This window comes from Myxine glutinosa, chromosome 3 (genome assembly GCF_964187855.1).
Source record: "Myxine glutinosa chromosome 3, kmMyxGlut1.1, whole genome shotgun sequence".
Taxonomy (NCBI): domain Eukaryota; kingdom Metazoa; phylum Chordata; class Myxini; order Myxiniformes; family Myxinidae; genus Myxine; species Myxine glutinosa.
Window position 1 is genome coordinate 4,153,395 of NC_136263.1, and position 270,837 is coordinate 4,424,231.

A 270,837-nucleotide genomic window follows, 5' to 3' on the forward strand; every position below is an offset into this window, starting at 1 on the left:
AAAGTGGTTTCCTGCACCAACACAAGTGCGAAAAGTGGTTTTTCAACACTATCACAAGTGCGAAAAGTGGTTTTTCCACACTAATACAAGTGCAAAAGTGGTTTCCTGCACCAACACAAGTGCGAAAAGTGGTTTTTCAACACTAACACAAGTGTGAAAAGTGGTTTTTCAACACTATCACAAGTGCAAAAAGTGTTTTTTCCACACTAATACAAGTGCAAAAGTGGTTTCCTGCACCAACACAAGTGCGAAAAGTGGTTTTTCAACACTAACACAAGTGCAAAAAGTGGTTTTTCAACACTAACACAAGTGCGAAAAGTGGTTTTTCCACACTAATACAAGTGCAAAAGTGGTTTCCTGCACCAACACAAGTGCGAAAAGTGGTTTTTCAACACTAACACAAGTGCGAAAAGTGGTTTTTCAACACTATCACAAGTGCGAAAAGTGGTTTTTCAACACTATCACAAGTGCGAAAAGTGTTTTTTGCACACTAATACAAGTGCAAAAGTGGTTACCTGCACCAACACAAGTGTGAAAAGTGGTTTTTCAACACCAACACAAGTGCGAAAAGTGGTTTTTCAACACTATCACAAGTGCGAAAAGTGGTTTTTCCACATTAATACAAGTGCAAAAGTGGTTTCCTGCACCAACACAAGTGCGAAATGTGGTTTTTCAACATTAACACAAGTGCGAAAAGTGGTTTTTCAACACTAACACAAGTGCGAAAAGTGGTTTTTCCACACTAATACAAGTGCAAAAGCGGTTTCTGCAGCAACACAAGTGCGAAAAGTGGTTTTTCCACACTAATACAAGTGCAAAAGTGGTTTGCTGCACCAACACAAGTGCGAAAAGTGGTTTTTCAACGCTAACACAAGTGCGAAAAGTGGTTTTTCAACACTATCACAAGTGCGAAAAGTGGTTTTTCCACACTAATACAAGTGCAAAAGTAGTTTCCTGCACCAACACAAGTGCAAAAAGTGGTTTTTCAACACTAACACAAGTGCGAAAAGTGGTTTTTCAACACTATCACAGTGCGAAAAGTGGTTTTTCCACACTAATACAAGTGCAAAAGTGGTTTCCTGCACCAACACAAGTGCGAAAAGTTGTTTTTCAACACTAACACAAGGGCGAAAAGTGGTTTTTCAACACTAAGACAAGTGCGAAAAGTGGTTTTTCAACACTATCACAAGTGCGAAAAGTGGTTTTTCAACACTAACACAAGTGCAAAAAGTGGTTTTTCAACACTAACACAAGTGCGAAAAGTGGTTTTTCAACACTATCACAAGTGCGAAAAGTGTTTTTTCCACACTATTACAAGTGCAAAAGTGGTTTCCTGCACCAACACAAGTGCGAAAAGTGGTTTTTCAACACTATCACAAGTGCGAAAAGTGGTTTTTCCACACTAATACAAGTGCAAAAGTGGTTTCCTGCACCAACACAAGTGCGAAAAGTGGTTTTTCAACACTAACACAAGTGTGAAAAGTGGTTTTTCAACACTATCACAAGTGCAAAAAGTGTTTTTTCCACACTAATACAAGTGCAAAAGTGGTTTCCTGCACCAACACAAGTGCGAAAAGTGGTTTTTCAACACTAACACAAGTGCAAAAAGTGGTTTTTCAACACTAACACAAGTGCGAAAAGTGGTTTTTCCACACTAATACAAGTGCAAAAGTGGTTTCCTGCACCAACACAAGTGCGAAAAGTGGTTTTTCAACACTAACACAAGTGCGAAAAGTGGTTTTTCAACACTATCACAAGTGCGAAAAGTGGTTTTTCAACACTAACACGAGTGCGAAAAGTGGTTTTTCAACACTATCACAAGTGCGAAAAGTGGTTTTTCCACACTAATACAAGTGCAAAAGTGGTTTCCTGCACCAACACAAGTGCGAAAAGTGGTTTTTCATCACTAACACAAATGCGAAAAGTGGTTTTTCAACACTATCACAAGTGCAAAAAGTGGTTTTTCCACACTAATACAAGTGCAAAAGTGGTTTCCTGCACCAACACAAGTGCGAAAAGTGGTTTTTGATCACTAACACAAGTGCGAAAAGTGGTTTTTCAACACTATCACAAGTGCAAAAAGTGTTTTTTCCACACTATTACAAGTGCAAAAGTGGTTTCCTGCACCAACACAAGTGCGAAAAGTGGTTTTTCAATACTAACACAAGTGCGAAAGGTGGTTTTTCAACACTAACACAAGTGCGAAAAGTGGTTTTTCCACACTAATACAAGTGCAAAAGTGGTTTCCTGCACCAACACAAGTGCGAAAAGTGGTTTTTCAACACAAACACAAGTGCGAAAAGTGGTTTTTCAACACTATCACAAGTGCGAAAAGTGGTTTTTCAACACTATCCAAAGTTCGAAAAGTGTTTTTTCCACACTAATACAAGTGCAAAAGTGGTTTCCTGCACCAACACAAGTGGGAAAAGTGGATTTTCAACACTAACACAAGTGTGAAAAGTAGTTTTTCAACACTAACACAAGTGCGAAAAGTGGTTTTTTCCACACTAATACAAGTGCAAAAGTGGTTTCCTGCACCAACACAAGTGCGAAAAGTGGTTTTTCAACACTATCACAGTGCGAAAAGTGGTTTTTCCACACTAATACAAGTGCAAAAGTGGTTTCCTGCACCAACACAAGTGCGAAAAGTGGTTTTTCAACACTAACACAAGTGTGAAAAGTGGTTTTTCAACACTATCACAAGTGCAAAAAGTGTTTTTTCCACACTAATACAAGTGCAAAAGTGGTTTCCTGCACCAACACAAGTGCGAAAAGTGGTTTTTCAACACTAACACAAGTGCAAAAAGTGGTTTTTCAACACTAACACAAGTGCGAAAAGTGGTTTTTCCACACTAATACAAGTGCAAAAGTGGTTTCTTGCACCAACACAAGTGCGAAAAGTGGTTTTTCAACACTAACACAAGTGCGAAAAGTGGTTTTTCAACACTATCACAAGTGCGAAAAGTGGTTTTTCAACACTAACACGAGTGCGAAAAGTGGTTTTTCAACACTATCACAAGTGCAAAAGTGGTTTCCTGCACCAACACAAGTGCGAAAAGTGGTTTTTCAACACTAACACAAGTGCGAAAGGTGGTTTTTCAACACTAACACAAGTGCGAAAAGTGGTTTTTCCACACTAATACAAGTGCAAAAGTGGTTTCCTGCACCAACACAAGTGCGAAAAGTGGTTTTTCAACACAAACACAAGTGCGAAAAGTGGTTTTTCAACACTATCACAAGTGCGAAAAGTGGTTTTTCAACACTATCCAAAGTTCGAAAAGTGATTTTTCCACACTAATACAAGTGCAAAAGTGGTTTCCTGCACCAACACAAGTGGGAAAAGTGGATTTTCAACACTAACACAAGTGTGAAAAGTAGTTTTTCAACACTAACACAAGTGCGAAAAGTGGTTTTTCCACACTAACACAAGTGCAAAAAGTGGTTTTTCAACACTAACACAAGTGCGAAAAGTGGTTTCCTGCACCAACACGAGTGCGAAAAGTGGTTTTTCAACATCAACACAAGTGCAAAAGTGGTTTCCTGCACCAACACAAGTGCGAAAAGTGGTTTTCAACACTATCACAAGTGCGAAAAGTGGTTTTTCCACACTAATACAAGTGCAAAAGTGGTTTCCTGCACCAACACAAGTGCGAAAAGTGGTTTTTCAACACTAACACAAGTGTGAAAAGTGGTTTTTCAACACTATCACAAGTGCAAAAAGTGTTTTTTCCACACTAATACAAGTGCAAAAGTGGTTTCCTGCACCAACACAAGTGCGAAAAGTGGTTTTTCAACACTAACACAAGTGCGAAAAGTGGTTTTTCCACACTAACACAAGTGCAAAAGTGGTTTCCTGCACCAACACAAGTGCGAAAAGTGGTTTTTCAACACAAACACAAGTGCGAAAAGTGGTTTTTCAACACTATCACAAGTGCGAAAAGTGGTTTTTCAACACTATCCAAAGTTCGAAAAGTGATTTTTCCACACTAATACAAGTGCAAAAGTGGTTTCCTGCACCAACACAAGTGGGAAAAGTGGTTTTTCAACACAAACACAAGTGTGAAAAGTAGTTTTTCAACACTAACACAAGTGCGAAAAGTGGTTTTTCCACACTAATACAAGTGAAAAAGTGGTTTCCTGCACCAACACGAGTGCGAAAAGTGGTTTTTCAACATCAACACAAGTGCAAAAAGTGGTTTTTCAACACTATCACAAGTGCGAAAAGTGGTTTTTCAACACTAACACAAGTGCCAAAAGTGGTTTTTCCACACTAATACAAGTGCAAAAGTGGTTTCCTGCACCAACACAAGTGCGAAAAGTGGTTTTTCAACACTAACACAAGTGCGAAAAGTGGTTTTTCAACACTATCACAAGTGCGAAAAGTGGTTTTTCAACACTATCACAAGTGCGAAAAGTGTTTTTTGCACACTAATACAAGTGCAAAAGTGGTTACCTGCACCAACACAAGTGTGAAAAGTGGTTTTTCAACACCAACACAAGTGCGAAAAGTGGTTTTTCAACACTATCACAAGTGCGAAAAGTGGTTTTTCCACACTAATACAAGTGCAAAAGTGGTTTCCTGCACCAACACAAGTGCGAAATGTGGTTTTTCAACATTAACACAAGTGCGAAAAGTGGTTTTTCAACACTAACACAAGTGCGAAAAGTGGTTTTTCCACACTAATACAAGTGCAAAAGCGGTTTCTGCAGCAACACAAGTGCGAAAAGTGGTTTTTCCACACTAATACAAGTGCAAAAGTGGTTTGCTGCACCAACACAAGTGCGAAAAGTGGTTTTTCAACGCTAACACAAGTGCGAAAAGTGGTTTTTCAACACTATCACAAGTGCGAAAAGTGGTTTTTCCACACTAATACAAGTGCAAAAGTAGTTTCCTGCACCAACACAAGTGCAAAAAGTGGTTTTTCAACACTAACACAAGTGCGAAAAGTGGTTTTTCAACACTATCACAGTGCGAAAAGTGGTTTTTCCACACTAATACAAGTGCAAAAGTGGTTTCCTGCACCAACACAAGTGCAAAAAGTTGTTTTTCAACACTAACACAAGGGCGAAAAGTGGTTTTTCAACACTAAGACAAGTGCGAAAAGTGGTTTTTCAACACTATCACAAGTGCGAAAAGTGGTTTTTCAACACTAACACAAGTGCAAAAAGTGGTTTTTCAACACTAACACAAGTGCGAAAAGTGGTTTTTCAACACTATCACAAGTGCGAAAAGTGTTTTTTCCACACTATTACAAGTGCAAAAGTGGTTTCCTGCACCAACACAAGTGCGAAAAGTGGTTTTTCAACACTATCACAAGTGCGAAAAGTGGTTTTTCCACACTAATACAAGTGCAAAAGTGGTTTCCTGCACCAACACAAGTGCGAAAAGTGGTTTTTCAACACTAACACAAGTGTGAAAAGTGGTTTTTCAACACTATCACAAGTGCAAAAAGTGTTTTTTCCACACTAATACAAGTGCAAAAGTGGTTTCCTGCACCAACACAAGTGCGAAAAGTGGTTTTTCAACACTAACACAAGTGCAAAAAGTGGTTTTTCAACACTAACACAAGTGCGAAAAGTGGTTTTTCCACACTAATACAAGTGCAAAAGTGGTTTCCTGCACCAACACAAGTGCGAAAAGTGGTTTTTCAACACTAACACAAGTGCGAAAAGTGGTTTTTCAACACTATCACAAGTGCGAAAAGTGGTTTTTCAACACTAACACGAGTGCGAAAAGTGGTTTTTCAACACTATCACAAGTGCGAAAAGTGGTTTTTCCACACTAATACAAGTGCAAAAGTGGTTTCCTGCACCAACACAAGTGCGAAAAGTGGTTTTTCATCACTAACACAAATGCGAAAAGTGGTTTTTCAACACTATCACAAGTGCAAAAAGTGGTTTTTCCACACTAATACAAGTGCAAAAGTGGTTTCCTGCACCAACACAAGTGCGAAAAGTGGTTTTTGATCACTAACACAAGTGCGAAAAGTGGTTTTTCAACACTATCACAAGTGCAAAAAGTGTTTTTCCACACTATTACAAGTGCAAAAGTGGTTTCCTGCACCAACACAAGTGCGAAAAGTGGTTTTTCAATACTAACACAAGTGCGAAAGGTGGTTTTTCAACACTAACACAAGTGCGAAAAGTGGTTTTTCCACACTAATACAAGTGCAAAAGTGGTTTCCTGCACCAACACAAGTGCGAAAAGTGGTTTTTCAACACAAACACAAGTGCGAAAAGTGGTTTTTCAACACTATCACAAGTGCGAAAAGTGGTTTTTCAACACTATCCAAAGTTCGAAAAGTGTTTTTTCCACACTAATACAAGTGCAAAAGTGGTTTCCTGCACCAACACAAGTGGGAAAAGTGGATTTTCAACACGAACACAAGTGTGAAAAGTAGTTTTTCAACACTAACACAAGTGCGAAAAGTGGTTTTTTCCACACTAATACAAGTGCAAAAGTGGTTTCCTGCACCAACACAAGTGCGAAAAGTGGTTTTTCAACACTATCACAGTGCGAAAAGTGGTTTTTCCACACTAATACAAGTGCAAAAGTGGTTTCCTGCACCAACACAAGTGCGAAAAGTGGTTTTTCAACACTAACACAAGTGTGAAAAGTGGTTTTTCAACACTATCACAAGTGCAAAAAGTGTTTTTTCCACACTAATACAAGTGCAAAAGTGGTTTCCTGCACCAACACAAGTGCGAAAAGTGGTTTTTCAACACTAACACAAGTGTGAAAAGTGGTTTTTCAACACTATCACAAGTGCAAAAAGTGTTTTTTCCACACTAATACAAGTGCAAAAGTGGTTTCCTGCACCAACACAAGTGCGAAAAGTGGTTTTTCAACACTAACACAAGTGCAAAAAGTGGTTTTTCAACACTATCACAAGTGCGAAAAGTGGTTTTTCAACACTATCACAAGTGCGAAAAGTGTTTTTTGCACACTAATACAAGTGCAAAAGTGGTTACCTGCACCAACACAAGTGTGAAAAGTGGTTTTTCAACACCAACACAAGTGCGAAAAGTGGTTTTTCAACACTATCACAAGTGCGAAAAGTGGTTTTTCCACACTAATACAAGTGCAAAAGTGGTTTCCTGCACCAACACAAGTGCGAAATGTGGTTTTTCAACATTAACACAAGTGCGAAAAGTGGTTTTTCAACACTAACACAAGTGCGAAAAGTGGTTTTTCCACACTAATACAAGTGCAAAAGCGGTTTCTGCAGCAACACAAGTGCGAAAAGTGGTTTTTCCACACTAATACAAGTGCAAAAGTGGTTTGCTGCACCAACACAAGTGCGAAAAGTGGTTTTTCAACGCTAACACAAGTGCGAAAAGTGGTTTTTCAACACTATCACAAGTGCGAAAAGTGGTTTTTCCACACTAATACAAGTGCAAAAGTAGTTTCCTGCACCAACACAAGTGCAAAAAGTGGTTTTTCAACACTAACACAAGTGCGAAAAGTGGTTTTTCAACACTATCACAGTGCGAAAAGTGGTTTTTCCACACTAATACAAGTGCAAAAGTGGTTTCCTGCACCAACACAAGTGCGAAAAGTTGTTTTTCAACACTAACACAAGGGCGAAAAGTGGTTTTTCAACACTAAGACAAGTGCGAAAAGTGGTTTTTCAACACTATCACAAGTGCGAAAAGTGGTTTTTCAACACTAACACAAGTGCAAAAAGTGGTTTTTCAACACTAACACAAGTGCGAAAAGTGGTTTTTCAACACTATCACAAGTGCGAAAAGTGTTTTTTCCACACTATTACAAGTGCAAAAGTGGTTTCCTGCACCAACACAAGTGCGAAAAGTGATTTTTCCACACTAATACAAGTGCAAAAGTGGTTTCCTGCACCAACACAAGTGGGAAAAGTGGATTTTCAACACTAACACAAGTGTGAAAAGTAGTTTTTCAACACTAACACAAGTGCGAAAAGTGGTTTTTCCACACTAATACAAGTGAAAAAGTGGTTTCCTGCACCAACACGAGTGCAAAAAGTGGTTTTTCAACATCAACACAAGTGCAAAAAGTGGTTTTTCAACACTATCACAAGTGCGAAAAGTGGTTTTTCAACACTAACACAAGTGCCAAAAGTGGTTTTGCCACACTAATACAAGTGCAAAAGTGGTTTCCTGCACCAACACAAGTGCGAAAAGTGGTTTTTCAACACCAACACAAGTGCGAAAAGTGGTTTTTCAACACTATCACAAGTGCGAAAAGTGGTTTTTCCACACTAATACAAGTGCAAAAGTGGTTTCCTGCACCAACACAAGTGCGAAATGTGGTTTTTCAACATTAACACAAGTGCGAAAAGTGGTTTTTCAACACTAACACAAGTGCGAAAAGTGGTTTTTCCACACTAATACAAGTGCAAAAGCGGTTTCTGCAGCAACACAATTGCGAAAAGTGGTTTTTCAACACTATCACAAGTGTGAAAAGTGGTTTTTCAACACTATCACAAGTGCAAAAAGTGTTTTTTCCACACTAATACAAGTGCAAAAGTGGTTTCCTGCACCAACACAAGTGCGAAAAGTGGTTTTTCAACACTAACACAAGTGCAAAAAGTGGTTTTTCAACACTAACACAAGTGCGAAAAGTGGTTTTTCCACACTAATACAAGTGCAAAAGTGGTTTCTTGCACCAACACAAGTGCGAAAAGTGGTTTTTCAACACTAACACAAGTGCGAAAAGTGGTTTTTCAACACTATCACAAGTGCGAAAAGTGGTTTTTCAACACTAACACGAGTGCGAAAAGTGGTTTTTCAACACTATCACAAGTGCGAAAAGTGGTTTTTCCACACTAATACGAGTGCAAAAGTGGTTTCCTGCACCAACACAAGTGCGAAAAGTGGTTTTTCAACACTAACACAAGTGCGAAAAGTGGTTTTTCAACACTATCACAAGTGCGAAAAGTGGTTTTTCAACACTAACACGAGTGCGAAAAGTGGTTTTTCAACACTATCACAAGTGCGAAAAGTGGTTTTTCCACACTAATACAAGTGCAAAAGTGGTTTCCTGCACCAACACAAGTGCGAAAAGTGGTTTTTCAACACTATCCAAAGTTCGAAAAGTGATTTTTCCACACTAATACAAGTGCAAAAGTGGTTTCCTGCACCAACACAAGTGGGAAAAGTGGATTTTCAACACTAACACAAGTGTGAAAAGTAGTTTTTCAACACTAACACAAGTGCGAAAAGTGGTTTTTCCACACTAATACAAGTGAAAAAGTGGTTTCCTGCACCAACACGAGTGCGAAAAGTGGTTTTTCAACATCAACACAAGTGCAAAAAGTGGTTTTTCAACACTATCACAAGTGCGAAAAGTGGTTTTTCAACACTAACGCAAGTGCCAAAAGTGGTTTTTCCACACTAATACAAGTGCAAAAGTGGTTTCCTGCACCAACACAAGTGCGAAAAGTGGTTTTTCAACACTAACACAAGTGCGAAAAGTGGTTTTTCAACACTATCACAAGTGCGAAAAGTGGTTTTTCAACACTATCACAAGTGCGAAAAGTGTTTTTTGCACACTAATACAAGTGCAAAAGTGGTTACCTGCACCAACACAAGTGTGAAAAGTGGTTTTTCAACACCAACACAAGTGCGAAAAGTGGTTTTTCAACACTATCACAAGTGCGAAAAGTGGTTTTTCCACACTAATACAAGTGCAAAAGTGGTTTCCTGCACCAACACAAGTGCGAAATTTGGTTTTTCAACATTAACACAAGTGTGAAAAGTGGTTTTTCAACACTAACACAAGTGCGAAAAGTGGTTTTTCCACACTAATACAAGTGCAAAAGCGGTTTCTGCAGCAACACAAGTGCGAAAAGTGGTTTTTCCACACTAATACAAGTGCAAAAGTGGTTTGCTGCACCAACACAAGTGCGAAAAGTGGTTTTTCAACACTAACACAAGTGCGAAAAGTGGTTTTTCAACACTATCACAAGTGCGAAAAGTGGTTTTTCCACACTAATACAAGTGCAAAAGTAGTTTCCTGCACCAACACAAGTGCAAAAAGTGGTTTTTCAACACTAACACAAGTGCGAAAAGTGGTTTTTCAACACTATCACAGTGCGAAAAGTGGTTTTTCCACACTAATACAAGTGCAAAAGTGGTTTCCTGCACCAACACAAGTGCGAAAAGTGGTTTTTCAACACTAACACAAGGGCGAAAAGTGGTTTTTCAACACTAAGACAAGTGCGAAAAGTGGTTTTTCAACACTATCACAAGTGCGAAAAGTGGTTTTTCAACACTAACACAAGTGCAAAAAGTGGTTTTTCAACACTAACACAAGTGCGAAAAGTGGTTTTTCAACACTACCACAAGTGCGAAAAGTGTTTTTTCCACACTATTACAAGTGCAAAAGTGGTTTCCTGCACCAACACAAGTGCGAAAAGTGGTTTTTCAACACTATCACAAGTGCGAAAAGTTGTTTTTTCCACACTAATACAAGTGCAAAAGTGGTTTCCTGCACCAACACAAGTGCGAAAAGTGGTTTTTCAACACTAACACAAGTGTGAAAAGTGGTTTTTCAACACTATCACAAGTGCAAAAAGTATTGTTTCCACACTAATACAAGTGCAAAAGTGGTTTCCTGCACCAACACAAGTGCGAAAAGTGGTTTTTCAACACTAACACAAGTGCAAAAAGTGGTTTTTCAACACTAACACAAGTGCGAAAAGTGGTTTTTCCACACTAATACAAGTGCAAAAGTGGTTTCCTGCACCAACACAAGTGCGAAAAGTGGTTTTTCAACACTAACACGAGTGCGAAAAGTGGTTTTTCAACACTATCACAAGTGCGAAAAGTGGTTTTTCAACACTAACACGAGTGCGAAAAGTGGTTTTTCAACACTATCACAAGTGCGAAAAGTGGTTTTTCCACACTAATACAAGTGCAAAAGTGGTTTCCTGCACCAACACAAGTGCGAAAAGTGGTTTTTCATCACTAACACAAATGCGAAAAGTGGTTTTTCAACACTATCACAAGTGCAAAAAGTGGTTTTTCCACACTAATACAAGTGCAAAAGTGGTTTCCTGCAACAACACAAGTGCGAAAAGTGGTTTTTCATCACTAACACAAGTGCGAAAAGTGGTTTTTCAACACTATCACAAGTGCAAAAAGTGTTTTTTCCACACTATTACAAGTGCAAAAGTGGTTTCCTGCACCAACACAAGTGCGAAAAGTGGTTTTTCAATACTAACACAAGTGCGAAAGGTGGTTTTTCAACACTAACACAAGTGCGAAAAGTGGTTTTTCCACACTAATACTAGTGCAAAAGTGGTTTCCTGCACCAACACAAGTGCGAAAAGTGGTTTTTCAACACAAACACAAGTGCGAAAAGTGGTTTTTCAACACTATCACAAGTGCGAAAAGTGGTTTTTCAACACTATCCAAAGTTCGAAAAGTGTTTTTTCCACACTAATACAAGTGCAAAAGTGGTTTCCTGCACCAACACAAGTGGGAAAAGTGGATTTTCAACACTAACACAAGTGTGAAAAGTAGTTTTTCAACACTAACACAAGTGCGAAAAGTGGTTTTTTCCACACTAATACAAGTGCAAAAGTGGTTTCCTGCACCAACACAAGTGCGAAAAGTGGTTTTTCAACACTATCACAGTGCGAAAAGTGGTTTTTCCACACTAATACAAGTGCAAAAGTGGTTTCCTGCACCAACACAAGTGCGAAAAGTGGTTTTTCAACACTAACACAAGTGCAAAAAGTGGTTTTTCAACACTAACACAAGTGCGAAAAGTGGTTTTTCCACACTAATACAAGTGCAAAAGTGGTTTCCTGCACCAACACAAGTGCGAAAAGTGGTTTTTCAACACTAACACAAGTGCGAAAAGTGGTTTTTCAACACTATCACAAGTGCGAAAAGTGGTTTTTCAACACTAACACGAGTGCGAAAAGTGGTTTTTCAACACTATCACAAGTGCGAAAAGTGGTTTTTCCACACTAATACAAGTGCAAAAGTGGTTTCCTGCACCAACACAAGTGCGAAAAGTGGTTTTTCATCACTAACACAAATGCGAAAAGTGGTTTTTCAACACTATCACAAGTGCAAAAAGTGGTTTTTCCACACTAATACAAGTGCAAAAGTGGTTTCCTGCACCAACACAAGTGCGAAAAGTGGTTTTTCATCACTAACACAAGTGCGAAAAGTGGTTTTTCAACACTATCACAAGTGCAAAAAGTGTTTTTTCCACACTATTACAAGTGCAAAAGTGGTTTCCTGCACCAACACAAGTGCGAAAAGTGGTTTTTCAATACTAACACAAGTGCGAAAGGTGGTTTTTCAACACTAACACAAGTGCGAAAAGTGGTTTTTCCACACTAATACAAGTGCAAAAGTGGTTTCCTGCACCAACACAAGTGCGAAAAGTGGTTTTTCAACACAAACACAAGTGCGAAAAGTGGTTTTTCAACACTATCACAAGTGCGAAAAGTGGTTTTTCAACACTATCCAAAGTTCGAAAAGTGTTTTTTCCACACTAATACAAGTGCAAAAGTGGTTTCCTGCACCAACACAAGTGGGAAAAGTGGATTTTCAACACTAACACAAGTGTGAAAAGTAGTTTTTCAACACTAACACAAGTGCGAAAAGTGGTTTTTTCCACACTAATACAAGTGCAAAAGTGGTTTCCTGCACCAACACAAGTGCGAAAAGTGGTTTTTCAACACTATCACAGTGCGAAAAGTGGTTTTTCCACACTAATACAAGTGCAAAAGTGGTTTCCTGCACCAACACAAGTGCGAAAAGTGGTTTTTCAACACTAACACAAGTGTGAAAAGTGGTTTTTCAACACTATCACAAGTGCAAAAAGTGTTTTTTCCACACTAATACAAGTGCAAAAGTGGTTTCCTGCACCAACACAAGTGCGAAAAGTGGTTTTTCAACACTAACACAAGTGCAAAAAGTGGTTTTTCAACACTAACACAAGTGCGAAAAGTGGTTTTTCCACACTAATACAAGTGCAAAAGTGGTTTCTTGCACCAACACAAGTGCGAAAAGTGGTTTTTCAACACTAACACAAGTGCGAAAAGTGGTTTTTCAACACTATCACAAGTGCGAAAAGTGGTTTTTCAACACTAACACGAGTGCGAAAAGTGGTTTTTCAACACTATCACAAGTGCGAAAAGTGGTTTTTCCACACTAATACAAGTGCAAAAGTGGTTTCCTGCACCAACACAAGTGCGAAAAGTGGTTTTTCATCACTAACACAAGTGCGAAAAGTGGTTTTTCAACACTATCACAAGTGCAAAAAGTGTTTTTCCACACTATTACAAGTGCAAAAGTGGTTTCCTGCACCAACACAAGTGCGAAAAGTGGTTTTTCAACACTAACACAAGTGCGAAAGGTGGTTTTTCAACACTAACACAAGTGCGAAAAGTGGTTTTTCCACACTAATACAAGTGCAAAAGTGGTTTCCTGCACCAACACAAGTGCGAAAAGTGGTTTTTCAACACAAACACAAGTGCGAAAAGTGGTTTTTCAACACTATCACAAGTGCGAAAAGTGGTTTTTCAACACTATCCAAAGTTCGAAAAGTGATTTTTCCACACTAATACAAGTGCAAAAGTGGTTTCCTGCACCAACACAAGTGGGAAAAGTGGATTTTCAACACTAACACAAGTGTGAAAAGTAGTTTTTCAACACTAACACAAGTGCGAAAAGTGGTTTTTCCACACTAATACAAGTGAAAAAGTGGTTTCCTGCACCAACACGAGTGCGAAAAGTGGTTTTTCAACATCAACACAAGTGCAAAAAGTGGTTTTTCAACACTATCACAAGTGCGAAAAGTGGTTTTTCAACACTAACACAAGTGCCAAAAGTGGTTTTTCCACACTAATACAAGTGCAAAAGTGGTTTCCTGCACCAACACAAGTGTGAAAAGTGGTTTTTCAACACCAACACAAGTGCGAAAAGTGGTTTTTCAACACTATCACAAGTGCGAAAAGTGGTTTTTCCACACTAATACAAGTGCAAAAGTGGTTTCCTGCACCAACACAAGTGCGAAATGTGGTTTTTCAACATTAACACAAGTGCGAAAAGTGGTTTTTCAACACTAACACAAGTGCGAAAAGTGGTTTTTCCACACTAATACAAGTGCAAAAGCGGTTTCTGCAGCAACACAATTGCGAAAAGTGGTTTTTCAACACTATCACAAGTGTGAAAAGTGGTTTTTCAACACTATCACAAGTGCAAAAAGTGTTTTTTCCACACTAATACAAGTGCAAAAGTGGTTTCCTGCACCAACACAAGTGCGAAAAGTGGTTTTTCAACACTAACACAAGTGCAAAAAGTGGTTTTTCAACACTAACACAAGTGCGAAAAGTGGTTTTTCCACACTAATACAAGTGCAAAAGTGGTTTCTTGCACCAACACAAGTGCGAAAAGTGGTTTTTCAACACTAACACAAGTGCGAAAAGTGGTTTTTCAACACTATCACAAGTGCGAAAAGTGGTTTTTCAACACTAACACGAGTGCGAAAAGTGGTTTTTCAACACTATCACAAGTGCGAAAAGTGGTTTTTCCACACTAATACAAGTGCAAAAGTGGTTTCCTGCACCAACACAAGTGCGAAAAGTGGTTTTTCATCACTAACACAAGTGCGAAAAGTGGTTTTTCAACACTATCACAAGTGCAAAAAGTGTTTTTCCACACTATTACAAGTGCAAAAGTGGTTTCCTGCACCAACACAAGTGCGAAAAGTGGTTTTTCAACACTAACACAAGTGCGAAAGGTGGTTTTTCAACACTAACACAAGTGCGAAAAGTGGTTTTTCCACACTAATACAAGTGCAAAAGTGGTTTCCTGCACCAACACAAGTGCGAAAAGTGGTTTTTCAACACAAACACAAGTGCGAAAAGTGGTTTTTCAACACTATCACAAGTGCGAAAAGTGGTTTTTCAACACTATCCAAAGTTCGAAAAGTGATTTTTCCACACTAATACAAGTGCAAAAGTGGTTTCCTGCACCAACACAAGTGGGAAAAGTGGATTTTCAACACTAACACAAGTGTGAAAAGTAGTTTTTCAACACTAACACAAGTGCGAAAAGTGGTTTTTCCACACTAATACAAGTGAAAAAGTGGTTTCCTGCACCAACACGAGTGCGAAAAGTGGTTTTTCAACATCAACACAAGTGCAAAAAGTGGTTTTTCAACACTATCACAAGTGCGAAAAGTGGTTTTTCAACACTAACACAAGTGCCAAAAGTGGTTTTTCCACACTAATACAAGTGCAAAAGTGGTTTCCTGCACCAACACAAGTGCGAAAAGTGGTTTTTCAACACTAACACAAGTGCGAAAAGTGGTTTTTCAACACTATCACAAGTGCGAAAAGTGGTTTTTCAACACTATCACAAGTGCGAAAAGTGTTTTTTGCACACTAATACAAGTGCAAAAGTGGTTACCTGCACCAACACAAGTGTGAAAAGTGGTTTTTCAACACCAACACAAGTGCGAAAAGTGGTTTTTCAACACTATCACAAGTGCGAAAAGTGGTTTTTCCACACTAATACAAGTGCAAAAGTGGTTTCCTGCACCAACACAAGTGCGAAATGTGGTTTTTCAACATTAACACAAGTGCGAAAAGTGGTTTTTCAACACTAACACAAGTGCGAAAAGTGGTTTTTCCACACTAATACAAGTGCAAAAGCGGTTTCTGCAGCAACACAAGTGCGAAAAGTGGTTTTTCCACACTAATACAAGTGCAAAAGTGGTTTGCTGCACCAACACAAGTGCGAAAAGTGGTTTTTCAACACTAACACAAGTGCGAAAAGTGGTTTTTCAACACTATCACAAGTGCGAAAAGTGGTTTTTCCACACTAATACAAGTGCAAAAGTAGTTTCCTGCACCAACACAAGTGCAAAAAGTGGTTTTTCAACACTAACACAAGTGCGAAAAGTGGTTTTTCAACACTATCACAGTGCGAAAAGTGGTTTTTCCACACTAATACAAGTGCAAAAGTGGTTTCCTGCACCAACACAAGTGCGAAAAGTGGTTTTTCAACACTAACACAAGGGCGAAAAGTGGTTTTTCAACACTAAGACAAGTGCGAAAAGTGGTTTTTCAACACTATCACAAGTGCGAAAAGTGGTTTTTCAACACTAACACAAGTGCAAAAAGTGGTTTTTCAACACTAACACAAGTGCGAAAAGTGGTTTTTCAACACTATCACAAGTGCGAAAAGTGTTTTTTCCACACTATTACAAGTGCAAAAGTGGTTTCCTGCACCAACACAAGTGCGAAAAGTGGTTTTTCAACACTATCACAAGTGCGAAAAGTTGTTTTTTCCACACTAATACAAGTGCAAAAGTGGTTTCCTGCACCAACACAAGTGCGAAAAGTGGTTTTTCAACACTAACACAAGTGTGAAAAGTGGTTTTTCAACACTATCACAAGTGCAAAAAGTATTGTTTCCACACTAATACAAGTGCAAAAGTGGTTTCCTGCACCAACACAAGTGCGAAAAGTGGTTTTTCAACACTAACACAAGTGCAAAAAGTGGTTTTTCAACACTAACACAAGTGCGAAAAGTGGTTTTTCCACACTAATACAAGTGCAAAAGTGGTTTCCTGCACCAACACAAGTGCGAAAAGTGGTTTTTCAACACTAACACGAGTGCGAAAAGTGGTTTTTCAACACTATCACAAGTGCGAAAAGTGGTTTTTCAACACTAACACGAGTGCGAAAAGTGGTTTTTCAACACTATCACAAGTGCGAAAAGTGGTTTTTCCACACTAATACAAGTGCAAAAGTGGTTTCCTGCACCAACACAAGTGCGAAAAGTGGTTTTTCATCACTAACACAAATGCGAAAAGTGGTTTTTCAACACTATCACAAGTGCAAAAAGTGGTTTTTCCACACTAATACAAGTGCAAAAGTGGTTTCCTGCAACAACACAAGTGCGAAAAGTGGTTTTTCATCACTAACACAAGTGCGAAAAGTGGTTTTTCAACACTATCACAAGTGCAAAAAGTGTTTTTTCCACACTATTACAAGTGCAAAAGTGGTTTCCTGCACCAACACAAGTGCGAAAAGTGGTTTTTCAATACTAACACAAGTGCGAAAGGTGGTTTTTCAACACTAACACAAGTGCGAAAAGTGGTTTTTCCACACTAATACTAGTGCAAAAGTGGTTTCCTGCACCAACACAAGTGCGAAAAGTGGTTTTTCAACACAAACACAAGTGCGAAAAGTGGTTTTTCAACACTATCACAAGTGCGAAAAGTGGTTTTTCAACACTATCCAAAGTTCGAAAAGTGTTTTTTCCACACTAATACAAGTGCAAAAGTGGTTTCCTGCACCAACACAAGTGGGAAAAGTGGATTTTCAACACTAACACAAGTGTGAAAAGTAGTTTTTCAACACTAACACAAGTGCGAAAAGTGGTTTTTTCCACACTAATACAAGTGCAAAAGTGGTTTCCTGCACCAACACAAGTGCGAAAAGTGGTTTTTCAACACTATCACAGTGCGAAAAGTGGTTTTTCCACACTAATACAAGTGCAAAAGTGGTTTCCTGCACCAACACAAGTGCGAAAAGTGGTTTTTCAACACTAACACAAGTGTGAAAAGTGGTTTTTCAACACTATCACAAGTGCAAAAAGTGTTTTTTTCCACACTAATACAAGTGCAAAAGTGGTTTCCTGCACCAACACAAGTGCGAAAAGTGGTTTTTCAACACTAACACAAGTGCAAAAAGTGGTTTTTCAACACTAACACAAGTGCGAAAAGTGGTTTTTCCACACTAATACAAGTGCAAAAGTGGTTTCTTGCACCAACACAAGTGCGAAAAGTGGTTTTTCAACACTAACACAAGTCCGAAAAGTGGTTTTTCAACACTATCACAAGTGCGAAAAGTGGTTTTTCAACACTAACACGAGTGCGAAAAGTGGTTTTTCAACACTATCACAAGTGCGAAAAGTGGTTTTTCCACACTAATACAAGTGCAAAAGTGGTTTCCTGCACCAACACAAGTGCGAAAAGTGGTTTTTCATCACTAACACAAGTGCGAAAAGTGGTTTTTCAACACTATCACAAGTGCAAAAAGTGTTTTTCCACACTATTACAAGTGCAAAAGTGGTTTCCTGCACCAACACAAGTGCGAAAAGTGGTTTTTCAACACTAACACAAGTGCGAAAGGTGGTTTTTCAACACTAACACAAGTGCGAAAAGTGGTTTTTCCACACTAATACAAGTGCAAAAGTGGTTTCCTGCACCAACACAAGTGCGAAAAGTGGTTTTTCAACACAAACACAAGTGCGAAAAGTGGTTTTTCAACACTATCACAAGTGCGAAAAGTGGTTTTTCAACACTATCCAAAGTTCGAAAAGTGATTTTTCCACACTAATACAAGTGCAAAAGTGGTTTCCTGCACCAACACAAGTGGGAAAAGTGGATTATCAACACTAACACAAGTGTGAAAAGTAGTTTTTCAACACTAACACAAGTGCGAAAAGTGGTTTTTCCACACTAATACAAGTGAAAAAGTGGTTTCCTGCACCAACACGAGTGCGAAAAGTGGTTTTTCAACATCAACACAAGTGCAAAAAGTGGTTTTTCAACACTATCACAAGTGCGAAAAGTGGTTTTTCAACACTAACACAAGTGCCAAAAGTGGTTTTTCCACACTAATACAAGTGCAAAAGTGGTTTCCTGCACCAACACAAGTGCGAAAAGTAGTTTTTCAACACTAACACAAGTGCGAAAAGTGGTTTTTCAACACTATCACAAGTGCGAAAAGTGGTTTTTCAACACTATCACAAGTGCGAAAAGTGTTTTTTGCACACTAATACAAGTGCAAAAGTGGTTACGTGCACCAACACAAGTGTGAAAAGTGGTTTTTCAACACCAACACAAGTGCGAAAAGTGGTTTTTCAACACTATCACAAGTGCGAAAAGTGGTTTTTCCACACTAATACAAGTGCAAAAGTGGTTTCCTGCACCAACACAAGTGCGAAATGTGGTTTTTCAACATTAACACAAGTGCGAAAAGTGGTTTTTCAACACTAACACAAGTGCGAAAAGTGGTTTTTCCACACTAATACAAGTGCAAAAGCGGTTTCTGCAGCAACACAAGTGCGAAAAGTGGTTTTTCCACACTAATACAAGTGCAAAAGTGGTTTGCTGCACCAACACAATTGCGAAAAGTGGTTTTTCAACACTAACACAAGTGCGAAAAGTGGTTTTTCAACACTATCACAAGTGCGAAAAGTGGTTTTTCCACACTAATACAAGTGCAAAAGTAGTTTCCTGCACCAACACAAGTGCAAAAAGTGGTTTTTCAACACTAACACAAGTGCGAAAAGTGGTTTTTCAACACTATCACAGTGCGAAAAGTGGTTTTTCCACACTAATACAAGTGCAAAAGTGGTTTCCTGCACCAACACAAGTGCGAAAAGTGGTTTTTCAACACTAACACAAGGGCGAAAAGTGGTTTTTCAACACTAAGACAAGTGCGAAAAGTGGTTTTTCAACACTATCACAAGTGCGAAAAGTGGTTTTTCAACACTAACACAAGTGCAAAAAGTGGTTTTTCAACACTAACACAAGTGCGAAAAGTGGTTTTTCAACACTATCACAAGTGCGAAAAGTGTTTTTTCCACACTATTACAAGTGCAAAAGTGGTTTCCTGCACCAACACAAGTGCGAAAAGTGGTTTTCAACACTATCACAAGTGCGAAAAGTGGTTTTTCCACACTAATACAAGTGCAAAAGTGGTTTCCTGCACCAACACAAGTGCGAAAAGTGGTTTTTCAACACTAACACAAGTGTGAAAAGTGGTTTTTCAACACTATCACAAGTGCAAAAAGTGTTTTTTCCACACTAATACAAGTGCAAAAGTGGTTTCCTGCACCAACACAAGTGCGAAAAGTGGTTTTTCAACACTAACACAAGTGCGAAAAGTGGTTTTTCCACACTAATACAAGTGCAAAAGTGGTTTCCTGCACCAACACAAGTGCGAAAAGTGGTTTTTCAACACAAACACAAGTGCGAAAAGTGGTTTTTCAACACTATCACAAGTGCGAAAAGTGGTTTTTCAACACTATCCAAAGTTCGAAAAGTGATTTTTCCACACTAATACAAGTGCAAAAGTGGTTTCCTGCACCAACACAAGTGGGAAAAGTGGTTTTTCAACACAAACACAAGTGTGAAAAGTAGTTTTTCAACACTAACACAAGTGCGAAAAGTGGTTTTTCCACACTAATACAAGTGAAAAAGTGGTTTCCTGCACCAACACGAGTGCGAAAAGTGGTTTTTCAACATCAACACAAGTGCAAAAAGTGGTTTTTCAACACTATCACAAGTGCGAAAAGTGGTTTTTCAACACTAACACAAGTGCCAAAAGTGGTTTTTCCACACTAATACAAGTGCAAAAGTGGTTTCCTGCACCAACACAAGTGCGAAAAGTGGTTTTTCAACACTAACACAAGTGCGAAAAGTGGTTTTTCAACACTATCACAAGTGCGAAAAGTGGTTTTTCAACACTATCACAAGTGCGAAAAGTGACTAATACAAGTGCAAAAGTGGTTACCTGCACCAACACAAGTGTGAAAAGTGGTTTTTCAACACCAACACAAGTGCGAAAAGTGGTTTTTCAACACTATCACAAGTGCGAAAAGTGGTTTTTCCACACTAATACAAGTGCAAAAGTGGTTTCCTGCACCAACACAAGTGCGAAATGTGGTTTTTCAACATTAACACAAGTGCGAAAAGTGGTTTTTCAACACTAACACAAGTGCGAAAAGTGGTTTTTCCACACTAATACAAGTGCAAAAGCGGTTTCTGCAGCAACACAAGTGCGAAAAGTGGTTTTTCCACACTAATACAAGTGCAAAAGTGGTTTGCTGCACCAACACAAGTGCGAAAAGTGGTTTTTCAACGCTAACACAAGTGCGAAAAGTGGTTTTTCAACACTATCACAAGTGCGAAAAGTGGTTTTTCCACACTAATACAAGTGCAAAAGTAGTTTCCTGCACCAACACAAGTGCAAAAAGTGGTTTTTCAACACTAACACAAGTGCGAAAAGTGGTTTTTCAACACTATCACAGTGCGAAAAGTGGTTTTTCCACACTAATACAAGTGCAAAAGTGGTTTCCTGCACCAACACAAGTGCGAAAAGTTGTTTTTCAACACTAACACAAGGGCGAAAAGTGGTTTTTCAACACTAAGACAAGTGCGAAAAGTGGTTTTTCAACACTATCACAAGTGCGAAAAGTGGTTTTTCAACACTAACACAAGTGCAAAAAGTGGTTTTTCAACACTAACACAAGTGCGAAAAGTGGTTTTTCAACACTATCACAAGTGCGAAAAGTGTTTTTTCCACACTATTACAAGTGCAAAAGTGGTTTCCTGCACCAACACAAGTGCGAAAAGTGGTTTTTCAACACTATCACAAGTGCGAAAAGTGGTTTTTCCACACTAATACAAGTGCAAAAGTGGTTTCCTGCACCAACACAAGTGCGAAAAGTGGTTTTTCAACACTAACACAAGTGTGAAAAGTGGTTTTTCAACACTATCACAAGTGCAAAAAGTGTTTTTTCCACACTAATACAAGTGCAAAAGTGGTTTCCTGCACCAACACAAGTGCGAAAAGTGGTTTTTCAACACTAACACAAGTGCAAAAAGTGGTTTTTCAACACTAACACAAGTGCGAAAAGTGGTTTTTCCACACTAATACAAGTGCAAAAGTGGTTTCCTGCACCAACACAAGTGCGAAAAGTGGTTTTTCAACACTAACACAAGTGCGAAAAGTGGTTTTTCAACACTATCACAAGTGCGAAAAGTGGTTTTTCAACACTAACACGAGTGCGAAAAGTGGTTTTTCAACACTATCACAAGTGCGAAAAGTGGTTTTTCCACACTAATACAAGTGCAAAAGTGGTTTCCTGCACCAACACAAGTGCGAAAAGTGGTTTTTCATCACTAACACAAATGCGAAAAGTGGTTTTTCAACACTATCACAAGTGCAAAAAGTGGTTTTTCCACACTAATACAAGTGCAAAAGTGGTTTCCTGCACCAACACAAGTGCGAAAAGTGGTTTTTGATCACTAACACAAGTGCGAAAAGTGGTTTTTCAACACTATCACAAGTGCAAAAAGTGTTTTTTCCACACTATTACAAGTGCAAAAGTGGTTTCCTGCACCAACACAAGTGCGAAAAGTGGTTTTTCATCACTAACACAAATGCGAAAAGTGGTTTTTCAACACTATCACAAGTGCAAAAAGTGGTTTTTCCACACTAATACAAGTGCAAAAGTGGTTTCCCTGCACCAACACAAGTGCGAAAAGTGGTTTTTGATCACTAACACAAGTGCGAAAAGTGGTTTTTCAACACTATCACAAGTGCAAAAAGTGTTTTTTTCCACACTATTACAAGTGCAAAAGTGGTTTCCTGCACCAACACAAGTGCGAAAAGTGGTTTTTCAATACTAACACAAGTGCGAAAGGTGGTTTTTCAACACTAACACAAGTGCGAAAAGTGGTTTTTCCACACTAATACAAGTGCAAAAGTGGTTTCCCTGCACCAACACAAGTGCGAAAAGTGGTTTTTCAACACAAACACAAGTGCGAAAAGTGGTTTTTCAACACTATCACAAGTGCGAAAAGTGGTTTTTCAACACTATCCAAAGTTCGAAAAGTGTTTTTTTCCACACTAATACAAGTGCAAAAGTGGTTTCCTGCACCAACACAAAGTGCGAAAAGTGGTTTTTCAACACTATCACAGTGCGAAAAGTGGTTTTTTCCACACTAATACAAGTGCAAAAGTGGTTTCCTGCACCAACACAAGTGCGAAAAGTGGTTTTTCAACACTAACACAAGTGTGAAAAAGTGGTTTTTCAACACTATCACAAGTGCAAAAAGTGTTTTTTTCCACACTAATACAAGTGCAAAAGTGGTTTCCTGCACCAACACAAGTGCGAAAAGTGGTTTTTCAACACTAACACAAGTGCAAAAAGTGGTTTTTCAACACTAACACAAGTGCGAAAAGTGGTTTTTTCCACACTAATACAAGTGCAAAAGTGGTTTCTTGCACCAACACAAGTGCGAAAAGTGGTTTTTCAACACTAACACAAGTGCGAAAAGTGGTTTTTCAACACTATCACAAGTGCGAAAAGTGGTTTTTCAACACTAACACGAGTGCGAAAAGTGGTTTTTCAACACTATCACAAGTGCAAAAGTGGTTTCCTGCACCAACACAAGTGCGAAAAGTGGTTTTTCAACACTAACACAAGTGCGAAAGGTGGTTTTTCAACACTAACACAAGTGCGAAAAGTGGTTTTTCCACACTAATACAAGTGCAAAAGTGGTTTCCTGCACCAACACAAGTGCGAAAAGTGGTTTTTCAACACAAACACAAGTGCGAAAAGTGGTTTTTCAACACTATCACAAGTGCGAAAAGTGGTTTTTCAACACTATCCAAAGTTCGAAAAGTGATTTTTCCACACTAATACAAGTGCAAAAGTGGTTTCCTGCACCAACACAAGTGGGAAAAGTGGATTTTCAACACTAACACAAGTGTGAAAAGTAGTTTTTCAACACTAACACAAGTGCGAAAAGTGGTTTTTCCACACTAACACAAGTGCAAAAAGTGGTTTTTCAACACTAACACAAGTGCGAAAAGTGGTTTCCTGCACCAACACGAGTGCGAAAAGTGGTTTTTCAACATCAACACAAGTGCAAAAGTGGTTTCCTGCACCAACACAAGTGCGAAAAGTGGTTTTCAACACTATCACAAGTGCGAAAAGTGGTTTTTCCACACTAATACAAGTGCAAAAGTGGTTTCCTGCACCAACACAAGTGCGAAAAGTGGTTTTTCAACACTAACACAAGTGTGAAAAGTGGTTTTTCAACACTATCACAAGTGCAAAAAGTGTTTTTTCCACACTAATACAAGTGCAAAAGTGGTTTCCTGCACCAACACAAGTGCGAAAAGTGGTTTTTCAACACTAACACAAGTGCGAAAAGTGGTTTTTCCACACTAATACAAGTGCAAAAGTGGTTTCCTGCACCAACACAAGTGCGAAAAGTGGTTTTTCAACACAAACACAAGTGCGAAAAGTGGTTTTTCAACACTATCACAAGTGCGAAAAGTGGTTTTTCAACACTATCCAAAGTTCGAAAAGTGATTTTTCCACACTAATACAAGTGCAAAAGTGGTTTCCTGCACCAACACAAGTGGGAAAAGTGGTTTTTCAACACAAACACAAGTGTGAAAAGTAGTTTTTCAACACTAACACAAGTGCGAAAAGTGGTTTTTCCACACTAATACAAGTGAAAAAGTGGTTTCCTGCACCAACACGAGTGCGAAAAGTGGTTTTTCAACATCAACACAAGTGCAAAAAGTGGTTTTTCAACACTATCACAAGTGCGAAAAGTGGTTTTTCAACACTAACACAAGTGCCAAAAGTGGTTTTTCCACACTAATACAAGTGCAAAAGTGGTTTCCTGCACCAACACAAGTGCGAAAAGTGGTTTTTCAACACTAACACAAGTGCGAAAAGTGGTTTTTCAACACTATCACAAGTGCGAAAAGTGGTTTTTCAACACTATCACAAGTGCGAAAAGTGTTTTTTGCACACTAATACAAGTGCAAAAGTGGTTACCTGCACCAACACAAGTGTGAAAAGTGGTTTTTCAACACCAACACAAGTGCGAAAAGTGGTTTTTCAACACTATCACAAGTGCGAAAAGTGGTTTTTCCACACTAATACAAGTGCAAAAGTGGTTTCCTGCACCAACACAAGTGCGAAATGTGGTTTTTCAACATTAACACAAGTGCGAAAAGTGGTTTTTCAACACTAACACAAGTGCGAAAAGTGGTTTTTCCACACTAATACAAGTGCAAAAGCGGTTTCTGCAGCAACACAAGTGCGAAAAGTGGTTTTTCCACACTAATACAAGTGCAAAAGTGGTTTGCTGCACCAACACAAGTGCGAAAAGTGGTTTTTCAACGCTAACACAAGTGCGAAAAGTGGTTTTTCAACACTATCACAAGTGCGAAAAGTGGTTTTTCCACACTAATACAAGTGCAAAAGTAGTTTCCTGCACCAACACAAGTGCAAAAAGTGGTTTTTCAACACTAACACAAGTGCGAAAAGTGGTTTTTCAACACTATCACAGTGCGAAAAGTGGTTTTTCCACACTAATACAAGTGCAAAAGTGGTTTCCTGCACCAACACAAGTGCGAAAAGTTGTTTTTCAACACTAACACAAGGGCGAAAAGTGGTTTTTCAACACTAAGACAAGTGCGAAAAGTGGTTTTTCAACACTATCACAAGTGCGAAAAGTGGTTTTTCAACACTAACACAAGTGCAAAAAGTGGTTTTTCAACACTAACACAAGTGCGAAAAGTGGTTTTTCAACACTATCACAAGTGCGAAAAGTGTTTTTTCCACACTATTACAAGTGCAAAAGTGGTTTCCTGCACCAACACAAGTGCGAAAAGTGGTTTTTCAACACTATCACAAGTGCGAAAAGTGGTTTTTCCACACTAATACAAGTGCAAAAGTGGTTTCCTGCACCAACACAAGTGCGAAAAGTGGTTTTTCAACACTAACACAAGTGTGAAAAGTGGTTTTTCAACACTATCACAAGTGCAAAAAGTGTTTTTTCCACACTAATACAAGTGCAAAAGTGGTTTCCTGCACCAACACAAGTGCGAAAAGTGGTTTTTCAACACTAACACAAGTGCAAAAAGTGGTTTTTCAACACTAACACAAGTGCGAAAAGTGGTTTTTCCACACTAATACAAGTGCAAAAGTGGTTTCCTGCACCAACACAAGTGCGAAAAGTGGTTTTTCAACACTAACACAAGTGCGAAAAGTGGTTTTTCAACACTATCACAAGTGCGAAAAGTGGTTTTTCAACACTAACACGAGTGCGAAAAGTGGTTTTTCAACACTATCACAAGTGCGAAAAGTGGTTTTTCCACACTAATACAAGTGCAAAAGTGGTTTCCTGCACCAACACAAGTGCGAAAAGTGGTTTTTCATCACTAACACAAATGCGAAAAGTGGTTTTTCAACACTATCACAAGTGCAAAAAGTGGTTTTTCCACACTAATACAAGTGCAAAAGTGGTTTCCTGCACCAACACAAGTGCGAAAAGTGGTTTTTGATCACTAACACAAGTGCGAAAAGTGGTTTTTCAACACTATCACAAGTGCAAAAAGTGTTTTTCCACACTATTACAAGTGCAAAAGTGGTTTCCTGCACCAACACAAGTGCGAAAAGTGGTTTTTCAATACTAACACAAGTGCGAAAGGTGGTTTTTCAACACTAACACAAGTGCGAAAAGTGGTTTTTCCACACTAATACAAGTGCAAAAGTGGTTTCCTGCACCAACACAAGTGCGAAAAGTGGTTTTTCAACACAAACACAAGTGCGAAAAGTGGTTTTTCAACACTATCACAAGTGCGAAAAGTGGTTTTTCAACACTATCCAAAGTTCGAAAAGTGTTTTTTCCACACTAATACAAGTGCAAAAGTGGTTTCCTGCACCAACACAAGTGGGAAAAGTGGATTTTCAACACTAACACAAGTGTGAAAAGTAGTTTTTCAACACTAACACAAGTGCGAAAAGTGGTTTTTTCCACACTAATACAAGTGCAAAAGTGGTTTCCTGCACCAACACAAGTGCGAAAAGTGGTTTTTCAACACTATCACAGTGCGAAAAGTGGTTTTTCCACACTAATACAAGTGCAAAAGTGGTTTCCTGCACCAACACAAGTGCGAAAAGTGGTTTTTCAACACTAACACAAGTGTGAAAAGTGGTTTTTCAACACTATCACAAGTGCAAAAAGTGTTTTTTCCACACTAATACAAGTGCAAAAGTGGTTTCCTGCACCAACACAAGTGCGAAAAGTGGTTTTTCAACACTAACACAAGTGCAAAAAGTGGTTTTTCAACACTAACACAAGTGCGAAAAGTGGTTTTTCCACACTAATACAAGTGCAAAAGTGGTTTCTTGCACCAACACAAGTGCGAAAAGTGGTTTTTCAACACTAACACAAGTGCGAAAAGTGGTTTTTCAACACTATCACAAGTGCGAAAAGTGGTTTTTCAACACTAACACGAGTGCGAAAAGTGGTTTTTCAACACTATCACAAGTGCAAAAGTGGTTTCCTGCACCAACACAAGTGCGAAAAGTGGTTTTTCAACACTAACACAAGTGCGAAAGGTGGTTTTTCAACACTAACACAAGTGCGAAAAGTGGTTTTTCCACACTAATACAAGTGCAAAAGTGGTTTCCTGCACCAACACAAGTGCGAAAAGTGGTTTTTCAACACAAACACAAGTGCGAAAAGTGGTTTTTCAACACTATCACAAGTGCGAAAAGTGGTTTTTCAACACTATCCAAAGTTCGAAAAGTGATTTTTCCACACTAATACAAGTGCAAAAGTGGTTTCCTGCACCAACACAAGTGGGAAAAGTGGATTTTCAACACTAACACAAGTGTGAAAAGTAGTTTTTCAACACTAACACAAGTGCGAAAAGTGGTTTTTCCACACTAATACAAGTGAAAAAGTGGTTTCCTGCACCAACACGAGTGCGAAAAGTGGTTTTTCAACATCAACACAAGTGCAAAAAGTGGTTTTTCAACACTATCACAAGTGCGAAAAGTGGTTTTTCAACACTAACACAAGTGCCAAAAGTGGTTTTTCCACACTAATACAAGTGCAAAAGTGGTTTCCTGCACCAACACAAGTGCGAAAAGTGGTTTTTCAACACCAACACAAGTGCGAAAAGTGGTTTTTCAACACTATCACAAGTGCGAAAAGTGGTTTTTCCACACTAATACAAGTGCAAAAGTGGTTTCCTGCACCAACACAAGTGCGAAATGTGGTTTTTCAACATTAACACAAGTGCGAAAAGTGGTTTTTCAACACTAACACAAGTGCGAAAAGTGGTTTTTCCACACTAATACAAGTGCAAAAGCGGTTTCTGCAGCAACACAATTGCGAAAAGTGGTTTTTCCACACTAATACAAGTGCAAAAGTGGATTGCTGCACCAACACAAGTGCGAAAAGTGGTTTTTCAACACTAACACAAGTGCGAAAAGTGGTTTTTCAACACTATCACAAGTGCGAAAAGTGGTTTTTCCACACTAATACAAGTGCAAAAGTAGTTTCCTGCACCAACACAAGTGCAAAAAGTGGTTTTTCAACACTAACACAAGTGCGAAAAGTGGTTTTTCAACACTATCACAAGTGCGAAAAGTGGTTTTTCCACACTAATACAAGTGCAAAAGTGGTTTCCTGCACCAACACAAGTGCGAAAAGTGGTTTTTCAACACTAACACAAGGGCGAAAAGTGGTTTTTCAACACTAAGACAAGTGCGAAAAGTGGTTTTTCAACACTATCACAAGTGCGAAAAGTGGTTTTTCAACACTAACACAAGTGCAAAAAGTGGTTTTTCAACACTAACACAAGTGCGAAAAGTGGTTTTTCAACACTATCACAAGTGTGAAAAGTGTTTTTTCCACACTATTACAAGTGCAAAAGTGGTTTCCTGCACCAACACAAGTGTGAAAAGTGGTTTTTCAACACTAACACAAGTGCGAAAGGTGGTTTTTCAACACTAACACAAGTGCGAAAAGTGGTTTTTCCACACTAATACAAGTGCAAAAGTGGTTTCCTGCACCAACAGAAGTGCGAAAAGTGGTTTTTCAACACTAACACAAGGGCGAAAAGTGGTTTTTCCACACTAATACAAGTGCAAAAGTGGTTTCCTGCACCAACACACGTGCGAAAAGTGGTTTTTCAACACTATCACAAGTGCGAAAAGTGGTTTTTCCACACTAATACAAGTGCAAAAGTGGTTTCCTGCACCAACACAAGTGCCGAAAAGTGGTTTTTCAACACTAACACAAGGGCGAAAAGTGGTTTTTCAACACTAACACAAGTGCGAAAAGTGGTTTTTCAACACTATCACAAGTGCGAAAAGTGGTTTTTCAACACTAACACAAGTGCAAAAAGTGGTTTTTCAACACTAACACAAGTGCGAAAAGTGGTTTTTCAACACTATCACAAGTGCGAAAAGTGTTTTTTCCACACTATTACAAGTGCAAAAGTGGTTTCCTGCACCAACACAAGTGCGAAAAGTGGTTTTTCAACACTATCACAAGTGCGAAAAGTGGTTTTTCCACACTAATACAAGTGCAAAAGTGGTTTCCTGCACCAACACAAGTGCGAAAAGTGGTTTTTCAACACTAACACAAGTGTGAAAAGTGGTTTTTCAACACTATCACAAGTGCAAAAGTGTTTTTTCCACACTAATGCAAGTGCAAAAGTGGTTTCCTGCACCAACACAAGTGCGAAAAGTGGTTTTTCAACACTAACACAAGTGCAAAAAGTGGTTTTTCAACACTAACACAAGTGCGAAAAGTGGTTTTTCCACACTAATACAAGTGCAAAAGTGGTTTCCTGCACCAACACAAGTGCGAAAAGTGGTTTTTCAACACAAACACAAGTGCGAAAAGTGGTTTTTCAACACTATCACAAGTGCGAAAAGTGGTTTTTCAACACTATCCAAAGTTCGAAAAGTGATTTTTCCACACTAATACAAGTGCAAAAGTGGTTTCCTGCACCAACACAAGTGGGAAAAGTGGATTTTCAACACTAACACAAGTGTGAAAAGTAGTTTTTCAACACTAACACAAGTGCGAAAAGTGGTTTTTCCACACTAATACAAGTGAAAAAGTGGTTTCCTGCACCAACACGAGTGCGAAAAGTGGTTTTTCAACATCAACACAAGTGCAAAAAGTGGTTTTTCAACACTATCACAAGTGCGAAAAGTGGTTTTTCAACACTAACACAAGTGCCAAAAGTGGTTTTTCCACACTAATACAAGTGCAAAAGTGGTTTCCTGCACCAACACAAGTGCGAAAAGTGGTTTTTCAACACTAACACAAGTGCGAAAAGTGGTTTTTCAACACTATCACAAGTGCGAAAAGTGGTTTTTCAACACTATCACAAGTGCGAAAAGTGTTTTTTGCACACTAATACAAGTGCAAAAGTGGTTACCTGCACCAACACAAGTGTGAAAAGTGGTTTTTCAACACCAACACAAGTGCGAAAAGTGGTTTTTCAACACTATCACAAGTGCGAAAAGTGGTTTTTCCACACTAATACAAGTGCAAAAGTGGTTTCCTGCACCAACACAAGTGCGAAATGTGGTTTTTCAACATTAACACAAGTGCGAAAAGTGGTTTTTCAACACTAACACAAGTGCGAAAAGTGGTTTTTCCACACTAATACAAGTGCAAAAGCGGTTTCTGCAGCAACACAAGTGCGAAAAGTGGTTTTTCCACACTAATACAAGTGCAAAAGTGGTTTGCTGCACCAACACAAGTGCGAAAAGTGGTTTTTCAACACTATCACAAGTGCGAAAAGTGGTTTTTCCACACTAATACAAGTGCAAAAGTAGTTTCCTGCACCAACACAAGTGCAAAAAGTGGTTTTTCAACACTAACACAAGTGCGAAAAGTGGTTTTTCAACACTATCACAGTGCGAAAAGTGGTTTTTCCACACTAATACAAGTGCAAAAGTGGTTTCCTGCACCAACACAAGTGCGAAAAGTGGTTTTTCAACACTAACACAAGGGCGAAAAGTGGTTTTTCAACACTAAGACAAGTGCGAAAAGTGGTTTTTCAACACTATCACAAGTGCGAAAAGTGGTTTTTCAACACTAACACAAGTGCAAAAAGTGGTTTTTCAACACTAACACAAGTGCGAAAAGTGGTTTTTCAACACTATCACAAGTGCGAAAAGTGTTTTTTCCACACTATTACAAGTGCAAAAGTGGTTTCCTGCACCAACACAAGTGCGAAAAGTGGTTTTTCAACACTATCACAAGTGCGAAAAGTGGTTTTTCCACACTAATACAAGTGCAAAAGTGGTTTCCTGCACCAACACAAGTGCGAAAAGTGGTTTTTCAACACTAACACAAGTGTGAAAAGTGGTTTTTCAACACTATCACAAGTGCAAAAAGTGTTTTTTCCACACTAATACAAGTGCAAAAGTGGTTTCCTGCACCAACACAAGTGCGAAAAGTGGTTTTTCAACACTAACACAAGTGCGAAAAGTGGTTTTTCAACACTATCACAAGTGCGAAAAGTGGTTTTTCAACACTAACACGAGTGCGAAAAGTGGTTTTTCCACACTAATACAAGTGCAAAAGTGGTTTCCTGCACCAACACAAGTGCGAAAAGTGGTTTTTCAACACAAACACAAGTGCGAAAAGTGGTTTTTCAACACTATCACAAGTGCGAAAAGTGGTTTTTCAACACTATCCAAAGTTCGAAAAGTGATTTTTCCACACTAATACAAGTGCAAAAGTGGTTTCCTGCACCAACACAAGTGGGAAAAGTGGATTTTCAACACTAACACAAGTGTGAAAAGTAGTTTTTCAACACTAACACAAGTGCGAAAAGTGGTTTTTCCACACTAATACAAGTGAAAAAGTGGTTTCCTGCACCAACACGAGTGCGAAAAGTGGTTTTTCAACATCAACACAAGTGCAAAAAGTGGTTTTTCAACACTATCACAAGTGCGAAAAGTGGTTTTTCAACACTAACACAAGTGCCAAAAGTGGTTTTTCCACACTAATACAAGTGCAAAAGTGGTTTCCTGCACCAACACAAGTGCGAAAAGTGGTTTTTCAACACAAACACAAGTGCGAAAAGTGGTTTTTCAACACTATCACAAGTGCGAAAAGTGGTTTTTCAACACTAACACAAGTGCAAAAAGTGGTTTTTCAACACTAACACGAGTGCGAAAAGTGGTTTTTCCACACTAATACAAGTGCAAAAGTGGTTTCCTGCACCAACACAAGTGCGAAAAGTGGTTTTTCAACACAAACACAAGTGCGAAAAGTGGTTTTTCAACACTATCACAAGTGCGAAAAGTGGTTTTTCAACACTATCCAAAGTTCGAAAAGTGATTTTTCCACACTAATACAAGTGCAAAAGTGGTTTCCTGCACCAACACAAGTGGGAAAAGTGGATTTTCAACACTAACACAAGTGTGAAAAGTAGTTTTTCAACACTAACACAAGTGCGAAAAGTGGTTTTTCCACACTAATACAAGTGAAAAAGTGGTTTCCTGCACCAACACGAGTGCGAAAAGTGGTTTTTCAACATCAACACAAGTGCAAAAAGTGGTTTTTCAACACTATCACAAGTGCGAAAAGTGGTTTTTCAACACTAACACAAGTGCCAAAAGTGGTTTTTCCACACTAATACAAGTGCAAAAGTGGTTTCCTGCACCAACACAAGTGCGAAAAGTGGTTTTTCAACACAAACACAAGTGCGAAAAGTGGTTTTTCAACACTATCACAAGTGCGAAAAGTGGTTTTTCAACACTAACACAAGTGCAAAAAGTGGTTTTTCAACACTAACACGAGTGCGAAAAGTGGTTTTTCCACACTAATACAAGTGCAAAAGTGGTTTCCTGCACCAACACAAGTGCGAAAAGTGGTTTTTCAACACAAACACAAGTGCGAAAAGTGGTTTTTCAACACTATCACAAGTGCGAAAAGTGGTTTTTCAACACTATCCAAAGTTCGAAAAGTGATTTTTCCACACTAATACAAGTGCAAAAGTGGTTTCCTGCACCAACACAAGTGGGAAAAGTGGATTTTCAACACTAACACAAGTGTGAAAAGTAGTTTTTCAACACTAACACAAGTGCGAAAAGTGGTTTTTCCACACTAATACAAGTGAAAAAGTGGTTTCCTGCACCAACACGAGTGCGAAAAGTGGTTTTTCAACATCAACACAAGTGCAAAAAGTGGTTTTTCAACACTATCACAAGTGCGAAAAGTGGTTTTTCAACACTAACACAAGTGCCAAAAGTGGTTTTTCCACACTAATACAAGTGCAAAAGTGGTTTCCTGCACCAACACAAGTGCGAAAAGTGGTTTTTCAACACTAACACAAGTGCGAAAAGTGGTTTTTCAACACTATCACAAGTGCGAAAAGTGGTTTTTCAACACTATCACAAGTGCGAAAAGTGGTTTTTCCACACTAATACAAGTGCAAAAGTGGTTTCCTGCACCAACACAAGTGCGAAATGTGGTTTTTCAACATTAACACAAGTGCGAAAAGTGGTTTTTCAACACTAACACAAGTGCGAAAAGTGGTTTTTCCACACTAATACAAGTGCAAAAGCGGTTTCTGCAGCAACACAAGTGCGAAAAGTGGTTTTTCCACACTAATACAAGTGCAAAAGTGGTTTGCTGCACCAACACAAGTGCGAAAAGTGGTTTTTCAACACTATCACAAGTGCGAAAAGTGGTTTTTCCACACTAATACAAGTGCAAAAGTAGTTTCCTGCACCAACACAAGTGCAAAAAGTGGTTTTTCAACACTAACACAAGTGCGAAAAGTGGTTTTTCAACACTATCACAGTGCGAAAAGTGGTTTTTCCACACTAATACAAGTGCAAAAGTGGTTTCCTGCACCAACACAAGTGCGAAAAGTGGTTTTTCAACACTAACACAAGGGCGAAAAGTGGTTTTTCAACACTAAGACAAGTGCGAAAAGTGGTTTTTCAACACTATCACAAGTGCGAAAAGTGGTTTTTCAACACTAACACAAGTGCAAAAAGTGGTTTTTCAACACTAACACAAGTGCGAAAAGTGGTTTTTCAACACTATCACAAGTGCGAAAAGTGTTTTTTCCACACTATTACAAGTGCAAAAGTGGTTTCCTGCACCAACACAAGTGCGAAAAGTGGTTTTTCAACACTATCACAAGTGCGAAAAGTGGTTTTTCCACACTAATACAAGTGCAAAAGTGGTTTCCTGCACCAACACAAGTGCGAAAAGTGGTTTTTCAACACTAACACAAGTGTGAAAAGTGGTTTTTCAACACTATCACAAGTGCAAAAAGTGTTTTTTCCACACTAATACAAGTGCAAAAGTGGTTTCCTGCACCAACACAAGTGCGAAAAGTGGTTTTTCAACACTAACACAAGTGCAAAAAGTGGTTTTTCAACACTAACACAAGTGCGAAAAGTGGTTTTTCCACACTAATACAAGTGCAAAAGTGGTTTCCTGCACCAACACAAGTGCGAAAAGTGGTTTTTCAACACTAACACAAGTGCGAAAAGTGGTTTTTCAACACTATCACAAGTGCGAAAAGTGGTTTTTCAACACTAACACGAGTGCGAAAAGTGGTTTTTCCACACTAATACAAGTGCAAAAGTGGTTTCCTGCACCAACACAAGTGCGAAAAGTGGTTTTTCAACACTAACACAAGTGCGAAAAGTGGTTTTTCAACACTATCACAAGTGCGAAAAGTGGTTTTTCCACACTAATACAAGTGCAAAAGTGGTTTCCTGCACCAACACAAGTGCGAAAAGTGGTTTTTCAACACTAACACAAGTGCGAAAAGTGGTTTTTCCACACTAATACAAGTGCAAAAGTGGTTTCCTGCACCAACACAAGTGCGAAAAGTGGTTTTTCAACACAAACACAAGTGCGAAAGTGGTTTTTCAACACTATCACAAGTGCGAAAAGTGGTTTTTCAACACTATCCAAAGTTCGAAAAGTGATTTTTCCACACTAATACAAGTGCAAAAGTGGTTTCCTGCACCAACACAAGTGGGAAAAGTGGATTTTCAACACTAACACAAGTGTGAAAAGTAGTTTTTCAACACTAACACAAGTGCGAAAAGTGGTTTTTCCACACTAATACAAGTGAAAAAGTGGTTTCCTGCACCAACACGAGTGCGAAAAGTGGTTTTTCAACATCAACACAAGTGCAAAAAGTGGTTTTTCAACACTATCACAAGTGCGAAAAGTGGTTTTTCAACACTAACACAAGTGCCAAAAGTGGTTTTTCCACACTAATACAAGTGCAAAAGTGGTTTCCTGCACCAACACAAGTGCGAAAAGTGGTTTTTCAACACTAACACAAGTGCGAAAAGTGGTTTTTCAACACTATCACAAGTGCGAAAAGTGGTTTTTCAACACTATCACAAGTGCGAAAAGTGTTTTTTGCACACTAATACAAGTGCAAAAGTGGTTACCTGCACCAACACAAGTGTGAAAAGTGGTTTTTCAACACCAACACAAGTGCGAAAAGTGGTTTTTCAACACTATCACAAGTGCGAAAAGTGGTTTTTCCACACTAATACAAGTGCAAAAGTGGTTTCCTGCACCAACACAAGTGCGAAATGTGGTTTTTCAACATTAACACAAGTGCGAAAAGTGGTTTTTCAACACTAACACAAGTGCGAAAAGTGGTTTTTCCACACTAATACAAGTGCAAAAGCGGTTTCTGCAGCAACACAAGTGCGAAAAGTGGTTTTTCCACACTAATACAAGTGCAAAAGTGGTTTGCTGCACCAACACAAGTGCGAAAAGTGGTTTTTCAACGCTAACACAAGTGCGAAAAGTGGTTTTTCAACACTATCACAAGTGCGAAAAGTGGTTTTTCCACACTAATACAAGTGCAAAAGTAGTTTCCTGCACCAACACAAGTGCAAAAAGTGGTTTTTCAACACTAACACAAGTGCGAAAAGTGGTTTTTCAACACTATCACAGTGCGAAAAGTGGTTTTTCCACACTAATACAAGTGCAAAAGTGGTTTCCTGCACCAACACAAGTGCGAAAAGTTGTTTTTCAACACTAACACAAGGGCGAAAAGTGGTTTTTCAACACTAAGACAAGTGCGAAAAGTGGTTTTTCAACACTCACAAGTGCGAAAAGTGGTTTTTCAACACTAACACAAGTGCAAAAAGTGGTTTTTCAACACTAACACAAGTGCGAAAAGTGGTTTTTCAACACTATCACAAGTGCGAAAAGTGTTTTTTCCACACTATTACAAGTGCAAAAGTGGTTTCCTGCACCAACACAAGTGCGAAAAGTGGTTTTTCAACACTATCACAAGTGCGAAAAGTGGTTTTTCCACACTAATACAAGTGCAAAAGTGGTTTCCTGCACCAACACAAGTGCGAAAAGTGGTTTTTCAACACTAACACAAGTGTGAAAAGTGGTTTTTCAACACTATCACAAGTGCAAAAAGTGTTTTTTCCACACTAATACAAGTGCAAAAGTGGTTTCCTGCACCAACACAAGTGCGAAAAGTGGTTTTTCAACACTAACACAAGTGCAAAAAGTGGTTTTTCAACACTAACACAAGTGCGAAAAGTGGTTTTTCCACACTAATACAAGTGCAAAAGTGGTTTCCTGCACCAACACAAGTGCGAAAAGTGGTTTTTCAACACTAACACAAGTGCGAAAAGTGGTTTTTCAACACTATCACAAGTGCGAAAAGTGGTTTTTCAACACTAACACGAGTGCGAAAAGTGGTTTTTCAACACTATCACAAGTGCGAAAAGTGGTTTTTCCACACTAATACAAGTGCAAAAGTGGTTTCCTGCACCAACACAAGTGCGAAAAGTGGTTTTTCATCACTAACACAAGTGCGAAAAGTGGTTTTTCAACACTATCACAAGTGCAAAAAGTGTTTTTTCCACACTATTACAAGTGCAAAAGTGGTTTCCTGCACCAACACAAGTGCGAAAAGTGGTTTTTCAATACTAACACAAGTGCGAAAGGTGGTTTTTCAACACTAACACAAGTGCGAAAAGTGGTTTTTCCACACTAATACAAGTGCAAAAGTGGTTTCCTGCACCAACACAAGTGCGAAAAGTGGTTTTTCAACACAAACACAAGTGCGAAAAGTGGTTTTTCAACACTATCACAAGTGCGAAAAGTGGTTTTTCAACACTATCCAAAGTTCGAAAAGTGTTTTTTCCACACTAATACAAGTGCAAAAGTGGTTTCCTGCACCAACACAAGTGGGAAAAGTGGATTTTGAACACTAACACAAGTGTGAAAAGTAGTTTTTCAACACTAACACAAGTGCGAAAAGTGGTTTTTTCCACACTAATACAAGTGCAAAAGTGGTTTCCTGCACCAACACAAGTGCGAAAAGTGGTTTTTCAACACTATCACAGTGCGAAAAGTGGTTTTTCCACACTAATACAAGTGCAAAAGTGGTTTCCTGCACCAACACAAGTGCGAAAAGTGGTTTTTCAACACTAACACAAGTGTGAAAAGTGGTTTTTCAACACTATCACAAGTGCAAAAAGTGTTTTTTCCACACTAATACAAGTGCAAAAGTGGTTTCCTGCACCAACACAAGTGCGAAAAGTGGTTTTTCAACACTAACACAAGTGCAAAAAGTGGTTTTTCAACACTAACACAAGTGCGAAAAGTGGTTTTTCCACACTAATACAAGTGCAAAAGTGGTTTCTTGCACCAACACAAGTGCGAAAAGTGGTTTTTCAACACTAACACAAGGGCGAAAAGTGGTTTTTCAACACTAAGACAAGTGCGAAAAGTGGTTTTTCAACACTATCACAAGTGCGAAAAGTGGTTTTTCAACACTAACACAAGTGCAAAAAGTGGTTTTTCAACACTAACACAAGTGCGAAAAGTGGTTTTTCAACACTATCACAAGTGCGAAAAGTGTTTTTTCCACACTATTACAAGTGCAAAAGTGGTTTCCTGCACCAACACAAGTGCGAAAAGTGGTTTTTCAACACTATCACAAGTGCGAAAAGTGGTTTTTCCACACTAATACAAGTGCAAAAGTGGTTTCCTGCACCAACACAAGTGCGAAAAGTGGTTTTTCAACACTAACACAAGTGTGAAAAGTGGTTTTTCAACACTATCACAAGTGCAAAAAGTGTTTTTTCCACACTAATACAAGTGCAAAAGTGGTTTCCTGCACCAACACAAGTGCGAAAAGTGGTTTTTCAACACTAACACAAGTGCAAAAAGTGGTTTTTCAACACTAACACAAGTGCGAAAAGTGGTTTTTCCACACTAATACAAGTGCAAAAGTGGTTTCCTGCACCAACACAAGTGCGAAAAGTGGTTTTTCAACACTAACACAAGTGCGAAAAGTGGTTTTTCAACACTATCACAAGTGCGAAAAGTGGTTTTTCAACACTAACACGAGTGCGAAAAGTGGTTTTTCCACACTAATACAAGTGCAAAAGTGGTTTCCTGCACCAACACAAGTGCGAAAAGTGGTTTTTCAACACAAACACAAGTGCGAAAAGTGGTTTTTCAACACTATCACAAGTGCGAAAAGTGGTTTTTCAACACTATCCAAAGTTCGAAAAGTGATTTTTCCACACTAATACAAGTGCAAAAGTGGTTTCCTGCACCAACACAAGTGGGAAAAGTGGATTTTCAACACTAACACAAGTGTGAAAAGTAGTTTTTCAACACTAACACAAGTGCGAAAAGTGGTTTTTCCACACTAATACAAGTGAAAAAGTGGTTTCCTGCACCAACACGAGTGCGAAAAGTGGTTTTTCAACATCAACACAAGTGCAAAAAGTGGTTTTTCAACACTATCACAAGTGCGAAAAGTGGTTTTTCAACACTAACACAAGTGCCAAAAGTGGTTTTTCCACACTAATACAAGTGCAAAAGTGGTTTCCTGCACCAACACAAGTGCGAAAAGTGGTTTTTCAACACAAACACAAGTGCGAAAAGTGGTTTTTCAACACTATCACAAGTGCGAAAAGTGGTTTTTCAACACTAACACAAGTGCAAAAAGTGGTTTTTCAACACTAACACGAGTGCGAAAAGTGGTTTTTCCACACTAATACAAGTGCAAAAGTGGTTTCCTGCACCAACACAAGTGCGAAAAGTGGTTTTTCAACACAAACACAAGTGCGAAAAGTGGTTTTTCAACACTATCACAAGTGCGAAAAGTGGTTTTTCAACACTATCCAAAGTTCGAAAAGTGATTTTTCCACACTAATACAAGTGCAAAAGTGGTTTCCTGCACCAACACAAGTGGGAAAAGTGGATTTTCAACACTAACACAAGTGTGAAAAGTAGTTTTTCAACACTAACACAAGTGCGAAAAGTGGTTTTTCCACACTAATACAAGTGAAAAAGTGGTTTCCTGCACCAACACGAGTGCGAAAAGTGGTTTTTCAACATCAACACAAGTGCAAAAAGTGGTTTTTCAACACTATCACAAGTGCGAAAAGTGGTTTTTCAACACTAACACAAGTGCCAAAAGTGGTTTTTCCACACTAATACAAGTGCAAAAGTGGTTTCCTGCACCAACACAAGTGCGAAAAGTGGTTTTTCAACACAAACACAAGTGCGAAAAGTGGTTTTTCAACACTATCACAAGTGCGAAAAGTGGTTTTTCAACACTAACACAAGTGCAAAAAGTGGTTTTTCAACACTAACACGAGTGCGAAAAGTGGTTTTTCCACACTAATACAAGTGCAAAAGTGGTTTCCTGCACCAACACAAGTGCGAAAAGTGGTTTTTCAACACAAACACAAGTGCGAAAAGTGGTTTTTCAACACTATCACAAGTGCGAAAAGTGGTTTTTCAACACTATCCAAAGTTCGAAAAGTGATTTTTCCACACTAATACAAGTGCAAAAGTGGTTTCCTGCACCAACACAAGTGGGAAAAGTGGATTTTCAACACTAACACAAGTGTGAAAAGTAGTTTTTCAACACTAACACAAGTGCGAAAAGTGGTTTTTCCACACTAATACAAGTGAAAAAGTGGTTTCCTGCACCAACACGAGTGCGAAAAGTGGTTTTTCAACATCAACACAAGTGCAAAAAGTGGTTTTTCAACACTATCACAAGTGCGAAAAGTGGTTTTTCAACACTAACACAAGTGCCAAAAGTGGTTTTTCCACACTAATACAAGTGCAAAAGTGGTTTCCTGCACCAACACAAGTGCGAAAAGTGGTTTTTCAACACAAACACAAGTGCGAAAAGTGGTTTTTCAACACTATCACAAGTGCGAAAAGTGGTTTTTCAACACTAACACAAGTGCAAAAAGTGGTTTTTCAACACTAACACGAGTGCGAAAAGTGGTTTTTCCACACTAATACAAGTGCAAAAGTGGTTTCCTGCACCAACACAAGTGCGAAAAGTGGTTTTTCAACACAAACACAAGTGCGAAAAGTGGTTTTTCAACACTATCACAAGTGCGAAAAGTGGTTTTTCAACACTATCCAAAGTTCGAAAAGTGATTTTTCCACACTAATACAAGTGCAAAAGTGGTTTCCTGCACCAACACAAGTGGGAAAAGTGGATTTTCAACACTAACACAAGTGTGAAAAGTAGTTTTTCAACACTAACACAAGTGCGAAAAGCGGTTTTTCCACACTAATACAAGTGAAAAAGTGGTTTCCTGCACCAACACGAATGCGAAAAGTGGTTTTTCAACATCAACACAAGTGCAAAAAGTGGTTTTTCAACACTATCACAAGTGCGAAAAGTGGTTTTTCAACACTAACACAAGTGCCAAAAGTGGTTTTTCCACACTAATACAAGTGCAAAAGTGGTTTCCTGCACCAACACAAGTGCGAAAAGTGGTTTTTCAACACTAACACAAGTGCGAAAAGTGGTTTTTCAACACTATCACAAGTGCGAAAAGTGGTTTTTCAACATTATCACAAGTGCGAAAAGTGGTTTTTCCACACTAATACAAGTGCAAAAGTGGTTTCCTGCACCAACACAAGTGCGAAATGTGGTTTTTCAACATTAACACAAGTGCGAAAAGTGGTTTTTCAACACTAACACAAGTGCGAAAAGTGGTTTTTCCACACTAATACAAGTGCAAAAGCGGTTTCTGCAGCAACACAAGTGCGAAAAGTGGTTTTTCCACACTAATACAAGTGCAAAAGTGGTTTGCTGCACCAACACAAGTGCGAAAAGTGGTTTTTCAACACTATCACAAGTGCGAAAAGTGGTTTTTCCACACTAATACAAGTGCAAAAGTAGTTTCCTGCACCAACACAAGTGCAAAAAGTGGTTTTTCAACACTAACACAAGTGCGAAAAGTGGTTTTTCAACACTATCACAGTGCGAAAAGTGGTTTTTCCACACTAATACAAGTGCAAAAGTGGTTTCCTGCACCAACACAAGTGCGAAAAGTGGTTTTTCAACACTAACACAAGGGCGAAAAGTGGTTTTTCAACACTAAGACAAGTGCGAAAAGTGGTTTTTCAACACTATCACAAGTGCGAAAAGTGGTTTTTCAACACTAACACAAGTGCAAAAAGTGGTTTTTCAACACTAACACAAGTGCGAAAAGTGGTTTTTCAACACTATCACAAGTGCGAAAAGTGTTTTTTCCACACTATTACAAGTGCAAAAGTGGTTTCCTGCACCAACACAAGTGCGAAAAGTGGTTTTTCAACACTATCACAAGTGCGAAAAGTGGTTTTTCCACACTAATACAAGTGCAAAAGTGGTTTCCTGCACCAACACAAGTGCGAAAAGTGGTTTTTCAACACTAACACAAGTGTGAAAAGTGGTTTTTCAACACTATCACAAGTGCAAAAAGTGTTTTTTCCACACTAATACAAGTGCAAAAGTGGTTTCCTGCACCAACACAAGTGCGAAAAGTGGTTTTTCAACACTAACACAAGTGCAAAAAGTGGTTTTTCAACACTAACACAAGTGCGAAAAGTGGTTTTTCCACACTAATACAAGTGCAAAAGTGGTTTCCTGCACCAACACAAGTGCGAAAAGTGGTTTTTCAACACTAACACAAGTGCGAAAAGTGGTTTTTCAACACTATCACAAGTGCGAAAAGTGGTTTTTCAACACTAACACAAGTGCAAAAAGTGGTTTTTCAACACTAACACAAGTGCGAAAAGTGGTTTTTCCACACTAATACAAGTGCAAAAGTGGTTTCCTGCACCAACACAAGTGCGAAAAGTGGTTTTTCAACACTAACACAAGTGCGAAAAGTGGTTTTTCAACACTATCACAAGTGCGAAAAGTGGTTTTTCAACACTAACACGAGTGCGAAAAGTGGTTTTTCCACACTAATACAAGTGCAAAAGTGGTTTCCTGCACCAACACAAGTGCGAAAAGTGGTTTTTCAACACTAACACAAGTGCGAAAAGTGGTTTTTCAACACTATCACAAGTGCGAAAAGTGGTTTTTCCACACTAATACAAGTGCAAAAGTGGTTTCCTGCACCAACACAAGTGCGAAAAGTGGTTTTTCAACATTAACACAAGTGCGAAAAGTGGTTTTTCCACACTAATACAAGTGCAAAAGTGGTTTCCTGCACCAACACAAGTGCGAAAAGTGGTTTTTCAACACAAACACAAGTGCGAAAAGTGGTTTTTCAACACTATCACAAGTGCGAAAAGTGGTTTTTCAACACTATCCAAAGTTCGAAAAGTGATTTTTCCACACTAATACAAGTGCAAAAGTGGTTTCCTGCACCAACACAAGTGGGAAAAGTGGATTTTCAACACTAACACAAGTGTGAAAAGTAGTTTTTCAACACTAACACAAGTGCGAAAAGTGGTTTTTCCACACTAATACAAGTGAAAAAGTGGTTTCCTGCACCAACACGAGTGCGAAAAGTGGTTTTTCAACATCAACACAAGTGCAAAAAGTGGTTTTTCAACACTATCACAAGTGCGAAAAGTGGTTTTTCAACACTAACACAAGTGCCAAAAGTGGTTTTTCCACACTAATACAAGTGCAAAAGTGGTTTCCTGCACCAACACAAGTGCGAAAAGTGGTTTTTCAACACTAACACAAGTGCGAAAAGTGGTTTTTCAACACTATCACAAGTGCGAAAAGTGGTTTTTCAACACTATCACAAGTGCGAAAAGTGTTTTTTGCACACTAATACAAGTGCAAAAGTGGTTACCTGCACCAACACAAGTGTGAAAAGTGGTTTTTCAACACCAACACAAGTGCGAAAAGTGGTTTTTCAACACTATCACAAGTGCGAAAAGTGGTTTTTCCACACTAATACAAGTGCAAAAGTGGTTTCCTGCACCAACACAAGTGCGAAATGTGGTTTTTCAACATTAACACAAGTGCGAAAAGTGGTTTTTCAACACTAACACAAGTGCGAAAAGTGGTTTTTCCACACTAATACAAGTGCAAAAGCGGTTTCTGCAGCAACACAAGTGCGAAAAGTGGTTTTTCCACACTAATACAAGTGCAAAAGTGGTTTGCTGCACCAACACAAGTGCGAAAAGTGGTTTTTCAACGCTAACACAAGTGCGAAAAGTGGTTTTTCAACACTATCACAAGTGCGAAAAGTGGTTTTTCCACACTAATACAAGTGCAAAAGTAGTTTCCTGCACCAACACAAGTGCAAAAAGTGGTTTTTCAACACTAACACAAGTGCGAAAAGTGGTTTTTCAACACTATCACAGTGCGAAAAGTGGTTTTTCCACACTAATACAAGTGCAAAAGTGGTTTCCTGCACCAACACAAGTGCGAAAAGTTGTTTTTCAACACTAACACAAGGGCGAAAAGTGGTTTTTCAACACTAAGACAAGTGCGAAAAGTGGTTTTTCAACACTATCACAAGTGCGAAAAGTGGTTTTTCAACACTAACACAAGTGCAAAAAGTGGTTTTTCAATACTAACACAAGTGCGAAAAGTGGTTTTTCAACACTATCACAAGTGCGAAAAGTGTTTTTTCCACACTATTACAAGTGCAAAAGTGGTTTCCTGCACCAACACAAGTGCGAAAAGTGGTTTTTCAACACTATCACAAGTGCGAAAAGTGGTTTTTCCACACTAATACAAGTGCAAAAGTGGTTTCCTGCACCAACACAAGTGCGAAAAGTGGTTTTTCAACACTAACACAAGTGTGAAAAGTGGTTTTTCAACACTATCACAAGTGCAAAAAGTGTTTTTTCCACACTAATACAAGTGCAAAAGTGGTTTCCTGCACCAACACAAGTGCGAAAAGTGGTTTTTCAACACTAACACAAGTGCAAAAAGTGGTTTTTCAACACTAACACAAGTGCGAAAAGTGGTTTTTCCACACTAATACAAGTGCAAAAGTGGTTTCCTGCACCAACACAAGTGCGAAAAGTGGTTTTTCAACACTAACACAAGTGCGAAAAGTGGTTTTTCAACACTATCACAAGTGCGAAAAGTGGTTTTTCAACACTAACACGAGTGCGAAAAGTGGTTTTTCAACACTATCACAAGTGCGAAAAGTGGTTTTTCCACACTAATACAAGTGCAAAAGTGGTTTCCTGCACCAACACAAGTGCGAAAAGTGGTTTTTCATCACTAACACAAATGCGAAAAGTGGTTTTTCAACACTATCACAAGTGCAAAAAGTGGTTTTTCCACACTAATACAAGTGCAAAAGTGGTTTCCTGCACCAACACAAGTGCGAAAAGTGGTTTTTCATCACTAACACAAGTGCGAAAAGTGGTTTTTCAACACTATCACAAGTGCAAAAAGTGTTTTTTCCACACTATTACAAGTGCAAAAGTGGTTTCCTGCACCAACACAAGTGCGAAAAGTGGTTTTTCAATACTAACACAAGTGCGAAAGGTGGTTTTTCAACACTAACACAAGTGCGAAAAGTGGTTTTTCCACACTAATACAAGTGCAAAAGTGGTTTCCTGCACCAACACAAGTGCGAAAAGTGGTTTTTCAACACAAACACAAGTGCGAAAAGTGGTTTTTCAACACTATCACAAGTGCGAAAAGTGGTTTTTCAACACTATCCAAAGTTCGAAAAGTGTTTTTTCCACACTAATACAAGTGCAAAAGTGGTTTCCTGCACCAACACAAGTGGGAAAAGTGGATTTTGAACACTAACACAAGTGTGAAAAGTAGTTTTTCAACACTAACACAAGTGCGAAAAGTGGTTTTTTCCACACTAATACAAGTGCAAAAGTGGTTTCCTGCACCAACACAAGTGCGAAAAGTGGTTTTTCAACACTATCACAGTGCGAAAAGTGGTTTTTCCACACTAATACAAGTGCAAAAGTGGTTTCCTGCACCAACACAAGTGCGAAAAGTGGTTTTTCAACACTAACACAAGTGTGAAAAGTGGTTTTTCAACACTATCACAAGTGCAAAAAGTGTTTTTTCCACACTAATACAAGTGCAAAAGTGGTTTCCTGCACCAACACAAGTGCGAAAAGTGGTTTTTCAACACTAACACAAGTGCAAAAAGTGGTTTTTCAACACTAACACAAGTGCGAAAAGTGGTTTTTCCACACTAATACAAGTGCAAAAGTGGTTTCTTGCACCAACACAAGTGCGAAAAGTGGTTTTTCAACACTAACACAAGTGCGAAAAGTGGTTTTTCAACACTATCACAAGTGCGAAAAGTGGTTTTTCAACACTAACACGAGTGCGAAAAGTGGTTTTTCAACACTATCACAAGTGCGAAAAGTGGTTTTTCCACACTAATACAAGTGCAAAAGTGGTTTCCTGCACCAACACAAGTGCGAAAAGTGGTTTTTCATCACTAACACAAGTGCGAAAAGTGGTTTTTCAACACTATCACAAGTGCAAAAAGTGTTTTTCCACACTATTACAAGTGCAAAAGTGGTTTCCTGCACCAACACAAGTGCGAAAAGTGGTTTTTCAACACTAACACAAGTGCGAAAGGTGGTTTTTCAACACTAACACAAGTGCGAAAAGTGGTTTTTCCACACTAATACAAGTGCAAAAGTGGTTTCCTGCACCAACACAAGTGCGAAAAGTGGTTTTTCAACACAAACACAAGTGCGAAAAGTGGTTTTTCAACACTATCACAAGTGCGAAAAGTGGTTTTTCAACACTATCCAAAGTTCGAAAAGTGATTTTTCCACACTAATACAAGTGCAAAAGTGGTTTCCTGCACCAACACAAGTGGGAAAAGTGGATTTTCAACACTAACACAAGTGTGAAAAGTAGTTTTTCAACACTAACACAAGTGCGAAAAGTGGTTTTTCCACACTAATACAAGTGAAAAAGTGGTTTCCTGCACCAACACGAGTGCGAAAAGTGGTTTTTCAACATCAACACAAGTGCAAAAAGTGGTTTTTCAACACTATCACAAGTGCGAAAAGTGGTTTTTCAACACTAACACAAGTGCCAAAAGTGGTTTTTCCACACTAATACAAGTGCAAAAGTGGTTTCCTGCACCAACACAAGTGAGAAAAGTGGTTTTTCAACACTAACAGAAGTGCGAAAAGTGGTTTTTCAACACTATCACAAGTGCGAAAAGTGGTTTTTCAACACTATCACAAGTGCGAAAAGTGTTTTTTGCACACTAATACAAGTGCAAAAGTGGTTTCCTGCACCAACACAAGTGCGAAAAGTGGTTTTTCAACACTAACACAAGTGTAAAAAGTGGTTTTTCAACACTATCACAAGTGCAAAAAGTGTTTTTTCCACACTAATACAAGTGCAAAAGTGGTTTCCTGCACCAACACAAGTGCGAAAAGTGGTTTTTCAACACTAACACAAGTGCAAAAAGTGGTTTTTCAACACTAACACAAGTGCGAAAAGTGGTTTTCCACACTAATACAAGTGCAAAAGTGGTTTCCTGCACCAACACAAGTGCGAAAAGTGGTTTTTCAACACAAACACAAGTGCGAAAAGTGGTTTTTCAACACTATCACAAGTGCGAAAAGTGGTTTTTCAACACTATCCAAAGTTCGAAAAGTGATTTTTCCACACTAATACAAGTGCAAAAGTGGTTTCCTGCACCAACACAAGTGGGAAAAGTGGATTTTCAACACTAACACAAGTGTGAAAAGTAGTTTTTCAACACTAACACAAGTGCGAAAAGTGGTTTTTCCACACTAATACAAGTGAAAAAGTGGTTTCCTGCACCAACACGAGTGCGAAAAGTGGTTTTTCAACATCAACACAAGTGCAAAAAGTGGTTTTTCAACACTATCACAAGTGCGAAAAGTGGTTTTTCAACACTAACACAAGTGCCAAAAGTGGTTTTTCCACACTAATACAAGTGCAAAAGTGGTTTCCTGCACCAACACAAGTGCGAAAAGTGGTTTTTCAACACTTACACAAGTGCGAAAAGTGGTTTTTCAACACTATCACAAGTGCGAAAAGTGGTTTTTCAACACTATCACAAGTGCGAAAGTGTTTTTTGCACACTAATACAAGTGCAAAAGTGGTTACCTGCACCAACACAAGTGTGAAAAGTGGTTTTTCAACACCAACACAAGTGCGAAAAGTGGTTTTTCAACACTATCACAAGTGCGAAAAGTGGTTTTTCCACACTAATACAAGTGCAAAAGTGGTTTCCTGCACCAACACAAGTGCGAAATGTGGTTTTTCAACATTAACACAAGTGCGAAAAGTGGTTTTTCAACACTAACACAAGTGCGAAAAGTGGTTTTTCCACACTAATACAAGTGCAAAAGCGATTTCTGCAGCAACACAAGTGCGAAAAGTGGTTTTTCCACACTAATACAAGTGCAAAAGTGGTTTGCTGCACCAACACAAGTGCGAAAAGTGGTTTTTCAACGCTAACACAAGTGCGAAAAGTGGTTTTTCAACACTATCACAAGTGCGAAAAGTGGTTTTTCCACACTAATACAAGTGCAAAAGTAGTTTCCTGCACCAACACAAGTGCAAAAAGTGGTTTTTCAACACTAACACAAGTGCGAAAAGTGGTTTTTCAACACTATCACAGTGCGAAAAGTGGTTTTTCCACACTAATACAAGTGCAAAAGTGGTTTCCTGCACCAACACAAGTGCGAAAAGTGGTTTTTCAACACTAACACAAGGGCGAAAAGTGGTTTTTCAACACTAAGACAAGTGCGAAAAGTGGTTTTTCAACACTATCACAAGTGCGAAAAGTGGTTTTTCAACACTAACACAAGTGCAAAAAGTGGTTTTTCAACACTAACACAAGTGCGAAAAGTGGTTTTTCAACACTATCACAAGTGCGAAAAGTGTTTTTTCCACACTAATACAAGTGCAAAAGTGGTTTCCTGCACCAACACAAGTGCGAAAAGTGGTTTTTCAACACTATCACAAGTGCGAAAAGTGGTTTTTCCACACTAATACAAGTGCAAAAGTGGTTTCCTGCACCAACACAAGTGCGAAAAGTGGTTTTTCAACACTAACACAAGTGTGAAAAGTGGTTTTTCAACACTATCACAAGTGCAAAAAGTGTTTTTTCCACACTAATACAAGTGCAAAAGTGGTTTCCTGCACCAACACAAGTGCGAAAAGTGGTTTTTCAACACTAACACAAGTGCAAAAAGTGGTTTTTCAACACTAACACAAGTGCGAAAAGTGGTTTTTCCACACTAATACAAGTGCAAAAGTGGTTTCCTGCACCAACACAAGTGCGAAAAGTGGTTTTTCAACACTAACACAAGTGCGAAAAGTGGTTTTTCAACACTATCACAAGTGCGAAAAGTGGTTTTTCAACACTAACACGAGTGCGAAAAGTGGTTTTTCAACACTATCACAAGTGCGAAAAGTGGTTTTTCCACACTAATACAAGTGCAAAAGTGGTTTCCTGCACCAACACAAGTGCGAAAAGTGGTTTTTCAACACTAACACAAGTGCGAAAAGTGGTTTTTCCACACTAATACAAGTGCAAAAGTGGTTTCCTGCACCAACACAAGTGCGAAAAGTGGTTTTTCAACACAAACACAAGTGCGAAAAGTGGTTTTTCAACACTATCACAAGTGCGAAAAGTGGTTTTTCAACACTATCCAAAGTTCGAAAAGTGATTTTTCCACACTAATACAAGTGCAAAAGTGGTTTCCTGCACCAACACAAGTGGGAAAAGTGGATTTTCAACACTAACACAAGTGTGAAAAGTAGTTTTTCAACACTAACACAAGTGCGAAAAGTGGTTTTTCCACACTAATACAAGTGAAAAAGTGGTTTCCTGCACCAACACGAGTGCGAAAAGTGGTTTTTCAACATCAACACAAGTGCAAAAAGTGGTTTTTCAACACTATCACAAGTGCGAAAAGTGGTTTTTCAACACTAACACAAGTGCCAAAAGTGGTTTTTCCACACTAATACAAGTGCAAAAGTGGTTTCCTGCACCAACACAAGTGCGAAAAGTGGTTTTTCAACACTAACACAAGTGCGAAAAGTGGTTTTTCAACACTATCACAAGTGCGAAAAGTGGTTTTTCAACACTATCACAAGTGCGAAAAGTGTTTTTTGCACACTAATACAAGTGCAAAAGTGGTTACCTGCACCAATACAAGTGTGAAAAGTGGTTTTTCAACACCAACACAAGTGCGAAAAGTGGTTTTTCAACACTATCACAAGTGCGAAAAGTGGTTTTTCCACACTAATACAAGTGCAAAAGTGGTTTCCTGCACCAACACAAGTGCGAAATGTGGTTTTTCAACATTAACACAAGTGCGAAAAGTGGTTTTTCAACACTAACACAAGTGCGAAAAGTGGTTTTTCCACACTAATACAAGTGCAAAAGCGGTTTCTGCAGCAACACAAGTGCGAAAAGTGGTTTTTCCACACTAATACAAGTGCAAAAGTGGTTTGCTGCACCAACACAAGTGCGAAAAGTGGTTTTTCAACGCTAACACAAGTGCGAAAAGTGGTTTTTCAACACTATCACAAGTGCGAAAAGTGGTTTTTCCACACTAATACAAGTGCAAAAGTAGTTTCCTGCACCAACACAAGTGCAAAAAGTGGTTTTTCAACACTAACACAAGTGCGAAAAGTGGTTTTTCAACACTATCACAGTGCGAAAAGTGGTTTTTCCACACTAATACAAGTGCAAAAGTGGTTTCCTGCACCAACACAAGTGCGAAAAGTGGTTTTTCAACACTAACACAAGGGCGAAAAGTGGTTTTTCAACACTAAGACAAGTGCGAAAAGTGGTTTTTCAACACTATCACAAGTGCGAAAAGTGGTTTTTCAACACTAACACAAGTGCAAAAAGTGGTTTTTCAACACTAACACAAGTGCGAAAAGTGGTTTTTCAACACTATCACAAGTGCGAAAAGTGTTTTTTCCACACTATTACAAGTGCAAAAGTGGTTTCCTGCACCAACACAAGTGCGAAAAGTGGTTTTTCAACACTATCACAAGTGCGAAAAGTGGTTTTTCCACACTAATACAAGTGCAAAAGTGGTTTCCTGCACCAACACAAGTGCGAAAAGTGGTTTTTCAACACTAACACAAGTGTGAAAAGTGGTTTTTCAACACTATCACAAGTGCAAAAAGTGTTTTTTCCACACTAATACAAGTGCAAAAGTGGTTTCCTGCACCAACACAAGTGCGAAAAGTGGTTTTTCAACACTAACACAAGTGCAAAAAGTGGTTTTTCAACACTAACACAAGTGCGAAAAGTGGTTTTTCCACACTAATACAAGTGCAAAAGTGGTTTCCTGCACCAACACAAGTGCGAAAAGTGGTTTTTCAACACTAACACAAGTGCGAAAAGTGGTTTTTCAACACTATCACAAGTGCGAAAAGTGGTTTTTCAACACTAACACGAGTGCGAAAAGTGGTTTTTCAACACTATCACAAGTGCGAAAAGTGGTTTTTCCACACTAATACAAGTGCAAAAGTGGTTTCCTGCACCAACACAAGTGCGAAAAGTGGTTTTTCAACACTAACACAAGTGCGAAAAGTGGTTTTTCCACACTAATACAAGTGCAAAAGTGGTTTCCTGCACCAACACAAGTGCGAAAAGTGGTTTTTCAACACAAACACAAGTGCGAAAAGTGGTTTTTCAACACTATCACAAGTGCGAAAAGTGGTTTTTCAACACTATCCAAAGTTCGAAAAGTGATTTTTCCACACTAATACAAGTGCAAAAGTGGTTTCCTGCACCAACACAAGTGGGAAAAGTGGATTTTCAACACTAACACAAGTGTGAAAAGTAGTTTTTCAACACTAACACAAGTGCGAAAAGTGGTTTTTCCACACTAATACAAGTGAAAAAGTGGTTTCCTGCACCAACACGAGTGCGAAAAGTGGTTTTTCAACATCAACACAAGTGCAAAAAGTGGTTTTTCAACACTATCACAAGTGCGAAAAGTGGTTTTTCAACACTAACACAAGTGCCAAAAGTGGTTTTTCCACACTAATACAAGTGCAAAAGTGGTTTCCTGCACCAACACAAGTGCGAAAAGTGGTTTTTCAACACTAACACAAGTGCGAAAAGTGGTTTTTCAACACTATCACAAGTGCGAAAAGTGGTTTTTCAACACTATCACAAGTGCGAAAAGTGTTTTTTGCACACTAATACAAGTGCAAAAGTGGTTACCTGCACCAACACAAGTGTGAAAAGTGGTTTTTCAACACCAACACAAGTGCGAAAAGTGGTTTTTCAACACTATCACAAGTGCGAAAAGTGGTTTTTCCACACTAATACAAGTGCAAAAGTGGTTTCCTGCACCAACACAAGTGCGAAATGTGGTTTTTCAACATTAACACAAGTGCGAAAAGTGGTTTTTCAACACTAACACAAGTGCGAAAAGTGGTTTTTCCACACTAATACAAGTGCAAAAGCGGTTTCTGCAGCAACACAAGTGCGAAAAGTGGTTTTTCCACACTAATACAAGTGCAAAAGTGGTTTGCTGCACCAACACAAGTGCGAAAAGTGGTTTTTCAACGCTAACACAAGTGCGAAAAGTGGTTTTTCAACACTATCACAAGTGCGAAAAGTGGTTTTTCCACACTAATACAAGTGCAAAAGTAGTTTCCTGCACCAACACAAGTGCAAAAAGTGGTTTTTCAACACTAACACAAGTGCGAAAAGTGGTTTTTCAACACTATCACAGTGCGAAAAGTGGTTTTTCCACACTAATACAAGTGCAAAAGTGGTTTCCTGCACCAACACAAGTGCGAAAAGTTGTTTTTCAACACTAACACAAGGGCGAAAAGTGGTTTTTCAACACTAAGACAAGTGCGAAAAGTGGTTTTTCAACACTATCACAAGTGCGAAAAGTGGTTTTTCAACACTAACACAAGTGCAAAAAGTGGTTTTTCAACACTAACACAAGTGCGAAAAGTGGTTTTTCAACACTATCACAAGTGCGAAAAGTGTTTTTTCCACACTATTACAAGTGCAAAAGTGGTTTCCTGCACCAACACAAGTGCGAAAAGTGGTTTTTCAACACTATCACAAGTGCGAAAAGTGGTTTTTCCACACTAATACAAGTGCAAAAGTGGTTTCCTGCACCAACACAAGTGCGAAAAGTGGTTTTTCAACACTAACACAAGTGCGAAAAGTGGTTTTTCAACACTATCACAAGTGCGAAAAGTGGTTTTTCAACACTATCACAAGTGCGAAAAGTGTTTTTTGCACACTAATACAAGTGCAAAAGTGGTTACCTGCACCAATACAAGTGTGAAAAGTGGTTTTTCAACACCAACACAAGTGCGAAAAGTGGTTTTTCAACACTATCACAAGTGCAAAAAGTGGTTTTTCCACACTAATACAAGTGCAAAAGTGGTTTCCTGCACCAACACAAGTGCGAAATGTGGTTTTTCAACATTAACACAAGTGCGAAAAGTGGTTTTTCAACACTAACACAAGTGCGAAAAGTGGTTTTTCCACACTAATACAAGTGCAAAAGCGGTTTCTGCAGCAACACAAGTGCGAAAAGTGGTTTTTCCACACTAATACAAGTGCAAAAGTGGTTTGCTGCACCAACACAAGTGCGAAAAGTGGTTTTTCAACGCTAACACAAGTGCGAAAAGTGGTTTTTCAACACTATCACAAGTGCGAAAAGTGGTTTTTCCACACTAATACAAGTGCAAAAGTAGTTTCCTGCACCAACACAAGTGCAAAAAGTGGTTTTTCAACACTAACACAAGTGCGAAAAGTGGTTTTTCAACACTATCACAGTGCGAAAAGTGTTTTTTCCACACTAATACAAGTGCAAAAGTGGTTTCCTGCACCAACACAAGTGCGAAAAGTGGTTTTTCAACACTAACACAAGGGCGAAAAGTGGTTTTTCAACACTAAGACAAGTGCGAAAAGTGGTTTTTCAACACTATCACAAGTGCGAAAAGTGGTTTTTCAACACTAACACAAGTGCAAAAAGTGGTTTTTCAACACTAACACAAGTGCGAAAAGTGGTTTTTCAACACTATCACAAGTGCGAAAAGTGTTTTTTCCACACTATTACAAGTGCAAAAGTGGTTTCCTGCACCAACACAAGTGCGAAAAGTGGTTTTTCAACACTATCACAAGTGCGAAAAGTGGTTTTTCCACACTAATACAAGTGCAAAAGTGGTTTCCTGCACCAACACAAGTGCGAAAAGTGGTTTTTCAACACTAACACAAGTGTGAAAAGTGGTTTTTCAACACTATCACAAGTGCAAAAAGTGTTTTTTCCACACTAATACAAGTGCAAAAGTGGTTTCCTGCACCAACACAAGTGCGAAAAGTGGTTTTTCAACACTAACACAAGTGCAAAAAGTGGTTTTTCAACACTAACACAAGTGCGAAAAGTGGTTTTTCCACACTAATACAAGTGCAAAAGTGGTTTCCTGCACCAACACAAGTGCGAAAAGTGGTTTTTCAACACTAACACAAGTGCGAAAAGTGGTTTTTCAACACTATCACAAGTGCGAAAAGTGGTTTTTCAACACTAATACAAGTGCAAAAGTGGTTTCCTGCACCAACACAAGTGCGAAAAGTGGTTTTTCAACACTAACACAAGTGCGAAAAGTGGTTTTTCCACACTAATACAAGTGCAAAAGTGGTTTCCTGCACCAACACAAGTGCGAAAAGTGGTTTTTCAACACAAACACAAGTGCGAAAAGTGGTTTTTCAACACTATCACAAGTGCGAAAAGTGGTTTTTCAACACTATCCAAAGTTCGAAAAGTGATTTTTCCACACTAATACAAGTGCAAAAGTGGTTTCCTGCACCAACACAAGTGGGAAAAGTGGATTTTCAACACTAACACAAGTGTGAAAAGTAGTTTTTCAACACTAACACAAGTGCGAAAAGTGGTTTTTCCACACTAATACAAGTGAAAAAGTGGTTTCCTGCACCAACACGAGTGCGAAAAGTGGTTTTTCAACATCAACACAAGTGCAAAAAGTGGTTTTTCAACACTATCACAAGTGCGAAAAGTGGTTTTTCAACACTAACACAAGTGCCAAAAGTGGTTTTTCCACACTAATACAAGTGCAAAAGTGGTTTCCTGCACCAACACAAGTGCGAAAAGTGGTTTTTCAACACTAACACAAGTGCGAAAAGTGGTTTTTCAACACTATCACAAGTGCGAAAAGTGGTTTTTCAACACTATCACAAGTGCGAAAAGTGTTTTTTGCACACTAATACAAGTGCAAAAGTGGTTACCTGCACCAACACAAGTGTGAAAAGTGGTTTTTCAACACCAACACAAGTGCGAAAAGTGGTTTTTCAACACTATCACAAGTGCGAAAAGTGGTTTTTCCACACTAATACAAGTGCAAAAGTGGTTTCCTGCACCAACACAAGTGCGAAATGTGGTTTTTCAACATTAACACAAGTGCGAAAAGTGGTTTTTCAACACTAACACAAGTGCGAAAAGTGGTTTTTCCACACTAATACAAGTGCAAAAGCGGTTTCTGCAGCAACACAAGTGCGAAAAGTGGTTTTTCCACACTAATACAAGTGCAAAAGTGGTTTGCTGCACCAACACAAGTGCGAAAAGTGGTTTTTCAACGCTAACACAAGTGCGAAAAGTGGTTTTTCAACACTATCACAAGTGCGAAAAGTGGTTTTTCCACACTAATACAAGTGCAAAAGTAGTTTCCTGCACCAACACAAGTGCAAAAAGTGGTTTTTCAACACTAACACAAGTGCGAAAAGTGGTTTTTCAACACTATCACAGTGCGAAAAGTGGTTTTTCCACACTAATACAAGTGCAAAAGTGGTTTCCTGCACCAACACAAGTGCGAAAAGTTGTTTTTCAACACTAACACAAGGGCGAAAAGTGGTTTTTCAACACTAAGATAAGTGCGAAAAGTGGTTTTTCAACACTATCACAAGTGCGAAAAGTGGTTTTTCAACACTAACACAAGTGCAAAAAGTGGTTTTTCAACACTAACACAAGTGCGAAAAGTGGTTTTTCAACACTATCACAAGTGCGAAAAGTGTTTTTTCCACACTATTACAAGTGCAAAAGTGGTTTCCTGCACCAACACAAGTGCGAAAAGTGGTTTTTCAACACTATCACAAGTGCGAAAAGTGGTTTTTCCACACTAATACAAGTGCAAAAGTGGTTTCCTGCACCAACACAAGTGCGAAAAGTGGTTTTTCAACACTAACACAAGTGTGAAAAGTGGTTTTTCAACACTATCACAAGTGCAAAAAGTGTTTTTTCCACACTAATACAAGTGCAAAAGTGGTTTCCTGCACCAACACAAGTGCGAAAAGTGGTTTTTCAACACTAACACAAGTGCAAAAAGTGGTTTTTCAACACTAACACAAGTGCGAAAAGTGGTTTTTCCACACTAATACAAGTGCAAAAGTGGTTTCCTGCACCAACACAAGTGCGAAAAGTGGTTTTTCAACACTAACACAAGTGCGAAAAGTGGTTTTTCAACACTATCACAAGTGCGAAAAGTGGTTTTTCAACACTAACACGAGTGCGAAAAGTGGTTTTTCAACACTATCACAAGTGCGAAAAGTGGTTTTTCCACACTAATACAAGTGCAAAAGTGGTTTCCTGCACCAACACAAGTGCGAAAAGTGGTTTTTCATCACTAACACAAATGCGAAAAGTGGTTTTTCAACACTATCACAAGTGCAAAAAGTGGTTTTTCCACACTAATACAAGTGCAAAAGTGGTTTCCTGCACCAACACAAGTGCGAAAAGTGGTTTTTCATCACTAACACAAGTGCGAAAAGTGGTTTTTCAACACTATCACAAGTGCAAAAAGTGTTTTTTCCACACTATTACAAGTGCAAAAGTGGTTTCCTGCACCAACACAAGTGCGAAAAGTGGTTTTTCAATACTAACACAAGTGCGAAAGGTGGTTTTTCAACACTAACACAAGTGCGAAAAGTGGTTTTTCCACACTAATACAAGTGCAAAAGTGGTTTCCTGCACCAACACAAGTGCGAAAAGTGGTTTTTCAACACAAACACAAGTGCGAAAAGTGGTTTTTCAACACTATCACAAGTGCGAAAAGTGGTTTTTCAACACTATCCAAAGTTCGAAAAGTGTTTTTTCCACACTAATACAAGTGCAAAAGTGGTTTCCTGCACCAACACAAGTGGGAAAAGTGGATTTTCAACACTAACACAAGTGTGAAAAGTAGTTTTTCAACACTAACACAAGTGCGAAAAGTGGTTTTTTCCACACTAATACAAGTGCAAAAGTGGTTTCCTGCACCAACACAAGTGCGAAAAGTGGTTTTTCAACACTATCACAGTGCGAAAAGTGGTTTTCCCACACTAATACAAGTGCAAAAGTGGTTTCCTGCACCAACACAAGTGCGAAAAGTGGTTTTTCAACACTAACACAAGTGTGAAAAGTGGTTTTTCAACACTATCACAAGTGCAAAAAGTGTTTTTTCCACACTAATACAAGTGCAAAAGTGGTTTCCTGCACCAACACAAGTGCGAAAAGTGGTTTTTCAACACTAACACAAGTGCAAAAAGTGGTTTTTCAACACTAACACAAGTGCGAAAAGTGGTTTTTCCACACTAATACAAGTGCAAAAGTGGTTTCTTGCACCAACACAAGTGCGAAAAGTGGTTTTTCAACACTAACACAAGTGCGAAAAGTGGTTTTTCAACACTATCACAAGTGCGAAAAGTGGTTTTTCAACACTAACACGAGTGCGAAAAGTGGTTTTTCAACACTATCACAAGTGCGAAAAGTGGTTTTTCCACACTAATACAAGTGCAAAAGTGGTTTCCTGCACCAACACAAGTGCGAAAAGTGGTTTTTCATCACTAACACAAGTGCGAAAAGTGGTTTTTCAACACTATCACAAGTGCAAAAAGTGTTTTTCCACACTATTACAAGTGCAAAAGTGGTTTCCTGCACCAACACAAGTGCGAAAAGTGGTTTTTCAACACTAACACAAGTGCGAAAGGTGGTTTTTCAACACTAACACAAGTGCGAAAAGTGGTTTTTCCACACTAATACAAGTGCAAAAGTGGTTTCCTGCACCAACACAAGTGCGAAAAGTGGTTTTTCAACACAAACACAAGTGCGAAAAGTGGTTTTTCAACACTATCACAAGTGCGAAAAGTGGTTTTTCAACACTATCCAAAGTTCGAAAAGTGATTTTTCCACACTAATACAAGTGCAAAAGTGGTTTCCTGCACCAACACAAGTGGGAAAAGTGGATTTTCAACACTAACACAAGTGTGAAAAGTAGTTTTTCAACACTAACACAAGTGCGAAAAGTGGTTTTTCCACACTAATACAAGTGAAAAAGTGGTTTCCTGCACCAACACGAGTGCGAAAAGTGGTTTTTCAACATCAACACAAGTGCAAAAAGTGGTTTTTCAACACTATCACAAGTGCGAAAAGTGGTTTTTCAACACTAACACAAGTGCCAAAAGTGGTTTTTCCACACTAATACAAGTGCAAAAGTGGTTTCCTGCACCAACACAAGTGCGAAAAGTGGTTTTTCAACACTAACACAAGTGCGAAAAGTGGTTTTTCAACACTATCACAAGTGCGAAAAGTGGTTTTTCAACACTATCACAAGTGCGAAAAGTGTTTTTTGCACACTAATACAAGTGCAAAAGTGGTTACCTGCACCAACACAAGTGTGAAAAGTGGTTTTTCAACACCAACACAAGTGCGAAAAGTGGTTTTTCAACACTATCACAAGTGCGAAAAGTGGTTTTTCCACACTAATACAAGTGCAAAAGTGGTTTCCTGCACCAACACAAGTGCGAAATGTGGTTTTTCAACATTAACACAAGTGCGAAAAGTGGTTTTTCAACACTAACACAAGTGCGAAAAGTGGTTTTTCCACACTAATACAAGTGCAAAAGCGGTTTCTGCAGCAACACAATTGCGAAAAGTGGTTTTTCCACACTAATACAAGTGCAAAAGTGGTTTGCTGCACCAACACAAGTGCGAAAAGTGGTTTTTCAACACTAACACAAGTGCGAAAAGTGGTTTCCTGCACCAACACAAGTGCGAAAAGTGGTTTTTCAACACTAACACAAGGGCGAAAAGTGGTTTTTCCACACTAATACAAGTGCAAAAGTGGTTTCCTGCACCAACACACGTGCGAAAAGTGGTTTTTCAACACTATCACAAGTGCGAAAAGTGGTTTTTCCACACTAATACAAGTGCAAAAGTGGTTTCCTGCACCAACACAAGTGCGAAAAGTGGTTTTTCAACACTAACACAAGGGCGAAAAGTGGTTTTTCAACACTAAGACAAGTGCGAAAAGTGGTTTTTCAACACTATCACAAGTGCGAAAAGTGGTTTTTCAACACTAACACAAGTGCAAAAAGTGGTTTTTCAACACTAACACAAGTGCGAAAAGTGGTTTTTCAACACTATCACAAGTGCGAAAAGTGTTTTTTCCACACTATTACAAGTGCAAAAGTGGTTTCCTGCACCAACACAAGTGCGAAAAGTGGTTTTTCAACACTATCACAAGTGCGAAAAGTGGTTTTTCCACACTAATACAAGTGCAAAAGTGGTTTCCTGCACCAACACAAGTGCGAAATGTGGTTTTTCAACATTAACACAAGTGCGAAAAGTGGTTTTTCAACACTAACACAAGTGCGAAAAGTGGTTTTTCCACACTAATACAAGTGCAAAAGCGGTTTCTGCAGCAACACAATTGCGAAAAGTGGTTTTTCCACACTAATACAAGTGCAAAAGTGGTTTGCTGCACCAACACAAGTGCGAAAAGTGGTTTTTCAACACTAACACAAGTGCGAAAAGTGGTTTCCTGCACCAACACAAGTGCGAAAAGTGGTTTTTCAACACTAACACAAGGGCGAAAAGTGGTTTTTCCACACTAATACAAGTGCAAAAGTGGTTTCCTGCACCAACACACGTGCGAAAAGTGGTTTTTCAACACTATTACAAGTGCGAAAAGTGGTTTTTCCACACTAATACAAGTGCAAAAGTGGTTTCCTGCACCAACACACGTGCGAAAAGTGGTTTTTCAACACTATCACAAGTGCGAAAAGTGGTTTTTCCACACTAATACAAGTGCAAAAGTGGTTTCCTGCACCAACACAAGTGCGAAAAGTGGTTTTTCAACACTAACACAAGTGTAAAAAGTGGTTTTTCAACACTATCACAAGTGCAAAAAGTGTTTTTTCCACACTAATACAAGTGCAAAAGTGGTTTCCTGCACCAACACAAGTGCGAAAAGTGGTTTTTCAACACTAACACAAGTGCAAAAAGTGGTTTTTCAACACTAACACAAGTGCGAAAAGTGGTTTTCCACACTAATACAAGTGCAAAAGTGGTTTCCTGCACCAACACAAGTGCGAAAAGTGGTTTTTCAACACAAACACAAGTGCGAAAAGTGGTTTTTCAACACTATCACAAGTGCGAAAAGTGGTTTTTCAACACTATCCAAAGTTCGAAAAGTGATTTTTCCACACTAATACAAGTGCAAAAGTGGTTTCCTGCACCAACACAAGTGGGAAAAGTGGATTTTCAACACTAACACAAGTGTGAAAAGTAGTTTTTCAACACTAACACAAGTGCGAAAAGTGGTTTTTCCACACTAATACAAGTGAAAAAGTGGTTTCCTGCACCAACACGAGTGCGAAAAGTGGTTTTTCAACATCAACACAAGTGCAAAAAGTGGTTTTTCAACACTATCACAAGTGCGAAAAGTGGTTTTTCAACACTAACACAAGTGCCAAAAGTGGTTTTTCCACACTAATACAAGTGCAAAAGTGGTTTCCTGCACCAACACAAGTGCGAAAAGTGGTTTTTCAACACTAACACAAGTGCGAAAAGTGGTTTTTCAACACTATCACAAGTGCGAAAAGTGGTTTTTCAACACTATCACAAGTGCAAAGGGTTTTTTGCACACTAATACAAGTGCAAAAGTGGTTACCTGCACCAACACAAGTGTGAAAAGTGGTTTTTCAACACCAACACAAGTGCGAAAAGTGGTTTTTCAACACTATCACAAGTGCGAAAAGTGGTTTTTCCACACTAATACAAGTGCAAAAGTGGTTTCCTGCACCAACACAAGTGCGAAATGTGGTTTTTCAACATTAACACAAGTGTGAAAAGTGGTTTTTCAACACTAACACAAGTGCGAAAAGTGGTTTTTCCACACTAATACAAGTGCAAAAGCGATTTCTGCAGCAACACAAGTGCGAAAAGTGGTTTTTCCACACTAATACAAGTGCAAAAGTGGTTTGCTGCACCAACACAAGTGCGAAAAGTGGTTTTTCAACGCTAACACAAGTGCGAAAAGTGGTTTTTCAACACTATCACAAGTGCGAAAAGTGGTTTTTCCACACTAATACAAGTGCAAAAGTAGTTTCCTGCACCAACACAAGTGCAAAAAGTGGTTTTTCAACACTAACACAAGTGCGAAAAGTGGTTTTTCAACACTATCACAGTGCGAAAAGTGGTTTTTCCACACTAATACAAGTGCAAAAGTGGTTTCCTGCACCAACACAAGTGCGAAAAGTGGTTTTTCAACACTAACACAAGGGCGAAAAGTGGTTTTTCAACACTAAGACAAGTGCGAAAAGTGGTTTTTCAACACTATCACAAGTGCGAAAAGTGGTTTTTCAACACTAACACAAGTGCAAAAAGTGGTTTTTCAACACTAACACAAGTGCGAAAAGTGGTTTTTCAACACTATCACAAGTGTGAAAAGTGTTTTTTCCACACTATTACAAGTGCAAAAGTGGTTTCCTGCACCAACACAAGTGCGAAAAGTGGTTTTTCAACACTATCACAAGTGCGAAAAGTGGTTTTTCCACACTAATACAAGTGCAAAAGTGGTTTCCTGCACCAACACAAGTGCGAAAAGTGGTTTTTCAACACTAACACAAGTGTGAAAAGTGGTTTTTCAACACTATCACAAGTGCAAAAAGTGTTTTTTCCACACTAATACAAGTGCAAAAGTGGTTTCCTGCACCAACACAAGTGCGAAAAGTGGTTTTTCAACACTAACACAAGTGCAAAAAGTGGTTTTTCAACACTAACACAAGTGCGAAAAGTGGTTTTTCCACACTAATACAAGTGCAAAAGTGGTTTCCTGCACCAACACAAGTGCGAAAAGTGGTTTTTCAACACTAACACAAGTGCGAAAAGTGGTTTTTCAACACTATCACAAGTGCGAAAAGTGGTTTTTCAACACTAACACGAGTGCGAAAAGTGGTTTTTCAACACTATCACAAGTGCGAAAAGTGGTTTTTCCACACTAATACAAGTGCAAAAGTGGTTTCCTGCACCAACACAAGTGCGAAAAGTGGTTTTTCAACACTAACACAAGTGCGAAAAGTGGTTTTTCCACACTAATACAAGTGCAAAAGTGGTTTCCTGCACCAACACAAGTGCGAAAAGTGGTTTTTCAACACAAACACAAGTGCGAAAAGTGGTTTTTCAACACTATCACAAGTGCGAAAAGTGGTTTTTCAACACTATCCAAAGTTCGAAAAGTGATTTTTCCACACTAATACAAGTGCAAAAGTGGTTTCCTGCACCAACACAAGTGGGAAAAGTGGATTTTCAACACTAACACAAGTGTGAAAAGTAGTTTTTCAACACTAACACAAGTGCGAAAAGTGGTTTTTCCACACTAATACAAGTGAAAAAGTGGTTTCCTGCACCAACACGAGTGCGAAAAGTGGTTTTTCAACATCAACACAAGTGCAAAAAGTGGTTTTTCAACACTATCACAAGTGCGAAAAGTGGTTTTTCAACACTAACACAAGTGCCAAAAGTGGTTTTTCCACACTAATACAAGTGCAAAAGTGGTTTCCTGCACCAACACAAGTGCGAAAAGTGGTTTTTCAACACTAACACAAGTGCGAAAAGTGGTTTTTCAACACTATCACAAGTGCGAAAAGTGGTTTTTCAACACTATCACAAGTGCGAAAAGTGTTTTTTGCACACTAATACAAGTGCAAAAGTGGTTACCTGCACCAATACAAGTGTGAAAAGTGGTTTTTCAACACCAACACAAGTGCGAAAAGTGGTTTTTCAACACTATCACAAGTGCGAAAAGTGGTTTTTCCACACTAATACAAGTGCAAAAGTGGTTTCCTGCACCAACACAAGTGCGAAATGTGGTTTTTCAACATTAACACAAGTGCGAAAAGTGGTTTTTCAACACTAACACAAGTGCGAAAAGTGGTTTTTCCACACTAATACAAGTGCAAAAGCGGTTTCTGCAGCAACACAAGTGCGAAAAGTGGTTTTTCCACACTAATACAAGTGCAAAAGTGGTTTGCTGCACCAACACAAGTGCGAAAAGTGGTTTTTCAACGCTAACACAAGTGCGAAAAGTGGTTTTTCAACACTATCACAAGTGCGAAAAGTGGTTTTTCCACACTAATACAAGTGCAAAAGTAGTTTCCTGCACCAACACAAGTGCAAAAAGTGGTTTTTCAACACTAACACAAGTGCGAAAAGTGGTTTTTCAACACTATCACAGTGCGAAAAGTGGTTTTTCCACACTAATACAAGTGCAAAAGTGGTTTCCTGCACCAACACAAGTGCGAAAAGTGGTTTTTCAACACTAACACAAGGGCGAAAAGTGGTTTTTCAACACTAAGACAAGTGCGAAAAGTGGTTTTTCAACACTATCACAAGTGCGAAAAGTGGTTTTTCAACACTAACACAAGTGCAAAAAGTGGTTTTTCAACACTAACACAAGTGCGAAAAGTGGTTTTTCAACACTATCACAAGTGCGAAAAGTGTTTTTTCCACACTATTACAAGTGCAAAAGTGGTTTCCTGCACCAACACAAGTGCGAAAAGTGGTTTTTCAACACTATCACAAGTGCGAAAAGTGGTTTTTCCACACTAATACAAGTGCAAAAGTGGTTTCCTGCACCAACACAAGTGCGAAAAGTGGTTTTTCAACACTAACACAAGTGTGAAAAGTGGTTTTTCAACACTATCACAAGTGCAAAAAGTGTTTTTTCCACACTAATACAAGTGCAAAAGTGGTTTCCTGCACCAACACAAGTGCGAAAAGTGGTTTTTCAACACTAACACAAGTGCAAAAAGTGGTTTTTCAACACTAACACAAGTGCGAAAAGTGGTTTTTCCACACTAATACAAGTGCAAAAGTGGTTTCCTGCACCAACACAAGTGCGAAAAGTGGTTTTTCAACACTAACACAAGTGCGAAAAGTGGTTTTTCAACACTATCACAAGTGCGAAAAGTGGTTTTTCAACACTAACACGAGTGCGAAAAGTGGTTTTTCAACACTATCACAAGTGCGAAAAGTGGTTTTTCCACACTAATACAAGTGCAAAAGTGGTTTCCTGCACCAACACAAGTGCGAAAAGTGGTTTTTCAACACTAACACAAGTGCGAAAAGTGGTTTTTCCACACTAATACAAGTGCAAAAGTGGTTTCCTGCACCAACACAAGTGCGAAAAGTGGTTTTTCAACACAAACACAAGTGCGAAAAGTGGTTTTTCAACACTATCACAAGTGCGAAAAGTGGTTTTTCAACACTATCCAAAGTTCGAAAAGTGATTTTTCCACACTAATACAAGTGCAAAAGTGGTTTCCTGCACCAACACAAGTGGGAAAAGTGGATTTTCAACACTAACACAAGTGTGAAAAGTAGTTTTTCAACACTAACACAAGTGCGAAAAGTGGTTTTTCCACACTAATACAAGTGAAAAAGTGGTTTCCTGCACCAACACGAGTGCGAAAAGTGGTTTTTCAACATCAACACAAGTGCAAAAAGTGGTTTTTCAACACTATCACAAGTGCGAAAAGTGGTTTTTCAACACTAACACAAGTGCCAAAAGTGGTTTTTCCACACTAATACAAGTGCAAAAGTGGTTTCCTGCACCAACACAAGTGCGAAAAGTGGTTTTTCAACACTAACACAAGTGCGAAAAGTGGTTTTTCAACACTATCACAAGTGCGAAAAGTGGTTTTTCAACACTATCACAAGTGCGAAAAGTGTTTTTTGCACACTAATACAAGTGCAAAAGTGGTTACCTGCACCAACACAAGTGTGAAAAGTGGTTTTTCAACACCAACACAAGTGCGAAAAGTGGTTTTTCAACACTATCACAAGTGCGAAAAGTGGTTTTTCCACACTAATACAAGTGCAAAAGTGGTTTCCTGCACCAACACAAGTGCGAAATGTGGTTTTTCAACATTAACACGAGTGCGAAAAGTGGTTTTTCAACACTAACACAAGTGCGAAAAGTGGTTTTTCCACACTAATACAAGTGCAAAAGTGGTTTCCTGCACCAACACAAGTGCGAAAAGTGGTTTTTCAACACAAACACAAGTGCGAAAAGTGGTTTTTCAACACTATCACAAGTGCGAAAAGTGGTTTTTCAACACTATCCAAAGTTCGAAAAGTGATTTTTCCACACTAATACAAGTGCAAAAGTGGTTTCCTGCACCAACACAAGTGGGAAAAGTGGATTTTCAACACTAACACAAGTGTGAAAAGTAGTTTTTCAACACTAACACAAGTGCGAAAAGTGGTTTTTCCACACTAATACAAGTGAAAAAGTGGTTTCCTGCACCAACACGAGTGCGAAAAGTGGTTTTTCAACATCAACACAAGTGCAAAAAGTGGTTTTTCAACACTATCACAAGTGCGAAAAGTGGTTTTTCAACACTAACACAAGTGCCAAAAGTGGTTTTTCCACACTAATACAAGTGCAAAAGTGGTTTCCTGCACCAACACAAGTGCGAAAAGTGGTTTTTCAACACTAACACAAGTGCGAAAAGTGGTTTTTCAACACTATCACAAGTGCGAAAAGTGGTTTTTCAACACTATCACAAGTGCGAAAAGTGTTTTTTGCACACTAATACAAGTGCAAAAGTGGTTACCTGCACCAATACAAGTGTGAAAAGTGGTTTTTCAACACCAACACAAGTGCGAAAAGTGGTTTTTCAACACTATCACAAGTGCGAAAAGTGGTTTTTCCACACTAATACAAGTGCAAAAGTGGTTTCCTGCACCAACACAAGTGCGAAATGTGGTTTTTCAACATTAACACAAGTGCGAAAAGTGGTTTTTCAACACTAACACAAGTGCGAAAAGTGGTTTTTCCACACTAATACAAGTGCAAAAGCGGTTTCTGCAGCAACACAAGTGCGAAAAGTGGTTTTTCCACACTAATACAAGTGCAAAAGTGGTTTGCTGCACCAACACAAGTGCGAAAAGTGGTTTTTCAACGCTAACACAAGTGCGAAAAGTGGTTTTTCAACACTATCACAAGTGCGAAAAGTGGTTTTTCCACACTAATACAAGTGCAAAAGTAGTTTCCTGCACCAACACAAGTGCAAAAAGTGGTTTTTCAACACTAACACAAGTGCGAAAAGTGGTTTTTCAACACTATCACAGTGCGAAAAGTGGTTTTTCCACACTAATACAAGTGCAAAAGTGGTTTCCTGCACCAACACAAGTGCGAAAAGTGGTTTTTCAACACTAACACAAGGGCGAAAAGTGGTTTTTCAACACTAAGACAAGTGCGAAAAGTGGTTTTTCAACACTATCACAAGTGCGAAAAGTGGTTTTTCAACACTAACACAAGTGCAAAAAGTGGTTTTTCAACACTAACACAAGTGCGAAAAGTGGTTTTTCAACACTATCACAAGTGCGAAAAGTGTTTTTTCCACACTATTACAAGTGCAAAAGTGGTTTCCTGCACCAACACAAGTGCGAAAAGTGGTTTTTCAACACTATCACAAGTGCGAAAAGTGGTTTTTCCACACTAATACAAGTGCAAAAGTGGTTTCCTGCACCAACACAAGTGCGAAAAGTGGTTTTTCAACACTAACACAAGTGTGAAAAGTGGTTTTTCAACACTATCACAAGTGCAAAAAGTGTTTTTTCCACACTAATACAAGTGCAAAAGTGGTTTCCTGCACCAACACAAGTGCGAAAAGTGGTTTTTCAACACTAACACAAGTGCAAAAAGTGGTTTTTCAACACTAACACAAGTGCGAAAAGTGGTTTTTCCACACTAATACAAGTGCAAAAGTGGTTTCCTGCACCAACACAAGTGCGAAAAGTGGTTTTTCAACACTAACACAAGTGCGAAAAGTGGTTTTTCAACACTATCACAAGTGCGAAAAGTGGTTTTTCAACACTAACACGAGTGCGAAAAGTGGTTTTTCAACACTATCACAAGTGCGAAAAGTGGTTTTTCCACACTAATACAAGTGCAAAAGTGGTTTCCTGCACCAACACAAGTGCGAAAAGTGGTTTTTCAACACTAACACAAGTGCGAAAAGTGGTTTTTCCACACTAATACAAGTGCAAAAGTGGTTTCCTGCACCAACACAAGTGCGAAAAGTGGTTTTTCAACACAAACACAAGTGCGAAAAGTGGTTTTTCAACACTATCACAAGTGCGAAAAGTGGTTTTTCAACACTATCCAAAGTTCGAAAAGTGATTTTTCCACACTAATACAAGTGCAAAAGTGGTTTCCTGCACCAACACAAGTGGGAAAAGTGGATTTTCAACACTAACACAAGTGTGAAAAGTAGTTTTTCAACACTAACACAAGTGCGAAAAGTGGTTTTTCCACACTAATACAAGTGAAAAAGTGGTTTCCTGCACCAACACGAGTGCGAAAAGTGGTTTTTCAACATCAACACAAGTGCAAAAAGTGGTTTTTCAACACTATCACAAGTGCGAAAAGTGGTTTTTCAACACTAACACAAGTGCCAAAAGTGGTTTTTCCACACTAATACAAGTGCAAAAGTGGTTTCCTGCACCAACACAAGTGCGAAAAGTGGTTTTTCAACACTAACACAAGTGCGAAAAGTGGTTTTTCAACACTATCACAAGTGCGAAAAGTGGTTTTTCAACACTATCACAAGTGCGAAAAGTGTTTTTTGCACACTAATACAAGTGCAAAAGTGGTTACCTGCACCAACACAAGTGTGAAAAGTGGTTTTTCAACACCAACACAAGTGCGAAAAGTGGTTTTTCAACACTATCACAAGTGCGAAAAGTGGTTTTTCCACACTAATACAAGTGCAAAAGTGGTTTCCTGCACCAACACAAGTGCGAAATGTGGTTTTTCAACATTAACACAAGTGCGAAAAGTGGTTTTTCAACACTAACACAAGTGCGAAAAGTGGTTTTTCCACACTAATACAAGTGCAAAAGCGGTTTCTGCAGCAACACAAGTGCGAAAAGTGGTTTTTCCACACTAATACAAGTGCAAAAGTGGTTTGCTGCACCAACACAAGTGCGAAAAGTGGTTTTTCAACGCTAACACAAGTGCGAAAAGTGGTTTTTCAACACTATCACAAGTGCGAAAAGTGGTTTTTCCACACTAATACAAGTGCAAAAGTAGTTTCCTGCACCAACACAAGTGCAAAAAGTGGTTTTTCAACACTAACACAAGTGCGAAAAGTGGTTTTTCAACACTATCACAGTGCGAAAAGTGGTTTTTCCACACTAATACAAGTGCAAAAGTGGTTTCCTGCACCAACACAAGTGCGAAAAGTGGTTTTTCAACACTAACACAAGGGCGAAAAGTGGTTTTTCAACACTAAGACAAGTGCGAAAAGTGGTTTTTCAACACTATCACAAGTGCGAAAAGTGGTTTTTCAACACTAACACAAGTGCAAAAAGTGGTTTTTCAACACTAACACAAGTGCGAAAAGTGGTTTTTCAACACTATCACAAGTGCGAAAAGTGTTTTTTCCACACTATTACAAGTGCAAAAGTGGTTTCCTGCACCAACACAAGTGCGAAAAGTGGTTTTTCAACACTATCACAAGTGCGAAAAGTGGTTTTTCCACACTAATACAAGTGCAAAAGTGGTTTCCTGCACCAACACAAGTGCGAAAAGTGGTTTTTCAACACTAACACAAGTGTGAAAAGTGGTTTTTCAACACTATCACAAGTGCAAAAAGTGTTTTTTCCACACTAACACAAGTGCAAAAGTGGTTTCCTGCACCAACACAAGTGCGAAAAGTGGTTTTTCAACACTAACACAAGTGCAAAAAGTGGTTTTTCAACACTAACACAAGTGCGAAAAGTGGTTTTTCTACACTAATACAAGTGCAAAAGTGGTTTCCTGCACCAACACAAGTGCGAAAAGTGGTTTTTCAACACTAACACAAGTGCGAAAAGTGGTTTTTCAACACTATCACAAGTGCGAAAAGTGGTTTTTCAACACTAACACGAGTGCGAAAAGTGGTTTTTCAACACTATCACAAGTGCGAAAAGTGGTTTTTCCACACTAATACAAGTGCAAAAGTGGTTTCCTGCACCAACACAAGTGCGAAAAGTGGTTTTTCATCACTAACACAAATGCGAAAAGTGGTTTTTCAACACTATCACAAGTGCAAAAAGTGGTTTTTCCACACTAATACAAGTGCAAAAGTGGTTTCCTGCACCAACACAAGTGCGAAAAGTGGTTTTTCATCACTAACACAAGTGCGAAAAGTGGTTTTTCAACACTATCACAAGTGCAAAAAGTGTTTTTTCCACACTATTACAAGTGCAAAAGTGGTTTCCTGCACCAACACAAGTGCGAAAAGTGGTTTTTCAATACTAACACAAGTGCGAAAGGTGGTTTTTCAACACTAACACAAGTGCGAAAAGTGGTTTTTCCACACTAATACAAGTGCAAAAGTGGTTTCCTGCACCAACACAAGTGCGAAAAGTGGTTTTTCAACACAAACACAAGTGCGAAAAGTGGTTTTTCAACACTATCACAAGTGCGAAAAGTGGTTTTTCAACACTATCCAAAGTTCGAAAAGTGTTTTTTCCACACTAATACAAGTGCAAAAGTGGTTTCCTGCACCAACACAAGTGGGAAAAGTGGATTTTCAACACTAACACAAGTGTGAAAAGTAGTTTTTCAACACTAACACAAGTGCGAAAAGTGGTTTTTTCCACACTAATACAAGTGCAAAAGTGGTTTCCTGCACCAACACAAGTGCGAAAAGTGGTTTTTCAACACTATCACAGTGCGAAAAGTGGTTTTTCCACACTAATACAAGTGCAAAACTCGTTTCCTGCACCAACACAAGTGCGAAAAGTGGTTTTTCAACACTAACACAAGTGTGAAAAGTGGTTTTTCAACACTATCACAAGTGCAAAAAGTGTTTTTTCCACACTAATACAAGTGCAAAAGTGGTTTCCTGCACCAACACAAGTGCGAAAAGTGGTTTTTCAACACTAACACAAGTGCAAAAAGTGGTTTTTCAACACTAACACAAGTGCGAAAAGTGGTTTTTCCACACTAATACAAGTGCAAAAGTGGTTTCTTGCACCAACACAAGTGCGAAAAGTGGTTTTTCAACACTAACACAAGTGCGAAAAGTGGTTTTTCAACACTATCACAAGTGCGAAAAGTGGTTTTTCAACACTAACACGAGTGCGAAAAGTGGTTTTTCAACACTATCACAAGTGCGAAAAGTGGTTTTTCCACACTAATACAAGTGCAAAAGTGGTTTCCTGCACCAACACAAGTGCGAAAAGTGGTTTTTCATCACTAACACAAGTGCGAAAAGTGGTTTTTCAACACTATCACAAGTGCAAAAAGTGTTTTTCCACACTATTACAAGTGCAAAAGTGGTTTCCTGCACCAACACAAGTGCGAAAAGTGGTTTTTCAACACTAACACAAGTGCGAAAGGTGGTTTTTCAACACTAACACAAGTGCGAAAAGTGGTTTTTCCACACTAATACAAGTGCAAAAGTGGTTTCCTGCACCAACACAAGTGCGAAAAGTGGTTTTTCAACACAAACACAAGTGCGAAAAGTGGTTTTTCAACACTATCACAAGTGCGAAAAGTGGTTTTTCAACACTATCCAAAGTTCGAAAAGTGATTTTTCCACACTAATACAAGTGCAAAAGTGGTTTCCTGCACCAACACAAGTGGGAAAAGTGGATTTTCAACACTAACACAAGTGTGAAAAGTAGTTTTTCAACACTAACACAAGTGCGAAAAGTGGTTTTTCCACACTAATACAAGTGAAAAAGTGGTTTCCTGCACCAACACGAGTGCGAAAAGTGGTTTTTCAACATCAACACAAGTGCAAAAAGTGGTTTTTCAACACTATCACAAGTGCGAAAAGTGGTTTTTCAACACTAACACAAGTGCCAAAAGTGGTTTTTCCACACTAATACAAGTGCAAAAGTGGTTTCCTGCACCAACACAAGTGCGAAAAGTGGTTTTTCAACACTAACACAAGTGCGAAAAGTGGTTTTTCAACACTATCACAAGTGCGAAAAGTGGTTTTTCAACACTATCACAAGTGCGAAAAGTGTTTTTTGCACACTAATACAAGTGCAAAAGTGGTTACCTGCACCAACACAAGTGTGAAAAGTGGTTTTTCAACACCAACACAAGTGCGAAAAGTGGTTTTTCAACACTATCACAAGTGCGAAAAGTGGTTTTTCCACACTAATACAAGTGCAAAAGTGGTTTCCTGCACCAACACAAGTGCGAAATGTGGTTTTTCAACATTAACACAAGTGCGAAAAGTGGTTTTTCAACACTAACACAAGTGCGAAAAGTGGTTTTTCCACACTAATACAAGTGCAAAAGCGGTTTCTGCAGCAACACAAGTGCGAAAAGTGGTTTTTCCACACTAATACAAGTGCAAAAGTGGTTTGCTGCACCAACACAAGTGCGAAAAGTGGTTTTTCAACACTAACACAAGTGCGAAAAGTGGTTTTTCAACACTATCACAAGTGCGAAAAGTGGTTTTTCCACACTAATACAAGTGCAAAAGTAGTTTCCTGCACCAACACAAGTGCAAAAAGTGGTTTTTCAACACTAACACAAGTGCGAAAAGTGGTTTTTCAACACTATCACAAGTGCGAAAAGTGGTTTTTCCACACTAATACAAGTGCAAAAGTGGTTTCCTGCACCAACACAAGTGCGAAAAGTGGTTTTTCAACACTAACACAAGGGCGGAAAGTGGTTTTTCAACACTAAGACAAGTGCGAAAAGTGGTTTTTCAACACTATCACAAGTGCGAAAAGTGGTTTTTCAACACTAACACAAGTGCAAAAAGTGGTTTTTCAACACTAACACAAGTGCGAAAAGTGGTTTTTCAACACTATCACAAGTGCGAAAAGTGTTTTTTCCACGCTATTACAAGTGCAAAAGTGGTTTCCTGCACCAACACAAGTGCGAAAAGTGGTTTTTCAACACTAACACAAGTGCGAAAGGTGGTTTTTCAACACTAACACAAGTGCGAAAAGTGGTTTTTCCACACTAATACAAGTGCAAAAGTGGTTTCCTGCACCAACACAAGTGCGAAAAGTGGTTTTTCAACACTAACACAAGGGCGAAAAGTGGTTTTTCCCACACTAATACAAGTGCAAAAGTGGTTTCCTGCACCAACACACGTGCGAAAAGTGGTTTTTCAACACTATCACAAGTGCGAAAAGTGGTTTTTCCACACTAATACAAGTGCAAAAGTGGTTTCCTGCACCAACACAAGTGCGAAAAGTGGTTTTTCAACACTAACACAAGTATGAAAAGTGGTTTTTCAACACTATCACAAGTGCAAAAAGTGTTTTTTCCACACTAATACAAGTGCAAAAGTGGTTTCCTGCACCAACACAAGTGCGAAAAGTGGTTTTTCAACACTAACACAAGTGCAAAAAGTGGTTTTTCAACACTAACACAGTGCGAAAAGTGGTTTTTCCACACTAATACAAGTGCAAAAGTGGTTTCCTGCACCAACACAAGTGCGAAAAGTGGTTTTTCAACACTAACACAAGTGCGAAAAGTGGTTTTTCAACACTATCACAAGTGCGAAAAGTGGTTTTTCAACACTAACACGAGTGCGAAAAGTGGTTTTTCAACACTATCACAAGTGCGAAAAGTGGTTTTTCCACACTAATACAAGTGCAAAAGTGGTTTCCTGCACCAACACAAGTGCGAAAAGTGGTTTTTCATCACTAACACAAGTGCGAAAAGTGGTTTTTCAACACTATCACAAGTGCAAAAAGTGTTTTTTCCACACTATTACAAGTGCAAAAGTGGTTTCCTGCACCAACACAAGTGCGAAAAGTGGTTTTTCAACACTAACACAAGTGCGAAAGGTGGTTTTTCAACACTAACACAAGTGCGAAAAGTGGTTTTTCCACACTAATAAAAGTGCAAAAGTGGTTTCCTGCACCAACACAAGTGCGAAAAGTGGTTTTTCAACACAAACACAGTGCGAAAAGTGGTTTTTCAACACTATCACAAGTGCGAAAAGTGGTTTTTCAACACTATCCAAAGTTCGAAAAGTGTTTTTTCCACACTAATACAAGTGCAAAAGTGGTTTCCTGCACCAACACAAGTGGGAAAAGTGGATTTTCAACACTAACACAAGTGTGAAAAGTAGTTTTTCAACACTAACACAAGTGCGAAAAGTGGTTTTTTCCACACTAATACAAGTGAAAAAGTGGTTTCCTGCACCAACACAAGTGCGAAAAGTGGTTTTTCAACACTAACACAAGTACGAAAAGTGGTTTTTCCACACTAATACAAGTGCAAAAGTGGTTTCCTGCAACAACACAAGTGCGAAAAGTGGTTTTTCAACACTAACACAAGTGCGAAAAGTGGTTTTTCAACACTATGACAAGTGCAAAAAGTGTTTTTTCCACACTAATACAAGTGCAAAAGGGGTTTCCTGCACCAACACAAGTGCGAAAAGTGGTTTTTCAACAATAACACAAGTGCGAAAAGTGGTTTTTCAACACTAACACAAGTACGAAAAGTGGTTTTTCCACACTAATACAAGTGCAAAAGTGGTTTCCTGCACCAACACAAGGGTGAAAAGTGGTTTTTCAACACTAAGACAAGTGCGAAAAGTGGTTTTTCAACACTATCACAAGTGCGAAAAGTGGTTTTTCAAAACTATCACAAGTGCGAAAAGTGGTTTTTCAACACTAAGACAAGTGCGAAAAGTGGTTTTTCAACACTATCACAAGTGCGAAAAGTGGTTTTTCAACACTATCACAAGTGCGAAAAGTGTTTTTTCCACACTAATACAAGTGCAAAAGTGGTTTCCTGCACCAACGCAAGTGGGAAAAGTGGATTTTCAACACCAACACAAGTGCAAAAAGTGATAATCAATGCCAGCACAAGTGCGGATTGTGGTTCTGCAACACTAACACAAGTGTGTAAAGAGGTTTTCAATGCCAGCACAAGTGGGAAAGTGGTTCTTCAACACTAGCTCAAGTGTGGAAAGTGGTTTTGCAACACTAACACAAGTGCGATAAGTGGTTTTCAACACCAGTACGAGTGCGGAAAGTGGTTTTTGCAACAATAACACAAGTGCAAAAAGTGGTTTTTCCACACTAATACAAGTGCAAAAGTGGTTTCCTGCACCAACACAAGTGCGAAAAGTGGGTTTTCAACACTAACACAAGTGCGAAAAGTGGTTTTTCAACACTATCACAAGTGCGAAAAGTGGTTTTTCAACGCTATCACAAGTGCGAAAAGTGTTTTTTCCACACTAATACAAGTGCAAAAGTGGTTTCCTGCACCAACACAAGTGCGAAAAGTGGTTTTTCAACACTAACACAAGTGCAAAAAGTGGTTTTTCAACACTATCACAAGTGCGAAAAGTGGTTTTTCCACACTAATACAAGTGCAAAAGTGGTTTCCTGCACCAACACAAGTGCGAAAAGTGGTTTTTCTACACTAACACAAGTGCGAAAAGTGGTTTTTCAACACTAACACAAGTGCGAAAAGTGGTTTTTCCACACTAATACAAGTGCAAAAGTGGTTTCCTGCACCAACACAAGTGCGAAAAGTGGTTTTTCAACACTAACACGAGTGCGAAAAGTGGTTTTTCAACACTATGACAAGTGCAAAAAGTGTTTTTTCCACACTAATACAAGTGCAAAAGTGGTTTCCTGCACCAACACAAGTGCGAAAAGTGGTTTTTCAACACTAACACAAGTGCAAAAAGTGGTTTTTCAACACTATCACAAGTGCGAAAAGTGGTTTTCCACACTAATACAAGTGCAAAAGTGGTTTCCTGCACCAACACAAGTGCGAAAAGTGGTTTTTCATCACTAACACAAGTGCGAAAAGTGGTTTTTCAACACTATCACAAGTGCAAAAAGTGTTTTTCCACACTATTACAAGTGCAAAAGTGGTTTCCTGCACCAACACAAGTGCGAAAAGTGGTTTTTCAACACTAACACAAGTGCGAAAGGTGGTTTTTCAACACTAACACAAGTGCGAAAAGTGGTTTTTCCACACTAATACAAGTGCAAAAGTGGTTTCCTGCACCAACACAAGTGCGAAAAGTGGTTTTTCAACACAAACACAAGTGCGAAAAGTGGTTTTTCAACACTATCACAAGTGCGAAAAGTGGTTTTTCAACACTATCCAAAGTTCGAAAAGTGATTTTTCCACACTAATACAAGTGCAAAAGTGGTTTCCTGCACCAACACAAGTGGGAAAAGTGGATTTTCAACACTAACACAAGTGTGAAAAGTAGTTTTTCAACACTAACACAAGTGCGAAAAGTGGTTTTTCCACACTAATACAAGTGAAAAAGTGGTTTCCTGCACCAACACGAGTGCGAAAAGTGGTTTTTCAACATCAACACAAGTGCAAAAAGTGGTTTTTCAACACTATCACAAGTGCGAAAAGTGGTTTTTCAACACTAACACAAGTGCCAAAAGTGGTTTTTCCACACTAATACAAGTGCAAAAGTGGTTTCCTGCACCAACACAAGTGCGAAAAGTGGTTTTTCAACACTAACACAAGTGCGAAAAGTGGTTTTTCAACACTATCACAAGTGCGAAAAGTGGTTTTTCAACACTATCACAAGTGCGAAAAGTGGTTTTTCCACACTAACACAAGTGCAAAAGTGGTTTCCTGCACCAACACAAGTGCGAAATGTGGTTTTTCAACATTAACACAAGTGCGAAAAGTGGTTTTTCAACACTAACACAAGTGCGAAAAGTGGTTTTTCCACACTAATACAAGTGCAAAAGCGGTTTCTGCAGCAACACAAGTGCGAAAAGTGGTTTTTCCACACTAATACAAGTGCAAAAGTGGTTTGCTGCACCAACACAAGTGCGAAAAGTGGTTTTTCAACACTAACACAAGTGCGAAAAGTGGTTTTTCAACACTATCACAAGTGCGAAAAGTGGTTTTTCCACACTAATACAAGTGCAAAAGTAGTTTCCTGCACCAACACAAGTGCAAAAAGTGGTTTTTCAACACTAACACAAGTGCGAAAAGTGGTTTTTCAACACTATCACAAGTGCGAAAAGTGGTTTTTCCACACTAATACAAGTGCAAAAGTGGTTTCCTGCACCAACACAAGTGCGAAAAATGGTTTTTCAACACTAACACAAGGGCGAAAAGTGGTTTTTCAACACTAAGACAAGTGCGAAAAGTGGTTTTTCAACACTATCACAAGTGCGAAAAGTGGTTTTTCAACACTAACACAAGTGCAAAAAGTGGTTTTTCAACACTAACACAAGTGCGAAAAGTGGTTTTTCAACACTATCACAAGTGCGAAAAGTGTTTTTTCCACACTATTACAAGTGCAAAAGTGGTTTCCTGCACCAACACAAGAGCGAAAAGTGGTTTTTCAACACTAACACAAGTGCGAAAGGTGGTTTTTCAACACTAACACAAGTGCGAAAAGTGGTTTTTCCACACTAATACAAGTGCAAAAGTGGTTTCCTGCACCAACACAAGTGCGAAAAGTGGTTTTTCAACACTAACACAAGGGCGAAAAGTGGTTTTTCCACACTAATACAAGTGCAAAAGTGGTTTCCTGCACCAACACACGTGCGAAAAGTGGTTTTTCAACACTATCACAAGTGCGAAAAGTGGTTTTTCCACAATAATACAAGTGCAAAAGTGGTTTCCTGCACCAACACAAGTGCGAAAAGTGGTTTTTCAACACTAACACAAGTATGAAAAGTGGTTTTTCAACACTATCACAAGTGCAAAAAGTGTTTTTTCCACACTAATACAAGTGCAAAAGTGGTTTCCTGCACCAACACAAGTGCGAAAAGTGGTTTTTCAACACTAACACAAGTGCAAAAAGTGGTTTTTCAACACTAACACAAGTGCGAAAAGTGGTTTTTCCACACTAATACAAGTGCAAAAGTGGTTTCCTGCACCAACACAAGTGCGAAAAGTGGTTTTTCAACACTAACACAAGTGCGAAAAGTGGTTTTTCAACACTATCACAAGTGCGAAAAGTGGTTTTTCAACACTAACACGAGTGCGAAAAGTGGTTTTTCAACACTATCACAAGTGCGAAAAGTGGTTTTTCCACCCTAATACAAGTGCAAAAGTGGTTTCCTGCACCAACACAAGTGCGAAAAGTGGTTTTTCATCACTAACACAAGTGCGAAAAGTGGTTTTTCAACACTATCACAAGTGCAAAAAGTGTTTTTTCCACACTATTACAAGTGCAAAAGTGGTTTCCTGCACCAACACAAGTGCGAAAAGTGGTTTTTCAACACTAACACAAGTGCGAAAGGTGGTTTTTCAACACTAACACAAGTGCGAAAAGTGGTTTTTCCACACTAATAAAAGTGCAAAAGTGGTTTCCTGCACCAACACAAGTGCGAAAAGTGGTTTTTCAACACAAACACAAGTGCGAAAACTGGTTTTTCAACACTATCACAAGTGCGAAAAGTGGTTTTTCAACACTATCCAAAGTTCGAAAAGTGTTTTTTCCACACTAATACAAGTGCAAAAGTGGTTTCCTGCACCAACACAAGTGGGAAAAGTGGATTTTCAACACTAACACAAGTGTGAAAAGTAGTTTTTCAACACTAACACAAGTGCGAAAAGTGGTTTTTTCTACACTAATACAAGTGAAAAAGTGGTTTCCTGCACCAACACAAGTGCGAAAAGTGGTTTTTCAACACTAACACAAGTACGAAAAGTGGTTTTTCCACACTAATACAAGTGCAAAAGTGGTTTCCTGCAACAACACAAGTGCGAAAAGTGGTTTTTCAACACTAACACAAGTGCGAAAAGTGGTTTTTCAACACTATGACAAGTGCAAAAAGTGTTTTTTCCACACTAATACAAGTGCAAAAGGGGTTTCCTGCACCAACACAAGTGCGAAAAGTGGTTTTTCAACAATAACACAAGTGCGAAAAGTGGTTTTTCAACACTAACACAAGTACGAAAAGTGGTTTTTCCACACTAATACAAGTGCAAAAGTGGTTTCCTGCACCAACACAAGGGTGAAAAGTGGTTTTTCAACACTAAGACAAGTGCGAAAAGTGGTTTTTCAACACTATCACAAGTGCGAAAAGTGGTTTTTCAAAACTATCACAAGTGCGAAAAGTGGTTTTTCAACACTAAGACAAGTGCGAAAAGTGGTTTTTCAACACTATCACAAGTGCGAAAAGTGGTTTTTCAACACTATCACAAGTGCGAAAAGTGTTTTTTCCACACTAATACAAGTGCAAAAGTGGTTTCCTGCACCAACGCAAGTGGGAAAAGTGGATTTTCAACACCAACACAAGTGCAAAAAGTGATAATCAATGCCAGCACAAGTGCGGATTGTGGTTCTGCAACACTAACACAAGTGTGTAAAGAGGTTTTCAATGCCAGCACAAGTGGGAAAGTGGTTCTTCAACACTAGCTCAAGTGTGGAAAGTGGTTTTGCAACACTAACACAAGTGCGATAAGTGGTTTTCAACACGAGTACGAGTGCGGAAAGTGGTTTTTGCAACAATAACACAAGTGCAAAAAGTGGTTTTTCCACACTAATACAAGTGCAAAAGTGGTTTCCTGCACCAACACAAGTGCGAAAAGTGGGTTTTCAACACTAACACAAGTGCGAAAAGTGGTTTTTCAACACTAACACAAGTGCGAAAAGTGGTTTTTCAACGCTATCACAAGTGCGAAAAGTGTTTTTTCCACACTAATACAAGTGCAAAAGTGGTTTCCTGCACCAACACAAGTGCGAAAAGTGGTTTTTCAACACTAACACAAGTGCAAAAAGTGGTTTTTCAACACTATCACAAGTGCGAAAAGTGGTTTTTCCACACTAATACAAGTGCAAAAGTGGTTTCCTGCACCAACACAAGTGCGAAAAGTGTTTTTTCTACACTAACACAAGTGCGAAAAGTGGTTTTTCAACACTAACACAAGTGCGAAAAGTGGTTTTTCCACACTAATACAAGTGCAAAAGTGGTTTCCTGCACCAACACAAGTGCGAAAAGTGGTTTTTCAACACTAACACGAGTGCGAAAAGTGGTTTTTCAACACTATGACAAGTGCAAAAAGTGTTTTTTCCACACTAATACAAGTGCAAAAGTGGTTTCCTGCACCAACACAAGTGCGAAAAGTGGTTTTTCAACACTAACACAAGTGCAAAAAGTGGTTTTTCAACACTAACACAAGTACGAAAAGTGGTTTTTCCACACTAATACAATGCAAAAGTGGTTTCCTGCACCAACACAAGGGTGAAAAGTGGTTTTTCAACACTAAGACAAGTGCGAAAAGTGGTTTTTCAACACTATCACAAGTGCGAAAAGTGGTTTTTCCACACTAATACAAGTGCAAAAGTGGTTTCCTGCACCAACACAAGTGCGAAAAGTGGTTTTTCAACACTAACACAAGTGCGAAAAGTGGTTTTTCAACACTAACACAAGTACGAAAAGTGGTTTTTCCACACTAATACAAGTGCAAAAGTGGTTTCCTGCACCAACACAAGTGCGAAAAGTGGTTTTTCAACACTAACACAAGTGCGAAAAGTGGTTTTTCAACACTATGACAAGTGCAAAAAGTGTTTTTTCCACACTAATACAAGTGCAAAAGTGGTTTCCTGCACCAACACAAGTGCGAAAAGTGGTTTTTCAACACTAACACAAGGGCGAAAAGTGGTTTTTCCACACTAATACAAGTGCAAAAGTGGTTTCCTGCACCAACACAAGTGCGAAAAGTGGTTTTTCAACACTATCACAAGTGCGAAAAGTGGTTTTTCCACACTAATACAAGTGCAAAAGTGGTTTCCTGCACCAACACAAGTGCGAAAAGTGGTTTTTCAACACTAACACAAGTGTGAAAAGTGGTTTTTCAACACTATCACAAGTGCAAAAAGTGTTTTTTCCACACCAATACAAGTGCAAAAGTGGTTTCCTGCACCAACACAAGTGCGAAAAGTGGTTTTTCAACACTAACACAAGTGCAAAAAGTGGTTTTTCAATACTAACACAAGTGCGAAAAGTGGTTTTTCCACACTAATACAAGTGCAAAAGTGGTTTCCTGCACCAACACAAGTGCGAAAAGTGGTTTTTCAACACTAACACAAGTGCGAAAAGTGGTTTTTCAACACTATCACAAGTGCGAAACGTGGTTTTTCAACACTAACACGAGTGCGAAAAGTGGTTTTTCAACACTATCACAAGTGCGAAAAGTGGTTTTTCCACACTAATACAAGTGCAAAAGTGGTTTCCTGCACCAACACAAGTGCGAAAAGTGGTTTTTCATCACTAACACAAGTGCGAAAAGTGGTTTTTCAACACTATCACAAGTGCAAAAAGTGTTTTTTCCACACTATTACAAGTGCAAAAGTGGTTTCCTGCACCAACACAAGTGCGAAAAGTGGTTTTTCAATACTAACACAAGTGCGAAAGGTGGTTTTTCAACACTAACACAAGTGCGAAAAGTGGTTTTTCCACACTAATACAAGTGCAAAAGTGGTTTCCTGCACCAACACAAGTGCGAAAAGTGGTTTTTCAACACAAACACAAGTGCGAAAAGTGGTTTTTCAACACTATCACAAGTGCGAAAAGTGGTTTTTCAACACTATCCAAAGTTCGAAAAGTGTTTTTTCCACACTAATACAAGTGCAAAAGTGGTTTCCTGCACCAACACAAGTGGGAAAAGTGGATTTTCAACACTAACACAAGTGTGAAAAGTAGTTTTTCAACACTAACACAAGTGCGAAAAGTGGTTTTTTCCACAGTAATACAAGTGCAAAAGTGGTTTCCTGCACCAACACAAGTGCGAAAAGTGGTTTTTCCACACAAGTGGAAGATTTTGTCGCTCAAGATTTTGGGTCTCACTATCTGCCATGATCTTTCTTGGGAAAACCACATTTCCAAGCTGGCCTCCAAAGCCAGTCGCCGACTGGGCATCCTCCGTCGTGCGAAGTCCTTCCTCGGCACACCTGAGCTCCTCACCACAGACAAGGCTTTCATCCGCAGCTCAATGGAATACTGTTCTCCCCGATGGGCCGGTGCTCCTGCCTCACACCTAGCTCGGCTTCACGCTGTTGAAACCAAAGCTTTCAGAATTATTGGAATCTCCCGCGATGAAGCTATCTCTGAGGGCCTTTCACTCACTCACCGCAGGCAGGTAGGTGGTCTTTCTGTCTTCTACCGACTCCTCTCCGGCCTTGCACCCCCAGCTCTCTCTGTGCTCTGTCCCCCAAATATTCCTACAGGTCGCACAAGATCTGCCAGCAACCCTCTGATGGTTAAACTGCCGAAATCTCGGCTCTCCGCTCACCTTCACTCTTTCATTCCTCTTTTCTCCCGCCTCTGGAACAAACTCCCTCACTCCCTTCAATCCCACTCCTCCCTCCAGGTCTTTAAAACAGCTGTTCACCACCATCTCTTATCTTCCCCCATCCAAAACCTTGATCTTTTCTACCCCCGCTAATTCACCCCAGATCCACCTTCTTTGAAATTCCAACTTCTTTCCTGGAAGTCCTGGCAGTGTCCATATGTTTTATACCTCTCCCACTGCCCCCTTCCCACGCCCCCCCCCCCCCCCCAAAGCCCTCGCCCTCTCTCAGATCTCTCGATGTCTCCATGTCTCTCGGTCCCTGCTCTCAAATGTTGTGTTTGTGTCCTTCCCCCTCTCTCCCCATCTTGTCTACCGCTCCCTATGTTATATGTTTTATGTGTCGGTTTGTCTTTCTGTGTGATTAATGTTCGCTCTTTCACGAGCCTCGATCTTGTATACAAAAAAAAAAAAAAAAAAAAAAAAAAAAAAAATACAAGTGCAAAAGTGGTTTCCTGCACCAACACAAGTGCGAAAAGTGGTTTTTCAACACTAACACAAGTGTGAAAAGTGGTTTTTCAACACTATCACAAGTGCAAAAAGTGTTTTTTCCACACTAATACAAGTGCAAAAGTGGTTTCCTGCACCAACACAAGTGCGAAAAGTGGTTTTTCAACACTAACACAAGTGCAAAAAGTGGTTTTTCAACACTAACACAAGTGCGAAAAGTGGTTTTTCCACACTAATACAAGTGCAAAAGTGGTTTCTTGCACCAACACAAGTGCGAAAAGTGGTTTTTCAACAGTAACACAAGTGCGAAAAGTGGTTTTTCAACACTATCACAAGTGCGAAAAGTGGTTTTTCAACACTAACACGAGTGCGAAAAGTGGTTTTTCAACACTATCACAAGTGCGAAAAGTGGTTTTTCCACACTAATACAAGTGCAAAAGTGGTTTCCTGCACCAACACAAGTGCGAAAAGTGGTTTTTCAACACTAACACGAGTGCGAAAAGTGGTTTTTCAACACTATGACAAGTGCAAAAAGTGTTTTTTCCACACTAATACAAGTGCAAAAGTGGTTTCCTGCACCAACACAAGTGCGAAAAGTGGTTTTTCAACACTAACACAAGTGCAAAAAGTGGTTTTTCAACACTAACACAAGTACGAAAAGTGGTTTTTCCACACTAATACAATGCAAAAGTGGTTTCCTGCACCAACACAAGGGTGAAAAGTGGTTTTTCAACACTAAGACAAGTGCGAAAAGTGGTTTTTCAACACTATCACAAGTGCGAAAAGTGGTTTTTCCACACTAATACAAGTGCAAAAGTGGTTTCCTGCACCAACACAAGTGCGAAAAGTGGTTTTTCAACACTAACACAAGTGCGAAAAGTGGTTTTTCAACACTAACACAAGTACGAAAAGTGGTTTTTCCACACTAATACAAGTGCAAAAGTGGTTTCCTGCACCAACACAAGTGCGAAAAGTGGTTTTTCAACACTAACACAAGTGCGAAAAGTGGTTTTTCAACACTATGACAAGTGCAAAAAGTGTTTTTTCCACACTAATACAAGTGCAAAAGTGGTTTCCTGCACCAACACAAGTGCGAAAAGTGGTTTTTCAACACTAACACAAGGGCGAAAAGTGGTTTTTCCACACTAATACAAGTGCAAAAGTGGTTTCCTGCACCAACACAAGTGCGAAAAGTGGTTTTTCAACACTATCACAAGTGCGAAAAGTGGTTTTTCCACACTAATACAAGTGCAAAAGTGGTTTCCTGCACCAACACAAGTGCGAAAAGTGGTTTTTCAACACTAACACAAGTGTGAAAAGTGGTTTTTCAACACTATCACAAGTGCAAAAAGTGTTTTTTCCACACTAATACAAGTGCAAAAGTGGTTTCCTGCACCAACACAAGTGCGAAAAGTGGATTTTCAACACTAACACAAGTGCAAAAAGTGGTTTTTCAATACTAACACAAGTGCGAAAAGTGGTTTTTCCACACTAATACAAGTGCAAAAGTGGTTTCCTGCACCAACACAAGTGCGAAAAGTGGTTTTTCAACACTAACACAAGTGCGAAAAGTGGTTTTTCAACACTATCACAAGTGCGAAACGTGGTTTTTCAACACTAACACGAGTGCGAAAAGTGGTTTTTCAACACTATCACAAGTGCGAAAAGTGGTTTTTCCACACTAATACAAGTGCAAAAGTGGTTTCCTGCACCAACACAAGTGCGAAAAGTGGTTTTTCATCACTAACACAAGTGCGAAAAGTGGTTTTTCAACACTATCACAAGTGCAAAAAGTGTTTTTTCCACACTATTACAAGTGCAAAAGTGGTTTCCTGCACCAACACAAGTGCGAAAAGTGGTTTTTCAATACTAACACAAGTGCGAAAGGTGGTTTTTCAACACTAACACAAGTGCGAAAAGTGGTTTTTCCACACTAATACAAGTGCAAAAGTGGTTTCCTGCACCAACACAAGTGCGAAAAGTGGTTTTTCAACACAAACACAAGTGCGAAAAGTGGTTTTTCAACACTATCACAAGTGCGAAAAGTGGTTTTTCAACACTATCCAAAGTTCGAAAAGTGTTTTTTCCACACTAATACAAGTGCAAAAGTGGTTTCCTGCACCAACACAAGTGGGAAAAGTGGATTTTCAACACTAACACAAGTGTGAAAAGTAGTTTTTCAACACTAACACAAGTGCGAAAAGTGGTTTTTTCCACAGTAATACAAGTGCAAAAGTGGTTTCCTGCACCAACACAAGTGCGAAAAGTGGTTTTTCAACACTATCACAATGCGAAAAGTGGTTTTTCCACACTAATACAAGTGCAAAAGTGGTTTCCTGCACCAACACAAGTGCGAAAAGTGGTTTTTCAACACTAACACAAGTGTGAAAAGTGGTTTTTCAACACTATCACAAGTGCAAAAAGTGTTTTTTCCACACTAATACAAGTGCAAAAGTGGTTTCCTGCACCAACACAAGTGCGAAAAGTGGTTTTTCAACATCAACACAAGTGCAAAAAGTGGTTTTTCAACACTATCACAAGTGCGAAAAGTGGTTTTTCAACACTAACACAAGTGCCAAAAGTGGTTTTTCCACACTAATACAAGTGCAAAAGTGGTTTCCTGCACCAACACAAGTGCGAAAAGTGGTTTTTCAACACTAACACAAGTGCGAAAAGTGGTTTTTCAACACTATCACAAGTGCGAAAAGTGGTTTTTCAACACTATCACAAGTGCGAAAAGTGTTTTTTGCACACTAATACAAGTGCAAAAGTGGTTACCTGCACCAACACAAGTGTGAAAAGTGGTTTTTCAACACCAACACAAGTGCGAAAAGTGGTTTTTCAACACTATCACAAGTGCGAAAAGTGGTTTTTCCACACTAATACAAGTGCAAAAGTGGTTTCCTGCACCAACACAAGTGCGAAATGTGGTTTTTCAACATTAACACAAGTGCGAAAAGTGGTTTTTCAACACTAACACAAGTGCGAAAAGTGGTTTTTCCACACTAATACAAGTGCAAAAGCGGTTTCTGCAGCAACACAAGTGCGAAAAGTGGTTTTTCCACACTAATACAAGTGCAAAAGTGGTTTGCTGCACCAACACAAGTGCGAAAAGTGGTTTTTCAACACTAACACAAGTGCGAAAAGTGGTTTTTCAACACTATCACAAGTGCGAAAAGTGGTTTTTCCACACTAATACAAGTGCAAAAGTAGTTTCCTGCACCAACACAAGTGCAAAAAGTGGTTTTTCAACACTAACACAAGTGCGAAAAGTGGTTTTTCAACACTATCACAAGTGCGAAAAGTGGTTTTTCCACACTAATACAAGTGCAAAAGTGGTTTCCTGCACCAACACAAGTGCGAAAAGTGGTTTTTCAACACTAACACAAGGGCGAAAAGTGGTTTTTCAACACTAAGACAAGTGCGAAAAGTGGTTTTTCAACACTATCACAAGTGCGAAAAGTGGTTTTTCAACACTAACACGAGTGCGAAAAGTGGTTTTTCAACACTATCACAAGTGCGAAAAGTGGTTTTTCCACACTAATACAAGTGCAAAAGTGGTTTCCTGCACCAACACAAGTGCGAAAAGTGGTTTTTCAACACTAACACGAGTGCGAAAAGTGGTTTTTCAACACTATGACAAGTGCAAAAAGTGTTTTTTCCACACTAATACAAGTGCAAAAGTGGTTTCCTGCACCAACACAAGTGCGAAAAGTGGTTTTTCAACACTAACACAAGTGCAAAAAGTGGTTTTTCAACACTAACACAAGTACGAAAAGTGGTTTTTCCACACTAATACAATGCAAAAGTGGTTTCCTGCACCAACACAAGGGTGAAAAGTGGTTTTTCAACACTAAGACAAGTGCGAAAAGTGGTTTTTCAACACTATCACAAGTGCGAAAAGTGGTTTTTCCACACTAATACAAGTGCAAAAGTGGTTTCCTGCACCAACACAAGTGCGAAAAGTGGTTTTTCAACACTAACACAAGTGCGAAAAGTGGTTTTTCAACACTAACCCAAGTACGAAAAGTGGTTTTTCCACACTAATACAAGTGCAAAAGTGGTTTCCTGCACCAACACAAGTGCGAAAAGTGGTTTTTCAACACTAACACAAGTGCGAAAAGTGGTTTTTCAACACTATGACAAGTGCAAAAAGTGTTTTTTCCACACTAATACAAGTGCAAAAGTGGTTTCCTGCACCAACACAAGTGCGAAAAGTGGTTTTTCAACACTAACACAAGGGCGAAAAGTGGTTTTTCCACACTAATACAAGTGCAAAAGTGGTTTCCTGCACCAACACAAGTGCGAAAAGTGGTTTTTCAACACTATCACAAGTGCGAAAAGTGGTTTTTCCACACTAATACAAGTGCAAAAGTGGTTTCCTGCACCAACACAAGTGCGAAAAGTGGTTTTTCAACACTAACACAAGTGTGAAAAGTGGTTTTTCAACACTATCACAAGTGCAAAAAGTGTTTTTTCCACACTAATACAAGTGCAAAAGTGGTTTCCTGCACCAACACAAGTGCGAAAAGTGGATTTTCAACACTAACACAAGTGCAAAAAGTGGTTTTTCAATACTAACACAAGTGCGAAAAGTGGTTTTTCCACACTAATACAAGTGCAAAAGTGGTTTCCTGCACCAACACAAGTGCGAAAAGTGGTTTTTCAACACCAACACAAGTGCGAAAAGTGGTTTTTCAACACTATCACAAGTGCGAAACGTGGTTTTTCAACACTAACACGAGTGCGAAAAGTGGTTTTTCAACACTATCACAAGTGCGAAAAGTGGTTTTTCCACACTAATACAAGTGCAAAAGTGGTTTCCTGCACCAACACAAGTGCGAAAAGTGGTTTTTCATCACTAACACAAGTGCGAAAAGTGGTTTTTCAACACTATCACAAGTGCAAAAAGTGTTTTTTCCACACTATTACAAGTGCAAAAGTGGTTTCCTGCACCAACACAAGTGCGAAAAGTGGTTTTTCAATACTAACACAAGTGCGAAAGGTGGTTTTTCAACACTAACACAAGTGCGAAAAGTGGTTTTTCCACACTAATACAAGTGCAAAAGTGGTTTCCTGCACCAACACAAGTGCGAAAAGTGGTTTTTCAACACAAACACAAGTGCGAAAAGTGGTTTTTCAACACTATCACAAGTGCGAAAAGTGGTTTTTCAACACTATCCAAAGTTCGAAAAGTGTTTTTTCCACACTAATACAAGTGCAAAAGTGGTTTCCTGCACCAACACAAGTGGGAAAAGTGGATTTTCAACACTAACACAAGTGTGAAAAGTAGTTTTTCAACACTAACACAAGTGCGAAAAGTGGTTTTTTCCACAGTAATACAAGTGCAAAAGTGGTTTCCTGCACCAACACAAGTGCGAAAAGTGGTTTTTCAACACTATCACAGTGCGAAAAGTGGTTTTTCCACACTAATACAAGTGCAAAAGTGGTTTGTGCACCAACACAAGTGCGAAAAGTGGTTTTTCAACACTAACACAAGTGTGAAAAGTGGTTTTTCAACACTATCACAAGTGCAAAAAGTGTTTTTTCCACACTAATACAAGTGCAAAAGTGGTTTCCTGCACCAACACAAGTGCGAAAAGTGGTTTTTCAACATCAACACAAGTGCAAAAAGTGGTTTTTCAACACTATCACAAGTGCGAAAAGTGGTTTTTCAACACTAACACAAGTGCCAAAAGTGGTTTTTCCACACTAATACAAGTGCAAAAGTGGTTTCCTGCACCAACACAAGTGCGAAAAGTGGTTTTTCAACACTAACACAAGTGCGAAAAGTGGTTTTTCAACACTATCACAAGTGCGAAAAGTGGTTTTTCAACACTATCACAAGTGCGAAAAGTGTTTTTTGCACACTAATACAAGTGCAAAAGTGGTTACCTGCACCAACACAAGTGTGAAAAGTGGTTTTTCAACACCAACACAAGTGCGAAAAGTGGTTTTTCAACACTATCACAAGTGCGAAAAGTGGTTTTTCCACACTAATACAAGTGCAAAAGTGGTTTCCTGCACCAACACAAGTGCGAAATGTGGTTTTTCAACATTAACACAAGTGCGAAAAGTGGTTTTTCAACACTAACACAAGTGCGAAAAGTGGTTTTTCCACACTAATACAAGTGCAAAAGCGGTTTCTGCAGCAACACAAGTGCGAAAAGTGGTTTTTCCACACTAATACAAGTGCAAAAGTGGTTTGCTGCACCAACACAAGTGCGAAAAGTGGTTTTTCAACACTAACACAAGTGCGAAAAGTGGTTTTTCAACACTATCACAAGTGCGAAAAGTGGTTTTTCCACACTAATACAAGTGCAAAAGTAGTTTCCTGCACCAACACAAGTGCAAAAAGTGGTTTTTCAACACTAACACAAGTGCGAAAAGTGGTTTTTCAACACTATCACAAGTGCGAAAAGTGGTTTTTCCACACTAATACAAGTGCAAAAGTGGTTTCCTGCACCAACACAAGTGCGAAAAGTGGTTTTTCAACACTAACACAAGGGCGAAAAGTGGTTTTTCAACACTAAGACAAGTGCGAAAAGTGGTTTTTCAACACTATCACAAGTGCGAAAAGTGGTTTTTCAACACTAACACAAGTGCAAAAAGTGGTTTTTCAACACTAAAACAAGTGCGAAAAGTGGTTTTTCAACACTATCACAAGTGCGAAAAGTGTTTTTTCCACACTATTACAAGTGCAAAAGTGGTTTCCTGCACCAACACAAGTGCGAAAAGTGGTTTTTCAACACTATCACAAGTGCGAAAAGTGGTTTTTCCACACTAATACAAGTGCAAAAGTGGTTTCCTGCACCAACACAAGTGCGAAAAGTGGTTTTTCAACACTAACACAAGTGTGAAAAGTGGTTTTTCAACACTATCACAAGTGCAAAAAGTGTTTTTTCCACACTAATACAAGTGCAAAAGTGGTTTCCTGCACCAACACAAGTGCGAAAAGTGGTTTTTCAACACTAACACAAGTGCAAAAAGTGGTTTTTCAACACTAACACAAGTGCGAAAAGTGGTTTTTCCACACTAATACAAGTGCAAAAGTGGTTTCCTGCACCAACACAAGTGCGAAAAGTGGTTTTTCAACACTAACACAAGTGCGAAAAGTGGTTTTTCAACACTATCACAAGTGCGAAAAGTGGTTTTTCAACACTAACACGAGTGCGAAAAGTGGTTTTTCAACACTATCACAAGTGCGAAAAGTGGTTTTTCCACACTAATACAAGTGCAAAAGTGGTTTCCTGCACCAACACAAGTGCGAAAAGTGGTTTTTCATCACTAACACAAATGCGAAAAGTGGTTTTTCAACACTATCACAAGTGCAAAAAGTGGTTTTTCCACACTAATACAAGTGCAAAAGTGGTTTCCTGCACCAACACAAGTGCGAAAAGTGGTTTTTCATCACTAACACAAGTGCGAAAAGTGGTTTTTCAACACTATCACAAGTGCAAAAAGTGTTTTTTCCACACTATTACAAGTGCAAAAGTGGTTTCCTGCACCAACACAAGTGCGAAAAGTGGTTTTTCAATACTAACACAAGTGCGAAAGGTGGTTTTTCAACACTAACACAAGTGCGAAAAGTGGTTTTTCCACACTAATACAAGTGCAAAAGTGGTTTCCTGCACCAACACAAGTGCGAAAAGTGGTTTTTCAACACAAACACAAGTGCGAAAAGTGGTTTTTCAACACTATCACAAGTGCGAAAAGTGGTTTTTCAACACTATCCAAAGTTCGAAAAGTGTTTTTTCCACACTAATACAAGTGCAAAAGTGGTTTCCTGCACCAACACAAGTGGGAAAAGTGGATTTTCAACACTAACACAAGTGTGAAAAGTAGTTTTTCAACACTAACACAAGTGCGAAAAGTGGTTTTTTCCACACTAATACAAGTGCAAAAGTGGTTTCCTGCACCAACACAAGTGCGAAAAGTGGTTTTTCAACACTATCACAGTGCGAAAAGTGGTTTTTCCACACTAATACAAGTGCAAAAGTGGTTTCCTGCACCAACACAAGTGCGAAAAGTGGTTTTTCAACACTAACACAAGTGTGAAAAGTGGTTTTTCAACACTATCACAAGTGCAAAAAGTGTTTTTTCCACACTAATACAAGTGCAAAAGTGGTTTCCTGCACCAACACAAGTGCGAAAAGTGGTTTTTCAACACTAACACAAGTGCAAAAAGTGGTTTTTCAACACTAACACAAGTGCGAAAAGTGGTTTTTCCACACTAATACAAGTGCAAAAGTGGTTTCTTGCACCAACACAAGTGCGAAAAGTGGTTTTTCAACACTAACACAAGTGCGAAAAGTGGTTTTTCAACACTATCACAAGTGCGAAAAGTGGTTTTTCAACACTAACACGAGTGCGAAAAGTGGTTTTTCAACACTAACACAAGTGCGAAAAGTGGTTTTTCCACACTAATACAAGTGCAAAAGTGGTTTCCTGCACCAACACAAGTGCGAAAAGTGGTTTTTCAACACTAACACGAGTGCGAAAAGTGGTTTTTCAACACTATGACAAGTGCAAAAAGTGTTTTTTCCACACTAATACAAGTGCAAAAGTGGTTTCCTGCACCAACACAAGTGCGAAAAGTGGTTTTTCAACACTAACACAAGTGCAAAAAGTGGTTTTTCAACACTAACACAAGTACGAAAAGTGGTTTTTCCACACTAATACAATGCAAAAGTGGTTTCCTGCACCAACACAAGGGTGAAAAGTGGTTTTTCAACACTAAGACAAGTGCGAAAAGTGGTTTTTCAACACTATCACAAGTGCGAAAAGTGGTTTTTCCACACTAATACAAGTGCAAAAGTGGTTTCCTGCACCAACACAAGTGCGAAAAGTGGTTTTTCAACACTAACACAAGTGCGAAAAGTGGTTTTTCAACACTAACACAAGTACGAAAAGTGGTTTTTCCACACTAATACAAGTGCAAAAGTGGTTTCCTGCACCAACACAAGTGCGAAAAGTGGTTTTTCAACACTAACACAAGTGCGAAAAGTGGTTTTTCAACACTATGACAAGTGCAAAAAGTGTTTTTTCCACACTAATACAAGTGCAAAAGTGGTTTCCTGCACCAACACAAGTGCGAAAAGTGGTTTTTCAACACTAACACAAGGGCGAAAAGTGGTTTTTCCACACTAATACAAGTGCAAAAGTGGTTTCCTGCACCAACACAAGTGCGAAAAGTGGTTTTTCAACACTATCACAAGTGCGAAAAGTGTTTTTTCCACACTAATACAAGTGCAAAAGTGGTTTCCTGCACCAACACAAGTGCGAAAAGTGGTTTTTCAACACTAACACAAGTGTGAAAAGTGGTTTTTCAACACTATCACAAGTGCAAAAAGTGTTTTTTCCACACTAATACAAGTGCAAAAGTGGTTTCCTGCACCAAAACAAGTGCGAAAAGTGGTTTTTCAACACTAACACAAGTGCAAAAAGTGGTTTTTCAATACTAACACAAGTGCGAAAAGTGGTTTTTCCACACTAATACAAGTGCAAAAGTGGTTTCCTGCACCAACACAAGTGCGAAAAGTGGTTTTTCAACACTAACACAAGTGCGAAAAGTGGTTTTTCAACACTATCACAAGTGCGAAACGTGGTTTTTCAACACTAACACGAGTGCGAAAAGTGGTTTTTCAACACTATCACAAGTGCGAAAAGTGGTTTTTCCACACTAATACAAGTGCAAAAGTGGTTTCCTGCACCAACACAAGTGCGAAAAGTGGTTTTTCATCACTAACACAAGTGCGAAAAGTGGTTTTTCAACACTATCACAAGTGCAAAAAGTGTTTTTTCCACACTATTACAAGTGCAAAAGTGGTTTCCTGCACCAACACAAGTGCGAAAAGTGGTTTTTCAATACTAACACAAGTGCGAAAGGTGGTTTTTCAACACTAACACAAGTGCGAAAAGTGGTTTTTCCACACTAATACAAGTGCAAAAGTGGTTTCCTGCACCAACACAAGTGCGAAAAGTGGTTTTTCAACACAAACACAAGTGCGAAAAGTGGTTTTTCAACACTATCACAAGTGCGAAAAGTGGTTTTTCAACACTATCCAAAGTTCGAAAAGTGTTTTTTCCACACTAATACAAGTGCAAAAGTGGTTTCCTGCACCAACACAAGTGGGAAAAGTGGATTTTCAACACTAACACAAGTGTGAAAAGTAGTTTTTCAACACTAACACAAGTGCGAAAAGTGGTTTTTTCCACACTAATACAAGTGCAAAAGTGGTTTCCTGCACCAACACAAGTGCGAAAAGTGGTTTTTCAACACTATCACAGTGCGAAAAGTGGTTTTTCCACACTAATACAAGTGCAAAAGTGGTTTCCTGCACCAACACAAGTGGGAAAAGTGGATTTTCAACACTAACACAAGTGTGAAAAGTAGTTTTTCAACACTAACACAAGTGCGAAAAGTGGTTTTTTCCACAGTAATACAAGTGCAAAAGTGGTTTCCTGCACCAACACAAGTGCGAAAAGTGGTTTTTCAACACTATCACAGTGCGAAAAGTGGTTTTTCCACACTAATACAAGTGCAAAAGTGGTTTCCTGCACCAACACAAGTGCGAAAAGTGGTTTTTCAACACTAACACAAGTGTGAAAAGTGGTTTTTCAACACTATCACAAGTGCAAAAAGTGTTTTTTCCACACTAATACAAGTGCAAAAGTGGTTTCCTGCACCAACACAAGTGCGAAAAGTGGTTTTTCAACACTAACACAAGTGCAAAAAGTGGTTTTTCAACACTAACACAAGTGCGAAAAGTGGTTTTTCCACACTAATACAAGTGCAAAAGTGGTTTCTTGCACCAACACAAGTGCGAAAAGTGGTTTTTCAACAGTAACACAAGTGCGAAAAGTGGTTTTTCAACACTATCACAAGTGCGAAAAGTGGTTTTTCAACACTAACACGAGTGCGAAAAGTGGTTTTTCAACACTATCACAAGTGCGAAAAGTGGTTTTTCCACACTAATACAAGTGCAAAAGTGGTTTCCTGCACCAACACAAGTGCGAAAAGTGGTTTTTCATCACTAACACAAGTGCGAAAAGTGGTTTTTCAACACTATCACAAGTGCAAAAAGTGTTTTTTCCACACTAATACAAGTGCAAAAGTGGTTTCCTGCACCAACACAAGTGCGAAAAGTGGTTTTTCAACACTAACACAAGTGCAAAAAGTGGTTTTTCAACACTAACACAAGTGCGAAAAGTGGTTTTTCCACACTAATACAAGTGCAAAAGTGGTTTCTTGCACCAACACAAGTGCGAAAAGTGGTTTTTCAACAGTAACACAAGTGCGAAAAGTGGTTTTTCAACACTATCACAAGTGCGAAAAGTGGTTTTTCAACACTAACACGAGTGCGAAAAGTGGTTTTTCAACACTATCACAAGTGCGAAAAGTGGTTTTTCCACACTAATACAAGTGCAAAAGTGGTTTCCTGCACCAACACAAGTGCGAAAAGTGGTTTTTCATCACTAACACAAGTGCGAAAAGTGGTTTTTCAACACTATCACAAGTGCAAAAAGTGTTTTTCCACACTATTACAAGTGCAAAAGTGGTTTCCTGCACCAACACAAGTGCGAAAAGTGGTTTTTCAACACTAACACAAGTGCGAAAGGTGGTTTTTCAACACTAACACAAGTGCGAAAAGTGGTTTTTCCACACTAATACAAGTGCAAAAGTGGTTTCCTGCACCAACACAAGTGCGAAAAGTGGTTTTTCAACACAAACACAAGTGCGAAAAGTGGTTTTTCAACACTATCACAAGTGCGAAAAGTGGTTTTTCAACACTATCCAAAGTTCGAAAAGTGATTTTTCCACACTAATACAAGTGCAAAAGTGGTTTCCTGCACCAACACAAGTGGGAAAAGTGGATTTTCAACACTAACACAAGTGTGAAAAGTAGTTTTTCAACACTAACACAAGTGCGAAAAGTGGTTTTTCCACACTAATACAAGTGAAAAAGTGGTTTCCTGCACCAACACGAGTGCGAAAAGTGGTTTTTCAACATCAACACAAGTGCAAAAAGTGGTTTTTCAACACTATCACAAGTGCGAAAAGTGGTTTTTCAACACTAACACAAGTGCCAAAAGTGGTTTTTCCACACTAATACAAGTGCAAAAGTGGTTTCCTGCATCAACACAAGTGCGAAAAGTGGTTTTTCAACACTAACACAAGTGCGAAAAGTGGTTTTTCAACATTATCACAAGTGCGAAAAGTGGTTTATCAACACTATCACAAGTGCGAAAAGTGTTTTTTGCACACTAATACAAGTGCAAAAGTGGTTACCTGCACCAACACAAGTGTGAAAAGTGGTTTTTCAACACCAACACAAGTGCGAAAAGTGGTTTTTCAACACTATCACAAGTGCGAAAAGTGGTTTTCAACACCAACACTTGTGTGGAAAGTGGTTTTCAATGACAGCACGAGTGATGAAAGTGGTTTTCAACGCTAGCACAAGTGCGGAAAAGTGGTTTTGCAATACTAGCACATGTGTGAAAAGTGATTTTCAATGCCAGCACAAGTGTGGAAAGTGCTTTCGCAACAATAGCTCAAGTGCGGAGAGTGGTTTTCAACGCCAGCAGAAGTGCGGAAAGTGGTTTTGCAATACTAGCACACGTGTGAAAAGTGGTTTTTTAATGCCAGCACAAGTGTGGAAAGTGGTTTTGCAACACTAACACAAGTGCAAAAAGTGGTTTTCAATGCTAAGGCAAGTGCGAAAAGTTGTTTTCAACGCCAGTACGAGTGCGGAAAGTGGTTTTTGCAACAATAACACAAGTGCGAAAAGTGGTTTTCAATAATCGCACGGGTGCGGAAAGTGGTTTTCAACACGAACACAAGTGCAGAAAGTGGTTTTCAACATGAGCACAAGTGCGATAAGTAGTTTTCAACACTAACACAAGTGCAAAAAGTGGTTTTTGCAACACTAACACAAGTGCAAAAAGTAGTATTCAATGCCAGCACAAGTGCGGAAAGTAGTTCTGCAACACTAGCTCAAGTGCGGAAAGTGGTTTTCAACGCCAGCACAAGTGTGGAAAGTGGTTTTGCAACACTAGCTCAAGTGCGGAGAGTGGTTTTCAACGCCAGCACAAGTGCGAAAAGTCGTTTTGCAACACTAAAACAAGTGAGCCAAGTGGTTTTGCTACACTAACACAAGTGCAAAAAGTGGTTTTGAACACTAACAGTTGCGCGGAAAGTGGTTTTCAACACTAGAAGAAGTGCACAAAGTTTTTCAATGCCAGCACAAGTCCGAAATTTGGTTCTGCAAAACTAACACAAGTGCAGAAAGTGGTTTTCAACACCAGCACTAGTGAGGAAAGTGGTTCTGCAACACTAGCTCAAGTGCGGAAAGTGATTTTCAACGCCAGCACAAGTGCGGAAAGTTGTTCTGCAACACCAGCTCAAGTGCAGAAAGTGGTATTCAACGCCAGCACAAGTGTGGAAAGTACTTCTGCAACACTAGCTCAAGTGCGGAAAGTGGTTTTGCAACACTAGCACAAGTGCCATAAGTGGTTTTCAACGCCAGTACGAGTGCGAAAAGTGGTTTTGCAACACTAACACAAGTGCGATAAGTGGTTTTCAACATGAGCACGAGTGCGCAAATTGGTTTTCAACACCAACACTTGTGTGGAAAGTGGTTTTCAATGCTAGCACGAGTGCTGAAAGTGGTTTTCAACGCCAGCACAAGTGCGGAAAGTGGTTTTGCAATACTAGCACATGTGTGAAAAGTGGTTTTCAATGCCAGCACAAGTGTGGAAAGTGGTTTTGAACACTAACAGCTGTGCAAAAAGTGGTTTTCAACACCATCAGAAGTGCGAAAAGTGGTTTTCAACGCCAGCACAAGAGCGGAAAGTGGTTTTGCAACACTAACACAAGTGCAAAAAGTGGTTTTCAATGCCAGCACAAGTGCGGAAAGTGGTTCTGCAACACTAACACAAGTGTGGAAAGTGGTTTTCAACGGCAGCACAAGTGCGGAAAGTGGTTCTGCAACACTCGCCCAAGTGCGGAAAGTGGTTTTCAATGCCAGCACAAGTGCGGAAAATGGTTTTGCTGCACCAACACAAGTGCGAAAAGTAGTTTTGCAACACTAACACAAGTGCGAAAGTGACTGTATATCCCTGTCTCTTTTCCTATCTCTATGCCTGAAGCTATCTCTTTTCCTATCTCTATGCCTATAGCTATCTCTTTTCCCAATCACTATCCCTATTTCTATCCCTATACCCATCTATATCCCGATCACTATCCTGATCTCTATACCTATCTATATCGTCATGAATCTAATCATGAATGAATATGATCATGAATGAATATGATGATGAACCCTATCTCTAACCCTATTCCTTTCGCTATCCCTATCTCTAATCATATTTCTATCCCTATCCCAATTTCTATCTTTATATTTATCTTTATCCCGATTTATATCTCCATCCCTATCCCTATCTGTTCACCACCTCCTCATTCGACCATCCTCTATCCATATTCATGATATTTTCTACCCTCATTAATCCTTCCATCCCAGGTTAATATGTTTTATCCATCCAGCCCCCTTTTCTTGGTGTATTTTTGCTAATATATGTACCGGGTTTACTTAGCAGAGAGCCATTCCTGGTAAGTTGGCTTGTGGCGCCTTTTACTTCCCACTCATATCAAATAAGTGAGGGTAGGTACCATTAGAGCAAATGAACCTGCAACATCACATCACCTGCACTCATGCATATGCTTGTAAACTGCTGCCGGTGTGCCAGTATGAAGTTAATAGGCCTTATAAAAGCTTCTCCGTTTTGCAACTGTTTCATTCCACATGGTAATTAAGAGTGGAAACGTGGAGGATCAACATAAATAAGCACCCACGTGATACCATGGAAGAGCAGCTGTGCCCACAACCTTTCATGCAGGTAGGCAACGTTGCGTGGTGCAAAGAACGAGTAACCTGCGGGCTCAGCTTATTTTCAAAGGTGATATTAAAAGTCAGAACATGGTCATTCATTTCATACTTGGGTAAACCAGTATGAATTTGACCAACACAATGTAACACCTAATTGTGAATAACTGTTGGCAACAGGATGGCCTCCATTTGGTGAGCGGTGTGGTCAACCAACCAATCATATTGTAAGATGCATCTTTACTTAAGTGGTGAAATCAAAGTTGTGATCAGAGGCAACTCGAGCCAGATTTTAATGCATGAGAATGGAAGTTAAAGGTGTGTACAGCCATTCAGTCCCCTCTAGAAAGGGAGGATCACGTGATGGCAAAATCCAAATTAATAAACAACAAATACTCACAAGCACGTCTTATGGGATGTGATGAGACGCTCGTGAGATCCCATGAGAAACGCGTGGGAATCATTGGATAAGATACAAAACAAAATGAAACATAAATACCATTTGTTGTAACCTTTCATATAATTAGACAAAAACACATCTGATTTTCCCACTGAGATGACAACATACTTGGGAAAAATTCCAGGGGCATAGAAAAGGCCCCTTTATATATGAGATGTGCCATGTGGCAAACTATATAGAAGAAGGGACATTCCATGGCTTGTGGAAAATCCCAGACGATAGAAAATAAGGGACATTCAAAAAATCTCGTGTGCATGCTGGACTACCCTTGTGTTCTGTGGAGGAACCAAGTGATGCTCTAGAAAAGTTCATATAAAGGGGCGCCAATTTAATTCATACAGTACAAAAAACTTTACTTACTGACGGGTTTTAACCCATATATGTAGTGGCCAAAAATATTGGCACCCTTGCACTCTTTTCAAATAATGCATCATTTCTTCCAGAAAATTGTTGAAATTTAAAAATCTTTTGGTATCCACATTTGTATTTCTTTGGTTTGCAGTGGAACAAAACAAACAAGCTGAAAAATTACGAAATCTTAGCTTATTCAACACAGAAATCCTAAAATGGTCCGGACAATATTATTGGCACCTTTTAGAAGTTGTTAAAAATAATTAGAGTTCAAGCAGGTAGATTATCCTATACTTTGGAATTGAACTCACCTATGGTGAGACGCAGGTGCCTGCAATATAAAAATCACTCATTCAACCAGTTTGAACAGAGAAAAGGAGTCATTCTGCTGTTTTGTGTCACTGTGTGTACCGCAATGAGCATGGAGAAAAGAAAGAAAACCAGAACATTGTCCAAGGAGGTCAGACACAAGATTGTAGCCAAGCATGGACAATCTCAAGGCGACAAGTCCATCTCCAGAGACCTTGATGTTCCTGTGTCCATCGTATGCAATGTTATCAGGAAGTTTAAGGCCCATGACACTGTAGTCAACCTCCCTGGACGTGACCGCAAGAGAAAACCTGATCGAACATTGCAGCAAAGGATTGTTCGAATGGTGGAGAAAGCACATCGATGTACTGCCAAACAGATTCAAGCTAACCTCCAGACACAAGGTACGACAGTTTCAACTCGCACCATCCGTCACCAACTCAATGAAAGGGGTTCGATGGTAGCAGACCCAGGAGGATCCCACTGCTGAGAGAGAGTGACATAAAAAAGCCCGACTGGAGTTTTCCAAAACACACCTGAACAAGCCAAAATCCTTCTGGGAGAATGTCCTGTGGACAGATGAGACCAAATTAGAGCTTTTTGGTAAAAGACATCATCTCTATGTTTACAGAAAACAAAATGAAACCTTCAAATAAAAGAACACCTTCCGTACAGTCAAACATGGAGGAGGTTCAGTGATGTTTTGGGGTTGCCGTGCTACTTCTGGCATTGGGTGCCTTGAATGTTTGCATGGAATCATGAAATCAGGGGATTACAAAGGCATTTTGGAACACAATGTTCAACCCAGTGTTAGAAAGCTGGGTCTCTGTCAAAGGTCATGGGTCTTGCAGCAGGACAATGACCCCAACACACACTTCACAAAGCATCCAGGAATGGTTCAAGACAAAATGCTGTACTGTCCTGAAGGGGTCAGCAATGAGTCCAGATCTAAATCCCATTGAACACTTGTGGGGAGATCTGAAAACAGCAGTTGGGAGAAGGCACCCTTCAAATCTGGGAGAACTGGAGCAGTTTGCACAAGAAGAGTGGGACATCCTGCCAGTAGAGAGGTGGAGGAAGCTCATTCATGGCGATAGGAAGCGCTTGACTGCAGTTATTTTGTCCAAACTCTGTGATGCCAAATATTAAGTCGATGGTGTCAATAATTTTGTCAATGCCATTTCTTTTGTTTTCTGATTTAAAAGGATATATTAAGTTCTGAATATAAAACAAAGGTTCTGTAATATTAACAGTGAAATAAAGAATTGTGGAGACCAAATACTTTCGTCAATTTCAACTTATTTTTAGATAAAATTGTGAGTTGTTTGAAAAGAGTGCAAGGGTGCCAATATTTTTGGCCATGCCGCTTTATGTGAGCTTTTTTGGTTCCATAGTGAAGTGATAGGTGCATAGATTCAACTTTATCAAAAGATATTTCAATGATCTTGATGGCCTTCGTTTCCATGGCGTCAAGCTGAGCAAGATGTGAGGCAAGGGAGCCAGCCCAGAAGGGAGAGTAGTACTCCATCGAGCTGTGGATGAAAGGCTTGTAGGTGGATATGAGCTAAGGTGTGCGAAGGAAGGACTTTGCACGACGGAGTCGGCGACATGTGGCTTTGGAGGCCAACTTTGAAATATGGTTTGCCCAAGAGAGGTCATGGCTGAGAGTGAGACCCAAGAGTTTGAGTGACTGAACCTCTTTGAGAGTGTTGTTGAGAAAGTAGATGGGAGGATTTGCAGTACGGTCCTGTGGGATTTCTCAGCATTGAAAGACATGTTCCTCGTGTTTGACCAGATTGTGATTTTGTCAATATCTGAGGAGAGGGAAGAGGCTGCTATCTGTCAGAGGATGAGGGATGTCATGGCACAGAGTAGAGTCATCAGCAAAGAGATAAAGAGGATGTTCCAGAGTCAGAGAGATCATTGATGAAAATTAGGAATAGAATGGGGCCTAGAACACTCCCTTAAGGTACTCCAGCCTTAACAGGGAGAGGAGAAGAAAGAGTTCCGTTGTGAGCCACACGTTGGCTATGGGAGTGGAGGAAGTCAGTAATCCAAGAGTGGAGTTGGCTCTGGATTCCAGAGGCAGGGAGTTTGGAGAGTAAGGAGGGATGCCAGACTGTATGGAAAGTTGGAGATATGTCCAGAGAGACAGCCCTGATCTCATGATCGATATTGAAGGCCTCCATCTATAGTTGGGAGAGGAGAAGTAGCATGTCCAAGGTGGAGTAACCAGGTATGATTCCGAATTGATGATCTGAGATGAGGTTGTTGGAAAAAGAAATGATTTTATGTCAACTGTGATGATAGATTCCATGACCTTGCTAGTGAAAGTAAGCTAATTGGTTTGTAGTTAAGAGGATCGGTTTTTGTACCTTTTTGATGTAATTCTGGGATGTTGGCAAATTTCCAAACAGATGGAAGATGACCTAGGGTAAATGACAGGGTGAAAAGGGCAGAGAGAGGAAGTGCAAGAGCAGCAATGCAGGTCTTTAGGACACGTGAGCTGATGCCGTCCTTTCCAGTTGCAAAGTCAGAGTCAAAGTCTTCCTCACTTTAATCTTTCAAATGCCCATTCGCCAATTGGGTGTCTTCCGTCATGCAAAGTCCTTCATGGATACACCTAAACTCATATCGACCTACAAGGCCTTCATTGCAGCTTGATGGAGTACTGCTCTCCCCTCTGGGCTGGTGCCCATGGCTCACACCTCGCTGAGCTTAATGGCATGGAAATCAAATCCTTCAAGGTCATTGGAAGCGATGAAGCTGAGTATGGTCTTGCGCCCTCTGCTCTTTCCATGCCTTGTCTCCCACCCTCAGGTGTCTGCAGGGTGCACACGGTCCACCATCAACCACCTTCTGGTGAAATTCTGAAAATCCAGAATCACTGCTCACCTCCTCTCTTTCATTCCTCTCCTCCCTGCCCCCCCCCCCCCCAACCAACTCCCTCCAAGTCTTCAAGACAACTATTCACCACGATCCCCCATCACAAACCATGATTTTTCCACCCACATTAATGCAAGGCCCACATCTTTACATTTCTTTTTCTTTCCTGAATCCATGTTGTCCCCCAGCCCATGCTTCCTATCTGTTATCCACCCCATTCTTCCCCACATCTCTTATTTCTTCAAGTCTCCCTCTATCCTGCTGTTTGTGTGTTCTCCTTTCCTCGACTTTGCATAGAAAAAAAAGCTTTGCCCATCACTACCTTATGTGCTCACCCATGCACATCCGCGATCTCTGAGTATGAATATGAATTGGTTTATTTGCATAAAACAACTGTACATCAATAGCCCCATCGTTTGGGTGTTTGTACAGTATAGATAAAGATGCAGATCTCTCTTACACACAATCATTATTGGGACATTGTTACTCGTTTTTGTGTTATTCCTTCCTTTCCTACTTGTATATGTTCACTTACCTCTCCATACCCATTGGTAGTTTTTTTTAAAAGTCTGTTGCCTTTTGTCGTTTAGTTTCTCTAATTGAGGGGTGGGGGAGAGAGAAGAAGGAAATAAGGAAAAGGTGGTGGTGAGGTAGGAGGTGAGGAGGGGAGAGGAGGTATGGTGGGAGAGGGTTGTGCAGTGACCTCCATATTTCACAATCACAAATCTAATCACACCGACTTTTGAATAAGCTACTACTATCCTGTTTGGAATGCCGATGGGAAACACTGCTCTTTGAATACATACAAATATCTACGATAAATATTCAGCTTCTTGAGGGAATAGATGCAAGTCCATTGGAGATGAACTACAGAAATCGACGACTTGAGTAAGCCTCAGGGTCATTTTCCTCAGGGAATTAATCTTCCTGCAGGAACCCAAGCAGATGCGCCAAGCTCGAGCAAAGAGCGACTCTTGTTCAACCGCCGAGTCAGAAGCTCTTGTCTCTCTTTCTTCTCCTGGAAAGACGAGATATCGCAAGGATTTGCATAAAACAGCATCACAATTTGATTGTGATGTTCCTCCAAAAGCCAAAGGCATGGAAGAGTCATAATCCACTTGATAGATTTAAAACAGAAAGTCCTAGAGACATGTGTTGTTGATAATGCAGAGAAAAGTATTGAAGGTTTGAACATTTTAAATATATATTTTTTAACACTGATGCAACTTCAATGTGCAATTCTCTTTAAACAATACTCTGCTTCATTTCATATCCTCCCATTATATGTTCACCCAAAGCCTCAATGTCCTGCAAAAAGGCAACTGGGGGTAGACAAACAGACAAAAAAATAGACAAACAAGAAATATATCGTGCACGGTTGTGAAATCCCGAAAATAAGTTGTTGACCTTTGGCCTATGTTGACCTCAAAAATAATTGGTGGTTGAATTAGTAAGCTGACATGCAAATCCTCTTCAAATTACAAGTCAATCGGATGAAAATTGAGGATTTTAGAAATTCCACCTAAGTTGTTGACCTTTGGCCTATGTTGACCTCAAAAATAATTGGTGGTTGAATTAGTAAGCTGACATACAAATCCTCTTCAAAATTCAAGTCAATCGGATGAAAATTGAGGATTTTTGAAATTCCACCTTAAGTTGTTGACCTTTGGCCTATGTTGACCTCAAAAATAATTGGTGGTTGAATTCAGTAAGCTGACATGCAAATCCTCTTCAAATTACAAGTCAATCGGATGAAAATTGAGGATTTTAGAAATTCCACCTTAAGTTGTTGACCTTTGGCCTATGTTGACCTCAAAAATAATTGGTGGTTGAATTCAGTAAGCTGACATGCAAATCCTCTTCAAATTACAAGTCAATCGGATGAAAATTGAGGATTTTAGAAATTCCACCTTAAGTTGTTGACCTTTGGCCTATGTTGACCTCAAAAATAATTGGTGATTGAATTAGTAAGCTGACATGCAAATCCTCTTCAAATTTCAAGTCAATCGGATGAAAATTGAGGATTTTTGAAATTCCACCTTAAGTTGTTGACCTTTGGCCTATGTTGACCTCAAAAATAATTGGTGGTTGAATTAGTAAGCTGACATGCAAATCCTCTTCAAATTTCAAGTCAATCGGATGAAAATTGAAGATTTTAGAAATTCCACCTTAAGTTGTTGACCTTTGGCCTATGTTGATCTCATAAATAGTTGGTGGTTGAATTCAGTTCGCTAATATGAAAAACCTAATCAAATTTCAAGTCAATCAGATGAAAATTGAGGATTTTAGAAATTCCACCTTAAGTTGTTGACCTTTGGCCTATGTTGACCTCAAAAATAATTGGTGGTTGAATTAGTAAGCTGACATGCAAATCCTCTTCAAATTTCAAGTCAATTGGATGAAAATTGAGGATTTTTGAAATTCCACCTTAAGTTGTTGACCTTTGGCCTATGTTGACCTCAAAAATAATTGGTGGTTGAATTCAGTAAGCTGACATGCAAATCCTCTTCAAATTTCAAGTCAATCGGATGAAAATTGAGGATTTTAGAAATTCCACCTTAAGTTGTTGACCTTTGGCCTATGTTGACCTCAAAAATAATTGGTGGTTGAATTAGTAAGCTGACATGCAAATCCTCTTCAAATTTCAAGTCAATCGGATGAAAATTGAGGATTTTAGAAATTCCACCTTAAGTTGTTGACCTTTGGTCTATGTTGACCTCAAAAATAATTGGTGGTTGAATTCAGTAAGCTGACATGCAAATCCTCTTCAAATTACAAGTCAATCGGATGAAAATTGAAGATTTTAGAAATTCCACCTTAAGTTGTTGACCTTTGGCCTATGTTGACCTCAAAAATAATTGGTGGTTGAATTAGTAAGCTGACATGCAAATCCTCTTCAAATTACAAGTCAATCGGATGAAAATTGAAGATTTTAGAAATTCCACCTTAAGTTGTTGACCTTTGGCCTATGTTGATCTCATAAATAGTTGGTGGTTGAATTCAGTAAGCTGACATGCAAATCCTCTTCAAATTACAAGTCAATCGGATGAAAATTGAAGATTTTAGAAATTCCACCTTAAGTTGTTGACCTTTGGCCTATGTTGATCTCATAAATAGTTGGTGGTTGAATTCAGTTCGCTAATATGAAAAACCTATTCAAATTTCAAGTCAATCAGATGAAAATTGAGGATTTTAGAAATTTGAAGAGGTTGTTGACCTTTTGACCTCACAAATAAATAGGATTCTGTCGGACCATGAACTCTACCATTTAGTGAAGTTTCATGAAGGTAATAGGTGTACTCACTGCAGAACTTACTTTCAAACAGTACGTAATTAATCGACAAACTCACATACTCACAGACAGACAGAGTTGAAAACATAACCTCCGCCCACCTTCAATGTGGAGGTAGCCAAAGGGAATGAAAACAATAAATTCCAGAATAACTCACCATCCATGCCTCATATTCATTCTGTGCTTGCTTTTCTTTAATCTCTTTGATTATCTCGTCTTCAACCTCCTTTCTTTTGGCGAGCCCAATGCTCTCTCTCTCCTGATACAAGATAACAGTCTTCTTCTTCTTCCTGAAATGAGTCCGTCAGACATTTCATCAGGACGGCGTTTGCAAAACTGTGCGATTGAACTCTTACCGCTACATGCAATGGCTACGTGCACCTCTTACAGTATACGCATGCACTACGCACTACGCGTGTTGTTTGGCGAGTAAAGGACACGGATATCAAATTAATATCCGATCAGATGTGCCAATGGAGGCTGACCATTCGGCCTGTCACCACAGTGGTTATAGACCGTGAGGGATGCAACATATTGATCCCCCTCCAACATGCAATAAAGCTGTGCTCTAATGGGACCATGGTCCAGCAGACATAATGAAGCTGTTTATGTCAAGCTTTCTCATGAGTAGAAAAAACAACTAATACCGTATAATTACATAGTCGTGGGCAAACATATTCGCACCCTTGCACTTTTTTCAAATAATGCGTCATTTCTTCCAGAAAATTGTTCAAATAAAAAATTATTTTGGTATCCACATTTGTATTTCTTTGGTTTGCAGTGGGACAAAACAAAAAAGCTGAAAAATGACTACATATTAGCTTATTCCACACAGAAATCCTAAAATGACCCGGACAATATTATTGGCACCTTTTAGAAGTTGTTAGAAATAATTCGATATCAAGCAGGTGATTCTCCTTTACTTTGGAATTGAACTCACCTGTGGTGAGTTGCAGGTACCTGCAATATAAAAATCACTCATTCAACCAGTTTGAATTGGCGTCAGGAGGGGCATCCGGCCATAAAAACAATTGCCTCAAACAGGGAACCATGATTGTCATGGGGCCCGCAAGGGCTTTAGCGGGGAAAAATGGCCTCAAAACGATCATTCATTCATTCATTCAACCAGTTTGAATAGAGAAAAGGAGTCTTTCTGCTGTTTTGTGTCACTGTTTGTGATGTATTATAGAGCTGTTATGCAATGAGCATGGAGAAAAGAAAGGGGGTTCTATAGTAGGAGACCCAGGAGGATCCCACTGCTGAGACAGAGACATAAGAAAGCCTGACGGGAGTTTTCCAAAACACACCTGATCAAGCCAAAATCCTTCAGGGAGAATGTCCTGTGGACAGATGAGACCATATTAGAGCTTTTTTGGGAAAGTGCATCATCTCTATGTTTACAGAAAACAAAATGAAGCCTGGAAAGAAAAGAACACCTTCCCTACAGTCAAACATGGAGGAGGTTCAGTGATATTTTGGGGTTGCAGTGCTGCATCTAGCACTGGGTACTTTGAATGTGTGCATGGCATCATGAAATCAGGAGATTATCAGGAGATTTTCGAGAGCAATGTTCAACCCAGTGTCAGAATGCTGGGTCTCCGTCGAAGGTCATAGGTCTTGCAGCAGGACAATGACCCCAAACACTTCAAAAAGCACCCAGGAATGGTTTAAGACAAAACGCTGGACTGTTCTGAAGTGGCCAGCAATGAGTCCAGATCGAAATCCCATTGAACACCTGTGGGGAGATCTGAAAACAGCAGTTGGGAGAAGGCACCCGCAGTTTGCCCAAGAAGAGTGGGACAAACTGCCAGTAGAGAGGTGGAGGAAGCTCATTCATGGCTATAGGAAGTGCTTGACTGTAGTTATTTTGTCCAAAGTCTGTGCTACCAAATATTAAGTCGAGGGTGTCAATAATTTTGTCAATGCCATTTCTTTTGTTTTCTGATTTAAAAGGATTTATTAAGTTCTGAATCAAAAACAAAGGTTCTGTAATATTAACAGTGAAATAAAGAATTGTGGAGACCAAATACTTTTGTCAATTTCAACTTATTTTTCGAGAAAATTGTAGTGATTTGAAAAAAGTGCAAGGGTGCCAATATTTTTGGCCACGACTGTACATACTGTGTGATATACATACTGTGTCATTGGAAGACCCGTGACGTCTATGCTTTCAATATTTGATGGTCATTTCAACAATCGGTTTGTTTGTGTTTCACACTGAATGAAAAATGTAGAGGTAGAGCATACAGATTGTGATATATGACAGGCTCAACGATATGTTCGGCCTGAACGGCATAGGAATCAAAATGGCGGTGTGTGGAGTTAGCCGCCGTAAGCCATGACATCATAGACGCAATCACATCGCATCACCCCTGTCATGTGACCAGGGGGAAGGCGGACGCATCCTTCTCTCTGATCCCGGTGGCGCTGGCTTCGTGACGACGGTGCTCCATGGCATGTGCACCTGAGAGACCTCGCCGCTTTGTGGATCGTGGGGCGGCGGGAGGAGAGAGCTTTGGCTGCCTCACGCGGGCGGCTGGCAGAACGCGACTTCGCGCCAAGGCGTGCGTTTCGCACGCAAGGACTCGGGGACTCGTTTGGGGGGCGACAGGGTTCGAGGGCCGCTCAAAGCTCAGTACTAAGCAGACCAAGCATACACACACATTTTTGCTTTCATTTATTTATCCCAGTGTCTGTTTCATGAGTCCGTATGAGGACGTCTCAATTTAGGAATTTTAGTTTACTGTACAGTTCTGTTCCCTGGCATTTATTTTCATTGAACCCGTTATTTGTACATTTTCCAATTCGTGTCTGTCTTGATTTATCTGTCGTGGGTTGGAGGACTCCCAGGTGAAATCCGTGCAGGTAAGCCTTGTCACCCTCCAGCTCCGCGCTTGTAAAAGGAGCCGCCATAGTTTGGGTACGCCTCGGAGTTAAAGCTCGATTGGCCATCCGTCACCCAGGGGTGTTAATCCCGGCGGTGAACGCGACAATATATATCTATCTATATATATATATATATAGTGTTGCGGTTGTGCCATAAAGGCAAACCCCCTATAGTTAAATTGCACGACAACATGTAGCCTGCATTAGTTAGTTATGTCTTATCGAATGTAAAGATTAGCCCTTCCCATTGTGTAGTAAAAAAAGACCAAATATGCGTTGTTAGGCAGGTTGTCAAACCTTTGCGTGGCTGGGAGAAGCCATAACACCAGATGTGCAGAAAGGCGTGGCCAGAAGTACAGGCCCACGTGACCAGTGAGGGGCGGGAACACCTCACCATGATGCGGCAAACCTCAGCCAATGGGAGGCTGTGGAACATTTTGAGGGGCGTGGGCGGATCTGGGAAAAGCCCACACGGATCACGATTTCATGCTCTTTTGCCTGGAATTTCGCCACGTCGACGACCTCCTGCTCTGTTCTCTTTGCCTCGTGGACGACATCACTCTCTTGCTTTTTCACATCTCCCACGACACGTGTTTGGCCTTTGTGTTCTTGTTCTTGGCTTCTGCGCCAATCTCTTGCGCCATCCAGCTGACCTGCCAGCGTTGGCTTTCTACAAGACTCACCTGCGCTGAAGTTCATCTACCTGCGCTGAAGTTCATCTGCCTGTGCTGAAGTTCGTCTGTGCTAACTTCGAGGCGGCGGTTCGTCCTTCGGACCTGACCTCGTCCAGGCTGCACGTGAGGACCGAACTGCACACACCAGACCACGTGGCCAATTGCGAGGCAATCCCAGTACGTACATCAGCATGCCCTTAACCAGAGTGTCCTTTGTCCCTGTGAGTGTGTGAGTGTGTGTCAGAGTGTGAGGGCGCCAAGTCGGGGTTATTATTACGTAATATTTGTTAAGATAAATCTTCGTCTCTTTCTCTGTGCCTTCCAAATAAAAGGCTGTACATTTTGTTCTTACTTCCAACCTGTTCGGTACGTCTTTTCTCCATTGGCCTAGCATCATCCGGGACCGAATTTGGCTAGACTCAGGTCGATAAATCTCGTGGGGTAAGGCTGCTTTCCACACCGTGCAAAACCGCTCGGCATTCAGAAGGTGTGGGAAAGTGAGGGTTCGATCGCCGTCTCCGGTGACATGTGCACCTTAAATTTGGAACCCTCCCGGCCCCTCGTACCGTACTTCGGCGGTCGTACCGCAACAAATTGTTGTTGTCGAGAGGGATAAATTTGGAACCCTCCCGGTCCCTCGTACTTCGGTCGACAGTCGACCGCAACAATTATATATATATATATATATATATATATATATATATATATATATAGTGACGTGCTCCTCCCCAAACCCCGGTCACGGTATACCTCAGAGCCCCGAAAGGAGTCACGGAAGAAAGATGTGTTATTCTGTGTGTCAATGACCAATGGTGAAACCACACCAATTGTTACCAAAAAACAAGTATTGTATTAAGGGCACACAAGAATAACAGCACAAGAACAATATTAATCAATTGTACAACAAATATTATATCATTCCTATGATGGTACCATCAGTTTCTTACAATATAACTCACTGTGCTCCAAGTGAGCGAAAAGAACATTCCCAAAGTCTCTGTCCCGGCACCAAGCCAAAGTCGATCCACGCTCCAGTGATCCGGTGATCGCAAGAAAAATGTCGTATCGAGACCAGAATCCAGTTCGGCTGACAGTCACGCTGCCAAAGAGGCAGAAAGGTGCCCTCAAAAGGCGACTGGGAAATCACACCTTCGGGTATGAATGTTCAACGGCTCCCAAACGGAGAACGACAAATTCATAATTGAAATCCACGTGACACACGCAAACCAGGCTAACGGCTGGGTGCGGTGAAATGGCTGGAGCGAGGTGAAAAGGCTGGAGTGATGCGAAATGGTGGGAGCGAGGCAAAATGGCCGACGGGCCCGTACTGGAGGCGTACCTGAACTCCAACAATGATTCTCTTCGGAATCAACCGTAAAACCTGTCACGCAGGTTTATCTGTCACAGCGATCACAACTCTGTCGCAGGAATCCCTTTCCCAGGAAACCCAAAGTTCGCTCGTGACCCCCGTTTGCCAGCGCCTCCTCGAGACCTCAAAGCAGCTCGGCTTTTCTTCCCGACCTCCTTGCTCCGCTTTTTGCTTCCTCCTCTTTGTCTTCCGGTTTTCTCTCGATCCGGTTTCCGGTTTCTTTTAAAACATTAATTTTTCACCTTTTGCAAACAGTTATCTCCATTTCACTTAAACGATAACAATAATAGTACATGGAACCAAAAATGCTTACAGTGGATGAAAACCACAACGACGGAAGTGACAAATCCGTAACACTCCCCACACTCAAGAAAGAAAGTTTGAACATAGTAAAAACTTTCTTTGCATGCAAAAACCCTTTTTAACAAACAAGTAAAACTCACCCCCAAATGATCAATTCGCATGAGCAACAATAATTAATATTCCCCAGAAGAAAGCAACGAAACTTCCAAACAACCTACAGGAATTTCCAAAGTTAGTTCACTCTGGATAAAGCATCAGCAAAGACATTGTCCCTGCCCTTTACATGCTCAATTTCCAAGTTGAACTCCTGCAAAGCCAAACTGCATCTCATCAACCTCTGATTTTTATTTTTCATTTTCTGAATGAAGGTTAAGGGGTTGTGATCAGTGAAGACTTTTATAGGAAGGGTAGTAGTTCCCAGATACACCTCATAATATTGAAGCGCTAGCAGGAGAGCAGGGTCTCTTTTTCCACAGGGGCATAATTTGCCTGATGTTTGTTAAACTTTTTGGAATAGTAGCACACCAGGTGATCCACTCCATCCTCATCTTCCTGTAATAGAACTGCCCCAGCCCCCACATCACTTGCATCAATGGCCAACTTGAAAGGTGCTTGAAAATCCGGGGCTGCTAGGACAGGAGAGCTCATTAATATCGCTTTGACGTGGGCAAAGGCAGCTTGACATTTGTCATCCCAAATAAACTTGGTCTCTTTCCTCAGCAAATTCGTTAAAGGGGCTACCACATCAGAAAAATTCCTGCAGAACCGCCGGTACCAAACAGCCATACCCAAGAATCTCATAAGCTCCTTCTTCCCTTTTGGAACTTGGAAGTAATCAATGGCTTCTATCTTGGCTGTCACCGGTTGCACCTGACCCTGACCTACTGCATGGCCTAGGAACACCACCTGTGCTTTTATAAACTCGCTCTTAGATAAGTTGATGGTCAACCCTGCCTCGGTAAGTTTCTTGAAAAATGCATGAATTTGTTTAATATGATCTTCCATGGTCATGGTGTGGATGATGACATCATCCAGATAAGCCTCCACCCCCTCAAGGTCTGCAATGAGCTTATTAATCAGCCGTTGAAATGTAGCAGGCCCGTTTTTCAATCCAAAGGGAAGAACCTTGTACTGATACAACCCATTTGGTGTGACTAAAGCCGAGATTTCCTTGGCTCTATCAGTAAGAGGAATCTGCCAATACCCTTTCAGCAAGTCAAATTTAGTTACATATTTAACTGGGCCTATTCTATCAATAGTCATCAATCCTTGGGATGGGATATGAGTCTGTCTTGGTCACTGCATTAACCCGTTTTAAATCCGTACAACAGCGAAAACTGCCATCGGGTTTTGGAACCAACACACATGGTGAGCTCCATTCACTGCTGCTTGGTTCGATGATGTCATTCTCCAACATACACTGAACCTCCTTCCGAAGATACTCCATCTTCACAGGGTTCATCGGATAGGGGTGTTGTTTCACAGGAGTGGCTTCCCCCACCTCAATATCATGATATACAAGGTCAGTACGACCAGGTACATCTGTGAACAAATGTGCAAAATCAAAAATTAGGCTGGATAGTTGTCCTTGTTGTTCCCTCGTCAAATGACCTAGTTTCTCATCTAAATTGCTCAACACTTCCGTGTTCGTCAATCTGGGACAAGCCTGGTCATCAATGTTATCAAACTTCACACCGGCCTCAACCTCTGGATTCTCTTGCACCCCGACTACAGGCACGACAGGTGAGACAGGAACCATTTTTTCCACAGGCTTCCTCTCATAATATTTCTTCAGTCGGTTGACATGACACAGCTGCCGCTTTTTCCGTCGGTCGGGAGTTGTCACCACGTAATCTGTTTCATTAACCCTCCTTTCGATTTCATAGGGACCAAAATACCTAGCCTGTAGTGGCTGACCTGGAACAGGAAGCAACACTAACACTCGGTCCTCAGGACTGAAATTTCTTATCTGAGATTTATTGTCATGTCTCACTTTCATTTTATCCTGTGTCACTTTCAAGTTTCTTCTCGCAACTTCACAAGCCTTTGCCAATTTGTGCCGAACCGTTGACACATACTCCACCACTGTTGACTGTGACTCCTCCTGTAGCCACTGTTCTTTCACCAATTTCAATGTTCCTCGAACTGCATGTCCAAACACAAGTTCAAAAGCACTGAATCCCAATGTCTCCTGAACGGATTCCCTCGTAGCAAACAACAATAAGGGTATTCCTTCATCCCAATCCTTGTCACATTCAAAAGAATACGTTCTGATCATATTCTTCAATGTCTGGTGAAACCTTTCCAAGGCCCCTTGGCTCTCGGGATGGTAAGTACTTGATCTTACTTGCTCCACTCCCAACAGGTGTACCACTTGCTGAAAAAGCGTTGACATGAAATTGGAACCCTGATCAGACTGGATGACCTTAGGTAGGCCAACCAAAGTGAAAAATTTAATCAAGGCCTTCGCAATAACTGCCGCAGTAATTTTTCTAAGAGGCACTGCTTCTGGGAACCTCGTGGAAGCGCACATGATGGTCAACAAATACTGATGTCCAGCCTTAGTTTTAGGTAAAGGGCCGACACAGTCAATAATGACTCGGCTGAATGGCTCTTCAAAAGCTGGAATTGGTTTTAAAGGTGCGGATGGGACTTTCTGATTAGGTTTTCCCACCAGCTGCAAGAGTGGCAAGATTTACAGAACTCAGCGACATCACGTCGCAATCCTGGCCAGAAAAAATGTACCAAAATTCTGTCACATGTCTTGTTTACTCCAAGGTGCCCGGCCAAAGGTGTCTCATGTGCCAAACTCAATATCTCCTTCTGGTACGGCGGTGGCACCACAACTTGGTAATGAATTTTCCACTCATCGTTCGCTGGCACCTCCGGTGGTCTCCATTTTCTCATGAGTATTTCCCCTTTCATGAAGTAACCAACAGGTATTTTCATAGCCTCTTCCTCTGTAACGGCTTTATTAATCAAACTCCGGAGCTCCGAAACTCTGTGTTGTTCTTCAACAAGTCTCTTTCGGACCAACACCGTTTGTTCAGCCTCGTTCCCAGATGTCTCTGACGGACACTCCATTTCCTCTTTTGGTGCAGATGCCATCTTTTCCTTCAGTTCTTTTTCTTTTCTTTTCCTTTTCGCTCTTTCACGAGCCTCGATTTGGTATACAAAAAAAGGAAAAAAAAGAAAAAAGTTCCTTGATGTCACTCCCTTTCCTATTACCTCTTCCAGACTTTTCCTCCAATATCTCTATAGAACCCAAATCCACATCGCCTTCCTTCTCCTCTTCAGAGCACTTCCTACCCATAGCACGAGTCACGGCACAGGATGGAAAGATACCCGGAATCTCGTGCTCTAACTGTGCTGTGTTATTTTCCCTACTGGGCTTTTCAACCAACATCGGATTAACAGAAACTCAACCACCGGCCAAATCATTCCCGATAATAAAAGAGATTCCCTCTACAGGAAGAGTGGCTTGTAACCCCACAGTGACTGGTCCTGATGCCAAATCAGACTTTAAATGGATGACATGAAGAGGAGCTTTAACATAGTCATCAGTAGATGATAAATGTTGCTTCTGGGACACCTCCGTTTAACATGGGAAATCCCTATCTAATGTCATTTACCCCCCTGTCTTTTTCAAAAACCATAAACACCTCTATGTCTCCCTCTAGGCCTCTATGAACCTATAATCCTTCTCACCTTATGAACCTATAATCCTTCTAGCCTTATGAACCTATGATTTTCTTCCTTTATGAACCTATAATCCTTCTAGCCTTATGAACCTATGATCATTCTCACTTCCATGTAATTTTTACCCTATTCCCCCCACTACCCCCTTAATGTAGTTCCTTAGACCACTCTGCTAATGAGCCTATAAATATATTATCTCTTTCTAACTTTTTTAAGAGTTCCATTCTCCTATAGAACTCATCCCCATCAAGTATATTTATAAAGTATACAGGTTCCTTAACCTTTTGTTGTGAAAGTATAAAGTGGTATGTTTCACGGAGGGTTCTTGTTTGACCTCCTCCTCTCCCACATACCATTTTAAAATTATAATATTTATTATCCGATTGATAACCATTAAAGTTCTCACTCCACTCTAATATATTTTTCTTCCCACCCTCCATTACCCCACTTAACAAATGAATACGTTTATCCGTCTTGAGAACCTTCTGACCAGTGATTCTCTCAACCTCTTGAATCTGATATTTTTCACATTCGTTATGTTTTCCATTTATATACCAAGGTTGATTACACCTCCACTCTTTAGTCTGGTTGATACTTGGTTCTATCATTTATATAATAGTAAAAAAGGTGGCGGTAGCCCGTTAAAATCCCTAACCCCCCTTTTTAACTTATCACTTATATATATATATATCTTATATACTTATATAACCATAAGGGAGACGATCAATTCCATTTTCTAAAATAAACCTCTTATCATCAAAAGCCCCCAATGCTTTCTTATGTGTGGGCGGGGTCTGTGTGGGTGTGGTCTGTGTGGGTGTGGTCTGTGTGGGTGGGGTCTGTGTGGGTGGGGTTTGTGGGTGGGGTCTGTGTGGGTGTGGCTTATGATTTTTTTTTTTTTTTTTTTTTTTTTTTTTATTACTACTAATTAAATTAGCTAATCTGGGTGGATGAAAGTATGGATGGTTGTTGTTTAATGAATTATCAGTTTTGTTTTTTGTAATTCTTGTGAGTAAAATGAACCCAAGATTTCTTCCCAATTCATATCATATAATTTGTAAGTCCAAGGCATAGTATCCATTACATCAACGATTTTGAATAATTCATTAGTCCATCTCTTTGTATAACCTTTCTCAAAATGACTTTTCCATCTGTATATTCTTACAATATCACCAACTTTGAACTTGGGCTTTCTCAAATTAATCTCCTTTTCATATTCTAATTTTGTAAATGTTTCTGATGGTTTTGATTTTGTTGATGAATGAACTGTATTATTGTAATTATCTACAATATCCTGAATAAAATACACCCATTTTTGGGAACCGAGTTGTGTGAATTTTTTATATAATTTCTCTTTTAAAGTACGATTAAAACGCTCAATAACAACTGCTTTTCCTTCATTAAAGGTGCTGTATAATTTAATACCCTCCCCCTTAAGAAATTTCATAAATATTTTGTTATAGAACTCTGTTCCCTCATCGGTCCACAGTTTCTTTGGTTTTCTTTTACTTTTATTAAATATCTGTTGGAAGGCTAACTTCAGAGTATAACCTCTCTTGTTTTTCAAAGGAACAACCCAAGCAAATCTACTCCTCAAATCAATAACGGTTAAAGCATACTTGTATCCCTTATCATTTTTTAGTTCGATTAAATCAGCGGACCATATGTGGTCGGTGTATTTAGAATAAACTTTCCTTCTTTTAAACTTTGTGATTATAGGTTTATGTAATTCATCAGCCAAAAGCTCCTCAGTCTTGATGACATCATGAGAGCCTAATAGTTTTTTGAGGGTGAATAACCAAGGCCAAGTTTCAATTTAGCATTTATCAAATTTCTCACAATAAACCTATCAACTTTCTCTCTCAACGTTGGATTTTGTATCAAAGACAAATTATACAACATTTCTCTGTCGGCTTTATGTTTTTCAGTCAATGTAGTGGTTTTCCCATAAGCAATATCATGCTTCATACACACTTCATCAACCCTATTTGTAGGTTTAGACCAAGGTTTAGGATTGTCAGCCTCATCTAATCTTTTATCCAAGTTTGTTCCTGGGCCACAGAAAGAATACCCTGGAAGGTGTAATTCCCCTGGAATTCCAGTTGTTGTAAATTTGCTACCTGACAAAAACTTTTGTATGTCTCCTCCACTTTTAGGAGAGATGAATTGACACTTTTTAGAACCACACACTTGACATATTCCTTTTTGATAAACTCTATTATTTTTAGCTTTAACATAAGAGATATTTTTAGATTTAGTTTTCTTTTTACATTTGAGACAATAACTCATATTTATTTATGAGAAAAAGTTCTACATAGTGCCAAAACCTTTTTGGTTTTCAACATATACATTTCTATCTTGATTTTTAAAACATAAAGAATCCTTAGAAATGACTTCACTCTCTCCTCCATTTATTTACAAATAAAACTAACTAAAGTCAATAACACCAACATCATCAACTATATGTTGTATATCTGCGCTCTGAATTCATTATAGCAAATTTAAAAACCAATAAGTTCGGAAGAGTCATTAATTCTTTATTTTCCTCTTCAGTGCGTTGAGATTTATTTATTTGTCGTAATACCTTCAATCTTTCATTAATCTCAGGAATGGTCATATTTTTATATTTTTCCTCCCTCTCATCCTCCTCCTTTTTCTCCCTTTCCTCCCTCTCCTCCTTCTCCTTTTTCTCCCTTTCATCCTTCTCCTCCTTCTCCTTTTCCTCCCTCTCCTCCTTCTCCCTTTCCCCCTTCTCCTCCTTCTCTCTTTCCTCCTTCTCTTCTTCAACTCCTTCCTCCTTCTCTTCTTCAACTCCTTCCTCATCCCTTGCTACCCTTGAGTTTGAACCCCAAAGAATATTATACATATACTCATCTGGATTTTGAGATATTCTTGTATCTATAATTATTTTTCTCATAATAGGATACCAATAAGATTTGTTGACGATTTCTAAAAGAGTTTTATATTTCATAACTTTGAGAAGTTCATTTTTATTTAATATTTTAAACAAGTCTCTATTTGTGGGTTTAACAATATCAGTATAAGGCCAGTTTTTAATGACAAAATTCCCATGTATATGCTCCAAATCATAAGGTATGTAATACCGAGCACCCTTTTCTTGTAGGTATCCTTGAATACAAAAATTATAATTCTCTTGTAGTCTTCTTCCTGCCATTTATGTATCAGAAATATATGTGAGATTAATATTATGACAGGTAATACCACCCCATCTTCCCACTACCAAATCGGTTTGTATTCCTCGGCTTTCTATCCTTATCTCATTACCTTCCTTCTTTGTCATGCGAACCATCGCTATACTATCATATATTTTTCTTTTCTTAAAATCACGTATTTGTTGTTTGCTAATTGTACTTCCACATAAATCCTTATCTTCACCAAGTGGATAATATTCTTCTTTACGAGACTGATTTAAATCATGTAGGTCTTCTATGTTTATTGAAAAAGACCAATTATACCCTAAATCAGGCATATCATACCCCCATTTATTAATTCGCATATTAACTAAATGTCCTTCTTTATAAAATTCAATTGTAAGCAGGTAGTTAAATTCAATGAGGAAAGGTGTATGGTCAGTATAACCAGGTGTTGTGGTTGTAAATTTTACTTGTTTAACAAAACGTGCTGTTTTCTTTAAAAATATATATTGTGATAAATCACTTAATCTAATTAAGTCATTCGCATCTGTAGGGTTTGGATAATTGATTAATTTATAAGTATTCTTCATATTAATATTTTTACTTACACTATATTTTTGTCGTTCAGCCTGTGCCTTTGTATAATAATTTGATAAATCAATATCCTGAGAGGATTTTCCAAAGATAGAACCATCTTTTCCAACATAAGTCATTTATATTAGATTAAAAATGATATCATAAAAATTTTCATTATTGTTGAGTTTAAATAATACATATAAACATAATTGACCACAACATTTAGAATTAATTTCTTGAACTTGAAATGTTTGATAAACACCATTCTGTAAGAATTGTATTACTTCAACAGGTGGTGGCATACCATAACTATCAAAATAATATTTATCCTGACTATTATGAATACAAACCCAATGAGAACCATTCTGTGTGTCTAAATTCATAATAATATTCTTTGTATTCTTATTTATATGTATTAATTCATCTCTCATACAAATAACCACATTATCAATTTTTAGTGTTTTACAATACTTAGCGAGTTCTATATTTGACGTTGTATTCTTTCCAAATTGTTTAAACCATTTATCCATTTATTTATGAGAAAGATACAATCCATTACCCCGTTTAGTTAGTTTAACACCCGCTTGAGCGATAGAGGAAAGCATATCTCCAACTAACAATCTAGCTTTATCAGGTAGACTTTCAAGTTTTTGAGCAAAATCTACAATTACACCACTTCCACTAATTTGTTTCTCCAACTCCTTGTTATGTCTTTCCAATTCTTTTTGAGCTTTTAGTTGTGCCTTCCTTTCGTTAGCAGTTTTTATCGCTGCTGAAATACCACCAGTCAATGCTCCCGCCGCACTTAAACCAGCAAATAAAGGAATTAGAAATGGGAGAAATCCTCCTCTTGACTCGTCTATTGAATATTTCTTTAACATAGGTTTTGTCATTTTAATTTTAAGTGATCCAACATCATTTAGTGTTTTCACCTGCTCTCTTGTGAGTAAAACATCAATTCTTACAGCTCCTTTTCTTTGAAATGTATTAACATTAATAATACAAGGCTTTTGATTTTGAATACAAGATGTTAATTTATCAAGATTGATTTGATTAACATATACCCCTACCATTTATTTATGAGAAAAAACCTATGTGATATTAATCATAACACCATTATCTGTATTAATCTGTAATTCTGTTTCCTCCAAAAGCAAACAATAAGCATCAACTTCTTCATTCTCTCCTCTTTCAATGTATAGAGAAGTATCCACTCTATTAGACTTTATAGTTTCCTTTTGAGAACTCAGGTCAATTGTGTAGATTGTATAAAGTTTTTGAAACGCAACCATATCCAAAATAGGTTCATTATTACCGTTGCTTTCACACACCTTTTGGTAAGACTTGTAGGCTTCCGCATAATCATTTTTTTCCCAATCAATTTCCAATCTATCTCGCGGATAAAATGTCCCATCAAGAGAAACCCGAAGTTGTTTCACCTTAGCATTATCACTCAGGGCATTATTCTTATTAGTACCGTCCTCTCCATCTGGTTTCTTAAAAATGAGCCATAGGTATCGTGGCTTTCCTTCAAGAACACCCAAATTCCAAGTGTAGGTAGTGTGTTCCAGTTTAACGTGTTGACATCTTCTTTTAAGGTATGATACATTTAGCGGTTTCTTTGAGTTAAGTCTTCTATTTAACATCTCTTCCGTTTTAAGATTAGGAGTATATTCACTAATATACCAACACAAATCATTAATAACAAATTTATTATTGTCGCCAAAAGCATTTTCAACCCCAAAAAGCAACCTATTTACATTATCATTCCTTTGTAGTTGAAATCTAATTTTAAGCCCATACAAAACTTTATCATAATCACAAAATCCAAATATACCTTTCAGAGGTACTGCTACCGTAAAACTATTCTCTGCTTTTGCGTCATCATTATACATTGACTTCCTTTGACTATAACCAGGGTCTGCGTTTGTTCCTGTTGACATATCAGGAATAAAACCTTCAACAGCTCCCTTACCCATTCTATCACTAAACGAATATAGTGTAAATTTCATCATTTCAGATGTAGCAGAGACATAATCAACCGCTTCAACCTCTTGTGTTCCAATATACAGGCGGACACTGTCAAACATTTTCCAGAAGAAATCATTTACGAGTGTAGCATTAGTATTATTCGCAGCCTTAGTGAATTTAAATTTACACAGCAAGAAACTATCAGCTATATTCAAGTAAGTTTGTTGATTATTTATTTCAAAACTTTTTGTTCCGTTTGAATTCCAGTCTGTTCCTGTTATAGCATTTACCTTAAAATAGTCTTCCTTTTTAGTGGAGTTTGAAATGATAATCGTATCATCCAAATCATAGATACTATCAATCGCTTCCATACTTGTATTTATATAGCATTAAAATTGTTGAAACCCTGACCCAAGTATTTTAATGATTTTTTGTCGTTCTTGTGAAGATAGTTGAGTTTTACCTTTTTTAATTTCTTTGATTGCTTGTAATTTATGAGACTCCTTTTGAGCATCTTTTATACTCTTTATAGCACCCGCAACTGAGCCCACGGCAGAAGCAGTTGAACCAATTAGGTCTTTATGTTTAAGGATGGTTGAACCAATACCCATTAGAGTATCAATTATCCCATCTCCTTTATTTCTAAATTGATGTCCCACACCCCGTTGTCTCTTTGGTTTATAGTATCCTCTCCCAAGAAACATACCTTCACCCTTATAGTATGGTGAAAGGAACATCCCATCCCCTGTAATTATTTTATATTTTCCCAACTCGTGTTTTCTCACAATAACCATTATTTATTTATTGAAAAACTTCACATAGGTGAATTCTGATGGATATAATTTCATCATTAAAGGATATCATACGATTATCTTGGTCGGTTATCCTAAAATTTACTCTGTATATGGTTTTTCCTGACACAGGTAAATAGACAAGATTTTTTGGTTCCATATTAAATTTATAACCAATCGGGGTTGAGTATGCGCTGAATGAAAATATTGTATTTGTTCTTATTCCATCGTTATAAGCACCATCAATCAAATCACAATGAATTAATACTGAATTTATACCGGAGGATATTTGAATGACATTATCACTGTAAGACGTCCCGTTAGTTTCAACCTTTTTTGAAGAGAAACCCAATAGCTCTCTAAACGATTTTTCAATGGTGAAATCAACTTTATAATTATTTTTAAGTTTAATAGTTGATTTTGAAGTGTGTTTTTGAATATCTATTACAATATTTTTTGGTTCATCACCTTTTTCTTTCATAAGGCGAGAGACTTCTGAAGATATTTGAGAAATCTCGTAAGCACCGGGTGAAACGGTTATAGTTTTATATCCACTTCCTGGATTATAACTAAACTTGTTGTTTTTCTCTGTGATATTAAACAAGGTATTATAAGTCTCCATTGACAACAAAGAAGCCTCATATTCTTTTTTGGGGTCAAGTTGTAGTGGGTAAGGGAATGAAGCTGTGTAATCACTCGTTGTGAAATTAAAACTAAGAATTGTGCTTCTCATCTTATTTAATATCTAATAAAATATCTTTGTATTGACATTTATTAATTATTTTCATATTCATCAACTGATCTAAAATGGCGGATGCTTCATTAAAACAATTGTTGTTTCCAGCCTTCTTACTACCTAACAACAATAATAACCTATTAACTAATTGTGATGGGTCATTTGGAAGAAAACTAACACCCGAACCAAGCTTACTTAAAGCATCAATAATATGTTTCTCCTTCTCATTCTTCTTACTTTTACCAGCAACAGAAACTCCATAATCAAGTGTGTTTAGCAACTCAATATACTCTCTATCTTCCTCTCTTTCCATTTCAAGCGGTTCATCAAAATAAGGTGAATTAGAATGTCCATCTTTTGTTAGAAGAAACATTAATCTTGGGGTTAATTCAACATTTGGTTGGTCAGAACTTAAGAACACCAATTTATCATTAAATATCAATAACTTTTCTTTCACAAGATGGAACTGTGCTGGTTCTTCTGTTGGAATGAGACCTGCTCTGGTTTTTGAACCCTTCAAATATTCATTGTTTTGAAGAGCTTCTACAATATAATTGGAAAGTTTATTTACCTTCTCAAGATGCCGAAATAATCCTTCATCATCATATTCTAATTCTCCAAGTTCTTGCTCTGTCATTTGACTAAAATCTTTGAGCATTTGAAATTTTTTTGGAGTAAATTCTACCATGGGAACTGTAGGTGAAATCGTTTGTTGAGTTTTTAAAAGTGGTTTAAAAAATTTCTCTTGTTTTCTTTCAAAGGCTTCTTCACCAGTTAGTTTCTGTCTCCTTTTCTTCTTTATGTCTTCCTGTTGCTTTACAACTTTTGAAAGCAACTCTTGATGTTCTTTAAACTTTCTTACTCTTTCTTCGGTATTCATTTTCTGTATTTATTTATTGAAAAATATCATTTAGTATCTCATCTTGTTTCACAACAATATATTTATATTTTCCGATCGTGTGTTTCATATTATTTTCAAATTCCTTCTTACTACGTAATGTAGAACAATTATCTCTCCAAAAATTATTTGTATCTATTGAATTTAACTTAAATAAAATAAAAGTATTAGCATTGTTTCTTATTGAGCGCCGAGGGAGTTGAAAATATGACTGACTAAGATAAATACAATTACAAGAAGAATGTCTCCCTCTTGTATAGTAGCTATCCATTACTGTTTGGTTTCTCTCATTAACACAATCATCAAAGATAACGAGGTTCTTTTTTGATTTATCTAAATCTTGAGGTGAAGGTATATCATCCGTATTATCACTGAGAATACAAGTTATGGGTTTTAGTTTTGATTTTGATTTCTGTGTATCACAAAATAATTGTATTATATCATCAATATTATAATCATTTAGTTTGTTTTGAAGTTTAAATAAACCGATAATGTCTTCCTTTTTAAGACCCGCATTAAAACCCTGTGAGAGTAGTTGATACTCAGGTTGAAAACTTGACTTTGTAAAAATTATTAAATTATCATAATCTAAAAAATTAGGACTAAGGAGCATCTTTAAAAGTAAACAGGTTTTTCCACATCCGCTTGAACCGACTATTAGACATCTCAATGAATTTGGAAGATTTTTATGGTTATTAAATTTTATCTTATTTTCCCAAACAGGTAAAAAATCATTCATTTATATATTTGGAAAACAAGTCATCTAACTTTTTTTGAGTTTTTTGAGAAACTCTATATTTTATCCTGAGTTCAGGTTTAATTTCAAAATAATCCATTATTTTGTTTATATAGTATCTTGTATTAACATTTCCATTAAAATTATTTTGAATAATAAATATCATTAAACCCTTATACATTTCCTCAATACAAATAGTCTCTTCCCTTGTAAGAAATGGTGTATTATCCCCATAATACTTAACATTCATCTCTCTTATTAATCTTGTAAAGTAATTCATTTTTGGTTCTAATTTAAAAGAGTTATATATTTTTCTATATTTTTTATTATCATTAATTAGAAGATAATCACAGAAAATACATTGTTTATATGCTTCTGATTCTGTATTAAGCCCCACTCTACCACAAGCCGGACAATTCTCTAATTTATCATATGGAGAGTCTGGAAATTCTAAATATCCTTCAGAATTTATCATATTTATATAGTAAAATTATACTTAAAACAAAGTGCCTTTTTTAGAGGCTTTTTAAAAGATGAAACTGTGCTTAAAGTAAACACCTTTGAGCTTTTCAACTCGTTTTATGTATATAACTTTACTTAAAGTAAAACACCTTTGAGTTTTTCAACTCGTTTTATGTATATAACTTTACTTAAAGTAAAATACCTTTGAGCTTTTCAACTCGTTTTATGTATATAACTTTACTTAAACTAAACGCAAATTTATTAGCTAATAAATACAATGTTTCAAAACACAAAAGACAAATTTCAATCAATCTCTACTTCGGTGGAAGATATAGAAAAATATGTCAAAGATGTTAAATTGAACAAAGATAAATATGGAAATTTTTGGATTAAACCCATAATGGAGAATAACATGTGTCCTTTTATTAAATTTACAGGACAAGCTATGTTAATTAATAACTCTATTAAAGTAAATTTGACAAAAGTTTCTCCACTACTACTAACAATTTACTCAAAGCTTGAAAAGATCATTGATAAAGAAGCTTTGAAAATGAATGATAAAACCATCAACGATTCTAGAGGAAACATTTGTATATTCTTTAATAGACCCAAAGATGTGGGTGAAATTAATAATATGAATATTAGTGGTGAACTATCATTCCGTACTCTGATTATTAGAGATTATTTGAAAATAACATTTAATGTAAAAAATATTGTGGTTATTAGTTCTAATGAAAGAAAATATATAGATATTGATGGAAGTTTAATGGTATGTAAATGAGTGATATTAACAGTCAATACTCTGAGAGTTATTATACTGAGAGTCTAGGATCTGAAGATAGTTATGATACTAATAGTTTGTGTTCAAATGATAGTTATGAGAGTAGCTTTATTGATGACTCAGATAGTGAAATTGAAATTGATGAACTAGAGTATCTAAACTTTCTGGCTAATACATAGACGCTTTACTTTAAGTAAAGTTATATACATAAAACGTGTTGAAAAGCTCAAAGGTGCTATTTTCTGGCTTTCTGGGCCCTGTGCTATTTCTGGTCTTCATCAATGATCTCTCTGACTCTCTTGAAAATCCTCTCTATCTCTTTGCTGATGACTCTACTCTATGTCGCTCCATTCCTCATCCCTCAGATCAGCAGTCTGCAGCCTCCTCACTCTCTGCAGACCTGGACAAAATCACAGACTGGGCAAACAAATGGAACATGTCTTTCAATCCTGATAAATCTCACACTCTTACGATGTCTCTCCGAAAGGACCGACTGGACAACCCTCCCATCTACTTTCTCAACAATCCTCTCCAAGAAGTTCTGTCGCTCAAGCTTTTGGGTCTCACTATCTGCCATGATCTTTCTTGGGAAAACCACATTTCCAAGCTCGCCTCCAAAGCCAGTCGCCGACTGGGCATCCTCCGTCGTGCGAAGTCCTTCCTTGGCACACCTGAGCTCCTCACCACATACAAGGCTTTCATCCGCAGCTCAATGGAATACTGTTCCCCCCTCTGGGCTGGTGCTCCTGCCTCACACCTTGCTCGGCTTCACGCTGTTGAGGCCAAAGCTTTCAGAATCATTGGAATCTCCTGCGATGTAGTCAACTCCGAGGGCCTTTCACTCACTCACCGCAGGCAGGTTGGTGGTCTTTCTGTCTTCTACCGACTCCTCTCTGGCCTTGCTCCCCCAGAGAGGAGTTGGTTTGTCTTTTTTGTGATTATTGTTAGCTCTTTCACGAGCCTCGATCTTGTATACAAAAAAACAAAAAAAAAAAAAAAAAAAAAAAAGGTGTTTTACTTTAAGTAAAGTTATATACATAAAACGAGTTGAAAAGCTCAAAGGTGTTTTACTTTAAGTAAAGTTATATGCATAAAACGAGTTGAAAAGCTCAAAGGTGTTTTACTTTAAGTAAAGTTATATACATAAAACGAGTTGAAAAGCTCAAAGGTGTTTTACTTTAAGTAAAGTTATATACATAAAACGAGTTGAAAAGCTCAAAGGTGTTTTACTTTAAGTAAAGTTATATACATAAAACGAGTTGAAAAGCTCAAAGGTGTTTTACTTTAAGTAAAGTTATATACATAAAACGAGTTGAAAAGCTCAAAGGTATTTTACTTTAAGTAAAGTTATATACATAAAACGAGTTGAAAAACTCAAAGGTGTTTTACTTTAAGTAAAGTTATATACATAAAACGAGTTGAAAAGCTCAAAGGTGTTTACTTTAAGCACAGTTTCATCTTTTAAAAAGCCTCTAAAAAAGGCACTTTGTTTTAAGTATAATTTTACTATATAAATAAATATGATCAAAGCAACGTATTGCGATGTTTGTGAACAAGAATATAAACAATACAAAAGACACCTTAAAACTAACAAACACACATTTAATCTACTTCACCTACTATCTCCTATTCAGAAGGAAACAAAACACTGTTCTGCATGTAATAAAAATATCCTCAAGAAAGGCTTCGAAATACATCTTAAAACAATTCTACATTTATCAAATTTTATCACAACTAAAAACTCTGATGGCGCATTCAAAGAACATATTAAAATAAGAGTCTTTAACTTCAAACCTCCTGAACCAGAGTCTATAGTTGATGCTGTAGAAAGAGTTAAACCTGTTGTTCAAACGTTGATTGAAAAAACACTAAAAGAAATGAAACCACTTAAATTTTATATGGGAGTAAAATTAGAAATGACAAAGGACGAAGGAGTTATAGATACACCATACATGAGAACTGAGCCACACTTTATATCTTCATATCAAGATTTTAAAACATCAGGAGTCTATGATGAACTTATTAAACAAGAGCAAGATGTGGATAATTCAATCGTAGGAAGTGGATTCAATATAGGAAAAATTATTTACATAGACATTCATATTCTTAAATCAGATCCTCTAAAAGCTTCTTCCTACATTGATTTACCCAGTGTTATCAAAAATAGAAAAGCAGTTATCAATATCAAAAATAAAGACAATAAATGTTTTCTCTGGTCTATTCTAGCACACTTACATCCTCCACATTTTCATGATGAAAGAGTATCTCATTATAAAAAATATGAGAATACATTAAATACGAAAGATCTAAAGTTTCCGATGGCTTTAAATGATATTCCTAAATTTGAAAAGATAAATAATTTATCAGTTAATGTTTATGGTCTAACAGAAACAAACAGCATTCAGGTTTTAAAGCTTTCTGACAATTGTAAACAAACTCATATTAATCTTCTATATTTTAATTCAGAGGAAAATTCACATTATACATACATTAAAGATATTGCTAAATTAATAAAACCACAAGTATGTAAAAGAACAAATAAAATATATATTTGTTTGCGTTGTCTTAACTTCTTCCATACACAAGAAAGATTAGATAAACATTCAAATTATTGTGGTGAACATAAATCAACGGTAATCAATATGCCTAAAGAAGGCTCAAATATCACATTCAAAGATGAAAAGAAAAAGATCAAACATCCATTTGTTATATATGCTGATTTTGAAAGTATTCTAGAAAAAATAGATACTGCTTCTCCAGATCCAAAAGATTCATACACAAATAAATATCAAAAACATACTCCTTGCGGTTTTTGTTATTATATCAAATCATCCGTTGGTGATAAATATAACAAGTTAGAGGAGTATAGAGGCTCAAATACCCCAGAGGAGTTTGTGAAACGACTAGAAAAAGACTGTGTCCGATTAACCAAGATAATGAGAGAAACTAATAAACCAATGTCTTTGACGAGTGAACAGAAAAGGGAATTTAGAAAAAACAATGTTTGTCATATTTGTGAGGAAAAAATTGGTGAAGGTCTAAAGGTTAGAGATCATTGTCATCTCACTGGTAAATATAGAGGTCCAGCTCATCAAAGTTGTAATATTAATTATCAACTCCCCTCTTTCATTCCTGTCTTTCTTCATAACAATGCTCATTATGATACGCATCTATTTATTAATGAACTTTCAAAGACATCTGGACACATTTCAGCAATTCCTAACACAGATCAGAAATACATTTCATTCACAAAAACAATTCACACATCTCCTATTACTCATATCAGATTTCTTGATACATTTAAATTCATGGCAAGTCCATTGGCTAACTTGGTTCAAAATCTAAAAGAGTTTCCATGTCTTTCAGAGTATTTTTCAGATAAAGATTTTCTAACACAAAAGGGAATTTACCCCTATGACTATATGGACTCATTTGAGAGATTCAATGAAACACAACTTCCTTTAAAAGAAAATTTCGATAACAAATTAAACAACAGTCATATATCTGATAAAGATTATGTACACGCACAAAATGTTTGGGAAAAATATAACATCAAGAATCTTGGTGAGTATCACGATTTGTATCTCAAAACTGATGTGCTTTTATTGGCCGATGTATTTGAAGCCTTTAGATCTGTTTGTCGCACTGGATATGGATTGGATCCTGCTCACTACTACACAGCACCTGGATTGGCTTGGAGCGCGATGTTGAAAATGACAAAACAAGATTTGGATTTGATAACCGATGTCGATATGCTTTTGATGATTGAAAAGGCAAAAAGAGGTGGAATTTCACAAGTATGCTCGAGCAGCTACTCAAAAGCAAATAACAAATATCTTCCAAATTATGATTCAACGAAAGAGAGTTCTTACTTGATGTACTATGACGCAAACAACTTGTATGGCTGGGCAATGTCTCAAGCTCTTCCTTATGGGAAACTAAGATGGGTAAAGGAAAAAGACTACACAAAGGTTTTACAAGATGTATGTATCTCTACACAAAAACAATTGGATGATTCAAAGGTTGGTTATTATTTTGAGGTTGATTTAAAATATCCTGAAGAACTTCATATCAAACATAAAGATCTTCCATTTGCTTGTGAGAAAGAAAGTCCAAAGAAAGAATGGTTGAGTGATTATCAACGATCGTTTGATATAGGTGAATCAACAGAAAAATTACTTACTACATTATATAACAAGAAAAATTATGTACTACACCAAAGAAATTTGCGACAATATTTATCAAAAGGTCTAAGAGTAGAGAAGATCCACAGGGTTCTAAAGTTCAATCAAAGTCATTGGTTAAAGGGGTACATTGATTTTAATACACAAAGAAGAACAGAGTCAAAAACAGATTTTGAGAAAGACTTTTATAAATTAATGAATAATGCGGTCTTTGGTAAGACCATGGAGAATGTGAGGAAAAGACAAAATATCAGACTAGCAACATCTTGGGAACAAGCATCAAAATTAATTAATAGACCGAGTTTTACTAGAGCTGAGGTCTTTACTGAGAACTTTTGTGCGATCCATTTGGTTAAAGAGAGTATTGAAATGGACAAACCTATTTACATTGGAACATCAATTCTTGACTTGTCAAAGTCATTAATGTATGATTACTTTTATATTAATCTAAAATCAAAGTATAAGGATAATGTGTCATTGTTGTATATGGATACTGATAGTTTTATTTTGAAAATTAATACTGATGATGTTTATTCAGATATGAAAAAGGACATTAATATCTATGATACAAGTAATTACAGTCCAGAGAGTGAGTTGTTCTCTTCTAAAAATAAAAAGGTGATTGGAAAGTTCAAGGATGAATTGGGAGGAAATGTTATGAGTGAATTTGTGGGATTGAGGTCGAAGGCTTATGCTTATAAATACATTGTGAATAACGTTGAAAAGACTGATAAGAAGTTAAAAGGTATAAAGAAAAATGTCATTAAAGAAACAATAAACTTTAAGGATTATTATAACTGTTTAACAACAAAGAAAGAAGAGTTTAGAAAGATTAATGGAATAAGAAGTTATAAACATCAATTATATTCAGAAGAGGTGAATAAGAAAGCATTGGGGGCTTTTGATGATAAGAGGTTTATTTTAGAAAATGGAATTGATCGTCTCCCTTATGGTTATATAAGTATATAAGATATATATATATATAAGTGATAAGTTAAAAAGGGGGGTTAGGGATTTTAACGGGCTACCGCCACCTTTTTTACTATTATATAAATGATAGAACCAAGTATCAACCAGACTAAAGAGTGGAGGTGTAATCAACCTTGGTATATAAATGGAAAACATAACGAATGTGAAAAATATCAGATTCAAGAGGTTGAGAGAATCACTGGTCAGAAGGTTCTCAAGACGGATAAACGTATTCATTTGTTAAGTGGGGTAATGGAGGGTGGGAAGAAAAATATATTAGAGTGGAGTGAGAACTTTAATGGTTATCAATCGGATAATAAATATTATAATTTTAAAATGGTATGTGGGAGAGGAGGAGGTCAAACAAGAACCCTCCGTGAAACATACCACTTTATACTTTCACAACAAAAGGTTAAGGAACCTGTATACTTTATAAATATACTTGATGGGGATGAGTTCTATAGGAGAATGGAACTCTTAAAAAAGTTAGAAAGAGATAATATATTTATAGGCTCATTAGCAGAGTGGTCTAAGGAACTACATTAAGGGGGTAGTGGGGGGAATAGGGTAAAAATTACATGGAAGTGAGAATGATCATAGGTTCATAAGGCTAGAAGGATTATAGGTTCATAAAGGAAGAAAATCATAGGTTCATAAGGCTAGAAGGATTATAGGTTCATAAGGTGAGAAGGATTATAGGTTCATAGAGGCCTAGAGGGAGACATAGAGGTGTTTATGGTTTTTGAAAAAGACAGGGGGGTAAATGACATTAGATAGGGATTTCCCATGTTAAACGGAGGTGTCCCAGAAGCAACATTTATCATCTACTGTCATCAACCCCCTGTAAAAGAACACTAACCCCCATTGCCGTCTTCTCCGACAATGGCAAAATGCCCTCAAGCATCAAAGATTGATGTGCTCCTGTGTCCCTCAATACCTTAACAAGTCTCTGGTTAGTTAAGTCCACATCCAGTGACACAAACCCCTCGGAAATAAAAGGTTTGTAACCCTCTTGGACAAGGTCGTTCTGTGATGCCGTAACTTTGGCACGGGAACCTTCACAAGGCACTGTCCTCCAAGGACGATTTCTCGCATTGACCAACGCATTCGGAGTTGCACGCGTCTGACTCCGCTCCTGATTTTTCCTTTTCAGGGCATAACATTGGGACATCAAATGCCCAGGTTTCTTGCAAAAAGCGCAAATCGGCCCGGAGGAAAAACTGGTGGTCTGCCTCGGGCCCCCCGGAAGATAGGTATGTCTTGGAACTGCAGTCTTCTGATCCCTAAAAGTCACGGTATCAGATTTGTCCCCATAGTCCTCTCTAGGCCGCCTCCATGAAAATTTGTTCTCCGAAACTGATTTACCATAACTCCCCTGGCTAACTCTAGGCGGGTAGTTAAGTTTGTGGAACCCCATCCTGTGTGTAAAGGCATAGTCATTTGCCACTGTTGCTGCCTCATACAACTCCGGTACTTTTTTTTCATCCAGATGTATTTTAATGTCCACGTGGACACACTGTTTGAATTCCTCCACCAAGATCAATTGTCGCAAAAGGTTGAAGTCTTTCCCAATCTCCTTCGAGTCACACCACCTTTCAAACATAGTTTCCTTCATTCTGGCAAACTCCACATGGGTCTCACTCTCCCTCTTCCTGGCATTCCTGAATTTTTCTCGGTGAGCTTCAGGGACCAATTCATAGGCTTTGAGAATGGCTTTCTTCACTATCTCATAATCTGCACATTGGTCAATCGGTAAAGCCGAATAGATATCTTGAGCTTTACCCACCAGAACACGACTAAGATAGTCCAGGACCCCACAGACCATTTTAACATTTGAGCCACCTTCTCAAAGTGTAAAAAAAACTTGGCTACCTCCTTTTCATTGAAGGGTGGAACCAGCCTCACATGCCTACCAACATCCCAAGAGTTCTGACTAGTTGTCGAACTAGCCGGCATGGATACTACTTCTCTCCGTCTCCCAGTAATTCCAGCTCCTTGAGTTTAAGTTCCCTCTGATAATCCATGTCCCGTTCCTTTAACTCCCTTTCGGCACTCCTTTCCTCTGCTCTTCTTTCCTCTTGAGCCCTCCTTTCCTCTGATCTTCTTTCCTCAGCTTTCCATTCCAACTCTTTTAACCTTTCCAGGCTCTGCAGTTGCATCTCCATTTTCCGGAGCTCCACATTTCCTTTTTCCTCTGGTAACCAATCCAAGGCTACCTCTTCCCATGTTCCTTGTCCCACTAGAGACTCTACCACCAATGTCTGCATCTCTGCTTTCTTCATATTAACTCGGACCTCCAAGTTAAAATATTTGGCCAATATCATGAGTTCCAATCTTTTTAACGCCTGGAACTGTGCCTCATTAGGGGACGCCGCAAAATTTTCTGCGTCAAACACCATGGTGACTATCAGTTAGCACCTGTTAACCTTTACACAAAAAAATTCCAATTTTTTGAAAAATTTGGGAATGTTAGAAAATTCCAAATTTGGTAATTTTGCGAATGTTAGGGAATTATATCCTGGACGAACCCCCAATTTCTGATACGTGCTCCTCCCCAAACCCTGGTCACGGTGTACCTCCGAGCCCCGAAAGGAGTCATGTGTTATTCTGTGTGTCAATGACCAATGGTGAAACCACACCAATTGTTACCAAAAAACAAGTATTGTATTAAGGGCACACAAGAACAACAGCACAAGAACAATATTAATCAATTGCACAACAAATATTATATTGTTGCGGAGATGAGGCCTGTATTTTTTTGATTGTGTTGTATTGTGGTAAATTGGTGATGATTATTGTTTATTCTGCGCCCCCCTACCTCCGGAGCTGTGTAAAGGTGAAAGGGCATCCCATAATTAGTCCACAAGCATACACGTCAGCCAAATAATAGAATACCCCTGTTTGATAGTTATCTCTTATTCTGTGTTTTAGAGTAAGGCTGTGTCTCCCATTAATTGAAGTACTCCATTGCACCAGTGAAAGAGAATAGATCCCCTTTCATTCCCATCCCCAAAATCCCCATTTCTTTTACATCCCCTCTCGTGATTGCCAACCCTCGATTGCCAATTACCTCCCCTCCAATAACCGCCATTGACCACGAGGCAGGGTCGGAGAAGAAAGGCGTGTCTCCACCTCGTCATAGAGGGGAGGAGTGAGCCAGAGGGTCGCATGACCAACCAGGGCCGAGGTGAGCACACCGATGGGCGTGTCCTAAAGGCCGGCGGCTTGATCGCTGGAGGCGCTATAAAAGGCGCGCACGCAAGAAGCAAGTGAGAGAGTCGTGAGTTGGTCGTCAGTGGAGGAGTCAGTCAGTGGAGTCGGTGGTCAGTTGGTTGCGTTGGTTGCGGTGAGGAGTCGGTGGTGGTGGTCAGTTGGTTGCGTTGGTTGCGGTGAGGAGTCGGTGGTAAAGAGTGAACGAACGCACAAGAAAGAGTTGAGGGTTTGGACCAGACGAGTCGGACAAGGCCTGGCAAAGCACGCGACGTCCACAGCAGCCACAACAGCAGCTTGGGGGCCTGAACGGCGGTTTGGAGCAGGGCCGTGAAGGAACGGCGGCTGCTAAACGCGCCGGTTGTGCTGCAGGACCCCCTTGGACCTTCCTCTCCCTCCAGCCATCCACCTCCTGCCTTTCCACCCTTCTTGTGTACGTGAGTTTGTTTTGTTTGTTCTGTCCCAGGGTTAATTAAGTCTGTATAAGCTAATAATTGCACTGTGTCTCTGATTCTTCTGTATATTATTTTATTATCTTTCCTTCTCCTTGGTTACTTTGAGCATGTAAATAGTAGGAATAAATTTAGTAGTATTTCCAACCTTTTTGTCTTCTTCTTCTTCTTCTTCACATCCGTGTCGCCTTTGTCTTTTCCCTATTGACTAGCTGCGGTGCGATCCGGCCAACGTTTGGGTGGAATCGGGTTCTAATCGGGGAATAACTGTTCGGTCACGGTTGGACCATCCGCTCGGGCCATCATACCATCTAAACCGTGATCAGTAACAATTGGTTGTCAGGAGTTGGGATTCGGACCTGGGACTAAATTTGTTAGGCCCAAATTTTGGAACACCAATTGTGTTATCAGTAACAATTGGTGTCTGGGAGTGAGATTCGGGGCCCGAACCAAATTTTTAAAACATCTAAAAAAAAAATTTGGTCAAAATTTGGAGCGGCCGAAATTTGTTTTGTTTTACAAAACCTGAACTTTGAAATCGCGCCATGGCTGGTCAAGACGACGGGATGCCGGTGGGAGAGATAGAGGGGTTAGGAGTAACCCAGGATCAAATGGAGGGGAGCAATGAGGAGGCGGTTGAGGGAGTATCAGGCGCGCAAAATGGCGTCCTCGCGCACGTGGGTGTAGCGGCACCAAATTTTGCCGCGCCCGCGACAGTAGCAGCGCCGCCGTTGGATTCGGACCTTTTGTTGCTACAAATCGGGGCCCTTATGGACAAAATGAGGGACGAAGCAAGGGGGGATAGTGAGAAAATGGAAAACAGAATGGGGGAGCGACTAGGAAATCAAATCGGGGAATTAGACAAGAAATTTGAAGGGATGAAACATGGGTTAACGGGGGTGGAAAATAGAATGGCTGCCCAGGAGAATCAGATAGAGGGGATGAAAAATGGGTTAATGGGGCTAGAAAATAGCATGGAAGGCAAATTGCGGGAGATAGGGGAGCAATCCGCCCGAGAAATTAAACAAATGGGAGAGCAGATAGAGGAGGTAAAAATCGGGGTAGAAACCAAATTGGATGCTCAGAGGGATGAATTGGGACAGATGAGGGTGGCATCTACAAAACAGATGGAGGAGATGAAAGAGGAGATACGACGAGGTGTGAGTGAGGAGGTCTCGGGGCTACGCGAGGAGGTAAAGCGAGGTGAGAAGCGTATGGAGAAAGAGGTGAGAAATGGGACGGCAAAGTTACAAGGGGGAATAGAAGATCTGACGGAGGAGGTGGAACAGCTGACAGAGGGACAGACGGAGTTAGTGGAGCAGGTTCAAAAGAACACTGCGGTACTAGGAGGGTTAAAGGCGACACAAAAAGAAATTAAAAACGAATTAATAGCAACACAAAAGGAATGTCAGATGGTACGTGAGGGACTGACAATGAGGGTGGACGAGGTGACAGAGATAATGGAGACGAAGGACCGAGAGGTGAGGATGCACATAGAGACGGTCACGGTAGCCTTAGAGGACGAACTTGAGGAGACGCACCAGGAAATAAAAGAGGTGAAGCAAAAATTAGAGGAAGTGGAAGAAGAGGTGAGTGAAATTAAGAAGAGACGGACAGAAACTAAAAGAGAAATCCAGGAGGAGGTGATGGAATATGTGCAAGGTCGGTGCTCAACTCATAATGTGATGCTCACTAACCAAATAAAGAGTTTGCAGGTGGCAAAGGAGGTGCGGAGACGAGGTGCCAAGGTGAGTGGCGATATAATCGAAAATGTACATGATGTGAGGAAAGCTTCAGTCGGCTTGGGGGTTGCTATGGATCCGGGTGTTCGTGAGAGGCCGTTGGTGAAGTGTGCGACAGGTCTGGTGTGCGAAAAACGAGGTGTGCGAGAATGTCCGACCATGGGGTGTGTGAGGAAAAAGTGCACGCCAAGGAGTGAGTGTGCTGTCGAGAGTGAGTTGGTCGTAGCGCGTGTGCGAGGGGGTACATGGAAGCGCGGTGTGGTGAGTGTTACGGAGGAAGTAACGGAAAAGTGTGCGCAAGAGGATGCGCGAGAAAGGTGTGTAACGGACAGGTGCATGGGGAAAGAGTGCGCTGTCAAGAGTGAAGGAGAATGCACGCCTGTGGTGAGAGTTACAGAGGATGTAACGAAAGAGTGTGCGCGAGAGGATGCGCGAGAAAGGTGTGTAATGGACGGGTGCATGAGGAAAGAGTGCGCTGTCGAGAGTAAGGGTGAGTGCGCTGTCAAGAATGGAGGTGAGAGTAGTGAGAGTGACACGGAGCGTGAGTTGGTTGTGACAGGTGAGCGAGGATGTACACCTGGAATGGAAGGATGCACACCTGGAATGGTAGAGCGTGTGTGGGAATGCACACTTGAGTTGGTCGTGAGGCACGTGGTTGGGTGTGCGAGTAAGAGCACACCTGTGATGGTCACAGAGGAGGTGACCGAGGAAGGGGCGCGAAGAGGTGTGTTGGTGAGGTGTGCGAGCGACGAATGTGTGCCAAGGTGTTCGGTGGTCAGGTGTGTGACCAAGTCGGTGAGCGGAATGAGTGTACCGAGGTGTGTAAGGAAAGGTACGAGGAGCATGGGAACAGCTGGAGGTATGAGCAAGAAAGGGGTAGCGTATGCATGTAAGCATGCAGGTGAAGCATCGACGGTAACCGGGTTAGAGGTTAGAATGACTTATAGCCGAATCGGGCCCTCGGTGCGCGTCGGGCAGCTACGCGTGCCGCGAGGACCAGCGGGGATCCGAACCACGGCGGTTTCGAAAGAACCGCCGTACGCGATCCACGCTGTGCCTCGCTTGGAACGGCCGCGTCCGGGCTCCACTAGGCGGAGCGGGCAGCCCGATAGGAAGGGTCGTCATGGCGACCACTTTCTATTGAGACGTGCCGGCAGGTCGAGATCGGGACATTGGATGGCTCCGCGCCGAGGTGGTGCGTGGGATCTCGGCCCGGGTAAGCCTCCGTCCCTGCCCCGAATGCGGGACGTATCCAGCCGCTGGCACAAAAGAACCCGCGTTCATTGCTCGGCTGTACGAAGCCGAGCTTTAGAAGGGAATTGGCGCACCGAGCAGATCTTAGAAGTAGACGGGTGATGAGGATAGTGTTTTGGCCCCGAAATTAGAAAAAAAGCAAAAGTTGATGATTGGTACGGTGATTGGCAGTAAATGGAAAATTTTTGAATTGGTTGGAATTTGGACGAACAAAATTTATAGTGAGACCCCCGATGTGGTGGGATGGCAAATCCACCATCCCTCACAGAAGGTGGGGCAAATGCGCTATAGTTTATGGGGTTGATGGCAGTGAAAACTAGCCCGGGTGGGTTAGGATATGGTGTGTAGTGCCCTAGAAGATTGACATTAGGTGACGTTAAGATTAGTTAGTGACTGATACCTGTAGTGGGGACGCAGGTAGATTAGAGTGGATTATAATGACGAGGGAGCGCAATAGTTTAAAGGGACGACTGGGAAGCGCAAGTTTCAGAGGGTAGTAGTTAGCTGAGATGATGCCGTGTGTTTGAAGATTAAACAGGTGTGATTGAACAGGTGTGATTGCACAGGTGTGCAACTGAACAGGTGTGTGGAGCAGTGTATGAGGGAGTAGTGGTGATTGCGTGTTGTGTTGACCAAATGGTCCAGGAAGAAAGGAGGGTGCAGGTGGCACCAGGTGTGAGGGCACAGGTGTGCAACAACAGGTGTATGTGGCTGTGTGGAATAAATGGTAGTGTGGAATAAATGGAGTATTGGAATGGATGGTCGTGGAGTGAGTATGGTGGAAATTGTGGAGTGGAGTGGATGGTGCGAAGGTGTGAATGGGGGAAGAGTGGACCCCCATCACGGATACCCGGGGCGGGTAGTGTAAGTGTTAGGTAGAGGGTATAAGTAAATTGTGGTTGGATATTGGCATCTGTGGTGCGGGTGAAAGAATGGTCTTTGGATGGGTGCATTAGTGTTGTGGAAATGGCTGGGCGTGTAGCCTGTTAGTGTGTGTAGTTGGTTGGGCACTCCACCACTGTGAGGATGTCGGCCAGGTGAGGCCGCAGGTGGGCTCTGGGAGCCGGTAGTTGTTGTGGATGGGGCCCGAGGATCCGGAGGACGGACCCGGGTAGCCCAGTGCCAGAGGGCACCAAGGGGTGACAGAGCCAGGAGAGGGCCTTCCCCAGTTAGTTAGGTTAGGGTGAGGAGCTAGGTAAGCTCGGGTGGCAACTGCAGTGGTGGAGGTGTGCAGGTGGGTAGACCTGCTGGGAGAGCTACACGTCGCAGCCCAGAAATTGTGCGAGGGCACCGGGAGATGAATCGGGGGAGTGAGACCCCAAATTGAGAAGCACCACAGTTTGGTCAATGGGAATTGGTTATTAGAACCCATAGTGTAAGTTGGCCAATGGATTGGCAGGGAGAGACCCCGGGTAGTGTAAAGTGTGTTAAAATCATTTAGAGGATAGTTAGGATGAAGGATCTCCTCGCACCATCTGCATCCACTCACCTGAGGTGACAGGAACTCCACACCATGCCATGTTTTATTATTTTTCATTGATGCAAATGTTTGGATTGTGAGACGCATCATGACGTGGGTGTGACATTGTGCTTTGATGTTCCATCTCTGCCTCCTTATGAGGATTGATGATGAATTTGGTGATGGCAAATTTTGAAGTAGAGGGATTGTGGCGACGAATTTGGTATAGAGGAAATATGGGAAGACGTGACAGTAGTGACGAATTTGTAAATGGGTAGATTTTTGTACATATGGGGTAAGGGCAAGGGTAGGGTAGGTGACAGGGGGGTGACGTACGGTAGGGACGAGCTTTCTCACTTCGCCCTCCGTACGCATTTCGCCTTGCATTGCCTTATTGATGTGTACCCTTGTGACCTTACCCCTCGCTCAATTGTCTCTTTTTGTCTCCCACATGACCTGTGCGCCATTGGGCGCTGAGGGGAGCGTGCGTGGGTCGGCCATTGTGCGCCCGAAATTCCCAGAACCAGCTGTCTGCATCGATGCACCACATTATGGACCACATGCCTGTGGCCGAGCAACACTTATGGACCCCATGGGTTGGGGCAGGGCCCCTCTGCTGGAACCGGCCATGAGGGCCCGAAATCTTGCTGGCGGACCTTGGCCACAGGGCACCGATGCCCCACAGGTGAACCACACGTAGTCGGCCCTGTGGGCCATAAATAAAGAAAATAAAAAGGACACATTGGGCACACTTTATTGCAAATAGGCCGCCAGTAAGAAAATGAAAGAATGACAACATCTGGAAGACCAAATGATAATAACCAGCAGTGGGAGCCGAAGAGCAAGAGATCACCTGCAGGGTTAGGGGTTGTTTGGTTATTTTTTATTGTTGAACACTGATGAACTATGGTGACTGCACCGATTGGTGCTTGGGTGTGTATTGCTGCGTTTTTAGGTGCTTTAATGGTGCATTGATGCAGAGCAGACTGTCTCCCCCCCAGAAAGAACAATCACAGGTCCTAGGTTAGTTTTGTAAATAAAAATAGCGTCATTGTAAATAATGCTTCCCACCGTCAGTGTATAGTTTGAAGACCATTCCGCAATTCGGTTAACTGTGGGCGTGAGTCTGTTAGGCAGGGTGCAATGGAGCAGCGGGACACATTTATTTATGTTTTAAAACTGTCGCACTCAGGGTCAGGTTAAAAGTAGAGGGAACTACACCTACGTGTCACACTAAATAAAAGTTGTAGGCCCGGGCCGTGCCTAAGAGGAGGAGGGTGCAGTGTTGCGGAGATGAGGCCTGTATTTTTTTGATTGTGTTGTATTGTGGTAAATTGGTGATTATTATTGTTTATTCTGCGCCCCCCTACCTCCGGAGCTGTGTAAAGGTGAAAGGGCATCCCATAATTAGTCCACAAGCATACACGTCAGCCAAATAATAGAATACCCCTGTTTGATAGTTATCTCTTATTCTGTGTTTTAGAGTAAGGCTGTGTCTCCCATTAATTGAAGTACTCCATTGCACCAGTGAAAGAGAATAGATCCCCTTTCATTCCCATCCCCAAAATCCCCATTTCTTTTACATCCCCTCTCGTGATTGCCAACCCTCGATTGCCAATTACCTCCCCTCCAATAACCGCCATTGACCACGAGGCAGGGTCGGAGAAGAAAGGCGTGTCTCCACCTCGCCATAGAGGGGAGGAGTGAGCCAGAGGGTCGCATGACCAACCAGGGCCGAGGTGAGCACACCGATGGGCGTGTCCTAAAGGCCGGCGGCTTGATCGCTGGAGGCGCTATAAAAGGCGCGCACGCAAGAAGCAAGTGAGAGAGTCGTGAGTTGGTCGTCAGTGGAGGAGTCAGTCAGTGGAGTCGGTGATCAGTTGGTTGCGTTGGTTGCGGTGAGGAGTCGGTGGTGGTGGTCAGTTGGTTGCTTTGGTTGCGGTGAGGAGTCGGTGGTAAAGAGTGAACGAACGCACAAGAAAGAGTTGAGGGTTTGGACCAGACGAGTCGGACAAGGCCTGGCAAAGCACGCGATGTCCACAGCAGCCACAACAGCAGCTTGGGGGCCTGAATGGCGGTTTGGAGCAGGGCCGTGAAGGAACGGCGGCTGCTAAACGCGCCGGTTGTGCTGCAGGACCCCCTTGGACCTTCCTCTCCCTCCAGCCATCCACCTCCTGCCTTTCCACCCTTCTTGTGTACGTGAGTTTGTTTTGTTTGTTCTGTCCCAGGGTTAATTAAGTCTGTATAAGCTAATAATTGCACTGTGTCTCTGATTCTTCTGGATATTATTTTATTATCTTTCCTTCTCCTTGGTTACTTTGAGCATGTAAATAGTAGGAATAAATTTAGTAGTATTTCCAACCTTTTTGTCTTCTTCTTCTTCTTCTTCACATCCGTGTCGCCTTTGTCTTTTCCCTATTGACTAGCTGCGGTGCGATCCGGCCAACGTTTGGGTGGAATCGGGTTCTAATCGGGGAATAACTGTTCGGTCGCGGTTGGACCATCCGCTCGGCCCATCATACCATCTAAACCGTGATCAGTAACAATATCATTCCTATGATGGTACCATCAGTTTCTTACAATATAACTCACTGTGCTCCATGTGAGCGAAAAGAACATTCCCAAAGTCTCTGTTCCGGCACCAAGCCAAAGTCGATCCATGCTCCGGTGATCGCAAGAAAAATGTCGCATCGAGACCAGAATCCAGTTAGGCTGACAGTCACGCTGCCAAAGAGGCGCAAAGGTGCCCTCAAAAGGCGACTCGGAAATCACACCTTTGGGTATGAACGTTCAACGGCTCCCAAACGGAGAACCACAAATTCCCAATCGAAATCCACGTTACACACGCAAACCAGGCTAACGGCTGGGTGCGGTGAAATGGCTGGAGCGAGGTGAAAAGGCTGGAGCGATGCGAAATGGCGGGAGCGAGGCAAAATGGCCGACGGGCCTGTACTGGAGGCGTACCTGCACTCCAACAACGATTCTCTTCGGAATCAACCGCAAAACCTGTCACGCAGGTTTATCTGTCACAGCGATCACAACTCTGTCGCAGGAATCCCTTTCCCAGGAAACCCAAAGTTCGCTCATGACCCCAGTTCGCCAGCGTCTCCTCGAGACCTCAAAGCAGCTCGGCTTTTCTTCCCGACCTCCTTGGTCCACTTTTTGCTTCCTCCTCTTCTTCTTCCGGCTTTCTCTCGATCGGGTTTCCGGTTTCTTTTAAAACACTAATATTTCATCTTTTGCAAACAGTTATCTCCATTTCACTTCAACGATAACAATAATAGTACATGGAACCAAAAATGCTTACAGTGGATGAAAACCACAATGACGGAAGTGACGAATCCGTAGCAATATATATATATATATATATATATATATATATATATATATATATATATATATATATATATATATATATATATATATATATATATATATATATATATACAGTGGAACCTTGACTTACGAGTTTAATTCGTTCTGTGACCGAGCTCGTAACTCAAAATGCTCGTTTCTCAAATCAAATTTCCCCATTAAAATGCATTGAAATGCTATTAATCCGTTCCAGACCGCCAAAAACCACACCAATTTTTTTTTAAATATACAGTATATATAAAAATATCTCGCGCTTTATATTTCACCTGTATGCAGCATACAAGTTGGCAGGATGGCCTGGACTGGAGGTACGCACACTTGACTCTAAAGTCTAAACTGTCCAGCCTGGGTTTGAATCCCGACCCAGCTATAACCTGTCATGGGTGAATCACAGGCAGGGTGATTCATCAATGTGTGTACCGCTAAACTGGGCGCCCCGTTTGCGTCCCATTAGTTGTTGGATGTTAAGGATCTCACCGTGTTTTCCACAAAGAGAAGGCGAGCTATCGCCGGCACTCTGAACAAGTTGTGGCCTGGCATGCTCTTCTCCTCTGCCGTTATATACGTCCTCCTCGGCACCTCGCTCATGTTTTTCGACGATTGCGTGTTTTATATCCAAGCACATCATCCTCTTCTTCTTCTCAGTACCGTGTTTTCCACAAAGAGAAGGCGAGCTATCGCCGGCACTCTGAACAAGTTGTGGCCTGGCATGCTCTTCTCCTCTGCCGTTATATACGTCCTCCTCGGCACCTCGCTCATGTTTTTCGACGATTGCGTGTTTTATATCCAAGCACAAGTTTTATATAAAACACGACGATTGCGTGTTTTATATCCACAAGTTGTGGCCTGGCATGCTCTTCTCCTCTGCCGTTATATACGTCCTCCTCGACACCTCGCTCATGTTTTTCGACGATTGCGTGTTTTATATCCAAGCACATCATCCTCTTCTTCTTCTCAGTACCGTGTTTTCCACAAAGAGAAGGCGAGCTATCGCCGGCACTCTGAACAAGTTGACGGCAGAGATACTGTACTTGCACGGCAAGATAACCACGTGACCGGAACCCACCTGGCGGCGTAAACTCAAAATAACCAACATGCGAAAACAAAAATGCAGCGCTATACGACAGAGATACTGTACTTGCACGGCAAGATAACCACGTGACCAGAACCCACCTGGCGGCGTAAACTCAAAATAACCAACATGCGAAAACAAAAATGCAGCGCTATACGACAGAGATACTGTACTTGCACGGCAAGATAACCACGTGACCGGGTGGCGAAAGCTCGTAACTCAGATCTCGGCTCGCATCTCAAAGCAATAAACCGCCCGAGCGACGGCTCGTATCTCGAAAAACTCGTAAGTTGGGGCACTCGTAAGTCAAGGTTCCACTGTATATATATATATATATATATATATATATATACATATATATATATATATATAATATATATATATATATATATATATATATATATATATAATAATAGCGTAAGGACTCGACTTTGTTATCCCTTTTACGCCGCACCCAGTGACCCGATGCCCACGGCACTAATGGATTTACGATCTACGAACCGCGCTCTTTGTTTATCACGTACAGACATACTCGAAAAATCTGAATTAGCCGACGTTGGGGCCCAAAAGCATCCGATGAACTGCCGATACGACGCCATCTTACGACGCCATCGTATTGGCGTCTGCTGGGCGAAGGCGAAACGAGCCGTCCGCTGATTGGACAGTCGAGTGGTGTGAACATGGGTGGTGTGAACCAAATGGTCTTTTTATTCCCTTGAACATTTTAAATTAGGATATATAAGGAAACGTCTTTATCGTCATTTTAATAAAGTTAAATGGAGTGACGTTGCGATACTCAGGGTGCGTTGCATAAATCCTCGTAACTCAGAGAGGTGTAGCAGGTGGCGAGACGTAAGGAAGCTTAAAGATAACGAGCTGAAACAGACGAACGATATGTCAATCCCTTTCTACACCGAACGGCAATAAAAGTATGAGAGCGGGAAGGCATGGCCTGAGCACTTCGAGCAGAGAGGACTGATTGGACTTAACTTAAAGAGAAAAAATTGGAGCTTAACGGAAGAAGAAGATCCCATGAGCGCTCCCCTATGCCATCCATAATGGTACACTCTATCCATACACCACATCCTCCCTTCCGTGGATGTTCCACGGGTTTCACGTCTTTATCGTCATTTTAATAAAGTTAAATGGAGTGACGTTGCGATACTCGGGGTGCGTTGCATAAATCCTCGTAACTCAGAGAGGTGTCGCAGGTGGCGAGACGTAAGGAAGCTTAAAGATAACGAGCTGAAAACAGACGAACGATATGTCAATCTCTTTCTACACCGAACGGAAATAAAAGTATGAGAGCGGGCAGGCATGGCCTGAGCACTTCGAGCAGAGAGGACTGATTGGACTTAACTTAAAGAGAAAAAATTGGAGCTTAACGGAAGAAGAAGATCCCATGAGCGCTCCCCTATGCCATCCACAATGGTACACTCTATCCATACACCATATCCTCCCTTCCGTGGATGTTCCACGGGTTTCGGCTAGTACATATATATACTGAAACGCAAAAGAAACTTACCACCTTTGAAACCTTTAAATATCAACAATAACACTGCGTGTAGTAAATGTGTGAACTTATTTGTGGAAGATAGTGTCCTCACTGTCAGACAAAACGGTCACGGATGGTCACTTGAACCTTCAATGGTCACTTCATAGCACAGCTGTTGAACAGCCGTTTTGACTGTCAGTGATTAGCCAAGGGGTACGGGATGATTTTAATGAGCTGCACGTGATGTCTTGATATTGGCTTTTAAAAGGCCAGTGCAAAATGTGCATTTTGACCGAAAAATTTGACCATTTTGACCATTTTGAACAACTTCAAAAAGACCGAAAACGCAAAAGAAACTTACCACTTGTTTGAAATGTAATAAAATTGTAACAGTTCAAAATAAAACAAACCAACAATTGCTAATTGAAACATTGGCATTTTATTGATGACATGTCAAGTTTTTGACCAAGACACACCATCTCATCAGTTTGTTCTACAGTACAGAACAGCACAGGGTGCAATGTCAGTCCCCTTTCAATAGCGTGTGTGGCCACCATTGTTTTGGATACAGGCAGTGCATCGTCGGCGTATACTGCCTACCAGTCTTTGGATGGATTGCTGCTGGATTCTGTCCCACTCAGTCCTCAATGTCTGAAGCAGCTCTGCCCGTGTCCTGGCCCTGCCAACTACGCGTCTCCCAAGCTCATCCCACAGGTGCTCTATGGGATTCAGGTTAGGGGAGAGCACAGGCCACTGCATGGTGTTGATGTTCTCGCCTTGGAGAAATGCAGTGGTAAAGCGAGCAGCATGGGGACGAGCGTTGTCATGCTGAAAGGTTCTCAGTTCTGGGTGGTCTAGCAGGAATGGCAGCAGATGAGGCCGCAGGATGTTATCCACATACCGCTGGGCATTAAGATTCCCATCCACAACCACCAGTGGCGTCCTGTACCGGCCTGATATGGCGGCCCACACCATCACACTTGGGCCACCCCACCTGTTGGCTTGACACACGCAACAATCGGCATATCGCTCGCCATTTCTTCTCCAGACACGCTCACGCCCATCAGGACTGTCCACACAGAACCTTGACTCATCGCTGAAAGCGACCTCGTTCCACTGCGCCAAGGTCCACCGCTGATGCTGCTGGCACCATCTCTGTCGGTTGCGGCGATGGGCAGCCGTCATCACGGGGCGTCTGTATGGTCTTCTGGCAGTCAGACCATAGTCATGCAGTCGTCTTCATGCAGTATCATTGGAGATCCGTGGGTTTGTACGCCCCGGAGTTTCTGCCGCAGTGCGGGATGCTGGACGGAATCGATCCCGCAGGTGACTTCGGACCATCTGCCTGTCCTGCCTTGCAGTGGTGACTCTTGGCCTCCCTGATCGAGGTCTGTCATCTGCAGAGTTGTGGAGGGTGTCTCTGTCCACCAGGGCCGATATCGTCTGGTGTGAACAGCCAAGGCGACGTGCCACCTCACGGTAGCTCAGTCCGCCTTGCAGCATGCCCAGGGCACGCTGCCATTGATCCCTTGACAATCATGGCATGTTGATTGAAATGCCCATTTTGCACTGGCCTTTTTAAAGCCAATATCAAGACATCACGTGCAGCTCATTAAAATCATCCCATACCCCTTGGCTAATCACTGACAGTCAAAACGGTTGTTCAACAGCTGTGCTATGAAGTGACCATTGAAGGTTCAAGTGACCATCCGTGACCGTTTTGTCTGGCAGTGAGGACACTATTGTCCACAAATAAGTTCACACATTTACTACACGCAGTGTTATTGTTGATATTTAAAGGTTTCAAAGGTGGTAAGTTTCTTTTGCGTTTCAGTATATATATATATATATATATATATATATATATATATATATATATATATATATATATATATATAAATAAATATATATATATATATATCTTCAATCTGAGTGTAGGCAAATCCTCGCAACATGTTCATGTAAATTGTTGAGGTCGTTGTATGCTCCAAAAAGAAAATCGTACCACCAGCGGTCATAGAGAAGGCCACACAACACATTAACATTTGGACTGTCACATGTGTGCTCAATGACCACGTGGGTTGTTCAGAGCCCCAGATCCTCACGTTGCACTGGTTGATCTTCTCTGATACATGAAAGCAAGCTTCGTCTGTGAACACTACGCCTTGCATTTGGGTCCATCATTTGGTTTGAATTCCTGCTGAATATAGACATATCGTTTCATTCTTATGAAAAATCCTGTGTACAGTGGTGGTGGGTAGTTCCAGATCTCTGGGACTTTGTTGAAATGATTCACACACTCGTTCAATGCCCTCTGCACTTGTGCGCTTGGTCGACCGGTACTTTTCCTTTTTTGATAACTTCTAGTCTCCTTAAACCCCTTGTACCAATCTCTGGTACTAGTTCGCGATGGCGGATTCCTTCTATACCTTGTACGGAACTTGCTTGTCGGATATCGTCTCAATGAACCATACCACACACTGAGCTCTCTCCTTTGGAGTCGCCATTTTATTTTACATGAAACCACCAGACCTGAAAATATAGAAAACTTTATGAGTTTCTGTGTCATATTAAACAAAGGGTATCGTTGTATTATTTGTCGTAATAAACATATTAACAACTAAAATTGTGCAGATCTTTTTGGAACATCCTGTATATACACATACGTCATAAAAGATTGGGATTATTTATATTTTAAAGGAAAAGACACATTTTCGAATCGTTTTCCTTCCCAAATCCTCAAGAGAATAGTGTGGGGTTTTTTTTCACATAACATCCTCCCATTAATCGACCATTGATCTTCTAAACACAAGAATCGGACATGTTTATATAAGCTTCGACAAAATGAGCGCAGCGTGCAGACTGGCAGGTCGCCAGCCCCAGTCGGCTCCGGCAATTTAATTAGTTTCTATCCCTGTGTGCACGAACAGGACGCCACTTCCAGACGGCAAATGCCGGACGCACAACCTGATTTGAGAGAAGCTCGACCTGGTTAGAGAGTGCGCGAAGGCCAAGACTCGGCGCCGTTCGACACGTCTATAGATATAATCAGCACTGACGCTGCTCTTTACCCTTGAGTCCGGCGAGAAGGGACAGGAGACACAGCCTTTCCGACACAGCAGGTAAATGTCCTACACAGCAGGTAAATGTCCTACACAGCAGGTTAATGTCCCACACAGCAGGTAAATGTCCTACACAGCAGGTAAATGTCCTACACAGCAGGCAAATGTCCTACACAGCAGGCAAATGTCCTACACAGCAGGTAAATGTCCTACACAGCAAGTAAATGTCCTACACAGCAGGTAAATGTCCTACACAGCTGGTAAAAGTCATACACAGCAGGTAAATGTCCAACACACCCAGTAAAAAGTCCTACACAGCTGGTAAAAGTCCTACACAGCTGGTAAATGTCCTACACATCTGGTAAAAGACCTACACAGCCAGTAAAAGTCCTACACAGCTGGTAAATACCCTACACAGCTGGTAAAAGACCTACACAACAGGTAAAAGTCCTACACAGCTGGTAAACGTTCTACACAGCCAGTAAAAGTCCTACACAGCTGGTAAACGTCCTACACAGCTAGTAAATGTCCTACACAGCAGGTAAAAGACCTACACAGCCAACAAAAGTCCTACACAGCTGGTAAAAGTCCTACAAAGCTGGTAAAAGTCCTACACAGCCAGTAAAAGCCCTACACAGCTGGTAAATATCCTACACAGCTGGTAAAAGTCCTACACAGCTGGTAAAAGACCTACAAAGCAGGTAAAAGTCCTACACAGCTGGTAAACGTTCCACGCAGCCGGTAAAAGTCCTAGACAGCTGGCAAACGTCCTACACAGCTGGTAAAAGACCTACACAGCAGGTAAAAGTCCTACACAGCCGGTAAAAGTCCTACACAGCTGGTAAACGTCCTACACAGCTGGGTAAACGGTCCTACACAGCTGGTAAATGTCCTACACAGCTGGTAAACGTCCTACACAACTGTGTAAAAGACCTACACAGCAGGTAAAAGTCCTACACAGCCGGTAAATGTCCTACCCAACCTTTCCTACACAGCAGGTACAAGTCCTACACAGCCGGTAAATGTCCTACACAACCTTTCATACACAGCCGGTAAAAGCAGAGTCATAGCAAGTCAGATGTCAATGATTTTGGGAATCAGAAATTGCACATCACTTCTTCTTCATCCAAATGTTGCTACCTTAAATGTTGCTGAAAGTCGCGCGTTCTTACTCGGTAACGTACGATCTATATCTAGAAAATTAAACTTGCTATTTGGCATTAAAATTATGTTTTAACATCCTCAAATCAACAATCTCAGTTGTTTGACACAAACTTAACCGGAATGTTTTTGTTTTTCCCAAGACGAATCATCTCAAATTTGCTGAATTACAATGACCATTTTATTAATCGATGTCATAGATTAGTCTTGACTCTTCCACCTGTTGAGAAGGAATAAACGTAACATGATATTAATAACTTTTGAGGCAAGTCAAGATTTGTATCTTGTTATAAAACACCAAGATCTAAAGGTAAAATGTTTAAATTGTACTGTATACACCGTCCCATTTCGTGCACACAACATCCAAAAGTTTTTAAATGTAAAATATTCACATGGACAGAGCTTCTTTAGACAAACGAGCAAGTTGTCCGCACTGGATTCTAAACGGGTTCTGGATGAAGACAGAAAAAATGCAAATGTCGTCTTTTGTCATCGAGCAGGAAAGCTGGGAGCACCCATTCACATGAATTGCCAGATCTGGTGTAATTAAAAATGCTTTAATAGAGGCGACGTGCTCCGTTTGAAACTGTTTGTTCGATAGCTGCAGCTCTTTCATGCCAAGGGTGTCAAATCCAATCAAAATTTGTATTGGTGCCAAAGCCAGTGACCAATTGCAAATTATTAGTCGGCCTACGATGTCCAAGGCTGGAGGAGACTCACAGGATAGACGAGAAGTATGCGCATTCACGTCTGAGCTGTGTAGCCTGGGTTCATATGTCGACCTAGCTACTAAAGTTGTCATATTGGTGTTTCATAATAATCCTCCACCATCCAAAATCATCCTCCACCATCCAAAATCATCCTCTGCCATACAAAATCATCTTCTGCCATCCAAAATCATCCTCTGCCATCCAAAATCATCATCCGCCATCCAAAATTATCATCCACCATCCAAAATCATCCTCCGCTGCCCCCAAATCATCCTCTGCCATCCAAAATCATCCTCCGCCATTCAAAATCATCCTCTGCCAACCAAAATAATCATCCACCATCCAAAAATCATCCTCCTCGGTCCAAAATCATCCTCCGCTATCCAAAATCATCCTCTGCCGTCCAAAATCATCATCCGCCATCCAAAATCATCCTTCACCATCCAAAATCATCCTTCGCCATCCAAAATCATCTTCCACCATCCAAAATCATCCTCCACCATCCAAAATCATCCTCCACCATACAAAATCATCCTCTGCCATCCAAAACCATCCTCTGCCATCCAAAATCTTCATCCACCATCCAAAATCATCCTCCGCTATCCCAAATCATCCTCCACCTTCCAAAATCATCCTCCGCCATCTAAAATCATCATCCACCATCCAAAATCACCCTCCTCTAAATCATCAAAATCATCAAAAATCATCCAAAATCATCCTCCAGAATCATCATCCACCATCCAAAATCATCCTCCTCTATCCAAAACCATCCTCTGCCATCATCCATCATCCAAAATCTTCATCCACCATCCAAAATCATCCTCCGCTATCCCAAATCATCCTCCACCATCCAAAATCATCCTCCACCATCCAAAATCATCATCCACCATCCAAAATCATCCTCCTCTATCCGAAATCATCCTCCACTATCCGAAATCATCCTCCGCTATCCGAAATCATCCTCCGCCATCCAAAATCATCCTCCGCCATCCAAAATCATCCTTCGCCATCCAAAATCATCCTTCGCCATCCAAAATCATCCTCCACCATCCAAAATCTTCCTTTGCCATCCAAAATCATCCTCCGCCATCAAAAATCATCTTCCACCATCCAATATCATCCTCCGCCATCCAAAAGCATCCTCCGCCATCCAAAATCATCCTCTGCCATCCAAAATCATCCTTCGCCATCCAAAATCATCCTCCACCATCCAAAATCATCGTCCGCCATCCAAAATCATCCTTCGCCATCCAAAATCATCCTCCGCTATCCAAAATCATCCCCCGCTATCCAAAATCATCCTCCACCATCCAAAATCATTCCCCACGATCCAAAATCACCCCCCCCCCCCCCCGCTATCCAAAATCATCCTCCACCAGCCAAAATCATCCTCCGCCATCCAAAATCATCGTTCGCCATCCAAAATCATCCTTCGCCATCCAAAATCATCTTCCACCATCCAAAATCATCCTCCACCATCCAAAATCATCCTCCGCCATACAAAATCATCCTCTGCCATCCAAAATCATCATCCACCATCCAAAATCATCCTCTGCCATCCCAAATCATCCTCTGCCATCCAAAATCATCCTCCGCCATCCAAAATCATCCTCCGCCATCCAAAGTCATCCGCTGCCATCCAAAATCATCTTCCGCTATCCCAAATCATCCTCTGCCATCCGAAATCATCCTCCGCTATCCCAAATCATCCTCTGCCATCCCAAATCATCCTCCGCCATCCAAAATCATCCCCCGCTTTCCAGAATCATCCTCCGCCATCCAGAATCATCCTCCACCATCCAAAATCATCCTCCGCCATCCAAAATCATCCTGCGCCATCCAAAATCATCCTCCGCTATCCAAAATCATCCTTCGCCATCCAATATCATCCTCCGCCATCCAAAATCATCCCCCACTATCCAAAATCACTCCCCCCCCCCCCCCCCCCGCTATCCAAAATCATCCTCCACCATCCAAAATCATCCTCTGCCATCCAAAATCATCCTCTGCCATCCAAAATCATCCTCTGCCATCCAAAATCATCCTCTGCCATCCAAAATCATCCTCTGCCATCCAAAATCATCTTCTGCCATCCGCACCAAAGGACCCCTCTGCCAGCACCGGGGGCTTTAGTGCAAGTTAAAGATTCCACGGATGTCTTTCACAAAGAGTCGTCGAGTTATCGCCGGCACCCTGAACAAATTGCAGATTCCTTCCCCCACTGATTGGTGGAAAGGCAACGGCAAAACCACCGCTCAGAAACTACTTTGGCAGGAACGATCCTCTGTCAAGAGTGCGATACATTTGACTGATTGATTGAAGGGATATTGAGGAGAATAAGGATATAATTGGGTGATTTTATGTTGGATGTGGGATCTGATCCTGGGAATCCTGGGATTCCAGAATCATCTTACTATGATTAACCAAATGTCCGTCCGTCTGTCTGTCTGTCCGTCCGTCCGTTCGAAGGTACCGCAAAAACGGCTGAACTGATCACAACGATATTTTGGGTGGGTAATCCTGGGATCCCCTAGAGTAAAATAGGCTATATTGTTTTTCCAATTTCAGCTTTGGCCTCCAGCATTTTCATGTTTGGACTCCCGCATAACGTTATTTTCCCAGGTGCCGCACAAACGGCTGCACCGATCGCTGCACGGCTGCGCTGCACGGCTGCAACGATCGGACTCGGTGACCTCAGACAAAGACCTTTTATCAGGACATGGGTTGAATCCCTGCTTGAGAGAATGCCAACCCCCTCCCCGCCATCACGATCATCTCTCCAACTCACAATCCCATGAGATATGCGGAAAGGACGACCCAAAACCAATTATATTCTTTTTGATTCATATATAAACATCATTAAAAGTAAATAATGACCCCGGCCAAAGTTCAAATGGCGTGGGTTTAATCTCTACATGAGAGAATTCCACATAGCTATTTGGGCGGTGTATAAGCTAACAGATCGCTGTCTCCATCGATCTTGCCAAGGCTGTAACACCTATCGGCTCAAAATCCTTTTAACTGTTGACTTGGTAGTTTTTACAATGAAGGAAACATTAACAATGTTGTTAAATGTTTATTTTGTGATTAATTTGTGATTTGAGTTATGTTGTTTGGAATGAAAAAAGAGATATCGAGTTCAAGTGAATGACGACATGCTGTGATGGTTTCTACTTTCTAAACGTGAACTTCGCGGATCGCCATATGTAGATTCGCCACGGTCCCAATATTGATGTTTCTGTAAGTGAACGTACCCGTTTGTTTGCGAATGGGTACGTTTTTCATGGAAGTCCTTCACGAACTTGCTGTCCATGTCTGACGTGCGAATGGAGGTGCTACAGGAATGTGGAATTTATTGGTTTCATGCTTTAGCATTCGCCGTATCTGCATTGTCTGTTTGCTTCTGGCCTCCCACCCGTGTGTAGCACGGGTATCTCACTCGTAAGATAAACGCTCAGATGGAAAGGGCCAACAAGCCAAGCTGAAGCTTTTCCCATCGAGTCACAGTCGCTGCCATCAGGATCAATCAAAAAGATTAGAAATGGTTGATAACGAATGTGTAAATCACTCACCATTTTTCATAAGCCATTGTTTTTTCCTCGAATCGAACATCCTTTCCTCGGTCTTCTTTGTCTTTTCTCTGTAGTTCCTGCACCCTTGACGTTCTCTGCAGCTCTTTGAGCTGTCTGTCTTTCTCTCCCTTCCATGCCTCAAATGCCTGTTGGGAACATAAAGGTTTTCCTTCCTGCATTGTAAAAATGGATTACATCTTCATCGGCAGAGTATTGTTTGGTGAAGTAACCAAGGGTGACCGTGTGCCCAGCGATTATCGAGATTTGTCTAGGATCACACAAGTTAGCCTTCTCCGTCAAATTTGCAGCTTCCATGCCACTCTTCCGGATTTGGACAAATGGCAAATTCCCGTTTTACGGGAGCCCCCCTCTGCTAAAAAACGACCTTCACATGGAAACCTTTCAATAAAACGTTGCCTGGGGTAAGGGTGGTGTAAGGGTTGCCCACTATGGGTGGGTAAGGTAAGGGTTGCCCACTATTCGCAACTGGGCACCCATCGCCAGATACAATGCCAGTGTCTCAAGGTCTTACTACTTGTGACCATTTGACCCTAATTACCCGGCGCGCGCGAAGCGAAATGCGGGGTTAAGCATTCAAGTACGTATGTTCCATGCCTCAAATGCCTGTTGGGAACATAAAGGTTTTCCTTCCTGCATTGTAAAAAATGGATTACCTGTCTGCATTTAAAAAATTCATTTTCTCGGCAACCGATGGTCCGATTGACATGAAATTTTCACCATACGAGGGCCTCCTCCTGTGGAATATTTTAGTGAATATTATGACGTCATAAGTCACGTGGTACGGGCGCCACCTTGGAAAAACGTTACACCTCTATATCTCCCAAACCGCTCAATGGAAAAAATGGAAACATGGCTCATTGTCAAGTAACCCCATGGGGAATAAGATATGTTGATGATGATGTCATCGGTGTCTTATTTATGACGTCATAATTCGACAAGTACAACGCTTGATCTGATCAGTATGAAAAAAAAAATTCCTCTGCAACTGTTAGTCCGATTGGCACGAAATTTTCAGAATATGAGCGGCTCCTCCTGTGGATTTTTAAAAATGATAATTATGACGTCATATGGCACGTGCTACAGGCGCTATCTTGGAAAAATCGAAAAAGGTTGCACCTCTATATCTCCGAAACCGCTCCATGGAAAAAATTGAAACATGGCTCATTGTCAAGTACTCCGCTTGGGAAATAAGATATGTTAATGATGATGTCAGCGGTACTTTAAATATGACGTCATAATTCGACAAGTACAACGCTTGATTCGATCAGTATGAATTTTATTCTCTGCAATTCTTGGTCCGATTGACACGAAGTTTTCACCATAGGAGGGCCTCCTCCTGTGGAATATTTAAATGATTATTATGACGTCATAGGTCACGTGGTACAGGCGCCATCTTGGAAAATCTTCGCACCTCTATATCTCTGAAACCACTCCATGAAAAAAACTGAGACCTGGCTCATTGTCACCGACTCCCCACGGGGAATAAGATACGTTAATGACGATGTCATCGGTACCTTCGTTATGACGTCATAATTCGACAAATACAACACTTATCCATCTGATCATTATTTTTAAAATTTCAGCAACTGTTGGTCTGATGGACACGAAATTTTCGCCATAGGAGCGTCTCCTCCTTAAGAATATTTTAATGATAATCATGATGTCATAGGTCATGTTTTACAGGCGCCATCTTGGAAAAACAAAAAAACGTTGCAACTCCATATCTCCAAAACCACTCTATGGAAAAAATTGAAACGTGGCTCATTGTAAATAACTCCATATGGGGAATAGGTGTTGTTAACGATGACGTCATTGGTGCCATAATTATGACGTCATAATTCGACAGGGACAGCATGTAGTCTGATCAGTTTGAAATTTATTGAGCATGATCTATGCAACAATTATTTAGAGAATATAAATTTATGATGTCATCGCTCACGTGGTCTGGCAGCCATATTGGATCAAAAAAAAAGAAACGTTCAAAAACAGAAGAGTTGGCTCACAAGTTGACTGCACAGGGTAAGTATTCTATGAATACCATCTAGTTAAGACATCGATCCACATGATGAGGAAGATTTGCAAAAACTAAAAAGGAAGATCCATGAGACTCGACATCTTTAGGGAATAATTGTGTGCCAAACTTGCACCTTACTTCTCTTGCAGCTTCCTTGTTCGCTGACTTTTTTCTTTGTGTTTCGCACTCCTCTCTTTCTTTTTCTTTCCTTCGGTGCACCTGTTCCCGCAGGTAAGCTTTCTTATTATTTTTCCATGCTGAGAATGACAGGTCTCCTTCCAGCTTTTTTTCTTGCTCCACCTGGCAGCCCAGCAAGACAAGAAGGGATAGACAGCTCACCACACAGACAATGCAAACAATGATCATTTCACTGATATCTACAAAATCTGGTACAAAGTGTCTGTGGCACGATTCGAGGTGTTACAAAAGGCAGACCGACCTCCTGGTGTGGAACGAATAAATGATTTCAAACTAAGAAGGTTATGTATTTGGTAACCTCTCCATCTTTTCGGGAATAGCATGTGTACCGCATGCTAGCGAGGGCAATGGTAACTAACTTTCTACATTGTGTCCAATCAATTGAATTGGCCACAGATGGAGTCCAATCAATTTGTAGAGACATCTCAAGGATGATCAAAGGAAAATTGGATGCACCTGAGTTCAATTTGGAGTGTCATAGCAAAGAGGTTCAATACTTATTGACTCGAGACATTTTAGCTTTTCATTTTTAATTATTTTTAAATAATTTCCAAAAAGAAAATTCCACTTTGACATTATGGGGAACTATGTGTAGATCAGTGACAAAAAAAATCTCAATTTAAGCCATTTTAGATTCAGGCTGTAACAACAAAATGTGAAAAAAGTCAAGGGGGGTGAATACTTTCTGAAGGCGTTTAATATTTGACTTGTGTGATGTAAAAGCGTTAAAAAAAAACGAGCATGGCATTTGGCTGGTGAAGGAGAGTGTGGATATGCGTCGTCAGACTGGTACAACAATGGACGAAATCAAGGGGATGTTGATTGTAGTACCCAAACTGCCATGGGAAACAATAAGAAGCTGACATTTCGGGCGTTAACCCTTCGTCTGAGCAAAACCCCCTGAAAATTGAGCTTTTCCTCGCTTCCCATGATGTTCAACGTCCAATCAACGGCTGTCCATTTCGGTCACTGTTCTAGCAGGAAGTCCGTTCACTGGAATGCAAAAAATGATCTCGAGCAGAATTAAAAGATCCTTCTCACCTGCAAAAACAATCATACTTCTATAATATTGAACAAAGCAACAGCTAGAAAATGTGTGCAAATCCTGGTTTGAAAATACGCAATAATCTTTCACCCAATAAACCTTGCAGTCACACGTGGTATCGCACCTTCTGGGTTTGTTCTTAGATGGGATATCATGGAGAAAACATAAGAAGAGCCAAATGCTGTTTCCTTGTCCAGTATTCCTGGTTTGATGTGCTGCAGTATCCACCAAATTACTCTTGCGTCATTTACGATTTTGGAAACCGTTGGTTTGAGACTCATTTGAGTGATGGGTGTGTATGTTGAAGGACAGGTAATTTTACACCTGGAAATGCATGTTTACATCTTGTTTTGCACGAGGCAATTGCATTTCGATTCATCAGAAAGGAATCGATAATGCCCTAGTTGTGTACGTGAAGCATCCGGTGCAATGCTCTGCCAGGTAACCATGAACAACGCAAGTTGTGGAGGTCAACAACAACCTGACCCATCTCATACCTGAACAGGTAGCTGCCGTTGCTACATGAAAAATTCGAAAACTTTGTTTAATTTATCATTATCATCATTGCAGAGAGTGCAAATGGGAAACGACTCTTACTCGGAATCCATTATGTACATCGACCACATGGTACATCGACCACATTATGTACATGGTATATAGAGCACATTATGTACATGGTATATAGACCACATTATGTACATGGCATATAGACCACATTATGTACATGGTATATAGACCACATTATGTACATGGTATATAGACCACATTATGTACATGGTATATAGACCACATTATGTACATGGCATATAGACCACATTATGTACATGGTATATAGACCACATTATGTACATGGTATATAGACCACATTATGTACATGGTATATAGAGCACATTATGTACATGGTATATAGAGCACATTATGTACATGGTATATAGACCACATTATGTACATGGTATATAGACCACATTATGTACATGGTATATAGACCACATTATGTACATGGTATATGGACCACATTATGTACATGGTATATAGACCACATTATGTACATGGTATATAGAGCACATTATGTACATGGTATATAGACCACATTATGTACATGGTATATAGACCACATTATGTACATGGTATATTGACCACATTATGTACATGGTATATAGACCACATTATGTACATGGTAGAGCACATTATGTACATGGTATATAGCGCACATTATGTACATGGTATATAGACCACATTATGTACATGGTATATAGACCACATTATGTACATGGTATATTGGTATATAGACCACATTATGTACATGGTATATAGACCACATTATGTACATGGTGTATAGACCACATTATGTACATGGTATATAGATCACATTATGTACATGGCATATAGACCACATTATGTACATGGTATATAGACCACAGTATGTACATCGACCACATTATGTACATGGTATATAGATCACATTATGTACATGGTATATAGACCACATTATGTACATGGTATATATAGACCACTGTAGCGGTTACCGCTGGATGCACACAATCGCCTTGCACCGGCCAGAACACGGCCAGACGCGCCTCTCCCGGGCACGCCCGGTCTCGTCTTTCCCGGGCATGCCCGCTCTCGCCTTTCCAGGGCTCGCCCAGAGCGTCCGGGCATGCCCGCTATCACCTTTTCAGGGCTCGCCCAGAGCGTCCGGGCATGCCCGATATCGCCTTTCCAGGGCTCGTCCAGAGCGCCCGGGCACGCCCAGCCTCGACTTGCCAGGCCGCAGCCAAACACGCCCGGGCAGGTCCAGACTCGCCTTTCCAAGGCTCGCCCTTGACACCCGGGCATGCCCGGTATAGCTTTTGCAGGGCAAACTTCCCGACATAAATGTGTATATATATTGCTGCCCGATAAACGGGCTTGTCAGAATACCTGAGCTGTTTTGTTTCAATAAAGCAACTCGGACGAATTCCGTCTTTGGTCGCGTCAATTCTTTCGACTCGCGTTGGAGCGCAGTTCCTTCATTGGTGACCTACCGACATGGATACGGCAGTGACGCTTAAACTGCCTACCTTCTGGGAGGCTCACGCGGCTGTTTGGTTCGCTCAGGCGGACTCTCAGTTCGCCCTGCGAGGCATCACCGCGGACGACACCCGCTTCCACCATGTTGTGGCGGCGCTCGGATCCGCCACCGCGGCCCGTGCCTTGAGCCTCCTCGAGCACCCGCCGGCTGCTGACAAATACGACGCGCTGAAGACGCTCCTCCTCGATGCTTTCGCCCTCTCACCGGCAGCACGCGCACGGCGCCTGCTCGCTCTGCCCGAGCTCGGCGACACGCGCCCGTCCGAGCGCATGGACTATATGCTCTCGTTGCTCGGTGAGCACTCTCCGGATTTTCTGTTCCGCGAGCTGTTCCTTCGCCAGCTGCCTCACCCGGTACGCCTCGCCCTGGCTGGCACGTTGATCACGGATTCCCGCGCCCACGCCAGGGAAGCCGATAAGATCTCCTCGGCGGGCCAACACATCGGCGCGGTTACCTGGAGCCCGCCGCCGTCCGAGGCGATGCCCACGACACCCGAGCGCCCTGCGCGGTTGGAGGCCGAACTGCCGGTGCAACTGGCGGCCGCCACGCCGCACCGCCCGCTTCTGACACGACGGCCGGGGCCTCCACCTGACCGGGCGTGGCGTTATTACCACGCCAGGTTCGGACACAAGGCTCGGACGTGCCGGCCCCCGTGCACTTTCGGCAGGTCGGGAAACGGCCAGGCCGGCGTTCATTCCCAGCCATGAGCGCCGGCCACTCGGGCAACTAGCTGTTTATTCGGGACAAAGCGTCTGGGCGGTGTTTCCTGTGTGACACCGGCGCCCAACTGAGCGTCATACCCGCCTCCGAGCAGGACAGGCGGGACGCCGTTTGCGGCCCCTCTTTGGTCCCTGCTAATGGCTCGGCCATACGCACTTTTGGCCCACGCGTCGTTACCCTCTGCTTCGGCAGCCAGCGTTTTCAATGGACTTTTGTGACCGCCTGCGTCCCCATGGCTTTGCTGGGCGCCGACTTCCTCTGCGCGCACGGGCTGCTGGTCGATGTCAAACGTCGTCGCCTTGTCAACGCCGAGACCTTCAGCTCCCTGGCGTGCACGATGAGCAGCTCCGCGCCGACCGAACTGGCGTGCGCCCTCCCGGTCGCGAACGAGTTCGCTCGCCTGCTCGCGGAATTCCCGGCCCTCACGCGGCCGACGTTTTCGGCCGTCGCGGTGCGGCACGGGATCGAGCACCACATACCCACTACGGGCCCGCCGGTCTACGCCAGGGCCCGCCGCCTCGACCCGGCCAAGCTCGCCGTGGTGAAGGCCGAGTTCGACGCGTTGGAGCACCTCGGCATCGTGCGGCGCTCCGACAGCGCGTGGGCCTCGCCACTGCACATCGTGCCAAAGCCGGGGGGTGGATGGCGCCCGTGTGGCGACTACCGCCGTCTCAACGACGCTACCACCCCCGACAGGTACCCGATCCCGCATATTCAGGACTTTTCCACCCGTTTGGCGGGACGAGTCATCTTTTCGAAAATTGACCTGATACGGGGCTACCACCAGGTACCTGTCCGGGCGGCCGACATCCCGAAGACGGCCGTCCTCACGCCGTTCGGCCTGTTCGAATTTTTGCGGATGCCGTTTGGCCTCAAGAACGCAGCCCAGGCATTCCAGCGCTTGATGGGCGGCGTGTTGCGCGACCTGCCGTTTCTTTTCGTCTATCTGGACGATATCCTCGTCGCCAGCACGTCCCGCGCCGAGCACCTCCTCCACCTCCGAACACTGTTCGGTCACCTCAGCGAGCACGGCTTAATTGTCAACCCGGTCAAATACCACTTCGGCACGACGACCGTTGACTTTTTGGGCCACCGCATCACCAAGACCGGGGCCGTGCCGCTGCCGACCAAGGTCGAGGCCATCACCACGTTCCCGCGTCCCCGTTCCATCAAGGCCCTCCAAGAGTTCCTCGGCATGGTGAATTTTTATCACCGATTCGTGCCCCGCGCTGCTCAGCTCATGTGGCCCCTTTACGAGGCCCTCCGGGGCAAGCCGGCCAAGCATGACATTGTTTGGTCCGCGGCCATGGACGCGGCCTTCGCCAGCGCCAAACGCGCCCTCGCCGACGCAACGCTGCTGGCTCACCCGGTGCTCAACGCGCCCATCGCCCTCACTACGGACGCCTCCAACTACGCGGTGGGCGCCGTCCATGAGCAATGGGTGGACGGGGTTTGGCAGCCACTCACTTTTTTCAGCCGGCAACTCCGGCCGAATGAGTTAAACTACAGCACGTTCGACCACGAGCTGCTCGGGCTATTCCTGGCCGTTCGCCATTTCCGACACCTCCTGGAGGGCCGCCCGTTCACGGCTTTCGTCGACCACAAGCCGTTGGTCTACGCAATGGCTAAGGTCACGGAGCCGTGGTCGGCCCGCCAGCAGCGCCACCTCTCCGCCGTGTCGGAGTTCACCACGGACATCCGGCACGTCGCCGGCAAAGACAACGCCGTGGCCGACTGTCTTTCTCGGGCCAGCGCGAACGCGGTCCACCTCGGCGTGGACTTCGCGCTCATGGCGGCCGACCAGACCACCGACGCCTCGGTGCAGGCACTCCGTGCGGCGGACACGGGCCTCCGCCTGGCCGACATTCCCTTCGCGGGCACCGTCCTGTTCTGCGACGTCTCCCAGGGCCAGCCTCGCCCCATCGTGCCCGTTTCCTGGCAGCGCCGCATCTTCGCCTCCATCCACGGCCTTTCTCACCCGGGCCGGAAAGCTTCTCAGAAGCTGGTGTCGGTGCGTTTCGTCTGGCACGGCCTTCGACGAAACATCCGCGACTGGGCCAACGCCTGCACGGCCTGCCAGCGGGTCAAGGTCCACCGCCACACCCAGGCCCCGCTGGCACCTTTCGCCGTGCCTGAACGGCGTTTCGACCACGTCCACGTGGACCTGGTGGGTCCCCTGCCCCCCTCGCGGGGGTTCACCCACCTGCTCACCATGGTGGACAGGACCACCAGGTGGCCGGAGGCCGTGCCCCTCGCCTCCAGCACCACCGCCGACGTGGCGCAGGCGTTCATCGCCACCTGGGTCGCGCGCTTCGGCGCACCAGCGGACATCTCGTCCGACCGCGGCCCACAGTTCACGTCTGAGCTTTGGGGCGCGGTCGCCCGTTCGTTGGGGGTCACGCTGCACTGCACCACGGCCTACCACCCCCAAGCCAACGGGTTGTGCGAGCGGTTTCACCGCTCCATGAAGGCCGCACTCATGGCCGGCCTTCAGGACGACGGTTGGGCCGACCGGCTGCCGTGGGTCCTTTTCGGCCTTCGCACGGCCCGCAAGGAAGACCTCCAGGCGTCCGCCGCCGAGCTCGTCTACGGCCAGCCGCTCCGCGTCCCGGGCGAATTCGTGCCCGACGCTACCAGTCCCTGGTCCGCCGCTCGCCAGCGCTCGGACCTCCAGGAGGCCACCCGACGATTTGCCCCTGTGCCGACGTCCCGCCACGGTGGCCCCCAGTCCTACGTCCCCCCGGCGCTTCGCACAGCGGATTACGTCTTTGTGCGTCATGACGCGCACCGGGGGCCACTCCGGCCGCCGTACAACGGGCCCTTCCGGGTCCTGCGACGGGGCGACAAGTCTTTCATCGTCGACTTCGGCGGCCGGCCAGACCGGATTTCTGTGGACCGCCTCAAACCGGCGCACATGGACGTCGACCGACCACCACGGTTGGCCCTTCCTCCGCGGCGAGGCCGCCCCCCGTCCACAGTTCCCCCCGCTCGACCACCCACCACCACGTCGGACCCCTCCCCACGACCCTCCAGGGGTCGCTTCGGCCGGGTCATCCGGGCCCCCCTTAAATTGACCCTGCCGGTGCAGGTCGATTCTGGAGGGGCGTGTGTAGCGGTTACCGCTGGATGCACACAATCGCCTTGCACCGGCCAGAACACGGCCAGACGCGCCTCTCCCGGGCATGCCCGGACTCACTGTTCCCGGGCACGCCCGAACCTCCCGGGCACGCCCGGTCTCGTCTTTCCCGGGCATGCCCGCTCTCGCCTTTCCAGGGCTCGCCCAGAGCGTCCGGGCATGCCCGCTATCGCCTTTTCAGGGCTCGCCCAGAGCGTCCGGGCAAGCCCGCTATCGCCTTTCCAGGGCTCGCCCAGAGCGTCCGGGCATGCCCGCTATCGCCTTTCCAGGGCTCGTCCAGAGCGCCCGGGCACGCCCAGCCTCGACTTGCCAGGCCGCAGCCAAACACGCCCGGGCAGGTCCAGACTCGCCTTTCCAAGGCTCGCCCTTGACACCCGGGCATGCCCGGTATAGCTTTTGCCGGGCAAACTTCCCGACATAAATGTGTATATATATTGTTGCCCGATAAACGGGCTTGTCAGAATACCTGAGCTGTTTTGTTTCAATAAACCAACTCGGACGAATTCCGTCTTTGGTCGCGTCAATTCTTTCGACTCGCGTTGGAGCGCAGTTCCTTCACCACATTATGTACATGGTACATCGACCACATTATGTACACGGTATATAGACCACATTATGTACATGGTATATGGACCACATTATGTACATGGTATATAGACCACATTATGTACATCGTATATAGACCACATTATGTACATGGTATATAGACCACATTATGTACATGGTATATAGACCATATTATGTACATGGTATATAGACCACATTATGTACATGGTATATAGACCACATTATGTACATGGTATATAGACCACATTATGTACATGGTATATAGACCACATTATGTACATGGTATATAGACCACATTATGTACATGGTATATAGACCACATTATGTACATGGTATATGGACCACATTATGTACATGGTATATGGACCACATTATGTACATGGTATATAGACCACATTATGTACATGGTATATGGACCACATTATGTCCATGGTATATAGACCACATTATGTACATGGTATATAGACCACATTATGTACATGGTATATGGACCACATTATGTACATGGTATATGGACCACATTATGTACATGGTATATAGACCACATTATGTACATGGTATATAGACCACATTATGTACATGGTATATAGACCACATTATGTACATGGTATATAGACCACATTATGTACATGGTATATAGACCACATTATGTACATGGTATATAGACCACATTATGTACATGGTGTATAGACCACATTATGTACATGGTATATAGACCACATTATGTACATGACCACAGCTCACCCGTTTCTTTTCCTCCGTGTTCAGCTTCTCCTGCTGGCCTCTTTCTTTCGCTTGGGCCTGAAAAGATGCCCTTTTCTTGTGAAGCCACTCCTGGTAGAAGGCATTCAAAAGAGGTTGACGTCAGAAGGCCCAAATAATGGAGGGCAAAAATGACCGATCATCAGTTTGCGACCGTAATGGAACGACAGTTAAAAGTTAAATAAATATAAGTTAGGGATATAAGTTAAAATAAACGGAGGAAATAAACATCTGCAGGGAAGAATGGGAGAAACTCCCCAAATCCAGATGTGCAAAGTTAATACAGACATACCCAGGAAGACTCAAAGCTTTAATCTCTACCAAAGGCGCTTCTACGAGGTATTCACTCAGGGGGTTGAATACTTATGTAAATTAGATAAATCTGTATTTCATTTTTATGTATTTTGTAAAATTTTCGAAAAAAAAATTCCACTGACATTATGGGATATGTTGTGTGGATCAGTGACAAAAACAAATCTCAATTCAATCCACTTTAAATTCAGGCTGTAACACAAAAAAATATTTGAAAAAAGTCAAGAGGGTGTGAATACTTTCTGAACGCGTGTAATACCATACGGACTCTTGGTAATTATGGAACTAAAGGGGAGGATTTCATATATGGATGTGCAAACTTTCCCCATTTTACCTCGCCACCGTACCCGCTGGTTTATTTCCAATTCCGGGATGTCACTGTCTCTGTCATACAGCTGTGTGTGCATTTTGTGAGCGAATAAACGGATCGTAATCTGTTGAGTTGTCCACATTCATTACAGATTACACAAAAGAAAACCCAGTCGGTGATAAGTGTTGGGTTGGTCAAATCCATTTTTGAAGAACAATCTGTTTCCCTTGTTTTCCGCACAATTTGGTCATTATCTTGATGGAGAATAACCTCTTCACCAACTAGAGAGTTCATAGAACACCTTACCCTCCCCATAGTCTTGAGAAAAACAACATGGGAATGTTCTTTTCAGCTCTTGCTTTATGTTTCCGAGCACGAGTCACCATCTTGTCTGAATCTCAAAGTCCCCCCTCCCTCCCCTGAAAGTGCAAGCGGAAAATTTGATTGGTCAACACAGCGTAAAGTTTTGCCCAAGTACTGCTCAACTGGAGGTTTTTGGAAGTGTAAACAAGGCGATTTGTGTGCTACAGTGTTCAAGTATCTTGCTATAATTCACCAAATGTCCGTCCGTCTGTCTGTCTGTCCGGTCGAAGGTACCGTAAAAACTACTGAACCGATCGCAACAATATTTTGGGTGGGTAATCCTGGGATCTCCAGGAGTAAAATAGGCTATTTAGTTTTCCCAATTTCAGCTTTGGTCTCCAGCATTCTCAGGTTTGGACTCCCGCATAACATTCGCGTTCGCATAACGTTCATTGTGACGATGTTTTCATTGTGACGATGTTGTTTTCCTGGGTGCCGCAAAAACGGCTGCACCGATCGCTGCACAGCTGCACCAATCGAACTCGGTGACATCAGACAAAGACCTTTTACAAGGACACAGGTTGAATCCCTGCCTAAGAGAATTCCACCCCCTCCCCGCCATCACGGCCATCTCTCCAACTCACAATCCCATGAGATATGCGGAAAGGACGACCCAAAACCAATATAAACATCATTAAACATCATTCGTATATAAACATCATTAAAAGTAAATAATGGCATCGGCCAAAGTTCAAACAACATTTAATCTCTACATGAGAGAATTGCACGTAGCTATTTGTGCGGTGAATACGCTAACAGATCGCTGTCTCCATCGATCTTACCAAGGCCGTAACAGCTATTGGCTCAAAATCCTTTTAACTGTTGACTTGGTAGTTTTTACAATGAAGGAAACATTAACAATGTTGTTAAAAGTTTATTTTGTGATTAATTTGTGATTGGAGTTATGTTGTTTGGAATAAAAAAAGAGATATCGAGTTCAAGTGAATGACGACATGCCATGATGGTTTCTACTTTCTGAATGTGAACTTCGCGGATCGCCATATGCAGATTCACCACGGTCCCACGATCGATGTTTCTATACGTGAACGTACCCGTTTGTTCGCGAACGGGTACGTTTTTCATGGAAGTCCTTCACGAACTTGCTGTCCATGTCTGACTTGCGACTGAAGGTGCTCAAGGAATGTGGAATTTATTGGTTTCATGCTTTAGCATTCGCTGTATCTGCATTGCCTGTTTGTTTCTGGCCTCCCACCCATGCATAGCACGTATATACAGTAATTCAATTAATATAAAATGAGTTTTAAACGTTGGAGGAAAAAAAGTCCATGTTTTTAGAAGTTTACCGCCGTTGATGCACTGTCTTTTACACCACCTCATTTGTGTCCTCTATGACATCCATAAAAATTGTACGTTTCCTGTTTAGAATGATTTTCAATTTTGTTGGACGGCCAAACTAAAAGAAAATCTCACCATGTGCCCATGTGCGCATGGACGAGATTCCGCACAATTCCTCAAATTCAGAGGCAATTTCCTGCAAAAATGCATGTTTGTGTTCCGATTGGTGATCTGGTGTTCAAAATATATAATTAAATTGAAATGAAGTAGTTCCTCGATTATAGAATGATGTCTGTAGACAAGACAGACAGAGTGAACCAAATACTCAGCTAGGTTTGTGCTGCACACATGTGCGGGGTACTTCGTGTGATACTCGAGTGTTACTCGTCCTGGTTTTGTGAAATGCTTTGATAGTTCTCTTTCCACAATGTTTCACTAACTCCGCACAAATCACTAACTCACGAAAAACCATGATGCTACATACACCCATGTTAAAATCAAATTGCGCGTACAGGTAGGTGTAACACATTCACCTGTCAGGTGTTCTCAACCTTACCTGCAAACAAACAAGCAGACAACTTATGCGTTGGAAAAAACACACTTCACTTTGAGTCGTCAGTTTGTACGAGTAAAATTCCTTTTCAACGCTTATCCTGAATTTTGACAACTGGAGTGTTTGAAATTTTCTTTTGTTCACTGAAGACAATTTTATTCAATCTCATTTTATTAAATAATTTATCTCCAGATCTGTTTGCTTTATATTGGGCAACCTGTTGATCGAAGCTTTATTTACTTATTTGTATGCAGAGTCGAGGCTCATGGAGAAGATACAAGATAGAATGGACCAGGACATCACAGAACGAAAAGAACAATGGAAATAGAGGTATGAATTATAAGAGACTTGGAGTAAGAAAGGACACAGTGAGGAATGAGAGCAAAGGGAGAGGGAGAAGTATGCGGGGTGAACAAGCTGGATATGGGCGACGCGGAAGCTGGATACGGGCAAACTCTCAATTACAGAAGTGGAAGGGAAAACTTGGAAAGAGGCAGCAATGGAATTGTATTATTATTATTAACAGCATTGGCTCCAGGAAGAATTCCAATGCATCAGCCTGCATGGGAGGCAAGCTTCGAGGTGACGATTGGCTCAGGAAAGATCATGGCTGGATTCAATACAAGTCCAAGGACTGCACTTGTGCCGGAGCTTGATCGCAAATGTATTTTGGATGTTTACCATACAGTGTTTATGTGAAGACAGAGTGAGCATGTGGGAATTGCCAGCAAGGAACTACATTTTATAGGTGATTGAGCAATTCCAAATTAGCAGATTTGCATGCACTTGCGGTCCTTGTCATTGTGTGATTCTCTGATGGAAAAATGTGGAATAATCTGGTACAGCACATGGTGGAATAATGTGCAAACTGATGTAGAGTGTTTTCAATGAAGGTAGATAGTTCATTCATCTAAACTAGGAATTGGTATTTGCTTAAATCCCAGCATATTACTTTTGTGGGGATACCAGAATTCAACAAGACAAATAGTAGCATCCAAGGGAGATGATAACCCTAACCCTAACTCAAGTTGGTCCCCCCCCCCCCCCCCCCTTGCTGCTATAACAGCCTCCACTCTTCTGGGAGGGCATTCCACTAGATGTTGGAACATTGCTGCAGGGATTTGCTTCCATTCAGCCACAAAAACATTAGTGAGGTCGGGCACTGATGTTGGATGATTAGGCCTGGCTCGCAGTCGGCGTTCCACTTCATCCCAAAGGTGTTCAATGGGGTTGAGGTCAGGGATCTGTGCAGGCCATTCAAGTTTTTCCACACCGATCTCGACAAACAATTTCTGTATGGATGTCGCTTTGTGCACGTGAAGTCATGCTCAAATACTGTCATGCTGAAACAGGAAAGGGCCTTCCCCGAACTGTTGCCATAAAGTTGGAAGCACGGAATCGTCTAGAATGTCATTGTACACTGTAGCGTTAAGATTTCCCTTCACTGGAATGAAGGGGCCGAGCCCGAACCATGAAAAACAGCCCCAGACCATTATTCCTCCTCCACCAAACTTTACAGTTGGCACTATGCATTCGGGCAGGTAGCGTTCTCCTGGCATCCACCAAACCAAGCTTCCTCCGTCGGACTGCCAGGTGGTGAAGCATGATTCATCACTCCAGACAACGTGTTTCCACTGCTCCAGAGTCCAATGGCGGCGAGCTTTACACCACTCCAGTCGACGCTTGGCATTGCGCATGGTGGTCTTAGGGTTGTGTGCGGCTGCTCGGCCATGGAAACCCATTTCATGAAGCTCCCGATGAACAGTTGTTGTTCTGACGTTGCTTCCAGAGGCAGTTTGGAACTCGGTAGTGAGGGTTGTAACCAAGGACAGACGATTTTTACGCGTTTCAGCACTCGGCGGTCCCGTTATGCGAGGCTGTGTGGCCTACCACTTCACGGCTTAGCTGTTGTTGCTCCTAGACGTTTCCACTTCACAATAACAGCACTTACAGTTGACTGGGGTAGCTCTAGCAGGGCAGAAATTTGATGAACTGACTTATTGGAAAGGTGGCATCCTATGATGGTGCCACCTCGAAAGTCACTGAGCTCGTCAGTATGGCCCATTCTACTGCCAATGTTTGTCTATGGTGATTGCATGGGTGTGCTTGAATATATATACCTGTCAGCAATGTGTGTGGATGAAACAGCCGAATCCACTAATTAGAAGGGGTGTCCGAACACTTTTGCCCATGTAGTATATTTTATTGAAAGACCCGTAACGCCTATGCTTTCGATATTTGATGGGAATTTTAACAATCAGTTTGTTTGTGTTTCACACTGAATGAAAAATGTAAAGGTAGAGCATGCAGATTGTGACGCATAACAGGTTCAAAGGTATGTCCGGCCTGAACGGCATAGGAATTAAAATGGCGGTGTGTGGAGTCAGCCGTCGTACCACCGTAATGACATCACATAACCCCTGTCATGTGACCAGATCGCCAGCTCTGATTGGTGTACGTACAGACAGACAAATAGTCATAGAGGGAACACCTGGTTTGGAAAGGTGGCATAAAATTTGGTTTAAAAGTGATGGGATGAGTATTTTTTTAAATTTATTTTCCATATATTCATATATATTGCACACCACACACACACACACACACACACACACACACACACACACACACACACACACACACACACACACACACACACACACACACACACACACACACGTAGGTGGATACTTTGAGACCTGGTAGGTATCCATTTTATCTGCTGAATCCCGCATATGGAGATATTAACAACGAAACAAACAAACACTGCTCGAGATGGCTTTGCCCTCCTATGGACTACACCGTAAAAATTGGGGAGAACGTATAATTATGGTTATGGGATTTGATCCAGAGTTTTTCTTCTTCTTCTTCCCACTACAAAAGCAAAGATATTCAACACTCAAGCATACCTGCAAAGGCTATGCATTCCTACCTCGGTCATGCATCACATGAGGGGCTAATGAGAGGAAAGGTTACTGAGGACATATACAGTAACAAACCCACGAAGCAAATCACACCTAGGTTTCTTAGGTATTTATACATGTTAAAAATAGGGCCAATCGGAGAGTTTCCATGAACACAGAAGGTTAAAACAAAATGTTTAAGGCCCAAGTCACGAATCTGGTTGTGCACCTTGACCAGCTATGTGCATACAGTGGAGAGTCAGCAGTGGTTTAAATAAATTAAATGTCTAGGAATGTCTTCGTCCTGCATCGGATTTATGTACAACTTCCTCCACCTTCGATCAACGTCACAAAAAGAAAAAGAAGAAACACAAAATCAAAATGACCTTCAATTTGGAGAATTGCCAATAACTTCCAAACTCCACCTCGCTCATCAAAGTTTGTAATTACACTCACCTGGTGGGAGGGAAGACACAGTTGCTATAAACACAGCTAATTTGAACAGAGCACCTGTTCAGGCAAGCTGCACGGTACAACTACGCTCTGGGATTTATAATGGCGACTGCTTGGCCAGGCAAGCTCGGATAGCTGGCGTGTTCAAAGGTGCTGGGCACTCGAGTTTGATGAAGCGGCGGCGAACATCGAGAGCAACCGAGCAAGAAATGAATGGATCGACACTGGATGTTTTAACTGCGCCGTGTTCAGTGACCGCGCACAAGATGACATCACCTGTTTTTCCAAGCAAATTGCTTCTGGTTAATGTCCAGATCCCACCCTGCCGATCCCACCCTGCAGATCCCACCATGCCGATCCCACCCTGCCGATCCCACCCTGCCGATCCCACACTGCCGATCGCACCCCGCAGATCCCACCCCGCCGATCCCACCCCGCCGATCCCACCCCGCATATCCCACCCTGCCGATCCCACACTGCAGATCCCACCCTGCCGATCCCACCCTGCCGATCCCACCCTGCCGATCCCACCCTGCCGATCCCACCCTGTGCCAATCCCACCGTGCCGATCCCACCCTGCCGATCCCACCCTGCAGATCCCACCCTGCCGATTCCACCCTGCCGATCCCACCATGCAGATCCCACCTTGCAGATCCCACCCTGCCGATCCCACCCTGCAGATCCCACCCTGCCGATCCCACCCTGCAGATATCCACCTGCCGATCCCACCCTGCCGATCCCACCCTGCAGATCCCACCCTGCCGATCCCACCCTGCCGAACCCACCCTGCCGAACCCACACTGCAGATCCCACCTTGCCGATCCCACCCTGCAGATCCCACCCTGCAGATCCCACCCTGCCGATCCCACCCTGCAGATCCCACCCTGCCGATCCCACCCTGCCGATCCCACCCTGCAGATCTCCACCTGCCGATCCCACCCTGCCGATCCCACCCTGCAGATCCCACCCTGCCGATCCCACCCTGCCGAACCCACCCTGCCGATCCCACACTGCCGATCCCACCCTGCCGATCCCACCCTGCCGATCCCACACTGCAGATCCAACCCTGCCGATCCAACCCTGCCGATCCCACCCTGCCGAACCCACCCTGCCGATCCCACCCCGCCGATCCCACCCTGCAGATCCCACCCTGCCGATCCCACCCTGCAGATCCCACCCTGCCGATCCCACCCCGCAGATCCCACCCTGCCGATCCCACACTGCAGATCCCACCCTGCCGAACCCACACTGCAGATCCCACCTTGCCGATCCCACCCTGCAGATCCCACCCTGCAGATCCCACCCTGCCGATCCCACACTGCAGATCCCACACTGCAGATCCCACCCTGCCGATCCCACCCTGCCGATCCCACCCTGCCGATCCCACCCTGCCGATCCCACACTGCAGATCCCACCCTGCCGATCCCACCCTGCAGATCCCACCCTGCCGATCCCACCCTGCCGATCCCACCCAATCGATCCCACCCTGCCGATCCGATCCCACCCTGCCGATCCCACCCTGCAGATCCCACCCTGCCGTTGAGCTACCCGAGACCGCCTGGGATGGGCGAAAGCTCGAGCCGTTTTAACCGAACCTGGTAGAAGGCCGCACGGATGGCGTCGCCGTTAGTCAGATCAGAAGGCTTTTCAGGTCCGCATGGTGAATCCAAAATCTGCAAGCAGCCCAGGTAACGGGATTGTGCCGAGATGGGGCGAAGGCCTCTTTTCTTCGACTCCAGAGGGAACGCCTGGTTCAGTGACCGCACACTGGGACTGGAAAACATGCAGCAGGAAGTGTGTAGTTAGTTGACGGTTTCCATCCTGACTTTCCCATCCCATTCTATCTGAAGACCTGCCACAGAATTACACCGACAGACATTACAGCAAAGTGCTTAAGATGCCAACAACCTTTACCACTTGGTCTCCATTTTCATCTCCTCTTTTATTGCCATTCCTTCCTCTTTCGTTTCCTGCTCCGATTCTTCCTCGATGGCGACCTTCTTGTCAGGTTGCGGTAGCTTGGGCGGGAAGAATACAACCTACGATGAACACTCTTAATGTTTAGTACATGTAGCATCGATCAGAGTCAAATATTTCAGTGTTTATAAATTCAGCCTTTCAAGTGAACAGTTACCAAAAGCAAACAAATGTTCACTTTCAATTTACATTACACCTGTCAATACTAATTCCTTCAAATCATCAATATTTCCATTGACTCGTCTTTCTGTCATGGAGCTCTGGACATTTAAGTAATTTCGGGAATATGAACCAGAAGGGAGAACGGATCGAGCAGCACCATTTGAACACATTCCATGGGAAGACGGATTTGTTTCAATGGGATGGGTACACCTGGAATCGAATCAGGATAGAGGACTTACAATATGTGCTAGAGTTGCTAGGCCAGAGGGAGTGTAATCATCTTTGTGAGCTGCTGCATCGTTTGGGTTCAATTCCCGGGTTCATTATTAAAAAAACATCTCCTGGATGTACCGGAAGGTCATTGCATTGGCACGAGTAATAACAAGAATTTCAGACATTGCTTGTCATTTCCCTCTCGGATGAAGAAGAAGAAGCAGGAAAGGAAACTGAAAAATAATAATGCTGTGCAGACTAGGCCGAGTATCAACGATGGAGTAATTGCTCACAGTGAAGAGTGATGTTTCATCATAACATGCGCACGATATTCCCTGCGGAAGATTATACGGATCATGATCATTACTCCCAGTCCACGGTCCTACCTCTTTTGGCTTTGCAGGTGTCTCGCGGTCACCTCGATTGACTGACTCGGGGGGCACAGAGCGAGAGGGTCTTGGAGCCGGAATGGGAGCACCACGTTCTGTTTCTGGTCGAGTGGCTTCCACTGATCGTTTGGCTCTTCCATCAGAGTTCACTTTGCTTTCTACGAGGCCTCGGAGCAAGAATAATACAAATATATGGCGTAAAGGTAATGCGGGGGACAAATGATGCGTGAACCGAACAGTCAATGTGTACACTACTTAGTAAAGGTCCAACTGCACGCAAGGATAGTCGGTTGTGTAGGGCAGTGAGTATAGAGAAGGAAACAACCTCTGAATATAACAAAGGTGAGGTCCTTCATGCATCATCGCATACCTGCAGATTGCACCGACGGACGTGCACAAGGTGCAGTAACTGCGGTAGTTGTTTGACCATTTCTGTTGTCAACCTTCACACAATGGTAACAACACATCAGATTGTAGTATAATGCATGATCATACAACCAAGACACGACCTTTCATGGATTACAAAATACCTGTCCTCTTAATGTCAGGTGAAATACCACACTCTGAAAGCACAAGGGAAATGAAAATCATCGAGATGTATGGCCAAACGTATCCACCATGTTGTGCTCAAGAAAATACACGCAGTTGGAGGTCAAGTACCGGTACGTGAAAGGTATGAACCGACTGGACTCGCCAACGTTTGCAGCGGCAATCTCTCGCTCCCACCAAGGTGACATTCCGCCGGGGTCGAGGAACCAAGTTTCTTGGACTCAAATAAACCGCCGTTCTGCATTTCGTATCACGAAGGAGGAAAATGGTGGTCTCTCCATTTCATCTCTCCATTGACATTCCTCCCTCCAGGTCTTAAAAACAGCTGTTCACCACCATCTCTTGTCTTCCCCCATCCAAAACCTTGATCTTTTCTACCCCCGTTAATTCACCTCAAATCCACGAATTTCAATCTCAGACTTAATTTCTGAAATTCCTTGTAGTAGTCAGGTTCACTATGTTTTTTTCGTTCAAAATTTTTGGAGATTAGCAAAACTATACATTTTTGGAATATTCAGAGCATGAGGAATCCAAAACTTAATGTTGGCATTTGCGTAAACACCTGCATGAAAATGACACTCAGGACAGTGATGAAGATCTGTAAAAGCATATATTCCTGAACGGTATAGACCTCGTAGATCCTGTGTATAGGACTTATAGTTCAATCTGATACTAACAAGGCTGCTTTCTTGCTTTATAAACCCATACCTATAACTTCAAAGGACTTGTAATATCATGTACTATGTAATACAGTTATATCACAAATATAAAGACAATGGTTTTCAATTACCTTTGTTTGTTGCTTTTCCTATAATCCTGAGCACTATTTTGAGCCTTTATTGGATTCCTTGACCCAGAAAACATAGGATTAGCATATTTAATTAAGTCTCTAGGTTGACTAGAAGCCGAGACAGCGCAAAATATGTATTTATGGCGGCCATTTTGAAAATCCAAAATATGTGTCTGTGCAAATGCCAACCATTGATTTTCGGATTCTCCATGGTCTGATGATTCCAAAAATGTACAGGTTTGCTAATCTCCCAAAGTTTTGAACGAAATTATATTTGTTAACATAGTGAACCTGACTATAGTGTCAATTTATATTGTACCGTGTACCCCTTCCCTACCCCCCCTCACCCCCCACTACCCCAAGCCCTCTCCCTCCCACAGATCTCCCGATGTCCCTGTTCGCTACTGTTGTGCTTGTGTGCCTCTCTCTCTCTCCCCATATTGTCGACCGCGTCCTTTTATTGTTTAAGTGCCCGTTTGTGTTTTTTGTGTTTTATGTGTTTATATTTGTTGATGTTCCCTGTATTGAGGACCAGTTCACTGGTAATTCCTGTTTGTCGTTAAAGGCGGCAAAAGGGTTGGCGTCAGGAAGGGCATCCGGCCGTAAAACATTGCTTCAAAAAGGGACCGAAAAACAACAACAACCACGGTTCCCGAAAAAGGCCAACCCCCCGCTTGCGGGGAAAAATGGCCCTAAAGGTGGTTTTTTTGTTTTATTTGTTTGATGTGGTAGCTCTTAAACGAGCCTCGATCTTGTATACTATATATATATATATATATATATAAATATATATATATATATATATATATATATATAGTATATATAATATATATATAAAAATATATATATATATATATATGTATATATAAAATATATATGTATATATAAAATATATAATATGTATATATAAAATATAATGTATATATAAAATATATATGTATATATAAAATATATATGAATATATAAAAATATATATATGTATATATAAAATATATATATGTAAATATATATATGTATATATAAAATATATATATGTATACATAAAATATATATATGTATACATAAAATATATATGTATATATAAAATATATATGAATATATAAAATAAATATATGTATATATAAAATATATATATGTATACATAAAATATATATGTATATATAAAATATATATATGTATATATAAAATATATATATATGTATATATAAAATATATATGTATATATAAATATATATATGTATATATAAAATATATATAATGTATATATAAAATATATATATGCATATATAAAATATATATATGTAAATATATATATGTATATATAAAATATATATATGTAAATATATATATGTATATATAAAATATATATATGTATATATAAAATATATATTATGTATACATAAAATATATATTTATATATAAAATCTATATGTATATATAAAATCTATATGTATATATAAAATATATATGTATATATAAAAACTATATGTATATATAAAATATATATGTATATATATATAAAATATATATGTATATATATAAAATATATATGTATATTAAAAATATATAATATGTATATATAAAATCTATATGTATATATAAAATTATATATGTATATATAAAATATATATGAATATATAAAATATATATATGTATATATAAAATATATATATGTAAATATATATATGTATATATAAAATATATATATGTATACATAAAATATATATATGTATACATAAATATATATGTATATATAAAATATATATGAATATATAAAATAAATATATGTATATATAAAATATATATATGTATACATAAAATATATATGTATATATAAAATATATATATGTATATATAAAATATATATATATATGTATATATAAAATATATATGTATATATAAAATATATATATGTATATATAAAATATATATATGCATATATAAATTATATATATGTAAATATATATATGTATATATAAAATATATATATGTAAATATATATATGTATATAATAAAAATATATATATGTATATATAAAATATATATATGTATACATAAAATATATATTTATATATAAAATCTATATGTATATATAAAATCTATATGTATATATAAAATATATATGTATAATAAAATCTATATGTATATATAAAATATATATGTATATATATATAAAATATATATGTATATATATAAAATATATATGTATATATATATAATATATATGTATATATAAAATTTATATGTATATATAAAATATATATGTATATATAAAAAATATATATGTATATAAATTTTCATCGCAGAAATGCTATTATATTTTCTGCCCTAGAAAACTACACATCCTTCCTGGACAAACATTTCACTCCAATAAAAACAACACCAAATTACGATTTTCCTTCTTTTTTGGAAAGATCCATTGCATGGACCCGAACGAGTTATTCTTTCCTGCTGTGGATTCCAAATTCTCAACAATATGCCCTCAAAATCCAAATTATGGTTTCACAACTGCGCTCCGAAATAGCGTCCGCTTTCAGTTTTGCATATCGCTCGTATTGTAATCTATTACAAAGCCGTGAAATGGGTTCGCATCTGCTGGGAATGCCAAGGCAGTCATTTTGATGGTCATATTGGGTTATCTGTGCCCAACTCAGAATAGAAAGAAGAGCAACCAAAGATTGCAGACCCTCGTCAGAACATGTTTCTGTGGTGTTTGTTCCATGTTGTTTCGGATAAGGTTCGTTTTTCGATCCAATATGGCTGCCTAACCATGTGACCTATGAGGTCACCATTTTAACACTATATGCAACAATGGTGTGACATGATACTTGTAAATCTTCGCACCAAGAGGGTAAGCGCTTTCAGCAAAACAATTTTTTTATATTCTCCTTAAATCCAATATGGCTGCCAAACCATGTGACTCATGACAATTTTCAGCATTATAACCCCATGGGTAGTGGAACGTATGGTTAAAATTTCGCATCGATCCATTCAGTGCTTTCAGAGAAGAACAATAATTTCAGTTATGCAGTTTTTGCATTAAATCAAATATGGCTGCCAGACCATGTGACCTATGACTTAATTGTTTTCAAAATTTATTCCACAAAGCAAGGAGATCCTGTGTGTGGAGTTTCACATCGACCTAGTAAGCCGTTCTGGAAAAGGTGATTTTTGAAGGTTTTCATTTTCACTCCAATATGGCTGCCGAACCAGGTGACTGATGACATCATCAATTTATTTCTCACATACAATGTTTGTGTTCATCAGGCTCAAAAAATTGTAAACTAATTGGAGTAAGCATTCTACTCGTCTAATTATGACGTCATAATGAAAGCAACGATGACGTCATCATGAATATGTGTTGTTCACCTTGGGGAGTACTTGACAATGAGGCACGTTTCAATTTTGTCCATGGAGTGGTTTCGGATATAAAGAGTTGCAAAGTTTTTCGGTTTTTCCAAGATGGTGCCTGTACCACGTGACCTATTACGTCGTAATTAATCAGTAAACATTCTGCAGGACGAGGTGCTCCGATGGTGAAGATTTTGTATCAATCGGACCAACGTTTGCAGAGAAAAGCATACTCGCGTTCTGTGCGGACAAACAAACAGATGAAAAATCACTCATAGAGCGACACTTGACAAAATAGAACAAAGTAGAATGCCACTCAGTAGAGCATCCTTTTGACCTCAAAAATAATTTGTGGTTGAATTCAGTGACGTAATCTGCAAATCGCCTTCAAATTTTAAGTCAATCTGATGAAAATTGACAATTTTAGAAATTTGGCCTATGTTGACCTATTGGCCTATGTTGATCTCAAAAATAGTTGGTGGTTGAATACAGTTAGCTGATATGCAAATCCTATTCAAATTTCCAATCGGATGAAAATTGAGGATTTTAGAAACTCGAAAAAATTGCTTGACCTTTGGCCTATGTTGACCTTTTGACCTCGAAAATATATAGAATTTTGTCGGACCACGAACTCTACCATTTGGTGAAGTTTCGTGAAAATCAGTTTTAAATTGTGACCTGTAGGCAAGTATAAGTGAGCGGACAGACAAACAAACACACAACCAAACACACACAAACCGGAGTGATCAACATACTTGTCCAAAAATTATTTTTTTTGCCAACTAATAAACAAACACACAAACAAACACACACACACAAACAAAGAAACACACGCAAATAAACACACACAAACACACACACACAAATAAACACACACAAATAAACACAAACACACACACAAACAAACACACACAAACACACACACAAACAAACACACAAACAAATAAATAAACACACACAAACAAACACACAAACAAATAAACACACACACGCGAACAAAGAAACACACACACAAACACACACACACACACAAATAAACACACAAACAAACAAACACACACACAAATAAACACACACAAACAAACAAACACACACACACGAACAAAGAAACACACACACAAACACACACAAATAAACACACACACAAACAAACACACACAAACAAATAAACACACACACACGAACAAAGAAACACACACACAAACACACACAAATAAACACACACACAAACAAACAAACACACACACAAATAAACACACACAAATAAACAAACACACAAACACACACAAACCGGGGTGATCAAGATACTTGTAAAAAACATTTTTCCCCCAAGTAACAAACAAACCCAAATGCAATATTGCCTCTTCTCCAGCGAGGGAAATAAAACGTGACCGTTGTAAGTTCAACTGTCGATAAATAATAAGAGAAGCTCAGCTGGAACAAAGCCAGGTCGCTCCCAAAGCACCAGCACCAAGCACAAACGATGTCGAGAGGAAAAGCTGCAAAAACCAGATAATCTCTGTTTGTGGGCCTGGATACCCAGGTGTACCCTGGATGATAGGTCAACACAGCAAACGCCCAATGTAACAAGGGCGGACAAAACAAATCACCTTTCTGCGATAAGACCACACCTTCCCTCGTACGAAAGGATGATTTAGGAAGATGTCCGTGTCCTTATTTTATGGCGAACGACATGTGAGCGGTTGTCCCAGAAACCCAAATCGTGCGAAAACTTAATCGGACGTATGGTCGCACGTTCACACACGGTTACCTTTATCGTCACGACAGCACCACCTGCGTCCTGAACATGAGGTAATCAATTCCATTTGGTATCCAACTACGACAGGCCAAACTAACATATTTCACACTTGGATCTGTTTGGACAAGGTGTAGGTAGCATTGTGGTGTGGACGTTGATCAATAGCTTAAAGGACGAAAACATTACGTGCAAATAATGAACACCTTTAAGGTGTGACCAAGACAAACGAATGGCCATTGTAACCAGGAATATAAATAGGGTTAGAGTATGATGAAATCGGAGTGTGATGCTGAGAGGAGACGAGGAACTGCTGAAACACGTTTACACCTGTTTACCATTACCTTCCCAGTAACTACAGGGTGCACAAACTACAAGATAAACAAATGTTGTACAATCAGGTAAATCATGTTCTGGGACTTACGACTCACCTGTAGAATGAGCGATCAGAGATTGGAGACCCTTGGTAGGACTTGGTTCGTGTGGTTTTGGTGTTTGTGTGGTGTGGTGGGTGTGTGGTGTTGGTGGGTGTGTGGTGTTGATGGTCGTGTGGTGTTTGTGGTTGTCTGGTGTTGGTGGTTGTACTGGTGTTGGTGGTTGTACTGGTGTTGGTGGTTGTGTGGTGTTGGTGGTTGTGCTGGTTTTGGTGGTTGTCTGGTGTTGGTTGTTGTGCTGGTGTTGGTGGTTGTGCTGGTGTTGGTGGTTGTCTCGTGTTGGTGGTTGTGCTGATGTTGGTGGTTGTCTGGTGTTGGTGGTTGTCTGGTGTTGGTGGTTGTGCTGGTGTTGGTAATTGTCTGGTGTTGATGGTTATATGGTGTTGGTAGTTGTATGGTGTTGGTAGTTGTGTGCTGTTGGTAGTTGTCTGGCATTGGTAGTTGTGTGGTGTTGGTGGTTGTCTGGCGTTGGTGGTTGTATGATGTTGGTGGTTGTGTGATGTTGGTGGTTGTATGGTGTTGGTGGCTGTGTAGTGTTGGTGGTTGTCTAATGTTGGCGGTTGTATGGTGCATTTTATCTGGTTTATAGACTATGCATTCATGACATACACTACATGACCAAAAGTATGTGGACACCCGAACATCACACCCGCATGTGCTCGTCGAACATGTCATTCCAGAATCATGGGCATTAATATGGAGTTGGTGCCCCCTTTGCTGCTATAACAGCATCCACTCTTCTGGTGAAAGCTTTCCACTAGATGTTGGAATATTGCTGCGGGGATTTGCTTCCATTCAGCCACAAGAGCATTAGTGATGTCGGGCACTGATGTTGGGCGATTAGGCCTGGCTCACAGTCGGCGTTCTAATTTATCCCAAAGGTGTTCGATGGGGTTTAGGTCAGGGCTCTGTGCATGCCAGTCAAGTTCTTCCACACCGATTTGGACAAACCATTTCTCTATGGACCTCGCTTTGTGCACGGGGGAATTGTCTTGCTGAAACAGGAAAGGGCCTTCCCCAAACTGTTGCCACAAAGTTGGAAGCACACAGAATCGTCTAGAATGTCATTGCATGCTGTAGCATCAAGACTTCCCTTCACTGGAACTAAGGGGCCAAGCCCGAACCATGAAAAACAGCCCCAGACCATTATTCCTCCTCCACCAAACTTTACAGTTTGCACTATGCATTTGGGCAGGTTGCGTTCTCCTGTCATCCGCCAAACCCAGATTTGTCCGTCGGACTGCCAGATGGTGAAGTCTGATTCTTCACTCCAGAGAACGCATTTCCACTACTCCAGAGTAACAATGGCGGCGAGCTTTACACCACTCCACCCGACGCTTGGATCTCAGGCTTGTGTGCGGCTGCTCGGACATGGAAACCCATTTCATGAAGCTCCCGACGAACAGTTGTTGTGCTGACGCTGCTTCCAGAGGCAGTTTGGTACCCGGCAGTGATTGTTGCACCGCGAGGACAGACAATTTTTACGCACTACACACTTCAGCACTTGGCGGTCCCGTTATGTGAGCCTGTGTGGCCTACCAGTTCATGGCTGAGCTGTTGTTGCTCCTAGACGTTTCCACTTCACAATAACAGTTGACCGGGGCAGCTCCAGCAGGGCAGAAATTTGACGAACTGACGTGTTGGAAAGGTGGCATCCTATGACGGTGCCACGTTGAAAGTCACTGAGCTCTTCAGTACGGCCCATTCTACTGCCAATGTTTGGCTATGGAGATTGCATGGCTGTGTGCTTGATTATATATACCTATCAGCAATGGGTGTGGCTGAAATAGCCCAATCCACTAATTAGAAGGGGTGTCTGCATACTTTTGGGCATGTAGTGTAGGTTGATGTTCATATAGCGGGCAAACAGACCATGTCGGTTTTATTGTATAGACTAGCGTGGCTCGGCTCTCTACGCTCTCCTCAGCACACGTCGCTACAGAGGCAGAGGCTTATTTTAACTGAGGATGATGACCTGACTGAATTTGAGTTGCTGGCTTATCCTGAATTACACCAATCATTGTACAAACATTTATTTTGTTCAAATTTATTTGTAATACTAACATGACTCAGCGTGTTCCGCGCGCCTCACCACACGTATTTTCAGAGGAATAGGCATCTTTGACCATTTCGGAGTCTTTTGGATCTTCAGGGTATTTTGGGTTTTCATGGTGTTTTGGGTCTTCAGGGCCATTTGGGTCTTTTTGATCCTCTGGGCCTTTAACGGTATTTTGGGTCTTCGGGGTCTTTTGGGTCTCCGGGGTCTTTTGGGTCTGCGGGGTCTTTTGGGTCTTCGGGGTGTTTTGGGTCTTCGGGGTGTTTTAGGTCTTCGGGGTCTTTTGGGTCTTCGGGGTGTTTTGGGTCTTCCGGGTCTTGTGGGTTTTTTGGGTCTTCAGGGTTTTTTGGGTCTTCGGGGTCTTGTGGGTTTTTTGGGTCTTCAGGGTTTTTTGGGTCTTCGGGGTCTTCAGAGTGTTTTGAGTCTTCAAGGTGTTTTGGGTCTTCAGGGTCTTTTTGATCCTCAGGGCCTTTAAGGGTATTTTGGGTCTTTGGGGTATTTTGGGTCTTTTGAGTCTCCGGGGTCTTTTGGGTCTTCATGGTATTTTGGATCTTCACCGTCTTTTGGGTATTTTGGGTCTTCAGGCGTCTTGGTGGTCAAAAGGATCTTAGGGGACTTAAAGGGTCGTCAAAGGTCTGAAGGGTCTCAGCAGTCTAAACGTAATTAAGAGTTCACGGACTGTGGTTTGGGTGTTAATTTAATTTTAAGAAGAGGAAGAAGACGTTTGGGTCGCATATAAACATAACCATCTACGTTTGCTCTATTATAAGATGATATAATTAGATTAACGTTCCAATCGTATGTATTTTATAGACATATGTACGTTCCATACTTTTTCGACGTATGCAATTTATAATAGTATGTACTTTATAAATGTACTCACATTTTAATTGTACATACTTTATAGATGTACACACTCACATTCTAATATGCACTTCATGGCCTTGCTCACATTGTAATCGTACGTACTTTATAGACGTACTCGCATTCTAATTGTCCATACTTTATCGAGGTACTCGGTTGTAAAAAGACAACGTGTAATACTGGCTACCATCAGGTGGAGTTTGTTTCCGACGTCAGCACATTAAGTGAGTACATTACGTGAGCACATTATGTAAGGATAGACAGACAGACACAAATACAAGCAATATCCTCTCCTCTGGCGAAGGTAATATTCAGGGTCTGGAGTTGTGAAGTTCGCCAGAGTACTGGCACACAGCAATCTACCTTTCCCGAATTTTACCATGGTAACTTTAATGTCTACAATTTGATGCTACAACATCAGACAGCAGGCTTAAAGTCTCCTCTGAATAGATTCCATACTTAGCATCTACCGGGACAACAGTTTCCATTCCTTTTTATCGGGAAATCAATTTAGCCATTCATCTGAAAAGCAGGTATGCTACCTCTTAGCCACCTTGCTTGTCAGGCCATTGAAATAAGGTTGAAATTGTAAAGAGGAAGTGAAACTCTAAGGTGAGAGATCCACACCTGCACAAAAGAAGAAGAGTCCGGCTGCTTTTCTTGAGTGGTCCATCCACCTGCAGCAAAGAAGGTGCACGTTTTGAGGTCTTCCACTCAAATAATACACTGGCAAATAATACACTGCACAAAGGGATATACTGCTTGTACTAAAAGGTCTTTGATGAACTCATTCCTTGGTCAATGTGTTGGGGGCCGGAGGCCACAAAGATTACCGAACACTTGGAGAGGCTCGAAAACTTCAACATAAATCATGGGTAAGAAATTAAGGTAAGGTTAACCACGAAAATAACAAAATGTGTGCGGAGCGAAGATTCAGGACCACAGTGCCAAGACCGTAGAAAAACAAATTAACCCTTTCTGTTTGAAAAGGTAACACCGCATTGTCAAATCAAATTAACCCTCTCTGTTGAAAAGGTAACTCCGCATTGTAAAATCAAATTAACCCTCTCTGTTTGAAAAGGTAACTCCACTTGGAATATCAAATTAACCCATTTTGTTTGAAATGGTAACTCCGCTTGGAATATCAAATTAACCCTTTCTGTTTGAAAAGATAACACACCTGGAAAATCAAATGAACCATTTTTTTTTGAAATGGTAACTCCACTTGAAAAACCAAATTAACCCTTTCTGTTTGAAAAGGTAACTCCACTTGAAAAACCAAATTGCCCCTTTATTGTAACTCCACGTGTAACATTTAACTTGTTTCTGTTTGAAAAGGTGACACACCTGAAATATCAAATTAACCCTTTTTGTTTGAAAAGGTAACACTGCTCGAATAGAAAATTAACCCTTTTTGTTTGAAAAGGTAACACTGCTTGGAATAGAAAATTAACCCTTTTTGTTTGAAATGGTAACTCCGCTTGAAAAACCAAAAGAACCCTCTCTGTTTGAAATAGTAACTCCGCTTGGAATATCAAATTAACCCTTTTTGTTTGAAAAGGTAACACTGCTTGGAATATCAAATTACCCCTTTTTGTTTGAAAATGTAATTCCACTTGGAAAATGAAATTAACATTGTTTGAAAAGATAACTCCACTTGGAAAATCAAATTACCCCTTTATTTTTGAAAATGTAACTCCACTTGAAAGACCAAAATAACCCTGCGTTTGAAATGGTAACTCCACTTGGAATATCAAATTAACCCATTTTGTTTGAAATGGTAACCGCTTGAAAAACCAAATTAACCCTCTCTGTTTGAAAAGGTAACACCGTTTGGAATATAAAATTAACCATTTCTGTTTGAAAAGGTAACACACCTGGAAAATCAAATGAATCCACTATTGTTTGAAATGGTAACTCCGCTTGGAATATCAAATTAACCCTTTTAAAAGGTAACATCGGTTGGAATATCAAATTAACCCTTTTTGTCTGAAATGGTAACTCCACTTGAAAAACCAAATTAACCCTTTATCGTAACTCCACTTGTAACATTTCACTTGTTTCTGTTTGAAAAGGTGACACCTGAAATATCAAATTAACCCTTTTTGTTTGAAAAGGTAACACTGCTTGGAATAGAAAATTAACCCTTTTTGTTTGAAAAGGTAACACTGCTTGGAATAGAAAATTAACCCTTTTTGTTTGAAATGGTAACTCCACTTGAAAAACCAAAATAACCCTCTCTATTTGAAAAGGTAACACCTTTTAGAATATCAAATTAACCCTTTCTGTTTGAAAAGGTAACACACCTGGAAAATCAAATTAACCCTTTTTGTTTGAAAAGGTAACACTGCTTGGAATATCAAATTACCCCTTTTTGTTTGAAAATGTAACTCGACTTGGAATATCAAAAAACCCTTTCTGTTTGAAAAGGTAACTCCGCTTGGAATATCAAAGTACCCTTTTTTGTTTGAAAAGATAACTCCACTTGGAAAATCAAATTACCCCTTTATTTTTGAAAATGTAACTCCACTTGAAAGACCAAATTAACCCTGTCTGTTTGAAATGGTAACTCCACTTGAAAGACCAAATTAACCCTTTCTGTTTGAAAAGGTAACACCTTTTGGAATATCAAATTAACCCTTTCTGTTTGAAAAGGTAACACACCTGGAAAATCAAATTAACCCTTTTTGTTTGAAAAGGTAACACCGCTTGGAATATCAAATTACCCCTTTTTGTTTGAAAATGTAACTCGACTTGGAATTTTCAAAAAACCCTTTCTGTTTGAAAAGGTAACTCCGCTTGGAATATCAAATTACCCTTTTTTGTTTGAAAAGATAACTCCACTTGGAAAAATCAAATTACCCCTTTATTTTTGAAAATGTAACCACTTGAAAGACCAAATTAACCCTGTCTGTTTGAAATGGTAACTCCACTTGAAAGACCAAATTAACCCTTTCTGTTTGAAAAGAGAACTCCGCACGAAAAACCAAATTAACCCTTTCTGTTTGAAATGGTAACTCCGCTTGGAAAATCAAATGAACCCTTTCTGTTTGAAATGGTGTCGATGTTTGTGTGCTGTCGATTAGATGGACGTAAAGCTGGGTGTCTCGTCTGCTGGCATTATTTGGTGGACTTTTAAAAATGTCCTTTACGAAGGTAACACCACTTGGAAAAATGAAATTAACATTGTTTGAAAAGATAACACCACTTGAGTCATCGCCGGCACAATGCACGAACTACAATTTCCTTTCTCGACGATAGGTAGGAAGCGGTCTGGTCTTGTTGGAGGTTCCTTGACACCGGGTTACACAACTTGCTATCTTGGAGTGGTTGCTGTCTGGGTAGCAGATCCTACACTACATTACAAGCAAACTAACAAGGAGGTGCACACTTCTCAAGTGAATAGCCTTCTTCAGACAGAAAGGGTAAAAACACACACAACAAACTGAAAACACAAACACACACACACACACACACACACACACACACACACACACAAACAACAGAAAACTGAACACACACACACACACACACACACACACACACCACAGAAAACAGAACACACACACAACACACAACACACACAAGAGCAGTCCCTGTGGCGGCACCCAGAGAAGGATAGCGAGTGCAAGGGGACCCATTGTGGCGGAGACGCCACATGGAGCGAATGTCAGAGAAGTGTGCACGGCTCCTAACAACAGCCTATGCGGCCCGAGCGAAGCAGCGAGGATAATAAATCAGTCGCTCCACTGAACGGTTGCTGTAGCGGCACCCAGAAAAGGAATAAAGTGAGCGCGAGTGGGACCATCGTGGCGGACACACCGCATGGTGCGAACGGCAGTGGGAGCCACTAGGAGGCTTTGAGTGGGTTTACAGAGGGGTGGGAAATGGGAGCGTCGCAGCTGACGAATCGGAGAGAAATCGTCATACGGGGCCAAAGGTCAGCGACACGTGCACAGCCCAGCTCGTAAATGCAGGCTATGTGGCCCCCTAGCGAAGCGGCAAGGATAATATATCAAACGGGATGCTAAACGGTCCATGCAGCGGCACCCGGAGTCGGAAGAAAGCGAGCACGAGTGGGAACATCGTGGCGGACATAACGCATGGTACGAACAACTGAGGGAGCTACCGGAAGGCTTCAAGTGGTGCAACGGAAGCCCCATTTGTGACTCTCAATGGGGTGAGTGTGTTGGAGAGTATTAAAAGAGCAACTCGAAAACAAAGGGTCACAGACCCCCCAACAGAGAAAGCTCTGTGAAGTCTGTGCAGACACACCAGGCAGCCAGGGTGTGTCCTGCTAAGATAGATGGCTGCACCTTCCCCCAAAAGAGGCAGAGTCCTGCATCAAAGCGCAACGCTACAATGGTGCTGCCTGCCACAAGGGAAAGATCTGAGCAGGACAGAAATCGCAAAAATAATGAAAGCTGGAATGCTGAGGGGAGGGGGAACACAGAAAAGCACAGAAAATGCTCCGCATCTGAAGCGAGGGGGATGGGCAGTGAAAGAGACCGAAAAATGGCAACAACACAAACAGATACAAATGGCAATGGGCAGAAGGACGAATAGGCACAGAGGGACAGAGAAGAGGAGGAGGGGGAGGATGAGGTACAACGTGATCTGGAAGAGAAGGTGGCTAATAAGATTGAGGATTGATACAAACTGAAGAAAGACCACGACTAATTTGACTACATAATAATAAACCCACAAAAGCAGTAATCAGCAGAACAAACAAATCTTTTATAAAATACCAAAATCAGCAACACTGAAAGAAATAAACAAAATGAATTTTGCAACAGCACTCTTCATTCAGGAAAAAGTAACAACAAAACACCACAAGAACAGAACAGGTTCCAGAAATAAAAACCAAGCACCACCTTGGAAGCAAGGACTCGAGAGACGGAGGGAGATGCTCAGAAAGGAGACAGGACAAATACAGCAATTCCAAAGAGGAAATCAAAGCCCAAAACTAAAGAGGAGAACCCATAAAATAAAATACAAATATAAAATTGAAGACGAAGACCAAGAGGTAATGGTTGCTGAAAATAAACTGAAAATCGAAAAGATAGCAAGGGGAAAAAAAACTACAGCGAAGATAACACGAGGAGAAAACTAGGCCAGATGTTTGAAAACAACCAGAAAATATTATACCGTAAACTAGGGAAACGGAAGCAGAATGTGTCATCAACTCCTGAAAAAGATGAACTGGAACAATTCTGGAAAGGATTTATGAAGATCGAAAAGAACACGAAAAGGGGGCGCAATGGATCCAAAACCTAGAGGAGAAAAAGCAACATCTTGAGGAAATGACCCAAGTAATAATTGTTGCAGAAAAAACAAGACAACAACTGGCAAATGGCAAACTTTAAAAGCCCATGCTAAGATGGGATTACAAACTTCTGGTTAAAGCAATTACATGCCCTCCACATTCACTACTCGAGAGCACTCAATGAACTTATCCAAGGGGATCAGGAAATGGGCGAATGATTCACAGAAGGTAACAACTTCCTCATCGCAAAATCTGAAGAGACCCAAATACCCAATAAATACCAGGCCAATAACCTGTCTAACAACAAGATACAAACTTTTAACAGGAATAATCACAGAAACAATGTACCATCACCTAACACAACAAGGAGGTCTAATGGCAGAACATAAGGGATACAAGAGCGGATGTTACGGTACAATGGACCACCTATTACTAAACAAGGCCAAACTCTAAAATTGCAATACGAGAAGAAACAAATTGTCCACAGCTTGGATAGACTATAAAAAACGCTTTTGACAGTGTCCCACATTCATGGATGATAAAGTGCATGCAAATGTACAAGATCAATCCCCAAATAATCAAGCTGATTGAGAAAGCCATGGAATACCACACTAATCCTGCAGCACTCAGAAGGAAAGATTGAAATACCAAGAGTAAAGATATGACTTGGGATCTTCCAAGGAGACAGCCTTTCTCTTCATCTGTTTTGCCTGGCCCTGGACCCACTAGTAACCTCATTGATGGGCAAGGACACGGATACACCCTAACATCCAATAAAATAACATATAAAGAAACAGGAAAGGTGATGCATCTACTGTATATAGATGATTTAAAACTCTTTGCACTGAACAATGAAAAATTGGCAGAACAACTGAAATTAGTGAAACGGTTCTCCGATGACATCCAAACGGAATTTGGCCTAGATAAGTGTGCCAAGTGGACATTTGTGAAAGGTAGACAAACAAAAAACGGACAAAATAAAAATCAACCTAAATACAACAATACAGGAGCTAGACAACGAAGCATCTTACAAATACCTTGGAGTAGAAGAGGGCCACCAAATTTGTCATTAAAAATGCACAAAACACTTACCAAAGAATACCTGTGTAGAACGAGGCTGATCCTGAAAATATATCTCACCCCAAGAAACAAAATCAAAGCCATAAACCAACTAGCAGCACCAGTATTCCAGTACACAAGCAGAATAGTAAACTGGCCACAAGTGGATATCAAAAATCTATTTATCAAAACAAGAAACTCCTGACTATCCACAAAATGTTTTACAAATATCAGTGCATCCCAAGAATGTACCTGCTGAGGAATAAAGGAGGTGGCGGCCTGATGGAACTCAATCAAGTGCACAGATAAACGACTGTAGGATTAGCAGGGTACGTGAAAAGCTCAACAGACTACCGAATACAATTTGTGTGAAAGCATGAACACAACAAACCAGAAAAGGTATATCTCACCCACCTTGCAAAAAAAACTTCCAAAAACAGGTGTGATTGGAAGATGTCACACACCAAACCGAAACAGCAATTACCCCGATTTAAAAAATGACCCCAACGATTGCAAAAAAGACAAAACAAGTTTACAAGATGAAATACCAGCAGATATATAGTGACAACTGGGGGAAACACAAAAGAGCAGGGAAATATAGAAAAGAGTTGGACAGATTGGGAATAGACAAAGAAGGATCACTGTAATGGCTAAGAAGGTGTCAGCTCAAGTGGGATGGAGAACGAATCATTATTAATGCCAGGACCAAGGACACGACAACAATGGATTTAAAAAGATGGCAGGACGGAGTCAATTGGTCAAGTGTAGATCCTGCAAGGTAGAAACAGAAAGCACAAGTCACTTCCTGTTGGGATGTAAAAAAAACTCATGTCAGAGCAGCTGTACACCCAAAGGCACAACAACGTATGTCGAGTAATCCACTGGCACATCTGTAGAAATTTCAATATCCCAGTTCTACAAATCGCACAGAAACATGAACCAAAAGCAATACTTGAAAACAAGGACATAATGCTCACATATAACCTGATGATCCTATCGAGCGTGAACATAGAAAACAAAGCATTGCGACCGGACATTTTACTAAGGAACAAAAAGGAAAAGACAGCATTGCTCATTGAGATATCAGTACCCAGCGATTTGGGCCTAAATAATGCAGAAATCAAGAAAATGCCCAAATCCCAGGATCTCAAGAATGAAGTGAAAAGAGCCGAAATTGTACCAGTGATAATTGGGGCAATGGGAATCATAAAGAACCTCACTGAGATTTAAAAAAACCATCCCTGGGAATATTGCCACAAATGAACTACAACTCAAGGCAATCCGGGGTTCGGTGGCGATCGTGAAAATAACTCTTGGAACAAAACTCTGAAAAGATTCAACAGCTTGGTCCATGAACCGTGATCCCTCACCGAAGATGAAATGGATACTTTGGGTCCTGGGAGGACTCCGTTCCACCTCCTGAAACCCGCAAATGGAGACAACAACCAACGACATGCACTATATAAACACACACACACACACACACACACATGCACACACACACACATGCACATTGCACACACACACATGCACACACACACACACACACACACACACACACACACACACACACACACACACACACACACACACACTCTGGTGATTTTTGCAAACCCCCATCTAATCAAATGAACAAAATACAAATCAGTGTACACCATTATACCAGGTAACACACACAGGAAGAGTTCATTTGGCCAATCATTCCAGGTTTAATCTTTTGGGAAGGACGGTAAAAGTCATCGACATATTACGTACACTTATATTGTGGCATATATTTGACATTTCTCCCATATAGCCGAAGCATTCCCCTTTGTCGTTTGGTTATTGTTTTGAAAATCTACCCAAAATAACCAACAGCTCTGTTACTATGAGATTCCTTGATTTGAGGTGATTCTCTATCTTAAGTTGGAAGGTCTCGAGTGACAGTTCGGAGTTTTAAAGTCTTCCTCGGGCCCAACTTCAGCACAACAGGCACACAATCCCTACGTTAATTAATCATTACCATTCAAGTCATATAACTTTGAAATGATTGATGAAAAATGTCCAAAAACATTATTTATTACATTTAGGAAGACCAGCACATCATTATGGATAACAGTCGAGTTTGCTTCAATACTTTCATTTGTACCTTGCAGGAAGCTGGAGGGAAATGTTTCCTTGAAATCCTGTGGATGTTGTTCGAGCAATCCCTCATTTTCATTCCTGGAAGTAATCACAGACACCCCTTCAAGTAGTTCTGCGAGCATTTCATCGTGTCCACCTCCCGGGGCATTGGGCGCAACTGTGTTGAAATTGGCTTTATCGGCCTCCATCGTCAATTCGTCCGTTAATTCAGGACCAATCCCAATCTCAGGGCTCCCCTTGTGCTTACTCATCACATATGGAACACTTTCATGTTCTTCTTTAACTCCAGAAGCAGGTTCGACAACCCCGGTCTTCCGTAATGCAACAGAACCAGGAAGCTTTTCAGAATCCTTTCCAGACGCCCGTTTACTTTTTAGAAAAGAAATCTTGTGTCCTTTCTCATCTTCATTTTCATCTTCATCCGAGAGAGGGAAGTCAAAAGTGATTTCCGAGTTGTCCAGCACATCCCTGCTTTTCATGGAATTGCTTCTCTGTTTGTTTTTCCTCTTTTTCAAGAATGTTGACAAAGGGCCTGCAACATCACAAGGACATATCAGACAGAACCATAAAACATAAACAGCTCAATACGAAGCAATGTGATTCATAATTTATTTTGTACATCACTCCCTCCCTATTCCATCTCAAGGCGCTGTATGACGTCAAATCGGGGCATTGAAGGGGGCCTGGTGATGACGCGTGCCGAAAGGGAGTACTCAGTTTTCACTCCGTTTGTTTGTTTGTCCAGGCGATATCTCAGCCATCCTTTGAGTTAGGAAGCTGAAATTTCAGCACAATAGTGAGAAAGTGCTTTGGCATAAAAAGTATTTTTTATTCCTTGCAAAATCGAAGATTTTTCAAGTATATTTGTTGGAACCCATCTGTGGATCGGTCCCATCGGCCGATGGGTCTGACCCATCTGTCATTTCTCATGCAATCCACAGATGGGTCAGACCCATCGGCCGATGGGACCGATCCACAGATGGGTTCCAACATATTGGTCGGTTGCGTTTGTGGTTCTGTCTGTTTGTCTGTTTGTTACTTGGCAAAAAAATTTTTTTTTTAGCAAGTATGTTGATCACTCCGGTTTGTGTGTGTGTGTGTGTGTGTGTGTGTGTGTGTGTGTGTGTGTGTGTGTGTGTGTGTGTGTGTGTGTGTGTGTGTGTGTGTGTGTGTGTGTGTGTGTGTGTGTGTGTGTGTGTGTGTGTGTGTTTGTTTGTTTGTGTGTGTGTTCGTTTGTCTGTCCGCTCACTTATACTTGCCTACAGGTCACAATTTTAAACCGATCTTCACGAAACTTTACCAAATGGTAGAGTTCGTGGTCCGACAAAATCCTATATATTTTGGGGTCAAAAGGTGAAAAGGTCAACATAGGCCGTAGGTCAACCACTTTTTTCAAATTTCTAAAATTCTCAATTTTCATCCGATTGACTTGAAATTTGAATGGGATTTACATATCAGCAAACTGAATTCAACAACCAACTTTTTTGAGATCACCATAGGCCAAAAGAGCAACATAGGCCAAAAGTCAACAACAATTTCAAATTTCTAAAATCCTCAATTTTCATACGATTCACTTGAAATTTGAATGGGATATACACATCAGTTAACTGAATTCAACCAACAACTATTTTGAGATCAGCATAGGCCAAAAGGTCAATATAGGCCCAAGGTCAACCGCTTTTTTCAAATTTCTAAAAGCCTCAATTTTCATCCGATTGACTTGAAATTTGAATAGGATTTTCATATCAGCCAACTGAATTCAACCACCAACTATTTTTGAGGTTAAAAGGATTCTCTACTGAGTGCCATTCCGCTTTGCTCTGTTTTGCCAAGTGTCACTCTCCGATTGATCTTTCATCTGTTTGTTTGTCATCGGCCTACATCCGATTGACTTGAAAATTGTACAGCATTTGCACATTGAGTCATTAAAATTAATAGGGAAACTAAATATTAGGAAGCTAAATATGAGTTAGGAAGCTGAAATTCCAACACAATAGTGAACAAGTGCTTTAGCAAAACAGCATTTTTAACATTTTTTGATTAATCGATTGATTAATTTCTAATTTTTACCAATTTATTAATTACTTGTTTTCTTTCTCATCTGGGAAATATCTCAGGCACCTTTTGAGATAGGAAGCCGATATTTGGACACTACAATGACCAAATGATTTGGCTACAATGGGTATTTTTGTTTTATTGATTAATCAATTAATCGATTAATTATTCAATTTTTTGATTGCCTTTGGGTGGCCCAGCCAATGCCCAGAATTGAATTTCCATTGAGAATATGTGAAAAGACCTGAAGATTGATGTTCACCAACACTCCCCATCAACTTGACCTAGCTTGAGCAAATCTGCAAGGAAGAATGGGAGAAACTCCCCAAAACCAGATGTGCAAAGCTGATACAGACAAACCCAAGAAGACTCGAAGAAGTATTCACTGCCAAAGGCGCTTCTATGAAGTATTGACTCAGAGTGTTCAATACTTATGTATATCACATATTTCTGTATTTCATTATAAAATAATTTTAATTCTAAAAAAAATTCCACTTTGCCATTATGAGGTATTATATGTAGATCAGTGACAAAAAAAAATCTAATTTCAATTAAATATATTTTTAATTCAGGCAGTTACACAACAAAATGTGAAAAATGTCAAGGGGTGTGTAATCAATGATGCAGAAGCCTTTGGTCAATATCAGGCTTTATTAAACTTGAATCAAGCAGGATCTAGGAAACACATGCAAATACAACAAGAGCATATTAAAGCGAATAGATTATGAATATTAAGCGAGGTAATACAATCAAGTCATCTTCTAGAGTACTCTATCTCAAACTTACCAGCATGAATCATTGTCCGACTTCAGCTCACAGCAGGCCAAGTCTCGCCCGAGCATTAGCACAGACAGATCTTAAATAGCCTCAAGCCCCTAGCGGCCGACACCTTCAATCCCTCTTCTTCTTCACAATGACCACAATCTTCCCCACTGGAAAAATGAAGCTCCTAATAGTAGCAAATCAAATCCATCTAAATAATAATAATAGTTGATAAATGTCAAACTAAACGGCACCAGAATGGTTTCGACTACAAAGCAGAATATCAAACAAATCTATGGCAAGATCGACCACTACTTGTTCGGTAAATTTCCGGCTCAGGAGTACGTTCTACCTCCTCTTGTGCCATGTCCTCGATTGTCGAGAGATTTTTCAGATTGGGCGACATGGACACTATCTCTGACAAACCCTTGATAGGTACCGCAATCCTCTCGGAAAACCCTTCGGGTGACTTAACCTGAGAATGAGGTTCCCAAATTATATCCACAACCTCCCCACATGGCACGAGATGACGAACTGACACGGTGGTCTCGCGACCATCGGCTGAGCGAACATGAGCGTATTCCTCATTAGCTTCGAGAAGATTCACTTCATCAACGAGCGGCTTATATTTGCTTTGATGTATAGATTGACGTAACATACAGGTCCTGGTTCTAACAACCAGGTCGGTAACAAGTGTCCACTAGAACTCCGACGATGATAGGAAAACATGCATTAATGCGGGGTTACGTTAGTGTCCATGCACAGTAAAGATCGGATCAAATATAGCGCGTCAGGTAACACCGTTTCCCACTGGCCGACCGAAAGGTCACGTGATTTGAGTCGCATCGAAACAGCATGCCACATTACCCCCATTGTATCGTTCCATGAGGCCATTGCCTTGCGGATTATTGCTGGTCATTCGACTGGAGGCTATACCTCTTTCCTGAAGGAATTGTTTTATCTCTCGAGACATGAAAGCAGCTGCCCGATCCGAATTAATATACGCTGGGCAACCAAACAGTGCGAACAACTCAGAGGGATATTTAATCACTGAATTCAAAGAGAGATCTCCACAAGGAAAAGCAAATGGAAAGCGTGAGTACTCATTTACGATGGTGAGCATGTAACGTTTAGAGATTGCCCTAGGGAGGGGACCTTTAAAATTAATGTTCAGATGCTCCCACGGTTGGGTGGCCTTGATCAAAACCCCTTGATACGGTTTATGAAATTGCGGTTTCAGTTGAACGCAAACAGGGCAAGAACTACAGACTCGCTTTACGTCCTCAACAGAATAGGGAAGATTTCGACATCGTACAAAATGAGCCAGACGAGTGACTCCCGGGTGACAGAGTGAATCATGCAGCTCCCGCAATCCTCCCTTGGATCCCACGGTCACACAGAAAGCATGCGAAAATGCGTCAGCAGCTACATTGTCCTTGCCAGGGTGATATACGATGTCGTAGTCAAATTCCGCAAGCTCAATACGCCACCTAGCGATTTTCTCATTCTTTATCTTCTGGGAATGTTGACCATCGAACATAAAAGCTACAGATCGCTGGTCTGTGATCAAACGAAAGTGTTTTCCAAGAAGAAAGTGTTTCCACTTACGCAAGGCCTCCACTATGGCGTAAGCTTCCTTCTCAACAGACGAGTGGCGCCTCTCACTGTGTGATACCATTCTGGAGAAGAAGGCCACGGGACGGCGTGACTGATTTAAGCTAGCTGCAATTGCGTACTCGGAGGCGTCAATCTCAACAACGAAGGGAACACAGTCGTCAATTGACATCACTAAGCGCTTGAGCAATATCATTAATCAAATTGTGAAAAGCCAGTTTGGCAGCTGAAGACAGCGGAAATTTTTTGCTTTCAACCAGAGGACGAATTTTCTCGGAATACTTCGGGCTCCATTTGAAATAATGTGCGAACAGCCCCAGGATTCGTCTCAGCGAGGCTAAGTCACGAATAGGTGGCATTTCTAATAGAGGTTGCAAATGAGACATGTCAGGACGAATTGAGCCTTCTGAAATGGTATATCACAAAATATTGATAGTTTTAGCTGAGAACATGCATTTGTCATTATTGAGAGTCAGTTTGTACTTGCGAGCTACATCCATAAAACGTTTCAAGTTATTGTCATGCTCGTTCCGTGTTCGTCCACATACAGTGACATTATCCACATAAACAAAGGTGGCTTTGAGATTCTCGAGAGAGACTGTCTCGTTGATTGCTCGTTGGAAACACGCAACTCCGTTTGTTACCCCAAAGGGTATACAACAAAACTGATAGAGTCGCTGACCAGACTCGAATGCTGTGTACAGCTTATCAGACTCTCGGATCGGGACTTGATGGAAGGCACTATGCAAATCCAATGTACTAAATACTTGATATTTAGCCACCTTTCCTGCCATTTCGTCCATACTTGGCAAGGGTTAGGGTTAGGGTTAGACTAGTTGGGGGTAGCGTCTAGTTGCGTAAAACGATTTATAGTTTGGGAATAGTCTATCACCATCCATTTCCGGTGATTAGTGCTGGATTGGGGAGCCGCTTTCATGTCTCGAGAGATAAAACAATTCCTTCAGGAAAGAGGTATTGCCTCCAGTCGAATGACCAGCTATAATCCGCAAGGCAATGGGCTCGTGGAACGATACCAATACCTGAGCCCGTCACGGCAATTCGCTCGGCTCGATAATACCTTCGTTGAGAAGTTTCCTGGTCTCCATAGCAATAAACTTCACATCCTCCCGCGTAAGTTGTCTCGACTTCACAGCGATCGGCTTACAATCTGCAGTTAAATTGGCAAACAGCGATGGCGGATCGATGATTACCTCTGCCAGACTACAGACTGAGAAGGTGGGGTTAGTACCCCCAAAATGCATGTTTAAATCAGCATGCCTTCACAAAAAATCATGCTCCAGGAGTAGATCAGCACACAAGTCTCTCAGTACCATCAGTTTCACGTCCTTGTACTTAACTTAGTCTCATTAGTTCCTAGTTCCACAACAAAATATCCCCTTATCTCTTGATGTAAAGATGATGATGCCATATACACTGTTTTCCCCATGGGGAGCATCGGCCAGGCATGGCGCTTCACCAACGCAGCACTCACGTAGCTGTCCGAACTCCCCATGTTGATCAGTGCATCGATGACCTCACCATTCACCGTAATCTTGACCATTGCTTTAGCTAGACTGTAGGGCAAAATAGCGGAGAGTGTCGTGGCTTCCAACTGCATACCAGCTGAAGTGGGTCCGACCGTTTTGACAGCTTGGCACACCTTGAAATAATGTCCTTTCTTCCCACAGTTATTACAGATGGCATTGCGAGCCAGACATTGGATACGTGGATGTCTCCGATATCTCCAGAAATAACAATTGGTAGTAGCTGATGTGGTCATCATTAACTTGGGAGTTGACTCCTCTGCTGATGATGGCTCACAATCATCCATTCCTTCCGATTAATGGAGTGGGGGTCGTGTAGCAGAGACGTTGATTGGAGTATCCTGAGATTGAGTGATTGTCTGCATCTCCCCTCGTCGTCCCTCTGATGGCGAAGCACTCACAGGTAGATAAGATCGCCCATAACAGTCCGAATGTGTCTGAGATAGTTGCAAGGTATGGGCCTGTTCATAGCATCATGAAGATTCACCAAGTCATTCTCCAATAGCCGTTGTCGTATATGAGGTGATTGCAGTCGTATATGAGATTGCAGAAAGCATCATGCATGAAATCATCTTGAAGTTCCTGGAACGTACCAATCTGAAAGTTGCAATCTCTACCCAGGTGACTCAAAGCTTGCACGAATTGCTCCAGAGTCTCTCCTGGCTCCTGACATGGGTAGCTAGTAGATGACGAGCATAGATCGTTCCACGAGGCTTAACGTACAAAGTCCCGAGAGCCTCGCAAGCGGTGTAGGTCACGCAATGGGCGAAATACCGATAGACGGACGTGGACACATGACTAATGAGTACGTCAAGCTTATGACTAATGATCCGTATCTTCATCGGACTCGTAAGCCCAAAGATATCGTCTGAAGATGCGGATCCAGCGAGCCCACTCCTCGCCGGCATTAGCAGTGTTCGGGTCTGCGTCAAATTCTTTCAGTTTCAGCATCTTGTCCATGGTGATCAGAATTCAAGTTTAATAAATTGTAATGAATGATGGAGAAGCCTTTGGTCAATATCAGGCTTTATTAAACTTGAATCAAGCAGGATCTAAGAAACGCATGCAAATACAACAAGAGTATATTGTTGCGGTTTTGAGTCTGTCAAGTGAGTTTAATAAAGGTTAAAGTCTGCCCCCCATAGTTAGTCACACAAGCAACATGTAACCTCACGATAGTATAATTATGTCTTAGTATTTGTAAGCTTAGTCCTTTTCCTTCGTTAGTTCTGCGTTGAGTAGGAGCCAGGAGAATAGGCCCTACTTGCCACCGATTTTCCATCCACCCTAGCCTCGATCCAGTTTGTGAAGCATTCGTTGATCATTGGGCGAGTTAACACGAGGCAGGCCTAGGAAGGTCGGGGCGGGGCGGCGGAAGCGCTGACGGTAAGCACGAGCCGCCAATCAGAGCTCGAGGGTGGTGAAGGCGACGTGGCGTCAGAGGGCATGGTGAGAAGGTTCGGGTGAGTTCCAGAAGGTTCGGGGGGCGTAGCTATAAAACGGCTGCGCAAAAGCCCTCAAAAGGACTGCTGCCTGAGAGGACTTGTATGAGAGAACTTGCAGTAAGAGGGCTTACAGCGAAGGACTTGCAGCAAAAGGATTTGCGAAGTAACTTGATAAGCGGTGAAAGCTGATGAACTTGACAAACTTGCACGAGAACACGTGCGCTAACCAGCTCGGAGTTTATCGAAGAAGAGGAGCTACATATACGCGGGCGCAGCCAGACGTGCTTAGAACGAATACAGCACATTTCAGATGCGCGAGTGAGCAAGGCTGAGTAACCGCCAGCCGCGCTAAAGTCCGCCCTCTACCGTTCCGCCCCATCATCTGTTTGTTTGAGAGACGTGCTAGGAGTCCCTGCCTTCGCCTGCCAGCAACTTCACGGGACATGCCGGGGACCGTGGAGAGCCGGACGGGGACCATCTCTGGAGGCGTTGGGGAACACTTGCCCATCTGCAATTCCCTGTGTGAGTGTGAGACGGGCCCGTTGTCCAAGGGATAAGTTAAGACTGTTTAAGGTTGCTCTGTGTCTCTTCGTCCTTGAACTGTATATACGTGTGGGAAATAATTAAACTGTTTGTTCTTCCTTTCTTCCTGATTCGATCGTTCCTGTGGTTTCTCCATTTGACTAAGCGTCGCACGAATAAGATCGCTCCAATCGGGTTCCACTAAGTAAGACTGCGCGGACCACGTGTATGCAATCCGCTCGGCATACTCAAACCACACGTGGTTCGTGCGAGGCTTGTTTTCTCGCTCCCAGGGCAGCGCGGGGAATTAGGTACGAGCGAAAAGAAGTCCCGAAAGCCTACACCGCGTGTGTCCAGGAGGGACGTCTCAAGTCTCGGTTCCGCCAGGCACAACAAAGACAAGGGGATTAATCCCCCCTTGGTAAGGGGAAGAAGGCCGGCGTAGAGAACCGTAACAATTGGTGTCAGGAGTGGGATATGGGAGACAGGACGTAGAGACGGATTTGAATTTGTAAATACAGGGAAGGGCAGTTGACGTTGGGGGGCACGGACGGTTAGGGACAAGCTTGCTCTGCTCGCTCTTCCGCGCCCCTGCGCTGCATTACCTTGTATTGCTGTGTACCTCTGTGCCCTTTCCGCTTTGCCGGTTGTGCTTTGTCTCTCCCCCACTCCAGGACCATTTTGGAGGTGGAACGGTGCAGCTGCACCTTGCTGCACATGTGCAGCACCCGCTGCACTTTGCTACACCTGTGCAGCTGAACTGCATGGCACTTTGCTGCCGTATCCTGTTTCATTTGTTGTAACTTTGCTGCACTTGTGCAGCACCCCTGGTGCACTTTGCTACAACTGACTGTGCAGCTGAACGGCGCAGCACTTTGCTGCCATATCCCTTGTTGTAACTTTGCTGCACTTTACCACATTACACGTTATGGACCACAGGTTTTGTGGCCTTACACTTTGCTGTGCAGCACTTTGCTGCAGAACACCTTGCATCTTCGGACCACTTGTTTTGAGTGGCATCAATGTCACGCAGTTGGACCACATAGCGTTGGCCCTGCTGGCAAATAAAACGAACACGTGTTTTGTACATTTTTATTATTGGTGTGCTAGGAAAGAAGAACTGTAAGTTTTATGCACACAGAAGATGCAGGAAGCAAGAAGAAGATGCCAGACAACAGCAGAAATGTGGAATGTGAACTTTTGAAATGTGTTTTTGTGCATTGCTGTGCTTTTCCTTCCCCTCCAATCTTCTTTCCAAAAAAGGACAGGTCCTGGGTCATAGAAATGTAAATAAGGTTAGGGTTTTGTGCTTGTATATAAAATGCTGCCCACCGGCTCTATGTTTAGTTTGAAAATAATTCCGCAATTCGGTTAATTGTGGGCAAGAGTCTGTCAGTTAGCTACTCAACGCAGTAGGTGGGACATATTTAGTGTTTTAAAACTCTCACATACACGGGTTAGAGTAAATGTTAGGGGGAACCACATCTAAGTGTCACACATAATTAAAAGTTAGTCCCAACTCTTTCTCAAAACTGGTCGTTCCAGTTTTTTGTAGGTTAGACTCGGGGAGGAGTCCGACGAGGGAGGGGGGCAGTGTTGCGGTTTTGAGTCTGTCAAGTGAGTTTAATAAAGGTTAAAGTCTGCCCCCCATAGTTAGTCACACAAGCAACATGTAGCCTCGCGATAGTACAGTTATGTCTTAGTATTTGTAAGCTTAGTCCTTTTCCTTTGTTAGTTCTGCGTCGAGTAGGAAACAGGAGAATAGGCCCTACTTGCCACCGATTTTCCAGCCACCCTAGCCTCGATCCAGTTTGTTAAGCATTGGTTGATCATTGGGCGAGTTAACACGAGGCAGGCCGAGGAAGGTCGGGCGGAGTCGAGGCGGAGCGGCGGAAGCGCTGACAGTAAGCACGAGCCGCCAATCAGAGCTCGAGGGTGGTGACGGCGGCGTGGCGTCAGAGGGCGTGGTGAGAAGGTTCGGGTGAGTTCCAGTAGGTTCGGGGGGCGTAGCTATAAAACGGCTGCGCGAAAGCCCTCGAAAGGACTGCTGCCTGAGAGGACTTGTATGAGAGAACTTGCGGTAAGAGGGCTTACAGCGAAGGACTTGCGGCAAAAGGATTGGCGAAAGAACTTGATAAGCGGTGAAAGCTGATGAACTTGACGAACTTGCAAGGGAACGCGCGCGCTAACCAGCTCGGAGTGTATCGAAGAAGAGGAGTTGGCCGCTACATATACGCGGGCGCAGCCAGACGCGCTTAGAACGAATACAGCGCATTTCAGACGCGCGAGTGAGCAAGGCTGAGTAACCGCCAGCCGCGCTAAAGTCCGCCCTCTACCGTTCCGCCCCATCATCTGTTTGTTCGAGAGACGCGCTACGAGTCTCTGCCTTCACCTGCCAGCAACTTCACGGGACATGCCGGGGACCGTGGAGAGCCGGACGGGGACCATCTCTGGACGCGTTGGGGAACACCTGCCCATCTGCAATTCCCTGTGTGAGTGTGAGACGGGCCCTTGTCCAAGGGATAAGTTAAGACTGTTTAAGGTTGCTCTGTGTCTCTTCGTCCTTGAACTGTATATGCGTGTGGGAAATAATTAAACTGTTTGTTCTTCCTTTCTTCCTGATTCGATCGTGCCTGTGGTTTCTCCATTTGACTAAGCATCGCACGAGTAAGATCGCTCCAATCGGGTTCCACTAAGTAAGACTGCGCGGACCACGTGTATGCAATCCGCTCGTCGTACACAAACCACACGTGGTTCGTGCGAGGCTTGTTTCCTCGCTCCCAGGGCAGCGCGGGGAATTAGGTACGAGTGAAAAGTAGTCCCGAAAGCCTACGCCGCATGTGTCCGTGAGGGACGTCTTAAGTCTCGGTTCCGCCAGGCACAGCAAAGACAAGGGGATTAATCCCCCCTTGGTAAGGGGAAGAAGGCCGGCATAGAGAACCGTAACAATATTAAAGCTAATAGATTATAAATATTAAGCGGGGTAATACAATCAAGCCATCTTCTAGAGTACTCTATCACAATCTTACCAGCATGAATCATTGTCTGACTTCAGCTCACAACAGGCCAAGTCTCGCCCGAGCATTAGCACGGCCAGATCTTAAATAGCCTGAAGCCCCTAGCGGCCGACACCTTCAATCCCTCTTTTTTTTCACAATCACCCCAGGGTGTGAATACTTTCTGGAGGCACTGTATTGGTACTTTACCTCATGATGTTACCGCGTTTCCCATATTGTCTCCATCCAAGTTTGATTTTTCACTTTATTTCTTGTTCTTGATTATTTTCCTTGAAACTTAAGCTTTTCCCTAGGTATGTGTATTCTTCTGCTTTTTATTTGGTTTCCATGTATTATGATTTCTCCATGAGGTACAATTGTGTTCCTAAACTACTTTGGTTTTTGACATGTTCATCTTCAGCCCACACTTCCTGCTGGCTTCTGTGAATTCCTGGTGCATGGTTTCATTTTCTCCAAACTTTCTTCGATAACAACAATATTGTCGGCAAATCTTAGATGGTAAAACTTTTCTCCATTAATGATGACGCCCTTATCTTCCCACTGAAGTGATCGAAATTTATCCTCCAGACAGGAAGTGAATAATTTCGGTAAGATCGTGTCACCTTGTCTTTTTTTTTTTTTTTTTTTTTTTTGTATACAAGATCGAGGCTCGTGAAAGAGCTAACATTAATCACACAAAAAGACAAACCGACACACAAAACACAAAAAACAAGGGGAGCGGTAGACAAGATGGGGAGAGAGGGGGAAGGACACAAAAGAGAGGGGGAAGGACACAAACACAACATTTGAGAGCAGGGACATCGGGAGGACTTGGGGGGAGGTGGGAGAGGATTAAAACATATGAACACTGCAAGGACTCTGGGGTGAATTACCGGGGGTAGAAAAGATCAAGGTTTTCGATGGGGGAAGATAAGAGATGGTGGTGAACAGCTGTTTTAAAGACCTAGAGGGAGGAGTGGGATTGAAGGGAGTGGGGGAGTTTGTTCCAGAGGCGGGAGAAAAGGGGAATGAAAGAGTGAAGGTGAGCAGAGAGGCTAGACTTTGGCAGTTTAACCAGAAGAGGGTTGCAGGCAGATCTTGTGCGACCTGAAGGAATATTGGGGGGACAGAGCACAGAGAGAGCTGGGGGAGCAAGGCCGGAGAGGAGTCGGTAGAAGACAGAAAGACCACCAACCTGCCTGCGGTGAGTGAGTGAAAGGCCCTCGGCGTTGACTACATCGCAGGAGATTCCAATGATTCTGAAAGCTTTGGCCTCAACAGCGTGAAGCCGAGCAAGGTGTGAGGCAGGAGCACCAGCCCAGAGGGGGGAACAGTATTCCATTGAGCTGCAGATGAAAGCCTTGTATGTGGTGAGGAGCTCAGGTGTGCCAAGGAAGGACTTCGCACGACGGAGGATGCCCAGTCGGCGACTGGCTTTGGAGGCCAGCTTGGAAATGTGGTTTTCCCAAGAAAGATCATGGCAGATAGTGAGACCCAAAAGCTTGAGCGACAGAACTTCTTGGAGAGGATTGTTGAGAAAGTAGATGGGAGGGTTGTCCAGTCGGTCCTTTCGGAGAGACATTGTAAGAGTGTGAGATTTGTCAGGATTGAAAGACATGTTCCACTTGTTTGACCAGTCTGTGATTTTGTCCAGGTCTGCAGAGAGTGAGGAGGCTGCAGACTGCCGATCTGAGGGATGAGGAATGGAGCGACAGAGAGTAGAGTCGTCAGCAAAGAGATAGAGAGGATAACTCCTTTTACTCCGTCTTACTCCTTTTTTTAAGTTGATCTCACTACTTCCTTTGTGCATCATCACTGTAGTTGTACATTCTGTGTAAATATCTTTCAGTAACTCAATATATTTCCTTTCTACTCATTGTTTATGGAATACATCCAGCACCGTGTGTTTCTACAGAGTCGAATGCCTTCTCATCGTCTACAAATACCATGCAGAAAGGTTTATGATATTCTGGACATTTTTCCTTCACGTGATTGATGGTGGGTACATGGTCTATGTCGGAATATCCACTTCTGATGCCTCCTTCCTCTCTTGGTTAAATTTCTATCCCGAATGCCTTACATTCGATTGGTCAGGACCCTTGTGAAAAGTTATATATATTTGAAAGTTGATTGTTTGGACGTGTGGAGGGAAAACTCGAAGAACTTACTCAAGACAGACCACTTCACAAAAGGTTCATTGAATCACCCATTAAATATTGTTACGTTTGTGAGGGGGTAGGCAATGGATTACCTTAGGGCCAGGTAGGAATTTATAGGATAGTGTGCTCCGAATGTCACGATGATGAAGAAGAACCCCCTGTACCTAAGGTGGGACCCTTTAGACCGGATGTCGTGGAAGAGTGTATCTTTGTCCCCATGACGAGGGGTGGCGTTATGTTAATTAGTAGGGATTAAGGGTAAATCCCCTGTATGTAAATCGCCTCTGTGGGGTTTTTTCCCTTTGTTCGTCATAACACACACCACACCCGCTAGGCACTCCAGACTTAAAACCACACTAAATAAAAATACCCGGAACTAGGACATTTGAGCACCAGAAATGATACCACCGACCGGGTCACCACAAAGGCCAGCAAGTGGCCATGCCCTGAAGAATGATTGGTCAGGACGGCCATAGAGCGATGAGATGGACTCTTGGATTGGAGCACGCGCGTACGTCATCGGATGACGTAAGAGCCCGGGGAACAAAATAACTGGAATCTGGAATACAGTCATTAGCTCAGCAAATTTCTCCCCCTGCATTCTAATTTCACTAAGTCCTATAATATCCCAGTCTAATCCTTCAAGTTCTTCCTCAAGCTCTTATAAGCAGTCATCTCCTAGTAGGAATGTAACGTTGTATGTGGCAACTCCTAGATTCCAGTGATGGCCTCTATGAACGCAGGGATTCTTATCACCTTCTGTTCATTGCCTGGTCGGGCCGACATTTTGGACCAGGGCTTCAGAACTGCTGGGGACTTGGGGCCATTGTCTGGCGGACTCATCATGCTGACTTAGGCGTACCCCTCCACACTGGCCTTGTGCGGGTTGGAAGAGAAATTTTTATTTAAGAGTTCCATCTCTTAAGCTAACTGTCTTCCAGGGCTGAGAACTTAGTCTGTCCACAAGTAGCAATCGCTGCTTAATTATGCTGGATGACCATTGGCTCTTAAGTGAGCTCATACGCCCTTAAATGGATCTTTTTAATTCCACCAGGGTGTACATGTACAGCCACCCTGCTCACCAGTTTGGAAATGGAAACTCGTGGGGGACATGGTTTAGTCACTTCAACTCGACCCTGAACACAGGTAGTACTGGCTCACAGGATACCAGCGGCAGATTCTTTTTACCTGACCTCACAAGGAAGGGGGTATAAAATGTCTTAAAAGGTCCAAAGGTCCAAGATGGTCTAAAGGGGTCAAAAAGGCCTGAGGGGTCTAAAAGGTCGAAGAGGTATGCTCCAATAGTCCGTAATTAATTGACATAATTAATAGACACTAGGGCGTGCCCGTACTATATATATATCTAAAATTATATCCCCCCCCCCCTCTATTTACATGAAATGGTTTGGTCCATTCGCAAAGCCAAAGCGAACGGCTTGCGAGTACGGTGACAATCCCCCCCCCCCTCTATTTACATGAAATGGTTTGGTCCAAAGCGAACGGCTTGCGAGTACGGTGACAATCCCCCCCCCCCCCCCTCTATTTACATGAAATGGTTTGGTCCAAAGCGAACGGCTTGCGAGTACGGTGACAATCCCCCCCCCTCTATTTACATGAAATGGTTTGGTCCAAAGCGAACGGCTTGCGGAGTTTGGTAAAGAAATCGCCATAGCGTGCACAAACGCGCAGGAAAGCGAAAGAATCGCAAATTAGTTTTAATTAGTTTTAAAACATAGTTTAACGCCAACATAGCGGCAACATAGTTTGCCAACGTGAAATAAATGAATACGCTCTCAAATGTGCCGTCCGAGGCAGAGTCTGTTCGCCACGTTCGGCACACGTGATAACTCGCTGCTCTCTGATTGGTTGAATCGTTTTTTGGACATAGCTCGGTAACTACTTGTCCGATTAATATGAAACCTTGAAAAGGCACATCCTCGGGTCCCCAGCAATATACCTGGCAAGTTTCAAGTATATCGGACCCGTGGTTGTCGAGAAACAGCGGTCACAGACACACAGACATACAGACATACAGAGATTACTGGAATTATAGATAGATAGTGAAGGCCCAATAATAAGTAATTAATTGATGTACTCATGGTCCAACTCATGTTCAAAACAGTTCGTAATAAAAAATACATACTCACAAGGATTGACCAAGACTTCACCTCGACGAGGGTTCACCGTCCACCTGTGTTCTTTAGTTTTATATACAGTATATATATATATATATATAGATATATATATAAAGTGAATCGGATGAAAATTTATGATTTATGTGATCTTACCTTTTGATCTGTTGACTTTAAAAACAATAGGCTTCTATCTAGTCACTACCTCTACAAGGTGGCTAAGTTTCGTGAGGGTCGAGGTAAAAATGTCACTTGTAGGCGATTGCCAAACAGACATACAGACATACAGACAAACATACAGACAGACAAACAGACAGACAGACAGAACAACAGACCAGAAAAAAAAAAGACCAACTAATGTACGTACTTGTGAATTTTCAATGTTGCAAGTAATAAACAATCGGACCCAATAACAATATCCTCTCCTCCGACGAGGGTAATACATTTTCCAAAGAGTTCTTTAATTTTGTCATCATGGCACAACCTACACTAATCTTATAATGAGTAAGTTGTCTGCTCACTCCGGATGGGGATGATACATTTTGGTTCCACAATGTCCACCAAATCACTTTACATTGATTTTTCAAACCGTATAATGAGGTTCACAGAAATTAATCAACAATAATAACCTTAACAATATTGACATCAAAATAGCAATATCTGTTTTCAAGCCTGAGCAACGTCGGTTTATATTTATACAAATATATCTGGAATGCAGTCAATAAAGAAAGCATTGCCGACCGACACGTCATATTTGCCTGAAAACTCTGAGATTTAAGGGTTTAAGTATGATGGGTCACATGATGTTATGTGTCAGCTCAAATTCACAACATGCTCAAATAGGTTAGAACATTGACGTCACAAGAGGCAATAAATTGGAAGCCTGGGATCTTGAGATTGGGAGCGAGAAATTGCAGCCATCGCTCAATGAAATGGCAAAGATGATATCAAGGTGCAGATTAAGAATCCTTCAGCTAGAAATGGAGAATTCAAAAACACCTGACTGCAAGTTGAACGTTTAGTGTAAAAGGTTGCATCACTAAGAGACGTTGGACACTTCATGGGAATTCACAGACTTGGATGATCCCTCTCCAGGGCAGACTGGTTTATAAAATTGACAATTAAATTATCTTCCCAGTATTGGCTGCAGTAAAATCCGATGGAAATGTAGGGGGCCCTAGCTCTGCTAAGATGATGCCTAATATCATAGGCAGAGCCAATGCAACTGTTTACTCTGAAGACTCCTTAAAATTTAAAATTGTTCCTGGCTGCCCCCAGAACTGTTTAGTCAGACGAGCCTTTTTAAAATTTACAATCAGCCATGATCTTTCTTGGGCAAACCACATTTCAAAGTTGGCCTCCAAAGGCAGCCACCTACTGGGTATCCTTCGTCGTACAAGGTCTTCATATCCACCTACAACACCTTCATCCGCAGCTTCATGGAGCATTGCTCCCCACTCTGGACAGGATCCCCTGCCTCACACCTTGATCAGCTTGATGCCGTGGAAACCAAGGCTTTCAAGATCATTGGAATGTTGATGCTGAAGCTGAGTCTATGGGCCGATCACTTCATCACCACATACAGGTCCGTGGTCTTTCTGTCTTCTACCACCTCCTTTCTGGTCTTGTTCCCTCTGCTCTTTCTGTGATTTGTCCTCCCCAGGTTTCTGCAGGGCACACATGGTCCACCATAAATCCCCATCTGGTGAAACTACCTAAATCCAGGATCACTACTCATCTCCACTCATTCGTTCCTCTTTTTTCCCGTCCGTGGAACCAACCTCCACATTCTCTTCAATCTCATTCTTCCCGCCAGGTCTTCAATACACCTGTCCACCACAATCTCAGGACATCCCCATTGCAAAATTGTGATATTTTCTGCCCTCATGAACCCCTCCCCACAACACCCCAATCACTCCTCCTACCATATTTCCAGTTTTTCCTACCTGAGAGTTTGTTTCTGTATCTATCTTCTCCATTCCATGTGTGACCCATACCCCATCAATCCTCCCCACACCCATTGTTTGTCCAACCCTCCCTCTGTTTTGTCTTTCAACCCTCCCATCTGTTTCTTTTGTTCTGTTGCATCCCTGATGCATTCCGTGTTCTCTTCCACAAGCCTTGACTCTGTATCAAATTATAATTAAAAATAATGAGATAGAGGCAGATGAAATTAGCTAGTAGCTGAAATCTAAAACATTATTTAATAACGAGAAGATGTTTGACGTGGACATAGTGATCAAATTGTTACGCTCAAGTAACATGTTCTCTGTGTACAGGAGTGAGCATAATTGGCACGATTACCTACCATCATCCCTGTCGATATGAATGTTTCCTCCACTGAGTGCGTTGCTGGACTGTCTGTCCCTCCAGCTAGCCACCGTCTCCTCCAGCTCGTGCTGAGGTTACAGAGCATATACCATCTGGCTGAGCACACGTGACTTCAAGACAAAAAAAAATACAGTATTTGTAATGGAGTAAAATTGCTACGATACTTATTTTTAAAAAACGAACTTTATACCACGACCATGACAACCAACTTTAAAAAGTAAATCCACATCAAAATTAGGAAGGTATAATAAAACTAGAAAGTAGAATTTGATGCAAATGCGTCGATGGATATGCCCCCACCCATGTTATAGATATCAACCCACTATTATGTTGGATCTCATTTAAAGGTCAGATGAGGGAGAGAGGGAGAGAGGGAGAGAGGGAGAGAGGGAGAGAGAGACTTTGACTTTTAAGTCGTTTTATTTAAAAAACTACAAAAACAAGCATCAACAAGAATGAACCAATAAAAAACAGTTTTCAAGAGAATACAACCAAAGTCATAGAAAATCAAATAAAAGGAGAAACAATCAATGTAAATGTACTACATTCCAAAACAAGAGATTGCAAAGACAAGGAAACACCTACATGTAAATCTCTAATACATTTTCATTTACCCCGCATATTTTTCCCACACACCATGTTTCAACAAAATCCTTTATGTTTGCATTTCTACTATAATACTTAAATTCCAGTTTTAACCGAGGTGTGACCAGGGATTGGAAGTGCAGGATCACATTACATTGCTTGGGTGGCTTGCCCTTAATTTTTGCTTTTCTCGACAAGTAGATGGCCAGTTTAGCCTCTGACAATAAATAATTTAGAAACATTAACAACTTTTCCTTTGCTGAAGTGACCCCAAGTCCAAAAATAAACAACCGGAGAGAAAAAGGAACATTAACTTGACCAAACACATTGTTCAGTAAATGAAAAAGAGGACACAATCGTATGCAATCAACATACCCATGAAACAAATCTTCAATATTATTACAAAAGGGACAGATCACCGATACCATGGCACAAACGGTTTACAAAAGTGTTTGTTGGCAATACCCCGTGAGCCAGTCTCCATTGTAAATCACCCGACCTTTTTGATATGGGTGTACCATACATTGATTTCCATTCAGGTTCAGAAGGGGGGCCATTAGGTAAAAGAGCTTTCCATCTCATAACTCCTGCTGCCGAGGTGTTTACATTAATCAAAGAAAGACAGAACTGGTAAATAGATTTACTCTCAAGACTACTAAATAAACAAGAGCCAGTACTGACTGGGGACAAAGTAGAACCGGTGAAAGCAACAAGGAAGTTAGGAAGCGAAGGATTATGGGATGCCCATTTAACCCCAGTACTCCACTGCAACCCAAGTCTAAAGGGGGTACGAATGACTTCTACAACTACCTGACCTACAGCTCTCATTGATCTGGTACCAGTAATCTCAGCGACTTCCTTAGCAGATCTCCAACAACAATTTGCTGAGTCACGAAGATGCCAAACATTTCTGATGCCACCTGAAATGAAGTTTTGGGCAAAACAACGGCTTTTGGGAACCTGGGGAAAGAGTCGGTTGAGGAATAGAGGTTCTCCCGCAAACATTTTAACATCATAGGATTCCTTTTGGCGGCTTACCACTACGGCTTGCCAAGCATTCAACAAACTCTGGTAGAACAGAGGAAGCTGGGACACATCAACTTTTTGGGATTCGATCAAAAATGTCTCAAGGCCGTAGCCGAGCATTCCGGCTTGCCTCAATATTCGTTGTGCTACAGGGCGCCAGGGCAATTTTTCAACATTGAGCAGACGTTGTATTGACTTCAGCCGAAACGCCTTCAGCCGACACTTTACGTCAATGAGCCCTTGGCCACCATCAGACAAGGGGAGGCAAAGTATGTCCAACCGCAAACAGTGATAACCTCCCCAAAATAAATTAATCAGTGTCTGTTGAATAGCCTTAAGCAAGCCCTCTGGTGGCTGAAAACAGATACATTTATGCCACAGGACAGAGGCGACTAAGGTGTCAATAATCAGTATTCGGCCTCTAAAGGACATTTGTGGAAGGAACCTTTTACATTTGTTGAGCCGGTTGGTTGCCTGTTCTACCATTCCTTCCCAGTTAATATGGGAGTACTGATTGGGTCCAAGATAAACACCTAGGTATTTAACCCCTTCTCTTGTCCAACTTATGTCTTTCGGAAGAGACTGAGGGGGAGTGAAGGGAAGCCTACCGGATGTACCATGAGCTGAGGACACCCACAGAGCTTTGCTCTTTTGCCAATTGCACCGCAAACGTGAAGCAAGATAAAACCTGTGTAAGGACTCAACAAGAATGGTTAGGTCCTTATCATTCTTAATGATTACACAGACATCAACAGCATATGCTGATACCATGATGTGGTTCTCTTCTGGAGAAGGCACAAAGCCGGAAAGAGAGGCTCTCAGACTTATGAGTAGTGGCTCAAGAGAAAGGCTAAACAGCAACCCTGACAAAGGACAGCCTTGCCGAACACCCCTCTGAACCTGAATGGGTGAACAAAGATGATTATTTACTTTGCACAAACTAAATATGTTGTGGTATAACAATTTCACAAAACCTATAAACTTTTCACCAAAGCCAAACTTTTGCAGAACATGAAACATGTAAGTGTGATCAATGCTATCAAAAGCCTTTTCATCATCTAGGAAAATCAACCCAAGCTCCTCTTCCTCCTTAAGGCCACAGTCAATCAAGTCTCTAATTTAAAAAACATTATCAGAGATTGATCTTCCCGGAATGCTGTAACTCTGATCAGGATGAACAACAGTGCCAATGACAATCTTTAGCCGATTGGCCAACAATTTGGAAAAAAGTTTGTAGTCAGAACACAGTAATGAGATGGGGTGCCAGTTCTCCATCCGACGGAGATCACCACCTTTTTGGAGAAGGCATACCTCTGCTCTTCTACAGCTGAGGGGTAGTATGCCAGAGCGTAAGCTTTCTTGTAGCACCAGCAGTACTTCTGGACCTAAAATGTCCGAAAAAGCTGCAAAAAATTCCACTGGAAGGCCGTCGATCCCAGGGGCTTTTCCGTGATCAAAGCTATGCAGAGCTGTGCTGAGCTCCTCCAAAGTAAACGGCTCTTCAAGACCTTGACACTGGTCACAACTCAACGAAGGCAGATAGTTCGACATATCATCAACAATATCTTTACACACAGCGTTCTCTGCAAATAAGCCAGAAAAAAACCTTTTCACAAGCATCTTAACATCACTTTCATTTTGTGTAATATTCCCCTTAGCATCTAACAAGGAAAACATTTGCCCTTGGGACTTCCTAACCCCTTCGAACTGGAATAAACTTTTGTTTGGGGTGTCAGAGAACTTCACATTTTGGATTCTGAGTCTAACTGACATCCCCATTACTTATTCATGAATATATTCTCTTCGATACACTTTTTTTCCCAATAATAACTGAAGTTTCCTGCCATTTTGAAACTTAGCCAAGTCTTCCTCTAAGTGTAAAATTTAAGTTTCTAAGAGAGAAACAGCAATCTTACTCTTGCTTGTGGAAAAGGACTTAAAATATTGACAAAAAACGCGAATTTGGGCTTTCACGTTATCCCACCCTAACTGAACAGAAGAGTAACAAGGTTTTCTTTGGGTGAATGTTTTCCAAAAACTACGAAAAGCATCCTTTAAACAGCAATCCTCCAACAAGCTGGTATTGAAAGTCCAATACACACTTTTACGAATTGACTGAGAAAAGGATAGACCAAGCACAACCAGGTGGTGATCAGAGAAGGTAGAAGGGAAATGATTACAAGACACGAGTACGTTTCTAAAAGTGGAATTAATATACCATCTATAAAGCCTTCCAAGTGTTATTAACCCACTAGCACAACGGCACCATGTGTATTGAGATGTTGTAGGGTGCTGTATACGCCATGCGTCAAGTAGACTAAGTGATGAAAAACAATTCAATATATCTTTATGAGATTCTGGATGTGGTTCTGGTGTATTTCTATCTAAACTAGGTTCAAAGGTGCAATTGAAATCTCGTCCAAAACAGATACAATGATCAAAGGCTACTGTGCGAAGGTAATTGGTCTGTCCTGTCCTGTGTTCTGTCTAGAGTCATGTCTGTCCTGTGTTCCCATGTGAATGAATAAGATTAGATAGAGCCATGTCTGTCCCGTGTTCCCACGTGTATGAATAAGATTAGATAGAGCCGTGTCTGTCCTGTGTTCCTTTGTGAATGAATAAGATTACATTGTAGGAGTTGCGGACAACGAGAGGGTAAAACACTTCTTGACTTGTTCAAGGCACTTTTATTTCCACAGAACTAAAACCCGACCGGAACTCATGTCTTTTTATATCCCCCATGACTTCCGCCCGATCCTCTTAAAGGGGCATGGCTCCAACACCCGAGCACACGCCACGCCCATACCGTCAATAGACCCAACTGGTCCCGTGCTAGTGAATTATGCCTCTATGGGGTATCCCCCACATGCGCCCCCCCAGAATTCACTCACACGGGCAATGTCAGTTTTCGGGGGGCCTTAACCACCCGGCCGAAACGACCCCTGATGACCCGAGCAGGGACTGTTAGCGGCTTGGCGGTAGGCGGGCCAACCGGGGGCTTACCCACTGGGGGACAGCCCCGCCGTGGGGGTTGGCCCAACCGAGGGGGCTGGTCAAGGTCCAAGTGAGCCGGCTTGAGGCGGTCCACCGAAAGGTGGTCCGATTTTCCGCCGATGTCGACCACGAAGGACTTGTCCCCAGCCTCCAGAACGCGGAAAGGCCTGTCATAAGGCGGCCGGAGCGGCCCCCGGTGTGCATCATGGCGAACAAAGACGTACTCCACTGTACGTAGATCCGGCAGGACAAGGGCCTGAGGCAAACTATGTTGAGATGTGGGTGTAGTGAAATTATACCGAAGGTGAACCCAGGGTGTGCTCGCTTCAAAAGGGGCGTCTATAAGACCCGGGACAACCGGGGCGCACGAACACTCCAGCGGCACTCACTGTGACATAGTCCTGTAGTTTGAATGGTATGTACGCCCCTATATGCTGCGCTGATTGTTTTCTCTGTTGATATCGGCCATTGCCCATGTAATACTCTGATTCTAATGTCTGTTGCATGAATGTATTTTTACAGGATGTTACTTCAGATCTAAATGATATTAAACCTACCCAAGGGTCAAGTCGTGTCTGAGCTTGATTTTCACGACATTTAATATCATTTAGATCGCCGAAATGGCTGAACACAAGATGATCGTGGTACCGATTCTCGGAGCCGACTCTCAAGCTGAGGGATCGGGATCGGAGTTCACCCACCGGCTCAAAACGCTGGAGAATTACTTTGCCGCTCACGAAACAGAGCCCACCGCTGCGGTGAAGCTGTACGTGTTACAGTCGAAAGTCCATCACACCGTTTACCGGAGCATTGCTAGATTTGTGACGTACGCTACGGCTCTGGCCGAGCTGAAGCGACTATACGTAAAAACACGGAGCGCTGTGCACGGCCGGCATCAACTCTCCCAGCGGCGACAACAACCATCTGAATCGATCAATCGCTACGCGCAGGAGTTGCGTTACCTATTGGCGGACTGCGTGCAGGAGGTACGGACCCACGAGCAAGTGCAGGACGACTTGCTCCGAGATTCATTCGTCTCCAGAATTAATTCTGGAGTCTTGAGGCTCCGACTCCTGGAGGTCGCGGAGCTGACATTTACGGAGGCACTACAGCTGGCACGCGTCTATACAGATGCCCGAGAACAATCCACCGCTTATGATCACCCACGAGTCGTGGCGGGGACTTCTCAACTCGCGCGACCGGAGAGGGGTACCGCCGAGGATATGGAGGAGGACCCGACCACCACGGCCGAGTCTCTGGGTGCTCCTGAAGATGGGGCTCGAGTCACGATGGGGCTCCGCTTCCGGCCTAACTGCTGCCGCCGCTGCCCGGCCACGGCCTGACCGGTACGCAAAATGTTATTTTTGTGGGAATCGGCAGCACCCTCGATCTGACTGCCCGGCTCGGGAAGCCATATGCCACCTGTGCTCCACCAAGGGCCATTTTGCAAAGGTCTGCAGGAAGGCCGCTCGGGGCACGCGTCCCCGCGCAACCTTGAATGGGCTCATCGCTGAGCCAACGGATCGAGCGCCGGACGGGGCGCCTCACTCGGCTTTGATGAGCCGACCTCCTTCTCGCGGGCCTCTGGCTGCACGCCCGACCTTGGTGAGATACACCGGGCCGCCGAAACAAATGGCGCGAACGCGACCGGCCGCAGCGCGACCGACCTTGACTGGCGTTCGAACGCCTACTTCGAACAAGCGACATGCTCCTGCTTTGGAAACTCCTCTCGATGTGCGGCAAACGCAGCACGTGACTCGAGCCCCATCTGACGGCGGCTCTTACGAATTACATGCACCCACTCTGGCATATGAATCTGCAGACGGCAGTGATCCTTCTCACGTGACTTGAGCGCCATCTGGCAGCGGCTCTTACGACCTACACACACTCACTCCGGCAAATGAAACTGCTGATGAGCCAACTATGCGCTTGTCACGAGGATCCTCCCTGGGCTGCCCGAATGACTGGCAAACTGCAGCCGGCGTGGGAACGTCCTCTGACAGTAGGTATTACGATTTCTATGCTCCTGCTGAGGCCCAAACTGCCGACGATGCCCGGAGGATTGCAGCCGGAGTGGGATCCACCCGCGAGGCGCGATCTTCTCGCCTGGCCGGTACAATACCTGCCGGGTCTGCCGGCCTTGCGCAGGCCATCATTCCGCTCAAGGTCGAGGGCGTTTTTGCACAAGCTTTGATTGACACGGGGTCTACGGATAGTTTTATCGATCAACGACTAGTGCATCAACATGGGTGGCCGGTTCTCGGGACAACACGCCGGATCTTCATGGCCTCTCAAGGACTTCGGTTGAGCACAAAAGGGGCGTGTCGATTGAAACTTGTGATAAAGGGACGCACGTTCCCGGACGTGTATCTCATGGTATTACCTGCTTTATGTGCCGACGTTCTGTTAGGACTTGATTTCCTTAAGCGGCATGGACGTTTGGAAATAGACTTCGGTGGGCCGGACATGCTTGCTGTGTGCGCCCTCGCTCAAATGGACGTGGAGCCTCTCTCGCTGTTCCCCAACCTGACCACTGATTGTACCCCTGTAGCCGTCAAATCGCGGCGCTACTCTCGCGCAGACGCGCAATTCATTGCGGAAGAAACGGCCCAGCTCTTAAAGGACGGTATTATAGAACCCAGTAGGTCACCGTGGCGGGCCCAAGTCTTAGTGGTGCGAAGTGAGGCCCACCGCCGGCGCATGGTAATCGACTACTCGCAGACGATTAATCGTTTTACACAGCTGGATGCCTACCCCTTACCGGGGATGGACGCCCTGGTACGCCAGGTGGCCCTGTATTCCGTTTATAGCACTCTCGATCTGCGTAGTGCGTATCATCAGGTCCCCATCTCAAGGGCTGATCGCGTCTTTACAGCCTTTGAATCGGGTCAGCGGTTGTACCAGTTCACTCGACTCCCCTTTGGGGTAACTAACGGAGTCGCTTGCTTTCAGAGGGCTATGGATGACCTTGTTGCGAAGGAGAACTTGACCGATGTCTTTGTCTATCTGGACAATCTTACGGTTTGTGGGTATGACCAGGAGCATCACGACGCTAATCTGAAGCGCTTCCTCGAGGTCGCGTGGAAATATCGCCTAACCATGAATGCGGCTAAGTGTTGTTACTCTCTACGCACGGTAGATCTTTTGGGGTACACCGTGACCCATGGCTCTGTCTCTCCGGATAAGGAGCGTCTGTGCCCTTTGCTCGATATGGCTCCGCCTCGCGATCGGGCTTCGCTGAAACGCGCTCTTGGGCTGTTCGCCCACTATTCAAAGTGGGTGCAAAATTTCTCCGTGAAGCTCCGCCCCCTCGTGGCCTGCGACACGTTCCCCATGGGCCCGGCCGCCATGGCAGCCTTCGAGGGCCTTAAAGCCGACATCGCTGGCGCCGCTGTCGCGACGATTGACGAGAGTGCCTCTTTCGTTTTGGAGAGTGATGCCTCAGATCATGCGATAGCGGCGACTCTCTCCCAAGGGGGATGCCCTGTGGCTTTCTTCTCGCGGACTCTCACCTCCGCCGAGCGGAGGCATTCGTCTGTCGAAAAGGAAGCGTACGCGATCGTCGAATCAATTAGGCGATGGCGGCCGTACCTGCTTGGGCGGTGTTTCCAAATCGTCACGGACCAACAAAGCGTTGCATTTATGTACGACACCTTACATGCTCAGCGCATTAAGAATGAGAAAATCACCCGTTGGCGTATCAAACTCGCCGACTTCTGCTACACCATCAAATACCGCCCGGGGAAGGATAACCTGGTCGCCGACGCCTTATCGAGGCCGGCCACTTGCGCGGGGGTTGTCACTTTGGAGGGGCTGCGCACTTTGCACGGCACTATGTGTCATCCCGGGGTAGCGCGTTTCGCGCATTTTGTGCGCGAGGGGAATCTGCCGTACTCGATTGAGGACATCTGCCGCATCTGCCGTGATTGCACGATCTGTGCGGAACTCAAACCGCGTTTTTACAACCCTCCTATGGGGACGCTCGTTAGGGCTACTAGACCGTGGGAGCATTTGGCGATGGACTTCAAAGGGCCGCTGCCGTTGTCGAGCAACTCTCGCTATCTGCTCGCTATCGTCGATGAGTATTCACGATTCCCCTTTGCTTATACGTGCGGGGATATGTCGGCTGCCACGGTTATTCGGTGCCTGCAGAATTTGTTTTCTATGTTCGGGTATCCGGCCTACGTGCATACCGATCGGGGTGCGGTGTTCCTGTCCCAGGAGGTGAGGGGCTACTTGCTCAAGCATAATGTCGCTTCGAGCTACACCACCCCGTACCGGCCCCAAGCGAATGGGCAGATCGAACGCTTTAATGGGATTATATGGAGGGCCGTCATGCTTAGCCTTCGGACCCTCGGCCGAGGCCTCGATAAATGGGCGTGGTCGCTACCTGCCGCTCTAAACTCGATCCGGGCTCTCCTATGTACTGCCACCAACCAGACTCCTCACGAGCGACTGTTCCACCACCCTAGAAGCTCTGGCAGTATCCAATCTTTACCCAGCTGGCTCGCTGAGCCGGGGCCCGCCTATCTCAAATGAGCGGTTCACGCTAGCAAGTACGACCCCCTTGTTGACAAGGTGCGGGTCCTCCAGGCTAATCCCGAGCATGCTCGCGTGTTAACGGCGGACGGCCGCGAGTCTACTGTCTCCGTACGCCATCTCGCCCCATGTGGGGACGACGACCGGGATATCGACGAACCCGTCTACGAGTCTATGGACTCTACCGAAGCTTCCTCTATGGAACTACCACCGACACTTCCGTCGTCACCCACTCCCGTGCCCGAAGGCGCTGGGGCGCCCCCTCCGACACCCACCTCCGGCGGCTATTCCGACGCGGGGGACTCCGGGCTTGGGGACGCCGTACCCAGTAGTTTCCGAACACGAACTGGCAGGGTAGTTCGCCGCCCCGACCGCTACGGGTGGACCGACTGACGTGGATTGACGTGACCCATTCGATTATTGCTGACGCTTGCTTGCAACCTGCCGAGCGGCAGTATAGTTCTAACGGCGGGGAGAATGTAGTGAAATGATACCGAAGGTGAACCCAGGGTGTGCTCGCTTCAAAAGGGGCGTCTATAAGACCCGGGACAACCGGGGCACACAAACACTCCAGCGGCACTCACTGTGACATAGTCCTGTAGTTTGAATGGTATGTACGCCCCTATATGCTGCGCTGATTCTTTTCTCTATTGATATCGGCCATTGCCCATGTAATACTCTGATTCTAATGTCTGTTGCATGAATGTATTTTTACAGGATGTTACTTCAGATCTAAATGATATTAAACCTACCCAAGGGTCAAGTCGTGTCTGAGCTTGATTTTCAAGACAGTGGGCACCGGCGCAAACATCTTGGCATTCTCCCGGAGAACCGACCACTGACGGGCAGCGGACCAGGGGCTTGTGGCGTCAGGATTGACCTCCCAGGGAACCCGCAGGGACTGGCCATAGACGAGCTCTGCGAATGATGACTGGAGGTCTTCCTTAGGGGCTGTCCTGAGGCCCAACATGACCCACGGGAGTCTGTCGGCCTAACTGTCATCCCGAAGGCTGGCCCTGAGAGCAGCTTTCATAGAGCGATGGAACCTCTCACACAATCCATTAGCCTGGGGATGATATGCAGTCGTGCGATGGAGCTTTACCCCCAACCCCTGGGAAACAGCACCCCAGAGCTCTGAGTTGAACTGGGGCCCCGTCTGAAGAGATGTCCGAGGGGGCGCCAAAACGGGCAACCCAAGTGCCGATGAACGCCCGGGTCACATCAGCGGACGTCGTAGATGTAAGCGGGACGGCCTCTGGCCACCTGGTGGTCCTATCAACCAGCATGAGGAGGTGGGTGAATCCCCGTGATGGGGGAAGGGTCCCCACCAGGTCCACGTTAACATGGTCAAACCGTCACTCTGGCACTGTGAATGGCGCCAACTGGGCATAGGTATGGCGATGCACCTTCGAGCGTTGGCACTCGACGCAGGTGTTGGCCCAGTCGCGCACATCCTTCCTGAGCCCGTGCCAAACGAACTTCGCCGCCACCAACTTTTGCGATGCCTTCCTGCCCGGGTGAGAAAGACCGTGGACGGCATCAAACACCAGCCGTCTCCAGCTGGTGGGTACGACGGGGCGAGGCTGTCCCAAAGAAACGTCGCACAGTAGTGTGGTGCCCGTGTCTCTGAACGGCACATCAGACAGTCGAAGCCCCGTGACCGCTGCCCTGCAGGCCTGGACATCCGGGTCGGAGATCTGATCGGCCGCCATGCGGGTGTAGTCGATGCCAAGGTGAACTGCACCAGCTATGGACCGGGAGAGTCAATCCGCGACCGTGTTATCCTTCCCAGCAACATGTTGGATGTCCGTTGTGAACTCGGAAACGAAGGAGAGCTGGCGTTGTTGATGGGCAGACCACGGCTCAGAGACCTTGGCCATGGCAAATACCAGGGGCTAGTGGTCCACAAACGCCGTGAATGGCGGGCTTCCAACAGGTAACGGAAGTGTCGGACAGCTAGGTAGAGGCCTCGGAGGTCACGATCGAAGGTACTGTACTTTCGTTCGTGAGGACGGAGCTGCCGGCTAAAAAAAGCAAGCGGCTGCCAGGCCCCGTTGAGCAACTGCTCATGCATGGCGCCAACCGCGTAGTCCGAAGCGTCCGTGGTAAGAGCAATCGGTGCATCGGGCGACGGATGCGCCAGCATGGTTGCGCTGGCGAGGGCCAGTTTAGCATTCATTAAAGCCTTGGCCATCTCCTTGGTCCAGTCGATGGCGCGTTTGGTAGGCTTGCCCTTGAGGGCCTCATAAAGGGGCCACATCAGTTGGGCCGCACAGGGCACGAAACAATGGTAAAAGTTCACCTTGCCCAAAAACTCCTGCAAGGCCCTGACGGCGAGGGGCGCGGAAAACCCTTCACAGCCTCCGCTTTAGATGGCAGTGGGACGGCCCACTCCATCGTGATGTGGTGGCCAAGAAAGTCAATTGAGGCCACCCCGAACAAGCACTTAGCCGGGTTAATGATAAGGCCATGCTGACTGAGGCGTTCAAAGAGCGCTCAGAGGTGAAGCATGTGCTCCGTCCTGGAAGCGCTGGCGATGAGAATATCGTCCAGGTAGACGAACAGAAACGGCAAATCCCGCAACACGCTGTCCATCAGGTGCTGGAAAGCCAGGGCCGCATTCTTGAGCCCAGAAGGCATAGGAAGGAATTCGAAAAGCCCGAACGGTGTAATCACCACGGTCTTAGGAACGTCCTGCGGCCGGACGGGGACCTGGTGGTAACCACGAACGAGGTCCACCTTAGAAAAAAATTTTTTACCTGCCAAGCGGGCAGAAAAATCCTGCATGTGCGTGATTGGATAGCAGTCAGGGGTAGTGGCGTCGTTAAGGCGGTGGTAATCCCCGCAAGGGCGCCAACCACCACTCGGCTTCGGCGCAATGTGGAGAGGCGAGGCCCAGGGGCTGTCGGAGCGTCGCATGATGCCAAGACGCTCCAACGTGTTGAACTCTGCCTTTGCGACAGCGAGTTTCCCCGGGTCGAGGCGTCGAGCCCATGCATAGACGGGCGGGCCGGTGGTCAGAATGTGATGCTCCACCCCGTGTCTGACGACAACGGCCGAAAAGGTGGGCCGTGTAAGGGCTGGGAACTCGGTGAGGAGGCGGGCGAACTCATCAGAGGTCGAGAGCGTGCACGCAGGCCTCGTCGAGGCGGACCCGCTCAGCGAGCATGGAAGTGATCTGAATGTCTCCGCATTAATGAGCCGCCGATTTTTAACATCCACAAATAGGCCGTTGGCGCAGAGCAAATCGGCGCCCAGCAAGGGGGTGGACACACTCGCCGTGAAAAAATCCAATGTGAACCGCTGCCCGCCAAAACACAGTGCCACGTTCCGTTTACCAAAAGTCTGAATGGCACTGCCGTTGGCGGCTGCCAGGGCAGTGCTGTGACTCCCGGCCTCCCGGTCCAATGCCGACGCAGGCAGAACGCTCACCTGGGCACCTGTCTCGCAGAGCAAACGACGTCCGGAGTCGGTGTCCGAAATGAACAACAAACTGCCCGAACGGCCGATGCTCATGGCAGTTAACGAGTGCCGGCCACCCCGTTTCCCGACTTGTTGAAGCTGCAGGGTGGCCGGCATGCCTTGGCCTTGAGGCCAAACCTTGCGTGGTAAAAACACAAGCCTGGGGGCTTCTGCCGCTGGACCGTAATGGCGGCCACAATGGTGCCCGCCAGAGGCGTAGGCTCGACGGGGCCGGGGTCCCATGCTGCCGCACTGCATTATTGTCTCGCGGAGAAAAACTTGTCTGCTTCCCTGGCTAGGGCGCGGAAATCCTTAACGGGTGAGTTGGCCAAGGCTGACCGTACCTGTCCTGGCAGCTGCTGCAGGAACAGCTCCTTGAAGAGAAAACATGGCCGGTGGCTGCCCAGGAAAGACAACATGTGGTCCATCAGCCCTTTTTTTTTTTTTTTATATATACTGAATCGAGGCTCGTGAAAGAGCTGACAACAGCGAGGGAAAGACAGCACAGGGGGGCCACGAGCGAAAGACAGCACAGGGGGACCACGAGGGAAAGACAGCACAGGGGGACCACGAGGGAAAGACAGCACAGGGGGACCACGAGGGAAAGACAGCACAGGGGGACCACGAGGGAAAGACAGCACAGGGGGACCACGAGGGAAAGACAGCACAGGGGGACCACGAGGGAAAGACAGCACAGGAGGACCACGAGGGAAAGACAGCACAGGGGGACCACGAGGGAAAGACAGCACAGGGGGACCACGAGGGAAAGACAGCACAGGGGGACCGCGAGGGAAAGACAGCACAGGGGGACCGCGAGGGAAAGACAGCACAGGGGGACAGCGAGGGAAAGACAGCACAGGGGGACCACGAGGGAAAGACAGCACAGGGGGACCACGAGGGAAAGACAGCACAGGGGGACCACGAGGGAAAGACAGCACAGGGGGACCACGAGGGAAAGACAGCACAGGGGGACCACGAGGGAAAGACAGCACAGGGGGACCACGAGGGAAAGACAGCACAGGGGGACCACGAGGGAAAGACAGCACAGGGGGACCGCGAGGGAAAGACAGCACAGGGGGACCGCGAGGGAAAGACAGCACAGGGGGACCACGAGGGAAAGACAGCACAGGGGGACCACGAGGGAAAGACAGCACAGGGGGACCACGAGGGAAAGACAGCACAGGGGGGCCACGACGGAAAGACAGCACAGGGGGACCACGAGGGAAAGACAGCACAGGGGGACCACGAGGGAAAGACAGCACAGGGGGACCACGAGGGAAAGACAGCACAGGGGGACCGCGAGGGAAAGACAGCACAGGGGGACCGCGAGGGAAAGACAGCACAGGGGGACCGCGAGGGAAAGACAGCACAGGGGGACCGCGAGGGAAAGATAGCACATGGGGACCGTGAGGGAAAGACAGCACAGGGGGACCACGAGGGAAAGACAGCACAGGGGGACCACGAGGGAAAGACAGCACAGGGGGACCACGAGGGAAAGACAGCACAGGGGGACCACGAGGGAAAGACAGCACAGGGGGACCGCGAGGGAAAGACAGCACAGGGGGACCGCGAGGGAAAGACAGCACAGGGGGACCACGAGGGAAAGACAGCACAGGGGGACCACGAGGGAAAGACAGCACAGGGGGACCACGAGGGAAAGACAGCACAGGGGGACCACGAGGGAAAGACAGCACAGGGGGACCACGAGGGAAAGACAGCACAGGGGGACCACGAGGGAAAGACAGCACAGGGGGACCACGAGGGAAAGACAGCACAGGGGGGCCACAAGGGAAAGACAGCACAGGGGGACCACGAGGGAAAGACAGCACAGGGGGACCACGAAGGAAAGACAGCACAGGGGGACCACGAGGGAAAGACAGCACAGAGGGACCACGAGGGAAAGACAGCACAGGGGGACCATGAGGGAAAGACAGCACAGGGGGACCACGAGGGAAAGACAGCACAGGGGGACCACGAGGGAAAGACAGCACAGGGGGACCACGAGGGAAAGACAGCACAGGGGGACAACGAGGGAAAGACAGCACAGGGGGACCACGAGGGAAGCTCTGACGGATTGGAGTCGCCCAGCCCGGGTAGAGAAAGGAGTTGACGGGCGCGCTCGGCCTCAGTGAGCTCGAAGGTATCAAGCAGCAAGGCCTTTAGCGTCTCGTACTTGTCGCCCTCCGGAGGATCCTGGAGAAGGCTCACCACCGTGGTCGCAGTGGAGCCGCTGAGCGCAGACATGACATAATAATACTTAGTGTTGTCAGCAGAAATGCTCCGAATGGCAAATTGGGCCTCAGCTTGTGCGAACCAAATGGCCGCCTGTCGTTCCAAAAACTCCGGCAGTTTGATCGAAAGTGCGCTTGTCGCCATGTCCGCTCAAAGCTCCGAAAACGTTCAAGAGCAAAACGGGGTCACCAATGTCGGAGTTGCGGACAATGAGAGGGTAATATACTTCTTGTCTTGTTCAAGGCTCCTTTATTTACAGAGAACTAAAACCCGACTGGAACTCATGTCTTTTTATATCCCCCATGACTTCCGCCCGATCCTCTTAAAGGGGCGTGGCTCCAACACCCGAGCGCACGCCACGCCCATACCGTCAATAGACCCACTGGTCCCATGCTAGTGAATTATGCCTATATGGGGTATCCCCCACAACATAGAGCTGTGTCTGTCCTGTGTTCACTTGTGAATGAATAAGATTAGATAGAGCCGTGTCTGTCCCGTGTTCCTTTGTGAATGAATAAGATTACATAGAGCTGTGTCTGTCTTGTGTTCACTTGTGAATGAATCAGATTAGATAGAGCCGTGTCTGTCCCGTGTTCCTTTGTGAATGAATAAGATTAGATAGAGGTGTGTCTGTCCCGTGTTCCTTTGTGAATGAATAAGATTAGATAGAGCCGTGTCTGTCCCGTGTTCCTTTGTGAATGAATAAGATTAGATAGAGCTGTGTCTGCCCCGTGTTCCTTTGTGAATGAATAAGATTAGATAGAGCTGTATCTGTCCCGTGTTCCTTTGTGAATGAATAAGATTAGATAGAGCTGTGTCTGTCCCATGTTCCCATGTGAATGAATAAGATTAGATAGAGCTGTGTCTGTCCCGTGTTCCTTTGTGAATGAATAAGATTACATATAGCTGTGTCTGTCTTGTGTTCACTTGTGAATGAATCAGATTAGATAGAGCCGTGTCTGTCCCGTGTTCCTTTGTGAATAAATAAGATTAAATAGAGCTGTGTCTGTCCCATGTTCCCATGTGAATGAATAAAAATAAACAGAGCAGTGTCTGTCCCGTGTTCCCATGTGAATGAATAAGATTAGATAGAGCCATATCTGTCCCATGTTCCTATGTGAATGTATAAGATTAGATAGAGCCATATCTGTCCCATGTTCCTATGTGAATGTATAACATTAGATAGAGCCGTGTCTGTCCCGTGTTCCCATGTGAATGAATAAGATTAGATAGAGCTGTGTCTGTCCCGTGTTCCTTTGTGAATGAATAAGATTACATATAGCTGTGTCTGTCCCGTGTTCCTTTGTGAATGAATAAGATTAGATAGAGCTGTATCTGTCCCGTGTTCCTTTGTGAATGAATAAGATTAGATAGAGCTGTGTCTGTCCCATGTTCCCATGTGAATGAATAAGATTAGATAGAGCTGTGTCTGTCCCGTGTTCCTTTGTGAATGAATAAGATTACATATAGCTGTGTCTGTCTTGTGTTCACTTGTGAATGAATCAGATTAGATAGAGCCGTGTCTGTCCCGTGTTCCTTTGTGAATAAATAAGATTAAATAGAGCTGTGTCTGTCCCATGTTCCCATGTGAATGAATAAAAATAAACAGAGCAGTGTCTGTCCCGTGTTCCCATGTGAATGTATAAGATTAGATGGAGCCATATCTGTCCCATGTTCCCATGTGAATGAATAAAAATAAACAGAGCAGTGTCTGTCCCGTGTTCCCATGTGAATGAATAAGATTAGATAGAGCCATATCTGTCCCATGTTCCTATGTGAATGTATAAGATTAGATAGAGCCATATCTGTCCCATGTTCCTATGTGAATGTATAACATTAGATAGAGCCGTGTCTGTCCCGTGTTCCCATGTGAATGAATAAGATTAGATAGAGCTGTGTCTGTTCCGTGTTCCCATGTGAATGAACAAGATTAGATAGAGCCATGTTTGTTCCGTGTTCCCAGGTGAATGAACAAGATTAGATAGAGCCATATCTGTACCGTGTTCCCATGTGAATGAATAAGATTAGATAGAGCCATGTTTGTCCCATGTTCCTATGTGAATGAATAAGATTAGATCGAGCTGTATCTGTCCCATGTTCTATGTGAATGAATAAGATTAGATAGATTTTGTCGTGTGTGTGTCACTCTCTCTCTCTTTCTTCCGCCCTCCCAGTCTATCTGTTGTAATAAACCATTTGTTCATGAAAACCTGTGTGTGGTCATTGGAGATACGGGACTTTGCCATTAAGCGTGAATGAATTGGCTTTAAAAATCCAGTAACAGGCCAATTGGGAAACACTGATTAACGCGCATATGGGGTCGTTGAAAAATTACATAATTCATTTTTTTTTTAGGGAGGCACATACGGGCTTGATTGAACCTTACTAATAATTTAACACACGATCCAAACAAAGTCAATGGAAATCTGATGCAACAAAGCTGGACAGTCTATAAGCAACAGAGGCCTACAAGCCTAATGAGTTAAGCCCACGAGAAAACCAAGATGGTAACCATATAATTTCGTCTTGGTGCTATTGTGATTGGAATCAAGCGACAGATGTGGGTGTGGTTCAGCAGCTGTCCGACCAATGGGTGCACATTTGAAAAATCAACTCACAACAACAACCCCAACAACAACAGCAACAGCAACCTGAAGCTCTTGTAGACCTGCGACATGTGGCAGGTAAAAATGTAATATGGATGATATTGTTGTTGTCACGTGGTTCATTCTAGTTACCTGGTATGATTCCGGTGAGTCACTTCAATGCGACTGTAATGGTCAACCGGTTTGAACACCCACAGCCAGATCACGTGTCCACTAGTCACGATACCGTACTGGTTGGGGTCTCTTAGTCACCCTAGTGTTACGCTAATGAGCACCGCAGATCTCTTCCTAATTAGGCTGAGTGAGCCCGAAGAAGTGCGACACTGTCAGGGTGTGCGGGGTTTAATAGCCGCAGCCAATCAACCCTCAAGGGGCTTTCCCAATTAACAAATGAGGGACCACGCCAACGCAAATTCACTTTGAGACCAGGTATATTTAATTGTAACAATAAACATGGGACAGGAAACAGACGAAGCAATGCACAATGAATAATTATCAACTAGAACGGCACTCGGTAGAACGCATACCACGCTGAACAGTTTATGTTTTGCATCCCACTGATAGGCCGGATCTGGACTCGGACCTGAACCAAAATCTAATCAGCTTGTTCTTGTCACCTAACCAACTCGTCCACCAAGTTTAGTCATAACTCATCCATAACTTTTTGAGATATCATTTTTATATATCGCTTTTTGCCCGATATCTCAATGGTGAAGAATCACTTAAAAATTAAATAATTATCGTATCCGAATCCATATTCAGATCTTCACCAAAATTTAACTAGTCTTCTTTGTCACACACCCAAACTCTCCACCAAGTTTCATCCAAATCGGTCCATAACCTTTTGAGATATCCTGCTATATATCGTTTTTGGCCCTATCTCCCAATGGTGAAGAATCACTTTAAAAATTCTACTAGCGGGATCCGGATACGAATCTTCACTAAAATCTAATCATTTTGTCCTTGTCGCATACCCGACCTCTCTGCCAAATTTTGTCTCAATCCGTCCACAACTTTTTGAAATATGTTGCTCACAAACAAACAAACAGACAAATGAAAAATCACTCATAGAGTGACACTTGGCAAAAGAGAACAAAGCAGAATGGCACTCAGTAGAGAATCCTTTTGACCTCAAAAATAATTGAGGGTTCAATTCAGTGACCTATTATGCAAATCGTCTTCAAATTTTAAGTTAATCGGATAAAAATTGGCAATTTTAGAAATTTGGTCTATGTTGACCTTTTGGCCTATGATGACCTCAAAAATAGTTGGTGGTTAGTTTGAGTTAGCTGATGTGAAAATCCTATTCAACTTTCAAGTCAATCGGATGAAAATTGAGGATTTTAGAAATTTGAAAAAAGTGGTTGACCTTTGGCCTGTTGACCTTGTGACCTATGTTGATCTCAAAAATAGTTGGTGGTTGACTTTAGTTAGCTGATATGAAAATCCTATTCAAATTTCAAGTCAATCGGATGAAAATTGAGGATTTTAGAAATTTGAAAAAAGTGGTTGACCTTTGGCCTATGTTGACCTTTTGACCTCAAAAAATATAGGATTTTGTCGGACCACGAACTCTACCATTTGGTGAAGTTTCGTGAAGATCAATTTAAAATTGTGACCTGTAGGCAAGTATAAGTAAGTGGACAGACAACACACACACACACACACACACACACACACACACACACACACACACACACACACACACACACACACACACACACACACACCGGAGTGATCAAAATACTTGTCCAAAAAAAAGAAGTATTTTGCCAAGTAACAAACAGACAGGGGTGAAAACATAACCTCCGTCCACCTTCAGTGGGGAGGTAACAATAACAGCCCTTAACCTCTACCAATAGACACCCATGAACCACCAACAAACACAGGAATCCTTAAATACGCAAGTCCTTAGGGCCTGACAAGTACATCATGGTAGAGAGACAGAGGGAATCACAAGACAGAAATAGCATGTGGTGTCCAGCGGGACACTGGAGGATGGTCAAGGTCAGATCTCGGCCGCTCTGGCAGTGAACGTGCTGCTGGGCTTGGCAGGCAGTGGCGCACCTAAGGTATGGCAGGTATGGCACGTGCCCTGGGCGCCACATGAAGAGGGGTGCCACTGAGCAGTTTCTATTAAAGTCAGACAAGCCATCCTCGGATAGTGAAAAAAGAATTTTCTTCAGATGTATGATCTGTCTTTGATTATCATGGGTGAGAAGCACTAGGATGGCTAGATTGTTAAACCACTTATATAAATTATTAGGTAAAATACAGTGCTGGGAGCTACATGACCACATACCTCACAGTACCACTGCTCAGTGCCAACTGGCAGTAAGACCATTCTCCTGCGCAAACTAGGGAGGGAGTCTAGAATTTTGTGCAAAATCTGTGAAATTTAATGTTCTTATTAAAAGTGCCATTTCCTTATTTCAGAGCATTGTGTAAGAGGACCATGAAACGTTTCTTCACGAAAAAGAAGGAAAGTGGAGCTGAAGGACGGAAGAGACGAAAGTTGGAGACGGAGGAAGCCAAGAAGTCGAGCAAGTTCTTCATGCCCTTCTTTGAAAAGCCCGGAACAAGTTGTTCGACACGTGCCATGGAGTCGCCTGCACCTGCTACAAGTTTGTTAGAATCCGAAGGTGGATCAAGTACAAATGCGTCACAAGCCGAGGAGGAAGTCAAGTCAGATAAATCCGAGTATGATGAGATTAAAAGTGAGGCTGCCAGAGAGAACGTGGACATGACAGGAGGGGAAGACGATGGTGGTGGTGGTGATGTTGAGTTTATTGACGAGATTTTACCTGACGAGATTGAACCTGATGACACTGAACCTAGTGAACTGGATGGTGTTGAAGAGCCTCAAATACCAGAAGCGAAGTCTTCTGTCATACCAGAAGTGATTGAATAGCATGACATTGGACTTCTGAAGTTCGACAAGGATACTGGAAAAGCAATTCTGCCTGACGCGTTGAGAACAGAAATAATAAAGCTGGGTTCGAAGTATTTCCAGAACAGTGAGAGAAGTTTCGGGAACTGAGTGGCGTGCTGACGAGGAGGGGAGTGTCGTTGAAGCTGAAGGGAAAGGTGTATGCTGCATGTGTGAGAAGTGTTATGATTTATGGGAGCGAGACATGGGTAATGAACGTAGAGCAGCAACGAAGGCTGGAAAGGGTGGAAATGCGAATGGTTCGGTGGATGTGTGGAGTATCATTGAGAGAGAGGAAGACAAATGATGAATTGCGAAAGATGATGGGAATAGAGCCTGTGATTGATGCTGTGAAGAGAAACAGTTTGAGATGGTTTGGTCATGTGTTGAGGAAGGATGAAAGTGACTGGTTGAGAAGAGTGATGGAAATGAATGTAGAAGGAAGTGGAGGACGGGGAAGACCGAGAAAGACTTGGCTAAAGATGGTCGAAGAAGAAATGCGGGCAAGGGGGTTAACAAGGGGAGATGCAGAAAATAGGGCAAAATGGAGAAGATTGCCATGGGGACCGCAAGGCTAACCCCCGCTCTTGCAGGGAAAATTGCCGTAAAATGCCTGTTGTTGTTTGTAGTGAGGGGCCTTTCCTACCAACAAATAACCGCTCAATGACCAAAACTTGGTTCAAGAGGAAATTGGGAAATGGTCGGGGTGAGGAAGTGACTCGCTCATGGCTGGTCTATTTCCCTTCTAAAAAGTCTGCATTTTGTATCTGTTGTCTTCTCTATTCCCGTTCCCGGTCACACCATCAATCCTCATTGGAGAAGGAAAGTGGATTCAACCAGTGGAAAGCACCTGTAAGGATTAGTGTTCATGAAAATGCTAAGAATAATCGGGAGTGCTTCACACAGTGGAAAGAAATGGAAAGAAATTTAGCTGAAAACAGAGGAGTTATTGACGCGGAACTTGTCACAGATTGAGAAGGAAAAGCAGAAGTGGCGTGATATTTTGACGAGAATCCTTCACTGCATAAAATTCCTTGCGAATCAGAACCTGGCTTTGCGAGGACACAGGGAGTCACTTCAGCTGGACGATGACTCCAATGTGGGTAATTTCCTTGGCTTACTGAAACTACTGGCCATCTTTGACCCTGTCATGAAAGAACACCTCACTCGTGTGGAAAGTCATCCTGGATCCATGTCTTATCTTTCACCGGGTGTCCAGATCGAATTCATCCACATGATGGCATCCACTGTTTGCCAGAGTTTACTGAGAAGCATTCGTAAAGCCAAGTACTATGGTCTCATGTTCGACTCGACTCCTGATCAGGCACACCGTGAGCAGATGTCAGAAGTAGTGAGGTACATGGAAGTTGATTTTGAGAGGAAAACAGTCCGTGTTAGAGAGTCCTTCCTTGGTTTTATCCAGATAAGCCAGAAGGATGCTGAGCGCTTGGTTGAAGATATCTTGAAACAGCTAGAGAAGGACGAAATGGAGCTACAAGATCGTCGGTCACAGTGCTATGACAATGCTGCTGTGATGGCTGGACACAGAAGTGGTGTTCATCAAAGAATAAGTGAGAAAAACAATCTGGCAGTGTTTGTGAATTGCGACAATCACTCACTCAACTTGGTGGGTGTACATGCAGCCAAGCAGGATACAATGATGGTCACGTTTTTTGGAACCATCGAAGCTCTCTACGTGTTCTTCTCTCGTTCAACACAGCGCTGAGAAAAACTCAAAAACGCCGTGCCTGTGGTTGTGAAGTCGGAGTCCGAAACCAGGTGGAGTGCAAGGACAGAAGCAGTGAAGCCCATCAACAAGTACCTTGAGGAGATACTTCAAGTTCTCCAGGACATGATGGACAATGAAAACGAGACCAGTGAAACAAGAAGTGACGCAAGGCAGGTGTATAACCACATGTTGAGTTACGATTTTCTGACTTTGCTAGGATTTTGGAACAAAGTACTCATTCGCATTGACCGTATTCAAAAGAGGCTGCAGAATCCTAGCATGAACTTCCACGATGCTGCCCTGGATTTGAAAGCCCTCCGAGATCATTTTCATGATGAAAGAGAAGTGTTGGTGAGTGAGCCACTCGAAGAAGGACTCGGTCTCTGTCAAGAATGGAATATTGAAGTTGAGAGACGTCAGAGACGAAAGAACAGAATGGCTGATGAGAACTCGAGAGACGCTGGGTTAACAGCCAAGGGGGAAATGGAAAGAGTCATGAAGGGAACACTCGACCGTCTTCACAGAGAAATGGATGAAAGGTTCACTCGTTTGCATGACACTGACGCCAAGTTTGGGTTCCTTCTCGATGTCGAGGGACTGTGTTGCGGCGCCGACAGTGACGACCTAAAGAAGAAGTGCGAAAATTTGGGCGAATTGTACAGCTCTGATGTTGATGGACAGCAGCTATATGAAGAAATTTTGGATTGCAGAATGTTGCTATCAAGTCGGGCCAACATGAAACTATCAAGACCTGAAGAGCTTCTCGAATTTATTGTTCAGTATGGAGATGAGAGCGTTTTCCCCAATCTTCGCATTGCTATTCAGATAATGCTCACCATCGCAGTTTCCATCGCCAGCTGTGAGAGATCATTCAGCAAGTTAAAACTAATACTTTCGAATTTGAGGGCCTCCATGGGGCAAGGCAAACTCTGTGATCTTGCTCTGCTGAGTGTAGAAAGAGAAGAAACTGAAAAAAAACTGACTTTGAGCACATCATAGACCAATTTGCATCAGTGAAAGCAAGGAAGGTACAGTTGTAATTTTCATGTCGTGCCATAATTTGTTAATTAAAAGATTAACGAGCTTGACTTGTATTTTTAAGTTGATTTTATGGTAAAGTTATCTAAAAGATGGGTGCCAGATGTTTGGACAGGGGCGCAATTTCAGTGCTTGCCATAGACGCTATTTTCCGTAGATACGCCCCTGTTGGCAGGGGACGATAGGGTGTGGCGTGGGGCGTGGCTCTGGTCTGCAGCACGAGCGAAGGTCACACAAGTTCTCGCCAAGCCTGTTCAAGCTTCTCCTCTGGCTTCCATCCTCACTCTGCCCTTTTATCCCCTCGGGCTCGGGCATAATCAATGACGCACCATTCCCCTCCCTTGCCACTTTACATTGTCCTGCAGCCTATTGCGTGAGGGGGCAAACCTGTCCGTGACCCTTGAGCCGCCGATGTGTCGACCGGCTAGGTCGGCGGTACGAGCAACTTTGGTTTTCACGCCCAGCTAGCACCTCAGGGCTCAGCAAAACACTAAAAAGAGACATTTAGACATGTTTACAAAGGAAAGGCCATTAGAAGTGGGGTCAAAATGTCAGGATTTTTAGACACAGACATTAAGGGGGGGGGGGGGGCACTGTCTATTGCATAAGTGACACAAATCCAATAATACGATTCATTACCTCACGCTTATTCTATTATATTCATTAAGGAACCAATTAAACAAACTTCACGAAGCAATGTAAACCCCAAGCAGCCATTTCCACATCAACATCATCTTGACAAAGCCCAGACGACCGAAAAATCTGATATAAAAAAGAGGTTTTGTTCAAAAGTTTCCAGGTCTGGCGTCATAATTGAATGCCAATGTCTTCTGTGCACACGAGCTTATATAAACAGGTAAATAAGCTGCCCAGCTGTCCAATCAAATGCTCCTTATCTCTCGAGGAAGCAAGTGCATGCTGTACTTGGTATCACAGAATGTATCTGGTTGTGACGTCATGCAAAAATTAACACAATGTTTTTTTTTATGGGGGGAGGAGGGGGTGGGGTTTCCTGATCTCCACTACTGCACAATTTCCCATTGATAATTGTGTTGTATAGAATTGAAATGACCTTTGTATTATACGACAACGTCGTGACGTCACCAGCGTTTTCAATTTTTCAAAACATCTATTTGAGAAGGTATTTTGGCCTGAGAACCCGATCAACTCACAAAGACTGTTGAAATATTTGATTAATAAACACAAAAAGTACTCCACTTGCTGCATCCTAATATTTTAAGTGCGTGTTCTGTTTTCGCCACTTATGACATCACCATTCAGGAAGCAATATACATGAAGGGGAAAATGTATCCAAGGTTAACTTAGTAGAGCATATTTACATAGAATAAGTTGCTGTGAAAGAATACATATTGGACTGGAATGCAATATTGTTGCATCGCTATTGGGGCACAGGTGTTGCCCTGTACATTGGATAGCTCCGAGGCGAGTGATAGCAGAAGTAAATAAGTTGCTTGAAAATGTCGGTCATGATGTCCGCAAAACTCGCAATTACCGTCTGGATATTTACCCTTTGAAAAATACGGCGTTCGAATGTTCTACGCACACCACGAATCATACACGATGAATGAAGAAAACGTTGTGAAATCCTCATCGAAGAATGGGAAAATATTACCAGAAATTTGATTCAATGAGGATGTAATTTACCTGAAAGGAAGCGCATTCTCCCTTGACAAAAGCCTTTTCACACGATGGTGACATGTCCTCATTGTCAGCCATCTGAACCACACTCAACAGAGAGAGCATTGAAAACAACATCACAGTGTAATACTGTCACACAATTGGTCAATTTCAAAAATAAATGTAAATGCTGTAATTTTGGAGCAAAATTACACAAGGATGAACAAGTAACTAACTTTGGTGCAAGAGGAGGCCATTCAGCCCATCATGCCTGCGCTGCACCAACCCCAGTATCCAGTACCTGTCCACACACATGCTACCGACAGGTCCTGACGATACTCTCATACCCCTCGATCTCCGATGCACTCAGGTACCTTCCACTGAAGTTCCTCGTGTATCCTTATGTAATTTTACTTCAAAATTACAGCATTGGCATATCTTGGTCATCATCACCTTTTTTTTTTTTTGTATACAGAGTTGAGGCTCGTGAAAGAGCTAACATTTATCAAACAAACAAATCAAACAAACAAGCAAACAAAGTATATATAAAGGGGAGCGGTAGACAAGATGGGGAGAGAAGGGGAGGAAGCACACAAACACAACATTTGAGAGCAGGGACATCGGGAGATGTGTGGGAGGCAGACGGCTTGTGGGGAGGCAGGATAGGTATAAAACGCAAGGACACCAAGGACTTCCAGGAAAGAAGTCGGCACCTCAAAAAAGTGGATTTCGGGTGAAATTAGCGGGGGTAGAAAAGGTCAAGGTTTTGGATTGGGGAAGATAAGAGATGGTGGTGAACAGCCGTTTTAAAGTCCTGGAGGGAGGAGTGGGATTGAAGAGAATGAGGGAGTTTGTTCCAGTCATCTAACGTCATTTTCTAGATACCTACCAGGTACCTACCCAATTCCCATTTTAAATTATCCAACCCTTACCCTGCCATTACTTTTCCAGGGAGACCATTTCATACATTAACTTAACCACTCTTTGACTGAATATAATCTTGCCTTAAAACTGTCATAACTCTCATCTTCTTTACCCTCAAACTATGGTCCCTGGTCCTAACACTGCCCATTCTGCTGAAAAACTCCACTTCACCGATGTCGTGTACACTCTTCTGTACGTTAACATCTATCAGATCTCCTCATAATCACCTCCTTTCTACTGGAAATAGTCCTGTCTCCTTCAAACGCTCCTCATAGGTTCGTCTCTCTCGCCCTGGAATCAATATAGTAGCTCGCCGCTGTACCCTCTCTATGGCAGCTTATGTCCTTCCTCAGATGTATCCTCAGTATCTAGATCCTCAGATGTATCCTCAGTATCTAGATCCTCAGATGTATCCTCAGTATCTAGATCCTCAGATGTATCCTCAATATCGAGATCATCATATGTATCCTCAGTATCTAGATCCTCAGATGTATCCTCAATATTGAGATCATCATATGTATCCTCAGTATCTAGATCCTCAGTATCTAGATCCTCAGATGTATCCTCAATATCGAGATCATCAGATGTATCCTCAGAATCTACATCCTCATATGTATCCTCAGTATCTAGATCCTCAGATGTATCCTCAGTATCTATATCCTCAGATGTATCCTCAGTATCTAGATCCTCAGATGTATCCTCAGTATCTAGATCCTCAGATGTATCCTCAGTATCTAGATCCTCAGATGTATCCTCAGTATCTAGATCCTCATATGTATCCTCAGTATCTACATCCTCAGATGTATCCTCAGTATCTAGATCCTCAGATGTATCCTCAGTATCTACATCCTCATATGTATCGTCAGAATCTAGATCCTCAGATGTATCCTCAGTATCGAGATCCTCAGATGTATCCTCAGTATCGAGATCCTCAGATGTATCCTCAGTATCTACATCCTCAGATGTATCCTCAGTATCTAGATCCTCAGATGTATCCTCAGTATCTACAGCCTCAGATGTATCCTCAGTATCTAGATCCTCAGATGTATCCTCAGTATCTACATCCTCATATGTATCGTCAGAATCTAGATCCTCAGATGTATCCTCAGTATCGAGATCCTCAGATGTATCCTCAGTATCTACATCCTCAGATGTATCCTCAGTATCTACATCCTCAGATGTATCCTCAGTATCTACATCCTCAGATGTATCCTCAGTATCTAGATCCTCAGATGTATCCTCAGTATCTACATCCTCAGATGTATCCTCAGTATCTACATCCTCAGATGTATCCTCAGTATCTAGATCCTCAGATGTATCCTCAGTATCTACATCCTCAGATGTATCCTCAGTATCTACATCCTCAGATGTATCCTCAGTATCTACATCCTCAGATGTATCCTCAGTATCTACATCCTCAGATGTATCGTCAGAATCTAGATCCTCAGATGTATCCTCAGTATCGAGATCCTCAGATGTATCCTCAGTATCTACATCCTCAGATGTATCCTCAGTATCTACATCCTCAGATGTATCCTCAGTATCTACATCCTCAGATGTATCCTCAGTATCTACATCCTCAGATGTATCCTCAGTATCTACATCCTCAGATATATCTCCATGGCAGCTCCTCAGTCTCTGTCTCCTTCCTCAGATGTTGTGACCAAAGTTGCACGCAATATTCTAGATGAGGCCTCACTAAATTCCTGTACAGTGTTAACACAAACCCTTTTGATTTATAAATCAATCCCCCTTACAAATACATCCGAAAACACTGTTTGCTTTACCTATAGCAGCCTGGTGGTGTCCTGTGTCCTTCCTCCCCCTCTCCTCTATCTGTGACCACCCCCAGATCGTTCTCCAACGTGACACACACTCCAACACTGCCCTTTTCATCACGTGATCCCTATTTTCATTATTCTCACCCATCCCCAGCACCTTACACTTCTTCCGGTTAAATTGCATCTGCCAATCTTTTGCTTAATCTCTTAAAGTACCTAGACTTCCCTGAACCTGATCCCCCCCCCCCCCCCCCCTCTCTCTAATGTCGACCATGTTTTTTGTCATCTGTAACTTTGCAAAGCAGACTCCTCACCCCACTTTCTAAATAGTTTATGTAAATGATGAACAATAATGGTCCTGGTACTGACCCCTGAGGTTCCGCAGACTTACATCTTCCCAGCAAGACATCCTCACACACCCACTCTTTGCTTCCTATGACTAAGTTTCCAATCCAGTTACAGGGGAAGATCCAGGATAGTTTGAAGTAAGGAGGGGGTCGGTGGGGGAGTTGGACGTCTAGAAATCAAGGGAATGGGTCCATGCTCTCCTAGATGCTGCAAGTGGAAACTTTGGCATTTTAGATGCTCTCAGGTTCACTCCGAGCATTTACTCAACATTGGCTACATGTTGGGAGAGGAAAAATCATTAGTTTCCATCTTAAAATAAATGTTTATTTGCCTTTTTATTGTTAATCTTGCCATGATTGAGTTGTCAACTTAAAAGGGCACCAATTCAACAATGACTCTGAATGACGTGTGTGGTGTCGAGAGTGCTTACCTGTAAGTGCTACCGGCACAGAATCAACTGTGATATGCAAATATGGCCTCACCCAATCGGTGAACTTTCCAACCCTAATTTCTCCAGACGGCACGTCCTCAATTCTGGACTTTGGTAATGAGGAATTCCCCTTCAAATGCGATGCATGAGTGCCGTTTCTCTGCCGCCCCAATAGTTTCACCTTGGACCAGTCACCATCTCTCTGGGTTTATTCAGAGAGCGCTGAGAGTCCGACAGTTCAGTCAAGCTCACGGGCAGGGACTGCAAGCAGCGCTCTCTTGTCAAGACAGGTACTTCATTTCCACCTCTCCTGATGTTAATACAACCTGGGAATCCTTCCACACAAGTTTGCTTTCCATTATGCACATATCTATCCAATCTCGTCTGCAGCTATCATAACTATCCTAGGTATGCTCCCCTTCCATCCCTTGAAATGGCACCACAACTAAATCAGCTCGTGGGAAGGCCGAATGCCTCAAGTTTGTGTTTGCTTCCAAATCTTGTGTACCCAAACCCTCATTATCGACACGTAATCGACCCTGTTGTACCCAACTGCTCCGGGCTGGGCCCTGCGTCTTTCCCACTTGAGAAGGTGGATACGTTACTGGCAAACCTCGACTCTTATTCTGTGACAGGCCCAGACCGCATCAACTCACGTGTCCTACAAAGTACTCTGCTGCTCTTGCTCACCCTCTCTCTTACCTTTTCACACTGTCATTAGTCAGGTTCACGATGTTAACAAATATAATTTCGTTCAAAACTTTGGGAGATTAGCAAACCTGTACATTTTTGGAATCATCAGACCATGGAGAATCCGAAAATCAATGTTGGTATTTGCACAGACACGGATTTTGGATTTTCAAAATGGCCGCCATAAAATACATATTTTGCGCTATCTCGGCTTCTCGTCAACCTAGAAACTTAATTAAATATGCTAATCCTATGGTTTCTGGGTCAAGGAATCCAATAAAGGCCTCAAAATAGTGCTCAGGATTATAGAAAAGCAACAAACAAAGGTAATTGAAAACCATCGTTTTTATATTTGTGATATAACTGTATTACATAGTACATGATATTACAAGTCCTTTGAAGTTATAGGTTTGGGTTTATAAAGCAAGAAAGCAGCCTTGTTAGTATCAGATTGAACTATAAGTCCTATACACAGGATCTACGAGGTCGATACCGTTCAGGAATATGCTTTTACAGATCTTCATCACTGTCCTGAGTGTCATTTTCGCAAAGCTGTCCACGCAAATGTAAACATTAATTTTTGGATTCCTCATGCTCTGAATATTCCAAAAATGTATAGTTTTGCTAATCTACAAAAAATTTGAACGAAAAAACACAGTGAACCTGACTACATAGTCCATCTGCTGGGAAAACGACCAACCTCACCACATCACATCACATAAAAGGTGCACAAACTGATCCCCTCAACTACAGACCAATCAGCTTACTTCCAATCACCAGCAAGGTCATGGAATCTATCATCGCAGGTGACGTAAAATCATTCCTTTTCTCCAACAGCCTCATCTCAGATCATCAATTCAGATTCCGACCTGGTCACTACACCTTGGACATGCTGCTTCTACTCACCCAACAATGGATGATGGAGGCCCGCAATGTCAGACATGGAATCAGGGCCGTCTCTCTGTACATGTCTCGCGCTTTCGATACAGTCTGGCACCCTGCCTTACTCTCCAAACTCTGCTTATTGAATCCAAGGCCAACTCCACACGTGGCTTACTGACCTCTAATCTTGTAGCTAACATGTGGCACTCAACGGAATCCTTTAATTTAATCTCCCTGTCAAGGCTGGAGTACCCCAAGGCAGTGAGTGCTCTCGGCCCAGTCCTATTCCTCATCTTCATCAATGATCTCTTTGAGTCTCTGGAAAATCTCCTGTATCTATTTGCTGTTGACCACACCCTCTGCCGTAACATCCCTCATCCCTCATCCCTCATCCTTCAGACAGGCTGCAGCCTCTTCCATCGCTTCAGACTTTGAAAAAAATCACAAACTGCTCAAACACTTGGAACATGTCTTACAATCCTGGCAAATCTCACAGGTTCATTATCTCTCTCCAAAAGGAACGTCTGGCAAACCCTCCCATCTACTTTCTTAACAATCCTCTTGAGGAAGTTCAGTCATTCATACTCTTGGGTGTCACCATCAGCCATGATCCTTCTTGGGCAAACCACATTTCAAAGTTTGCCTCCAAAGCGAGCCGCCGACTGGGCATCGTTCATCATACAAAGTCTTTCCATGGCACATTTTAATTTTCTGAATTTGGTCTTTGAAAAAAAAAATGTTGAATCTGCTCTTTCCGGGCTCTGTAAGCCCTCACCTTATCTGACAACCTCCTATGTGGTACCTTATAAAGTACCTTCTGAAAGTCTAGATATATTACATCCACTGCACTTCCCTCATCCACCCAGTCAGAAACTACCTCATCAAACTCCAATAAATTCGTTAACCATGATCTCCCTTTGGTAAATCCATGCCGACTACCTTTGATTAACACTAATTTCATCAAATGGTTCCTTATCCATTCCTTAATTACCTCCGCCACGAAAGGTCGATTGAGGTTATGTTTTCACCTGTTTGTTTGTCTGTCTGTATGTTTGTGAGCACGATATCTCAAAAAGTTGTTTGGTGGACAGGTTGGGTGTGTGACACGTGCTAATTGATTCGATTTTGCTTCAGGTCCGGATCCAGATCCGGCTGATCAGTGGAATACAAAACGTAAACTGTTCAGCCTGGTGGAGGAGGTACAGTATTGCTCTACTGAGTGTCCTAGTTAATGTCTTCAACATCTTCCCCGCAAATGAAATCAAGCTAACAGGTCAATAGCTCCCAATTGCTTCACTGCAACTTTTATTAAATAACTGGTATGAAGCCCGTCAAAGTGACGGGTTGGAGTTATATTATGGAACCAAGTGGCTATTACAGATAGAGTGTTACATTTAAAAACTGGAAGCCAAGTTGGGGGGTTTATTGGTACCAGGCCGCTTTTACGGAATGGTTCGGTCTGATTCTTCGGGGTATTGAAGAGTCTTTGGGGTATTTTGGATCCTAGGGATAATTTTGGTCTTTGGGGTCCAATGGTCCTCATGGTCTTTAAGAGTCCTTGGGGTCTTTTGGATTTTCGGAGTCTTTTCAGTCTCTTGGATTGCTTGCGTCTTCAGGGTCTTTAAAGGTCTCCAGTGTCTTTTACTTCTTTAATGGTCCTCGGGGTCTTTTGGTTCTTCCTGGTGTTTTCGGTTTTCGGGTGTTTTTGATCTTTTTATGTATTTAAGGGTCTTCGGGGTCATTTCGGTCTTTTGGGTCTTTGGTGTATTTTAGGTCTTTTCAGTCCTTGGTGTCTTTAAGGGTCTTCAGGATCTTTAAGGTTATTCTGAGTCTTTTCAGTGTTCAGAAGATTTTAAGGGTTTTCAAGGTATTTTGGGTCTTTAAGTGTCTTGAGGTCTTTTGGGTCTTTGGAATCTTTAAGGGTATTTGCAGTGTTTTGGGTCTTCGGAGTAGTTTGGGTCTTCAGGGTATTTGCACTCTTTTGGGTCTTTAAGGGTCTTTGGGATATTATGGGTCTTTGGGGTCTTTGTGGTCAATTGGGTCTTCTGGGTGTTTTATGTCTTTTAGGTCTTTTGGGTCTCCGTCATCTTTAAGGGTCTTTGTGATATTTTGGGTCTTTGGTGTCTTTGGCATATTGTGTTTTAGGGGTCTTTAAGGGTCTTCTGGGTCTTTTCAGTCTTTGGGGTCTTTAGGGTATTCGGGATATTTTGGGTCTTTGGGGTCCATATATGGATGTTACATTCGCTTCTCTCAAATCCTCAAATCTCTCAAATCCACTACCTGTTCTGACTCCAGTGAACTATTAAAGATATCAACTAATACCACACTTATCTTCCAACAATACTTAGGGTTAGGGTTAGGGTTAGGGTTAGGGTTAGGGTTAGGGTTAGGGTTAGGGTTAGGGTTAGGGTTAGGGTTACTCTCGGATGCATATTTTCTGGCTCAGGAGCTGTCCGCTGTTTCTTCACTTCCTCTATTCCAACCTGGATCTCTTCTGAAAGCCCTTACTGACCCCCGACATAGATACTCTCTCTGCAATATTGGAAGTTCCCATGACTGTTTCCATGTAAATGTCGAAGCAAATAATATTTAATAATCCTGCGATCTCACACTCGTTGTTTACCAATTCTCCTTTGCTACTCCTCAAGGGATCCATGCTCCTCTAAAGCCTTTCCTTATATACTTAAATAATGTCTTGCTGTTAGGTTTAACATTCCTGGCTATGCCCTTATGTGCCCTTTTGGCCTGCTGAGTTGTTATTTAAGGCCAATGTGTTTATTAGGCGACATAAGCACGAGGGTGTCGATGGGATAAAATGAGAAAAGGAAGTATCGTGGTGGAGTGTGGGAGTGGAGAGAGGAAGGAATTTTTTTTTAGAAGAGAGTAAGAAGAGGAAAGGAAGCATGGATAGAACACACGGGGGAGGAAAGAGGTCAAATATTTACATATGTAACTAGATTGGGACCACTCGGTAGGGAACACACCTCCACCAGGCTGAACAGGTTACGTTTTGTATTCCACCGATAGGCCGGATCTGGATCTGGACCTGGAGCAACATCTGATCAATTAGTACGTGTCACACACCCAACCTGTCCATAAAGTCTTTTTTTGTACACAGAATCGAGGCTCGTGTAAGAGCTAACGCATTGAACATGAAAACATGACAACATGCACAGACACATAAAACATACAATGAAGGGAGCGAGAGACAAGAGGGGGAGAGAGAGGGAAGCACACAAGCACAGCAACAGCAGAAAACAGGGACATGGGGAGATCTGTGGAAGGCGGAGGGCTGGTGGAGGAGGGGGAGGGGTACACGGTATAAAGCAAATGAACACGACTAGGAATTTCATGAAAGAAGTTGGGGATTGAAAAAGGAGGGTTTGGGGTGTTTTAACGGGGGTAGGAAAGATCAAGGTTTTGGATGGGGGAAGATAAGAGATGGTGGTGAACAGGTGTTTTAGAGACCTGGAGGGTGGAGTGGGATTGAAGAGAGTGACGGAGTTTGTTCCAGAGGCGGGAGAAAAGAGGATTGAAGGAGTGAAGGTGAGCAGAGAGCCTTGATTTTGGCAGTTTAACCATAAGAGGGTTGCAGGCAGATCTTGTGCGACCTGAAGGAATATTTGGGGGACAGAGCCCAGAGAGTGCTGGGGGGGCAAGGCCGGAGAGGAGTCGGTAGAAGACGGAAAGACCACCAACCTGCCTGCGGCGAGTGAGTAAAAGGCCCTCGGAGTTAGCTTCATCGCGGGAGATTCCAATGATTCTGAAAGCTTTGGTTTCAACCTCGTGAAGCCGAGCCAGGTGTGAGGCAGGTGCACCGGCCCAGAGGGGGGAACAGTTTAGCTCTTATACGAGCATCGACTTTGTGTACAAAAAAAAAAGTTTCATCTGAATTTCATCCACAACTTTTTGAGATAACCTGCTATGTATCAGTTTTAACTCCATCTCTCAATGGTGAAGAATCACATTAATTTTTTTTACTGATCCGGATTTCAATCTTCACCAAATATTTAATAAACTCTTCTTGGTCCCTCCCACACCTAACCTGTCCACCAAGTTTCGTCCGAATCCATCAACAACTTTTTTTACATATCCTGTTAACAGACAGACAGACAGGCAGACAGGTGTTAAAACATAACCTCCATCCATATTCGGTGGCGGACGTAATAAATAGATAAAGCCCCTCCTCAGTTCACAATTATTAAAAGCAATCACTGGAGGACACCGGACAGATGGCGGCCATGCTGAGCGTCATGATTGTAAAGACGCAAACTTCTTCTTCCTATCTGAAGGAAGCTTCCACAACCAAGCACGAAGCTTCAGGGAATACCGAATGGGTCTCTCAGGATGAAAACTTTCCAGATATTGTGGGGGAAATTTGACAAACAATGGCGCCCTCCTGCGGACAACCAAGAGACCTTGAGCAGGAGCAGGTTGAGCTGACGTTTCAGATGAACATCGTCAGGTTTCTTTGTTCGGGTTTCAATCCGTCAACATCGTTACAAATTGGGACATCTCCTCGGGAATCTTGTGTGCGGCTTGTCCACCTTTACTACATTTGTCGACCCTGCTTGGACTTTTGTTTTCCGAAAGTGCATCATGTATGATGTATGTACAACTGCATGACATTTTACACACGATAAATTGAATACCGAGTTATAACAAAGTAGGATTTCAAGTTTGCAACAAAAATGATGAACGTTAAACATGGGAAAGAAACAGGTGGGAAGAGGATATCGAAGATCTATAATACGCAGAGTGAGGCCATTGGGAACATCAAGGCTGCACAATGGCTGCCAACCTATGGTTGCTTATCCATGCCCTACCCCTTTTGACATCAAGGCTGCACAATGGCTGCCAACCTATGGTTGCTTATCCATGCTCTACCCTTTTGACATCAAGGCTGCACAATGGCTGCCAACCTATGGTTGCTTATCCATGCTCTACCCCTTTTGACATCAAGGCTGCACAATGGCTGCCAACCTATGGTTGCTTATCCATGCTCTACCCTTTTGACATCAAGGCTGCACAATGGCTGCCAACCTATGGTTGCTTATCCATGCTCTACCCTTTTGACATCAAGGCTGCACAATGGCTGCCAACCTATGGTTGCTTATCCATGCTCTACCCCTTTTGACATCAGGGCTGCACAATGGCTGCCAACCTATGGTTGCTTATCCATGCTCTACCCCTTTTGACATCAGGGCTGCACAATGGCTGCCAACCTATGGTTGCTTATCCATGCTCTACCCCTTTTGACATCAAGGCTGCACAATGTCTGCCAACCTATGGTTGCTTATCCATGCTCTACCCCATTTTGACATCATAGTTGCACAATGGCTGCCAACCTATGGTTGCTTATCCATGGTCTACCCCTTTTGACATCAAGGCTGCACAATGTCTGCCAACCTATGGTTGCTTATCCATGGTCTACCCCTTTTGACATCAAGGCTGCACAATGGCTGCCAACCTATGGTTGCTTATCCATGCTCTACCCCTTTTGACATCATAGTTGCACAATGGCTGCCAACCTATGGTTGCTTATCCATGCTCTACCCCTTTTGACATCATAGTTGCACAATGGCTGCCAACCTATGGTTGCTTATCCATGCTCTACCCCTTTTGACATCAAGGCTGCACAATGGCTGCCAACCTATGGTTGCTTATCCATGGTCTACCCCTTTTGACATCAAGGCTGCACAATGTCTGCCAACCTAGGGTTGCTTATCCATGCTCTACCCCTTTTGACATCATAGTTGCACAATGGCTGCCAACCTATGGTTGCTTATCCATGCTCTACCCCTTTTGACATCATAGTTGCACAATGCCTGCCAACCTATGGTTGCTTATCCATGCTCTACCCCTTTTGACATCAAGGCTGCACAATGGCTGCCAACCTATGGTTGCTTATCCATGCTCTACCCTTTTGACATCAAGGCTGCACAATGGCTGCCAACCTATGGTTGCTTATCCATGCTCTACCCCTTTTGACATCAAGGCTGCACAATGGCTGCCAACCTATGGTTGCTTATCCATGCCCTACCCTTTTGACATCAAGGCTGCACAATGGCTGCCAACCTATGGTTGCTTATCCATGCTCTACCCTTTTGACGTCAAGGCTGCACAATGGCTGCCAACCTATGGTTGCTTATCCATGGTCTACCCCTTTTGACATCAAGGCTGCACAATGGCTGCCAACCTATGGTTGCTTATCCATGCTCTACCCTTTTGACATCGTAGTTGCACAATGGATGCCAACCTAGGGTTGCTTATCCATGCTCTACCCCTTTTGACATCAAGGCTGCACAATGGCTGCCAACCTATGGTTGCTTATCCATGCTCTACCCCTTTTGACATCAAGGCTGCACAATGGCTGCCAACCTATGGTTGCTTATCCATGCTCTACCCCTTTTGACATCATAGTTGCACAATGGCTGCCAGCCTATGGTTGCTTATCCATGCTCTCCCCCTTTTGACATCAAGGTTGCACAATGGCTGCCAACCTATGGCTGCTTATCCATGCTCTACCCTTTTGAAATGCTGAACGTCAAGCAACGAAGCAGCACGTACCTTGTTTTTAAAGTCTGTGGTAAAACTCGTCCGGGGTTCAAACCACAGACCGCCGCTCATTACACCACCAAGTCTAATGAATGAATACTTTGAATGGAAATCAACACAAGCGTAAAAGGATGTAAGTTGAAAAGGAAGATTGGGCTTCTTGAAAAGCGCTATATAAAATAAATGTATTATTATTATTATTATTATGTTTTGATGGCGACAGATATATAGATAATTACAGAATTAAATAAAACACGATCATAGGGCCTCCGAGAAACAAAGGCGGCGGATAATCATGCATTACGGTTACCCGGTTATTGAAGGTTCAAACGGAACTGAAAATCATCAAATCAAGGGCATCACACGAAAAGCTTTGGGTACGTCATACCGATTCATGCAGCGTCGCACGACAACAAAATATACACCGCTCGAAACACTTAACGACGGCGCAATGAATACACAACGGTAACTGTCCGGTGGAGGAGGAGCCAAGACGAGAGACGCCCCAGACGTTGCTAGGATACGAGACGGAACTACGTCGGCAAACGGAAGTCAATGCCTTTAACGGGTTGCTTGTGATCGTTTCAAAATCATTTTTTTTACATTAAAAAATAATGATAACAGAACTATTTTCAAGAAGAACAAACAAAACAGAGGACGAAAAAAACCCACAAATTAAAATTATTTGCAGAATGACAAATCCGTATATATTAATAAATTAATAAGCGTGGAGGAGAATAGGTAAAAAGCTCGGGTTGGAGTATATAGACCCCGATTGGTTACCTATACTTAATTGTAAATATAGAATTAGAATGGAGGAGAAAGGGAAAAATATAGGAAGGAGAAGAAGAGGGGGTTAAATGGTCAATCAAATAACAACAGAAATTACACAACAGGATAAAATCTTGAATTTAAACAAACTTCAAACACTCAAAAACAGGATAAAGTATTTACGAGCTCACTCTATAGGTATTCAACAATAACTTCGACTTACGTTTAAATGTATGCAAGACGGAAGTTGACTGGACATTTGAATCCAATGATTTCCAAAATTGGGGTTCAGTAAAAATTATATTGTAGCGGTTACCGGAAGCATGACACAATTAGTCAATTACCTTGCACCGGCCGATGACGCAACCGGCGAGCGGTCACTTGTCCGGACCACGGAGGTATATAATATGGAGAGCCAATTGGCCACCTCGCAGCATTAGCCGCCGTGAAGCCACCGGAAATAGTCTGGCGGCCATATTGGGAAGCCGATCGTAAGCCTGTCAAAGCAAAGGCGTGGCGCACTGATGATGCAGCTGGAGCGAATTTTAGGACCGCCGACTATTTAATTAATATAGAATACTAATATTTGAACTGATATTCGGGCTCAGAATCCCGTTCTTTAAGGAAATGGTGTTCATTAAGTTTGAAGTTGATTCTAGACGCATTTTTCCTGGGGAATCCAATGGTTTAGAGCTTGTTTGAAAAAAAAGTGCCCAAAATTACCGCTCGGTGTTCTTTATCGTTCTTCTCATGACCCAATCACCCACTAGTAGGAATAAGAATCCTGACATGTTACACCCCTGTTTAACTCCCGTCTTCACCTTGAACCATTCTGTTGTTTCACCTTGGTCGACGACCGCACATTGAAAGTCTTGGTAAAGGGCTTTTACAAGGTTCACTAATTTTCCAGGTATGCTGTATTTCTTCATTATGACCCAGACTTTCTCTGGGCAAGGAGTCGAAAGCTTTCTAGAAATCTATAAAATTGAGGTACATCGTCGTTTGCCATTCTTTGGCTTGTTCTATAATATTCCTCAATATAAAGATCTGATTTGTTGTCATGTTATATGATGTTACTTAATTCAGTCATTATATTGTAACTAAGATGTGTATGTTTCTATTACCGAGATGTTAGAAACCACGCAGATATAATGATAACCAGAGTTTATTCTACACTGACATGGGTCAGCAACACATCAACAGTGAGTCAGTCACATAAATGACATGAAACGCTGTCATGTAGTTAACCCACACAATTCACAGTTAACCCACAAAACACACCCACACCATGTAGAGATGAGGTCGCTCTTATATTTCAGCTTGCTCTGGTGTTGCCTCACTGGTGAGCAAACAGGACCAGTTTGCAATATTTTTTCCTGATGCGCTCTTCCTTCATGTCATCATCGAGTGTTCTCACAACATGATGGAAACGTATCTTGCTGTATGATTGTGATACAGAATGTATTAAAGCAAACACATGGTTGCTGTCTGCCTCACAGTCAAACATGTGCCGATCCAAGGAAGCAAATGTAGACCGACCGACCTCAGAAAGGACAGAAGTGGAAATTGCCACTCTTATCCCACTTTCACGAGGCATTTTGCCATTGCTTACAGCCAGGAGCCTCTTGACACAGCGTTCAGTCGCCTCACAGACACGAACAACACTGTGCGAGGGAACTATGAGGCCACCCCTGTTCTTGGTAACAATCAGGCTGTACATTGGTGTGGTTTGCCATTCTTCGTTGTTACTAGTCAATGCAGAAAGACATTGGCTACACTTCAGAGTCTTCCTCACCATCCTCACCACATAGCCGGCAATATAGCCAACACATGACTCTGTAAAGATGGAAAGTTGCTCAAAATTTGGAATATCCGCATAGTCGTGGTCCTCTTTTGCCGGCGATCTCAACTCCAGGTCGTATCGTCTGGCCACCAACATGTCGTGACTCTCGTCAGGCACAGCCTGCTTTGCAACGCACTTGAAGGAAGCCGCATTCAGGATTCTGGTTGAGTCCTGTGCAGAACAGTTCCCACTTGCAGACTTGATGTCATGTCGCATCAAAAGGCGCTTATATGCGGCAACAAACTGCCGGGCCGTTGGGTTATTCCCACTTCCACATGCAATGCGGACCGCTCCAAAGAAAAGTTCAATGTGGTCTTGGCTCATTTTGTACGTGAGCAGGTATCGCAGGGGAGATGAGGCAGGTTTGACATATGTGAAATACAAAATTTTGACACTCTCTATGCAGATCATGAAACCAATGAAGGGGGTTTTCAAACGCGTATTGGTCATAACTTGACCATTCATGTTTTTGATGTTGGACAAGTAACTGTAGGCAGTATCCAGGAATGGCAGGAAAAGTCCTTCTCGTGATGTCATGAGTGGTGCCTTGTAGTTTCGTGCCAATGGATTGCGAGAACTTAGAATGTCAAACAGTTTGTCCAATGTTTCAATGTATTGGCAGGTAGCCTCACTGCCCTGAAATTCTGATAGTTGCAAAGTGTCCCTGCAAAACCGAATTGCATCTGCCACACTAGTGCTCAATGTCTGAGCGGCTGTGTCCACCTTCATGACATTGCTCTTCCACTCGATGTGTTTCCGGGAGAGCTTATTTCCCAGACGCAAGCCTTCCCTCTTCTGCAGATCAAAGAGTGCCTGGATGTATTTCCACGCGATGACTTTTTTGTTGCCATCCTCCATCATTTTCATGGATCCAAGACAGTTTCTTGCAAGTTTAAGCATGTGACATGCATCGAGTACAACACAAATTTTCTTTTCGGGATTTGCTGGGTGGGGAAATGTTGGTTTCACATTCTGCGGCGTGATGTCGGCACCTAGCTCACGTAACATTGTCAAATGAGCGGACGGTCCATCGCAAGTTAAGGAAACCACCTCTGCACCGATATCATGCAATTTTAGTAGACATTGTGTCACCAAATTCGCCTGTTCCTTCCCCGACAATCCATTTATCATAAAGTATGCTACAGGCACTTTCCAACTGTCATTCAGCTTCCATTCCCGGATTCCGATTCCCCGATCGACGTGGGAGCCCCAGCTCCTTCACTAGCAGACAAGACAGCCGGCTTAACGTTCGCCAGGATGATCAGTCGCCCTGCCCGTGAAATACCAGGATCGGGATTCGTACCAGGACCCTGAACAACTTCCTGCCCTACCTACTGCTACTGCGAAGTGGGAAGGCAATGGCAAACCACCTAGTGCTGTAATTTATACAACCCTCATTTGCAGTTATTGGCATCAGATAGCTAAGGAAAAATAACAACTATTGAACAATAAACTTCCAATTTAGTTGCATGTTCGAGTCCGGTGTATTGTATTACTTGCCCTGATGGATGTGGACGAATGTCACAATCGGCTTCCCAATATGGCCGCCAAGCAACTTCCGCTAGCTTCAGCCGACAGCCGTCATTGGCTCTCCAGTTTATTATATACCTCCGTGGTCCGGACTCGCCCGGGCGTGTCCAGACTTGCCTTTCCCGGGCGAACACTTGGCTTACCTATTTGCATACCACGCCCCGCCTGAGAGGCGTGGCTTTGTGTGTTGAGCTTTACTTATAAATTGCCGCCCGTTCGATGGGCTGATTCAGTGCTTTTGAGTTCTTTCGAGTGAGCTGAAAATAAATAGCTCAGTGAAACTTCATTCCTGGCATCGTTCATTTTGTCCGGTTTTATCGTGCAAGCATAGCTCCCACAATTGGTGACCCCTTTTCAAGAACATGGCGATGGAGTCATCTGTAGCTTTGAAGCTCCCGGGCTTTTGGGAATCGCACGCGGCCGTCTGGTTCGCCCAAGCGGCTTCTCTCTTCGCCCTGCGGAACATCACGGAGGACACGACGTGCCTTGACGTGGACACGACGTCCGACACGACTACCACCATGTGGTCTCCGTGCTCAACGCCTCCACCGCGGCCCGGGTCCTGAGCTTCCTACAGAACCCGCCGAACGCCGACAAATACGGCGCGCTCAAAGGCCTACTCCTCGGTGCGTTTGGACTGACGGAGACCGAACGCGCGCGACAACTACTCGACCTCCCGGAGCTGGGTGAGGCCCGTCCATCCGAGCGCATGGACCACATGCTGGCTCTACTAGGTGACCACAGCCCGGATTTCCTCTTCCGCGAGCTGTTCCTCCGGCAGCTACCCAGGCAGGTACGGTTAGCTTTGGCTAACTCGCCCATCACGGACCCTCGCGCCAAGGAGGCCGATAAATTTTTCTCGGCCAGGTGACACGACGGAGCGGCCGCCTTGAACCTTGGGCCGACCGAGGCAATGCCCGCGCCACGACCGGCGCCACCACCGGCCGAGTCAGCGCCACTGGCGGCAGCAGCCGCCGCGACGCCCCGTTGACCGAACCCGACGCGACCGCCGGAGCCTCCACCAGAGCGGACCATATGCTATTACCACGCCAGGTTCGGGCAGAAGGCCAGAACGTGCCGCCCACCGTGCACTTTTGGCAGGTCGGGAAACGACCAGGCCGGCACTTGCTGCCTGCCATGAGCGTCGGCCATTCAGGCAGCCTTCTGTTTATCACGGACACAGCGTCCGGGCGGCGTTTTTTGTGCGACACCAGCGCTCAGCTGAACGTGATACCCACCTCGGTGCAGGACAAACAGGCTGCGCTGTGCAGCCTCACCTTGGTCGCCGCAAACGGCTCCTCCATCCGCACCTTCGGTTCGCGCAGCGTCGTATTCTGCTTCGGGGGCCAGCGCTTCAGGTGGGACTTCATCACGGCGAACGTGCCCATGGCCTTGCTGGGTGCAGATTTTCTTTGCGCGCATGGGCTTTTGGTCGACGTCAAACGGCGTCGGCTCATCAACGCGGAGACCTTCAGCTCGCTCGCTTGCTCATTGAGTGGCTCCGCACCAACCAAGCTAGCCTGCGCACTCCCGGCCGTGTATGATTTCACCCGCCTACTCGCTGAGTTTCCCACCCTCACGCAGCTGACGTTTTCGGCCGTCGCCGTCAAGCACGGCGTCGAACACCACATCCCGACCACAGGTCCACCGGTCTACGCCAGGACTCGCCGCCTCGACCCGGCCAAACTCGCCGTGGCGAAGACGGAATTCGATGCGCTGGAGCGATTGGGAATTGTGCTGCGCTCGAATAGCGCGTGGGCCTCGCCCCTGCACATCGTGCCCAAACCGGGTGGCGGATGGCGACCATGCAGTGATTACCGCCGCCTCAACGACTCCAACACCCCCGACCGGTACCCGATACCACACATACAGGACCTTTCTGCCAGTTTGGCGGGGCGCGTGATCTTTTCCAAGGTCGACCTCATTCGGGGCTACCACCAGGTACCCGTCCGGCCGGCGTGCCGAAGACGGCGGTAATTACACCTTTTGGCCTCTTCGAGTTCCTTCGCATGCCGTTCGGCCTTAAGAACGCGGCCTAGGCCTTCCAGCGGCTGATGTACAGCGTGCTGCGCGACCTCACCTTCCTTTTCGTTTACCTGGACGACATTCTCGTCGCCAGCACTTCCCGGGCGGAGCACCGCATCCACCTGCGCACGCTTTTTTAGGGCCTCGAGCAGCACGGCCTCATCATCAACCCGGCGAAATGCCAGTTTTGGCGTAACGCCGTCGACTTCCTGGGGCACCGCATCACAAAGCGTGGGGCCGTCCCGCTGCCTACCAAGGTGGAGGCAGTCACAAGTTTCCCGCGCCCCCGCTCCATCAAGGCCCTACAGGAATTTTTGGGGATGGTAAATTTCGACCTCCGGTTCGTGCCTCGCACCGCCCAACTCATGCGCCCCCTGTACGAAGCCCTCCGGGGCAGGCCGGCCAAGCACAACGTCGCCTGGACCACAGAGATGGACGCGGCATTCACGGGCGCTAAGCTGGCCCTCGCCAATGCGACCATGCTGGCGCACCCGGCGCTCGACGCACCCATCGCCCTCACCACGGACGCTTCCGACTACGCGGTGGGCGCCATGCATGAACAGTGGGTGAACGGGGCTTGGCAACCGCTGGCCTTCTTCAGCCGGCAGCTTCGCCCTAACGAGCGCAAGTATAGCGCTTTCGACCGCGAGCTCCTCGGCCTTTACCTGGCTGTTCGCCACTTCCGCCATCTTTTGGAGGGCCGCCCGTTCACGGCGTTTGTGGAGCACAAACCCCTGGTCTTCGCCATGGCCAAGGTTACGGAGCCATGGTCGGCCCGCCAGCAGCGCCACCTCTCCGCCGTGTCCGAATTTACGACGGACATCCGGCACGTCGCGGACAAGGACAACGCTGTGGCCGATTGCCTCTCCCGGTCCAGCGCGAACGCCGTCCACCTGGGTGTGGACTTCGCCCGCATGGCGCCCACCAGACCGCCGACCCCACGGTGCAAGCCCTCCGGACAGCGGACACAAGCTTGCGGTTGGCCGACATCCCCTTCGAGGACACAGGCACGGTTCTCCTGTGCGACGTTTCCCTGGGCCAACCTCGCCCCATCGTGCCCACCGGATGGCAGCGGCACATTTTTGACGCCCTCCACGGCCTTTCCCACCCGGGCCGGAAAGCATCACAGAAGCTCGTGGCAGCAAAGTTCGTCTGGCACGGGCTCCGTAAGGACGTCCGCGACTGGGCCAACGCCTGTGTCGCCTGCCAACGCGCGAAGGTCCACCGGCACACCCAGGCCATTTTGGCACCATTCGACGTGCCCGTGCGGCGCTTCGACCACGTCAATGTGGACCTGGTGGGTCCCTTGCCCTCCTCGCGGGGCTTCACTCACCTCCTCACGATGGTGGACAGGACCACCAGGTGGCCGGAGGCCGTCCCGCTGGCATCAACAACATCCGCCGACGTGGCGCAGGCCTTCATTGGCACCTGGATTGCCCGTTTCGGTGTGCCCTCGGACATCTCCTCCGACAGAGACCCGTAATTCGCCTCCGAGCTTTGGGGCGCGGTCGCCTAGGCCTTGGGGGTCAAGCTACACCGCACCACGGCCTACCACCCCCAAGCCAACGGCTTGTGCGAGCGGTTCCACCGCTCGATGAAGGCCGCTCTCAGGGCCAGCCTCCAGGATGACGGTTGGGCCGACAGGCTCCCGTGGGTCCTATTGGGCCTCCGAACGGCCCCTAAAGAGGACCTCCAGGCTTCCACCGCCAAGCTGGTCTATGGCCAGCCACTGCGCGTGCCGGGCGAATTCATCCCTGACGCCACCGGCCACTGGTCCGCGGCTCGCCAACGCTCGGTCCTCCAGGATGCCGCCATGAGATTTGCCCCCATGCCCACGTCCCACCACGGCTGCCCCCAACCCCACGTCCCCCCCAGCACTTCGCACTGCGGACTACGTTTTTATCCGGCACAACGCACACCGGGACCGCTCCGGCCGCCGTACGATGGACCTTTCTGGGTCCTGAAGAGGGACGACAAGTCGTTCATCATCGACATCGGCGGCAAGCCGGACCGCATCTCCGTGGACCGCCTCATGCCGGCCCATTTGGACCTCGACCAACCTCCACAGTTGGCCCTTCCTCCACGACGGGGCCGTCCCCCGTCAACCGAGCCCCCCGCCCGACCATCCACCGCCACGACACCTACCACCCCCACACGAATCGCCAGGGGTCGGTTCGGCCGGGTCATCAAGACCCCCCTCAAACTGACTCTCCCGGTGCATGTTTATTCTGGGGGGGCGCATGTAGCGGGTACCGGAAGCATGACACAACTACCTTGCACCGGCCGATGACGCAACCGGCGAGCGGTCACTTGTCCGGACTCGCCCGGTCGTGTCCAGACTTGCCTTTCCCGGGCGAACACTTGGCTTACCTATTTGCATACCACGCCCCGCCTGAGAGGCGTGGCTTTTGTGTGTTGAGCTTTACTTATAAATTGCCGCCCGTTCGATGGGCTGATTCAGTGCTTTTGAGTTCTTTCGAGTGAGCTGAAAATAAATAGCTCAGTGAAACTTCATTCCTGGCGTCGTTCATTTTGTCCGGTTTTATCGTGCGAGCATAGCTCCCACAATATCTTTTTTCAAGAATTTGTTCTTTGTCATGGAAGGTGAAACATACTCGTTTGTGTTGTAGAAATAACCATGGACTTAATCATTATTGGTAAATAATTGCACAAACTTGGTAATTATTTTATATCTCGCTGAAACATATAACGGTTCCCAAATGAAATAAGTACAATTCATTTATCTTGCAAATTACATTTTCAATAGAGAAAGAGTATATCGATCTCTATGACATCGATAACTGATAACTGATAACTGATCGATAACCTCCATTACAAATAAAGCTCATAACTCTTTTTTGAACCATTAACATCATATTTGCATCTTTAAGGATATATCTGCCCCACGCAAGGAAACAATAATTCACCCAAGACAATATCAGAGAAGATTATAATGCAAGAAGTATTATTTTGGGGGTGGGGGTGGAGGGAGGGTGGGGAGAGGGGTGGGATATTTAGTTTATTATTAATGCCTGCACATGTAGAAATTTTTGGACATCTCTCTGGCCATTCTCAGAGAGCCTCCTCAGCGTCGACGAGTCTGGCATTTCACTCAGGCCAACTGGCACGGTCTTCAAGCAGCCATCAATCATCTGGACTGGTCTCCCATCTCTACCGCCTCCGACATCAACTCATCCTGGGAATTCTTCCAAAGTAAACTGCTCTCTCTCATGCACAGATTTATCCCATCTCGTCTTCAGTAGTCATACCATTCCTCACGTCCATGGTTCACGGAATCTTGTGGTGAGGCAGTTGCACTGAAACAACTTCCTTCGCCTCATGGAAGGCAAATCCAACTGACAAAAATCTAATTTCCTTTCACAAAGCCCGGAACAAGTGTGTGTCTACCCTTAAGAGACCCAGGAAACAATATCTCTCCACTCTGGACTGAATTCTCAAACCTGTCTCCCTCCTCCAAATCCTGGTGGTGTCTGGTCAAATCTATTTTTCGTGTTTGTTCCCCCTCCATCCCCTCCCTGACCTCAAATGGCTACACAGTTGACACCGCACGTGACAAAGCTGAATGCCTCAACTCTGTGTTTGCCTCTAAATCTTGTGTTCCAAACCCGTCTCTCTCTGTACCCACCGTACCCAGTCGTACCCAGCTGCTCCTGGACTCTGTGTCCTTCTCTCATGACAAGGTGGAGAGGTTTCTGTTAAACCTCGACTCTGATTCTGCAACTGGACCAGATGGCATCAGCCCACGGGTCCTAAAATCCTGCTCTTCCGCTCTATCACACACTCTCTCTGTTCTCTTCACCCTCTCTTTTGCTCAAGGTCAACTGCCATATGCTTGGAAATCAGCCAACATCACCGCTTTGCACAAAAAAGGTGCAAAAACAGATCCTAAAAACTACAAACCAACCAGCCTGCTCCCAATTATCAGCAAAGTCATGGAATCCATCATCGCTTCTGACATCAAATCCATCCTCTTATCCAATGGCTTGATCTCTGATCATCAATTTGGATTCAGACCAGGTCACGCTACTCTGGATATGCTGCTTCTGCTGTCTCAACAATGGATGGAGGCCCTCAATGCCAAACAGGAAATGAGAGCCGTCACCCTTGACATATCTCATGCCTTCGATACGGTATGGCACCCAGGTCTGCTCACCAAACTCTCCTCCAATGGTATCCATGGAAACCTCCATGCATGGCTTGCGGACTTCCTCTCTGGTCACAGTCAACATGTGGCCCTGAATGGAATTCTCTCATCCTTCCTTCCTGTTCAGGTTGGAGTTCTCCAACGTCGTGTTCTGGGCCCTGTGCTTTTTCTGGTCTTCATCAATGATCTCTCTGACTCTCTGTAAAATCATATCTCTCTTTGCTGATGACTCCACTCCCTGCCGCTCCATATCTCAAACCTCAGTTTGGCAGGCAGTAGCCTCTTCACTCTCTGCAGACCTGGACAAAATCACAGACTGGTCAAACAAGTGTAACATGACTTTCAATTCCGACAAATATCACACTCTTACTATGTCTCTCCGAAAATACCGTCTGGAAAACCCTCCCATCTACTTTCTCAACAATCCTCTTGAAGAAGTTCTGTCAGTCAAGCTTTTGGGCTTCAGTATCAGCCATTAACTTTCCTGGGAAAACAACATTTCAAATCTGGCCTCCAAAGCTATGGAGGATGCCGACTGGGCAGCCTCCGTCATGCGAAGTCCTTCCTTGGCACCTCTGAGCTACTCACCACATACAAAGCTTTCATCTGCAGCTCAATGGAATACTGCTCTCCCCTCTGGGCTGGTGCTCCTGCTTCACACCTAGGTCGGCTTCACGCTGTTGAAACCAAAGATTTCAGGATCATTAGAATCTCCCGCGATGAAGCTATCTCCGAGGGCCTTTCACTCACTCGCCACAGGCAGGTTGGTGGTGTTTCTGTCTTCTACCGACTCCTCTCCGGCCTAGCTCCCCAGCTCTGTCTGTGCTCTGTCCCGCAAATATTCCTACATGTCGCACAAGATCTGCCTGCAACACTCTTATGGTTAAACTGCCAAAATCAAGACTCTCCACTCACCTTCACTCCTTCATTCCTCTTTTCTCCCACCTCAAGAACAAACTCCCTCACTCTCTTCAATCCCACTCCACCCTCCAGGTCTTCAAAACAGCTTTTCACCACCATCTCTTATCTTCCCACATCGAAAACCATGATCTTTTCTACCCCCGTTAATACACCCCAAATCCACCTCTTTCAATGTCCGACTTCATTCCTGAAATTCTTAGTAGTGTCAATTTGTTTTATACCGTGCACCCCTTCCCTCCCTCACCAACCCCCCCCCCCCCAGCCCTCTCCCGCCCCCCCCCCAGCCCTCTCCCTTCCACAGATCTACCGACGTCCCCTGTTCTCTACTGTTGTGCTTCCCTCTCTCTCCCCGTCTTGTCTCCCCTCCTTTTATTGTTTTATGTGTCCATTTATGTTTTTTGTGTTTTATGTGCTGTGTGTTTAATGTACTAGATTTTACACGAGCCTCGATCTGATATATACCAAAAAAAAAAAAGCGTTATACTTGTCGAATTATGACGTCATAACGAAGGCACCGCTTTTGGGCTTCAGTATCAGCCAGTATATCGATGCACAATGGCAGTGTTCTGGGCAGTGTTGATTGCATCATCATTATCATATGTTATTCCCCATGGGGAGTACTTGACAATAAGCCAAGTTTCTATTTCTTCCATGGAGTGGTTTCAGAGATATAGTGGTGCAAAGTTTTTCCAAGATGGCCCCTGTACCATGTGACCTATGCCGTCATCATCGTCATTAAAATATTCTACAGGAGGAGGCGCTCCTATGGTCAATATTTCGTGCCACCAACAATTGCAGACAAGAAAATTCATTCTGATCGGATGAAGCGTTATACTTTTCGGATTATGACGTCATAATTAAGGTACTGATGACATCATCATTAACACATCTTATTCCCCATGGGGAGTACTTGACAATGAGGCGTGTTTCTATTTTTATCCATGGAGCGGTTTGGGAAATTTCGAGGTTTAACGTTTTTCCAAGATGGCGTCCGTACCACGTGACCTGTGACATGATTATGAATGAAAATATTCTGCAGGTGGAGGTGCTCCTATGGTAAAATTTGCTGTCAATCAGACCAACGGTTGCCGAGAAAAAAAGTTTTTAAAATGCAGACACGTACGCAACCGAATGCCTAAACGTGATTTTCGCTTTGCGAGCGCAGGGTAACAATATGGGAAGCTTGTGTACTTCTCTTCCTTGTGCACTTGGGAAGCATGATCACCAGTGATGGAAACCTGGATGGCGAAATCCAGGAGATTAACCTGTGCATCATTCACGTTATACTCACTCCAAAGTCGAGTGTGGTGTCGTTCAGGTCTATCCCTCAACACCAAGCTGGTTGTATACCGCCATGTCACCTTGGCAATACTGCTCTAGTGCTCTATGGTAGCGAGACCTGGGCTACCCAAAATAAACACCTACACCAGCTGGAGATGTTCCACCAGAGATGCTTACGCCAAACCATGCATATTCGCTGGTGGCAAAATATCACCAATATGGAAGTCTTTTCCATGCCAACATAACAATTGTAAGCACAATGGTGAGGACATCAAGACTGAGGTGGCTGGGTCATGTGTACCGTATGCCAGACCATTGTCTCCCAAAGAGAGTACTTTTTGTGAACTAACCACTGGAATTTCCTCACGTGGCAGGCCCTACAAACGTTGGCACGATGTCATCAAGGAAGACCGAAAGATCTTCAATATTGAGGGGAACTGGTATGATTTGACACAAATAAGGCAAAGCTGGAGAGCAGCTAATAGAAAGGGTGCATTGATTGCAGAGGCTGCTGTTGTTGCGAAGGCGGCTGAGCAGAGAGATGGCACAGACACCGAGTGTCACACATTGTCAAAAGTGAGGGGACATATTGATTGATTGATATCCGCCGCAACTTGTCATCAGTGACGGGACATATTGATTGATTGATATCCGCAACAACTTGTCATCAGTGACGGGACATATTTATTGATTGATATCCGCAACAACTTGTCATAAGTGATGGGACATATCGATTGATTGATATCCGCAACAATTTGTCATCAGTGACGGGACATATTGATTGATTGATATCCGCAACAACTTGTCATAAGTGATGGGACATATCGATTGATTGATATCCGCAACAACTTGTCATAAGTGATGGGAGATATCGATTGATTGATATCCGCAACAACTTGTCATCAGTGACGGGACATATTGATTGATTGATATCCGCAACAACTTGTCATCAGTGACGGGACATATTGATTGATTGATATCCACAACAACTTGTCATCAGTGACGGGACATATTGATTGATTTATATCCACAACAACTTGTCGTCAGTGACGGGGAGATATTTATTGATTGATATCCACAACAACTTGTCATCAGTGATGGGACATATTGATTGATTGATATCCGCAGCAATTTGTCATCAGTGATGGGACATATTGATTGATTGATATCCGCAACAACTTGTCATCAGTGACTGGACATATTGATTGATTGATTGATATCCACAACAACTTGTCATCTGTGACGGGGACATATTGATTGATTGATATCCACAACAACTTGTCATCAGTGAAGGGGACACATTGATTGATTGATATCCACAACAACTTGTCATCAGTGACGGGGACATATTGATTGATTGATATCCACAACAACTTGTCATCAGTGACGGGACATATTTATTGATTGATATCCGCAACAACTTGTCATAAGTGATGGGACATATCGATTGATTGATATCCGCAACAACTTGTCATCAGTGACGGGACATATTTATTGATTGATATCCGCAACAACTTGTCATAAGTGATGGGACATATCGATTGATTGATATCCGCAACAACTTGTCATCAGTGACGGGACATATTGATTGATTGATATCTGCAACAACTTGTCATAAGTGATGGGACATATCGATTGATTGATATCCGCAACAACTTGTCATAAGTGATGGGACATATCGATTGATTGATTTCCGCAAAAATTTGTCGTCAGTGACAGGGACATTTTGATTGATTAATATCCACAACAGCTTGTCATCAGTGATGGGACATATTGATTGATTGATATCCGCAACAACTTGTCATCAGTGACGGGGACATATTGACTGATTGATATCCGCAACAACTTGTCACCAGTGACAGGGACATATTGATTGATTGATATCCGCAACAACTTGTCATCAGTGACGGGATGTATTGATTGATTGATATCCGCAACAACTTGTCATCAGTGACTGGACATATTGATTGATTGATATCCACAACAACTTGTCGTCAGTGATGGGGACATATTGATTGATTGATATCCACAACAACTTGTCATCAGTGACGGGGACATATTGATTGATTGATGTCCACAACAACTTGTCATCAGTGACGGGGACATATTGATTGATTGATATCCACAACAACTTGTCATCAGTGACGGGACATATTGATTGATTGATATCCACATCAGCTTGTCATCAGTGATGGGACATATTGATTGATTGATATCCACATCTTGTCATCGGTGATGGGTCATATTGATTGAGTGATATCCACAGCAACTTTCATCAGTTATGGGGGCATATTGATTGAATGATATCCGCAACAACTTGTCATCAGTGACGGGGACGTATTGTTTGATTGGTATCCACAACAACTTGTCATCAGTGGTGGGACATATTGATTGTTTGATATCCACAACAACTTGTCATCAGTGATGGGGACATATTGATTGATTGATATGCACAGCAATTTAACATCAGTGATGGGACAGATTGATTGATTGATATCCGCAACAACTTGTCATCAGTGACGGGGACATATTGATTGATTGATATCGGCAGCAACTTGTCATCAGTGACAGGATATATTTATTGATTGATATCCACAGCAATTTGTCATCAGTGACAGAGACATATTGTTTGATTGATATCTGCAACAACTTGTCATCAGTGACGGGGACATATTGATTGACTGATATCCACAGAATCTTGTCATCAGTGATGGGGACATATTGATTGATTGATTGATATATACAACAACTTGTCATCAGTGATGGGACATATTGATTGATTGATATCCGCAACAACTTGTCATCAGTGACGGGGACATATTGATTGATTGATATCCGCAGCAACTTGTCATCAGTGATGGGATATATTGATTGGTTGATATCCGCAACAACTTGTCATCAGTGATGGGACATATTGATTGATTGATATCTGCAGCAACTTGTCATTACTGACGGGGACATATTGATTGATTGATATCCGCAGCAATTTGTCATCAGTGACGAGACATATTGATTGATTGATATCCGCAACAACTTGTCATCATTGACGGGACATATTGATTGATTGATATCCGCAACAACTTGTCGTCAGTGACGGGGAGATATTTATTGATTGATATCCGCAACAACTTTTAATCAGTGATGGGACATATTGATTGATTGATATCCGCAACAACTTGTCATCAGTGATAGGACATATTGATTGATTGATATCCGCAGCAACTTGTCATCAGTGATGGGACATATTGATTGATTGATATCTGCAACAACTTGTCATCAGTGATGGGGCATATTGATTGATTGATATCCTCAACAGCTTGTCATCAGTGATGGGGACATATTGATTGATTTATATCCGCAGCAACTTGTCATCAGTGATGGGACATATTGATTGATTGATAACCGCAACAACTTGTCATCATTGACGGGGACATATTGATTGATTGATATCCACAGCAACTTGTCATCAGTGACGAGGACATATTGATTGATTGATATCTGCAACAACTTGTCATCAGTGACGGTGCCATATTGATTGATTGATATCGGCACCAACTTGTCATCAGTGTTGCGGACATATTGATTGATTGATATCCACAACAACTTATCAGTGATGGGACATATTGATTGATTGATATCTGCAGCAACTTGTCATTAGTGATGGGACATATTGATTGATATCAGCAACAACTTGTCATCAGTGACGGGGACATATTGATTGATTGATATCCACAACAACTTGTCATCAGTGACGGGGACATATTGATTGATTGATGTCCACAACAACCTGTCATCAGTGACGGGACATATTGATTGATATCCACAACAGCTTGTCATCAGTGATGGGACATATTGATTGATTGATATCCACAACATCTTGTCATCGGTGATGGGTCATATTGATTCAGTGATATCCACAGCAACTTGTCATCAGTGATGGGACATTTTGATTGATTGATATCCACAACAACTTTCATCAGTTATGGGGGCATATTGATTGAATGATATCCGCAACAACTTGTCATCAGTGACGGGGACGTATTGTTTGATTGGTATCCACAACAACTTGTCATCAGTGATGGGACATATTGATTGATTGATATCCGCAACAACTTGTCATCAGTGGTGGGACATATTGATTGTTTGATATCCGCAACAACTTGTCATCAGTGATGGGGACATATTGATTGATTGATATCCACAGCAATTTAACATCAGTGATGGGACAGATTGATTGATTGATATCCGCAACAACGTGTCATCAGTGCCGGGGACATATTGATTGATTGATATCCGCAGCAACTTGTCATCAGTGATGGGACGTATTGATTGTTTGATATCCGCAACATCTTGTGATCAGTGATGGGACATATTGATTGATTGATATCCGCAGCAACTTGTCATCAGTGACAGGACATATTTATTGATTGATATCCACAGCAATTTGTCATCAGTGACGGAGACATATTGTTTGATTGATATCCACAACAACTTGTCATCAGTGACAGGACATATTGATTGATTGATATCCGCAACAACTTGTCGTCAGTGACGGGGAGATATTTATTGATTGATATCCGCAACAACGTTTCATCAGTGATGGGACATATTGATTGATTGATATCCACAACAACTTGTCATCAGTGATAGGACATATTGATTGATTGATATCCGCAGCAACTTGTCATCAGTGATGGGGACATATTGATTGATTGAAATCCGCAGCAACTTGTCATCAATGATGGGGACATATTGATTGATTGATATCCGCAGCAACTTGTCATCAGTGATGGGACATATTGATTGATTGATAACCGCAACAACTTGTCATCATTGACGGGGACATATTGATTGATTGATATCCACAGCAACTTGTCATCAGTGACGGGGACATATTGATTGATTGATATCCGCAACAACTTGTCATCATTGACGGTGACATATTGATATCCACAACAACTTGTCATCAGTGACAGTGACATATTGATTGATTGATATCGGCAGCAACTTGTCATCAGTGTTGGGGACATATTGATTGATTGATATCCACAACAACTTGTCATCAGTGACGGGACATATTGAGTGATATCCGCAACAACTTGTCATCAGTGATGGGGACATATTGATTGATTGATATCCGCAACAACTTGTCATCAGTGACGGGGACATACTGGTTGATTGATATCCGCAGCAACTTGTCATCAGTGACGGGGACATATTGATTGATTGATATCCGCAGCAACTTGTCATCAGTGATGGGATATATTGATTGGTTGATATCCGCAACAACTTGTCATCAGTGATGGGACATATTGATTGATTGATATCTGCAGCAACTTGTCACCAGTGACGGGGACATATTGATTGATTGATATCTGCAGCAACTTGTCACCAGTGACGGGGACATATTGATTGATTGATATCCACAACAAATTGTCATCAATTAAAACACCAAGAAATTTGTTGTTTTCTACTTTACATAAACATGTTTTTTATTAATAATAAATAGCCTCGTGTGGTCATCTCCTGAGATTGTAGGTCAGGCTTCTGCTGATTTTGGTAGACCCTCCTGGGAGCCCCCTTGATATGAAATCGAAGAATCTAAGATCAAGCGATCCTGCGGACCATCATGTCGAAGGGCTGTATCGGATTCAGAGCAATCGGTTGGTAAATTAGGGACGAGTGGGGATCCGAAGTTTCAAGGGCGAACACCTCCTGGGAGCCCCAATGATCCAACATGGAATAATCGAAGCCTGAGCGATTGTGCAGGATACTGTCTTGTATCCATGTGTCAAGTTTCAGAACAATTATCCAGGTGATAAGGGAGGAGTAGCAAAAATAGCAAAAAGTTAACGGACGACCAGACAGACATCCGAACATCACGACCCATTTTACATGTTCATCTCTTCATGGAGTGGGTTTTGGGTTTTTCTTGGTGTATTTCTTGGTGTATTTCTTGGTGTATTTATTGGTGTTTTCATGGTGGGTTTTGGGCCAACGTGCGGGACACACTTGGGACCCACAAGTTGCCCCACATAAGACCCACATGGGCCCCAGCTGGATATGTTGGCTGGGTTTGTAATCAACGATGTGCAACATGAACCTAAGAGCAGGAAAAACGATTATTTTATATTATTTGTGTGTTTTCGCAAAAAGACAAGATGATGAGACCAGTGAAACATTGGGGCGTATAGGTTGGGATGTTGTTGTGGATGGTCGGAGAGTCTTGGAGTATGGGAAGTGCCCACAATGCCCACGAGAGGGCGCCATCTGCCTGGGAATGACAACCAGGTAAGCGCACAAAGTGAATGGAAGGTGTTCTACTTGAACGAAAAAAATTCTAACTACGCCACAAACACTGATGGATGACGTCATCACGATCTGAAACCATTCCCACCAATCAACAGAGAGCAGCCATTGTTTACGTCAAAGATGGTTTGAGTTTTTCATCAGGAAAGGAAAAACTTTTGGATGTAACTTCAGAGACTATTTATTTTTTCCGTACGCATACAATCCCGTTCGCACTGGCACAAGCTCTCCTCGAGTATGGAATAAGTAGATGGTCCTCATGCCACCTGGAGCTCAAACAAAGGTGTGCTGTGTGGTGAACATAAGGCTGTTCAAATGTTGTTCAGTGAAGATTCAACAAGTTATTACAACCTTACGTCACAGTTGGCCTTGGGTCAAATCCCTATACGCACCTATAAACTGTCTTCCTAATGTTTCACCTGCACGGTGAGGTTTCATCCCTCTGATGGACGTCACGCTGGTCGTTGGGGGAATGAGATCTCACGGTGTCTTTCGCAAAGAGTAGGCGAATTATCGCCGACATTCTGGGCACGTTCCTGTAACCGCTAGTCGAACGTCAGGCCGAGCCACCCAGTCTGTGAAAGACTTGGGCCAAACACGTTCCCCGGGCTGACCCCACATCACAAAAAGTTGGAATAATTGGGGTCGTTAAAGTTGTAATTGTAGTTGTGACAAATGCAGCTTTATAAAATAAATAATGGGTTATGGAATTAAAATGTGAAATGAATAATGAGGTGAAGTTATGAAATGATAAAGGGTCCTACATCATGGGTCACATGGTGTGTCGTGAACACCATGAGGTGTGGAGTCAGGTGTGGCATGTGGGTCTCTGCTTTCATGAGGGACTGGGAGGTGCACACAGGTAGACTGAAAGTCCACGAGCGAGGGAGTCTGAGGTTCGTGGACCCATCCCCCCTCTCCAACCAAATAAAGAAAAATTAAATGATATACAAATGGTAAAATGTGGAAATGTTTTATATCCGAGACAAGAATATCACGAACAGATCACATGATGATATATTTATATACCAGCAGGGACCCGTGGAACATCTGTGAAATGTAAAATGTGAGATCAAGTGGTCAACACTCCCCCCAGCAGAAAGTCCTCACCCTCCCCACCCCCAAGTCCTCACCCTCCCCACCCCCAAGTCCTCACCCTCCCCACCCCCAAGTCCTCACCCTCCCCACCCCCAAGTCCTCACCCTCCCCAACTAACCCTAAAGCGTCAATATCCTCTCAATTTGATGCCTTCAACCCCCCATGTGACCACGAGCCGAAACCAATTATCTTCTTCCCGATACATGTACACACACACACACACACACACACACACACACACACACACACACACACACACACACACACACACACACACACACACACACACACACACACACACACACACACACACAACACATATACATAAACATACACATATACATATACATATTGTCGTGCAACCACCGAAATTAATATTTGGCGGTTGCGGATGCCGATCACAAAGGCTTTAACATCTGAGGCGAAAACTCAATGGCGGATTCCAAAACCAAAAGCACCCAGGCGCACGGGATGGAGGGGAGCGACGAGAGCCCCCGCAGCCTTATCTATTAAAAGCAACCAGGAAACTGCGTTCAGGTATTTGTACAAGAAAATAATACAAGGGTTTATTCAAATGAAAAAGGCAGGACAGGGAAATGTGACGATAATAAAATTAGGTAGCTAAATTGGGATCCCACACACAACAGATTTCAAACACGAGACGAGGGAGATGAATACGAAAATAAAAACGTCCGTTATGTAATTGGGTACGCGGAGCTCGGTCTTAGCTGCCTTGTCGTCTTCAATTCCCGGCCTGGAAGAATCCTCCGTCCGCCTCGCACGCCTCGCTAGGCCCAAGCCAACGCCCTCGCCGCTGCACACGAGGTCCGTGCAACAAGCTCCAAAGCACCACGAGGTCCCACAGCAGGACAGCGAGCTCCACTCGGGCTACACCTCAGGCCAACTCGGGTCGGGATCTCTGAACTGCGCTGCCAGGAATCCAACTGCGATCTGCGCACTGCGAACTGCAATGGCGTTCAGCAACTGCTCTGGATCAACTCCTTGGGTGTCAACTGCGCGTATCAACTCGGGCTCTGCTTGGGATCTCTGATCTGACCTCTGGCATTTGACAAATGCAACTCGTTTCAGGATCTCCGATCTGAACCCAACTCAACTCGGCGCAACTCTCCTCTCTTCTTGACTGCCTCAAAATCGCACCGGGACTGTCACTGCCTCTTCTGAACTCTCCTCTCTTCTCGACTGCCCAAAACGAACTCCTTAAAAATGGCGTTCGGCCCCCGTTAATATCCCCGGCCAGTGACGTCAGCCCCGGCACGCTGCCAACCAATCAGGGCCTCAACCGACTCGCCTCTGTGCACGCCCACTGCGTCACTCTCACTCCCGTCCCTTACTCCGTGGTCATAGCACGTGCTATGCAAGGTGGATAGGCCTCTCGGAGGTGTAAATGGTGGCGGCCATTATCGGCGGTGTCCTGGCCTGATTTCTTCCTTGGTCATATCAGGTGGGAGGGCGTTATTAGTGTTGTACTAAGGGATCCTAACTAAGTGTCTAAATGGTGTGCAGTGCCAAAATGGACAGAGGTTTGGCTAACCAGGTGAGACATACAAGGGCTCTACTCATTAATCCCTGCACTACTTAACACACGAATCTCCTGGTAGATTCACAATTATACATCTTACCCGACAAAACGCCTACACAGGAAGAACTTATTACAGGTAGTGTTCCTTACCGCGACATCTCGAAGCATGTTACCTATTCAGCTCTACATATCACTACCCAAATTCATAACACAGCCCCCTCCTTGGAACCGTAGCTCCTGCAAGGTTCACTGCAGGTGCTACCATTCCAGCCTTAACACTTACTGTCACACACTTAATTAACCTATGAAATAAATCAGGAAGGGCAGTAGGAAGTGAGTCGGACTACTTACCTACACTTCCTTAACATTCTAAACCCCTTAACAGCCATGCAAGCAAGTATATACATTTTCTTCTTTCTTCCATCGCTCCTGTGGTGGGAGGAACAAACAACACACAAAACTCCTACCTTAACCACAAAACTTAATCAACTTACAGAATCCCAAAACTCTAAACATTTTTACATACCCCGGTCTACAGACCGCGTTCCCCGGTGAATGCCACAAGACACATCCTTACCTGCGGGGCCATCCCAATGCACCCCTAAATTTCCACGGGCCCTGTCCAGGTGTTACAGGTGAGTGACATGGCTCAGTGGATTTCGCCCACATTCATACAACACAAACCCCTTAACCACTCATTCTCATTCCAAAACTCCACACTACCGCATTTCAAAAATCAACAAAGCACTTACTTCACTACAACCCCCTGCAGGACCATGGCATTGATGTCATTCGTGTGTGTGCATTCCTCAACTAATCAGCGGGGAGGTACCGCAAAACAAGATGGTGGGGACGCTTCAGGCTGTGGTGCCCGCAGTCCCAAAACAAGTCAACCGACTTACAAGTTCATTGCCCCCCCCCCCCTTTACCTCTTGGCCCCGTGACAGCCCAACAGCCCCTTTCCGCAGTTCCCTCGCCGGTGAGGGTCTCCACACACACCAGGCTCCTCCGCGGCCTCCTGCTCCAGCGCAGCAACACGGGTCACCGGGGGACTTCCTCACCCCACGGCGTCCAACCAGACCCTCCACCGACGAGCTCCAATTTCCAGGTACCACTGGCTGCCAGGGGTAATTGCCGCAGAGGGGGGCCGCAGGCATCGCTCCTCAGAGCTTGATCCATACCTGCAGACACACACACCTTCCCCACCCACAAGACCCCAAAACACACTTCCTCCCGCGCTGCCATTCAATTCTCAACACAACTCAGCACAATTCCAAAGATGGTGGTACAAAAGATGTTTCACAAGTTTTGCCATGGCCTGCCACATGTGAAATCCCCAATTCACATTTGCCATTACACATTCCAAAACCACATTTCAAAACTCAATAATCATCACTCGCTCATATTTCTCCAACCTCACGACCACATGAAAACACTTTTTTTTTCTTTTTTCTTTTTTGTATACTGAATCGAGGCTCGTGAAAGAGCTAACATTTACTTCACAAACAAATCAACCAGACAAACAAAATATATAAAAAGAGGGAGCGGAAAACAAGATGGGGAGAGAAGGGGAAGCACACAAACACAACATTTGAGAGCCGGGAGATGTGTGGAAGGGAGAGGGCTTGGGGGGAGGAGGCGTGGGAAGGGGGGGGGGGGGGGGAGGGAGAAGTATAAAACACAAGGACACCAAGGACTTCCAGGACAGAAGTTGGTATTTCAAAAAAGTGGTATTGGGGTGAAATTAGCGGGGGTAGAAAAGATCAAGGTTTTGGATGGGGGAAGATAAGAGATGGTGGTGAACAGCTGTTTTAAAGACCTGGAGGGTGGAGTGGGATTGAAGAGAGTGAGGGAGTTTGTTCCAGAGGCGGGAGAAAAGAGGAATGAAGGAGTGAAGGTGAGCAGAGAGTCTTGATTTTGGCAGTTTGACCATAAGAGGTTTGCAGGCAGATCTTGTGCGACATGTAGGAATATTTGCGGGACAGAGCCCAGAGAGAGCTGGGGGGGCAAGGCCAGAGAGGAGTCGGTAGAAGACATCACCTCTACACATAAACACACGCCACCCACAAGACACTGTGTGGCCCCCATTCCATCCCCCTCACCGGCCATGTCATCACTCTCACCCATCTCCCAACTCCAAATTACATGTCCCCAATTTAACAAGCAAGTCCTGAAGCCTGGGACAGTAACCATCAAGGCCTTACCTCTACCTTGATGGACAGGTAACTTCCGGTTGGTCAAGTCCAAACTGCAATCCACCCACAAAATCCCAAAATTTATCAGTGGACCAATCAAATTTCACCAAATTTCTCTTTTGTCCCACTACACTGGCAGGTATGTGGATCCGCATCCAACGGTGATCATCACTACACAACTACCTGTGGCCACGACAGCTCTGCACCTCTACCATGCAAGGGTCATCAGGACAAGGTGAGCAGTCAAAACGCCAACATGGCCCATGAGTGTCCACAAGGGTGCGACCCACCATCCATCCTTTGGCCCCCCTGCGAGGAACACAGCTGCACCAGCCCCAGCTGGCCAATGTGATGAGCACCTGCTGCCACAACACACACTACCGCATGCACAACCTCGGCCCTGGGGAAGACGGGCGCAGTGCGTGGCATTCCCCTCACGTCACCTACGCCGCCCTCTCGTCCCCCAGTCCACAGAACCGCAGCCCCTGTGCTCACCCACACTTGACCACACCAAGGTCCAGTCAACAGCCATGCTCAACCAGGAGACCCACCCAGAAGACATGGTCCACACACCTCGGACACCCATAGCACCACGTTGACCCTCAGTCTACACAACTACATCCCCGTGATCCCGCGTCCCAAATATCAGCACAGTCGCCCCCGCAACCAGTTAAAGCTGTCTCCTGCTACCCTATTAATTTTATCACAGCCTCCAACACTTTGGTCTAACACACCTGGATCAATAATGACGTCACTAGACAGTGTCCACCATGTCTCTTCACAAAATTCACCCTTAAATTTGCATCTAACCCACAGATTACCCATGCCAAACATTTTCCACATTTCACTAACCTCACCAAAGAAAGATGCTTTGCCATACACATGCCAGCCGAGCATGGCCCATATGCTCGGCTCATTACACATCTCCCGATGACATCCCCATGGCTCTCTTCCCAAACCGAGAGTCCATAAATCATAACGGAACATCTGTGGAAGGTCACTCTCACACCATCACGTTCCACAGATGCCCCAATGGTTGTCCGGCAGGCTGTCTCATTCCTGTCCATTCGGTTCGACCCGTGTCCATAGCCTAGCCAGCACGGCAGGTCATCACATGCTGGCTGTCCCAAAGTCTCAGGGAGAGGGTGTCAGGCCGCATGCCCGGGTGGTCACTGCATCAGGCCCAAACTGGCCGTCCGCGTTGCCACCACCAAAGCGCGACCCACAACACCTCCCCCTAGTGGTCCTCAATATCTGCCATCCCAGGCTTGAGAAACCACCTCGGACCCCCTGGAGGTCTTAACCCCCACCAGGGTCCGGTGACCCTGTCGGCCCGGCCTGTCCCCCGACGAACAAGGGACACCACACTCCACCAGACCCCCCGTGGGGTCCATGTCGTACCATGCCACCCATGGCTGGACCCCACGTCCAAATATCACCAGCACAGCCCCCCAGCTGGCTGGCATCACCAAATTTTGAAAGGGGCAACTTTTGCCCGAGGCCATCCTCCATGACCTCGCCCGGTCCAAATCCCGCAGCCCGGGGACCAACTCCAACCAAGGCTGCTCCAAATCAAACTCCCATTTAAATGTAATTTTCTTTTTTCTTTTAAAATTTCTCCCCACCTGCACCAAACCGCAGCTACAGGTAACAACTCCTATCACCGGTTGTTCTGCCCCTCCCTGCAGGTGGTACAAATTCCCTACGGGGACCAAATCTCCAGAGGCTCTATCTCCCGATCCTCCAAGATCCAAATCCAGCCCGGAGCCAACACACAACCAACTGGTTGTCCAATATTGGAGCCTCTGTTTCCAAATCGTAGTGCATGGTGAGGGTCCCCTTGGTCATTCCAACCACCTCCTCGGACCAACTCACCTCATTACCCAGGCTCCTTTGGGCCCGGTCAACCTCTACCTCCATGGGACTGTCCCAGGTCCCCAGCCGCTGAATCACATCATCCTCATCATCATCATCATCCCCCATCAATTCCGGCTCCGACAGGTCTTCCCCAATATCCCCAAAAAATACCCGGTCCAGTTCCATTACATGGACCCCCAATAACTCTACCCCCTCTTGCTCCGCACCACCGCCCTGGTGCTGCACCATTTCAAATTCATCCCCCGGTTGGGGTGTTGGGGCATCCACCCGGTCCCGATAAACCTCCAGGCCACCAGGTATCAAACATGTCCCATTTACCTCCAATTATCCATTCACTTCCCTCATTTCATTCCCCTGTTCACTCATTCGTTCGTTCATTCCACATAGGGTTTTTGTTTCTTTAATCCGTGCATCCCATCTTTCACTACCAGCATCACTTTCCTCTTTCATTTCATCGATTTCTTTACTCATTCCCCTCATAATTTCACTCATGCCCCTTATTAATTTCAACATGGCCTGGAAAGACATAGGACATGTCTTCTGGCTCGATCGCTCAGAGACAGGGAAGGTTCCATCTTTACCCTCCACTTCCCCATTCACCTGTGAATTTGCAGTCTCCCCATTTATTCCAATTGCCATTCCCGGTGCAATTCCCAATTTTGCCATTCCCGGCTCCTGAGCCCCATGCACATCTGCATGGGCCGTACTCTCTCCCATTCCCAATTTAGCTTCCCCCCGTTCAGATTCATTTTCTGCCACCCTTGGCTTCTCCTGTGCCCCGGCGGCACCATTCGTTCATCCCTCCTTCAATTTACTCGAACATTCATCAATTTGTTCACTCAGGCGTTCCTCAATTTCCTTCATATCTTCCCTACATTCATTCCCCTGGGACTCCATTTTGTTTTTCATTTCTCCCATTTCTTTTTTTATGTTATTTTCCATTCCTTCCATTTTGTTATTCATTCCATTCTTCATTTCCCGCATTTCCCTAAGCAATTGACCCAAAATCTGGTCGTTTATCGGGGCCGCTCCTACTGCTCCCGACTACCCGGTAGGGGAGGGGGATAAGTTGGTACTCGGGACGGGGGAGGTACCAAGGCTCACTTCTAATTCCCCTATTTCCGGCTCACTCCCTACACTGACAGAAGCCTCGCTACGCACCTCCATTTCGTTGACCTCCGACATCCGCTTTTTGGAAGGTCGTTTCCCGCGCGCGTATTATTTTACTTCCAATACAAATTTAAGTTTGTCAAAGACGCGATATCGCGCTCCGTATGTCCAATCGACTATTCAAATTTCTCCGCCTCGATTATCAAAATTTCGGTTCCAAATGCTGGGCGGGGTTTTTCACCCAGCCAGCACCGACTCGCTACCTCCAGACAAAAAAATTGTCCGCTAGGTTCGAATCCCTAACTCCTGACACCAAATGTCGTGCAACCGCCGAAATTAATATTTGGCGGTTGCGGATGCTGATCACAAAGGCTTTAACTTCCGAGGCGAAAACTCAATGGCGGATTCCAAAACCAAAAGCACCCAGGCACGCGGGATAGAGGGGAGTGACGAGAGCCCCCGCAGCCTTATCTATTAAAAGCAACCAGGAAACTGCGTTCAGGTATTTGTACAAGAAAATAATACAAGGGTTTATTCAAATGAAAAAGGCAGGACAGGAAAATGTGACGATAATAAAATTAGGTAGCTAAATTGGGATCCCACACACAACAGATTTCAAACACGAGACGAGGGAGATGAATACGAAAAGAAAAACGTCCGTTATGCAATTGGGTACGCGGAGCTCGGTCTTAGCTGCCCTGTCGTCTTCAATTCCCGGCCTGGAAGAATCCTCCGTCCGCCTCGCACGCCCCACTCGGCCAGAGCCAATGCCCTCGCCGCTGCATACGAGGTCCGTGCACCAAGCTCCAAAGCACCACGAGGTCCCACAGCAGGACAGCGAGCTCCACTCGGGCTACACCTCAGCCCAACTCAGGTCGGGATCTCTGAACTGCGCTGCCAGGAATCCAGCTGCGATCTGCGCACTGCAATGGCGTTCAGCAACTGCTCTGGATCAACTCCTTGGGTGTCAACTGCGCGTATCAACTCGGGGCTCTGCTTGGGATCTCTGACCTGACCTCTGGCATTCGACAATTGCAACTCGTCTCAGGATCTCCGATCTGAACCCAACTCAACTCGGTGCAACTCTCCTCTCTTCTCGACTGCCTCAAAATCGCACCGGGACTGTCACTGCCTCTTCTGAACTCTCCTCTCTTCTCGACTGCCCAAAACGAACTCCTTCAAAATGGCGTTCGGCCCCCGTTAATATCCCCGGCCGGTGACGTCAGCCCCGGCGCGCTGCCAACCAATCAGAGCCTCCACCGACTCGCCTCTGTGCACGCCCACTGCGTCACTCTCACTCCCGTCCCCTACTCCGTGGTCATAGCACATGCTATGCGAGGTGGATAGGCCTCTCAGAGGTGTAAATGGTGGCGGCCATTATCGGCGGTGTCCTGGCCTGATTTCTTCCTAGGTCATGTCAGGGGGGAGGGCGTTATTAGTGTTGTACTAAGGGATCCTAACGAAGTGTTTAAATGGTATGCAGTGCCAAAATGGACAGAGGTTTGGCTAACCAGGTGAGACATACAAGGGCTCTACTCATTAATCCCTGCACTACTTAACACACGAATGTCCTGGTAGATTCACAATTATACATCTTACCCGACAAAACGCCGACACAGGAAGAACTTATTACAGGTAGTGTTCCTTACCGCGACATCTCGAAGCATGTTACCTATTCAGCTCTACATATCACTACCCAAATTCATAACAATATATATATACATGCACACACACACACACGCACACACACACATACACATACTGTTACGTGCTCCTCCCCAAACACCGGTCACGGTGTACCTCCGAGCCCCGAGAGGAGTCACGGCAGAAAGATGTGTTATTCTGCATGTCAAAGATCAATGGTGAAACCACACCAATTGTTACCAACAAACAAGTATTGTATTAAGATCATACAAGAATAACAGTACAACAACAATAGTAATCAATTGTACAACCAAAATATATATTTCCCTGATGGTACCATCAGGTTCGTACAATATAACTCACTGTGGTCCAAGCGAGCGAAAAGAAGAACATTCCCAATGTCTCTATTCCGGCATCAAGCCAAAGTTGTTCCGCTCCAGTAATTGTCAGAACGATGTCTAATCGAGACCAGAATCCCGTTCGGATGACAGTCACAGTCACGCTCCCAAAGCTGTGCAAAGGTGCCCTCAAGGCGACTGGGAAATCACACCCTCGGGTGTGGACGTTCCACGGCTCCCACTCGGCGAACCGCAGATTTCCCACTCAAAAGCCAAGTTGCACACACACACACCAGATTAACGTCTGAATGCGGTGAAAATGGTTGAAGCGAGATGAAAAACCTTGAGCGAAGCGCAAATCCTGAGCGAGGCAAAAATGGCCGAAGGCCCGTTCTCGCGGCGTAATGGCACTCCGACGATTCTCCTCGGAATCAACCGCAAAACCTGTCACGCAGGTTTATTTGTCACAGCGATGACCACTCTGTCACAGGAATCCCTTTCCCAGGAAACCCAAAGTTCACCTGTGACTCTCGTCCGCCAACGTTCGCTCAGGACCTTGAAGCAGCTCGGCTTCTTGTCCGACTCACTCGCTCCGCCTTCTCTTCCTCCTCTTCCTCTTTGTCGTCGTCCGGTTCCGGTTTCATTTAAAAACATTAACTTTTTTACCTTTTGAAAATAGTAATCTCTGTTTCCCTTAAACGACAACAATAT

At 42.8% G+C, this 270,837-nt stretch overlaps 1 protein-coding gene across 2 annotated transcripts; it reads right to left on the bottom strand.

Moving 5' to 3' along the window:
- Positions 1-100,123: 100,123 nt before the first annotated feature.
- On the bottom strand, positions 100,124-241,916 carry LOC137423834 (uncharacterized). 2 transcript variants are annotated; one of them, XM_068111377.2, is made up of 15 exons: positions 241,867-241,916; positions 230,102-230,166; positions 229,893-229,964; positions 205,065-205,155; positions 187,532-188,059; positions 179,706-179,755; positions 169,649-169,721; positions 169,276-169,445; positions 168,452-168,555; positions 168,133-168,310; positions 160,333-160,422; positions 151,990-152,151; positions 149,817-149,962; positions 103,220-103,352; positions 100,124-100,788 (listed from the first exon to the last, which is right to left on the bottom strand). In XM_068111377.2, exons 2-15 carry the CDS (start codon positions 230,120-230,122, stop codon positions 100,681-100,683), a joined length of 1,926 nt encoding a protein of 641 aa, XP_067967478.2. In that variant the 5' UTR covers positions 230,123-230,166; positions 241,867-241,916; the 3' UTR covers positions 100,124-100,680. The 2 variants fall into 2 exon arrangements, with proteins under 2 accessions (XP_067967478.2, XP_067967477.2); XM_068111376.2 differs by lacking the exons at positions 230,102-230,166; positions 241,867-241,916 and having other exon boundaries at positions 229,893-229,999.
- Positions 241,917-270,837: the final 28,921 nt, after the last annotated feature.

Bases quoted from the DNA above. Each gene is read 5' to 3' on its own strand.
- LOC137423834 (XM_068111376.2), bottom strand. From the start codon at position 229,991: ATGCTCTCTCTGTTGAGTGTGGTTCAGATGGCTGACAATGAGGACATG. The intron at 149,963-151,989 runs GTAAGGTGCAAG...TGTTCCCAACAG, and splicing joins ACAAGGAAGCTGCAAGAGAA to GCATTTGAGGCATGGAAGGG. The intron at 100,789-103,219 runs GTGAGTTATTCT...TCGTCTTTCCAG, and splicing joins ATGAATATGAGGCATGGATG to GAGAAGAAAGAGAGACAAGA.